The sequence below is a fragment of the Balaenoptera ricei genome, chromosome 1 (assembly GCF_028023285.1).
Source record: "Balaenoptera ricei isolate mBalRic1 chromosome 1, mBalRic1.hap2, whole genome shotgun sequence".
Classification (NCBI taxonomy): domain Eukaryota; kingdom Metazoa; phylum Chordata; class Mammalia; order Artiodactyla; family Balaenopteridae; genus Balaenoptera; species Balaenoptera ricei.
Genome location: NC_082639.1, coordinates 31140341 through 31428698, shown reverse-complemented (window position 1 = coordinate 31428698; position 288358 = coordinate 31140341).

Here is a 288358-nt window from a genome sequence, read left to right as displayed (position 1 = left end):
GGACTAAGATGAATCTTTTCATGTCATCCTAATGCCAACCCAGTAGGGAGGTGACACCATCACCACCACTGTACAGATGAGAAGACTGGAGGGGACTAGAGAGAACTAAGCAAGGCAAAATACATAGCTCATGAAATGGCAGAACTATATTTTCAACCCCAGGTTATTTGAGACCAAAGCTTTTAATTCTTAAATATAACGAGGGATATTATTCAGCCATAAAAGAAGGAAATCTTGCCATTTACAACAACGTGGGTGGACCTTGAGGGTATTATGCTAAGTGAAATAAGTCAGGCAGAGGAAGACAAATGCCATATGATCTCACTTGTATGTGGGATCTAAACAAACAAAACCGAGCTCATAGATACAGAGAAGAGATTGGTAGTTGCCAGGGGCGGGGGGTGGGGGGTGGGGGTGGGTGAAATGGGTGAAGGGAGTCAAAGGTACAAGCTTCCAGTTATAAAATAAGTCAGTCCTAGGGATGTAATGTACAGTATGCTGACTACAGTTAATAGTGCTGTAGTGCATATTTGAAAGTTTGCTAAGAGAGTAAATGTTAAAAGTTCTCATTATAGGAAAAAAAATCTGTGACTATAAATGGTGACAGATGTTAACTAGACTTATTGTGGTGATCATTTCACACTATAGACAAATATCAAATCATTATGTTGTACACCTGAAACTAATATAGTGATATATGTCAGTTACACCTCAATAAAAAAGCAACAACAAAGAAGCATCTTTTTATTAAACTAGTAAGTGAGAATAAAAAGATAACATCAATGTTGACGACGTTGCAGTGAATGAGATACTCTCCTATGCTTGTAGCATTAACACTGAGTCAAAAAATTGGTAGCTTTGACCCAGAGATTGCTTTTACGTTGAAAAGTTATCTTAAAGAAATAATCCCAAAGATTGGGGAAGAAAACCATAAATTCAAAGATGTTCATTGCATTGAAGAGTTTAGAATCACCACATTGTACACCTATAATTTATATAATATTATGTATCAACTATACTTCAATTAAAAAAAAGATGTTCATTGCAGCATTACTTATGGTAGTGACAAGCTCATAAATAGAAAAGCTTAGTAAATGATGGCACAACTCCATGGAGTACCAGGTAGTCACTAAAATGACAATTATGGAGATTGGGTGTAACACAAAAAAATGTTAACCATGTAATATTAAGCAGCTAAAAAACTGGATACACAATTGCCAGAGTACCACTGTTACAATGAGGTAAAACCCTGAGCTTAGGAGAGAGGAAACACACCAAGAATGTTAATAGTAGTTGTGTCAGGTCAAATGAATTATGGCTTATTTTTGTTTCTTTTTTTTTTTTTTCTTCTATTTTTCAATTCTCTAACGTAGTTATATTATTTTTTTATGATGAAAATGATGTATTTTTTTTTAAAGCTGATGAATAATTCCATAGCTGAACCTTATTAGCAGCCAAAGGTGATCTTGTCTAAAGAAGACGTTCTCTGGGCCTTGGATCAACGCAGGGAGGGCTGGACAGCATGTGGCATGTGCCCCAGGGGCATGGGGGTGGTGGACACCTGTGTGTGTGTCCTGCTACACTGGAAAACCGCCAGGGACTGACTCCAGGGCCCCATAGGCGCTGCACACCAGGAGGTGACCCGGCTGGGTAACAGGCACCCGGACCTCCCTCTTCCCTCTGCAGCATCCCCGCTTCTACACATTGCCGGGTCTCCCTTCTGGCTCCAGACAAAGCCGGGTAGCAAGTTCGGAAGCTCAGGGAGGAAAAAGTGGGATACAGCATTTCTTTCCACTGTTAATTAAAAGAAAGAATCAACGATAAAAATGAAAGCTGGGAGACTACATGGAGGATGTGATTGACGGTTAGGACCGTTTTTATTATCTGCCCAGCTAGTTGTTAATGGCTCTGTGGTTTCTGACCACCTTTAAGGCGCTCGGTGGTGGTTTCCAACTTTCAGCCATTCTCCGTGCTCCCTCAGCTAGTGGGACTCTGAAAAGTTAAGCATGAAGTGAAGGCAATGGGCTTCTAAAATTGCCTCAGGTTCCCATCTGGTTTGTGTTGTTAATGATTTCCTCAGAGGGTGGGGATGAGAGGAAAAGTAAACCCAGGAGGTAAGATAGTGGGTTTTGGAATTAGACACAGTTGGGTTTGAATCCAGTGTTAGCTACTTACTAATTGTGGCTACGTTATTCGGGAAAATGCCTTCATCTTGTCAAGCCTCAGTTTTCTTATCTGTAAAATGGGTGATATAGATGGTACCTGCCTCAGAGGTTTGTGGTGAAGTTAAATGGGTTGAGGTATATCAAGCAGAGTGCAGATCTGGCACATTCTTAGTGCTCGATAAGTGCCAGCCCTCATTATTATTGTTATTGCTATTATTATTATTGCTATTTAATGAACATCCCTTCCCTTGGTTCCCCTGCTTTTTCAAAAAGAACTTTACTATAGGAGAAAGAAAAGCCAACAGTAGCAGATGATACAGAATAAGCCAAATAACCTCCAATGCCCTTTAAGTTCCTGAGTCTCAGCCTCTGTCCCTGCAGGAATTCTCTTTCGCAAACATCACTAGGTCTTCCTAGGACTTTGGTCTGTCTTCCTGTTCACACCCTCCTGGACTGTCTCCATATTGAAGACAGCTTTATTTCCCACCAAGAATGGTTGATCTCCTGGGCGTTGCCTCCTTTCTGCCAAGGACTCAAGACCACAGCTTATTATACACAACGCACTGTGCTAAGTGCTATACATTTAATTTCCAATTTAATTCTCACAGCCTTTGACGTAGTACTATTATTACCGCCCATTTTAAAGTCAAGGAAATGGAGGCTCAGAGAGGATAGATAACTTTCCCAAAGTTATACTACTAGGAAGAGGCAGAGCAAGGATTCTAATCTAGATCCATCCTATCATGAGCCCCTGTTCTTAACCACTGCAGCTATGAGATGGTGACATGAATATCTATTGTTCAGGAAGTTGTTGGGGATTATTAACGAATGTGAAATGTGCATCCTAACCTCTAAGGTGCTAGGCAAGGACAATGGTGAAACAATGTATAACAGTACAGCAACATAGGAGAAGTACAGCACTGTGGTTATAAGCTTCTGTTCATTCCGCTCCATTGCTTTCAACCTTTTATCACTTCAGTGACATTGGGCAAATCATTGAATGTTTCCAAGCCTCAGTTTCTTTCTCTGTAAATCAGGAAAAACAGTACAGTGTTGTGGTGACAAATGTGGTAGGACACATATAGCCCATAAAACAATGTCTGGCACATAATTGACAATAATAAACAAGACTCTATAGACTGTGACCTCCATGATGGCAGACAGCACTGTCTGTTCTGTTCATTATTATGTACCTAGTGCCTAGACCAGCCCCTGGAACACACTATATGTTCAAAAAAAATCTGTGCCACATGAAGGAATGGTCCTAATTGTTGTGGCCACAGTGTCTTCAGTGTGGCCCAGCTATGTTGAATTCCTATGAAGAGCCCAGCACTGGCTCTGTCGCCGTGGCAAACAATTTGATGGATGGGTCAGGGCAGCCGATAGACACCATGGCCTGAGTGGCCTGATCCAGGGGCAGGATTTAGGGACAGTCATATTGACACCCTATGGGCTGCTTCTACCTGAGATTTCATCATTTCTTTATGAGTTAAGTCCATCGAGGACTCTGGCCTCATTGGAGTTGCTTGTCACAATTTATTGTCTAGAGTCAAAGGGAAGACCTTTATCAAATTAGGATTGCATAGGGCTGGAGAGACCGCTGGGGCTCCGGCCACCCTGTGGCCCTGCATGGGGCCTTCTACCCCACCCCTCCCTAATAGGAGGCCACGAGTAGTTAGAATTCAATTAAGCCCTGGTGAAGGGAGTCTTCCAGGCAGAGTCTGGGCAGGCCCGTGTCTGGGCTGAACAGAACAACCGATTTAAGCTAAATCAACGCCTACTTAAGTGAGCTGTAATAAGCATTCTGGGGGCAACGCCAGCCTGGGGGCGTCATTTATCACTGGGTAATAGAAAACCATAATGAATAATAACTTGGGCCCAGCAGCTGGAGCGTGCATACATTACCAGGTTCCAGCGGCCGCTGTCCACCCAGCTGGGAGGGTGGGGTCTGAGGCCTGGGTGCTGGGGTTTGCATATTGAATTCTGCTGCCTGCAGCAAAGCCTTTGTTGTACAGGAAAGCCACTAATCTCACACCTGCTTTGCCAGTCTTGCACTTGGACCAGGGAACACACAGTCTATTTGCCGGTATTGCACCAAGAGGGGACAAGAGGGCTCTGAGGAGAAGCCTGTTCTTGAGAGAGGCTGGTTTTGGCATCTGCCTTGGCCAGCGTGTGAGAACACAGATCTCCAATTAGCTCCCATCTGAGGCCTGATCCCAGGGTCCCACTGCCTCGCAAAGCCTGGTCAACAATGGTCTTTGAGCACCAGTGATGCACATGGTTCTGTGCTGGGCGATGGTGGGGTTTGGGAAGCCCTGAGGATGGTCATGTAAAATTCCTGCCCCAGCATTATCTTATTTGATATCTACTAACTCCTCTTGAGATAGATGTTATATATGTGCCCATTTTATAGACAAGAAAACTGAGAATCAGAGGCGTCAAACGGCTTGCACACACAGCAAGGAAGTGGGTGTCCTGGAATTTGAATCATTTATATTCAGATATAAAAGCTGAATCCTTTGCCTTTCACCACCTCCCCTCCCAGGAAAAACAGACTCTCACACGTTGGCATCTCTTCTTCTGATACCATTCTCTTCATGCTCTGCGTCCTTGAGAGCCCTTTCTCACCTCTCCCCCACTGTGTCCCAGCAGCCCACTCCCTCCTTTTGGAAGTTCTGTTTCTTGTACCTTCACCTCGCCTCCTCCTTGAGATAATTATTACTCCTCACTGCTGTTGTGAGAAAGATGCATCAATCTGTACTAAGCAAGATTCTTCTGGTCCCATCAGCCTGGGGATAAAAGACCCCTGGAATAATAAAAAACAATGTGTTCCTGTTTCAGACTCCATCAGAGGTTTATTCCCAGTCCTTTCCCCTGTGTTCTTTGAGGGTTGCTGGCCTACCTCATCTTGCTGACCTCTTTTGCTGCTTCCAGGGAACCTCTATGATTTTCTCCTGCCCATCCCATGGCCCAATTCAGTGTTCACCTCTTTCCTTTCCTCCAACACTGGCTTCTTGGCTTTGGGTCTTTGGAAGTTGTTTTTGGTCCCTCTTGATTGGGGGTGGCTTCTGTTTTGTTCTCCCAAAGTCCCCTCTGAAGTGGGCGGGAGGTTGCCCTCCTGCACGTTCACTAATTCATTCAACAAACATTTATGCACCTTCTAGGGGTTGGAAATTCAAGAGGATTTAGACCATGTCCTTCTACACCGGACAGATGCTTTCTTCAAGGGTTGTCCTTCCTTGCTCATCTTTGTATGTTATATTGACTCCATATTTCAGTTTCAATGCTCCATAGTCTTGTGGTTTTTTTCCCTGAAGAATCTGATGCTGTTGTTTTTTTCTCGACTGGCTCTTGATCCTAATAAATTCAGCTCCTCAGGACCCGTAATGAGTTTGTAGACACCTGGAGCAAAGTGTGAGGGCTGTGAGCTATGCTGGGCTCAGACTTCCCTTCCTTCTGACCTCAGCCACTATCTCAGACCAAGATGAGGCCTGGACCTGAATTTTCACTGGCATCTTGGATTGAACAATCAATTTCAGGAAAATATCTCAGCAGCATTTCTCCTAAACCATTAGAAATAAACCAAAAAAAGCCAGCTTGCTTTACTCAACTATCAATTGACAAAACCAAACAATGCCATAAGAAAAGAAAACAGAAGTGTTCTCTTACTTGAGTCGTAATAGCTTTACTTTGATCTACACTTTCCTAGTTTATTCTCAACTATTTCAGACTCATCATCCCTTTACCACCCATTTGAAAAATCCTCTGAGAACAAAGCTCCTTTATGATGAAGTCAGCCATGTGATGGTGGCCATTGGAGGTGGACCACTGAGCCTTCCCTTCAAAAGAGCTGCTGTGAGTACAGTTGGCTGCTGGCCTCTAGGGGCTGCACCTTTGAATCTGCTGTGATGTTCAGCTGAGGCCAAATATTTGATGGATTTTAGATAAAACATATGTTTCTCTTATTGATTTCTAGTTTAAATCCACTGTGGTCAGTGAACATACTTTGCATTATTTTAATAATTTTAAATTTATTTGAGACTTGTTTTATGCCCAAATACTATCTTAGTAAATGTTTCATGTGAACTTGAAAAAAATATGTGTTGATTTGAGTGGTGTGTTTTCTAAGTGTGTGATTTTTCTGATAATCTACTTGTTATGAATGTAGCTTTCTTTTTATTAGTGTTAGCCTGGCATATTTTATAAATATCCTTTAACTTTCAAACTATATGTGTCCTTATATTTAAAGTGAGTCTCTTGTAGATAGCATACAGATGGGTCCAATCTGGCACTTATTGCCTTTTTTTTTTTTTTTTAAATAAGACATAGATTTCTTAGCTTTCTGTTTTGTTTTTTTTTAAACTTTGGGTTTATTTATTTATTTTATTTATTTATTTATGGCTGCGTTGGGTCTTCGTTTCTGTGCGAGGGCTTTCTCTAGTTGTGGCAAGTGGGGGCCCCTCTTCATTGCGGTGCGCGGGCCTCTCATTATCGCGGCCTCTCTTGTTGCGGAGCACAGGCTCCAGACGCGCAGGCTCAGCAGTTGTGGCCCACGGGCCCAGCCGCTCCGTGGCATGTGGGATCCTCCCAGACCAGGGCCCGAACCCGTGTCCCCCACACTGGCAGGCAGACCCTCAACCACTGCACCACCAGGGAAGCCCTCCCTTATTGCCTTTTAATTGCATTGTTTAGACCACTTATATTTAATAAAATTGTAGATATGGTTGGGTTTAAATCTACTATTTTGCTGTTTCTTTTCTTTTTGCCCACATGTTCTTTGTTCTTTTTTCCCTCTTTCCTTGCTTTCTTTCATAACAAATGAATTTTAAAAATGATTCCATTTAATCCTCAGTATTGGCTTATTTGCTATGTCTCTTTGATATATTTTTATTTATTTATTTTATTTAGTTTATTTTTGGCTGTGTTGGGTCTTCATTGCCGCACGCGGGCTTTCTCTAGTTGCGGCAAGTGGGGGCTACTCTTTGCTGCAGTGCACAGGCTTCTCATTGCGGTGGCTTCTCTTGTTGCGGAGCATGGGTTCTAGGTGCGCGGGCTTCAGTAGTTGTGGCGCATGGGCTCATTAGTGTGGCTCGTGGGCTTAGCTGCTCCATGGTATGTGGGATCTTCCCGGACCAGGGATCAAACCCATGTCCCCTGCATTGGCAGGCGGATTCTTAACTACTGAGCCACCAGGGAAGTCCCTATATTTTTAAAATGCTTGGTATAGAATTTATATAGGCATCTTTAACTTCTCACAGTCAAACTTCAAACAATACTGTACCACTTAATATAGTATAAGAACCTTATAACAGTATTCCCCCTCCTGTTCTTTTTGCTATTGTTTTCATAAATTTTACTTGTATATATAAACTCCAAAATGCATTATTATTATTTTTAACTTAAATTGTCAATTATTTTCTAAAGGGATTCAAGATGAGAAAAAAGAGTCTTTTATGTTTACCCACGTATTTACCACTCTTGGTATGCTTCATTCTTTTGTGTTGAGCAAAATTTCCATCTGGTATCATTTTCCCTTTTCCTGAAGAACTTCCTTGATCATTTCTTGTAGTACAGGTCTTCTGCCAATAAACCCCCTGAGATCTGTTTGTCTAAATCGCCTTTATAGCCACACCCACTTTATTGTGCTTCACTTTATTGCTCTTTGCGGATATTGTGCTTTATAAAAATAGAAGGTTTGTGGCAACCCTGCATTGATCAAGTCTATTGGTGCCATTTTTCTAACAGCATTTGCTCTCTTTGTGTCTCTGTGCCACATTTTGGTAATTCTCGAAATATTTCAGACTTTTCCATTATTATTATATTTGTTATGGTGATCTGTGATTATTGATCTTTGATGTTACTATTGTAATTGTTTTGAGGTGCCATGAATTGCACCCATATAAGATGGCAAACTTAATTGATAAATATTGTATATGTTCTAACTGCTCCATTGACTGGCTGTTTCTCCTTTTCTCTCCCTCTGCTTGGGCCTCCCTATTGCCTGAGACACAACAACATTGAAATTAGGCCCATTAATTACCCTACAATGGCCTCTAAGTGTTCCAGTGAAAGGAAGAGTTGCATGTCTCTCACTTTAAGTCAAATGATTCAGCCTAGCGAGGAAGCCAAGCTTATGCAGAAAGCCAAGATAGGCTGAAAGCTAGGCCTCTTGTGCCAAACAGTTGGCCAAGTTGTGAATGCAAATGGAAAGTTCTTGGAGGAAATTAAAAATGCTATTCCAGTGAACACACAGATGTTAAGAAAGTGAAACAGCCTTATTGCTAATATGGAGAAAGTTTTAGTGGTCTGGATAGAAGATCAAAGCAGCTACAACATTCCCTTAAGCCAAAGCCTAGTCCGGAGCAAGGCCCTAACTCTCTTCAATTCTAAGAAGGCTGAGAGATGAGGAAGCTGTGGAAGAAAAGTTTGAAGTTAGCAGAGGTTGATTCATGAGGTTTAGAGAAAGAAGCTGTCTCCATAACATGAAAGTGCAAGGTGAAGCAACAAGTGCTGATGTAGAAGCTGCAGTAAGTTATCCAGAAGATCTAGCTAAGATAATTCATTATGGTGGCTACATTAAGCAACAGATTTTCCATGTAGATGAAATAGCCTTCTATTAGAAGAAGATACCATCTAGGACTTTCATAGCTAAAGAGGAGAAGTCAATGTCTGATTTTAAAGCTTCAAAGGACAGGCTGATTCTCTTGTTAAGGGCTAATGCAGCTGGTGACTTTATGTTGAAGCCAATGTTAATTTACCATTCTGAAAATCTTAGGGTTCTTAAGAATCATGCTAAATCTACTCTGCCTGTGCTCTGTAAATAGAACAACAAAACCTGGATGACAGCACATCTGTTTACAGCATGGTTGACTGAATATTTTAAGCCCACTGTTGACACATAGGGCTCAGAAAAAAAAATTCCTTTAAATATTACTGCTCATTGACAATGCACCTGGTCACCCAGGAGCTCTGATGGAGATGTACAACAAGATTAATATTGTTTTCATGCCTTGTAACACAACATCCATTCTGCAGCCCATGGATCAAGGAGTAATTTTGACTTTCAAATCTTATTATTTAAGAAATATATTTTGTAAGGCAATCGCTGCCCTGGATAGTGATTCCTCTGATGAATCTAGGCAAAGTAAATTGAACATCTTCTGGAAAGAATTTACCATGCTAGATGCAGTTAAGAACATTCATAATTCATGGGAAGAGGTCAAAACATCAACATTAACAGGCATTTGGAAGAAGTTGATTCCAACCCTCACAAGTGACTTCCAGGGATTCAAGACTTCAGCGGAGGAAGTGACTACAGATGTGGTGAAAATAGCAAGAGAACTAGAATTAGAAGTGGAGCCTGAAGATGTGACTGAATTGCTGCAATCTTGTGATAAAACTTTAATGGATGAGGGATTGCTTCTTAGGGATGGAGCAAAGAAAGTAGTTTCTTGAGATAGGAACTACTTCTGGTGAAGATGCTGTGCAGATTGTTGAAATGACAGCAAAAGATTTAGAATGTTACGTAAACTTAGATGATAAAGCAGTGGCAGGATTTGAGAGGAATGACTCCAATTTTGAAAGTTTTACTGTAAAATGTTATAAAAAACATTGCAAGCTACAGATAAATTGTTCATGAAAGGATGAGCCAATCGATTGTCTTATTTTACGATTTTGCTGCAGCAACCCCAACCTTCAGCACCCACCTTTGGCCACCTGGCCTGGAGTCGTGACCTGAGTCTGTACAGCTGAGCCGCTGCAGAAGGTGCTGAGCAGACTGAAGGATGAGGAGCTCATGGAGCTCAACACCCTCTCCCTGATCGGGGTGGATGAGTGTCACCGCGTGCACAAAGATACCGTCTACACCTGATCAGTCAGCAGTCAACACCGAGGTAAGACCCTTCACCAGAAGAAAGATTATGACTCATTGAAGGCTCAGATGATAGTTAGCATTTTTTAGCAATAAAGATTTTAAAGTTAAGGTATATACATTGCTTTTTTAGACATAACACAATTGCACACTTAATGGACTACAGTATAGTATAAACAATATAGTGTAAACATAACTTTTACATAAACTGGGAAACCAAAAAATTCACATGACTTTCTTTAGTTCAGTACTCACTTTATTGCAGTGGTCTGGAACTGAACCTGCAATATCTCTGTGGTAAGCCTGCATTTCATCTTCAGATTTGAAGGATATTTTTGCTGGGTTAAAGAATTCTTGGTTGACAGTTTTTTTCTCTTTAGTGTCTTGATGGTGTCCTTCTATTTTCTTCTGACTTGTATAGCTTCTGATATGAAGTTTGCTGTCATTTTTTAAAAAATAAATTTTATTTATTTATTTATTTTTTGGCTGTATTGGGTCTTGGTTGTTGCACACAGGCTTTCTCTAGTTGCGGTGAGTGGGGGCTACTCTTCGTTGTGGTGCGTGGGCTTCTCCTTGCGGTGGCTTCTCTTGTTGTGGAGCATGGGCTCTAGGCACACAGGTTTCAGTAGTTGTGGCTCCTGGCCTCAGTAGTTGTGGCATGCGGGCTCAGTGGTTGTGGCACATGGGCTTGGTTGCTCCACAGCATGTGGGATCTTCCCAGACCAGGTATTGAATCTGTGTCCCCTGCATTGACAGGTGGATTCTTAACCACTGTGCCACCAGAGAAGTCCCTTGCTGTCATTTTTGTCTTTGGTTTTCTGTATATAATGTGTCTGGCTGCCTTAAAATTTTTCTTTTTTTAATCATGGATTTGAGGATTTTTATTATGATATACCTTGAATTTTTTTTGAGATTTATTCAGCCTAGAGTTCATTGAAATTCTTGAATTTGTGGGGTTATAATTTTTACCATATTTGAAAAAAATACATGGTCTTTTTCTTCATATGTTGTATCTGCTAGTCCCCTCCCTCTTTTTATGGAACTTCAGTTTCACATATGTTAGACTGCTTGATTTTGTTCTCTATTGATGATCTGGATTTAATGATCCAATTTTTTTCCCAGTCTCTTTTCTCTCAATGCTTCATTTTGGACAGTTTCTACTGCTATCTTTTCAAGGTCACTGATCTTTTTCCTGCAGTGTCAAACATCCTGGTAATCCCATCTAGTGTATTTTTCATTTCATATATTGCATTTTTTTAATCTCTAGAATTTGCATTTGCTTCTTTTTTATTTTTTCTATATTTTTTCTTATTATGGTCATGTTTTTTTCTACCTTCTGAAAAATGGAGTATATTTACAACGGCTATTTTGCTGTCCTTGTCAGCTTGTTCCACCAGCTGTGGGTCTGTTTCTACTGACTGATTGTTCTTCTTATGGAGAAATTTTTTTTTCTATTGTTTTGCATGTCTGGTAATTTCTGATTAGATAGTAGATGTTATTAATTGTACATTGTGGGTTGCTGGATATTATTATTATTATTTTTCTGTTCATGCCTTCATTTATTCAATCCTGCATTCACTCATTTCAGTCAACAAATACTTTTTTTTAAAAAAATAAATTTATTTATTTGGCTGCATTGGATCTTTGTTGCTGTGTGCGGGCTTTCTCTAGTTGTGGCGAGTGGGGGCTACTCTTTGCTGCACGTGGGCTTCTCATTGTTGTGGCCTCTCTTGTTGCAGAGCACAGGCTCTAGGCGCGTGGGTTTTGGTAGTTGTGGCACATGGGCTCAGTAATTGTGGCTCGCGGGCTCTAGAACGTAGGCTCAGTAGTTTTGGCGCACGGGCTTAGTTGCTCTGTGGCATGTGGTCCCAGACCAGAGCTTGAATCCATGTCCCCTGCATTGGCAGGTGGATTCCCAACCACTTCACCACAAGGGAAGTCCAGTCAACAAATACTTTTAAGCCCACTCTATATCAAGCACTGTGCTAAACACTTAAGTTTCAACTGGGGGCAAAACTGATGTGATTCCTGCCCTCTAAGGGCTTTAAGTCTATCTGGGAGGCAAACATGAGTAAAATATGTGCATAAGATTATAATTGTGAACAGTGCTAAATGCTATGAACAAAAAGTAAGTAAGACTTGTATAACATTCATTTATTCAACAAGTGTTTATGGAGTGTTTAGGAACTGAGGATATGGTGGTTAACAGGACAGCAAATCCTGGCTCTCATGGAAATTATATTCTGGCTGAGGAGACAGACAATAAGCTAATTAACAAAAAAGAAAACTGACAATTTAATATCATTTAATGCTAAACACTATGAACAATAACCAAGAAAGGCCAGGGGATAGAGAGAGACTGGAGGTGGTATTTTATTTATTTTAATTTTTAAATTAATTAATTAATTAATTAATTATTTCCCAATTTTTTTTTGCATTTTTTGATAGAAAATTTTTATTTATTTATTTATTAGCATCTTTATTGGAGTATAATTGCTTTACAATGGTGTGTTAGTTTCTGCTTTATAACAAAGTGAATCAGCTATACATATACATATATCCCCATATCTCCTCCCTCTTGTGTCTCCCTCCCACCCTCCCTATCCCACCCATCTAGTTGGTGTCAAAGCACGGAGCTGGTCTCCCTGTGCTAGGCGGCTGCTTCCCACAGATATCTATTTTACATTTGGTAGTATGTATAAGTCCATGCCACTCTCTCACTTTGTCCCAGCTTACCCTTCGCCCTCCCCATGTCCTCAAGTCCATTCTTTACGTCTGCGTCTTTATTGCTATCCTGCCCCTAGGTTCTTCAGAACTTTCTTTTTTTTTAGATTCTATATATATGTGTTAGCATATGGGATTTGTTTTTCTTTTTCTGACTTACTTCACTCTGTATGACAGACTCTAGGTCCATCCACCTCACTACAAATAGTTCAGTTTCCTTTCTTTTTATGGCTGAGTAATATTCCATTGTATATATGTGCCACATCTTCTTTATCCATTCATCTGTCAGTGGACATTTAGGTTGCTTCCATGTCCTGGCTGTTGTAAATAGAGCTACAATGAACATTGTGGTACATGACACTTTTTGAAATATTGTTTTTCTCAGGGTATGTGCCCAGTAGTGGTATTGCTGGGTCGTATGGTAGTTCTATTTTTAGTTTTTTGAGGAACCTCCATACTGTTCTCCATAGTGGCTGTATCAATTTACATTCCCACCAACAGTGCAAGAGGGTTCCCTTTTCTCCACACCCTCTCCAGCATTTATGGTTTGTAGATTTTTTGATGATGACCATTCTGACCGGTGGGAAGTGATACCCCGTTGTAGTTTTGATTTGCATTTCTCTAATGATTAGTGATGTTGAGCATCCTTCCATGTGTTTGTTGGCAATCTGTATATCTTCTTTGGAGAAATGTCTATTTAGGTCTTCTGCCCATTTTGGGATTGGGTTGTTTGTTTTTTTGATATTGAGCTGTATGAGCTGCTTGTATATTTTGGAGATTAATCCTTTGTCAGTTGCTTCGTTTGCAAATATTTCTCCTATTCTGAGGGTTGTCTTTTTGTCTTGTTTATGGTTTCCTTTGCTGTGCCAAAGCTTTTAAGTTTCGTTAGGTCCCATTTGTTTATTTTTGTTTTTATTTCCATTTCTCTAGGAGGTGAGTCAAAAAGGATCTTGCTCTGATTTATATCATGGAGTGTTCTGCCTGTTGTCCTCTAAGAGTTTTATAGTGTCTGGCCTTACATTTAGTTCTTTAATCCATTTTGAGTTTATTTTTGTGTATGATGTTAGGGAGTGTTCTAATTTCATTCTTTTACATGTAGCTGTCCAGTTTTCCCAGCATCACTTATTGAAGAGGCAGTCTTTTCTCCAATGTATGTTCTTGCCTCCTTTATCAAAGATAAGGTGACCATATGTGTGTGGGTTTATCTCTGGGCTCTCTATCCTGTTCCATTGATCTATATTTCTGTTTTTGTGCCAGTACCATACTGTCTTGATTACTGTAGCTTTGTAGTATAGTCTGAAGCCAGGGAGCCTGATTCCTCCAGCTTTGTTTTTCTTTCTCAATATTGCTTTGGCTATTCAGGGTCTTTTGTGTTTGCATACAAATTGTGAAATTTTTGTTCTAGTTATGTGAAAAATGCCATTGGTAGTTTGATAGGGATTGCATTGAATCTGTAGATTGCTTTTGGTAGTACTGTCATTTTCACAATGTTGATTCTTCCAATCCAAGAACTTGGTATATCTCTCCATCTGTTTGTAGCATCTTTAATTTCTTTCATCAGTGTCTTATAGTTTTCTGCATGCAGGTCTTTTGTCTCCTTAGGTAGGTTTATTCCTAGATATTTTATTCTTTTTATTGCAATGGTAAATGGGAGTGTTTCCTTAATTTCTCTTTCAGATTTTTCATCATTAGTGTATAGGAATGGAAGAGATTTCTGTGCATTAATTTTGTATCCTGCTACTTTACTAAATTTGTTGATTAGCTCTAGTCATTTTCTGGTAGCATCTTTAGGATTCTCTATGTATATTATCATGTCATCTGCAAACAGTGACAGTTTTAATTCTTCTTTCTGATTTGGATTCCTTTTCTTTCTTTCTCTTCTCTGATTGCTGTGGCTAAAACTTCCAAAACTATGTTGAATAATAGTGGCGAGAGTGGACAACCTTGTCTTGTTCCCGATCTTAGTGGAAATGGTATCAGTTTTTCACCACTGAGAACGGTGTTGTCTGTGGGTTTGTCATATATGGCCTTTATTATGTTGAAGTAAGTTCCCTCTATGCCTACTTTCTGGAGGATTTTTATCATAAATGGGTGTTGAATTTTGTCGAAAGCTTTCTCTGCATCTGTTGAGATGATCATATGATTTTTATCTTTCAACTTGTTAATATGGTGTATCACATTGATTGATTTTCATATATTGAAGAATCCTTGCATTCCTGGGATAAACCCCACTTGATCATGATGTATGATCCTTTTAATGTGCTGTTGGATTCTGTTTGCTAGTATTTTGTTGAGGATTTTTGCATCTATGTTCATCAGAGATATTGGCCTGTAGTTTTCTTTCTTTGTGACATCTTTGTCTGGTTTTGGTATCAGGGTGATGGTGGCTTCATATAAAGAGTTTGGGAGTGTTTCTCTCTTGGCTATATTTTGGAAGAGTTTGAGAAGCATAGGTGTTAGCTCTTCTCTAAGTGTTTGATAGAATTCGCCTGTGAAGCCATCTGGTCCTGGGCTTTTGTTTGTTGGAAAAATTTTAAATCACAGTCTCAATTTCATTGCTTGTGATTCGCCTGTTCATATTTTCTATTTCTTCCTGGTTCAGTCTCAGAAGGTTGTGCTTTTCTAAGAATTTGTCCGTTTCTTCCAGTTTGTCCATTTTATTGGCATATAATTGCTTGTAGTAATCTCTCATGATCCTTTGTATTTCTGCAGTGTCAGTTGTTACTTCTCCTTTTTCATTTCTAATTCTATTGATTTGAGTCTTCTCCCTCTTTTTCTTGATGAGTCTGGCTGATTTTGTTTATCTTCTCAAAGAACCAGCTTTTAGATTTATTGATCTTTGCTATTATTTCCTTCATTTCTTTTTCATTTATTTCTGATCTGATTTTTATGATTTCTTTCCTTCGGCTAACTTTGGGGTTTTTTTTTTGTTCTTCTTTCTCTAATTGCTTTAGGTGTAAGGTTAGGTTGTTTATTTGAGATTTTTATTGTTTTTTGAGGTAGGATTGTATTGCTATAAACTTCCCTCTTAGAACTGCTTCTGCTGCATCTCATAGGTTTTGGGTCATCATGTTTTCATTGTCATTTGTTTCTAGGTATTTTTTTATTTCTTCAGTGATCTCTTGGTTATTTAGTAGTGTATTGTTTAGCCACCATGTGTTTGTATTTTTTGCAGTTTTTTTCCTGTAATTGATACCAAATCTCATAGCATTGTGGGCAGAAAAGTTATGTGATACTATTTCAATTTTTTAAAATTTACCAAGGCTTGATTTGTGACCCAAGATATGATCTATCCTGGAGAATGTTCCTTGAGCACTTGAGAAGAAAGTGTATTCTGTTGATTTTGGATGGAATGTCCTATAAATATCAATTAAGTCCATCTTGTTTAATGTATCATTTAAAGCTTGTGTTTCCTTATTTATTTTCATTTTGGATGATCTGTCCATTGGTGAAAGTGGGGTGTTGAAGTCCCCTACTATGATTGTGTTACTGTTGATTTCCCCTTTTATGGCTGTTAGCCTGTGCCTTATGTATTGAGGTGCTCCTATGTTGGGTGCTTAAATATTTAAAACTGTTATATCTTCTTCTTGGATTGATCCTTTGATCATTATGTAGTGCCCTTCTTTTTCTCTTGTAATAGTCTTTATTTTAAAATCTATTTTGTCTGATATGAGAATTGCTACTCCAGCTTTCTTTTGATTTCCATTTGCATGGAATATCTTTTTCCATCCCCTCAATTTCAGTATGTATGTGTCCCTAGGTCTGAAGTGGGTCTCTTGTAGACAGCATATATGTGGGTCTTATTTTTGTATCCATTCTTTTGGTTGGAGCATTTACTCCACTTACATTTAAGGTAGTTATCGATATGTATGTTCCTATTACCATTTTCTTAATTGTTTTGGTTTGTTATTGTAAGTCTTTTCCTTCTCTTGTGGTTCCTGCCTAGAGAAATTCCTTTAGCATTTGTTGTAAAGCTGGTTTGTTGGTGCTGAATTCTCTTAGCTTTTGCTTGTCTGTAAATGTTTTAATTTTTCCGTTGAATCTGAATGAGATCCTTGCTGGGTAGAGTAATCTTGGTTGTAGCTTTTTCCCTTTCATCAGTTTAAATATGTCCTGCCAGACTTTCTGCTGAAACTTGCAGAGTTTCTGCTGAAAGATCAGCTGTTAACCTTATGGGGATTACCTTGTATGTTAATTGTTGCTTTTCCCTTGCTGCCTTTTAATATTTTTTCTTTGTATTTAATTTTTGATAGTTTGATTAATATGTGTCTTGGCGTGTTTCTCTTTGTATTTATCTTGTATGGACCTCTCTGCGTTTCCTGGACTTGATTGACTATTTCCTTACCCATATTAGGGAAGTTTTCAACTATAATCTCTCCAAATATTTTTTCAGTCCCTTTTTTTTTTCTCTTCTTCTTCTGGGACTCCTATAATTCGAATGTTGGTGCATTTAATGTTGTGCCAGAGGCCTCTGAGATTTCCTCAATTCTTTTCATTCTTTTTTCTTTATTCTGCTCTGTGGTAGTTATTTCCACTATTTTATCTTCCAGGTCACTTATCTGTTCTTCTGCCTCAGTTATTCTGCTATTGATTCCTTCTAGAGAATTTTTAATTTCACTTATTGTGTTGTTCATCATTGTTTGTTTGTTCTTTAATTCTTCTAGGTCCTTGTTAAACGTTTCTTGTATTTTCTCCATTCTATTTCCAAGATTTTGGATCATGTTTACTATCATTACTCTGAGTTCTTTTTCAAGTAGACTGCCTATTTCCTCTTCATTTGTTTGGTCTGGTGGGTTTTTACCTTTCTCCTTCATCTGCTGCATATTTCTCTGTCTTCTCATTTTGCTTAACTTACTGTGTTTGGGGTCTCTGTTTTGCAGGCTGCAGGTTTGTAGTTCCCGTTGTTTTTGGTGTCTGTCCCCAGTGGCTAAGGTTGGTTCAGTGGGTTGTGTAGGCTTCCTAGTGGAGGGGACTGGTACCTGTGTTCTGGCGATGAGGCTGGATCTTGTCTTTCTGGTGGGCAGGACCATGTCCTGTGGTGTGTTTTGGTGTGTCTGTGAACTTATTATGATTTTAGGCAGCCTCTCTGCTAATGGGTGGGTTTGTGTTCCTGTCTTGCTAGTTGTTTGGCATAGGGTGTCCAGCACTGTAGTTTGCTGGTCATTGAGTGGAGCTGGGTCTTAGCGTTGAGATGGAGATCTCTGGGAGAGCTTTCACCGTTTCATATTACATGGGGCTGGGAGGTATCTGGTGGACCAATGTCCTGAACTCGGCTCTCCCACCTCAGAGGCTCAGGCCTGACACCCAGCCAGAGTACCAAGACCCTGTCAGCCACATGGCTCAGAAAAAAAGGGAGAAAAAGAAAGAAAGAAAGAAAGAAAGAAAAAATAAATATATAAAATAAAATAAAGTTGTTAAAATAGAAAAAAAATATTAAAAATAAAAAATTAATTGAAAAGAGAGAGAAGGAAAGAAGAGAGCAACCAAACCAAAAACAAATCCACCAATGATAACAAGCACTAAAAACTATACTAAAAAAACCCAAAAGAAACAAACAAACAAAAAACCCAAAATGGACAGTCAGAACCCTAGGAGAAATGGCAAAAGCAAAGCTCTACAGAGAAAATCACACAAAGAAGCATATACATACACACTCACAAAAAGAGAAAAAGGGGGAAAAAATATATATATAAAATAAAAAAGGAAGAGAGAAACCAAATCAATAAACAAATCTACCAATGATAATAAGTTCTAAATACTAAACTAATATAAACATAAAGCCAGAAACAAGTCAGATGCAGAAAGCAAACCCCAAGTCTACATTTGCTCCCAAAGTCCACCACCTCAGTTTTGGAATGATTCATTGTCTATTTAGGTATTCCACAGATACAGGGTACATCAAGTTGATTGTGGAGATTTAATCCGCTGCTCCTGAGGCTGCTGGGAGAAATTTCCCTTTCTCTTCTTTGTTCACACAAGTCCTGGGGTTCAGCTTTGGATTTTGCCCTGCCTCTGCATGTAGGTCACCTGAGGGCGTCTGTTCCCCGTCCAGACAGGACGGGGTTAAAGGAGCGGCTGATTAGGTTGCTCTGGCTCACTTAGGCCAGGGGGAGGGAGCGGTATGGAATGCGGGGTGAGCCTGTGGTGGCAGAGGCCAGCGTGACATTGCAACAGCCTGAGGCGTGGCGTGTGTTCTTCCAGGAAGTTGTCCCTGGATCATGGGACCCTGGCGGGCTACACAGGCTCCCAGGAGGGGGAGGTGTGGATAGTGACCTGTGCTTACACACAGGCTTCTTGGTATCTGCAGCAGCAGCCATAGCATCTCATGCCCGTCTCTGAGTCCACGCTGATAGCCGCAGCTCGCGCCCATCTCTGGAGATTGTTTAGGTGGTGCTCTGAATCCCCTCTCCTCGCGCACCCCGAAACAATGGTCTCTTGCCTCTTAGGCAGGTCCAGAGTTTTTCCTGGACTTGCTGGATATTATTGTATTTATTTAAGTAGTGTTGGATTTTTTCTTGTACATAGTTACTCAGAACTATGGGTCTTTTCACCCTTGTTAAGCTTTTTTTATGGTAGGTACAAAGCAACTTTTAGTGTAGGTATAATTTAGCACCAATACTAAGGCAATTCCTTTTTGAGGATTCTACCCAAAGCCCCATGTGTTATGAAGTTTGTTCTTGATCCTGTGTGAACTCTGGGAATTGTTCTGCTTATGTTTTTCCTGATGGTTCTTTTTCCATCTTTGGATAGTTTTTGCTTATGCACATGCAGCCACAGACTTGAGGGGACACCTGTGCAGATCTCTGAAATGCTCTCTTTGTGAAAGTCCCGCCCTTCTGGTACTCATCCTTGCAAATTCTAGCTGCCTTGGCTTCCCTGAACTTTCATCTCTGGCTTCTCTACTCAGTCAGGCTGCTGGGTTCTGTTATGGTCTCCACTCCCTTTGCTAAGGCCTGGAAAATGCCTCTAGGTGGTGAGCTGGTACAATCGACAAACAACCTTGCTTGTTTGTCTTCTTTCAGAGATCAAATTTCTGTGCTGCTTTTTTGCACAATGCTTAAAACTTGTTATTATGAAACAATGCTTTGGTTTCCTAGTAGTTTAAGATGTAAAGGTATCTGGTCCCTGTTACTCCATCTTGGCTGGAAGCAGAAGTGATCACTCCCTCCTTTTTGAAACACTTTATTTTCTTTTTTGTTTTCCTGCTTTAATGGTCACTTCTTAATCTCCTTTTCTTCTATTTCCTCTTTCTGATCTACTTCTGAATATTGGCATAGGTCCCCTTCTCTTTTCTATTTATTATCTCCATTGGTAGATTTATCTAGCCTCATGCTAGATATGCTGTTGACTATAAAATGGATATCTCCAGTGCAATCTCCCCTCTGAATTCGAGACTCACCTATCTGATTAGCTTATTTGACACCTCTGTGATGTCTACCAGGCCTCTTTTAAAAATTACTCATTTGTTTGTTTTTATTGAAGTAGAGTTTATTTACAATATCATGTTAGTTTCAGGTGTACAGTACAGTAATCCAGTTATTTTTATATATATATATATATATATATATATATATATATATATATATATATATATATGCCCCTTCAGTTTCTTTTCCCTTACAGGTGATTACAAAATATTGAGTATGTTTCCCTGTTCTACCAGGCCTCTTACACTTAACAAGCTCACAGTAAAATTCTCAACTTACTCCTCTCCCAAACGTGTTTCTTTCATAGTCTTTGTATCTTAGTGATGAGGTTCATTCACTAGTGCCTCATCCACCCAGAAACTTAAGGAAAACACTTTGAGCCATCTTCACTTCTTTCTTCTTCTCCTCTAACATCTAATCAATTAGAAAGTCCTGCAGACTCTGCTTCGGGCATATATTCCAGAGCACCCCAACTCTTACAACTTCACTGCTACCACTTTGGTCTCTGTCTTGATGTTTCTTGCCTAGACTATTACAATATTCTCCTACCTGCTTCCACTCTGGCCTGTTCTCAATTTAGCCTATTGTCCCCACAGCAGCCCAAATTTTAATCAGATCATTTCACTTTTCTGTTTCAAACCCTCCAATGGCTTCCTATCACATTTAAAATAAAATGCAAATATCTTACCATACCTATAAGGCCAAACATGATTGCCCCCTATTTCTTTAATTTGGTCTCTTAGCATTTCCCCCATCTATTTATTTATCCCAGGTAGACCCAGCTTCTTTCTGAATCCTGAGCACAATTAAGATTTTTATGTACTCAGGGCCTTTGCACATGCTGTGCTCCTCTGCCTAATCTGTGAAGCATAGCTGCTCTTTCTTATCACTCAGGTCTCACCTCAAATTTTTCTCTTCAGAGAGTTCTTCTCTGACCTAATATAAAGAAGCTTCTCACCCTGTCACTTTCTTATCCCATTACTTCCTTTTATTTTCTTTATTACCCATGTCATTGATTGCAACAATGGCCACAATTATCCATCCCTCCATCAACACCCCTTTGCAATATGACTTTGCAACACCTTCCATTGAGATGTGGAGTCTATCTCCCCAGTCCTCAAATCTGGACTGGACTTATGACTTGCCCTGGCCAATAGAATGTTTTGGAAGTAAAGGTGTGCCAGCTCTGAGCCTTGTCGTCTTCTGCTCTTACTCTTGGATGCCAACAACTGCCTGGAGAAAAAAAGACTAAGCTAGTTTGGTGGAGGATGAGAGAACTTGTGGAGGAAAACTGAGGCACCCCAGCCAATAGCCAGCCTTTCTCAGAAGCAGAACCACCGGGCTTCCCTGGAGCTAATTGCATATGCATGAAGGAACCCAGACCAGACTGGTAGAACTGCTGAGCTGACCTATAATCTCATGAGCAAAAATAAATAGTCATTTTTAAAAAATCATAAAATATTAGCATGGTTGGTCATGCAGCAAAAAACCGATCCAATCATAACACTATTTGAAATTATGTTACATATATGCTCACTTCTTTATTTTTTTAATGTTTTAAAAAAATTTTAATAGTATGTTTTATTTAAGAATATGTATTATTTAACCCAAAATATCAGAGTAGTATTATTTCAGTGTGTACTCTATACAAAATTATTTACATTCTTTTTTCTTGCATAAAGTCTTTTGAGGGTATATTTTACATTTGTAGCACACCTCAATTTAGAACAGTCCCATTTCAAATGCTCAGTAGGTCAGGTGGGAATCGTCTAACACTTCTTTATTGTGTCTCCCCCACTAAAGTAAAAATTCCTTGAGGGTAGGGAGTTTTGCTCATCATCATATTGTAGTAGTTACAGCTGTAGCATTGGATCAAAATGATAGTATAACAATATGGTATTTTAAGAAAGACCCAACTATTGGCATTTCATTAAAAAGGTGAGATATGGCCACCAAAGTCATCTATACTTTGTCCTAAGTTCTGCCTAAGGGAAAGCCAGGATAGAGGACTGAGGAAACTTTATTCTTTCAGGAGAATTATGATCAAAACAAACTGAAATAAATTATCCTACAGGAGGAGGAATGAGGCACCAACAAGGGATCTGGCCCTTTTCTGGGAGGGGAGCAGAGTGAATCTCTTCGCAGGGAAAGGAAGTTGGGAAGACCTGGGAACCTCATTCTTTCTTTGTCCCTCCCCCATCCCCCAATTCTGCTGCCATATCCTCTTCTTGTTTGCCTTAGTGTGTCCTCTCATCCCCATTCTAAGGAGACCCCTTCAAGGCTCTCTGAAGAACAGCAGAACCCAGACTGGCTTTAGGAGGAGTATAAATGACTAACATCACTCAAACCAACCAACTGAAGGAAAAAGCAAACAATGGCCAATCAGCCAGTGATCCTGGTCATGGGATTTTCACAATAGCAGGGGAGGAATATAGACAGATGGATTTTTAAAGGAGTGTTTCTTGGGCCAATTAGAAATTTTGATAGAGCATAAAATTTTCTGGGTATCTCTCCAGATGTAAATAATTCAGATTTCAAATTTTTAAAAATACTGAAATAATTGTATTACACCAACAAAAATATTAATATTTTGATACTTAAAGCTGGCATGTTATTCTGGAATGCCTGAACACCTTCAGCCTATATTGCAATCACCATCAAGTCCCCAGCACCTAGGACAGTGCCCGGCAGGTTCTCATCCATGAAATGAGCAGATGAATGAACAGATGCTTGCTAGGGTTTGGCTGTAGGAACGGGCTGGGTGGAGGTCCAACCCCAGGGTAGTCAGCTGCCCTCAAACACACATACACACTCCACATGCCACCTCCGCAAACAACTGCTGCCCTCCCAGGCAGACCCCAGCTCTGACAGGGGAGCAGGAGGGGCACTGCAGATGCTCCCAAGGGAATGCATCCCAGGGCTAAGGCAGCACATCTGGTGGAGGAGGTGCTGCAAACCCTCCGTGTCCTCCTGGCCTGGAAAGGCTCAGTCTTCCGTCAGAGGCTCCCGTGATGCTAGCAGGGGTGGGGCTGTGGAGGAAAATAACAGTAAGAACAACATAATGGCCACCTCCTCAGTGCTCACTGTGTACCAGGCATTGCGCTAAGTCCTTCCGTATATTCCTCTATTTTAATTTTTAGAGCACTCTATTTTGTGGATGAAGAAACTGAGGCTGACAGAAGTTAAGTCACTTGCCTGGGGCCACACAGTTAGGGAGTGGCAGAGGTCAGGATTCGAACCCAGGTCTTTCTGTGCCACACTTCCCGAAGGCTGTGGTAGGCCAGCACCTGCCTTGTCTGCCTGTTTGGAGCTGCCCCTCCCTTCATCTATCCCAGTGGGGGCCCCGAGCCCCACTCGGAGCCCCAAACTCCATCCAGCAGGTCTCTGGGGCCCAACCCTGACTCATAATATTTTTCTTCTTTGGATCAGCATATTCGTCACCTGGGGTCCCCTTTCCAAAGAGCTCACACTCTTCCTATTTCTCTGCACTGGGGCAGGCCTGACAGCCTTGTCTGACAAAGGGCTGAACTACCTCCTACCAGGCTACTATGTGTTCCCTCATTGATCTCATCCCTCCTCCCCTCAAACCCACACACCCACCCTCTCCTTACATGTACATGTCACCTCCCCAAACCGCAGACACCTCCTACATGCACAGGAGCTCAAGCACCGGATATACTGTAGATCTTCCTCAACTTAGGGTGGGGTTATGTCCTGATAGACCCATCATAAATGGAAAATATTTCGTCAAAAATACATCTGATACACCTAACCTACCGAATATCATCGCTTAGCCCAGCCTACCTTAATCATGCTCAGAATACTTCCATTAGCCTGCAACTGGGCAAAAACATCTAACACAATGCCCATTTTATAATAAAGTGTTGAATATCTCATGTAATTGAATACTGTACTGAAAGAGAAAAACAGAATGGTTGTCTGGGTACAGGACAGTTGTAAGGGTATCGGTTTTTCACCCTTGTGATCTCATAGCTGAATGCGAGCTACAGCTTCTGCCACTGCCCAGCATCACGAGAGAGTATGTACTGCATATCACTAGCTCGGGAAAAGATCCAAATTCATGTTGAAGTATGGTTTCTATTGAATGTGTATCGTTTTACACCATGGTAAAGTACAAAAATTATAAATGGGAGCATCGTAAATCTGGGACCATCTGTATATACCCGAGACCTGCGTCCTACGTACACAGGTGAGCCGTTGTTTTTCACACACATGCAGGATATGCTCCACACGTGTACATGGGCGCCCACACCCTCCCCCCACAGGAAGTCACACACCACACACATCATTCAGCATACCTGGCACACACACATACCTGTTAAACTTCACACCCACTCACAAGACTGACCTACACTGCCCGCCCCCTTCCACCCTCTCCCACTGCAGTTGGATGGTCATTTGGTGTGATGGGTACTCCAAGTAGGGAAACAATCTCCTTGCGCTAGCCCCACCTTCCAGGTGCCCCAACAAATTCACAGGTGTGTGTGAAAGAAAAGGAAGAGAAGATGGAGCAGAGTGAACTAAACAGGCCCTAGATCCGCCATGGGCAAACAAGAGCCCCAAATCCCACTAGAAATTGACGATGTTGTGTTTGTTGGAGAGAGATCTTGGTGATATGGCTGATACACTGAGGAAAAAAGGGGCTGGGGGGTCAAGGGACCCCTGGACGCCTCTGGGGAAGGAAGCAAGTGAGGATTATAATTGTGGTGAAATAGAGAAAATATGAATAGGACAAATTTTAGATATCTGAATAAAGCAAAGCATGAACAGGAGAAGAAAATTCCCAAAGATGAGAAACCACGTGTCTCTCCGCTAAGATGAGAATTCACAGAGCTGGGGGTGGGGTGTTACTGAGGGATAGTGGGGATCAGACTCCAAGTTTCTTCCAGCGATTTGTCCAAAGTGCTTCTCCCAGCCTCGATTCTGAAAAATGCTTATTGTGCTGCCAAGACGCGTAAAGGAAAATTCGGTTAATTGTGAGCCTGGGCAGGTCACATCTCTGCTTGTCCATCCATGCGCGTGAGTTGATTGGCCAGGGCGAGGCTCCCGCGTGCGGGTCTGGAGTCAGAGGCAGGGGATGGAGAGGGCAGCCTGGGGTCTGGCCCATGGGGCCCGGGGAGCCGGCATTAGAGCCTTCGGGGAGAGCGTTTTCAACCCGGGGCAGAAGGCACAGGTGGTACCGGGGACAAGTCCCTTCCTGCCTTTACTGGGAACGCGACGTGGCCTCATGTTAGGAGGGGCGGCAGGTGAGGGCCACCCCAGACGACCCTGAAGGCGCAGAGACAGAACCACGAGAGCGCTGCTTGTGAGCGCAGGTGAGTCTGCGTTATCCTTGGACATTTCTCTGCAGAAAAAGGGTGACATTTGAGGGGGCTGGAGTGTGCCGTGGGCAGGTGGAGGGATGTGGATGTGGGCTGGAGAAACTGGAGAATTCTGTTGCGTGACCTCAATGATGCCCACAGGCCTGCTGCTGCTGGGGCATCCAGGTGTTTTTGTCTTTATCTCCAAACAAATCGGTCCCTGATCAATAGCAGCAGGTGACCCAAACCCCACTTTCCAGTGGACCCTTTGCTCTGGTTCTCCCAAAGTTTTGCCCCTTTTGCTCTCCCTGCTTCATAGGGTGGGGGCAAGGTTTACACAGGAGCAGAGCTGAGGGAAGTCTCTGGGCCATCCCAGTTATTTGGGAGCTGCTCTGCTCTCAGAAACCCAGGAGTGGCTCATGGGAGGCTCCCTGGAAGAGGGAGTTTGACCATTGAGTTTGGTGAGCGGAGTTGGATTAGCAAAATGCTGGGGCTGGGGAGATGGCATTCCAGGCAGAAGAGACTGCACGAGCAAAGCCAGGGAGATGGGGAATCTGGGAAGCCTGGAGAAGCTGGCTGAGGTCTGTGTGGTGGTGAATTTTATGTGTCAACTTGACTGGGCCATGGGGTGCCCAGATATTTGGTTAAACATTATTCTGGGTGTGTCTGTGAGGGTGTTTCTGGGTGAGATTAACATTTGAACTGGTAGACTGAGTGAAGCAGAAAGGGGGCCTCATCCAATCCATTGAAGGCCAGAATAGACCAAAGAGCCTGAGGAGGTAGGAATTTCTGTTGCTTGACTACTGACCTGGGATACTGGTCTCCTGCCTTTGAACTTGGACTAGGCCTGGAACTTATACTTTGGCTCTCTTGGTTCCCAGGCCTTTGGACTAAGATTAAAATTACACCATTGGCTCTCCTGGGTCTCCAGCTTGCTGACTGCAGATCCTGGAGCTGTTCAGCCTCCATAATCTCAAGCAAATTCTTTATAATAAATCTCTTTCTATGTATCTATGTATCTATCATCTATCTATCTGTCTATTTATATCTATCATCTATCATCTACCTATGTGTCTATCTATGTATCTATCTATTATCCATCTATCTATCTATCTACCTGCCTACCTACTACCTCTCTCTCTCTATCTCTATCATCTCTATCTCTATCTGTACTTCTGTCTCTATCTCTATTTCTATCTCTATGTCCTATTGGTTCTGCTTCTCTAGAAAACGCTGACTAACACAACCAGAGTGGTGGTTCTCACTGGTGTCTGCACATCAGCGTCACCTGGGAGACTTAAGAAGGATGACTCCCTGGGCTCCATCCCCAAAGGCTCTGATTCTATTGATCTGGGGTCAGGCCTGGGCATCTCTATTTTTCAAAAGCTCCAGGGACTCCCTTGTGCAGCTAGGAGAAGTGGAGAAGTTCTGATCTGGGGCACGGGGCATGTGAAGGAGAGGAAGGAAACGGATGTGAACTCATTCCGGGCATCTGTGCTGCAGGCGTTTACTTGTTGAATAGCATACAGATACCCACCACAGCGGCGGTGGTGATGAACCCTGTTTTTCAGATAAGGAAACCAGTCCCTCAGTGAGTGAGTGGATGGCTCAAGGTTCTGAGGCTAGTAAGTAGCAGAGCTGGGACTCACACCCTAAAATCTGGAAGATGAGCCTGGAAAGGTTTGGCCCCAAAGTGGGATTTGCCTTCTACTCTGGGAGCATGGAGAACAGTGCAACATGGTAACCCTCACTCTGAGGTCAGATCCTCTCATCTATAATGCCCACTCCTGCCTGGGAGATCTTCAAGCTTGGGGAGTCTGCAGGATTATGAGTCCCATGACAATGTCTTGTACTTTTTAGTGACATATTAGTCGAGTATTAATGTTGGACGGGACCTCAGAAATCAGAGCATCTCCTACCCCCCTGCCTTCCTTCCAGGATTGGGATGGTGTTCCATTCATTTCTTTATTCCCTTAACAGCAGTGCTTGGCATTCAGTGGATCCTCAATTAATGTTTATGGAATTGAAATAAATGATTTAAAAGGTCACAAAACTGATGCAACAAATGCTCAGGTAAATTTAGCTCTCTTTCCCACACAGAGCGAGCTATAGCCGAGCTGCAGCTAGAATCAGTTCTTCTGATCCCAGACATGTGGCCTTTCTATGCTGTTGTTTCCATGCTGTTGTTGTTGGTTTCAGAATCATAGCCTTTTGGGGCTGGATGAGCCTTAGAAAAGGTTTATACAGCATTTAAAAACAGTCTTCATCTTCTGTGTCCTCTCCAATTCTGTAGCAGCGACTGTCCACAATGCTGTGTGGAGAAAAAGTCTGAGGCTCATGAGGAAAGAGTGTCATCATTGATTAGTGATGTCGGCCACGGATGTAGGAATAGTTAGTGGCAGCATGCATATCAGATATTTGCTGTTTCTGATTTCATCTAAATTCTTTACTTTATGGTTAAGAAAATCAAGGTCCCTTTGGCTGTCCATAAAATTATATAACAGTGGGAGACATATAAATAATGAGGGATCTTTCCACAAATCCCAGGTGCTCTTGGGTCTCCTTAAGGAAAGCCAGCATTGAGGTTATGGCAAAATTTCCGGACTTGAAGTTGGATGAAGAGACTGGTGTATACATTCTTTTTTGTTATTTAATTTTATTTATTTATTTTTATTTTTGGCTGTGTTGGGTCTTTGTTGTTGTGTGCGGGCTTTCTCTAGTTGCGGCAAGCAGGGGCTACTCTTTGTTGTGGTGCACTGGGCTTCTCATTAGAGTGGCTTCTCTTGTTGCAGAGCACAGGCTCTAGGCATGCGGGCTTCAGTAGTTGTGGCACATGGGCTCAGTAGTTGCAGTGTATGGGCTCAGTTGTTGTGGCTTGCGGGCTCTAGAGAGCAGGCTCAGTAGTTGTGGTGCACGGACTTAGTTGCTCCGTGGCATGTGGGATCTTCCCGGCCCAGGGCTCGAACCCGTGTCGCCTGCATTGGCAGGCGGATTCTTAACCACTGCGCCACCAGGGAAGTCCTGGTGTACCCATTCTTATGCTTAATGATGGTGTGATCTCAGGCATGTCTTCTCTTTCTGAGTTTCAGTTTCTTCATCTATAACGTGGAGATATAATCATTGTCTCTTAGGGTTGTTATAAAGAGTAGATTAAGGAAAGTGTGAAAAATGTCCCATCAACCATGAGGCATTGTGGGACTCATTCCTTTTGTGGACTGCATTATAGGCCCCAATTCTTTACCTTTCCCTGTATCTATGCCTTTGCCATATGACTCTGCCGTTCTTTCTATAAGGCAAAGTATATTTCTCTGGCCCTCTACTTTGAACTTGGGAATGTGACTTGATTTGGCCAATGGAAATGAGCAGAAACCATAGGGTGCCAGCTTGGGCTAGGCCTCAAGGGGCATGGCATGTTTCCATTTGCTCTCTTGTGCCTCTGTTGTTGTCATGAGAAGAACATGCCCCAGCTAGTCCACTGGACCGAGGACTATGAGAGAAATGGGGAAAGGGCTCAGACCCAACCTACAGCTTATTGCTGCCCAGCTGAGCCCAGCCTGTATCAGCTGACCCCCAACTGACCTGCAGATGCCTGAGCTAAATGAATGCTTATCGTGGTATGTGACTGGGATTGTTTGTTATGCAGCAACAACTGACGGAGGCACCATCGAAGGCCATTCCTGGTAAGAAGCAGCTTTCTCTCTCTGGGGTTGCAGTTTCATTGCGGAGTGAGTAAAGGACAATGTGCCACAGGGTAGGAAGGGCACCTTATCATAGACTGGGCTTCCTTCCCTCTTCCACTTTTGTGAGGAGCCTAGGGCCTCCTGGATGCTATTGACATTGAAATGTGCAACAGCTTGTGTGAGAGCCTCTCACCCCGAGACCTGGCTCCAAGGCCTCTTGCAGTCCAGCAGCTCAAAGCAGAACATCAGTTGCTTTGATTTTGTCTCATGAGCCTTGCAAACCGTTGCTTTTACCCAACCACCCTGCACCTGCAACACCCTTCCCCCCATTCTGGGGTTCTTACTGCCTATTCCCCATTCCGTACTCCTTCTCTGCATCCCACTTTGGGCTGGACCTTCACTCTCTGCAGGAGGAGGGAGGATGTATGGGAAGGGCAGCTGCCCCAGTTAGCTGTGGAGGCCTGCCTCGGCCTCAGTCAGGGAGCAGGGCTGGTCTGTGGTGGGTAACTCAAGGACAAAGAGTCCAGGAGAATATGCAAAACTCTGCATTGAAGAGACAAAGGCACAGCTCTCTGAGTTATTTACTCTCAAGTTCAAGCAGAAAATGTGAGAATTGATATGCTAAATGGATGCAAAGAAATTCTTCCAGCAGGTCCTGGGTCTGAGAATTTTCCCCTAGATGAAGTAAAAGGTGTTGGCGGCTCTGAAGCAATTTTAACTGATATTTCTTAGAGGAAGAGGCTGTTTGACCTTGAGATCTTTGGGTTGAAAGAAAGAAACTAGGGCCAGAGAAGGGTATGGACTTGTCTGATATGGCACAGACACTTGGGGGCACAGCAGTTCTGGGCCCAGCTGTGCTAGGTCCTGATTGAGCCCGTCCTTTGCTGAGCAGGTCTTTAGAACCAACTTGGTCCAAGGCCAGGGCAGGTTCACCACCCCCATGTAGTTCAATTGTCACTTATCTTCTTGCTGGAAAATACTGCTCTTCAAGGTATTCTCATGGCATAGTCCTGCTTTCCTGTGTCCAAAGTGTCCCTGATGGTAGCTCACACTGTTGATGATAAGGCTATGCACCTGTCCTCTCCGCCCTGCCCCCCTCCCCCCAGTTAACTACACTGAACCTGACTGCCTTCCCGCACTGCTGGTACCTGGGCTGCTTTGGCCCCTGATGCTGCTGATAAAATGTGGAGGTTGCCTGCACTGCTCTCTTGGGCCCACCCTTTATAGTCTTGGCAAGATTATCACAAGCTGGTCCAATATGGATATCTTTCTAAGGGTTGTGTTTTTCACTCAGTTTTATCCATGGTCACTTTATTATATCATGTAATAAATGAGAAACTGTGGCCCAGAGAGTGTAAGTGGCTTGCCTGAAGTCATAACGCTAGTTATCGTTGGGGTGGAGGTGTTATGGGCTGAATGTTTGTGTCCCCTGCCAAGAAGTCATAGGTGGAAGCCCTATCCCCCAATGTGATGGTATTAGGAGGTGGGGCCTTTGGGAGGCGATTAGGTTTAGATGAGGTCAGATGGGTGACGCCCTCATGATGGGATTAGAGCCCTTATAGGAAGAGGAAATGCCATGTGAGCACACAGGGAGAAGGTAGCCTTCTATAAGCCAGGAGGTGGGCTCTCCCAGACACCAAATCTACTGGTGTCTTGATCTTAGACTTCCCAGATTCCAGAATTGTGAGAATTAAATGTTTGTTGTTTAAGCCAGTGTATGGCAGTCTGAACTCACTATGATGGCAGATGAGAAGCCATTCCTTCTGACCCTTAGCCCAAAGCCCCTTCTCCACCACAGTGTCTTTTGGGGAAGGTAGACCGCATACCATCACTATGATCACCTAAGGTTTTGTTTATCTGACTCTTCACGGGCTGGTGAACTTCATTCTGTCTTTCTGTCTTTATTATTCTGTCATTCTGGGGATGACGGAGTGGGTTTAGTGAGATCTGTCAGCCATAGTGACACAAAGTTGGAAAAATGTGTTTCTCTAAGAACACTGTTGGCAGGAGAGCAGGAGCAGACATCTTGCTGTCCAACAAGCGAGGTAATTAATATTCCATTAACAAGGCCATTACAACTCCTGAATGGAAATCATGCTTCATCTTAAGGTGCGAAGCCCAATTCTAAGTGAGGTGTAACAGCTGAATAAGCATACCTGCTGATTTATGTCCATAAAACTTAATTTATTAGCTATGTCTTAATTGTGATGGTGCGTATAGTCCCGGAGCCATTAGCAAAATTCTCTAAAAGCCTTTGACGAGAATAATATGCCCAATAAATGAGATGAGTAGCACTTTTTCTGCTTCTGAGGCTATAGACTTGCTAATAAGGGTGGGCCGGTTTTTAATGGAGTGGCTGAGTGGGTGAGGGGAGCTCCTGGAGGATGTGATGGAGGGTGGCCTCATCTCACCCTGCCCTGGGACCAGCCCCACAGCTGCATCTGGAAGGATGGGTGATATTTGGACATGTGGAGATACTGAGAGAGGTGGAGGGGACAAGAGAGAGTTCTCCAAGGCATAGCAAGTGTGGCAAAGATGTGGAACAGGCAGTGTGCAATTCCAGTGAGCTGTTTGGCTGGAGACTAACTGTGTGACTTCATGTATCACCCCCTCGCTCGCTCCCCTTCCTTCATCTTTCCTCCCAGCACTGCCAAGAGCTTGGCCCCGTAGTGAGCACACAGTACCTTAGTATTTGGGTGTCTGTATGAATGCCAAGAGGCGGACCCTGATGCCCTTCTCACATGGGTTCAGACATGCTGCCAACAATGAAAGTCCAGTAGAGCCCACATCTCATGGGCATTGAAGGGCATATTATTTGGCCACTGTAAATCCATCTAGTTGAATTTCAGTTGCAAAACAGAATAATTTATCTCCTCTGGGAACTCTAATGGTCAAAGAAGAATCATGTTCCTTCTTTGCCCTGCTTTCTCTTCATATGGGAAGAGAGGTGTTAGAACCCTCATGATTAGGGGGAAGCAATTCCAGTGGCTTCTGCCAAGGTCTGACACCAGAAGTTCTTCTCCATGTCTCTCATGGACATCATTTTCTGAAAAGGACAAATGGAAAAAATGGTTTGAATAGAAACACTCCCAGCCTGCCCCGGTGGCAAGCTGTTACCCAGCTTCCTGTTTGCAGCTGTGCATCACGCCTCTCTACTCACCACTGCCCATAACAAGGGCGCTGGAGGGCCCAGGGGTTCAATACTCTTGGAACAGAGGGCACCAGAGGCCCGAAGAACAGTGTCACTGCCAGGTCTCCCCTAGGTCCTCATGCTAGTCACTCAACTTCTGTTCTTAAACTACTTTGAATTGGAGTTCTGTTACTTAAAACCAAAGGAATCTTGATTCATATAGTCTGTCATACATTGCCCATACTTTTCTTACTAAGCAATGTGGGAGAAAAAAAAGCCAGAAAGAATTTGCAATATAAGGAAACGATACAAGCCTCGAGAAGCTGTCAAAATCCTGTTCTAATGCTTTAAAAAAAAATCAACTCTATTGAGGTGTAACTTACATACAATAAAATTCATGTTTTAAGCATACAGCTTGATGACTTTTGATATAGGTGTATACCCGTGTAACTGCCACCCCAATTAAGATACAGAACATTTCCGTCTTCCCAAAAAGTTTCCTGGTGTCCCTATTGCCAAATTGCTGCCAGGTAACCACAGCTGTCATTTCTATCACTGTTGATTAGTTTTGCCTCTTCAGTCACATAAAGTGAGGCCCGTAAATCATACCATACATAGCCCTTTTTATTTGGCTTCTTTAACTCAGCATAATTATTTTGAGAATCACTATGTTGTTGAATGTATCAGTAGTTCATTTTTATTGCAGAGTAGTGGTCTATTTTCTACATATAGCACAATTTGTTTAACCATTCACCTGTGGATGAATATTTGGGTTGTTTCCAGAGTTTGGGGCTATTATGAATACAATTGTTATGAATATTTATGTACAAGTCTCTCTATTTTATATACATATGTATATATGTAATTTCTCTTGTATATGTAACTTACATGTACATTTATATACAAGTATATATGTATTATAAATATGTACATTATATATATAGTTTATATATTGATATATATTATATATACATATATATAATTTCTCTTAGGTAAATATATAGGAGTGGAATTTCTAGGCTATATATGTTTAACTTTGTAGGAAACTCACAAACTTTTTGCAAAGTGGTTGTACCATTATATATTCTCATCAGGAGGCTATGACAATTCCAGTTCCTCCGCAGACCCATCATGTGATCTTGGAATTGCCCGTCTTTTAAATTTTAGCCATTCCAGTGGGTGTGAAGTGGTAGCTCACTGTGGTTTTAATTTACATTTCTCTGTTGACTAATATTTAATATCTTTTCATGTGTTTATTGGCCTTTTTTATATCTCCTTTTGTGAAGTGTTTGTTCAAATTTTGCCCATTAAAAAAAATCGAGTAGTTTATCTTCTTGTTATCGAACCATAAGTGTTTTTTTATGTATTCTGGATACAAGTTCCTTGACAAATATATGTGATGCAAATATTTTCTCCCAGCCTGTGGTTTGCCTTTTCCTCATAGTGTCTTTTAGAGAGCAGAAGTGTTTTATTTTGATGAGGCCTAATTTATCCTTTTATTTCTTTTATGACTAATGCTTTGTCTTTCTGTCTCAGAAATCATTGCCTAACCTCAAATTGCAAAGATTTTCCTCCTATGACTTCTAAACATCTTATGGTTTTAGGTTTATGTCTATGATCCATTTCAAATTAATTTTTGTGTATGGGATGAGGTAGAGGTTGAGTTCCCTTTTCTTTCAGAGGGTTTGAGGATTTTTCTAATCCAGCTGTTCTAACACCATTTGTTTAAAACACTGTCTTTTCTCCACTGAGTTATGTTGGTGCCTATGTCGCTGAAAATCAACTGGTTGTATATACATTGGCCTATTTCTGGACTCTCTAGTCTGTTCTATTGATGTATATGTTTACCCTTATACCAATATCATTCTATCTTCATAACTGGAGCTTTATAATATAAATCTTGAAATCAGCTAGTGTAAATCCTCCAATTTTGCTCTTTTGCCCCCATTTTGTTTCAGCTATTCTAGTCCAGATCCTTTGTATTTCCACTTAGTTTTAGAATCACTTCGTCAATTTGTACCAAAAAAAAAATCTCTAGTATTTTGATTGGGATTCTACTGAATTTATAGATCATTTTGGGGAGAATGAACAACTTAACAATATTGACTCTTCTAATTTATGACTGTGGTAAATCTCCCCATTTATTTAGATTTGTTTGATTTTTCCCAGTACTATTTTATAGTTTTCAATGTAGAGATATTGCAATCTTTTTTCAGTTTATTCTAAACATTCTAAAACTTAACACTATTGCAAATCATATCATTTAAAAAATGTTCATTTTCTTATTGTTTATTGCTAGGGCCTACAAATACAATTGCTTTTTATGTATTGGTCTTTTTTTCTGTGATACTGCTAATTTTTCTTATGTATCCATTAGGTGTTTTTTGGTAGATTCCTTAGAATTTTCTACAATTATGTCATTGGCAAGAAAAGATTATTTAACTTCTACCCTTCAAATACTTATGCTTTCTATTTCTAATTCTCTCTCTTTTTTTCTTGTTGTACAGGCCAGGACTTGTAACACATGCTGTACAGAAATGGTAAGAGTGGACATCCTTACCTTTTTCCTGATATTAGAAGAAAAGCATTAGGTATGATGTTAGCTGTATTTTTGTTTGTTTGTTTGTTTTTGCATAGATGCCCTTTATCAGGTTGAGAAATTTCCTTCTATTCTTAGTTTGCTGAGAGTTTCTGTTTTGGTCATAAATTTTTGCAGTATAATCCCACATTCATTTTGATTTAAGTACTTTCCTGTATGTGAAAATTAATAAATATTACACTAAGAGAAATTTTGGAAAGAAAAATATTAAAATGTAAAAATTAAAGCTTAAGGATAACTGAAAGGAAGCATAAGCAAAGATCTATCTTTTCAAACTTACTGGTGTGAATGTCCTCTCTAAGCATGACCCCAAAAGAAGAAACCATGAAAAAAAAGTTACTAGATTAGACTATATAGAAACGGTTAATTGCTGTTCTAAGGATGTCATAAACAAATATTGAAGGCTAATTACCACCTGGTTAAAAATATATGCAACATACATGATAGATGAAGGGCTGTTATTTCTTATATATGAAGAGTTAATACACATAAAGAGGAAAATTTAGAACTATCTCATAAATGGGCAAAGGGCATGAACAAGCAGTTTACCAAAGAAATAGGAATATCCAAGAAAAGTATAAAAAGATGTTCCATCTCAGGAGTAATAAAGTAAATCCAAATCAAATAATAACAGATGTTATTTGGCAGATTGGCAAAGGTTAACAGATTGATAACATTTAGTGTCAAAGAGGATGTAAGGAAGTTTTCATATTGTTGATGGGAGAGCAAATTGTTGTAATATCATTGGAGGACATTTTCTAATATTTATCAGAAGTCTCAAAAATGTACATATCCCTGGATGCCACAATTCTACTTCCAGGAATTTATTCTAAAGCAATAATTAAACAAATGAGAAAAGATTTATGTATAAAGATGCTTATTGCAAATTATTGATAACATCAAATTTTGTTTTTTTTAAATTTTATTGAAGTATGGTTGATTTACAATGTTTTGTTTAATTTTGTTAAACAAAATTGTTTTGTTTAATTTTGTTAAACAAAATTATGTTTTATATCAAAAAAGATATATTCATGTGTGTCATATTTTAGATTCCACATATAAGTGATAATTTCATATTTTGGATACAACCTAAATGTCCATCAGCAGGAACCCAATTAAGTAAGCAATTTATGCTATAGCCATTCAATGGAATACAATGAAACTATTTAAATGGATTATGTGGATTTATATTAATTGAAATGGAAAGATGTGCCTAGTTAAATTAAAGATGGTTTGTGTATATTAAGATTCCATTTTTTAGTTAAGAAAGGAAATATATATATATATATATATATATATATATATATATATATATACCCAAAACAATGATAGGCGCTCAATAAATGTTGACTGGCTGAATGTCCAAATTAAAAAGAAAAGTCTAGATGTGTGTATAGTATATCAAATGTTAACAATGAATATCTACGGATGGAGGGTATTAGGTGATTTTTACGTTCTTTGCTATTTCTGTACAATTTGAAAAACTTTTAACAGACATGTATTACTTTTATAATCAGACATGGCAAAAGATCTATTTGTTTTCTAGAAAATAAAAGAATCAATAGGACTTGACTCATGGTAAGTGGGGCATGGGGATAATGAAGGTGCTGAGGATGATGGCCTGTATTTTGGTTTGGGTGACTGCCTTCAGGGTTCTGTCTGCATTTCAGACAGGGAAATCAGGAGAAGGAGGGTGTGTGTGTGTGTGTTTGTGTTGTTTGTTAAAATTTCCACCTATTGTGTTTGCAGTGCCAATGGGGTACCCAGTTAGATACATGGATCTGGAGCTCCAAGAAAGAGGTTGGATCACAAACCAGTTACTATTGATCATGTCATGAGTCAGCAGCCAATGTGTGTTAGTCACAGTTTCTGCTGTGAACGCTGCTGCCCAGCAGAGAGGGCAGAGTGAGGAGGGGGCAACGGGGCAATCCTGCAGAACACTGTTATTTTCAAGGAGGGCAGGAAGGGTTTCCAGGAGAGGAACCAGAGGAGGAATAGGGAGTCAGGAAGGAGGAGAACCAGCAGAGAGTGGTGTCCTGAAACGGGGAGACAGATGCCACTGAGAGGTCAAACTAGGTGCAGGATGAAAAGTGCCCAGCAGACCTGGTAATTAGCAGGTCATCCTTGACCTTGGTGGGAGTGGTCTCACTGGAATGGTGGGGCAGTAAGTGTATTCAATTCTAATGAGACACTTGGATGAGAGGGTAAGACAAGACCTAAGGTGATAGCTGGAGGGAGATGGAAGGTCAAGAAAGATATTTTTCACCAGGATGGGAGGGATTTGACCACATTCATGGGCTGAAGGGAAGGAACCAGCTGAAGGGGAGCCCTTAAAGACACTGGAGATGGGAGAATGGTACTACTGGGGGTGGGGGGTCAGAACAGGTGGGAAGGGGTGTGATTTACCTCCGAGAGGATTAGTCCTAACGGAGGGGGCACCCCTCTTCCACAATGATGGAGGAGAGAATGGATGTGGGTGCAGTGGCGGTGGTAGGGTGGGGGGCAATAATTAGAGGTGGTCCATTCCTGATTTTCTCCGGGAGCCAAAAGATGCTCTCTCTCGATGGCGTTTCATCGTCTCAGTACCCAGAAAGACCAGAGATTTAAGGTTCCCGCTTGATGAAGTTGGCTTGACGCAAAGCAATAATGAAAGTTGCCAATGGAGAATGTGGCAGGAATCGGCCCGGGTGTCAAATTCACTCAGTTCCTGTGTGCAGATAGATAATTACGAGGCCTCTGCACCAGCCGAACACAACGGATCAAGATTTTTCTCGTGGGTAAGCCGGCACATGTTGAAGATTTCCAGAATACAGATTTCCGAAATAATGATTCTAATAAACAGTGGTTATCTTAACTTTATTTGCAGGCCGTAAAACACATCCTTTGATAAATTATTTCGCCGTCTATCCCCAAGTGCACCTCTCCGTGCTAGTCTCCCCTCCCCCGGCCGGCAGCCGCCCGAACGGCAGTTCCATATATTATTCATTCCAATCAAATAAGACACAGTGGTGCCTCAGTAAACTTGCTTTTCATATCAGAATTGCTCTTATTGAGTAATACACACTGCAGACCCCAGCTTCCAGCACCAGGCCTGAAATGAGCAATTCTCTCATTGTAATAATGTGCCTCTGTCACCTCCTTATTATCAGCATGATAAAAGATGAAATATTCACAGACGCTGCCCTCCTAACCTGATCACAGCTTGATATTTGAGCTTTGGAAATGAGTTTTATAAGCTTTAATATACTCCTTGGCGGAGTGACCCCTGAAATTAAACATTATTACAGAGCGGATATTTAAAAAGCTGGGGCCGCAAATTACATCAAAATGAAAATATTAAGGAGTATTACGAATATACCAAGTGGGAGCTCACAGCTCTGGAAGCTGTGAATGCCGGAGAACTCCACACGCGGGTGTCAAAAACATCAGAAAAAATAATAACAGCAGAGACACCTTGACTTCGGTTATTTTATACTTAGGACTAAACGAAATTATTTGAATGGATTTTTTTTTTTTTCTCCTGTAAGCTAGCTTTCCAGGAGGGGAAAAAAAAAAAGCCCATTATTCTCAACTTTAAGTTCCTAATACATTTCACGCTTGGTTTAAAGAGGCACCTTCCTTTTTTTTTTTTTTTCCTGGTGCACGCATGGATAAATCAAAGAAATACCTAAATATAATGAAACCAAAGATCATGCTAAGAAAAAAGTGAGCAAACACGACTAGAAAGAGCCTCTGGATTCAATTTCCCCTGCGATTGGCACTCTGATGGACAGGATCTCAGCAACATCCGGGCTGCAGGAAACCAAGCGGCGGGGAGAAAGGGGGGTCACCTGCCTGCCATAGGGCTGTGGCAGCTTCCACAAGGGGACCTGGAGATGCTTGGGAGCATAGCACAGTCTGCATGAGCTTCAAACAGATTTCCTGTTTGCCTGATGGTGGGGTCTGGAGTTGAGTACCATGGATGCAAACCAGTGATTACTGGTTTAATGCCTGACTCTTCTGCTGGATTGAAAGCTTCATGAGGGCAGGAACTGTGCCTGGCTTCCCAGCTGTATTCCCAACATTAACTCCAGGACTCAGATGTGTGGCCCTTAATAGATACTGTACTTATTAAATGAATGAATGCATGCATGCATGCAAAAGAACACATGACTTCCCAGTTCTTTTCTTTTCCAGTCTCCATGAAGGACTCGACGGAGTGGTTGGTTCTTCGTCTCCATGGACCTGCAGGGAACACACAAGGGACCTTTCCCAGGTCTCATCTTTTTGTATTTACCTGGGGCTGTAAAACTAAGTTGCAAATTATGCTTGGAGGCTTTCGCAATTTTTTTCTAATGCAATATACACATATTGCTGTTCTGCTTGCCATGGAAATCTCCTTTTTTGGATCATTGCATTTTTATATTCATTTCTCTGAGCCTCAGTTTCCTCAGCTGCAGAACTAGGCCACTAACACTCAACTTTCTGGTTGCATTAGGATGGAATGAGCAAACATATGGGAAACAATGTGTTATCTCCCTTCCCCCTATAGTTCTTTTTCTGGCTCCAAGGTGGTACAGATGTATTGACCAATTCAAAATAAACTTTTTTTTTCTTTAAAAGAAACAAAGTAACAAAACTCCTTCTCTTCAATGGCAGATCAATGTTTTTATATGCCAAGATTTTCTTTTACAAACCTCAAATAGATTTGTGTGATGGGGAAGGGAAAAGAAATCCATAGCATAGGGGATAAAAATATGGATTTTGGAATGGCTAGACTAGGTTTTGAGTCCTGACTTTGCATATTTCTAGCTGTGACACCTTAGGCAAGTTATTTAACCTCTCTCAGACTCAGTTTCCTCATTTGTAAAAATAGGAATAATGGTAAAACTTATCCCATTTGCTAGGTTCATGCAAAGATATAGATGTAAAACATTAAATACAAAGTATAAGAATAAGAGGGAAGAAGCAAAAATAGTTATTATTTGCAGATCTGTGATTGACTACGTAGAAAACCCAAAAGAAAGTATAGATAAATAATTAGAATCAAAATGAGACTTTAGCAGCGTTGCTGGATACAAAATCAATATACAAAAGTCAGTTGAGGGACTTCCCTGGTGGCGTAGTGGTTAAGAATCCGCCTGCCAATGCAGGGGACACCGGTTCGATCCCTGGTCCGGGAAGATCCCACATGCCGTGGAGCAGCTAAGCCCGTGCACCACAACTACTGAGCCTGCACTCTAGAGCCTGTGAGCCACAACTACTGAGCCCGCATACCACAACTACTGAAGCCCATGCGCCTAGAGCCTGTGCTCCGCAACAAGAGAAGCCACTGCAATGAGAAGCCCGTGCACTGCAACAAAGAGCAGCCCCCGCTTGCCGCAACTAGAGAAAGCCCACACGCAGCAACGAAGACCTAACGCAGCCAAAAATAAATAAATAAAATAAATAAATCTATTTAAAAAAAAGTCAATTGAATTTTTATACACCAACAGCAATGAGTTGGAAAAATTAATTTAAAATAAACCATTCACATTAGCAACAAAAATAGAAAAATACCTAGGAGTAAATATAACAAAAACTATGATGTAACACCATGCTGTGTAGGATATTACTTTTTATATAAGAAATGGAGATAAGAAGAATAAATGTTAAAAAAAAAAGCTATGAATGTTTTTTATGGAGAAAATAATAAAATCTTATTGAAATATGTTAAATTAAGACCATGATATAAATAGATATATCATGTTCTTGGACAAAATACCCAATATGATAAAGATGTAAATTTCCCAAACTGCTCTTTTGATTCAATGCAATTCCAATTAGATTTACAACGGGGTAGGGACTTGACAAGGTAATTCTTACATTTATATAGTATAGTAAAGGGCCAAGATCTTTCTAAAGAAGAAGAATAGGTGGGGGGGGAGGCGGGATTTTTCTGTACTGGATAGCAAGATTTATCATAAAGCTATAGTAATCAAGGAAGTGATAGGTAAGTAGGACAATACAACAGAAGAAAGAGCCCAGAAAAAAAGTCATGCATACATGGAATCTTGACTCTTGATAGAGTGAACATTGCAGATCAGTGGGAAAAGAATGGAATATTCAGTTCACAGTGCTGGAAATACTGGTAATTCTTACTGAAAAAAAAAAAAAAAAAGGAAATTGGGTTTTGCCCCATAATCTACAAAGAGATAAATTCTATGTTGATTAAATCACTGAAAATAGAGGGAAAAACTAGAAAATGTTTAAAACACAGCATAGGAGAATATCTTCATAACCTTGAGGTCATGAAGCATGCACTTTATAAAGACAAAGATTAATAAATTTGACTATATTAGAATTGAGAATGTATTCATCACAAGACACAACAGAGTGAAAGGACAAGCCACACCCTGGGAAAAGAAATTTGTAACACACATAACCAACAAAGGATTAATATAAAGAACATACAAAGAATGATTGTAATGTGTAAGAACAATACATTTGTAATAGACTAGTAGGCAAAAGGCATATGCAGATACTTTCCACAAGAGGAAACATGAATGGGCAATAAACATATGAAACGTTGCTCAACTTCACTGACAATCAGGAAATTGCAAATTACAACCACAGTGGTATTATGTCCATCAGATTGCCAAAAAAAAAAAAAAGAAGAAAATAAAGACTGGCAGTACCAAGACTTGGTAAGGATGTGGAGTAACAGAAACTCTATCTACTACTGCTGGGAATGTAAATTTGGGCAACCACTTCGGGAAACTGGAATTATCTAGCAAAGCTGAACACACACATGCTATGACTCAACAAATCCATTTCCAGAGTATACCCTAAAGAAACTCTTGTATATGTGTACCAGAGATGTGTACGAAAGTGTTCATGATGCTATGAACATGCCTATCTTTAGTATAACAGATAATGAAACTGTTTCAAACTTAAACAATAGAATAGTATTCTAAAATAAAAATGAATATATTACTACCATATGCATTAAGTAGGATGAACTTACAAATAAATGTTGAGTGATAGAAGGAAGTCATAGGAGAACACCTATAGTATGATTCTATTTATAGACAACTCATAAACAGGTTAAGTAAACCTAAGGGATGACTAAAACAAATTGAGGATAGTTGTTATCTTAGGGTGGGGTGGGACCCATGGGAAAGGGTATAAGTCAGAGAAGGAGTATATAGGGGGCTTCTAAGATACTGACACGATTCTATTTCTTAACCAGGGCTGTGTGTACATGGATTTTCATTTCACTATGATTCTTCAAACGGTACATAGGTGTTTTAAACTCTCTTTTGTATGACATATTTTATAATGGAAAATAAAGAAAGAAACAAGCTCAGAGGTGAGAAGTGACTTGCTCAGAGTAAGAATTAGAGCAAGGATTTAAATCATGGTCTTCAGCCTGGTGTCTCTTTCAGAAGCATTTGAAGGTAACCCTCAGCCTTCTCTTGATTGTGGCTTTCCCTCTCCATTGCATCTCTGTGCTCCCTGGGCCCTATGACTCCTTCTTCCAATGTGTAGCGCTCCCCCATGGGACAAGAAGCTAAGTTATGAGGTGATATTTCTAATCAGGGCTGTGTATTTTCCTTCAGTCCATCAGTAGGAGACAACCTTGAAACCCAAATACCAGATATGTCAGTCATCAGCAAAAGGGCCAGTTTGTGGTCCAATTTCTTGAGGGTTTATAAATGCCAGAAATTCCTGACAAATGCTGGAAAGGAGTTGCCAGAAAAGCTGACATCAGATAGGACTTTGGGGGATAACATTGTCCAAGCTACTCATTTTATTTAGGAGGTCATTGTGGTGTAGAGCGGCCTAGACACTTACTCAAGGCCACAGAGCCAGGAAATGGTGGAGCTGGGACAACAATGGCTCAACTCCTCAGCTCACTGGGATGCTGCTTCCTGTGGCCCAGCAACAATGTCCTGCTGTTTTTAGATACCTGAGAACATTCAGAATCCTCAAGAGCAGAAGGGATTAACTAGTGCCTTTGTATGTTTACACACTGGTTCCCATGATTATGACCTCTGAGCTGCAAATAAGATAAAAGATCTTCTGAATCATCAGAGAAATACCCCAGAATGTTCTGAATCATTTTGCTGTTAACTATTGATACATTCTAGAATCTGCAATCGAGAGTATTCCAAAATCTTGGCTAATAAGGGTATTCATTGATTCAGCAATATTTCCTCTTGCCTACTCATTGCAAAGCACAGAATTAGTGTGTATGGGGTTGCGGGGAGCAGACAGAAGCAAAGAGGAAAGAGGCCTTGTATTTAAAGAATCAAGACCCTTATAGAGTTGGATGGAGAAAGGCGAATCAAGACATTCCTGTAAAGCTGGTGTATTACTTTTTTATTGCCGCGGTAACAAATTACCACAAATTTAGTGGCTTAAAACAATACACATTTATTATCTTACATTTCTGTAGGTTAGAAATCAGACATGGATCTCACTGAGCTAAAACCAAGATGTTGAGATCACTGCATGTCTATCTGGAGGCTCTAGGGGAAAATCCATTTTCTTGCTTTCTCTTTTAGAGGTCACCCATATTCCTTGGCTCATCATGGCCCCTTCCTCCACCTTCAAAGCCAGCAACATTGTACCTATTTGACCATCCTTCCATAATCATATTTCTTTCTGACTTTCCTGCCTCCTGCTTCATACCTTTCAAATTTTTACAAATCCTTCAGATTATATGGGGCCCACCAGGATAACCCAGGATTATCTCCTTACCTACTGATTAGCAACCTTAATTCCATCTGTTACCTTAATTCTTCTTTGTCCTTTTAACATAACATATTTACAGATTCTGGGGGTTAGAGCATGGACATCTTTGGGGGCCATTATTCTGCATACCACAAATGGCATACATGGCAATTTACCATAACCAAATTTCTTGACAAAGCAGCTTTTCCTAGAAGAACTGAGCTCAGTTCTAAGAAGTATCTCAGAACGTCTCTAAATGATCTATTTGTTTCCAACTCACAGATTTGCTTAGAACAGCCTTCCAGGGTTCCTCAATCGTAACACCTACATAGGAGAATTATCAGCACATGGGTGGCAGGACAATATATACACGAGGGGTACAGGTGCATAAAACATGACTTCTGTCCTTGAGGAGCCCACAACCAAGCAAGCCCATGTTGCAGTAGAAATTGCTGCACAACAATGACCTCAAATTGTAGTGGTGTAAAAGTACAACCATTTTATTTTGCTCATGACTTTGAGGGTCAGGAATTTGGAGCAGGCTTTACTGGGCAGTTTTCACTTGGGGTCACCTGAGTGTTTGCAATGGGGGCAACAGTCATCTGAAGGCTCAGATGAACCGGACACCAAGATGGTCTCCTTATGTGGCTTGCAAATGATGCTGGCTGTCTACTGGAACAGCAAGATGTGGCCTCTCTGAGCAGGTGGACTTCTTCCATGGTGGCTAGCATGGACGAACGTACTGAGAGAATCAAGTGGAGGCTGCTTGACCTTTTATGACCTAGTCTCAGAAGTTATATAGCAATGCTTTCATGATACTCTATTGGTTGAAATATTCACAAGCCCTCTTAGATTCAAGGGGAGGGAACATTGCCCCCACCTCTCAATGGGAAGAAGGCAAGGAATTTGTGGCTATTTGTTTTAAAACCACCACACCCACAAGACAGGAAATTCAGGCAGTGATGGTGCGTGTCTTGTACACCACTATATCCCCAGTGCCCCGCACAGTGACAGGTATGTAGGAAGTGGTGTGTGAATATTGATGTAAGGATAATAACAATAACTAGAATTTTACTGAGTGTTTTGGAGTTCATGAACTCACTTTGTCTCCACAGCCACACTGGGAAATTGTGCTACTATTATCTTCATCTTATAGATGAGGAAATTGATGCATGAGAGGTTAAGGAACTTGCTATAATCATGTAGCTGTGAAGTGATGGAGCCGGGATTTGAACCTGGGTGGTCTGTCCTCAAGCCCATGCCCTTAACCATGGTTTCATGGCAATAGATACATAAACAGTCCAGTAAGACTCATGGTGACTGTGCAAGAACCTGTGGGAGGATAGGGGGCCAAGTGGGAAGTGGGGGGAGAGGCAGGAAGTGTTTCAGAGGGGACTGCATCTTCAAGGGGAGTGTTTTTGAGGGTGGAGTTTCAGGGAAGGTACCTTAGGAAAAGCATCAGCATGAACAAAAGTCTGGAGGGTTGTAAAAGTGAGTCCCTGAGAAGTTCAGTGGGCTGTGTGCAGGTGCTGAGAGGAAGGGAAGGAGGTTGGGAAGGTAGGTGAGACCCAACTCCTCAGCTCTGGAATATGATGATTGAGAGAATTAACCTTGAACCTGGAGGGAGTAGGAAACTCATGGTGGTTTTGAGAGGTCACCCCAGCCTTGTGGTAGATGGGCAGGCTAGCAGGGAGAAGGAAGTCCTTCTGAAAGCAGCCTCCTTTCCCAGCGCTTGGCCAAGTACATCAGCATGTTGGTGAGCAGAGCCTGTGGTCAGCCAACATGATAGATGGCTCTGAGGATCTTTAGAAGGGACCTTTGAGGATGAGGCTCAAGGAAAGGAAATTGGTGGTGGCAACAAATGTTGGGAGCCGTCTGGTATAGCACTGGATTCCACTGTAATCTTGGGGAGAAGGGAATGTTGTCCTTATCTGATAGATTAGAAAACTGAGTCCCAGAGAGGAAAATTGACTTGTCTATGGTCATACAGAGGTAGGTAGCATAGGATCTAAAAACCAAATCTGTCTGACCCCAAGGCCCAGGAGTCTACTCAACTTAGACCTGCTGGATGAACACTATGAGCTTCCCTGCTCCATCTCCAGCTCCCCAGACCAGCCCCAAAGGCGGGAGGCTCAGAGAGAAAGATCATGCCTACAGAGTGCCAGAGCTGGCCACGTAATTGGCAGGGCTCAGAGCCCAAAGAAAACATTGGGCCCCTTGTAAGACTTTCAAGATAATGGTAGCAGAGCATTAAACCTAGCATGGGCCCTTCTAAGCATGGGGCCCTGGGTGATTGCACAGGTCACGTGCCCATGAAGTTGACCCTGGCAACACAGAAGTAATTTTCATGGCTGCTATGGATATGCTTTCATTCCCCACCAAAGCACAGGTCAGCTCAGAATCAGCTCAGCTGGGCCATCAGGGCACCCAGTTCAACTAAGTCTGTTCCACTCTTGGTTTTATGGATTGGATCTTTTGTAAGATGGTCTCCTGGTAAAAGCCTCTGTGACTGTAAAAATGTTTGGGAACCACTGTGGTCCTCACTGACAGGCATCAACATTTCACCTTGCTCTATTATTTTGGGTACCATAGATTCTTCCATTTTGGTGTTCTCACCTCATTGTTCAGCAACATGGATTACATTAAAGTGACAATTTGATGACATTGTTCTGATGATGCCAATTCATCCCCAGCCACTTAATTGGCCGTGAAATATCAATGAGAGGTAATTCCAAGGTCACCCAGCTCTGGAGAGAGCATGATCTGGCTAGCTGCAGGGCTGAGAAGCTGACCCTTCCCAGAAATATGAGCCTTCTGTCTGAGTGGCACTGATGGAGGCCAGTGCCCATCCCAACACCCCAGTACACACACATACACCAGTGACCCCAGCTAAACAGAGTCCACACCCCCTCACTTCACCCACCTACACATTCAGACTAACGGCAATCATACTAATATTAGCAAATATTTACTGAGCACCTACGGTGTGTTAGGCACTGCTGTTAGCACTTTATCTCATCCTCCTTACAGCCCCTAGGAATACTGTTATTATTCCACATTATTCCCCTGGATCTGGGGTTCAAACCCAGCTGGGCTGACTTCAGAGCCTTGACCACTCTGCATCCATTCGACTATTTATTATGTGTCTACTATATTCAGGTATGTGAAATAAGTAGTGGGCAAAAGAGATACAGTCTCTGCCATTATGGAGCTAACAGTCCAGTGGGGAAGGCAGGCACCTGTCACTCACCCAAATATTAAAATCACAAATGGTGGTAAGGCTGTAGAGGAAAGATGTAGGATGCTACGAGAACATATGTTGGGGACACTACCTAGGTTGGGAGAATCAGGGAAAGCTTCACAGGAGGTGACATTCGAGGTGAAAGCTGAGTGAGCATTAACTAGCTCGAGGATTTCATTTTTACACTGAGGAAGGTGGGTATAAAACAGAGGGAGACCAGGACAGTGCAGGGGGGAGGGTACAGGCCTCTAGGACAAGAAGGGTTAGAGAGAGAAGATGACAGCACTCTTTTCACAGGAGACTTCATGTTAGCAGATAGCCCCAGACTTAGCAAGAGTCTAAGGGCAGCTGGAGAAACACCCAAATGCGCTGATGGGATTTAGCACTACACATGCCCAAACTTGGGGCAGAAACCTATTTGGGGTGAGATGGGAAGACAGGACTGAGATCCTCTCTTTCCAATTTCCCTTCCTGAGCTCAGGGGAGCTCCTTTCAGATCTGGCTTCCTTCCCCTGAGATGGAGGTGGCTGCTTTTGGACCATGGCTAAATTACTTCTTGGCGCCTGGCATCAGGAGCTTGTTAATGCAGGAAGCCAAGAAATTCAGCCAGGTCTCAGTGTTATCCAGACAAGTAAGATGTGCGTTCCAGCTGTCTGGGGCTGTGACTGGGACTCTGTCATTGTCCTTCCCCCCTTTACTTTCATCAGAAGCAGGGTCTGCCTATCATTGGTCTCCCTCTCCCAAAGTTGCTTATTTGTAATTTTCTCCATACAAATTAAAACCAATGCTTTCGGGCTTCCCTGGTGGCGCAGTGGTTGAGAATCTGCCTGCCAATGCAGGGGACACGGGTTCGAGCCCTGGTCTGGGAAGATCCCACATGCCGCGGAGCGGCTGGGCCCGTGAGCCACAATTGCTGAGCCTGCGCGTCTGGAGCCTTTGCTCCGCAACAAGAGAGGCCACGATAGTGAGAGGCCCGCGCACCGCAATGAAGAGTGGCCCTCACTTGCCGCAACTAGAGAAAGCCCTCGCACAGAAACGAAGACCCAACACAGCCATAAATAAATAAATAAATAAATAATTTAAAAACAAACAAACAAAAAAACCAATGCTTTCAAATGTTATAAACTCAGTTGGAGTTGGCAAAAAATGGGAGGTAATTACAAGGATGTTGGAGTGTTTTATGAAATCCAAAGACAAAAATGAGGCTGAATCTCAGAAACAAACATGCAGGTGGGTCTGTTTCTGAAACCAATAGGGAGAATGGGGTCTCTGCTTCACTCCCTCAGTCATGTGTAGAACAGAGTGAGCTTAGGGAAGAGCTAGGCTTGCCCAGGAAGCGTAAAAATCCCGTGTGCAGGAGGAAGGGGATGTCTTATTTCTTGCCATCAACCACAGAAACTTTGTCCACTCATAAAATACGGTCCAATGAATGTCTAGACCTGACCAATCAGATTAGCCATCCCTCTCCCATCAAGAGAATTCAGTGCAGGGATGTCCAGAGGAGGTGGGGTGTTGTTAGATGTAGCCCCTTTTATGACCTGAGTTGGAAATGTGAGGCAAAGAGAGAATTCCCCCAGTCCTGGTAAATTAAGTGGGGTCTCAGAATGTCACCTAAACCAGCAGGACACATGCAGCAGCCCTGGCCTAGGTCCGGATCTTGTTGCCTTTCGTGTTCTCCTGCTCTGACGTGAAACAAGGGCCCTGGCTCCTCGTTGATCCATCTTCCCCTACATTAGCGGGGGAGACTTGCTTCCCATTGGCTCTCACACTCCCAACGTTGTCTAGCAGAAGTGAGGGTCCAGTTGCCCATTGGTCAGCCACTTCTATCTTTCTTAGTACATCAAAATATAGTCCTGCCAGAAACAAACACGTGTTTACCTCGGCATTTGCCCATGAACATAAAGTTCCTTTTGCTTTCTCATCTCAGCTCTTGGAGAACATGAACATGCCCACTATTTGATTTTTAATTTGTCCCAAGGTAAGATAATCAGGAACAGAATTTTAAGAAAATTGTTGTTACACATTTTTAGGCTTTAGGTCCAGATGTGACACAGAGCTGGAAAGAGGGCAGTTTCTTCTGCCTCTGCATGGAACTCACCCAGACCCTCTCCAACAAGTTCTGGATCTCAGCACAACGGGTGAGGGTTTGGGGCTCTTCCTTGGGGGCTGTATCTCAGCCCTTGGGTGGTCCTGGCTGCTCCTTACAGCGGCTACTCTGATATACTTTAGGCTTCTCTTTACTTACCCTTTGTTGTTCCTGTAAAAATAACTTGTTACTCCTGTTATAGTTACTGGTTTTTTTGTTTGTTTTGTATTCTAATTTTATTAAAATTTAAAAATTATTTTTATTGAGGTATAATTAACGTATAATATATTAGTTTCAGGTGTATAACAATGATTCGATATATGTATTGCTAAAAGATGACCATAATAAGTCTAGGTAATGTCTGTCCCCATGCATAGTTACAAAAATGTTTTTGTGTGTGTGATGAAGACTTTAAAAATCTACTCTCTTAGCAACTTTCAAATATGAAATACAGTATCACTAGCTCTAGTCACCATGCTGCTAACTATATTACATACCCAGGATTTACTTATTTTATTACTGGAGATTTGTACCTTTTGACCTCTTCACCCATTTTGCCCACCCTCCACCTCCCATCTCTGGCAACCACCACTCTGTTCCCTTTATGTGCTTGGGTTTGTTTGTTTGCTTTTTAGATTCCGCATCTAAGATCAGACAGTATTTGTCTTTCTCTGGCTGACTTACTTCACTTAGCATAATGCCCTCAAGGTCCACCCATGTTGTCACAAACTGCAAAATTTCATTCTTTTTTATAGCTGAATCGACAATATTTTCCATTGTATATGTATACCGCATCTTTTTCTACTCATCTGTTGATAGACACTTGTTTCTATCATTCATCTGTTGATAGACACTTGTTTCTATATCTTGGCTAATGTAAATAATGCTGCAGTGAACATGGGGGTGTGTATATCTTTTTGAATTCGTGTTTTTGTTTTCTTTGGATAAATACCCAGGAGTGGAATTGCTGGATCATATGGTGGTTCTATTTTTAATTTTTTGAGGAACATCCATACTGTTTTCCACAGTGGCTGCACCAATTTACATTCCCACCAACAATGTAGAAGGGTTCCCTTTTCTCCACATCCTCGCCAACTCTTGTTACCTCTTGTCTTTTTGATAACAGCCATTCTAACTAACAGGTGTGAGCTGATATGTCATTACGGTTTTTTTTATAAAGCTCTAGCCTAGGTCACTAGCATGTGTGATTCCAGGTGGTCAAGCATCACTGATCTATTAATTATATATATATTTTTATTTTTTTGGCTACGTTGGGTCTTGGTTGTTGCACGAGGGCTTTCTCTAGTTGCGGCGAGCAGGGGCTACTCTTCGTCGCGGTGTGCAGGCTTCTCATTGCGGTGGCCTCTCTTGTTGCGGAGCACGGGCCCTAGAGCGCCTGGGCTTCAGTAGTTGTGGCACACGGACTCAGTAGTTGTGGCTCACAGGCTCTAGAGTGCAGGCTCAGTAGTTGTGGCTCACGAGCTTTGTTGCTCCGTGGCATGTGTGATCTTCCCGGACCAGGGATTGAACCTGTGTCCCTTGCATTGGCAGGTGGATTCTTAACCACTGCACCACCAGGGAAGTCCCTGTCATTGTGGTTTTGATTTTCATTTCCCTGATGACTAGTGATGTTGAGCATCTTTCCATGTACCTGTTGGCCGTCTGTATGTCTTCTTTAGAAAAATGTCTATTCAGATCCTCTGTCCATTTTTTACTGAGATTTTTTAAAATATTGAGTTTTATGAATTCTTTATATATTCAGGATACTAACTCCGTATGACATATATGATTTGCAGATATTTTCTCCCATTCAGTAGGCTGCCTTTTCATTTTGTTGATGATTTCCTCTGCTTTGCAAAAGCTCTTTAGTTTGATGTACTCCCACTTGCTATAGTTACTATTTCTTATATTAAACTTTCCCTGTTTAAATTACTATGTGTTTTTTCTCTCCTGATTGGATCTAGATTAATATACCCAGGTTGAAGACATAGGGTTACAGCAAAGAATAGAAATGTAAAATTTCAAGTTAGGTTGTATTATTCCCATTTCACAGATGGGGAACTGAGACTAACAGGGATACATTTTCTGCAGCAGATGCTGTTAGTACCTTGCCCATTTCCCCTTGTCATTACCATTTCAGCCCACTTAAATTAACTCACATCTGCCAGAACCCGCATTTTTGTGCCTGAGGGTTTCCCTGGTTGTCAAAGCTCACTTTTCCCACCTCTGCACCTCACAAAACTGCCCAGGGAGTTAAGTGATCTTCCGGAGCAGTCCTTAACCAATGACTGACCGGAGTTGGTACATAAATACTCAGTCTCCTTGCTCCCTGAGGATGGGATAACGCTGGCTGCATGTCTACCCTGAACACAAGTGTTTCCTTAGTGGGATGAAGCTCCATTGCCCACTGCAGTAACTGGTGCAATAATGCACCCTTTATTGTTTGCCTTCCCTTCCCTGTGTCACTTTCCCACATCCCTGCCAGTGTTTCCCTCACCTTCCAAACAAACCACTTGCACTCGACCCATTTCGCTGGGTCTAATTCTGGGGGAACCCAACCAAGGCATTTACCCAAGGTCACACAATGAGGCAGTGGTGGGGAAGGGACTGGGACCCAGTTCTCCTACTCTCAGACCAGGTTCCATGCACTGCACTGCCCAGCCCCTCTGTTCTTAGCAAGCCCTGTTTCAAATAAGACTTCACTCTTGAACTTGTGGTTATTTCTCAGCAAATTCTCAAACTGCCAGCTTTCTACCTGGTTGGAACTGTCTGACATGTCAGTCATGCCTTTCCCAGACATATGCCCTTCCAAAAGTAGCCTCTTCTACTAAGGCTCCTGGTCACAGGGAGAGAGTCTCAGTGCCCTGTTTGTGATAACATGGCGGCCCTTTATTGGCATCTCCCCGTATGCTACACACTTTTTGCTAAGCCCTTACTGGCATTGGCTCATGCAATCTGCAGCATAATCTTGTGTAATAGGTCTTGGCTCGTAATTCCTTGATTCTAAGACACAACATCCATTTATTAATTTGGGGGGGTGGTCAGGGCCACTGTCACATTAAACATAAACATCATTTGTAAGGCACATCTCAATTTCAGGATGCTAAAATGTGAAAAAATACAGGATTATCTTCACTTCACTTCACTTAATAAGGCACTGGAGACTCAAAGAGATTAAGTTGTGCACCCAACTCACACAGTTTGTAAGTGGTGAGGCTGGGATTCCTAAAACTCGTGGTGATGAGAGGTAACCCTGTCCTTTCTCCGCCCTTTCTCCTGCCCTCCTCCCTGCCCCCCACACATAGCTGGTCCAGGTTTGTACACCTGATCTCCCGCTGTTCCAAGCATTGTCTTTCTCCCAGGAATGACGTGCTGGTGCTCAGGGAGACTGACTCTTCCTGGGGCTGCTTCACTAGGAAACCTGGGAAGGTCAGGGTCATGGCAGGCTGGACACCCGGCCAGGCTGGAGGATGGGGAACAGAGGTTGTCAATGGCGGGAGTCAGCCTGAGGAGGGAGTAGATCAGTTGAGAAGGCAAAATGGAGATGCCGACTGCTGGGATCCTCATTCACCCTCCTTTCTCCAGGAGGGTTCTGGAACATTCTCCTGAATAAAAATTAGAACGTTTATTGGTGAGCAGGCATTTATTTGTGTTGGCGAGTAAACCTTCTCATACATCATCTCACATCACCTTCCGTAAGCCTTGGCTGTGCTCGGTCTTTACATACATGATCTCAGATCACCTGCCTGACAATCTTATGCTCCATTCTATTCTCACCCCATTTGAGGGTGAGGACACAGGCTCAGAGAAGGAACTGCCTGCCTCCGTCTCACTGTCGGAAAGTGACAGAACTGGCTTTGGATACATGGGGTCTCTGTCCAGAGCTGTGCTTCTCACCTCTCTACAACCTTACTTTGGGACCATTAGAAACAACATCGACAAACAAATAATGAAAACCCCCCAAGCCACCTTTTGATTCACGCTGGTTTGTGTGTCTGATCCTCGGCACTAGGCAATCGCGACAAGAACAGAAGTTTTCACAAAGGATTTTGTTTTCCCCTCTGGGTTTGCTCTGTTTGACTACGGTATCAGTGAGAACATCTGCTTTGTATTTTTACAGAATCTTTTTCAAAGCATGTACTTGCAGCATGACTGAGTTTTGGGGGTGGGCGAATATGTTTCATTTCTCTGATGACGCACATCTCTTGGGCACGTGGTGACTGAACTGTCCGGATTATTTGATTCGTCTGAGCAGTCCGTGCCCCGAGCTCAGCCTCTTACCACCCTTTCTCCACCCCCTTGGGGGATGAATCCATTTGAATAGGGATTTTTACACTTTCTACATAACTTGTTTACTAATTCACATGCTCATTCAGCAGTCAGGCATGTACCAAGCATCTATTCTTCCCTAGACCTTGTTCCGGAAGTGAGAGAGATCGAGTGACAGTGTCCCTACTTCAAGGATCCCACAGGATGGGGTGTGGAGAGGAAGGTGGGAAGGAAGAAGGTTGCTGATGACCCCACAGCATCCCAAGTGATACCACAGAGGTAAGCACCGGGGTGATGAGACTCCAGAAGAGCAGTGAGTACATTAGACGGGGGTTCTAAAAAAGCTTTCAAATGAGTTGGTCGTCATGTTAAGGACAGGTGGGTGTTAGCTCCATAAAGAACGGGTGGGAGGTGGGCAGTATTTGAAGAAGAGACATAGCAAGTATCAGAGTCAGGAGGAAAGTCAGGAGAACTGCAAGTCACCTGGTATCACAAAAGCACGGGTGAATGGGCTATGGGCAGAATGACCAGAGATCATACTGGAGAGGGCCTCCAGGGACAGACTGAGAAGGAGCCTTACTAGCAAGTGAAGGAATTCCTTGGAAGGGTTTAAGCAGGGGAGTGTTGCAGCGGGGCTGATTTCTTATGGTGGCAGTGGGGTGGAGTGGCAATTTTCACTGTCAGAAAATCCAGTGGAGAAGCAGTTGTTCTATTCCAGGATGGATGAGAGAAGGATTTGAGGGTCGTTTGGGAGGTAAAACTGGCTGAACTTGAGGATCGAGTGGAGCTGTGGGTAAAGGAGTGGGAGGCACCCTTAGGTCAGTGGCTTGGGTGGTTGTATGGGGTGGCGCTGTTTACTGAGATGGTGATGGAGGTGGAGAAGCAGGCACGGGGGCTGGGCCAGGATGGAGAGATGAGTTCAGATTTGAACATGCTGAAATAGATATGCCTGTGGGATATTTAGGAGAATGTTGGGGATTTGGCAATAGAGCACCAGAGAGGGGTCAGAATTAGAGAGACCAGTGCTCAGACAGCATCCTACAGCTGCCCTGGGAGTGAGATGTGATGATGGTGTAAGAAAAACCCTTTCACTTATCTTAGGCATTCTGAATCTCTTTTTTTAACAAGTTTTTATAATTTGGAATATTCCCCGTCTGTTTTTGGGGTGTGTAGTCAAATCGCAAAGTTGGTGCACCCAACAGCGATAGTTTCCCTAGACAGATCTATCTTCCCATCCATCTGGATGCAGCATGTGGGAGCTGATGTGGAGGGGTCTGCTCCCTTGCAGTTCATTGATACATTCCTTGCATTTGGTATCCACCGTCCTCTGGCCATCACCAAGTCAATGGGATTCTAATATTCCTTTCCCTGATCCAACCAAAGCTCTTTGTAAATTGGACTCAGCAGGAGTAAGTCCAGTGACCTCATAAATAGTGGAAATGATTGCAAATCAGAATTCATATATGTTCCCAACTCAGTGGGTATCCTTTTCCCCCACAAAGGAAGCAATCATCGCTTTCAAATTTCTGTTTGCCCTTTCACTCAGCTATGTTGAAAAAAAATATATGGAGAGATTTTGCTGTATAAGCCTGAAAGGTCCACTTTCTTCAACCTGAAAAAATAAAAGTCCTGTGTCTGGCCTTGTGTGGTCAGGTGGTCCCACTGGCGAAATCACCCAGAGGTGTGAGGGTCTGGCTGGGGGCTCATAGAGAGGATCTTCCATGGGCACCAGGGAAAATATCTTATACTCAAAGAGACACAAAGATTTGTGGCAGAGACTGTTGGTGCTCCATCCACATCTGTGTTTTCCCCTTCCTCCATGACTTACATTTCCCTGGCATGGAGGTGGGATCATGTGACTCATTTTGGTTGGTGGAACATGGACTAAAGTGATTATACTGCTACCAGGCTCGGCCCCTCCTGAGACCCTCCACATTCTCCTTCTGTCTGGTTTTCTGGCTTTTGCAGTGATCCAGTGAAGAATGCTTAGCTCCTAAGAGGTGATGGAGCAACCAGATGGAAGGAGCTCGAGTCCCTGAATGACTGCATGGAGCAGAGCCCCACTCACTGACTGCACTGAACTACAACTTGAACAGGAAATAAACATTTCTTGTGCTTAAACACTGAGATTTGGGGGTTGTCTGATGGGGGAATTAGGTTATCCTTTCTGATACATATTTCTTCTCTGAGTACTGTTTCTGGAGCTCTGCTTGGATTTGTATGGAAAAGGCTTTTTCTTTCCTCATCCTTCCTTTCCTGGCCTTCCCTCTGCTTTTCCCAACAGAGAGATATGTGAATTAGTAAATTCTGGTTCAGGTGCATCAAAGGTACCTAAGTAGGGTGAGAGCAAGGGACCACTTGGGAGAGAGCATGGAGAGTCTTACATTCTCTTCCTGCCGGTGGCTTTTACTAGCTGATAAAACAATTTTGTCCAATCTTGGTTTCCTCTGTTGCGGAATGGGTGTATATGAATGAGAAGAACTGCTGTGAGCGTTTGATGAGTTAATGTATATGAAGGCACTTTATAAACTGCAAAGGGCAATATGCCTGTGGCTGATTATCAGGGGAGGAGGAGGATGTTCAAACTTTCCTGAGTGAGGTCTCCACTCCCACTGTTGTCCTGCAATTCTGGGCATCCACATTCTTCTAGTGGAAGCACCCATGTTGTGCCCCCAATTCTATCATGTTGCACTGATGGAAATATCCCTTGGATAGCGTTTATACAAAGTTAAGTGTAATTTTGCTCACTCTCAATGCTGTTTTTCTCTTCTAGTTTTAGTCGTTGCTAGATTTATGGAAGGAGAATTCATAGCAGAGTTAATAAGTCAATTAAGTTTCATTTAGTTTACAGAAAACCTTCATTTTCAAACCATCCAAGAAACAAAACTACCTCTCCTTATCAAATTGCAATGCTTTTCTCTGAATAAACAATTTCTTTTTGTGTTTTATTGTTTTTATGTCTTAAAAGGACAGAGAGATTCACCAGTCTTGGAGTTTCCATAATTTAAGAGCAATCATTTGCTTTTTCTAATTTGTCCTAATGAGCCCACATTTTTTCTTTATCAGACCCATTTTCTACGGCAAAAGGTCATCACGGGCAATCATCCATGTCTGCTGGGTATAAATTGTTTTCATAACAATTTTCATTTGCCTTGGAAAATGCGCCAGGCTGAAAACATGGTCACTTTGTATCTATGACAGCACGCATCATATTTCCCCCACTTACTTTGAGAATATCAACCTTCCAAAGAATAATAAGCCACAGTGTTAGGAATGTGAGCTGATACTGTGGACTGACAAGGCTCCTTCCCAGCCTGAGGCTTTTGTTTCCAGACCCTGCCTTCCAGATCTACAGAACTGTCTTGTCTCCTCTCTGAGGCTCACCTGTGAATCTAGATCCCACACCATTATCTCCCTCCCACCTCCTTGGTGAGGTTTCTGGCTGCCCTTGTCTAGGACTTGGGCATCAATTCCTCATTCCTTGGCTCTTGGCTAAAGAGCCTTGGCTCTTGGCTAAAGGCTGATCAGGCCTACTCTCACCTCCAGTCTCAGCTCTCACATATCATGGGCCAAGCCCGGGGATCCTGTGATAGTCAGAGGATGGGAGAGGAGTTAAAAAAGCACCACATTTAATATTTTATCTTAATTCTCCAAAAGCTCAAGCATGTAGTCTGCTGATTGATTGATTGATTGATATTGATTCAACAAATATTACTGAGCATCTACTCTATTCCAGGAACTGGGCACAAAGATCACATCCTTGCTCACACGGTGCTTATGGTCCAGGGGTGGAGATAGACAACTATACGAGAAATTATATTGCCACTGCGGGAAGTACAGAGACATCAGGGGAGCAGGGTGTCAGGATGAAAGTTTCTGCTCTGGCTCAAGGCAAACAGATACAACATTCTAAATGAGGGGTTAGACCAGCACTGTCCAATAGGAATATAAGCCACCAATGTAATTTAAAAAATTTTAAATTTTAAAACAGTAAAATTAAGTTTCTTTTTCTTATAGTGTTCAGTTCCAAGGATTTTAACACATAGAATAGAATGTATCCACCATTACAGATTAAAGAACAGTTCTGTCACCCCCAAATATTTTCCTGGACTATCCCTTTGTCATCACACCCTCCCCCCACCCATAATCTCTGGCAACACTCATCTGTTTTCCATCCCTACAGTTGGTCTTTTTAAGCACATCAAATAAATGGAATCATACAGTATGTAATCTTTTGTGACTGGCTTCTTTCACTCAGCATAATGTCTATAAGATTCATCTAAGTTGTGTTTATCAATAGTTTGTTCCTTTTTACTGTGAGTAGTTTTCTATGTATGGATGTACCACAGTTTGGTTATCCATTCAACCACTGAAGGGAATTTGAGTCATTTCCAGATTTTGGTTATCATAGATGAAGCTGCTGTTTAAAATGTCATAGACTGGGTGATTCATAAACAACAGAAATTTATTTCTCACAGTTCAGGAGGCTGGAAGTCCAAGATTGGGATGCCAGCATGGTTGGCTTCCAATGAGTGCCCTCTTCCAAGTTGCAAACTGTCAACATCTCATTGTATCCTCACGTGGCAGAAAAGAAGGCAAGAGAGCTTTCTGGGGTTCCTTCTATAAGGGCACTAATCCCATTCATGAGGGTTCCACCCTTATGACCTAATTTCCCCCCAAAGCCCCACCTCCAAATACCATCACATTGGGGGTTAGATTTCAACATAAAATATTTGGGGCAGGGGTCACAAACGTTCAGTCCATAACAGCTGTTATAAACATTTGCATACAAGTTTTTGTGTAAACACAAATTTTCATTTCTCTAGGATAAACATCCAAACCTAGGGGTAGGATTGCTGGGGTATATATGGCAAGTGTACGTGTCCTTTTATAAGAAACTGCCAAAACTTCTTCCAGAGTGGCTGTACCATTTTGTATTCCCAGCAACTATTTATGAGAGTTCCAGTTGCTTCTCATACTCACCAGCACTTGGTATTGTCAATATTTTTTTATTTTAGCCGTTCTGCTGGGTGTGAAGTGGTATCTATTGTGGTTTTAATTTGCATTTCCCTAATAACTAGTGATGTTGAACATCTTCTCATGTGCTTATTTGACCCTGTTATACCCTTTTTGGTGAAGTGTCTATTCAAGTTCCTTCGCCAGTTTCTTACATTTTGAGAATTCTTTGTATATTCTGGATTACAAATCCTATGTCAGATATGTGGTTTGAAAATATTTCTTACCACTCTGTAGCTTGCCTGTTAATTCTCTTGTGAGTGTTTTTGGCAGAGCACAATTTTAAATTTTTATGAAGTCCAATTTGTCAGATTTTTCTTTTATGGATCATGTTTTTGGTGTCATTTCTTAAGAGCACCATGTATTTAAAATTTTCTAGTAGCTATTTGAAAAAAGTAAAAGGAAACAGGCAAAATTAATTCTAATAATATATTTCCTTTAACCCACTATTTCCAAAATACTGTAATTTCAACACTTAATCATTTAAAAAATCATTAAGGAGATACTTTACCTTCTTTTTTTGTACTTAGTCTTCAAAATCCATTGTATAGTTTATACTTACAAGCCGTCTCAATTCCAACAGGGCACATTTCAAGTGCTCAGTAGCCACCTGTGGCCAGTGGCTACTGTATTGGGAAACTCAGAGCTGAACCATGTGAAAAGTTTTCAAGGGTGATGGCTGATAATTCTTGAACTCCTCACTTACACTGAGGGTATAAAATGGAAAGGAATCAGAGATTTGGAGAGGGTTTGTGGGAAGAATTACTTCAGAGGAAGCCATGCTGGGAGTTCTACCTTCCTTCCCCAGAGAAAGGGGGATCTGACTCTTAACTGTAAACCAGATGAGAAGGATCACAGGGAGAGGAAGTTTTGGGTGAAAGGAGCTTTAGGAAGGGATGGGGCTGTGCTGTGAGCCCCAAGAGAAAGGGAGGATTGTGGGATACCTGCCTCTTACCTCGAGTCTTGAGAAAGAGCTTATTGGGTCACTTGGAGACTCGTCCCTTCTAGTTTGAGAGATACAGTTAACTGGTGTTTGAGTTACACCTAAGAGACCTAAAGGTCAAGAGACTGACTGAGGCAGCCTGTGGCAGCCTAGTAGAAGTGACTGCATTTGGAAGCTCTGTGCTCCCTTCTACTGGGATAAAGAATCCAAGAGAAAGGATCATGAGAGATTACTACAAGCAACTATATGCCAATAAAATGGACAACCTGGAAGAAATGGACAAATTCTTAGAAATGCACAACCTTCCGAGACTGAACCAGGAAGAAATAGAAAATATGAACAGACCAATCAAAAGCACTGAAATTGAAACTGTGATTAAAAATCTTCCAACAAACAAAAGCCCAGGACCAGATGGCTTCACAGGCGAATTCTATCAAACATTTAGAGAAGAGCTAACACCTATCCTTCTCAAACTCTTCCAAAATATAGCCAAGGAAGGAACACTCCCAAACTCATTCTATGAGGCCACCATCACTCTGATACCAAAACCAGACAAAGATGTCACAAAGAAAGAAAACTACAGGCCAATAACACTGATGAACATAGATGCAAAAATCCTCAACAAAATACTAGCAAACAAAATCCAACAGCACATTAAAAGGATCATACACTATGATTAAGTGGGGCTTATCCCAGGAATGCAAGGATTCTTCAATACACACAAATCAATCAACGTGATACACCATATTAACAAATCGAAGGAGAAAAACCATATGATCATCTCAATAGATGCAGAGAAAGCTTTTGACAAAATTCAACACCCATTTATGATAAAAAAAACCCTCCAGAAAGTAGGCATAGAAGGAACTTTTCTCAACATAATAAAGGCCATATATGACAAACCCATAGCCAACATCGTCCTCAATGGTGAAAAACTGAAACCATTTCCTCTAAGATCAGGAACAAGACAAGGTTGCCCACTCTCACCACTATTATTCAACATGGTTTTGGAAGTTTTAGCCACAGCAATCAGAAAAGAAAATGAAACAAAAGGAATCCAAATTGGAAGAGAAGATGTAAAGCTGTCACTGTTTGCAGATGACATGATACTATACATAGAGAATCCTAAAGATGCTACCAGAAAACTACTAGAGTTGATCAATGAATTTGGTAAAGTAGCAGGATACAAAATTAAGGCACAGAAATCTCTTCCATTCCTATAAACTAATGATGAAAAATCTGAATGTGAAATTAAGAAAACACTCCCATTTACCATTGCAAGAAAAAGAATAAAATATCTAGGTATAAACCTACCTAAGGAGACAAAAGACCTGTATGTAGAAAACTATAAGACACTGATGAAAGAAATTAAAGATGATACAAATAGATGGAGAGATATACCATGTTCTTGGATTGGAAGAATCAACATTGTGAAAATGACTCTACTACCCAAAGCAATCTACGGATTCAATGCAATCCCTATCAAACTACCATTGGCATTTTTCAGAGAACTAGAACAAAAAATTTCACAATTTGCATGCAAACACAAAAGACCCTGAATAGCCAAAGCAATCTTGAGAAAGAAAAATGGAGCTGGAGGAATCAGGCTCCCAGACTTCAGACTATACTACAAAGCTACAGTAATCAAGACAGTATGGTACTGGCACAGAAACAGAAATATAGATCAATGGAACAGGATAGAAAGCCCAGAGATAAACCCACGCACATATGGTCACCTTATCTTTGATAAAGGAGGCACAAATATACAGTGGAGAAAAGACAGCCTCTTCAATAAGTGGTGCTGGGAAAATTGGACAGCTACATGTAAAAGAATAAAATTAGAACACTCCCTAACACCATACACAAAAATAAACTCAAAATGGATTAAAGACCTAAATGTAAGGTCAGACACCATCAAACTCTTAGAGGAAAACACAGGCAGAACACTCTGTGACATAAATCACAGCAAGATCCTTTTTGACCCACCTCCTAGAGAAATGGAAATAAAACCAAAAATAAACAAATAGGACCTAATGAAACTTAAAAGCTTTTGCACAGCAAAGGAAACCATAAACAAGATGAAAAGACAACCCTCAGAATGGGAGAAAATATTTGCAAATGAAGCAACTGACAAAGGATTAATCTCCAAAATTTACAAGCAGCTCATGCAGCTCCATATCAAAAAAACAAACAACCCAATCCAAAAATGGGCAGAAGACCTAAATAGACATTTCTCCAAAGAAGATATACAGATTGCCAACAAACACATGAAAGGGTACTCAACATCACTAATCATTAGAGAAATGCAAATCAAAACTACAATGAGGTATCACCTCACACCAGTCAGAATGGCCATCATCAAAAAATCCACAAACAATAAATGCTGGAGAGAGTGTGGAGAAAAGGGAACCCTCTTGCACTGTTGGTGAGAATGTAAATTGATACAGCCACTATGGAGAACAGTATGGAGGTTCCTTAAAAAACTAAAAATAGAACTACCATATGACACAGCAATCCCACTACTGGGCATATACCCTGTGAAAACCATAATTCTAAAAGAGTCATGTACCACAATGTTCATTGCAGCACTGTTTACAATAGCCAGGACATGGAAGCAACCTAAGTGTCCACCAACAGATGAATGGATAAAGAAGATGTGGCACATATATACAATGGAATATTACTCAGCCATAAAAAGGAACGAAACTGAGTTATTTGTAGTGACGTGGATGGACCTAGAGACTGTCATACAGAGTGAAGTGAGAAAGAGAAAAACAAATACCGTATGCTTACACATATATATGGAATCTAAAAAAAAAATTGGTCATGAAGAACCTAGGGGCAAGATGGGAATAAAGATGCAGACCTACTAGAGAATGGACTTGAGGGTACGGGGAGGGGGAAAGGTAAGCTGGGACAAAGTGCTCGGACAAAGTGAGAGAGTGTCATGGACATATACACACTACCGAATGTAAAATAGATAGCTAGTGGGAAGCAGCCGCATAGCACAGGGAGATCAGCTCGGTGCTTTGTGACCACCTAGAGGGGTGGGATAGGGAGGGTGGCAGGGAGGGAGATGCAAGAGGGAAGAGATATGGAGACATATGTATATGTATAACTGATTCACTTTGTTATAAAGCAGAAACTAACACACCATTATAAAGCAATTATACTCCAATAAAGATGTTAAAAAAAAAAAAAAAGAATCCAAGAGGGTTTCCTGAGAATGCCCAAGAGAGAAAGCCAGTGTGAGGTCCTGTCCAGGAGGGTCACCTGGGCACCAGACCTCAGCAGAGTGAAACTACAGGTGTCACCCAATGCCTTGGGACTGAAGAAGGGCAAGTGACTCCCTTAAGCAGAGATACGTTTGCCCTTGTCAAGAGGACAGCAGCTGAGAGAGAACGGGGGCCCCAGAGAACCCAAAAGCAAAAGGGAAGAAGTCAGCTTTAAACATCTGCTAAGTTCAGAGCACAGCAATGCTAGATCTCCATGTACTAGTCAAAAGAGAACTTTCTGGCTCCTTTTACCCCAATTTGCGTTTCATCCCTGGAGGATTCAGAAGGGTGGGTAGCAAATGGGAAGGGAGTAGAAGCACAGTTGAGGAAAAAGAAGAGGTCTACCATGTCCCTCTGCTCGGATGGCAGGCTTCCTACCTGTGATAGTTTGGAGTGGGCAGAGTGGAAAATCTTTCATTTTAAATCAGGTTTAGTGGTTTCATTATTGCATAGGACAGGACGTTTAAATTACTGATCTAAATTATTTTGTGACTTAGGTGAACGTAAGACGCTGTACTTCTCACCTGTTTGATGTCATGCTGTCTTGCTTCTAGATTTCCATTTGCTTCCAGATTTCCATTTGCTTCCTCTGTGATCCATCCTGCTCTCTGACTTTGGATGTAGCCTACTGAATCTCAACTCTGATCATGCCACACTCCTCAGAAGCCTTCCATGTACAAACCTCTAAAGGCCCTCCATGGCGTAGAAGATGCTTCCTCTACTAAGTCCAAAGGCAACCTTGTGGTGGTCGTGGCGGGGGGCTGATGATGGCAGTGGTAGGATAAGGAATGGCAGAGATCACACTGTCTCAGGTACTCCCGGAGTCCTCGCCCAGAAAGTACAGAGAGAGTTGAGCTTGCTTGCAATGGGGATCAATTGCAATCAAGCACATTGTTAAGTGAAATTGATCATCTGGAAATGTTGAAATATCATTAGATTGTCATTGAGTAAAAAGAAACCAATTAATCAATCATCAAATGGGTTTAGACTAGATTGGGGGATTGGTTAATTCAAGAACTATTTATTGAGCCAAGCACCATAGTAAAGAACTGGAGATACAGTATGTTAGTCATAGCTCCTACCCTGATGGAGTTTGCAGTTTATTAGGTGAGATGTTTGTAAGAAATTATAGTGAGGATTGTTATGGGGGAGGAATGGCTAGGTGCTTTGGATGCCCACAGTAAGGACTAAATTGTAAGGTTTAAAGTCTTACAATTTGGGGTTTCTATCATTCTGGGATCAAATCTACAATCATACATACACCTGGAAAGAAAACAAATATCAGAGGGCCCCAGCCCCCAAGAAAAATAGAAAAAGAAATAGCATTATTGGGTAGTAACACAATGAGGAAGGCAAAGGCTAGAAAAGAGCTGAACTGTCCAAGGATAAATGGGAAAACAGGGTGACACTCACCAATCATGGAAGAAAAAAAGGGACCAAAGCGTTCATCATTTGCATTTTAAATCATTTATTGATCCCCCTACAATGGGAATAAGACATTCATACCTTCCAGATAATGATTAAAAATGAATGTTAGTTTGAGGCAGCCTTTCTGTGGTGGCGGTGAGAGTTCACCTCTCAGGTTTCTGGAGGCTGGGAATGTAACTGATCAGCAGCCCCTTTGCTGGGCACTGAAATCCTTTGCACACTGGCCTGAGGCCATGCCTCCTATAGGCTGTCCCCAGCCAAAGACTGAACATGGCGGGGATACAAAGGCAGGCTTGTTCCTAGGAGACATGGGGTCCTTCTGATGGTTAACTTTGGCTTGAGAACTCCTTGACATCCTGCTGCATTTTCCCTGAAATCTCACTGTAGTCCCAGACGTTTTTCTCCAAAACTTCCTTCCTTCTCTCCTTTCATCAGGGTTAGACTTACATCCTAGCCTCTCCTGGCACCTTTCCCACTTTCTTTTGCAGATTATTTCCCCAGCAAATTTTTGCACATCTAATCTCAGAGGACCCGGACTAACACATCTTCTCGAAAGAGTGTTCCAGAGGAAATGAATAGGTGTTGTTTTGAGGCACCAATTTATTCAGGAACCAGTGCTGTCAGGGTGGGTGCAGCAGGGGACGGGTACCAAGCCAGGCCAGGTGGCATCACATGTACTTGACTCAAAACTTGGCTCTTCCACTTAAGGGTGTGTGATCTGGGGCAAGTTATTTATTCTCTGCTACCTTCAGTTTCCTCATCTGTAAAATGGGATACTCATTTTTCCCTCACAGGCTTTTTGTGGGGATTAATTGAGATCATGCAGGTAAAAGCTTACCACAGTATCTGGAAAATATTGGGGCTGGCTTCTGAGGGCTTCACACTCACCCTCTGCAGGAGAAGGGAGGAAACTCAAGTGCATTTGGTCTTCTTTCGTATAAGGTGCCTTGATGTACTATCCTTGTAATACTGCTTCAGCAGACCCTCCCCTTCCAAGAAGCCATCCCTGACTACGGCAGTCCTGATGTTGAGGTCTTTTGCTTCTTTCTCTGACCTCCCGTTAGAGTCTCTCTCTTGGTTCTGATGGTGCAGCACCCTGTGCGGTTTGCGGGCGATCTCTGCAGCTCCTCTTTTCCAGGAACTGCTCCTCCTCCATCCACTTGACCATCATGGGAGCCATGTTGGTGTGCTGTAATTCTATCCCTGGACACAGTTGATTGTTCCGGGGGTTGCACCTGTCTCAAAATAAGCCATCAATGCCTCTCCTAGGAATTTTGGATTCAGAACCAGGGGTGTCAGATTTGTCTCTCTCTGGGGGCAGCTGAGGTCATCACATCTCAATCTCTGAAGCTATTGGCAGCCCAGACATGTGTTCCATTGTGTGTGTGTGTGTGTCTGTGTGCGTGTGTGTATAGGGGAGAAAGCCAAGCCACAAGGAGATGAAAGATGTCACGCAAGAAAGGGAGACAAAGAGAGGTCCAGCTGCACTCAAGTCCTGGGGTCTGGTTATTCCTCAGGTTCTTTGGGACATCCCAACATTCTCCTAATCAACTGCCTCCTTGCTTAAGCTAGTTTGAATTGGGCATCTGTCACTTACAGCCCAAAGAGTTCTGAGTAATAACGACGTGTCTTTGTTCCACGTGTTGATCCTGCCTTCACACCTTGACTGTGCGCCTCTCAGGAGCAGAGACTACGCCCCTCCCTCCGCTTCTGTCCACAGTGCCCGGAATAGTGCTTGTCTCCTGCAGCTGCTCCAGACAGATGTGTGGTTGACAAGGAGGCTAAATCAAATATTCTGCTCATGGAAGGTTTCTATATATTCCACGCATGATGTCACAGGACCACTTTAATCTATGCTCTAAATGCTGGTTTAAATGTGCTAAAAATTTTTTGTGGCAAGAACCGTGGAACCTTTTGGAAAAGAGCTCCTGGCAGGAGGCATGGTGGAGTTTCAGGTTGGTGGGTGTTGCTAGGTGGATCATGGTACTTAAAATGAAGCCATGTTACCAGCCACTGCACCCCAGGCTCCCCCGCTCTCCCTTCCCTCTCCTGCTCCACCAAGCTGTCTATTTAAAACTGCAAATATTGAGGACAGTGAGACCACAACCTGGCTTCTCTGTGGTTGTAGATGTGCAGAGGGTTTGATTCTTTCTCAAGGTTCTTTGCACACATGATTCCATTAAGGGGTAAAATCCACGAGGACAGAAATTTGATTTTGTACGTCATACACAACATAGCCTGGGCTGGGCTTTTCAGTAAACATTTTGGACTCCTATATTTGTTACATGCCTCCATGAGCCTGGGCCTCAGGTCTTTCTCATGTGCTGTCTCATTCAGCCCAGGAACCCCATGATCCAGGACTTGTGATTCCCATTGTCCAGATAAGCAAGCAGACACAGAGAGGTTAAGCAACTTGTGCCAGGCCACACAGCTAGCTGGTCAGTGACTGAGCTAGGACTTGATTTCATATCTAATGCTATTTCCACAATGACATGTGGGATCATAAATGATGGAGGAGCCTCATGGGTGAGCTGCTCTTTCAAAAAGAGGAAAGTGGAAAATGAGTCCCACAAATTGGGGAAAAATTAGTGCCAACCAGGGTTCCTGTTCCTGATTCTGCAACATGAGCAGGATTGGGATCTAGGTGAGCTGAGTGGACACTCACCTTGATGTAAAATTTAAGGGATGCCCCAAACTCAGTCACATCAAGACAAATAATATTTTAAAAAGTCAAAATTAATTGAAAAATTCTATGATGAACAAAATATCAGCATGTTAGTTAAAGATGGGGTCTGTTGACAGGGCCAGGATTAGGGAGAGGTGAACAAGATGAACCGTCCAGGTGTGGGGTTGAACCTTGAAATGTATGGAAAACACTGCTATGAATTCACCAAAAGCCATTTGCCTTCCTCCTTGGCTTAGAGATGGCTCATGTCTCATTTTCTTTTGCAGTTTAGTGTGGCCCTGTGGCTAAGTTCTAGCCAATGGAACATCAGTGGAATTGATGTGAGCCACTCCATACCGGCCATAAGAATCTCCAGCATTCAATTCTCCACGCTCTTTCTTTCCCTCTCCCGGCTTGATACCAATGAGCAGGGTGACCTCAGAAGGCAAGGATTGAAAATGACAGAACAATCAGATAAAAAGAACCTGGGAAATGGAGTCATTAGTGGAGGAGAGCAGCCCACTGAGGGTCAGATCAAGACCCCTTCTTTGGACTTCAAGGAAATTTTAAAAACTATTAGTATTATATACTAATACTAATGTGGGTCATATATCTGTTGACCCACTAAGATTTTGAGGGTTTTATGCTCCAGCAGCTGGCATAACCTTAACTAATACAGAATTTGGTACTGGAAGTGGGATACAGCTGTTATAAAAATTTTAAATATGCGACATTGCCTTGGTAATCAGGTGGCATGTGCAAGGAAACTGATCTTGGAGGCTGCAAATACGGACCACGGTATACAGGAGCAAAACGTTTGGTAAAACTGTCACCTGTGATAACTTGGAAGGCAGGCCACGTGTTTACTGAGCCTGTTGCTCTAGGGGACACAGGTGGAGAGAGCCAAAGTGACAGTGTGCTGGATTTACTCCCTGCTTTTGTCAATGTATTACAAGCAAGAGATGAGCTCAAGAGAGATTTGGCTGATTAGCCTTAAATCAACTCCTGAGTCCCTGATCCTGCACAGGAAGAAAGCAGCTGCAAAAGCTGCATGGGCTTAAAGGAGGGAATAGGCTTCAATACCCACTTCACATCGGGCCACAGAAGATAATGGATGAGGAAGAATCTCTGAGAGCCCAGAGTCAGGAGCTACCAAAAGGAACAAATGCGGGAGATTCACCCAGAGAGCAGACTTAGCATCTAATGAAGGAAATTTCCCCACTGTGAGGGCAGACACACCTCTACTTACTCCTGTAAATCGTGGTGGCAGATTATTTACTGGGGCCTCTCTCATCTCACCCTCCCTGGGCCCTGTGTTCCTTGATGTCTGGAGTGGTGTGTAACCTGCGGGTGAGATTATGGTGAGATTAGCGTTTCCCATTCCACTAGCAAACCATACAAGCTTTTCTGGAACACAGCATACGCCAGGAGCCTTTAAAATGCTTATATTCTTTAGATCCATAATTCCATGTCTAGAAATCTAGTCCAAAGAAATAATCTGATGTATAAATAAAGATTTAAACACAAAGGTATCCAACACAGTGTTATTTAGAAGATAAAAAAATTGGAGACTACCCAAATGCCCAACAGTGAATTAAATAAATGATTTAGTAAATTTACCGTATATTTATGGGGTGGAATATTCTTCATCTGTTAAATTTTTTTGTATATGCAAAGTTTTTAATGACTCAGGGTAATTAATGCTCCTGATGTAAAATTGTATGTATGCTAACACTTCAACTATGTAAAAGATATATACACAGAAAAAAGCCTGAAGGGGAATGTTAAAATGTTACTGGTGATTTTATGGGGAATTACAGGATTTACTAGAAATAATATCTTGGAGTTTTTAGTAGTATACAGATTTTCCACAAAAGGCATATATTGCTTTTATAGTTAGGGGAAAACAACATCCCTTGAAAGAGAAACAATTGATGATGTACTGAAACCCTTGCTACTCTTCTTATTCTAACTACTGGTTTGGGTGGGCAGAAGACAACACTGGCCCAAGCATCAGGAGTCCTGAGTTCTAGAATGATTTGCTCTTGGGTCTATTCTCCCATTTGTACAAAGAAGGGGCTGCGTGGGACGAGACTGAACTGGCCTTTCCAGTTGAAAAAGTTTATATACAAATGTGCTGAATCACCCCCCCACCCCCAGTTTATCATTCCTTTTCATTCCTTGAGGTAAAACCAACCCCAAATCTTGGAGTCTGACAGACTCTGAAATTGGCCCTCATTTTAATTCTCAAGTTCTTAGCATGAGAGCAACATTCAATATGGTTCTGAAATATCTCATGCAAAAAAGTGCCAGAGTCATAGACTGAAATATTTATTTGAATATAAATGAACTCAGATTTGCCAAAATACGTTCCCCCTGTTGTCATGGACACAAATGCCTGACTTTCGGATTTGCATTTCTTTTCTAATGGGTACAATATGTTTCAGCTCCTCATTGGTGCCGGGGTTGGTTAGGAGAAACTCGCCATTCTGTGGGCTCCCCAAAATGTCAGCCAGTGGGGAGCTTTTGTGCCTTTGATTCCGCTTCCATGTAGCCAGAAGGGAGGACATTTGTGTCCCTCTGGGGTCAGGACAGCGGCTCATAAGACTCCTGGTCCCTCCCTGCCAGCTCCCCTGGAGTGGATTTCAGAGGTGCCAGGGTGCCTACTGCCTCTCTGCGTCTTTTCTCCAGCCCAGTTCCTCCCTCCTCTTGGAAAGCTTCACCTTTGCTTTCTTGCTCTATAATAGTGAGGGTGGTAGGGATTCTCGAGTAGACATTCCTGGTCTCTGTGGACATCTGCTCTTTCTCCTATGGGCTCCCTCTGGATCTTAAGTTGGCATCTGTCCCTCCTTCCAAGCTCAGATCCTCCGAATCACATCCTCCCTTTTCCTCTTCACCTCGAAAGAGACAATCATCAAATCCTCCTCATTCTACCTCCTCTGGACCATCCCCCATCCCCCGCTTTCACTGAGCATCCTTCCAATATGTTTTTTATGTAACAGGAAGAAAAGTCTTTCCAAAATGCTAATGGGATCTTGTCACAATCTTTCTTAAAACCCTTTAAGGGTTTGACCCTGACAGTGAGATAAAGTCCCAAATCCTTACCATGGCTCTCGAGGCCCTGTTCTGTCTCCCTTTTCCATCTCATCTCAAGCCACCCTCTCCTGTGTTTGCTGTATTCCAGGCACCTGGCCACTTCTGTGGTTTTCTGTTGTGCCATCCTCCTTCCTGCCTCGTGGTCTCTGCACATGCTATTCCTTCACTTGGAACACTTTCCTCCTGCTTCCTGAGCAGGTACTTCTCAGTTTTCAGGTCTTACCTTCAACGTTGCTAGTTCAGGGCAGGCTTCTTGTATCCCTAGTAGATTATATATTTCCTAGATATATGTAATCATCAGCCTCGGGGCTTTCCCGCTATTGGTCTGTCATGATTGGGATGAAATTGTATAACATCTATCTCTTCTCCCAGGCCGCAGGCTCCGTGATGGCCAGGATCGTATCTATTCCATTCACCATTCCATCTCCAGCCCTTTGAGGAGTGTCAGGGACAGGGTAGGTGCCAAATAATTACTTGAATGACAATGAATTCTTCAGAGCGACTGTCAGAATAAATTTCTGAATCACAAATCTGCTCACATAAGCCACCAACCCACAACGCTCCCCTCCCCTGACAAAACCAAGAAACTCAAAACTTATCCCTGGGCTCGCTGCTTACGGAGAAAAAGGCCAAGCTCGCCAGCAACGCATGAGGCCTGATACAGTCTGGCTCCAGCCCATCTTCCCAGCCACGTTTCTTCACGCTCCGGCTGGACTCTCCGCGCCCCAGGCACACCCGCCTCTTGAGAGACTCCTGACTGGCGCTTCCGTGCCCTTATTGCTAGATTCTTCTTTCCCCTTCTCTGGGTGGAGAACTTCAATACACCCTTCAAAACCCAGCTGGGATAGAGGAACGAAGGCCTGCCCCCTCCTCCGGGAAGCCCCTCCCAGCCCTTGACCAGCTCGTCCAGCGCTGCTGGGTTGTTATTCATGTATAAGTTGTAGTCAATTTCACCCTCGTGTGAGTCACTGTGGGGCCGGAACCTCGTCTTATTCTCCTCGTGTCACCTGTGCCCATTGCAGGGTCTAGGCCACAATGCCATGAGGATACGTTTCTCCCCCTCTCCCCGCATTTCCTCCCTGCTCCTAGATAAGACAGCACTGTGCTTCTCCCTTCACGCCTGGGGAAGGGCCCCCCTCTAGTCTCTGCCTAACCGCGCACCTCCTGTCCCTGTTGATAATCTGGTCAGAGTAAGGACATCCTCTAGAACAAATTGTACTAGTGGGTGGGGTGTCTGCATCTTCGAGGCAGGAACAGAGTCTCTGCACCTCCGCCGCCTGTTAATCCCGTTAGACACCCGCCCCGCTACCCTCCTCTCTTTTGCAGCTTCTGTGTCTGAGCCCGGGAGAAAGTCACGCGGGGCGGCTCGGAGGAGCTCCCAGCTCAGCATCAGGAGTGCTGGGGAGGGAAGCCTTGCTTGGGCCCCCTGGCAGAGCTTTACTCCCCGCCTCCGCATCCGCACACAGTCCTGCACGTGAGGGGGTGAGGAAGGGATGCTGGACCCGTGGCCAGCTGCTGGGAATAAAGGGCTGCTTCCTTTTTCATTTGACTGTGGCGCCCTGTTTGTGCTGCACCAGGCCCCCGAGGCCCACGCTGACTCCCTTGTGTGGACAATGAGAACAAGTATTCTCGATAAGCAGTGCCCAGGTTCAAATCCCAGCTCGACTACTTACTGACTGAGTGACTTTGCACAAGTAACTAGGCCTCCACTTCCTCATCTAAAAAATGGGGACAACAAATAGGACCTAATTAAACTTAAACATTTTTGCGCAGCAAAGGAAACCATCGACAAAATGAAAAGACGACCTACTGAATGGGAGAAAATGTTTGCAAGTGATGTGACCGATAAGGGATTCATACCCGATGTATATGAAGAGCTCATACAACTCAACATCAAAAAATCAAACAACCTTATTAAAAAGCGGGCAGAAGAACTGAATAGACATCTTTCCAAAGAGGAACTGCTGATGGCCAACAGGCACATGAAAAGATGCTCAACATCACTAATCATCAGGGAAACGCAAATCAAAATCACAGTGAGATATCACCTCACACCTGTCGGAATGGCTACCATCAAAAAGAACACAAATAACAAATGTTGGCAGGGATGTGGAGAAAAGGGAACCCCTGTACACTGTTGGTGGGGATGTAAATTGGAGCAGCCACTGTGGAAAGCAGTATGGAAGTTTCTCCAAAAACTAAGAATAGAACTGCCATATAACCTAGCAATTCCACTCCTGGGTATAGATCAAAAAACAAAACAAACCAGAGACACTAATTCGAAAAGATATATGCATCCCAACGTTCATAGGAGCATTATTTACAATTGACAACATATGGAAGCAACCTAAGTGTCCATCAACAGATGAATGGATAAAGAAGATGTGGTATATATACACAATGGAATACTACTCAGCTATAAGAAAGAATGAAATTTTGCCATTTGCAGCAACATGGATGGACTTGGAGGGCATTGTGCTAAGTGAAATAAGTCAGACAGAGAAAGACAAATACTGTATGATATCACTTATACGTGGAAAAAATACAACAAACTGGTGAATATAACAAAAGAAAAGAAGTGGACTTGCAGATATAGAGAACAAACTAGTGGTTACCAGTGTGTGGGGGGCAATTTAGGGTTGGGGGATTTGGAGGTATAAACTATCGGGTGTAAGATAGGCTACAAGGATGTATTATACAACATGGGGAAAACAGCCAATATTTTGTAATAACTGTAAGTGGCGTGTTAACCTTTAAAAATTGTATAAAAATAATAAAAAAAACTTTTAAAGAAAAAGAAAAGAAATGGGAACATCAATAGTATTGATCTCTTAGGGCTGTTGTGAGGATTAAATGAGAGATTCTGAGCACAGATGCCTGGCACTCAGGAAGCACTGAATAACAATTAGGGGTCCCTCTTAGGGGAGGAATGTGGTGTCTTTCTTGTTCAGGGCTGTATCTGTCATGCCTGGACTGAGCCTGACACACAGCAGGTGCTCCGTGAATGGTTATTGTATGAGGTATTATTGTTGCTATTGTTCATAATGTGTAGGAGGTACTCAATAAAGCTTTTAAAATGAGTGAATGGTTGGATGCATGAATGTCTAAGGCCAGTCTCCAGTACACAGACTCACTGGAAGATAGAGAAGAGGCTGTTTTAATAAAAGCAAGTATATGGACATGGACCAGGGAGACCTCTACTTTGCAGTTATCCGAAATTTCAGAATTTTCTAGGTTTGAATGGCACTGGCATTTCGTTTTCTGTTTTTTGGGTTGTTTTGGAGGGTTTACCTCTTTTTTAAAAAAAAATTTTATTTTATATTGGAGTATAGTTAATTTACAATGTTGTGTTAGTTTCAGGTGTCCAGCAAAGCGATTCAGTTATACATGGCCCCGGCGTTTTAGAATGATCATGTGATGGAAACAGTGTCATTCATTCATTCCAGAGGACTTGTTGGGTCCCTGTCCCATGTTCTCTTCTGGGTACCAGAGACACAGATGAACCAGGCCTTTCCCTGCCTCAAGGAGCTCCAGGCTCACAGGTGAGAGCCTGGGCAACACCTGTAGGATGGTCTCAAGTGCCCACCATGTGGGGTTCCAGCTCCAGCTCTGTCATGACCTTGGTGAATTCCCAGAAGATGCTCCTTCCTCTCTCTGGACCTTTTATGATGGATCTGGACTAGGTCAGAAGTTTTCACTCTTTCGAGCAGAGGAATCCTTTGATTCAGGGAAAATACTGTGTGGAAGGTGAGGGTATAAAGAAGATGAAAAGGAGGCCGGTGGGGATGGGAGGCAGGCTTTGCCTGCATACTCAGTCCCCGACCTCCCTCCCCCACTCCCCCTACCCCTCAAGAATTCTGAGACTGGTGAACAAAGGGCCCTCCAGCATTATTGATGATTCTGAGGTCATGCAACAGAAGCAGGTCTGTCCTGGACTATCTAAGGAGGCTTTCTTGCTCTTGGTTTTGTTTTTAAAATAAATTTTTGTTTTAAATAGTTTAGATTTAGAGAAAAAGTCTGAAGATAGTACAGAGAGTTCCCATATAACCCATACCCAGTTTCCCTATCATTAACATCTTACATTAGTATGGTACATTTATCGTAATTAATGAACCAATATTGATACTTTTTTATTAACTGAAGTCCACACTTCATTCAGACTTCCTTAGTTTTTCCCTAATGCCCTTTTCTGTTCCTGGACCCCACCTGGGATCCCACATTACACTTAGTCATCATGTCTCCTTAGGCTCCTCTGGGCTGTGATAGTTTCTTAGATTTCCTTTTTCTTGACAACCTTGACAGTTGTGGGGAGTACTGGTCAGGTATTTTGTAGAATGTCCTTCATTTGGTCTTTGTCTGATACCTTTCTCATGATTAGCCTGGGGTTCTGGGTTCTGGGGAGGAAGACCCCAGAGGTGAGGTGCCATTTTCATCCCATCATATCAAGGGTACATGCAATCCACATGACTTATCACGTTGCTGTGAACCTTGATCACCTGGCTGAAGTGGTGCTGGTCAGGTTTCTCTACTGAAAAGTTACTCTTTATTCCCCTTTTCTGTAGTGTCTTCTTTGGAAGGATGTCACCAGGCACCACCCACATGTAAGCGTGGGGAGTTATGCTCTACCTCCTTGAGGGCAGAGCATCTGCATAAATTATTTGGAATTCTTCTACATGGGAGACTGGTCTCTTCTCCCCATTTATTTATTCATGCACTCCTTTATTTATCTCTGTATGGACTCGATATTTGTTTTATACTTTGGGTTATAATCCAATGCTAGTTAAATTATTGTGTTGCTCAAATTGTATCCAAGGTCTTTTGATTTCAGAAAGACTTGGATATCAGATGATCTTGCCCCAGGAAAGAGCATCACAGCTCGGAGATGGAGTTTGGTGTAGGAGGAGGGACGGGAGGCCTCCACTCCGTCTGTGCTCTGAGCTGCAGTAGGGTCCCTGGCAGCTGCTGCTGATGACTTTTTGGGGAAGTGAGAGAAGTGGAGGCACCCTCCACCCCTACTCACCACCCTCGAAGTATTAGAAAAGAACTAGAGAGCTAAAGAAAAGCGGACCTGGACGGAGCCCGCTCTGCTCCCCTGAATGGTTTTGATTACAGGATTTAAAGGGGCAGCCATGTGTACTCACACCATATGCTGTTACGGGTGTCACATGTGGCAAAGCATGTTAGGTAAACTGGAGAGCAAAGGTAAAGGAAAACCTTGATGGTTTCATCTGCATGTGTGCCTCAAAAGCAAGACCTCCTTAGTGGGAGAAAACAGAGTTAGGGTGTGTGTGTGTGTGTAAAGACTGGTCCTGATGATTCACAGCATCTGTAGAGGGGATGGCAGGACCCCAGCATGAGAATTTGGCAGCTGGGAAGCGGCCGTTGGAGGAGGAGACGCAAGTTCCAGTGCTGCCCCATCATCTACTTGCCATGTGACACTGGGCAGGATGCCTATGTCACACATCTCTGAATCTTGGTTTCTTTACCTGTAACGTGTGGGAGTTAGGAGCAAAGAGTATCACCAGTGGAAACAAGGCCAGTGATAATATTGCCTTTCCTTAGGTTTTTACTGTGTAGCAGATGCTGTGTTAAGTGCTTTACATGCATCGTCTCATTTCATCCTCATAACAAACCTGAGAGGTCAGTGATATTGTCCCTATTTCACAGATGTGGAACCAGGTTCAGGTAAGGTGAGACAACAGATCAGGGAATAATTGCCATGGCAAAGGTAGTTTGTTACTCAGAGTTCCCAAGAGACGGGGGCACGCCACGCCATGCAGGGCCACATGGGGAAGCACCAGGGCTGGTCAGGCATGCTGTCTTGTGGAAGAGAACGCAGTTGATGGCAGAGCTGGAATTTGAATCTTCTCTCCAGGACCGGAAATTTCATGATTAAGAACTCAGGTGCTGGGGCAGCTTCCCTGAGCTTGAATGCTGTGCAACTCAGACAATTTGCATCAGCTTTCTGTGTCTCCACCTTCCCATATGTAAACAGGATCATAATAGAATTTGCTAAGAGGAAGGAGACTCTGTCATCTGCGAGATGGTCCTTGAAGGAAAGCCTGTGTAGGGGAAGCTGAGACAACTTCAGGATGCAAATGCATACAGTTCAAGCCCATTAATTCAGACTTCAGTAGTTTGCAGTCTAGGATGATTTGAAGCCAGTAAAAACCGGGCTTCCTTTTCACTATTAATAAGAGTGTAAACAAGATTAGGTGGAGAGTGCAGGGAAACTAAGGTAGGCCATTGTTATCATAATATTGCAAGGGAATGTTAATTCACACAAGCAAACAAACTATTTTCAACTAATCTGAGGCTGCTGTTTACATATAAAACTGTGTTAATTGCAGATGACTTCCCTTTCCCTCAGTGCAGCTTTGGGTCCACTCTGTTAGGTTTCAGTGGGAGAACCTTTTACATGTGAAGGCAGTTAACCTGCTTTGCTTTTAAAATACTCTGTAATTCAGACTTCTCACTTTACCTTGGCATTCACCCATCATTTGAGGCTCCCGAAGATTCAGGAATGATGCACACAGGAGAGTGCTGAGCTGGGGAGAACTGCAGAGAGCCTCAGGGCATGGAGGTGCCCAAGAGAAGGTGTCTCAGGAAAAGTGAGGGTTGACTTGGGTCTTGAAAGATGATGAGCTTGGCCTGACTTGGGACTTGTTCCTCAGCTCACACCCCTCTCACCTGTCCTCTGCACCCCACCTGTCTGTCCAGCCCCCTTTTCTTAACCTGCTCTACCCTTCACATGATACTCAGCTGCCAGATCAGAGCCGAAGGACCAGCCCCTGTGGGTAGACACCACTCCTCGGGGGATGTGGCTGGGCTGTGTGGATATGGGAAGCCCTAGGAATTGCCCCTCCTTTGAACTCCTAGGACAGGATGGGAGAGTAGTAGTTCTCAAATCTGGCTACACTGCAGAATCATGTGTGAAACACTAAAAACAATAGGATTCCCAGGTCCTACTGCAGATGAATTAAATCAGTAAGGTAGAGAATCGCAGCTGTAGGGTTTATTACTTACACTGCTCAAAATTATGCTTAATCCGACTATGCCTGTGTGGCTGTCGGACTCCTCTGTGTGTTTTCCTTGCTTCTCCCTCATTAATGAGCATAACTAATTCATTACTTAAATTAAGTCAGCCAGTCTTTACTGAGTGTCTGCTTTATAGGAGGCATGGAACCATAATTTGGGGATCCAAAGATGGATGACATAATTCCTGCCCTCAGGATGTCACAGTTCAGTGAGAACTGTGAAAAGACGATGGTACCCGAGTGTGGTTAATGCTGTAGTAGGTGAGGAAGCACTATTGTGTGGGAGCATGGAGGAGGCCATGGAGGAAGCTTGGAGAGGATGGGGAACACTTCCTAAAAGAAGCAGCATCAGGGGTGAACCTTGAAAGGTAAGTAGGAATTCTCTAGGCTAAGAAGAGGGAAGGGACTTTTGAACAGAGGGAACAGCACATAAGAAGGACAGGAAGTATGAAGCTGGGTTGTGCATTTATCACTCTGTGTCAGGCACTGAGTTAAGCGCTTTACATTCATAAACGCCTCATAATCTTACAAGGTAAGAGCTACTTTTACCTCCAATTTACAAATTAGGAAACTGAGGCCTAGGGAGGGTGAACAATGCGGCTAAGTTCACACAGTCAGTAAGTGGAGGAGTTGAGATGAAAAACACGCTGTACCCAATCCCAGAGCAAGAGCTAGTTACGGGGATGAGAGTAGGATGCGGGCGGGTGTGAAGCAGGGTGGAGAGGTGCATGGCAAGGGTTATGCTCGCAATGGAATCTCATGTTTGTTGACCGTTTATATGGTGCCCCATGATTGCTAAAACACATTTTCATTCCTTTGTACCCAACAATTCCTGGTTGGACTGACTTTCAGTGCACTGCTCCTCAGCCCTCTCTTAAGCCAGATGGATTCAGGAAGGGCAGCTGGGGCTCTGGTCCAGTGGCAGGGTCCGCAGAACTTCTGCACAGGGGCTACCAGCCTTGGAGCTCCCAGGCCAGGTTGTGCGGCTCTCTCACTCTGTTGGGGGAAGTGTTACACTGTGGTTCCAGGACACAGAGGCCCTCATTTGGTGACTTCAGGGGTTCTCGTGGGCAAGGATTTGGAGCAACAAGGACACTTGTTTTGGTGCCACCTTTGGATCCCTACTAAATGCCCACAGTCTCTCTGAGGTTGTCCATGGTAGTGATACTGCATGCATATATCATTTGTAAGAATGACATCCTTGTGGAAGAGCTAAGAGATGGCTTTTAAAAAGCAAGAGATCTTATACTCCAGTAAAGATGTTTAAAAAAAAAAAAAAAAGCAAGAGCTCTGAACTTTGCTTTGGGTGGACCCCGTCTCCCTATTAGCGCAATAAGTAAGTGAACTGCTCATAAGGCAGGAGGGGTTGGGTGGTCTCACTGTAGGTAGGGTCAGGCTGCTCCTTAAGTGCTCACCGGGGGGTCATTTGTAATTCTTAAGGCCAGTTTCAAGGGACAAGTACCACTTGGTATTATAACAGAGCTCAAGTGGAAAGCTATAATCACACACATTACACTGACAAAAAAAAGTTGACTTGTTCAGAAACACGCATCTCCGGGGAATCCTCTCTCAGAGAGAAAAATGAACTCATTTGAGAAACAGGCTCAGTCTATGTTAAGCACAAAGGGGATGAGAGAATTAATTAAAGGGAAGGGGCAGGATTGATCTCAGTGCTTGAAGCCTTGAGCCTTGGTTTGACACATCTGTGACAGCCTGATGTTTGTGCTGGGATGTCCTTCACATTGTGTTTTCTCCGCACAATGCAATGGAGAAATGAGATTAGTAGGCATCATTGGGGGCATTAATGGACTATGGTTCTTAGATAAGTCTTGTCTAAATGGCACCTTGGTGGGAACTAGAAAATGGAGCCCCTTCTGGAAGGAAGCAGCTCAAATGTGCCCCACGTGGCAACAGGGGGAGGCAGATTTCTCTTGTCCCTTTGCTCCCTGCCGGGTGTCTTTGTGAAAACAGCACGACCATGCTTAGCAGCCCTGTTTGCAAGGGTCCTGTGGTTGAGGTTGGGGCCTTTGACTGTGAGACCATTCCTTTAGGGGGTAACCTGGAGCTGACCTGGGAGCCAGATAAACCTGTGTTTGAATCCTGGCTCTGTCAGTTGCTGGCTTTGCTGCCTCCTGTGTGAATTGGGAGTGGTGAGTACCTGCCTCATTGGGCTGCTGAGGGCCAATGAGATAGTGCAGGGAAAAGGCCAAGTGCTGCACCTGTGACCCAGGGAGTGCTCACTGAAAGGTAAGGTTAGCAGAATGCGCTGGGGGAGTTCACAGAGGAGCTTTCATAAAATGTAGACTTCATTGTTATTCAGGTATAGTGAGCCCAGCAGATCAGCACACAATTGCCAATGAGAAGATAGTGTGTTACTCAGAGTTCCCAGGGACAAATGGGGAAGCATGGGTCACTCAGGAGGCTGGAGGGGAGAAGGGGAGGAGAGGGCAAGGCAGAGTAAACAGGCGTGGGCTTGGGAGTGCAGGGGCTGTCCTGAATTGTCTGGTACCTGGCCCTGGGGTGATTCTAGCCCTGAGTGTAGGAGCCCCAAGAGAGCCTGATAAAGAAGGTGGTTGGGAGTGGGTTTGCATTGGTTGGTTTGATCTGAAAGGCTCACTTGCAGGGGAGTCGTTTGCTGTCTCTAGGAATTGGCAAGTCCTGGGAGAGGCAGTTTCTCCCTGGTAAGCGAAGCCCTAGATGCCAGAGCATCAAGAATACAGAAAATAGGAAAGCATAGTTAATGCACAAGTGAAGAAGGTACGTAGGTAAATAGGTGATTCCCGAGCACGGTGGTGAGGACTGTATCCTGGTACTGGACTCAGGGAAATGGGGACATGGGAGGAGGCCCCTGAGAGGGGGCTGTGACCCGAGCTGGGGCTTGAAGGAGGGCCCAGGGAAGGGCTTTTCCAGCCGAGGAGCAGCAGATGGAAACAATCATCAGAGTGCTTTAGGGCAAGAGGAAGTGGGCTGTGGTGTCCGGAGGACAAGGCTGCAAAGGTCTGGTGGGGCCTCTTCATGAAAGGCCTTGGAGGCTCTGACAAGGAGTCTGGAACTGATCCTATCCAAAAGAGTGTGTGTGTGTGTGTGTGTGTGTGTGTGTGTTGCAGTGAAATATTCTGAGCAGGTATGTGTCCAGGCCCGAATTGGCTTTCAGCAGGTTCAAACGATGGTGGGTGTGGCTCTAGAGCTATGGTTCTCAGCCCTGCTTGTGTGGGTGACTCACCTGAGAAGCTCTGCAGAAATACTGGTGCCTGGGCTCCTCCCCAGACCACTGACAGCAGAATCTCTGGAAGAAGGACCTGGATGTTGGCATGTTTTTAAAAGTTCCTGGGCAACTGTAATACGTACCTGAGAACCACTGTCTAGAGGCAGAGAGACCAATAAGGGGGTGCTGACGCAATGCTTTAAAAGCAGTGGGTTGAGAAATCACTTACTGAGTCGGGATCAACATTTTTACAGCAAAACATGGTAAAGTAAAACATAATCAGAATGCATCGCACGTATTAAGTGCTACCTTGCAAAGACTTTAGTTCTACACACATACACACACACACACACACACATACTCGTGTGAACTGGGTGGTGGTATGAAATGTATTTGGGTGGATCTTCGTCAAGAACCTAGAAGGGAGAAGGTGGAGTCATTTCCACCCAGTGCCCCAGGCTACGGGACATGCTCAGATGCTCAGTGCTGTCAGGTGCCTCCCTTTCTGAAGGGCAGGGACCATGCCATGGTCCTCTCTTTAGCCCTCAGCCTCAGCCTGGAACAACCAGGTGGCTGGACAGGGGCAAGCAGAAGCCAAGAGGCGGTGGAGTTTGTGGTCAGCCAGAGACATCGCATCACATTCTACCCCCAGGCCTGCCTGCAAGAGGCCATGGCACTTAATAGGACCCCAAAGAGAACTTCTGGAGATGCTCCCCAGAGCCTGACACAGACAGCATCACCAGAGAATCACCTGTAAGCACCTCTCACGTGCCAGGGGATGTCATAGGGACCAGATACTCAGCCAGGCGCCGTGTTGATTTCCTATTGCTGCTGTAGTGAATGACCACGAATTTAGTGACTTAATAAAAATTTAGGGACAATAAAAATTTATTCTCTTCCTATTCTGGAGGCCAAGAGTCCAAAATGGGTTTTATTTCTCTAAAATCAAGGTGTTGGCAGGGTTGCATTCCTCTGGAGGCTCTTCAGGAGGATCCACTTCCCTGCCTTTTCCAGCTTCAAGGGGGGGCCAGTATTTCTCAGCTTATGGCCTCTTTCTTCATCCTCAAAGCCTGCAGTGTGGCATCTTCAAATCTTTCTCTTTGACTCTGACCTTCCTGCCTCCCTCTTCTAAGGACCCACATTGTGATTACAATAACCTGGATAATCTGGGATTATCTCCTCATCTCAAGGTCTTTAACTAAATCATATCTGCAAAGTGCTCTTTGCCACGTAAGGTAACATATTCACAGCTTCCCAGACACGGGACTAAGATGTGGACCTCTTTGTGGGACCATTGTCCTGTCTTCCACAATACCTACACATTGCAATTTTTTGTTTGCAATGTCTGTGTCTCCATTAGACTGTGAGCTTCTTGAGGATGGGATTTTTACGTTTGTATCCTTGGCATGTGTCACATTGCTTAACACAGCAGCTGTTGGCAAACAGTAGTTTTTTGAGCAAAGACACCCTGACCTCTTCACCTTATGGATAAGATCACTGACGCCTAGAGAGATGAGTGGCTTGTTCAAGGTTATGCAGATCTAGTGGCAGAGCTGTATTCAGAACTCAGGTCATCTGAGTCTTTCCACTTTCCCACCTAAATAGACAATGGCCCAAAATCTCAGTGCCCAAGATATTTTTAACCTATTCCCCTGGGATGACACTGCCATTTCTCCCAACGCTGCAAGCTGGGATTGTTTAGAAAGACATGACTTATCCATACAGAGTATAAGATGGAGTCCAAGCTACAGAACGTAGAAGACCTAGGTTTCAATCCTGCTTCCATCTTGTATCAGTTAGCTATTCCTGTGTAATGAACCACCCCATAATCTAGTGGGGTAAAACAACATAATTTATAATTTCTCATTAGTCTATATGTTGGTGGAGGGTTCTGTTGATCTAGGCCCAACTTGGCTGATCTTGGCTGTGTTTGCTCACGTGTCTGTGGTCACCTGGTGGGTCAGCTGGGGGCTGGCTGGTTGAGAATGGCCTGAGCTGGGCCACATCAGCTTGGCTCCATGTAGTCTCTTATCCACCCCTGGGTAAGCCTGGGCTTGTTGTCATGGTGATGGCAGGGTTCTGAGCGAGAGTAGAAGTGCACAAACTTTGAACTGTCACATCATCACTTTTGCTGCATCCTCTTGACCAAATCAGGTTGGAGACTGGATTCAAGAAATGTCCCGACTTCTTTATGGGAGAACCTACAAAGTCACATTGTTACGGGGAGGGGTGGAAAACTGGGGCCAATTGTATAAGTAATCTACCCTATGGCTTGACTTCATGACTGGTCAGTTTTCTTTTTTTTTTTTTTTTTTAAATTTTACTTGCTTATCATTTTTTAAAAAAAATTTGTTTATTTTTGGCTGTGTTGGGTCTTCGTTTCTGTGTGAGGGCTTTCTCTAGTTGTGGCGAGCGGGGGCCACTCTTCATCGCGGCGCGTGGGCCTCTCACTGTCGCGGTCTCTCTTGCGGCGGAGCACAGGCTCCAGACGCGCAGGCTCAGTAGTTATGGCTCATGGGCCCAGTTGCTCCCCGGCATGTGGGATCTTCTCAGACCAGGGCTTGAACCCGTGTCCCCTGCATTGACAGGCAGATTCTCAACCACTGTGCCACCAGGGAAGCCCTGGTCAGTTTTCTTAATTTCTCCGATCCCTAGTTTCCTCATCTGGAAAATGGGGAGTAGTAATAATACCACATTGTGGTGAGAATTAAATGAGATAAGACATGCAAAACACTGAGCAGTGCCTGACAGGGTGCTCCGAAAGGACAGCAGTTGCAGTGCTCAGTAAGATCGGCAGTTACTATTATTACTGTTGTTGTTATTATTTTTATTACATAATAATTGGTCCTATTATTATAGCTATGAAAAGGACTGGCAGAAAACCATGGTCCTGATGAGAGATGACAGATGCCGTCACGGGAAACCTCTTTGCTGGGAAAGGGAGGAGGCCAAAGCATTGCCATTTTTGAACACCCAGTAAACACAACTATTATCGAGCAAGCATCATCCTTGTCTTCTATTTCAGAAGGAGGTGACTATTGTTAAAGATTTATATGAAAACAGCCTTGTGGGAGGGTGTGGGACTTGAATTCAGAGGACCTGGATCCAAGTACTAGTTCTTCCTCTTATCAGCTGTGAAAATTTGGACAAATTCATTACCTCTCCGAATCTCAATTTCTTCATCTATAAAATGGAGATAATAGTACCTACTCCACAAGTCTGTTATGTGAATTAAATCAATAGATATAGGTAAAAAAGAGTTTTGTAAGCAAGAAAGCACTAGGCAATTATTAGGTCTTAGTCCTTTCCTTTTTGTCATTTGCATCTGTGACCTCAGCGTCTCAGGCTGTCTCGGGATGATGGAGCTTTAAGAAGATGATGAAAACTTCCTGGTGCTCTGGTTATCTGTGGTGCTGGAAACTTATTTTCACTTGTGTGATTGTCCAGCAGTTATCCACACTTAAAAGTTTTCATAAAAAGGGACAAATTCCAAATGTTCAACCTTCTAAAGTCAAAAGGAATGACTCACAGGTCATTAGCATCCCTGGAACATAGTGGCTTCTGTTTTATTGCTATTAAGTAGGATTTAGCTCTATTTTATTAAGGCGATTTTTACAATCATGTGAGAGGTTAATGCATTTCGCACATAATCCACTGCCTAGCTCACTAAATGCTGAACCCGTTAAAGCCAAGCCATGCAAGGGAAGATTTCAAGACAGGGTGACAAATTATGAGCAAATGTGGAATGAGTGACTGAAAGTATCTGAGGGAGTTTTTTCTCTTCTAAATTTAAAATTTGTTCTCAAGAAGGAAAAGAAAAGGGCTGTCCTGGCAAAAATACTTTTTAAAGAGCATATTACTGCAGTGGGTAACCTCCACTGGACAGCTATGGGCTGATGTCTAGGTGTTAAACCTGGGGGCACTTAGAGAGCATCCTTTCAGCACTTCCCAGCCTCCTTGCCAGTTAGGTCTCCTTTTTATTATTTTTCTACATCCCAGGACCTGAAAGACAGTGTCTGCCAAGAATACTGCATTTATTAAGCAATAATGGATTTCTCCTCCCACGGTACTCTCTTCATCAAAGACATAGCTGGTTAGAGTTTTGAGCAGTAACTTCTCACAGTGATCCCATGGATCTCTGAAGCCTGGAGAAGGAGGCAGGGGCTAGATCATGAAAGACTTTGTGAGTTTTTTTAGAAAGTCTGAGCTTTATCCTTTAGGACATAGGAAACAGGGCAAGTTTTTCTTCTGTTTAAATCAACTTTACTGAGTTATGTTACACACAGTAAAATGTACCCACGCACCCATTGTAAGTGTACAGTTTGATGAATTTTAACAAATGTATTCGCTCAAGCAAACACCACCATAATCAAGATACAGAATGTTTTCATCACTCCCCAAAGTTCCCGTGTGCCTTTTACACTCAATCTCCACTCCCACCCCCTGCCCAGGCAACCACTGATCTAATTTCTGTCACCTTGTAGGTTTGCTAAGCTTATTTTAGAATTTTGCCTTGTGTTTTTGATCCATGTTGTTGTATGTTTCAGTACTTGGCTCATTTTCATTGCTGAATAGGTAGTCCGGTGTATCAATTTCCACCATTTCTTTATCTATTTGTCTGTTGATGCACATTTGGATTGTGTTCTAGTTTCTAGTTTTACAAACAAAGCTGTTATGAACATTCACGTGTGAATCTTTGTGTGGACACGTGTTTTCATTTCTCTTGGGTAGATACCTAGAAGCAGAATTTTTGGGTCAGATGATAAGCGTATGTTTAATTTCTAGCAAACTGTCTTCCAAAGTAGTAACGTTTTGTTTTCCTACCAGGAGCTCTACATCTTTTAAATTTGAGCCATGCTGGTAGGTTTGTAGTGGTATCTCATGGTGTTTTAATTTGTGTCTCCCTAAGGACTAATGATATAGACATCTTTTGTGAGCTTATAGAGGGCAGGACTGTAAGCAGTGGAATCATAGGATCAAATTCGTGAACCAAGATGCCAACCATGTTCTCAGGTGTATTTCTTCTCATCATTCCGCTGAAGTGCTGCAACCAATGTAACAGGGACATTCTACAGGATTTCTGAAAACCACAAATTGATCTTAGCCACTTATCTGCAACATCCGACAGTTTTTGCAAAAAATTAAAAAAAATAAAAATGGAGGAGGAGAGTGCCAACAGAGGCAGGTGCTGACGGCTCACTCTGCTATTCAGTGGTTGGTGGAGTGAATGAAGCAAATCCACTCTGCTTCAGCCCTTTGATTCTTCCTAGTTCAGATGGAATTAAAGAAGGGAACAATTCTATGTCAGGATCTTTTGGCAAGAGAAGAAAGAGCAGGGCTCAATCCTCCTGCAGCCACCCCACGATTGCAAAAGAAAAAAAAAAGAATAATAAAGAAAGAAGGAAACTTCCATTTGTACCCTATTACCTATTCTCCCCTTCTTTTATAGCAATGGAGATTTTAGCTGGTCAAGTAGCCACCTAGAATAAAAATTACATTTCCTATCCTCCCTTGCAACTAGGTATGGCCATATGATTGAGTTCTAGCCACTGGAATGTGAGTAGAAGTGCTGAGGGTCATTTTCAGGAAATGTTCTTTATTTTTCCTCACCTTCCTACTGCTGACTGGATTATGGACTTGATGGCTGGAGTTGAAGCATCCATTTTTTTTTTAAACATCTTTATTGGAGTATAATTGCTTTACAATGTTGTGTTAGTTTCTGCTGTATAACAAAGTGAATCAGCTATTCGTATACATACATCCCCATATACCCTCCCTCTTGCATCTCTCTCCCACCCACCCTATCCCACCCCTCTAGGTGGTCACAAAGCACGGAGCTGATCTCCCTGTGCTATGTGGTTGCTTCCTACTAGCTATCTATTTTACATTTGGTAGTGTATATATGTCAGTGCCACTCTCTCACTTCGTCCCAGCTTACCCTTCCCCTTCCCCATGTCCTCAAGTCCATTCTCTACATCTCCGTCTTTATTCCTGTCCTGCCCCTAGGTTCTTCATAACCTTGTTTTTTTTTTTTTTTAGATTCCATATATATGTGTTAGCATACGGTATTTGTTTTTCTCTTTCTTACTTCACTCTGTATGACAGACTCTAGGTCCATCCATCTCACTACAAATAACTCAGTTTTGTTTCTTTTTATGGCTGAGTAATATTCCATTATATATATGTGCCACATCTTCTTTATCCATTCATCTGTCGATGGACACTTAGGTTGGTTCCATGTCCTGCCTATTGTAAATAGAGCTGCAACGAACATTGTGGTACATGACTCTTTCTGAATTATGGTTTTTTCAGGGTATATAGCCAGTAGTGAGATTGCTGGATCATATGGTAGTTCTATTTTTAGTTTTTTAAGGAGCCTCCATACTGTTCTCCATAGTGGCTGTATCAATTTACATGCCCACCAACAGTGCAAGAAAATATTTGCAAACGAAGCAACTGACAAAGGATTAATCTCCAAAATATGCAAGCAGCTCATGCAGCTCAATATCAAAAAAACAAACAACCCAATCCAAAAATGGACAGAAGACCTAAATAGACATTTCTCCAAAGAAGACATACAGATTGCCAACAAACACATGAAAGGATGCTCAACATCACTAATCATTAGAGAAATGCAAATCAAAACTACAATGAGGTGTCACCTCACACTGGTCAGAATGGCCATCATAAAAAAATGTACAAACAATAAATGCTGGAGAGGGTGTGGAGAAAAGGGAACCCTCTTGCACTGTTGGTGGGCATGTAAATTGATACAGCCATTATGGAGAACAGTATGGAGGTTCCTTAAAAAACTAAAAATAGAACTACCATATGACCCAGCAATCCCACTATTGGGCATATACCCTGAGAAGCATCCATTTTGATGTGGCCATTTTTAAAGTCTTTACTGAATTTGTTACAATATTGCTTCTGTTTTATGTTTTGGTTTTTTGGCCGTGAGGCATGTGGGATCTTAGCTCCCCAACCAGGGATCGAACCCATCCCCCCTGCACTGGAAGGTGAAATTTTAACCACTGGACAACCAGGGAAGTCCCAAAGCATCCATTTTGGACTATGAAATAGAGATCATATGCTGAGAAAGGAAGATCAGCGAGGTTGAATGAACCAGAGCCCCTGACACTGTAGAACACCATAGCACACCTAGACTGACAACTTCTGGATTTCCCTCACCTGAGAGAGAAATAAACTTGTATCTTATTTAAACCACTGTTATTTTCAATTTTCTGTCCCTTGTAGCTGAAGCTAATTCTGATTTATAAACTCTAGTGTTGATTGTGCTCATTCATTTTTGGAAGGAGGTATAGTGACTTACTGATCACCAATGGACTATCCAAAGCAAACCAGCCATAAACATCATCAGCAAGTGTGGGTAAATGGTGAAAAGCTGCTGGTTTTGTGCAAAGACTTAGTGATTCAAAGAGAGGGACTGAGGGACCAATCTGAACATTCAGCACAAATAACACCCAGCAAAAGAAATACTTTCAGGAAGAAGGGAGGAACTTTAAAAAGACCTTTTATTGATACTTGTATTTTCAGTGAGAGCTGAGATGCTGTTATGTTGATTTAAAAAGACCAATCTGAAAATAATACAGAGTTCTTAAAAAGGAAAGGCATGATTTCCATTTCTTTTTGCCCCATCAAGGCTGTGCATAGCTGAATGGAAACTTCAGAAACCAACCGAATTAATTAGAAAACCAGCTTGAGAAATTCTTCCAAAACTCAAATGAAGATTATGAGGAGGAGGAACAGAAATGTTAAAGGAAAAGGAAAGAACTTTAGAAAGAATGGGGAAATTTAACCAAAAATAGGCACAGAGAGCCAGATACAGGAAATTCACCATCTATTTACGGGAAATCCCAGCAGCAGAGAGCTTTATAGAAATAAAAGTATGATCGCAGAAACACTAGAAGAAAATGTCTTTGAGTTGAAAAGCATAAACACATCTTCAAATAAAAATATGCACCAAGGGTTGGGAAGAAACGCTGAAGGAAATTCAAAACTTAAGAGCTTATCCTACAGGTATCAGACAGAAAAAGCAACAAGAAAAGAGGATCAGATTGTTGTCTGATTTATCTTCAAATGATACTCAAATATAATAGAAAATATTTATAAAATTCTGAGGAAAAATAATTGTGACCCTATAGTTTTCCCATTAAAATAATAACAGTTTGGTTACTTACTATGTGTCTGGTACTGTTCAAAGTGCATTTGTTGAATTATTTCACTTAACACTCTCAGCAACTCCATAAAGGAGGTACCATCATCCTTTTTACAGATGAGGAAATTGAGGCACAGAGAGGTTAAGTAACTTGCCCAAGATCACACAGCATAGGTAGAAGGGACAGATTATGAACTCGGCTCATGCGCTTAACCACCACATGACACTTCTTCCTAAAATAAGATGAGAAATATCAATCTCCTAGTTGGGGAACCAGGCTTTAATCAAACACTCCTATATATACATGATAAGTGCAACTATGATAAGTATCATTAAAGGGTGCTATGGAATTTTTATGCTGCGGAATCCAGTCTGTCATTTCACAGATGAATGACATATAGTTACTGTTTACTGAATGCTTTCTTTTTACCAGGTATAGAGTGTCACCCAAAGGGAAAAGCTAAAGGGAAAGACCTGGGTGACAATTTTCCACCTGCATGGAGCACAGAGAAACTCAGACTTGGAAGGGACCACGCCTATCAGAGGAGAGGAGCATCTTCACCATATCTAGTGTTTGCTTATAAACCCCATCAAAGGGGAGTTCACTTCCTGCTGCAGGACGTGGTGTCTTCATTGGACCCCTTGGTCCCAAACAGTCCCGACCTCAAATGTGAGGTTGTCTTTGAAGGTCTGAGATAGAAATTGATCATGAAGTCTTGGCTGGTTTACATTAAAATGAAAGGAACAGTGCTCTTATCTCCCATTATAAGCTTAAATGGCTTTCTAAAGGGCGGATCGTGCTTGTAATAAAAAAGGAAGTGTTTATAAAGATTGTGATGCAGCTGCCCAGGGGCTGATCTTACAGGCATGCCTCCTGGATGTCTGGAGAATCCTCAAGGGCTCAATGAGTCTCCCCATTTCCTGATTCACTTATGCATTCATTCATGCTTTCATTCACTGATCCATTCATTCGATCCTCCATTTATTTGTTTCGTTCATTTGTTCATTCAGTAGGCATTTGCTAGGACCCTGATGGCTTACGTGCAGGACAGGGAAAAAAGATCCATCTCTGGGAGGTTCTGCCAGGTATATACTCAGACTCAAGTTACTGACTATGAAAAAGCCTGCAGATTTCCAAAGTGTGTGGAGTCTGTGAGAGTGGGGACTGCTCCCAGCATCCAGCTAGAGGACCAGAACTGTGAACGGAGGGGCGAGGTCTGAGCACGTGTTATAAATCCTTTAGCCCTGCTCTCCCATCCTAGAGAGGCAATTCATTGGAGAAATGTGGCCATAAAAACTAATGAATTGGGGCTTCCCTGGTGGCGCAGTGGTTGAGAATCTACCTGCCAATGCAGGGGACACGGGTTCGCGCCCTGGTCTGGGAAGATCCCACATGCCGCGGAGCAATTAGGCCCGTGAGCCACAACTACTGAGCCTGCGCATCTGGAGCCTGTGCTCCGCAACAAGAGAGGTCATGATAGTGAGAGGCCCGCGCACCGCGATGAAGAGTGGCCCCAGCTTGCCACAACTAGAGAAAGCCCTAGCACAGAACCGAAGACCCAACATAGCAATCAATCAATCAATCTTTTAAAAAAAACAAAAAACTAATGAATAAATAAAAAAGCACTCAAGATTTCCATCTAGTTCACATTTGATCATGAAGATCCAGGCTCAGGTCACATTTTCCTATGCTGCTATCTGAAAACAAGATATGAGTCTCACTTTAGTGCATGGGAGCAATTAATTAGGAATCAGTTTGAAATCATTTACACTGTCACCAAATTTACAATTTTAATATCTTAAGTCAGACATGACTGGGGAGAAAGAGAGGGAGCCAGCACTAAGAGAATATTCTTGGTTTTAATGTAGGCTAGAGGATGAAAGAAAGGCAGGATACCTCTTGCAGGACAGAGGAGTGCTTGGTCAAGGGTCAGTGTCAGGGCCAAATGTGGGCAGAGTGGAAGATGGAGAGAGAATAAAGCATGAAGGGTAAGTGGTGCTCAACCCAGGGATTTTGCTAGAATCTGGCATTTAGTTTACTTCAGGCTTGGCTTGACACCAACAGCACCTTATCCAGGTACATCCTTTCTGGAGCTCCTGCCTGTGCCTCCTACTGCCACCTGGGTGTCCCCCAAGGCAGGGTTCCCAGGTCTTCAGGAGCAGCACGTGGCACAAGGAAATTCCCACAGAAGGTGTAAAGAGCCAGGTCCACGAGTGACCACTTCTATCGCCATTTCTCCCTCTCTCTAGCTCTCTCTCCTTCTCTTTCTCTCCCTCCTTCTTTCTTCCTTCTCTCCTTCCTTCTCTCTTTCTCTGTCTTTTTTTCCACTTTCTCTGAGTCCCTTCTTTTCTCTTTCCATTGATCTGTCCTTTCCTTCTACCTGTATTCATTTTATATCATTGCAACGAATAAAAAGCATGCTTTCCAACTGCCAGAGGCCAGAGGAACAGAGACGGAAGGGTCAGTGTCCCCCACTGTGGAGCAGCTTGGAGGGGAGACAGACAAGTGCATTGCCAAGTTAGGAGGAAAGTTAAGGTGCAGTGAGAGCACGGAGGAGGGAGTGATCATTATCAGTGGGTATCGGGGGGGGGTGGGGGGTGGGAGTGGGGGGTCAGGGAGAGTTACAATGAGGAAGTGACACTTGAGATTGGCTTTGACCAAGGGCTGGGAGTTCACAGGTGGATGAGGGAGGAGGGCCTCCCAGGAGAAGGAACAGCATATTCCAGAAGCTTGGAGGCAGGAAGAGCCTGGTGGTCCAATGAGCCTGGATCTCAAGGGGTATGGACTTGGAAGGAAGTAACAGATAATGGATGCCGGCGATAAAGATCCCACTGCTTTATCACGTGGAGGGGGAAACACATTCCACACTCTGAACAAAAGCGTTCTGCACAGGTTCAAGACCCTGGCCAGAAGGAATTTGGGAAGGGCTCCCCCTTCACTTTCCAGTCGGAGGGAGCCTATGAGCTGTGAACAGACAGGAGACAGAGGCTGGGTGCTGGGCTACCCGAAGTTCACTGCTGGGCCCTGCCCTGCCTTGTCCTGTCCTGCTGTCCCGGAGTTACCGACCAGGGTTCTTGGCCTCCTTAATCAATAGAAATTGATCAGAGACCAGATAAGAAATCCAGGCAAGGCCTTTATTGGGGTCCCTGCTACAGCAGGGGGGGAGCGAGAACAAGTAACAGATTCCCGGGGATGCGAGCTGGTTCCTTATATGGGGTGAGGGTAGGGGTGTGTCCAGGGGTCAGGCCAGAGGGGTGGCTTAGGTGTGTTCTGCCCACGCCTTTGTGGTGTTGAGTGCAGGGGGCATGCGCAGTACCCTGCTTTTGCTCCTGGCTCTTCAGAAGTGGCCGTTGGTCTTTTTTTGGTCTTTTTGTATCTTTTGTCCAGAATTTGCACCAACTGCACATGCATGCAGTTATTTTTAGTCCCTTATAGTTTCTTTGTATTTTGTTGCTTGAGGAGAGATTTGTCCAGGTGCAGGCATTGCGACAAAGGGCCCCAGGTCCCAGCCTGTCTCACCGGACCGTCCATCAGCTGTGGGGAGGAAGCGAGGCAAGGGGAACTGCAGGAAAGACAGCTTTTAGTTTCTCACTCAGCAGCTGAGGTTCACTGGGCCTGTTTGCCCATTGGTTATTCAGGGTAAGGCAGGGGCAAATTTTCAGTGAGTGAGAGAGAGGAAGAAATCACTTTTCTAAAAAGGAAGGCTGTGACACCTTGGGCCAGAGCTTCCTGTGTAACGGGGCTTCTGGCGCCCCTGTGCAGGCAGCCTGAGTGATTCCCGTGAGGCCTCATCTGGCAGTGGTGCCTTCATGGCAAAATAATTGGCAGCAGCGTGCAGGCCAGAGCTGGACCAGGCTGCGTGGAGATCTGTGGCTCCCTGTGAAGCAAGGCCCAGGCAGAGACCCTTAATGAGCCACGGAAGGGCTGGCCCAGGGCCCAGGTACCTGGGACAGGGGTCGTGGCAACAGGCTTGGGATGCTGTGGTCCTGCTGCACGAGGGTGCCGGGCCCCTTTCCGCTGTGTGTCTACAGGGGGCTCTCCTCTCCTGGATGCCAGGCGGGAGAGTCTTCCCATGGTGTCTCCGTACTGCAGCCATCATGCCACGTGGCCAACTGTGCAAAACGTTGCTCAGCCTTGCAGCCCGGAGCTGAACCAGAGTCCTCTCCACTCATTGCTGTAGCTCTTCTGGAACTTGGCACTGTTACTAGTATTCCTCAAAGTCATAATTACCACCACTTAGCCTGGGTTAGTGATCTGGAGCAGGGAGCAGCCCAGCCCGCGCGGCCTCCTGCTGCCAGCAGACCGGCTACTGGTGATAGCTTCGTGGTTCATAATAATAATCATGATGCTAATAGCTGTCATTTATTGGACACTCGCTGTGGACCCGGCTCCGGGGCTATAGGTGTTTTACATGCAGAATAGGACCTACTCCTGCTCCTCCCCTCATTCTCTCCAGCCACCTCCCCCCACCCTAGGTCTGGAACATAACCATTGATTTACAGGGCAGCTTTTGTTTAGAGCAGGGGAGGGCTGTTCCGGGCACCAGGTGGGAGAAGATAACATGCATTATTTATCAATCATCCGGTCCCTTGTGTGGTCTGGGCTTGAACATTTTGGCCAGGAGGAGAAGGCCAGGGATAGACAGACTCTTGTCTCATGAGATACCTGAGAAGATTCTGGGCCAGAGATACTGGACAGAAATCCAGGGAGACTTATGCTCTGGGCAAGACAAAGCTGCTTTGGAGGGCGAACCTCTCCCCGTCTCTGCCTGGACCCCAGAGATCGGTGGCTTTGGGCACAGCCAGAAGCAGCCCTGTGGGCACAGACAATGGCCACCTTATGATGGACAGTGTGGTGATAAGGCTCTTGTGGAGGGTCGAAGCCTCCAGACGCAGATGCTGATAATGAGATGTTTTGAGGGCTCGGCATCTCTGGAGGAGAGGGAGTGAAAGCAGGATAGGGTGAGAAAGAAGCTCAGCTCTGGTGCAAGCCCAGCCCGGCCTTGGCCGCCCTGAGGAGGGGATTTGAGACGAGTTTTTTCAGCTGAGTGTCCATATCCGGTAGAAATGGTCGCCCTCCCACCGCCACGTCACTCGGTCACCAGGCGCAGGCTGCCGCAGGAAGGGTGACAAAGGTGAAACTTCTGAGGCAGCCTCCGAAGGAGCTGAGGCAGCTGCTGACCGCACTCCCTGTGGCTGGGATTCCCCAGGTAGCTTCACGGTGATGGGGGTGGGGAGGGGGGATGGTGGAACTGAGGTGGGAGAGGAGGAACAGGGCTGATACCAAATGGTGAGGGCAGCTGTCTGGTTTTGTGAGACTGCGTGAGAGTCCCTTCGGCGATTTCGAGAAAAAAAATGGGGGACACTTTGGGGAGACTAATTTCCATTTGTCGACCTGGTAAGGCCTGGAGCCACAATCGTTTGGTCATGAGAAGTCGATGTGACCTTGTTTTCTCGTCAAAGGCTGGTGAGATCACAAATATGGGATCTATTGATCCCACACATGAAACCCATTTTATAGACGAGAAGACCGAGTCCCCGAGGGTGAAGCAGCTCAGGTGCTTAGGTCACACTGGATGCAAGACTTGAACTTGGGTCTGGCAGATATCGAAGCTCACTCATTTCTGTGTGTTCTGCTGCCTGTCTCATTGGTGCAGGGAGCTGGTGGCCTCAGGCAAAGTTGCCCCTGGTGAAGCCTCACTGTGATTTGCTCCATTTCAGAAACTGAAGAGCAGGACTGTATTTTTTTCCTAGAGCTGCCCTAACAACATACAAAAACTGAGTGGCTTAAAAACAACAGAAACATTGTCTCACCGTTCTGGAAGCTAGAAGTCCAAAAGCAATGGGCAGCAAGGTTGGGTCCTTCTGAGAGCTCTGAAGGAGAATCTGTTCCATGCCTCTCCTGCTTCGTGTGGCCCCAGGTGTTCCTTGGCTTATTTGCATCACTTCAATCCTCTGCCATCATACAGTAGCCTCACTATTGGTCTTCACATGGCCATCTTCTTATAAGGACATCAGTCATATCGGATTAAGGATCTGCCCTCCTCCAATATGACCTCATCTTAATAATTATGTCTGCAACCACCTTATTTGCAAATAAGGTCCCATTCTGAGGTATTGGTATTCTAGGACTTTAACATATCTTTTGGGGGACACAATTCAAACCAGAACAAGGGCTTATAAAACCTTAGCTCCTAGGTACCTTCCCCAAATCCATCAGTTAATTCCTCTACTGCCCTTGGTTCAAGCTGCCAAGAAAGCAAGGCTACACTTTGGGGTTCAGCTACAGGGTAAATGGCATCATGCTGGACCCTTCCTTGCTGGAGGACATAATTTCCTTCCAAACCACGGGTACTCATGGCATCATAAAGCATCATAGCGGAGCCTCCCCAGAGAGGCAAACTAAACCCTGAGTCCCTGGATAGTGGGACCTGAGACTCAAGCTTCTCCTGTGTCCACCATGTTGCACATGGCAGAACTCGATAACCGGAAGGAACTCTCAAGAAATTGACCAGCCACATAAAGTACAACACAGTGGCACGAGAAGGAATGAAAAGGTGACTATCAGACTTAACAGGGTGGTGGCCACTGGCGATCTGGGGAGAGCAGTTTTGTGCAGGCAGAGTCAGAAGTCGTGGTGCTGTGGGTTCAAGAATCAGTGAGCACCAGGAAGAGAAGGAGGTAAGGGTCGACAATTCTTTGGGGGAGTTTCACTGTGACTAAGACAATTTAGACAATAGCTGGCGGTTGGGAAGTGGGGCTGTGGAATAAAGTGAGGTCTTTTTAAGAAGGGAACACATGGGCTGATGGCAAGTGCTGGGTGTGAGGGCGAGCTTGACGGTGCAGGCAAGAGAAAGGAGCAGGTTTGACCAAAGCTGGCAGATTTCTCTACCTTTGCATTTCTTGAATCCACACCAACTAGAGATTTAATCCCCGATTTAACAACAGCCTGTTATCCTTGGCAGGGACACGTGGGGAGGTAATAGGATCAACGCTTGCATTTTTGGTCCCAGGGTAGGGACCGGGGACCCTGCATTCCGTCAGATGACACCCTCTCCCTCCCCGGGCTGAGTCTGATACTCACGGTGGAATTTTTGTGGTTTAGTTGCCAACCCTCTTCTGTGATTCCGTCGATTTCTAGGCCCTTAATCAATGTTTGCGGAACGGTGAATGAATGGATGGAGCCCAAGGACAGGGTTACTGTGGAGCTCCCAAGCATTTATCTTGAATCTGGAAAATGTAAGAAAAATTGGCCCATCTGTTTCTGTATTATATCAGGATAGCAAAAAGCCACAGAACTTAACCGTAGCCAACTCAATCATGTGTGACAACCTAGCAGTAACGCAGGATGCGTTTGTGTACAACACTGTGTGTGTGCGTGTGTGTATGTGAGTGTATCTGCCAGAGTTGGATGTGACTGCATGTAAAATTGTGTGTGTGTAAGAGTGTGCATGTCTGAGTGTGTGTGTGAATGATTGTGCACGCCAGTGTTTGTGTGTTTGTCTATGTGTGTATTTCTAAGTGAGCAGATATATGCAGGAGCGTGTGTGTGTGTGTGTGTGTGTGTGTGTGTGAGTCCACATATACACGCATGTGCTCAGACGAGCAGGTGCACTGCACGCTGCCGTCTGGTTGTGACCATGCTTTATGTCCCCTCCCCAAATTCTCTTGCTGCAAAGCTCCTGGTGTCCAAATGTGTCTGAGAACTACTCTACCTCACTCATTCAGACTAATCTGAGCTGAGCCAGAGTGAATGGGTTAAAAACCCAGAATTATTGAATATTTAGAAAGATAGGCAACCATTACTCTACAGAATAGCTAATAATGAAAGCAAGCTTACCTCCTACCCCATGTGGGCATTGCTTCATCTCCCAGGGCTGCCCATAGACCCTTCCAAGATGGTGGAAACGTCCTGTGCCTGCCCTTGTTTTGCAGGACTCAATGCTGCCCACATGTTCAACACTTGAAATGTGGCCGCTATGACTGAAGAACAGAATTTTTAATTTTAATTACGTTTCATTAATTTGACTTTAAATTTAAATAGCCACAGGAACTGGACAGTGCAGATCTAGACTGTGAGTTCCGCACTGTTCTTTCCCCACTGCATCCCCAGAGCCCAGCCTAGGGCCTGACCCTGGGATGCTGCTGAGCAAACATCAGCTGACAGAAGGGCCTTCGGCCAGGGCAGGTCTTGGGGGATTTGCATTACTGAATAGAATGATGGAAACCGGATATAATAAATGGAAAAATAAATATTGTTTGTAAATAAATGAATGCTTCTGATGGGTTGGATAAATATCTTCCCTGGAGAATTACACAGTAGATCTATGATGGAGTTTATCCTAAAAATTTATGAAAACTGCCAATTTGTCTTCTCTCCACCCCTGCCGTCCTCCAGCCTAGCACAAGCAAATCTCAAACTCATGCTTGCACAAGGGATTAATTTCTCCCCAATGGAGGTTTAATTGGTGATATAATGGAGCTACTGTTACTACCCTCCCCCCACCTTTGTGTGCCCTTGTGAGCTTGCTATCTCAATGCCTGGGTTGTTCAAAAGACCCTCTATCTCCAAATGCACATCATGGAAAGGACAGAATCTCTGAATTGGAAGGGGACTCAGCAGCCACTCCATCTAATCCTTGCAGCGCACCTTTCTCAAGCTCATCTCACCAGTGGGTCACAGTTGGTAAGGGAGGTGTCCACATTCCTATTGATCTGGTGACTGAGATGGAGCAGGAAGTTTACCAGAACTCTTCCACCTCTTTCACGTTGGCTGCTGTTCCTCATAAGAACCACTAACCAATCTTAAGGCAGTTAGTGTTGCTCAACGTAAGTGCATGACCCCATGCGAATCACTTCCTGTGAACTCTCTGTGCCTCAGTGACTTCACCTATAAAATGGGGATGATATTAGGACCCATTGTACCTGCTTCACAGGGTTGTGGAGACAAATAAATGCCTGTGAAGTACTTAGACATGCAGTAAACTCTAAACAGATGTAAATGATCAATATTAGCATTGTTATTTTAAGTGATTATTTCATCCTTTTAGAATGATGATTGATCAGTCAGTTGAGCTGAGTTGTTTAACTGAAGATACTATTGATGACTAGTTTTTCTTTAAATAAAAAATTGTGAAGTTGATACCTATGGCACTTCATGAATGACTTTATATACCATACCTGTGCTTAAGTCTATAAACTAATAGTTTTAATGTTTTTAAAAATCATGAATTCAGCACCACCAAACCAGCTTTACAACAAATGCTAAAGGAACTTCTCTAGGCAGGAAACACAAGGAAAGGAAAAGACTTACAATAACAAACCCAAAACAATTAAGAAAATGGTAATAGGAGCATACATATCGATAATTACCTTAAATGTAAATGGATTAAGTGCTCCAATCAAAAAACATAGACTAGCTGAATGGATACAAAAACAAGACCCATCTATATGCTGTCTACAAGAGACCCACTTCAGACCTAGGGACACATACAGACTGAAAGTGTGGAGATGGAAAAAGATATTCCATGCAAATGGAAATCAAAAGAAAGCTGGAGTATCAATTCTCATATCAGACAAAAATAGACTTTAAAATAAAGACTATTACAAGAGCCAAAGAAGGACACTACATAATGATCAAGGGATCAATCCAAGAAGAAGATATAACAATTGTAAATATTTATGCACCCAAAATAGGAGCACCTCAATACATAAGGCAAATGCTAACAGTCATAAAAGGAGAAATCGACAGTAACACAATCATAGTAGGGGACTTCAAAACCCCACTTTCACCAATGGACAGATCATCCAAAATGAAAATAAATAAGGAAACACAAGCTTTAAATGCTACATTAAACAAGATGGACTTAATTGATATTTATAGGACATTTCATCCAAAAACAACAGAATACACTTTCTTCTCAAGTGCTCATGGAACATTCTCCAGGATAGATCATAACTTGGGTCACAAATCAAGCCTTGGTATTGAAATCATATCAAGTATCTTTTCTGACCACAATGCTATGAGACTAGATATCAATTACAGGAAAATGTCTGTAAAAAATACAAATACATGGAGGCTAAACAATACACTACTAAATAACCAAGAGATCACTGAAGAAATAGAAGAGGAAATCAAAAATACCGAGAAACAAATGACAATGAAAACACAACTACCCAAAACCTATGGGATGCAGCAAAAGCAGTTCTAAGAGGAAAGTTTGTAACAATACAATCCTACCTCAAGATACAATAAAAATCTCAGATAAACAACCTAACCTTACACCTAAAGCAATTAGAGAAAGAAGAACAAAAAACCCCCAAAGTTATCAGGAGGAAAGAAATCATAAAGATCAGATCAGAAATAAATGAGAAAGAAATGAAGGAAATGATAGCAAAGATCAATGAAACTAAAAGCCGATTCTTTGAGAAGATAAACAAAATTGATAAACCATTAGCCAGACTCATCAAGAAAAAGAGGGAGAAGACTCAAATCAATAGAATTAGAAATGAAAAAGGAGAAGTAACAACTGACACTGCAGAAATACAAAGGATCATGAGAGATTACTGCAAGCAACTATATGCCAATAAAATGGACAACCTGGAAGAAATGGACACATTCTTAGAAAAGCACAACCTTCCGAGACTGAACCAGGAAGAAATACAAAATATAAACAGACCAATCACAAGCACTGAAATTGAGACTGTGATTAAAAAATCTTCCAACAAACAAAAGCCCAGGACCAGATGGCTTCACAGGCGAATTCTATCAAACATTTAGAGAAGAGCTAACACCGATCCTTCTCAAACTCTTCCAAAATATAGCCGAGGAAGGAACACTCCCAAACTCATTCTACGAGTTCACCATCATCCTGATACCAAAACCAGACACAGATGTCACAAAGAAAGAAAACTACAGGCCAATATCACTGATGAACATAGATGCAAATATCCTCAACAAAATACTAACAAACAGAATCCAACAGCACATTAAAAGGATCATACACCATGATCAAGTGGGATTTATCCCAGGAATGCAAGGATTCTTCAATATATGCAAATCAATCAATGTGATACACCATATTAACAAATTGAAGGAGAAAAACCATATGATCATCTCAATAGATGCAGAAAAAGCTTTTGACAAAATTCAACACCCATTTATGATAAAAACCCTCCAAAAAGTAGGCATAGAGGGAACTTACCTCAACATAATAAAGACCGTATATGACAAACCCACAGCCAACATCATTCTCAATGATGAAAAACTGAAACCATTTCCACTAAGATCAGGAAAAAGACAAGGCTGCCCACTCTCATCACTATTATTCAACATAGTTTTGGAAGTTTTAGCCACAGCAATCACAGAAGAAAAAGAAATAAAAGGAATTCAAATTGGAAAAGAAGAAGTAAAGCTGTCACTGTTTGCAGATGACATGATACTATACATAGAGAATCCTAAAGATGTTACCAGAAAACTACTAGAGCTAATCAGTGAATCTGGTAAAGTAGCAGGATACAAAACTAATGCACAGAAATCTCTTCCATTCCTATACACTAATGATGAAAAATCTGAAACAGAAATTAAGGAAACACTCCTATTTACTATTGCAATGAAAAGAATAAAATACCTAGGAATAAACCTACCTAAGGAGACAAAAGACCTGTATGCAGAAAACTATAAGACACTGATGAAAGAAATTAAAGATGATACAAACAGATGGAGAGACATACCATGTTCTTGGATTGGAGGAATCAACATTGTGAAAATGACTATACTACCCAAAGCAATCTACAGATTCAATGCAATCCCTATCAAACTACCAATGGCATTTTTCACAGAACAAGAACAAAAATTTTCACAACTTGTATGGAAACTCAAAAGACCCCAAATAGCCAAAGCAATCTTGACGAAGAAAAATGGAGCTGGAGGAATCAGGCTCCCAGACTTCAGACTATACTACAAAGCTACAGTAATCAAGACAATATGGTACTGGCACAAAAACAGAAATATAGCTCAATGGAACAGTATAGAAAGCCCAGAGATAAACCCACGCACATATGGTCACCTTATTTTTGATAAAGGAGGCAAGAATATACAATGGAGAAAAGATAGCCTCTTCAATAAGTGGTGTTGGGAAAACTGGACAGCTACATGTAAAAGAATGAAGTTAGAACACTCCCTAACACCATATACAGCAATAAACTCAAAATGGATTAAAGAACTAAAAATAAGGCCAGACACTATAAAACTCTTAGAGGAAAACATAGAGAGAACACTCTATGACATAAATCACAGCAAGATCCTTTTTGACCCACCTCCTAGAGAAATGGAAATAAAAACAAAAATAAACAAATGGGACCTAATGAAACTTAAAAGCTTTTGCACAGCAAAGGAAACCATAAACAAGACGAAAAGACAACCCTCAGAATGGGAGAAAATATTTGCAAATGAAGCAACTGACAAAGGATTAATCTCCAAAATTTACAAGCAGCTCATGCAGTTCAATATCAAAAAAACAAACAACCCAATCCCAAAATGGGCAGAAGACCTAAATAGATATTTCTCCAAAGAAGATATACAGATAGCCAACAAACACATGAAAGAATGCTTAACATCACTAATCATTAGAGAAATGCAAATCAGAACTACAATGAGATATCACCTCACACCAGTCAGAATGGCCATCATCAAAAAAATCTACAAACAATAAATGCTGGAGAGGGTGGGGAGAAAAGGGAAACCTCTTTCACTGTTGGTGAGAATGTAAATTGATACAGCCACTATGGAGAACAGTATGGAGGTTCCTTAAAAAACTAAAAATAGAACTATCATATGATCCAGCAATCCCACTACTGGGCATATACCCAGAGAAAACCATAATTCAAAGAACCATGTACCACAATGTTCATTGCAGCTCAATTTACAATAACGAGGACATGGAAGCAACCTAAGTGTCCATCGAAAGATGAATGGATAAAGGAGATGTGGCACATATATACAATGGAATATTACTCAGCCATAAAAAGAAATGAAATTGTTATTTGTAGTGAGGTGGATGGACCTAGAGTCTGTCATACAGAGTGAAGTAAGTCAGAAAGAGAAAAACAAATATGGTATGCTAACACATATATATGGAATCTAAAAAAAAAAAAAAGGTTATGAAGAACCTAGGGACAGGACAGGAATAAAGACAGAGATGTAGAGAATGGACTTGAGGACATGGGGTGGGGGAAAGGGTAAGCTGGGACGAAGTGAGAGAGTGGCATGGACTAATCTATATTACCAAATGTAAAATAGATAGCTAGTGGGAAGCAGCCGCATAGCACAGGGAGATCAGCTAGGTGTTTTGTGACCACCTAGAGGGGTGCGATAGGGAGGGGGGAGGGAGATGCAAGAGGGAGGCGATATGGGGATATATGTATATGTATAGCTGATTCACTTTGTTATAAAGCAGAAACTAACACAACATTGTGAAGCAATTATACTCCAGTAAAGTTGTTTAAAAAAAAAGAATAAAAATCATGGACTTCTTTATTTAATGGAAGCTCAAAATGTACAACAGATATAAATGGAGTTTCTCTGGGTGAAGGGAAAGTGCAGTATAAAGACCTGCCCTGCCCAAGCTGTCCTTCCATGGGTTTTTTTGAAGCCCTGGGCTCTGGGAGCATCCTTTAAAACCAAGAAAATTATGCTTGAAGGAACGTCATTCACATCCTGAATTCTTCTTCACACTGTGATCAGGCAACATGTGTCATTTCATTACTTCGTTCCTTTAAATGTGCTGGTTGATGATGTCGGTTGCCTTCATTTTCATGCTTCTTCTCCCTCTCAATCTGGAGGCTTCATCCATTGCCTTTCGTTGATTTACACCCAACCCCCCTCTTAATCTCTTCAGAGAGATTGATGCATAATTTCTGATGGTCCAAAGTTTTTCCTGCAGGGAGATTTATGGACACTCAGTAGAGGTGCTGTTACCTCTAGGGCTCCAATGGTTCATATACGCCCCCACCCACTCCAGCATCTGGAGTTTCAAACACGAGGGACAGAGCTAAGGTCTTCCTTTCCTTTTTGCAGCCCGCTACAAGGTCAGGCACAAAGTACACACTCAATAAATATTTGCTGAATGAGAGATTTTCTTAGGGAAAAGAGAGAGTCAGAAGACCTGTATTTAAGTCTTGGCTCATCTGTGTGACTCTGGGCAACTCCACTTAACCTCTGAGCCTCAGTTTCCTCATCTGTAAAGTAGGAATATGTATTTCATATAAGGCTGATGTAAGGAGTAAATGAGGTAAGATAGAAAGTTCTCTGTAAAAAAAAAAAAAGAATTCTCTGTAAACTGTAAAGGATGTGCACGAGAGAACTGTTGTTATTACATCCATAGGGGCCAACTTTGGCCTGGTGAGCCTCCTGGGCTCACTTCTGGGGCTGAACAATGGGGATGGATTCATATGCAGAAAACATTTGCTAATTGTCTGGCTTGAATAATTATCCAGGGATCCTGGAAACAGCCCTTTCCACACATCAAACTGTCACATCTGCAACCGACCTTTAAGCAATCTGAGTGGGGGTAATTACAAAGGGCTGGTTTTCTCTAAATATAGCTGTTCCCCAGCTAAAGGTCAGCTCAAGGGAGCACAGTTTGATAATTGCATGTGGTTTGATAATGAATCGGGGCAAACATTCCCAGGGGTGCAGTCAGCGGTTTCCTCTTATAAGGACCAGGGTGTGGATGCCCTGATGGGAAGGACCTGGCTTTCTGACACCAGCTGGAGAAACTCAAGGCTCCCATTTTATCAAATTTCCAGCCATAAAGTGATACCATTTATGAGAATGTAATTGTATTGAAAACTTTTGTAAGGGGTGGGGTTAGCCCTTCTGCCCCTGGGGTCCCAGAGTCCTGTAGATTCTGGTGCTCTGATGTGGTCTACTGCTTGTTTTGTAGCTGCGTGTCTCATCTCTCCAGCTGGACTAAACTCAAACACCGGAAGGTCTAAGATTAGAGAAGACCTGGGTGTGAGGCCTGGCCCTGCCAGGATTCCTTGGGGGGATGGAGGGGCTTTGGACAAACTACTTCCTTCATTGAGCTCAACTTCCATCATCTATAAAATGGGGCTTGTGAATGACTGTCCTGCCTGCCAGGACAGATCATGGGGAGATCCAATAAAGAAATAACTGGGAAAGTGCTTTGCAAGCCTCAAAGTCCTCATTAGATGCTGGAGGAGGTCAAGACAAACTCATTCTATCTCCTTACCTTGGTCTTAAGCTCCTCTGGGGTGGCCTCATACTTCTCTTGCAACTCCTGTCCCCTCTCCTCACTTTCTCTTTCCCCATCTGGTGCTTAAATTCAATAAAAAATTGAGGGAAGGGAATTGAAATAAAAGAGGGAGAATAGGAGAATTAAACTGAAGGCAGGTGACTTCCCTGCAGAATGTGAGGCTTGGTGGCTACAGTCTGAGGGTCAAAAGCCCCACCTCATGTTCCCTTTTTCTTCACTAGACCCATGCTCCACTCCCACCTCTCTTCTACCTCCAGCCCCAGGCTCCTTTTTAAGTATGTATCATAGGTCCAGAAAAATTTCTCCTATGCACCTGTTGTTGGTTGAATGGTGACCCCCCAAAAGACATGTGACCCAGAACCTGTGAATGTGATCCTACTTGAATAAAGAGTCTTACAGCTGCTATTAAGCTAAGGCTCTCAAGATGAGATCATCCTGGATTATCCAGGTGAGCCCTAAATGCAATGACAAGTATTCTTTTAAGAAGAGGAGAAGACATAGACGGAACTGGAGAGCACACACAGTGGAAGGTCAGACAAAGACGGAAGCAGAGGTTGGAGTGATGCAGCCACAAGCCAAGGAATGCCTGGAGCCACCAGAAGCTGGAAGAGGCAAGGAAGGATTCTTCTCTAGAGCCTTCACAGAGTGTGGCCTGCTGATGCCTTGATTTCAAGTTTCTGGCCTCCACAACTATGAGAGAATAAATTTGTTGTTTTAAGCCAAAAAAAAAAAGAAAAATCCCAGTTCTATTGCTTACAGTACCTGGAAAATCACCTCCTCCTCCTTTTGTTTAAGCAGTGATAAGGTTTAATAGAGTTGGGCTGCAATATCCCAGTTACCAGCAGATGTCACCATTGAGCACACAATGTGCTCATTCATTCATCATGCTTATTGAGACTGCTGTGTACGAGGCCCCCTTCTAGGCATTACAGGTTCAATAGTGAACAAAACAGACAACATCCCTGCCCTCATGAATAAGGACAATGACTAAACACTTAGATATATAATGCAATGTCAGACAATGATGAATGCTAGTGAGAAAGGGCAGGCTAAAAGGATAGAGGCTGAATGGGGGGTGAGAGCTATTTTAGATAGGGTGGCAAAGGAAGGCCTCTGAGAAGGTGATATAAAAAAGCTTAAGGTCACAGATGGCATGTCTAGCCATTCACATGTGTAAGGCATATTGCCTTAAAAGTTGTTTTTTCTATTACTAAATTGAATTTTTTTTTTTTACGATTAGCTATTTTATTTTATTTTTTTGGCCACTGCTGTGTGGTATCTTAGTTCCCCGACCAGGGATCAAACCCGTGTCCCCTGCGGTGGAAGTGCGGAGTCTTAATCACTGGACCGCCAGGGAAGTTCCTAAACTGAATTTTTCCCTCCGAACCCTTATTTCATAGAGCTTGAGGGGGTAGAAATCAACCTCAGTCTTCCTTTGGGATTTCCTCTCCCAGGGAAGAGTTGCCTGGGCTCTTAGGCAGAGCCTAAGCATTGGGGTGGAGGGTGAAGGAATAGGCCTCTTGCTCCTGGTCATTTGTCCCTACAACACTCTTCTATGGCTTCCTATATGGTCCAGTGGCTTTCTGCAGTTTCTGGGTCATGCTTGAGGTGGGGAATGATTTATGGGCCGTTCACGGTTCTATCTGCCTGGGTGACCCTCCTGGAGGGGCTGATGAGAACAGGTGTTCCTTCTCCTTCTGTCTGTCTCTCTTTCCTGCCCTGGTAGGGGAGAAGGGGGTGAGGTGGTTTCTATCTGGTCCTCTGAGGATGGGCTAGAGAGTAAAGCTCAGCTCTCCTCCTGCTTCTGTCCAGGACGCTTGACCAGGCCCTGAGAAGTCCTCTTCCCCTGTGAAACACAAAGGCCAGAGACATTTGCAGGTTATCTGTTTTTGCCCGGCTGTATCTCTACCCTGAGGCAACAAGCACGGTGCTGATTACTTGCTTGGGGGTGGAAGTGAGCTGGGAAAATACAGGGGAGCAAAGTCACAGACTGGATAGATTCGTATCTCAAAATATCATCTCAGCCACACCTGTTAAACAAATTCCAGCCTTCCTTCATCACATCTCCAAGTTCAACATTTTGTGTGTCACATTGACTTGAAACGAAGGTCACGGGACAGCTGTGCCTGTGTGCCCACACTGTTGTTCAGATCCACGCCCGCTTCCCCTAACGTAAGTCTCGTTTCTTCTGGTTAAAGGGTGGAAAAAATGAAGTATTATTCATAGTTTTTCTTTCCGCCCTAAATGAACAGTGGTGCTGCCAGGCAAAAGGCAACAAAAACATTTCACTAGCTTTCGGGTGACTTGGAAACTCTTGTCTAAAAATACGGACAAGCAGGAGTGTGAAGGAGTGTGTAGGACGGCTGTCCCCGTGGTTCTCCACAGTCAGGACAACTGGGACCACTTGTGGGAAACACACCAACGTGTCCCTGCTCAGAGCCTCTTTTAAAATAAGCTCCCCTCCCACCCCAGGGTTTACGGGAAACTTCTCAGCAGATGTGGGCAATTTTCTCCAAGCCCTTGAAATGGAAGACAAAGGCAGCTGACTGACAGGGCATCAGAATGTGGAGAAAGGGATTGTCAGGGCAGGCCGGACCAATTAGCTGCCTTCTGGCCCTCGGCTCTCTGCAGTGGTCTCCGAGAGTTGGGTGGGGAGCCGGTGGGCCCTGGCGTGCTTGACACCCAATTAGTGCCCGTTCGCCAGCTGATCGGCCAGCCTGCTCCCTCCCAGCTGCTCAGCAGCCAGCCCAGCCGGCAGCTCCGGGAACAGAGGGTGCTAATTGGATGCTGAGACTCAGACGCTTCTCCATCAGCCCGCGTACAGGCCTGGGCTTTCTTGGCCGAACTCCTGTCCCTGGTTCCGTCACCAACTCATCCTCTCTGGGAAAATGCCATTCCTCTCAATAGAAACAGACGAACTGGCCCAGCAGCTTCTGCCAGGATTCTTGAAGAGTCCAAGTCAGGACAGAGTCAAGGTCAGTAGAGGGATGGCCTTGGGGCCATTGGGTTCCCTGGGGTGTCGGGAAAGCACTGAGGTGGGAGGCCGGGAGCCCTGCCACTGACCCTCTGTGGTGCTTTTTCTTTCTTGGGCCTCAGTTTCCCCATCTGCACCTAAGGGGTCCAGTGAGAGGCCCCGTAGCCACCCTTCCCAGCCTGGTGTGGAGTCTCTGGACCAGGACTCTGGGGTGTCTGGCAGATCCCGTCTGTGAGGTGGGCTGTGAGCGGCTTGGGGTGCTGAGGCATCTGAGACCTTTTGGAGCCCCGTGAGGCTCTGGATCTGGAGGGTGAGGGCCTGAGCCTGCCGCCTTGAAGACCGGGTTCTCCAGGACACGTCAGGATACCTGGGGCACAGATACTGGGCCTGCAAATCCAGATGCCCAAGTTGTTCTATTGTTTCAATGATTCCAGGGAGGTCACAGGGTCACAGTGGGGTCACATGTGCTCTCTGGAAGGAACCGCAGCCCCACCCCCCATTCCCACGGCAGCTCCAGATGTGCACAGAGTCACAGCCTCGGTGTTGGGCTCACTGCTCATCTCAGGTGCGCCAGGCTGTCTCGCTGCAAATGTAGGAATGGGTGTCCTGGCAGGAACTTGAATGCCGCTGTCTTTGTTGTTCCAATTCCTTAGTCCCTCCCCAGGTTAGAATGACACATCCTCGCCCTTTGTCATGGGACTTCGCTGTTTCTGCAACCACAGCGGGCAGTGTATATTTCTCCGCTCCATTGATGGTCAACGAACAGGGTCAGATGACTTGCTCTGGCCATTGGAATATGGAGAGCAGTGATCATATGCCAGCTTGCAGCTGAGACCTAGATCACATCCCTGTTTCTCCTCAGCCCTTCTTGTGCCCCTGTCATCTGCTATGGAAAGGGCATGCTCTGTGCAGCTGCTGACCCTTCAGCCTGGGCCCCAGAATGCAACATGCCCAGGAGACTTGAACCCAACCCCGAGCCTGGGTCCAGCCTGGTCTACGTGAACTCACTCTAGATCAGCCAAACCTAGGCTGACCTGTAGACCCACGAAGTTGCAAAGAAATGTGTGTTGTGGTAAACCACTGCGATTTTGAGGTTGCTTGTGACAAAGAACCGACTAATATACCAACAAAGGTGAGAAACCACCAGGAAAGGGCTGAGGATGATCGCCCTGCAGGTGCCCAGGGGCTGGGTGTGATAGAGAACCCATCACACCGTCAAGGCCAGGGGCAGCAGGATGCCCTGCCTCATGGCAGGCCAATCATGGGTACCCCAGGGGCTGCCTTCTTCCACCATCCAGGCCAACCCAAGCTTCAGAGGGACCTCACGACCCTAAATGTCCTGAACTGTTTTTTTCAGAACATCCCTAAGGTGAGGCCTGAAAGTAGTGGACACTACTGTATCCACATAATACGCTATGAACAAACGTGGTCAGAGGGGAAGGGGGCAGAAACAAAACCCCCAGGACTGCCAGGAGTATCTGGGATGATCCTGGAAGAGGTAAGGTACATGTTGATTTGGAAGGCTGGCCAGCAAATTTACTCACTGCTGAGATTCAGGAATGACGCTGAAACAGGGAAAATGATTCCTAGTCAGTTTAACGGGACGACAGATGACTCTTTCCTGGGAGTCTGTGGCACTGAGAGAATTGCTGTCATTGCAGGCACTTGGCAGAGAAATCAGGCGCCTGCTTCTGGTCCCTTAGGCTGCATGCCCTGGGGACCTCCAGTTCAGCGACTTGGTTCCCTGAGCTGAGCCGACCCCTCTGTGGATGTTGATCACAGCCTGTCTGCATGTAGCTTGAATTTGGGTGAGGGGCTTTCTAATTACAGCCTGATTTGTCATTTAAAATATGCACAGAAATTAGGATGCACATGGGATTTTAATTCTAGCATCAATTTGTGCTTGGAGAGGCAAGGCTTCTGCCTTCTCCCAGCGAAGGCTGCAGAATATGCTACACAAGGGAACCTTGGCTTTTCAGGAGTTTCAATTACTCGGGGAGAAGTGGCATCGGGGCCCAAATGTCAGCAGTCTTGGTTTCGGTCCTGGCTCTGCCACCAATGTCTGTGCCACTTTGGGCAAGACTGGTCATTGCGTTGCGTATCAGTTTCATTTTCTGAGACATGGGGATTATAAAAACCAGGCTTGAAGGGATGTTGTGGAGACCAAATGAGATAATGCAAGTAAATGCTTACCACCACGCCTGGTACCAAATGCCGTGATAGTATGGTATGTGGTACCTATACGGTAGCTTCTGTTTTCATTACTTTTAATAATAGCAAAGTGCTTAGCATATAGTAAGTATTCCATCAGTAGGTAGAACTATTATTGTTATTATGATTATTAAAACAGATCTGATCATGTGCATCTCATGTCTGAAACTCCTCATGAATCCTCCTGCCCTCAGAAGTGGTTTTCATACATACTGTTTGGTGCCCTAGGAGTTCTGAGGCTGAGTACTTATCTGTTTGATGTTTAGGAAAGCTGAGGCTCAGAGTGGTACCTAACCGTCCAAGGTCACTCAGATATGAAGTTACAAAGCCAGAAGTCCAACCTGGTTCCCTCTACACTTCCTCCCAAGGTACCTCCTAGTCCAGGCACACTGAACTTCCCTCTTCCTAGAGATCCCGGGCACCTTCATATTGATGTTGCTTTGCACAAATCATTCCCTTGTCTGGAAACCTCTTTCCACTTTGCTGCTTGTCCAAAATACATCCTGGTCTGGGAAGCCTCCCCAAGCCCCTTGGGCAGTCACTGCTTCATGCTGGGTGTCTCTGTGGGAGCCTGATCCTGGGTTGTGAAGGTCTGTCTTTGCATTGGGCTGTGACCCCCCCAGGTCCCCGGGCCTGGCCCATCTCCTCCCTGTTATCCCAACCTTATCATCGACCAAGTGCAGTACGAGCGATAAATGAATCAAACTGAGGCTGATTCTAGGCTGTTATAAACATGCCAGGAGGGCTTAGGTGAGACCACTTGATCCCTGCCTTACTCACACCCTGAGCTCACATGCTCGAGGGGAGAGCCAGCAGGACAGCCAGAGTCCTGCAGGAACCCGAGTCCTGCACATATGAGCTTTGTGTTAGGCACCACGGTAGGTCTGCCAGATAAAATATAGGATAAATCTCAGATACTTTCTCCCCTCCCCACTTTTTTTTTAGTATAAGAATGTTCCCATGAAATATTTGGGACTTATACTAAAAATTATTTGGTTTTGATCTGAAATCCAAATTTAACTGGGTGTCCTGTATTTTTATTTGCTGACTCTGCCAGCCCTACGACACAGGCACATCTATACACGCTGCCCTGGACAGGCATCCCAGGCACGTCTGCAGACATTGGTCTCTGAGGCAGCTTCCCCGGGTGTGTCTATGCGTGCTAGCTCTGGGCATGTATCCATACAGGCCAACTAATTTTCTAATATCATACATTTCATAGACGGCATCTAAGAGTCCCACTTTTTCCCCTTTTAGCGTCTCTGTAATCGGGACCCATCTTTGGGCATGGGTGGCGATGTAGCCATCATTCACTCAGCAAGTGCAGTCTTTGTGGTTATGTGGAAGCCCAAAGGGACACTAGCTGCCCCTCGGTGGGTCAGTCAACAAAATATTCTGCAACCATTTGAGGAAGGAAATACGTTTATTGTCTAAAAACCATCTGTTGACACCTTCTGGAAAGATGAAGAAAGAGTCAGCATCACAAATGCAAAATGGGTATCCAGCTGAGAAGAAAATCCAGAGATTCTAGTGGAGCGCTCTTTGAAGAAACCCAGCATCATCTACATTCTTGATGTCTCAGAGGGCAATACTGGGTGGGAAAACATGGACATTGATGACTCTGAGTGAAAACATGATCCAGAGAGTTGCACCCTGAATAGGAAGGTTAGAAATACCGGAACAATTCATTGCACTTAGAATATTCTTTGCACTTATCGTATTCCTTGATATATATTAACAATTAAAGAAGTATTAAATAATACTTTCAACAGTAGAAAGTAAACATCTAAGTGATGAGAAAGCATTGTGTCACAGCATTTTTCCTTTCTCATGAATATATGAAACAATGATTCCCTTTACGATCAGCGACATCTTAGATTGGATGAAATACAGGTAGTTGAATTCAGTTAAGCCAGCAGTCAGTAAACCTAGACTAATTGACTTAAATTTAAAGGAACCCAGGAGGTCATGAACCTTTCCCTGGTGAGATGGCCTCTGCGGTGATGGGTCTTTATAGACAGTCATTTTTCAGGAAAATCATGCTCTTTATATGAGGGCTGCCTGGGTTGGGGGGAGCTAGTGTCATTTTGGAAGGGGCCTTTCTTCATTATGTGGGAGAGTTCTGTGCATTACAGGATGTTGGCATCTTTGGCTTCTACCAAGTTCTCTAGTATCTCCAGTCATGACAGCAACAGACAAAATCTCCAAAGTCCCCATACATTCCAGACGCCCCTTGGGGCCAGTACCACTCCTGGCTGAGTCCACTGGGCTACAGGATGTGGAGGGTTGGATGCAGGCCTGCCGCCTGTTGGCACAGCTCCATCCTCCCTGCTCTGTAGCCTCATGTACTCAACTTCCAAGAAGTCACAGTACTGCCAGGATTATTCAGGTCTGAGGTGTGTGCCCAGCCTGGCTTGGAGGGGCTGGGGGCACAGCCCCGGGCATGTCTGCCTCCCCACCGTCAGGTCCCAGCCGGCCTTGGTCTGCCCTGTGTCCTGCCAGGAGCATTTTCTCTGCGTTTCTCAAGGCAGCCTCGGAGAGAGAGCACGTCATCTCCTTTTCATTTACATGGGGATCACTGGAGACCAGAAAAGCGCTTTAAAATGATATAATGTCTCTGCACCTCATCAAACCCTTCCCCGTCCACCAATTTCTGCCTGATTTACAGTTAATACTGCACACTCCCGTCACCCTGCCGGAGAAGCGGTGATCATTTCTCCATTGCCATAAAGAATGTAAAGGAGATGGGAAAAATCAGGTGAATTCAGAGAAAGTTTAGTGTAAAAAAAAAAAAGTGCTGGGGGAGGGGAGGGGCTGTCAGGGGAGGCAGTAGAATAATGGGAGCAAAAGTATTCCTGGAACCAGTTTCAGAGTCAAGCGATTCCTCCGGGCCTTGCAGGGGAGCCAGCAGGCGTGGGCCTGCTGGTGTGCTTGACAAATGCTCGGGGCCAAGGTTGAGGCAGGTCCTGGTGTGGAGGCTCGCCTGGATTCATCCCCCCAGGGGTCTGATCTGGATAAAGGACCCCATCAAAGAGTCAGCTCACCCTAAGGGAGGGTGAGAGGACTTCCCATCCTCTCCTCCTTCCCCTGGACAAGAGGGTCTGGGGAACATTTAGGCTTCTGAGTCTCTGAAAAGCAGAAGGTGGCTCTGAATTGAGAGCTCCTGGATGGGGATTAGTTTATTCTGCTTGATTTAGTTGGACACTAACAGCCCAAACGTGGAGTCTGGGCTCAGATCTTGGCCCTGATGAGGGCTGGCTGTAAAACCTCGGGCAGTCATTTCACATCCCTAAGCCTCAGTCTTCTCATCTATAAAATGGGATAAACCGGCATATGGTAAATGCTAATAAAAAACAGCTCTGATTGTCTGTATCAACCAATCAACCAATCAGCGCTCGGCAGCAGATGTCATTGCTATCCTCCAGCAGGTGAGTGCATGTGACAGTATTCTTTCAAGTTTGCTGTTGTTGGTGGACCTTTGCTGATTTTACTATCAGAGAGTATCATTTGTGATTCTTCAGAGGAAAGAGATACTCTTAAGTCTCCGCATCATCCATCAGTCAGAGAATGATGGAATCCACTGGATTGACTTAGTGGTACTGTATTAACCCAGTATTTATCTATTGCTGAATCACAAACTACCCTAAAATGTAATGACTTAACACACAACTGTTTTATTATTTTCTCCTGATTCTTGGTTCTCACTCTGGTCTGAGTGCCTCTGTTCTCCATGTGGCCTCTCCACATGGTCAGCTGGGGCGTCCTCACAGCAGCAAGCTGGCCTCAGTGCAGTCAGACCTTCACTCAGTGGCTGGCTTCCCCCAGAGCACCCAAAAACAGCAGCTGCCAGGACTTCTTAAGGCCTAGGTTCCGAACTGGCACTTCCACCACATCCTACTGGTTAAAAACAGGTCATGGGGCCAACCCAGAATCAAGAGGAGGTAGGTTCACAAGGGCGTTAAACTGAGTGGTTTACTACAGACCATTCAATTAACAGTTTTTACACCTAGGTCTTTGGTATCATTATTTTTCTTTTTTTCCATAATAGTTTGCCTTTGAAGTTTTACTTCTATGGTCACCATTTATTGCACATGGATCTTTACTGCAAGTGACCTCAAATCAAATCTCTTTCTTTCTTTTATTTTTTGAATTAGGCAAGAGAACAGTAAGGAAGTATGGGTGTTATGTGGTCGTGCCTCTCTGCTTGTCTTCCTGGCTTTCTGTGTCTTGGGCACCTTTTCCTGCTCCTGTAGCTGCTCACACAATCCACGAGCATCTCTCCCTGTCTCTAGAATCGTCTTTATCTGTACTGATCTCTGCACCTCTCATCTTTGTTCTCTCTGAGACTCTGTTTCTGTGACTCTCTCTATGCCTCTGTATTTCTCTCTCAGTCTCTCTGTTCTGTGCACATTTTTCTGTCTTTATTTCTGTTGGACTTTCTGTCAGCCTCTCTGTCTCTCTCTCTCCCTATGAATCTTCTGCTTTTTTGCTCCATCTCCCACCGTCATTTTAGCCAGACACTTGGTCCTGTCGTTGTTGTAAAACATGACCTTCACACTGGTATCGACACAGAACTTCACGTTCTGCCTTTGGCTGAGAGTCCAGGGATTTCCTGAGTTGGAGAGGCCCAGCCTGCCCCAGAAGCCTTGCCTTACCTGGAGAAGGTGTCTAGGGACTCCTTTCTTTTCTCTCTTCCCAGCATCTGGCCTCTGGAGCCTGAGGACTGCCTGGATTCCAAAGCCTTGCCAAACCCGTAGGGATGACTACCTCTGCCTACGGGGGTCTCTTGGGAAGCAAAGGGATGGAGAGGGGGCAATGGGAGGGTGAGGGGGGTGGTGAGCGTAGGGATGTGATGAGGGAATTGGAGACAAATTTCTTTGTCCCAGCCTTTGAGGAGCTGCAAAAGAAATGGAGGTATTTGGTTAGAGGAAGAAGGGTACGCGCACTTCTGCAGGGCTGTCCCAGGATAGAGGGAGCCGCGAGCCTGAACAGCTGCTGAGATGGTAGCAGGATGGTGAGAGGGATCAAATAGGGCTGGGCCTCTCCTCTGCTGTGCTGTGAGTCCAGGAGGATGCGGCTCTTGCCCCACATTCCTCTGTACCCCAGGACCTGGCCTTGTGCTGGGCACACAGTAGGTCAGAAAATACGGAATGCCCTCACTTCTTAACAGCTGTCCAATAGGAACGAGTGGCTTCAGAAGGTGGTGAGTTGCCCATCCCTGAATTTATGCAAGCCAAGGCAGAACAACCAGTGGAACATGGTCTAACCAGCCACCTCTTCAGGAGACAGTATCATCCTGGATTTCTTATTTGGAGATACTCAATTCAGGTGTGGAATTATAAACCAAAGGCCCATTGAAACAAAGCAGGAGGGTTCAGAGTCCCCACTCTGGCCCTGACCTCACAGCCCTGGCCAAGTGCTCTGTCCCCTCTCCCCAGGACCCTCACTCTGCTGATCCTGCCTCCCTTTTCCCTGGAACCTGCCAGCAGAGGTGGGTGCAGGCTGGGCAGGGCCAGGGTTGAGGCGGGGTGGGATCAGCCCATACTTCCCAGGCTGCTGGCAGTGGCATCTCTGAGAGGCTCACCTGGAATTGACATTCCCCTGACCTTGGGCACCGGATCACATGCAGGCTGCACTGGGTTGCACGCAGCATCTTTCCAAACTGCTGCAGGCAGCTTCCAAACCCACCAAAACAAAGGGAGAAATAATTCAGGGCTTAAGGAACGAACGTATCAATTTTTCCACTTTCGAAACTGCTTTTCTGCTGGGTTTCTGAGGAGGCTGGTGCAGAACTGGACTCTGCAGGGCAGCTCTGATAACTTCGGGGCTCCCTAGGTCTCCCACGTGGAACCCTGGCTGGAGGTGGGCTGAGCAGAACAGACCCCGGGGGGGATGTGCACGCCTGGGCACCAACACAGCTGCAGATACCAGTGTGTAAATAAGCCAGTGCGCCTGCTTTCAGAATCACTTCCAGCTGCAAGGGCAAATGCTCAAGCTCACACACACAGAATGAGAAAGTATACCTGCACCCCTGACACACGGGTGTGGGTGGGCACATCTACGCTAACCAGCCCATCCATATGCATGGACACATGTAAATACACCAGTGCCTGTGTGCACGCCTGCATTTATGAGAGGACACACACACAAAAAGACACAGCTAGAGGCTCACATGTGCTTATGTTCACAAAGAGCAGGTACACAGGCACTCAGTAAAAACCTCATGCAAAGGCAGACCCGCACACACACCCACCTGCATACATGCACTCTGGTGCACCTGCGTGTACACACCTACGTGCAGCTGTATCCACTAATATGCACGCAGTGTGCTGTGTTCATCCACCTCTTCCTCCCTCCTTCCCTCTCTCCTTTCTACAAATGAGTGTCAGATGCAGCACAGCAGAGTGGTGAAGACTATCTGGTCCAATTCTAGGGCCTGCCACTTTCTAGCTCTGTCTGACCTTGAGCAAGTTATTTACTGTCTCCAGGTATCAGTGTCTTCATCTGTAAAATGGGGATAATGATAGTACCTACCTCGTGGGATTCTTATGTTAATATGTATAAAGCTCTCAGGACAGTGCCTAGCACGGGGTAAGCTCCCTTGGGGTTGTCTCCACTACAGGAGCTGAGGAAGAGGTCAGAGAGCACAGGGTTTGGGGCCAGAAGTCTCGGGTTCGATTCCTGGCCTTGTCCTAAAGGACATCTGTGACTCTGCCCTCAAACTTCAATTCTCTGTGCCTCGGTTTCCTCCCTTGTGACTGGGGATGGGCAGCCTTGGCCTGGCTGCCTCCTGGGGCTCAGGTGAGAGGCAGCCCTTCGGGAGCTGTCAAGTGGTGGTGATGCTTGAGAGAATTTCATCTGGTGGAGAACCACAGGACCCAGGAGACTCCACTGGAGCCTGGTGATGGCTTAGGGGCAGTTGACACGTGAGCCGGAGCCCCAGTACCTGGTGTTGTTCTCACCATCCGGGTCACCCACGTGGATTTGGATTGTTGCGTGTGCTTAAGTGCTGCTTGGAAGGTAAAACACCATGGCTTCCATCGCACATGGAAGCTTGGAGATTCTAGCAGGAAAGCGCAGCTGCTGGCTCCCTTGGACCACTGGGGCTCACCCTCCTCTTTGGAGGTGCAATTGGGGGAGGGGCCATGGAAAATGCAGTCAGCCAGGTGAGCCAGCGCTATGGGGTGGTCCCTGGGGCCGGCAGAGAGAGAATATCAGATCGTGACATCCCCTGAGGAACATTTAGGGTCTCCCATTGGCCTTAGAGGAAACTCCCAACCCCTCCTCCAGGCCTCCAAGGCCCTCTTGCCACCTCCCCTCCCTCATTCATTTTGCTCTAGCTAGGCGGCCTTCTTTCTGTTCCAAACCTGCTTCTGTTTCAGGTTTTGTCCCTGCAGGCCTCTGCCTGGAATGCTCTTCTAGACGTGCACAGCTGACTCCTCGCCTTTCAAGACTCAGCTCTAATCATCCTCCTCAAACAGGTCTGCCCTGATGTGCCTGCTCTCACTCTGCCTGTGGTAATGCTTTATTTTCCTTGAATGTATTGCACTTATCTTTTAAAAATGTATTTATTTGTTGCCTGTCTCCCCCTCCTCCCACCCTAGAACATGAACCTTTGAAAGCAGGATCTTCCCAGTGCCTGGCACATAGTAGATGCTCAACTAATACATGCTGTCCAAATAGCTAGCAGACTTACCATTCTTACCCACTGCTGTGTAATTTAGCAGTTCTCAGTGGTAGGATGTACCATGAGGGATTTGTGGTGAAGAATATAGTACCATGGCTGTGGGTGATTTATTAAAAAAAAAAAAAAGATAAAGCAGAGCAGGTTCAAGGTCCTCACCATCCTGATAACACTCTCGCTTTTTCAAATTCCAACATGGTTTCTGAGTGAAAGAGACAAAGGAGGAGTCACAACCAGGGAACTGGGAATTGTGTCCCCAGTCCCATCCCTACCTCAGCTTTCCAGACCTAATAGCCACTTAAGTACTGTTAATAAGGATTCAAACTCATATAGTGCTTCAGTGTCTTGAAAACACTTGTGGTATCATCAAAATCTGGGTCTGCGTGCCAGACTGTTGCATACAGGTGAACTTATATATTTGGGAAGATAGAAAGATGAGGATCCCAGGCGTAGGAGGTGGAGCAGTGGCCCCAAAAACCAACCTGCAGACATGAGGGAGAAATACGTGCTTGCTGTTGTAAACCACTGAAATTTGGGGCTTATTATGCAGCATCATCATTACAGCACTAGCTGACTAATACACTGGGCATGTGAATCTAAGTGTTGTGTTAGGAAGAAAGTTCTTGACCAAATGTCTGTGATGTAAGGTCCAGGGGACAATTTTGGGTGGGGTGACTCTGATGGTATTGCTGGTGTTGGACTCTTCTAATTTGTCTGTCCTTTTAATTTTTAATTAAGCTCTCATCCTAGCATAGGTCCTGGCATACTGTTGGTGCTTAAAAAATGATTGCTGAAATAAGGACTGATGAAATGAATGAGTAGCGGGCCTGAACCGTGGTCCCTAAAGTCAGCTGAACAAGAAGTATTACATTTCTTTCTTTTTAAAAAAATTGAGGCATAATTAGCATATACATTCTATTAGTTTCAGCTATACAACATAATGATTCTATATTTGTATATACTGCAAAATGATCACACAATAAATCTAGTTAACATCCATCATACATAGTTACAGAAATATTTTTCTAGTGATGAGAACTTTTAAGATCTATTCTCTTAGCAACTTTCAAATATGCAATACAGTATTATTAAATATAGTGACCATGCTGCGTACATTTCTTATTTTTTAAAAAATCAGATTAATTTCTAATAGGAGCCCTTCTCCTGGAAGTATGCCTGGGAGGAACCTGGGAGTAAGCCAAGCTCTATCAGAGAAGTCTATCTTCCCTTCCATTTAATTTCCTGCCTCCAAGGACATAGTACGGCCCAGTGGGAAAAACACAAAACTTGGGTCAGGATGATCTGAGTTCAGGTCCTGGTTCTGCACTTCCCACTCATGTGACCTTGGATGATTCATCCATTTGTCTCAATGTCTTCACCTGTAAAATGGGACTAATGAGTCCTTCCTCCAAGCGTGAATGTAGGGATCAAGGGGATGATGCAAGGCTCCCAGGGCAGTGCCTGTCATAGGAAAGGGGCCAGGAAATGGCTGTCCTTTGGCCCTCTAAGGTGTCAACCAGGTCACATCATCTTACAAAAGTAGAAAGAACCTCCAATGACAATGGTCATCAGCTCATGGCCCCTCTCATTGTATCTATGACCTCCCCTGTGTCCCCCCATCCAGATTATCTTGAAGCAAATCTTAAAATCAATATACTTATTTTCTCTTCTCCTGTATATGTTCAAAATTTTACATAATAAAAAGTAACAAAGTGAGGGTGGCAAGAGATAGTTTATGCAATGTTCCTGGTACTCAGCAGGGTTTGAAGCCATCCTGGGATGGGGAAGGTATTCCAAAACAAAACAACATCTACAACAGTAAAGAGAGTTAAAGGTGTATATAGTTCAAGAAGCAGTGGGGAATTCTCTGGTGGTTCAGTGGTTAAGACTTGGCCCTTTCACTGCCGGGGCCTTGACTCAATCCCAGGTTGGGGAACTAAGATCCTGCAAGCCACGAGGCATGGCCTAAATAAATAAATAAAGGCAAACAAAGATTTTCAACAAGTATAACTTAAAAAGTTAATATCACTATTTTCTACCGAGGGCTCTTGACAATTCATTAACTCTACCACTTCAATTACAAAATGGGAAAATAGCATAGACAATTCACAGAAGATTAAAATACAAATAGTCAATAAACACATAAAAAGATGTTCCACTTTACCAGTAATCAAGGAAATATAAATTAAGCCAAAAATAGCATTTTATCCACCAAATCAGCAAAGATTTAAGAAATGGTAATGCTCACTGCCAACAAGGATGAAGCTACATAGCACTCTCATATTCTATTGTAGGTCATTTAAATTGGCATCACTTTTCTGAAAAACAAGTTGGGACTAGGTATTGAAACCTTAAAATACAAGTTGGGACTATGTATTAAAACCTCAAAAAAAAAAACAAAAAACAAACCATGTCCTTCAGGGCTAGGATTCTGCCTCAAGGAAATACTCAGAAATTCAGGCCAAAAGTTATACACAATGACATTCATTATTTATAATAGAATTTTTTTTTTTAAAAAAAGAGACAACCTAAATATTCCACAGTAAGAGAGTGGTTAAATAAACTGTGGTACATTTATATGGTACAACATTCCCTAACCATTAATAATTATATTTTCCAACAATTTTTAATAACATGGAAAAATACTTACTCTCTAATGTTAAATGAGAAAAAGCAGGATACTGAACTATATGTCATCATGCTGTATAATCCCGATCATGTAAATAAATAAATATACATAATATACATATAGAAGGGTGATCAGTGAGGCAGAACAAAACTACTGTAGAGAGATTCTGCAGGTTTTTAAAGTTCCTACCAGTCTCTGGTGTCAAAGACGGAAGTCACCTTGGAAAAATTGTTCTTGGTTTTGGAGGTTCTTTTCTTTTTCTGTTTTTTTTTTTTTAATTGAAGTATAGTTAATTTATAATGTTGTGTTAATTTCTGCTCTAGAGCAAAGAGATTCAGTTATACATATACATACATTCTTTTTTACATTCTTTTCCATTATGGTTTATCACAGGATGTTGAATGGATAAACAATAAAGTCCTACTTTATAGCACAGGGAACTATATTCAATATCCTGTGATAAACCATAATGGAGGTTCCTTAGTTACACAAATGTAGGACAAATATCCATTCAGTGGTCTTGGAGGGGTTGGGTGGGTGTAATACTGAGTATGGGGGAAATACCCAAAGGCAATTGATAAAACTCAGAAGTAAAATATTCTATTACTATTATTAATTTTCAGAGGAAAAGACTGTTTCGTGGTAGAGTGGGTACATCTCTGAGAGAGAACTTTTGGATACTAATAGATTTTTTTTCTTTCTTTTTTTTTTTTTTAGGGGAAGAACAGTGTGGAAAGCTTGATAGAAGGGTCTAATTCATTCATTCAGTAAGGAATGATTGTCTACTACACACCAAGCACTGTTCTAACCCTCCGAGAACTGTCAGTCATGATGGAGTCCCAGGTGTCATGGAGGGTTACTCTATTAGGAGAGACAGACAGTAAACCAACACGAGTATAATATATCAGGATGTGATACACGCTATGGAAAAGAAAGAGGGTAAAGGGCTAGGGAATTATGGGGTGGGTGTTATTTTGTGTGTGTGTGTGTGTGTGTGCGCGCTTGTGTGTGTGCGCGCTTGTGTGTGTGTGTGTGCGCGCGCACGCGCTCTCGTGTGTGGTGTGTGGGTGTGGTGCTGGTCCAGAGCCGGCCATGATGGTAGGTAACTTTTGAACAGAGATCTGAAGGAGGTGAGGCAGTGAGTCATGTGGACGTCTGCAGGGAGGGCGTTGTAGGCGGTGGGGACATCAAGGGCAAAGCCCTAAAGATGGGAATGTACTGGAATGATGTGAAGAATAGCAGGGAGGCTGGTATGACCAGAAGGAAGGGGTAAGGCGGAGAGGTGTGGGAGAGGTGGGAGAGAGAATCAGGGTCCGATCACACAGGCATGATGAGCACTTTGGATTTTTTTTAAAGAAACCTTACTGAGATTTAATTTACTTGCAATAAAATTCACCCATTTCCAGTGTTTGTTTGGTGGGTTTTGACAAATGTCTACACCCATGGAACCACCAGCACCATCAAGATACAGGACATTTCCATCACCCTCATTCCCCTTTGCCATCAATCCCCGCCCACCCGCCCCCAGTGGGCAGCCACTTATCTGCTTTCTGTCACCATCGTCTCACACTATGCGCACTTGTGTCTGACTTCTTTTGCTCAGCGTATTCATGCACACTGTGTGTATTCGTGTTTTGCTCCTTTTTATTGCGGAGCAGTTTTCCCTTGTTTATACCCAAGGTATTCATCCATCCACCTGTTGATGACATTTGGAGTTTTCTAGTTTGGGGCTCTAATGAAGAAAGCTGCTATGAACATTCTTGTCCACTTGTTGTGGACATATGTGTTCATTTCTCTTGGGTAAAAAACTGAGAGTGGAATTGTGGATCGTAGGGTAAGTGTATGTTTCAATTTATTAGAAACGGCCAGCCTTCCAAAGTGGTTGTGCCATTATACACTTTCACCAACAGTGTGTGAGAGTGCCAAAGCCCACCCCCCCCACCACTTGGTATGGTGAATCTTTTTAATCGTCCCATTCCGTGGGTGTGTAATGGTATCTCACGTTTTACTTTGCTAGCGGCGTGATCTCAGGCAACGTACTTAAGTTCTCTGAACTTTGGCTTCTGTGTCTGTAAAATGGGAATAATAATAGTTCCCACCTCATAGTGATGCTGTAGGGATTAAATGTGATGCTGTAGGTAAAGCATTAGCTGAGTACTGGGCAAGTGGCCAGTGCTCAGTGGAGAAGAGCTATAGCTACGTTATCTCTTGGCAGAAGGGATGTTCTCTCTGTTCCCAAACACAACCACCTTTCTTTTGTTATCAACTTTCTACCACGCTGCTGGGGCCCACAGATCCCCCTTGGTGAGGCTTCTTTCTCTTGTGTCCCCTTATACCTGTCTTCTGACCTCTAACCCCGGAAAAAGGAAGCCTCCAAATGACTAAACCTCCTACTAGTATCTGTGTTGGGTCTCACCTTCTATACCAAGTACCTGTTCCAGGCATCTTCCCAGTGAACATAGTTTTTGCCTGAGAAGAATTCTGGGGACAGCCATTAAGATAATACTAGTTTTCAGTTATTGCCCCAAGCCCTGCCAGGGCTAATTCCTATAGGAGTGAGGGCTCTCCCAGGGACAGCGGCGGTACCCAGCAGAGCTGAGGCCGGTACCGGGCAGGGGTTGAAGGAGAAGGACTTTTGTAGGACCGCTGGCTGCCTCCACCCAGCAACCGTGACGATCCCCGCCCCCCAATCCCCACCACCCCCTCCAGCTCTCTGCTCGCGCTTCCTCAAGGAGATCTTGAATATTTATCATGTATTAGGTGAAAAAAGAAGTGGAACAGGAGGAAATTGTGTTACTGCATATGAAATTTGCCTGAAAAGTTTCCACTTTCCTCTAGTTGGAAAATAGTTTTGATTTGAAACATGAAGCGTCTCTCCAACTTATTATCTCAGAAACGAGAATGGAAAGCAATGCTCCTTGGGCTGCAGGTGGAGCCGCCAGAGGTGGTGGGCGTTTGTGTGCACCATGGATTGTCTGTAGACGTTGCCCCTTGTGCATCAAAATCGCACATTTTCTTTTTGTTCTCTCGTACTGCTTCCCCCACCAAAATTTGCCTATCGCTCCCAGGCCGCACTGAGCAGAGAGGAGGATCTCATGGGAGGCAGCAGGGTCCCTGCATCAGACAGAACGCCCAGGATCATTTGGTGTTGGACACACATTTGAATGCAGCAGGCTTTGCTCCATCTCATTCAGTTCCAGGATGGAAGGGATCTCTTAGGCCGAGAGGCCAATTCCCTCTACTGCAGATGTTCTGTGCTTTTCTGTGTCACTGCTCCCTTTGAAACTCAGAAGACAGCTGTGGATCCATGCTCCAGAAAAGCACACCCCAACTTGTACACGCACCTTGAAGAGGGGTGGGAGTGTGGATTCCCTAAATTCAATCCATAGGACACCTTCAGGTCAAGAATACTTTAGCATGACATTTAAAACACCACAACAAAATCATGATAGGTGTCATTTGTTGAACACTTAGGTACCAGTAACTACACTCAGCATCTCTAAATGAGTTAACACAAGTGGAGGCGCTTAGCGGATTGCCTGGCACTTAGTAGGTGCTCCCAGAACTGTAATTCTCACTTCATCCTCACAACAACCCTCGCTGCTGTATTAGCGCTTATACTATGGGTGAGATTCCCGAGGTTCAGAAACTTTAAGTCATTTGCCAGATGTCACCAGCAGTAAGCAGCAGGAATAGGTCTTTCTGACTCCAGCCTTGTGTTCTTCCTATTCACGATGCAGGGAGTCCTTGCCTTTCCTTCCACATCTTCAGCAGCAGGGCCCCTGCAACCACTCAAGCCAGGCACCTTTCCAGGTCTGGATTGTTCTGACTTTCAGAAAGGCTTTTTCTTCCCTGAGGCCCAAACTTGCCCCCTCAATCTTAGCCGTGTCCTCTGTGGCCACACACAACATAGTGTTTTACAACAACTCTGCAAAGATTTGAATCCTGTCACACCTTCTTCCAGCTCAGTTCCTTCCACTGCATCTCAGAGACTAGTTCAAGGTCACATACCCCCGGAGGCAGGATTTACACTGGCTGTATTAGTTTCCTGTGACTGCTGTAACAAATGACTGTAAACTGGGGGGCTGGAAACAAAGGAATGTATTCTCTTACAGTTCTGGAAACCAGAACACTGAGATCGAGGTGTTGGCAGGTTGGTTCCTTCTAGAGATCCTAGGAAAGAATCTGTTTTTTACCTTTTCCAGCTTCCGGTGACTGACAACATTCCTCGACTTGCAGACGCATCATTTCAATCTCTGCCTCTGTCTTCACGTTGCCTTCTCTTCTGTGTGTCTTCTTTTCTCTTAAGAACACTTGTTACTGAGGTTAAGGCCCACCCAGATAATCCAGGATGATCTCAACTCTAGATCCTTAATTAATTAATAAGGTAGCAGGCAAATGCAAAACAACAAAATGTATGAGAAATACAAGGAGAAAGAGAAACACACTAGTAGTAGATTTTACTTTATTTTCCGTTTGGCAGAGTAAGTAGATAAAAGGTGAATATGGGGCTTCCCTGGTGGTGCAGTGGCTGAGAGTCGGCCTGCTAATGCAGGGGACACGGGTTCGAGCCCTGGTCTGGGAAGATCCCACATGCCGCGGAGCAGCTAGGCCCGTGAGCCACAATTACTGAGCCTGCACGTCTGGAGCCTGTGCTCCGCAACAAGAGAGGCCGCGATAGTGAGAGGCCCACGCACCGCGATGAAGAGTGGCCCCCGCTTGCCACAGCTGGAGAAAGCCCTCGCACAGAAACGAAGACCCAACACAGCCATAAATAAATAAATAAATAAATAAATTTAAAAAAAAGGTAAATATGAATAAATTAGACCTAAATAATATCATTAACAACGTTGACATACCTATGACAAAAGGAGACAGAGAGACAACTCCTCTGCTACGGTTTTCCTTTAGGTGCCCGTGAGACCTTTCCAAAAATTGACTATGTGTAATGCTATACATTAAACCTCAATAAATCTCCCCCTCAAAAGATAAAGCACAGACATCATTTTTAGTATATGTGCTGCTGAAATGAGCCCCAGACATGATTTTCAGATCATTAGTACAGTGAGGTAGGAAATAACAACAAAATTAGAAAACCAAACTCCCCTGCTGTATGGGGGTAGAGGGGCAGTGGGAGCAGCCTAGAAGTGCCAGAGGAAAAGTGTATAGCCTTAAATGCGCCACCTTAAATTCAATAAACAGGAATGAGAACACAGCACCTAACCCACAAAGTTAGAAAAGGATAACAAAATAAACTTAAGGAAAGCAGGAGGAAAAGGTAGCAAAGTAATTTGAAAGAATAATTTAATGATTTAGAAAATAGAATAACAGTAGATAATTAAGATCCAAAAAAGGTTTAAAAGACAACAGTAAGGCAGATACATTGATAGCTCCAATAAGGAACACATTTAGAAGGCAAATATATACAGAATAGGAAATAATAAAGAGAAACTGACACAGAGACAAGGTTAACCATTAAAACCATTTGCTTAACTCTATGAGGACAAATTTGAAAACCAGAATGGCTATAGAATTTTCTAATTCCAGAAGACAAAAAACATTCTAAATGTAATGATAATCCATGGAAAAATGGAGCAAGTCATCAAAGAATTATATCGCCAAACGCACTAGGCCAAATGGTTTCACAGAAGAATTTTATCTGCTTTAAATACAAATAATTCCAATATAAACTACTCTGTTCTAGAAATTGAAAAAAGGAAAAAAAACCCCAATTATTTAAAGGAATCAGGAAATCCATTGAGACTAAATCTCAGTGAAAATTGAACATAAAAAGAAAATGCCAAACTAATTTCACTTATGAATATCAATATTAAAATCCTAAATAAAATATTAGTAAACAGAATTAGCAGCACTTAAAAGTAAAGTATATACAAGTGGAATTTATTCTAGGAATGCAAGGATGGCTTAACATTAACAAATCAATTAAATGATTCATCATATTGAAATGATTCATCTATGAGAAGGAAAGATCAATTCTTGATTTTAAAAAAACTAAATAAAATAGAAATAGATGGATATTTTCTTTTATTATTATTATTTTATTATTTTTTAACATATTTATTGGAGTATAATTGCTTTACAATGTTGTGTCAGTTTCTGCTGTATAACAAAGTGAATCAGCTATTTGTATACATACATCTCCATATACCGTCCCTCTTGCATCTCCCTCCTACCCTCCCTATCCCACCCCTCTAGGTGGTCACAAAGTGCCAAGCTGGTCTCCCTGTACTATGTGGTTGCATCCCACTAGCTATCTATTTTACATTTGGTAGTGTATATATGTCAATGCCACTCTCTCACTTCGTCCCAGCTTATCCTCCCCCGTCTCTGTGCCCTCAAGTCCATTCTGTACATCTGCGTCTTTATTCCTGTCCTGCCCCTGGGTTTGTCAGAACGTTTTGTTGTTGTTGTTGTTTTAGATTCCATATATATGTGTTAGCATACGGTATTTGTTTTTCTCTTTCTGACTTCCTTCACTCTGTATGACGGACTCTAGGTCCATCCACCTCACTACAAATAGTTCAATTTCATTTCTTTTTATGGCTAAGTAATATTCCATTGTATATATGTGCCACATCTTCTTTATCCAATCATCTGTCGATGGACACTTAGGTTGCTTCCATGTCCTGGCTATTGTAAATAGTGCTACAATGAACATTGTGATACATGTCGCTTTTTGAATTATGGTCTTCTCAGGGCATATGCCCAATAGTGGGATTACTGGGTCGTCAGACCCAGTTCTATTTTTAGATTTTTAAGGAACCTCCATACTGTTCTCCATAGTGGCTGTATCAATTTACATTCCCACCAACAGTGCAAGAGGGTTGTGTTTGTTGGCAATCTGTATATCTTCTTTGGAGAAATGTCTATTTAGGTCTTGTGCCCATTTTTGGATTGGGTTGTTTGTTTTTTTGATCTTGAACTGCATAAGCTGCTTGTATATTTTGGAGATTAATCCTTTGTCAGTTGCTTCGTTTGTAAATATTTTCTCCCATTCTGAGGGTTGTCTTTTCGTCTTGTTTATGGTTTCCTTTGCTGTGCAAAAGCTTTGAAGTTTCACTAGGTCCCATTTATTTATTTATTTATTATTTTTTTTAAACATCTTTATTGAAGTATAATTGCCTTACAATGGTGTGTTAGCTTCTGCTTTATAACAAAGTGAATCAGTTATACATATACAATATGATCCCATTTCTCTTCCCTCTTGCATCTCCCTCCCTCCCACCCTCCCCATCCCGCCCCTCTAGGTGGTCACAAAGCACCGAGCTGATCTCCCTGTGCTATGCGGCTGCTTCCCACTAGTTATCTATTTTACATTTGGTAGTGTATATATGTCCATGACACTCTCTTACCCTGTCACATCTCACCCCACCCCCTCCCCATATCCTCAAGTCCATTCTCTAGTAGGTCTGTGTCTTTATTCCCGTCTTGCCACTAGGTTCTTCATGGCCTTTTTTTTTTTTTCCCTTAGATTCCGTATATATGTGTTAGCATACTGTATTTGTTTTTCTCTTTCTGACTTACTTCACTCTGTATGACAGACTCTAACTCCATCCACCTCATTACAAATACCTCCATTTCATTTCTTTTTATGGCTGAGTAATATTCCATTGTATATATGTGCCACATCTTCTTTATCCATTCATCTGTCGATGGACATTTAGGTTGCTTCCATGTCCTGGCTATTATAAATAGAGCTGCAATGAACATTTTGGTACATGACTCTTTTTGACCTATGGTTTTCTCAGGGTATATGCCCAGTAGTGGGATTGCTGGATCATATGGTAAATCTATTTTTAGTTTTTTAAGGAACCTCCATACTGTTCTCCATAGTGGCTGTATCAATTTACATTCCCACCAACAGTGCAAGAGGGTTCCCTTTTCTCCACACTCTCTCCAGCATTTGTTGTTTGTAGATTTTCTGATGATGCCCATTCTAACTAGTGTGAGGTGATACCTCATTGTAGTTTTGATTTGCAGTTCTCTAATAATTAGTGACGTTGAGCATCTTTTCATGTGCTTCTTGGCCATCTGTATGTCTTCTTTGGAGAAATGTCTATTTAGGTCTTCTGCCCATTTTTGGATTGGGTTGTTTGTTTCTTTAATATTGAGCTGAATGAGCTGTTTATATATTTTGGAGATTAATCCTTTGTCCATTGATTCGTTTGCAAATATTTTCTCCCATTCTGAGGGTTGTCTTTTCGTCTTGTTTATGGTTTCCTTTGCTGTGCAAAAGCTTTGAAGTTTCATTAGGTCCCATTTGTTTATTTTTGTTTTTATTTCCATTACTCTAGGAGGTGGATCAAAAAAGATCTTGCTGTGATTTATGTCAAAGACTGTTCTTCCTATGTTTTCCACTAAGAGTTTTATAGTGTCCAGTCTTACATTTAGGTCTCTAATCCATTTTGAGTTTATTTTTGTGTATGGTGTTAGGGAGTGTTCTAATTTCATTCTTTTACATGTAGCTGTCCAGTTTTCCCAGCACCACTTATTGAAGAGACTGTCTTTTCTCCATTGTATATCTTTGCCTCCTTTGTCATCGATTAGTTGACCATAGGTGCGTGGGTTTATCTCTGGGCTTTCTATCCTGTTCCACTGATCTATGTTTCTGCTTTTGTGCCAGTACCATATTGTCTTGATTACTGTAGCTTTGTAGTATAGTCTGAAGTCAGGGAGTCTGATTCCTCCAGCTCCGTTTTTTCCCCTCAAGACTGCTTTGGCTATTCGGGGTCTTTTGTGTCTCCATACAAATTTTAAGATGATTTGTTCTAGTTCCATAAAAAATGCCATTGGTAATTTGATAGGGATTGCATTGAATCTGTAGATTGCTTTGGGTAGTATAGTCATTTTCACAATATTGATTCTTCCAATCCAAGAACATGGTATATCTCTCCACCTGTTGGTATCATCTTTAACTTCTTTCATCAGTGTCTTATAATTTTCTGCATACAGGTCTTTTGTCTCCTTAGGTAGGTTTATTCCTAGATATTTTATTCTTTTTGTTGCAATGGTAAATGGGAGTGTTTCCATAATTTCTCTTTCAGATTTTTCATCATTGGTGTATAGGAATGCAAGAGATTTCTGTGCATTAATTTTGTATCCTGCAACTTTACCAAATTCATTGATTAGCTCTAGTAGTTTTCTGGTAACATCTTTAGGATTCTCTATGTATAGTATCATGTCATCCGCAAACAGTGACAGTTTTACTTCTTCTTTTCCAATTTGGATTCCTTTTATTTCTTTTTCTTCTCTGATTGCTGTGGCTAGGACTTCCAAAACTATGTTGAATAATAGTGGTGAGAGTGGACATCCTTGTCTCATTCCTGATCTTAGAGGAAATGCTTCCAGTTTTTCACCATTGAGAATGATGTTTGCTGTGGGTTTGTCATATATGGCCTTTATTATGTTGAGGAAAGTTCCCTCTATGCCCACTTTCTGGAGAGTTTTTATCATAAATGGGTGTTGAATTTTGTCAAAAGCTTTTTCTGCATCTATTGAGATGATCATATGGTTTTTATCCTTCAATTTGTTAATGTGGTGTATCACGTTGATTTGTGTATACTGAAGAATCCTTGCATTCCTGGAAAAAACCCCACTTGATCATGGTGTATGATCTTTTTAATGTGCTGTTGGATTACTATACTTTGCTAGTATTTTGTTGAGGAATTTTGCATCTATGTTCATCAGTGATATTGGCCTATAGTTTTCTTTTTTTGTGACATCTTTGTCTGGTTTCGGTATCAGGGTGATGGTGGCCTCATAGAAAGAGTTTGGGAGTGTTCCTCCCTCTGCTATACTTTGGAAGAGTTTGAGAAGGATAGGTGTTAGCTCTTCTCCAAATGTTCGATAGAATTCACCTGTGAAGCCATCTGGTCCTGGGCTTTTGTTTGTTGGAAGATTTTAAATCACAGTTTCAATTTCAGTGCTTGTGATTGGTCTGTTTATATTTTGTATTTCTTCCTGGTTCAGTCTCGGAAGGTTGTGCTTTTCTAAGAATTTGTCCATTTCTTCCAGGTTGTCCATTTTATTGGCATATAGTTGCTTGTAGTAATCTCTCATGATCTTTTGTATTTCTGCAGTGTCAGTTGTTACTTCTCCTTTTTCATTTCTAATTCTATTGATTTGAGCCTTTTCCCTTTCTTTCTTGGTGAGTCTGGCTAATTTTGTTTATCTTCCCAAAGAACCAGCTTTTAGGTTTATTGATCTTTGCTATTATTTCCTTCATTTCTTTTTCATTTATTTCTGATCTGATTTTTATGATTTCTTTCCTTTGGCTAACTTTGGGGTTTTTTTTTTTGTTCTTCTTTCTCTAATTGCTTTAGGTGTAAGGTTAGGTTGTTTATTTGAGATTTTTATTGTTTCTTGAGGTAGGATTGTATTGCTATAAACTTCCCTCTTAGAACTGCTTTTGCTGCGTCCCATAGGTTTTGGGTCATCGTGTTTTCATTGTCATTTGTTTCTAGGTATTTTTTTATTTCTTCAGTGATCTCTTGGTTATTTAGTAGTGTATTGTTTAGCCACCATGTGTTTGTATTTTTTGCAGTTTTTTTCCTGTAATTGATACCAAATCTCATAGTGTTGTGGTCAGAAAAGTTATGTGATACGATTTCAATTTTCTTAAATTTACCAAGGCTTGATTTGTGACCCAAGATATGATCTATCCTGGAGAATGTTCCATGAGCACTTGAGAAGAAAGTATTCTGTTGATTTTGGGTGGAATGTCCTATAAATATCAATTAAGTCCACCTTGTTTAATGTATCATTTAAAGCTTGTGTTTCCTTATTTATTTTCATTTTGGATGATCTGTCCATTGGTGAAAGTGGGGATGTTGAAGTTCCCCTATTATTATTGTGTTACTGTCAACTTCCCCTTTTATGGCTGTTAGCATTTGCCTTATGTATTGAGGTGCTCCTATTTTGGGTGAATAAATATTTACAATTGTTATATCTTCTTCTTGGATTGATCCCGTGATCATTATGTAGTGTCCTTCTTTGGCTCTTGTAATAGTCTTTATTTTAAAGTCTATTTTGTCTGTTATGAGAATTGCTACTCCAGCTTTCTTTTGATTTCCATTTGCATGGACTATCTTTTTCCATCCCCTCGCTTTCAGTCTGTATGTGTCCCTAGGTCTGAAGTGGGTCTCTTGTAGACAGCATGTATACAGGTATTGTTTTTGTATCCATTCAACCAGTCTATGTCTTTTGTTTGGAGCATTTAATCCATTTACATTTAAAGTAATTATTGATATGTATGCTCCTATTTCCATTTTCTTAATTGTTTTGGGTTTGTTTTTGTAGGTCTTTTCTTTCTCTTGTGTTTCCTGCCTAGGGAAGTTCCTTTAGCATTTGTTATAAAGCTGGTTTGGTGGTGCTGAATTCTCTTAGCTTTTGCTTGTCTGTAAAGGTTTTAACTTCTCCGTCGAATCTGAATGAGATCCTTGATGGATAGAGTAATCTTGGTTGTAGGTTTTGCCCTTTTATTACTTTAACTATGTCCTGCCACTCCCTTCTGGCTTGCAGAGTTTCTGCTAAAAGATCAGCTGTTAACCTTATGGGGATTCCCTTGTTTGTTATTTGTTGCTTTTCCCTTGCTGTTTTTAGTATTTTTTCTTTGTATTTAATTTTTGATAGTTTGATTAATATGTGTCTTGGCGTGTTTCTCCTTGGATTTATGCAGTATGGGACTCTCTGTGCTTCCTGGAATTGATTAACTATTTCCTTTCCCATATTAGGGAAGTTTTCAACAATAATCTCTTCAAATATTTTCTCAGTTCCTTTCTTTTTCTCTTCTTCTTCTGGGACCCCCATGATTCAAATGTTGGTGCATTTAATGTTGTCCTAGAGGTCTCTGAGACCGTCCTCAATTCTTTCATTCTTTTCTCTTTATTCTGCTCTGCAGTAGTTATTTCCACTATTTTATGTTCCAGGTCAATTATCCATTTTTCTGCCTCAGTTATTCTGCTATTGATTCCTTCTAGAGAATTTTTAATTTCATTTATTGTGTTGTTCATCATTGTTTGTTTGCTTATTTGTTCTTCTAGGTCCTTGTTAAGCATTTCTTGTATTTTCTCCATTCTATTTCCAAGATTTTGGATCAGCTTTACTATCATTACTCTGAATTCTTTTTCAGGTAGACTGCCTATTTCCTCTTCACTTGTTTGGTCTGGGGTGGGTTTTTACTTTGCTCCTTCATCTGCTGTGTATTTCGCCATCTTCTCATTCTGCTTAACTTACTGTGTTTGGGGTCTCCTTTTCACAGGCTGCAGGTTCGTAGTTCCCATTGTTTTTGGTGTTTGCCCCCAGTGGGTAAGGTTGGTTCAGTGGGTTGTGTAGGCTTCCTGGTGGAGGGGACTGGTGCCTGTGTTTTGGCGGATGAGGCTGGATCTTGTCTTTCTGGTGGGCAGGACCACGTCCAGTGGTGTGTTTTGGAGTGTCTGTGAACTTATTATGATTTTAGGCAGCCTCTCTGCTAATGGGTGGGGTTGCGTTCCTGTCTTGCTAGTTGTTTGGCATGGGGTGTCCAGCACTGTAGCTTGCTGGTCGTTGAGTGGAGCTGGGTCTTAGCGTTGAGATGGAGATATCTGGGAGAGCTCTCACCAATTGATATTACACGGGGCTGGGAGGTCTCTGGTGGTCCAATGTCCTGAACTTGGCTCTCCCACCTCAGAGGCTCAGGCCTGACACCAGGCCGGACCACCAAGACACTGTCAGCCACACAGCCAGGTACGTGGGGAGTTTCTTGCCTTTTGGGAAGTCTGAGGTCTTCTGCCAGTGTCCAGCACGTGTTCTGTAGGAGTTGTTCCACATGCAGATGTATTTTTGATGTATTTGGGGGGAGGAAGGTGATCTCCATGTCTTACTCCTCCACCATATTGAAGGTCCTCCGGATATTTTCTTAAGACGAAAAAAATCTATCTCTGCATCATAAATAATGGGAAATGCTGGAAGATTTCCTATTAAAGTCAGGAACAGGAGAAGAGGTCCCACTTTCAGCACTATTATTTAATATTGTGCTGGAGGCAGCAGTCAATGAAATTAGATAAGAGGAAGAAGTTAGAAGTATGAAAAAATTGTGAAAGGGTAAGTAAAATTACAATTCTCAGATGATATTATTATATATCTGGAAAACCTAGAAAGATACATTTTGGAACTACTCCCAAGAATAAGAAAATTCAATAATGTAGTGGTGTACAAGATAAATATACAGAAATCATTAACATATATATATATGTATATATATATACACATATATACACATACAGAACCACATGGATGGATGGACAGAGAGATACAACTAGTTGGAGGATATAACTTAAGACACAAGCTTATTTACAATAGCAACAAAAAGATACAATACCTAGTAATAAATTTAACAAGAAATGTTCAAGGCATACATGAAAGAAACAAGAAAAATTTTTTAACACCCCCAAAAGATACTGAAAGAATCTTGAACAAATTGGAAGTCTGTCTATATTTTTGGATGGGAAGACTTGACCTCATAAACATTTCATTTCTCCTAAGTTAATTTTTTTCTAAGTTAACATATAAGCTTAACATGATCCCAATAAAAATGCCAACAGTTCTTTTGGGGGGAAAATGGGGGGACTGGGAACTAGACAAGGTGTTTATAAAACTCATGTGGGAAAATAAACAAGCATAATCTTTCTGCAATTTGTTCCTTTTTACTCAAAATTATGTTTCTTAAAAAATGTATCCATGTTGATACATATAGTTATACATCATTCATTCTAAATGTTGCATAATACTTTTCTGTTGCAGGAAGACACTATAATTTATTAGTTTTCCTGTTGATGGGTATTCAGTTTGTTTCCTGGGTTGCGGAATGTCCTTAATGGCTCAGATCATCCTCTGTGTTTGTGTGTGACTGTGTGTGTGTGTGTGTGTGTGTGTGAGAGAGAGAGAGAGAGAGAGAGGCAGCTTGGGGCTTCGGGCTCCTGCACCACCTAGGGAATATAAATTCAGACCTATCCGTGACAGTCACCTGGGATTTTGAATTCTTGCAGACAACTTGAAATTTTTTTCCATCCATAGCCCTAGCAATTTGCCTGATGCTTCCTTGGGCTGATGGAAAAAGTTTTTCTTGACCCTTTGTGAGAGCTTTATGCTCTCTACCTGCACAGACTGGAGGCCACGGTATTGCCCTGTGAGTATTAAAATCCCAGCCCCCAAGTCATTAGGTTCAAGACCCCTGTGGGCCACCATAGTATCAGTTTCTGCTTCCAACTTCGGCTTTGAGGTCCCTTGTTTTATCTGACTTCTGGGAATTCCAATTCTTTCTTTTAAGCTTGACTAGCATTTGTAATCTTGATCTTGTGCTTTGGTTAGCATTTCTATGTGGCTTGGGAGGTAGGAGGCCCTTTTGTGTCAGCTCTGTTCACTGCATTGCTGGAAGTCCAGGGCCCACAGTGAGACCCCAGGACGTGGCACCTTGTCTGGTTGCTCCTGCCAGTGAGTTCTTTTCATGTTCTGCTTCTGGCTCCTGGGCTCTTGCTCTGTCAGCCCTGGATGCCTTTATCCAGGTCATAGAAGGATGGAATCTGTGAAAGTGCTGTGCACAGCACCCAGCACAGAGGCTGCCCCCAAAAAGTGTGTGCTGATTTAGGACATGAAAAACAGACATTAAGAGAAGTGTTTAAATTGTTCCGCAGGTTGGCACTAACCCTTTAATCAATATGAACGGTGGATTATTTTCAAACCTATGGGATTACATTACCAATCAGGCATCTGTGTAGCATCAGCCTTGGGCATCTAGAACCTCTGCGTTGGGGGATGGGGGGATGGAGTGTGTGGAAACAGGGGAGAAAACCTGAACAAGGCCTGTCCAAGGGTGGGGAAATTAACTCCCTTCTGAACATGCCCTACAGGAATCATAACACACAGGCCAGAGGGAAAGCAGGTTTGGTGTGACCAGCAGAGCCTTCTAAGAGCTCTGATTTGGGGTTTGGCCCATGGCCAGTTAGATTTCTGGGCCAGAGTCTTTCCTATCATAAAAGAGTTTGCAGAGCAAGGTTTAGGGTGATCTATGTAAGTGGAGAAGAACCTGTAGAGATTGGGAAGAGTCCAGCAGGCAGAAACTCAAGACGGGGCTCCATCCCAGGGACCTGGAGGGAGAGGGCAGCTCAGTGGGCCCCTGGGAGCCTGCCACAGGCCACGCTGAGAACCGCACAACTCCTTGCATCTTCTATCCACTGGTGGGAGGGGTGGGTGGGGCTCCTGGTACCCAGCCAGGCAGTTCCCCAGGGCCTACCAGTGGGAGGGATCAGGGCAAAATGTGTGAGTGATGCCGGTGGGAAGTGCCCATGTATTTGGACAATGTCACTCGCTCAGGACTCAGGGGAGCAGGAGATTCCATAAAGTGCTGGATCATCTTGAGGAGGTTGGGTTGAATTATCAGTTACAGAACAGTGTTCATTCTCTTCTATTCAGTAGAGGACTACTTTCTGACAAGGCTGGAGCAGAGATCCAGCAAAGGTGTCAGTCTTTGTCAGAAGAGTCAGTCTTGGAGGACGAAAGACATTTAGAGGATTCAGGGGATGCTTTAGGCAGTTTGTCAAAAGTCATCCTAATATTAACTGCCAAACTTCCCACAGATTTGATCCAAGGGTATCTGGCCTCCTGATCGAAAGGGGCAGCCAAGAGCAGCTCAGGACACAGAGGGCAGAAAGGGATCACTGGTCCATGAACCCAGGTGCAGAAAGATGGGGAAGCATGTAAGCAGACATCTGGACAGAGTGGAACTGAGGAGGCAACACACCAAGTGCCTTTGGGGACTCTAAGATTGCCTTCCTTCTACACAGTGATGCCACCTTGGAAGGCCTGGGAGTGATGCTGTGTCAGGAGGGTGCTAAGGAAAGAGACCCATGGTCTTTACTTGTAGTAGCCTATCCCATAACATAGAGGAGGAGACAAGGGCTCCCTGTGATTCCTGGAACCTCGAGAATCCCCCTTCCCACTCCAGGGGAAGCTATCCAATCCCCAAGTTGGGCAATTTCCACAAGGCCCCTCCTCTATCTTTTCTTTTCTTTTCCTTTTTTGGATAATGTGGAACAGTGGTTCTCAACCGGGGGCAGTTTTGTCCCCCCAGGGGACATTTGGCAATGTCTGGAGACATTTAGTTGTCACACTAGTGGGGGTGGGAGGGGTGGGTAGTGCATCTATGGGCCAGGGATCCTGCTAAACATCCTACAAGGCACAGGAGACCCCCCGCACAACAAAAAACTATCTATCCTAAAATGTCAACAGTGCTGAGGTTGAAAAACCGCGATCTAGAATCATCTTCTCACCGAGTTTTTTTTTTTTTCAAAGGCAAGTGCCAAGCTCCGGGCTACTTTTGCTTTCAGCCCAGCCAATGCCATGTCTCCAAGGCAAGACGTCCTAGGTATTTTCTTAGAATTGGTGAGGAAAAATTACAGGGAATAAAATACTCATAGTTCTCTGATTCTCCTACATCAGGAAAACAAAATGTAAATGAAATTTTCAGTCCATTATTCTGCCACAACTTCAACCTGCCAAGCTCTGAGATGCCTGAGGACTTCCAACTCCAAAATTTCACTTTTCTTCCTTTTTTCTTCCCACTTTCAGCTTCATGCATCCGAGGGGGATGCAGGTCCAAAGTGTGGAAGTGGATGGAGATCACTCACAGAGCATTCTCTCTGCCGAGAGGGGGAGTAGAATAGCAAGGACAGGACACCAAGGAATGCAAACAAAGAGTGAGGGGCAAAAGAGAGGCAGGAGAGGATGACATTCCATCGGGGAGAAGGGCAAGGAGCCGTGAGGGGGTCAGGAGGAGGATATCATTCAAACGTATCATATATTTTAAAGCACTGACTCTGTGCCAGGCACCGTGCTGGAATTCAGAGATGCCGGTGTGAGTTGAGGAAACGAGAGATCTGTTCATTCCCTCATTCATCCATTCCAGCTATTTATCAAGTGTCTATTATGTGTCAGATACTGTTCTGGATACTGGGGTCAGTAGTCATCAAACCAGTGCCCCAGCTTGCGTGAGGAAGACACAGGGAAAAAAGGTGATGAAATGTTGCCAAAGAGGTTAATCGGGATGAGAGTTGCAAAGAGGCTATTCAATCTGCCTTCCGTGTGGGACCACAGAGAGCCGTTCTGGGGAATGCATGCCTGCCAAACCTGGTGGCAGGTGGCCCAGCTCAGGGGCCCAGGGCAGAGATAGGGGGAAGCCTGGCACGTAGTAGTCCTCACCAAACGTTGGACCAACCAGCCAGTTTCTGGGTCACTGCCTAGAAATAGTCCCAATCTCCTGCCCCGGTGATTTACTGAAGCTGCTCTTACTGTCTCTGTGCTTTTTCTGAAAAGTTTTGTGGAAAGCAGGAAAGAAAAAGTGCCGGAGTCCTAGATTCAGAAAGGGGGAAGGAGGTATTTATTATTCCTTTAGTATAAGACAAGGCACAGCACCAGGAAAGGAATAATCAAAGTTGACAGCTCAGAGGAGATGACAGGAAATGGTTTGGAGGAGTCTCCTTTGGTCACGAATGCTAAGAGAATTTGTGCCAAACCAGGGAGTTAACTGTGAGAGATTTTGCCTCAAAAACATGTCTAATTTCATTTTTTAAACCCTGCTAGTAGAGGTGAAGCGGGCTTGTATTTGTGGATTATACCACCCCGGGAGGGCTTCATAATAGACATAAAAATAAATGAGTTATGACAGTCACTTCCTGAAGTCGGCAATGCTTGTTCTCACTGGAGATCCGGTGGCCATCAGAGTTGCAGTGAAAGAAGTTTCTGCAAGCCTTTACGTGGGTGTGTTTTAGGGCCTGGAATCAGAGACTGTGGTAGAAAGTCCACGGTGATGCTAAGACCTCCAAATACGCTGAGAGCAAGAGTTGTTCCTTAAGGGCTTGTTCGGAGGAAAAAAAAAAAAAAGTGGATCTGGATTCCAAACCCTGATGAGACTTGACAGTCACACCAAATCTGGAGCTAGGAGGCCTGTGTCTGTTCCCATGTGACCACACTTGACCTCTCAGAGCTTCTGCAAAACCAGGGGATTGCACCCATGATCTGTGAGGATCTGATCTTGTTTGTGCCTGTCCAGCACCCATTGTCCATTTGTCTGGTAACGGTGTGTCCGTTCCCTCGGGCCACCCCATCGCCCATCATGGACACTGTTCGTGAGCTTGGCAGTCAGTTCTCCTCACCTCCCCTGACCGAGGGGGCTCATCTCTGCTCCCCCTCTTCTCTGAAGCCTGGTTCTCCACCCTTTCCTTCAATCCTGTACACGATCCCATTCCTTTCATTGAATTTTCTTTTTGCTTCCATTAGCAAGCATTGTTTCTGTTGCTTGCAACTGATGCATCCTAATGTTACATGGCCCTTTGAACTTTGAAATTTGGGAGGAATAATCCCACCTCACAGCATTGTTATAGAGATGAAATGAAACAATGTGCATGAAGCCCCTGGCCCAGTGCCTGGCAGGGCAGGTACCCAGTCAAGGTGAATTCCCTCTCCTTGCATGTCTCCATGCCTTGTCCATTGGACATGCCATTGGTGGAGGATTTCCTCCACCATATCATTTCATGAGAAGCTTTTGTAGGAATTAAACTGAGCAAGAGTTATCGTGGAGAATAAATGAGATCATTCATTTCTTCATTTGGCAAATATTTAATGAGCACCTAATAAGTGCCAGGCCTTTCTAGGCACTGGAAATGCAGCAGTGAGACCAAGGTCCTGATCACAAGGAGTTTACATTGTAGTAGGAGAGGCAGGTAATAAACAAGTAGACAGATATTAGGTTTAAATGGGGTAGTCAGGGAATGTGACTCTCTGGGGATGACAGATGGGAAGAAATGATTGAAGCGAGGGAGGGAGACATGCACATATCTAGGGGAGGAGCTTCCCAGGCAAGAGGGACAAGTGCAAAACTTTCCAGGCAAGAGCAAGTGCAAAGGCCCTGAGGTCGGGTGTGGCTGGATCACAGGAAGCAGGGAGGAGAATAGTGAAAAAAGAGGCCAGAGAAGTAGCAAGACTCTACAGCATCCCTGCCAAGTGGTCATTCCTGTCTTCACTTGCACACCTCAAGGGATGGGGAGCTTACTTCCACCCATATTAGGACAGGCTTGACTTTCAGTGTTTCTTCTTTACTGTGAACTTCCAACCATCAGCCCTATTTTGCCTCTTGAAGTCCCACAGAACCCATCTGCCCTTGTCTCTCTTGGCCAACTCCTTGGAGCTCTGAAGATCTTAATCTTATTCCCTTGAGATGTTCCTCATAGGATATCATTTGGAGTCTCTTTGGAATTCATCAGGACACTTCCCCCCTTGTTCTAGGCACAATACCTCTCTTAATTCTGCCTGAGATGACTTTGGTGTTTATGGCAGCCTGTTGCACACCTGTCGGTGCCCATCACACCAGGCTTTTCTTTTATGGAAGATGCTGTTCTCCCTTTGGCTCCTGTCCTATGCTGAGGCCACTGGTTTGAAATACAGGTGCAGGACATGACATTTACTTCTGTTAAATGTCCTCTTGTTGGGTTAAGCCCACAGATCCAACAAGTAAGAACTTTTGAGATCCTGATTCCGTCATCCGACAGATTTACTCTTTTTTTTACTTGTGTCATTCACAAGTCTCACCCCAAGCCCTCTGTGCAGGGTTCTGGCGAGGTACTGCAGATGCAGAGATTCCCTTGGGGAACCTACAACTGAGTTTGGTGGAGGATGTGAAAACAGGTAATTACAGCTCAGTGTGTAGGTTCTGTGGGAACTGGTAGGGGTGGGAGTTGGGAAATGCCAGTGGAGGTTACATGGAGCGAGTACTTGTCAGGAGTCCAACTGGGAGGAAAGGCATTCCAGGAAGAAGGCACAGCAAATGCAAGGTCAAGGAGACAGGAAAATTAATGCTGTGTTCACAGAACCCTGTGGCATGGGGCGTCTAATGCACATAGCTGAGTACACAGAAGCTCCGTCTGGCTGGAACAAGTAGGTAAACAGAGCCTCGATGTCTTGAGTGTTTCCCAAGGGCCAGCGGAATCCAGGGGATGCTAAAGTTTTCAGTGTAAACACACCCCGTGGGATTTCTGCAGGGGCTCTTGTGGGCACACAGTACTCATTTAGCAGGGCCACCCTGTGAGACCACCACAGATCAGGTGTTCCTCTCCGGGGATGGTTCCCCTGTGAGTCCCAGCAAGGCCAGGACTGGCTTGACCTCTGGGCTGCTGGGAGCTGGTCAGGACCACTCAGTTCTCACCCAACACCCTCCATGGTCTTGATCCAGACTTTCCCCAGTCCTTGCACCCTCCCTGTGGTGCTAGGCCAGTCCCTGTAAGATCCTTGAAATTCTGGGGGCCCAGAATGACTTATGTTCTGAATTTAGCACCTTAGCCCAGCAGCATTCTGTCTTGCAAAACTACCACTCTGCCAGCTTCACATGAAGGGCCCATTTAATATGCAGCTGAGAAACAGCCCTACAAAGCAAGGAAGATAAGGTGGGAATGTTGAATATTCATTTTTGTGGTTAGAGGGTGTTTTTCCTGGATTCTGTTATTCAAATTAGCATGGATGGTAACTTCCATTTCAACAACAAATGCTTAAAGGAACACAACAGGATAATCCCTGGTGTGTTCTCCTGAGATCTCCTCCAGAGTGACCTGCACCCTCAGAAGACTCCACCTTGAAGGCAGGGACCCTGGCTGATCACTTCTTGCAGCCTCACGGGCCTAACACGGCGAGGGAGGAGGATGGATGACAGCTAAGCTGGTCTCTGGTCCTGGGGTCAGTGCTCAGAGTCCCAAGATCTGCCAGTTGATCTGTAGCCTTTGACAGGGCGATGGGCAGCCTGACCCCCAGCTCAGCTTAGGAAGCAACTGGGCAGGGAGGTCAGCTGAAGATATCTGGGAACCGCTGCCCCTCAATCCCAGCGAAACTGGTGAAGCCCATTCTACTAGACCCGGAAACTGAGTCTGAGACCAGATAGCACTGATCAGCGATGAAAAGGTGAGCAGCAGTTTGCATTTCTATTATGATAAAATAGTTTTGCATCCATCTGTGCCTTTCCATCTCCCCTGCCACCGCTTTGTTTAAGCCTGGTTAGACACTCACCTCCTAACAACTTCCTGCTTTCACCCTCGCTCCTCTCCAATCTCTACCTGGTATGGTAGCCAGAGTGATTTTTGAGAGTGTAAATTAGATCATGTCACCTCTGCTCTTCTGCTTAAAAGCCTTCTGTGACTTCCGATTGAGCTTAGGATAAAATCCATGGCTTACACGGCCCTGCGGCATCAGGCTCCTGCCTGCCTCTCTGAACCCCTCTTTTTCCACTGTCCTCCCCATTCCCTGTGCTTCTGCTACCAAGTCCTAGAATGTGCCAAATTCTTTTCTGCCTCAGGGCCTTTGCACTGGCTGTCTTCCCTCTTGGGACACGATTCCCAGCTCCTGTCCAGGTTAGCTCCATCTCATCTTTCAGTTTCAATATCACTTCCTCTGAGAGTCTTTCCCAGATCTCCTCTCAGAGTTGGTTTCCCTATATGAGTCTATTATAGCACTCTCTTCATTTTCTTTCTAACTTTCCTAGTCACAATCTATGAGTTGTTTACTTGTTATCTGTCTCCCTATGAAAAGGCAAATTCCTCTAGGGCAGGGATCCTCCTTGCCTTAGTCATCACTGCATCCTCAAGACCCAGCACAGTGTTTGGTAAATACTGACCAAATGAATTTACTGAATGCCAACTACGTGTCAGGCTCCTCATACACTTTTTTCATTTAATCTTTACAGTCATGTCGTGGAATTGGTCGACGTTCCCTATCACAGAGAACTAAAGCAACTCTCACAACATCACACGGTGGCAGAACAAGACATCGAACCCAAATCCACCTGACCCCACTGTTCACTTCTTTCCACAGTTGCCTCTGCACCCAAAGACCCAAGTACTGGTTTTGCTACTTACCACCTATGGGACATAGGGTAAGGCCCTAGCTCTTTGAATTTCCTTTCCCTCATTGGTAAAATGTGGGCATTAATAAAATATGCCTCTATAGTTTAGCTTGGACTCTGAAGCCAAATTATCAAGGTTCACCAACCAGCTACAATCTCTGTGACCCTGAATGAGTAACTCAACCGCTCTGTGCCTGATTTTTTTTTTTGTTTTCCCGCACCTTGGGGCCTGTGGGATCTTTTTCCAGGCCAGGGATCGAACCCGGGCCTTCGGCAGTGAGAGCCTGGAGTCCTAACCACTGCCCCACCGTGGAATTCCCCTGAATTTTATAGTCTGTAAAATGGGCATAAGTGGAGATGTTGAGAGGACCACACCAGCAAATGTAGGTAAAGTTTTTAGAACGATGCCAGGCACTCACACAGTTGTCAAAGGGTTAGCGACGATTATCATCAGCGTCATTAGTTAGCATTTATGAACCTTATTGCTTTCCAAACCACTTCCCATTTCGGCCTCACAAAAACCCTTTGCGGTAACCAGGAAAAGCTTTATTTTCCTATTTTATAGGCGAGAAAACAGAAGATCAGGAGGTCTTAGTCTCCCACCCGGCAGGCGGAAGCGCAGGACCCAGAGCCGAGCCCAGCATCCTTTCCCCCGCGCCTCTGCGACTTTTCCTCTGACTTCATCCCGGTGCCCGCGCTCCCCCCTTCTGCCCCACCTGCCTTGCTTCTGCTGATCTGTCTTTTGCTCCATTAGGCAGGGCCACGGCCCCGGCCCTCGCAGGCCTCGGTGCCCTTGGCTCACTCCGGCTGCCCCGCGCCTGCCCGCCCCCGCCCGGGAGGTGACTGCAAAGTGAATTAGCGCGCAGCCCAGGGCGCAGGGGCGCCGAGGTGCCCGGCAGCACCGCGGCGCAGCACTTCCCGGCCTGCTATTTGCACAAAGTGCTCTCAGGGCCTCTTTACATTTGCACTTGCTGGTGGAGTTAGCGTTTCCGCCGAGCGGACTTCTCCAAAGGGCGCTCGCATCCTGTTTTTGAGGAACTGAGGCTGTTACTAACTCTCCCTTTCTCCGTCTCCCCGGCTTCCGGTTTCTCTGGTCCAGGCTGCTCCTCACCGCCTCCCTCCTCCTCTCCGGCTCTCTCTCCATCCCGATCCTCCCTCCCTCCAGGTTCTTTGCATCTGTCTTCCTCCAATTCACTCCATCTCTTTAGTCCCTTTATCTCCGTCAGTTTCTGCCTCTCGCCACCCATCTCTCTCCCGAGTCCAGCTCTGCATCTCTTTCTCCCCATCTGTTTCTTCCCTCGAATCTTGCTCTCTTCCTCTCCACTAGGTCTTCTCCTACCCCTCCCCACCTCGGTTTTCCCTCCCTGTCTCTCCCACCTCCTCTCCTTCAGCAGAAACGATAAGGATGCTGGTCTCAGCCCATGCCTCACATTCCCATGACTGACGCCTCCATGGTGGTTTGAACGTGATTCTTGGCCCCAGTGTACTTTCAGGTCCCTCAGAGGGTCCTTAGGGCCCTAGGAGAGGGGAAGGGCTCTTGGATCCCACCTGGACCAAGCCCCCATCATCCCTGTGGCTTTTGGGACAACCGGGGCAGGCTGAGCATTCCAATGGCGTTAGCTCTGGGCACGAGCCCAGTTTGCCTTTTGCTCTCCTCGGCTCCGCTGGGCTTCCTTCTCCCAGTCTCAGTGCTCCACCGCTGATCCAAAGCTGGCTGAAAATTCCTCCTGGAAAATTCTAGATCTTCCAGTCTCTGTTAGCAGGTGGAAACTCTAAGCCAGAGCCGCTCACTTGATCTGCCAAGAAATACCATCCCCGCCCACCCTCAGAGTAGCCAGGTGGTCCTGGAACATCTGGAATTCGTGAGCTGGTGGTTTCTGTCAGGGAGCAGTCTGGGCTGGGGTTCCTTGGAGGGGTTTGAGGGATGGGACCCTGAGGTTCCTGCAAGTGGCAGGCAGGCTGGGATGGGCTGGGTGTGGTCAAGGAGGCGCTCTCCAGCTGGACATCTACTATATCCATCGATTTGGGAGTAGCCCCCTGTCCATGGTGGACAAGGGGCCCTGTGGGATAGCGGGAGTTCATGTTCCAGGTGCCCACGGTGTCTCCAGCCCAGGGTGCGGTCAAGGTGGGGTCAGAGGGGTGGTGAAGCCCCATTGGTGACCCTGGTTCTCTGTTTCAAATGTATCTGGATATTTCTGTCCTCCCTTGACTGCTTTGTCCTTCTAGAGGCATCCCCACTCTCTGCAACCTGACTGCTCTCACAGTGCATGGCTGGTCCGCAGAATAGAGCTGCATCATTTTGAAATGCTTGGTGTGAAAAAGTTCAACTAGATCCTGCACCCGTTTGCTTGAGCACAAGAAATTCCAACATTACTTTTGTCAATAAAGAAAAGACCTATTTGATTCTGTAAATATAATTTCAGTCGCTGTGTTGAATACTTGTTTAAAGTGGTTTTAAATATTTCATCACTCACATGTGAGAACAAACTTTCTTGTTGATGGTAACTGTCAAGAATTTGAAAAGATCCTCATTAAAAGTCTTGATTATTTGTGTGGAGTCATTTGATCAATTGTGTGTAATCATTTCCAGTTTTATACATGATATTGAAAAAATTTGTTTCTGGGAGCAAACTCAGATTTCTCATTAAGACATTTGAAAGGATTTAATTTGGAAATTATATACAAACTCAATATTTACTATCTTCCTTAGTACTTTGTATTTTATTTTTTCTTATCATAATTATATTTTATAAAGAAAATGTAGTTCATTTTAGATGCCTCCCAATTCTGCATGAGATTTGCGGAGGAGCAGAGAATTGGACTTCTGTTGGGATAGTGGCAGCAAATGGGGAATTTCTGAGGACCCTGTGGCATCGAGGTCAGAGGGTTTTTTCCGGGACAGGAAGTCGTTTCTGGTCGTGAGCAACCTCAGCTTGGGGGGCCATCTCTGTTCTTCTCCTTCCCAGAATACAGCCCAAGAGAATGGATTCCCTGATTCTGCTCCAAGAATCTGGATTCCCACCCCAGTTCCAGATGCTGCCTGCGTCTCCGGCAGAAATGCACCTGCCTTCTGCCAGTGCTGCTGCTGCAAGACAGTGGTTGACACGGGGCCGTGGCAGACACACCCCCTCACGCAGGGTTTTCTCCTGGGAGGACCTTCCTTGGAGCCCTCCTGAGCATTGCAAACTCCAGGCAGGAAATTCCTGTCCCCAAAACTGCTTTCCTGGGGATCGAACCGCTCTGAGGCACGAAGAAACGTGGGTGCCTTGTCACCCCAGACACCTGGTCTGATCCGTTAGCCAGGGAATTTTTATGCACGGGGATGGGGGGGGCGGGTGCTAGCTGCATGACCTTGACCTCGACCTCCTTTTTCTCTCTAGGCCCCAGTTTATTCATCTGTTACTAGGAGGTGTTAATACTTGCCTTGTAGGACTGTAAGGAGAAAATGAAGAAGTGTCTGCAAAATTGCTTTGTAAAGTGCTGTATACATGGAAAGGTTTTCATCATTGCTGTCAACAAAAGCAGTACCACTATGACTCCTACTGAAGCAGGATGGTCATAACAAACTCCTTAGGAGTAATTCTACAGTTAGAAGCTTCTCTGGGGTTCCAGTGGCAATGGTTGGGTGGTTATGGGGACTTGGCCAGCAGGGGATGACTTCTGCCCCAAGATTCAGCTCAAATTAGTCTCTGGTAACACGCTACAGCCCAGTTCTTTCATTCACTAAGCAAACACTGATTATTTATTTTTAAATAGCTTTTCTCTTTTTTCCCATTCTGAAAGTAATGCATGCTTATTCTAGAACATTTAGAAAGACAGATATGCTGAAAGAAGAAAATAAGTTACCACAAATCTGCCTGAATGAATGTCTTGGGCACACATACATCTCCCTACACTCTTTCAAATACATTTTTAGGAAAATGTTATATTATATAATCCTTGCTGTCTTGTGATTGGCTTGAAAAAAAATCTGATAATGGTTTGTGAACATTTACTAGGTCATAAACTATCTTTCTACAGCGTCATGAAGATCACTGTCTAGCTGTCCATAACATTAAATATTCAGTGGTGCCTACTGTGTGCAAAGCCCTGTGTGAGCTCCTTGCTGGGAGAGAGGGATGAGTAGAGCCATTCTTGTCTGCCCTCTGGGAACTCATCATCCTGCAGAGGAAACCAGATCACCCCAGGGAGACAGGACCTGCTGAAATACAAGACAGGAGGTATTTAACTCTTCAGGAGGGAAAGGACATTTCCAAAAGAGGGAGCAGGGAAAGTATCCTGCAGGAGAGGACTGGCCTAGAAGGGTGATCTGTATTTAGACATGTGAAAATGTGAAGGAATTCTGAGTGGCAAGAAGAACATGAGTTATGGGAGTGTGCGAACTCACACATCTTCAGAAAAATGATAAAATCACACGTTCTCTGTGCTTTTGTGGAAGCTCCTAAAGAAGGTGGGCTTTTGCATCAGGATTGGCAAGCCCAAACCTGTTATCCCACCAAAGGATGGGGAGCATTTACAGCGGGGTTATATCAGTGACCTTGAGCAAGTCATATAACCTCAAAAGGTTAAAGCAGGAAAGGCTCTATGACCTCCTTCCAACTTTGCATTTAATAGATAGAGAATTGAGGCCCAGAACAGAAGGTGACTTACCTGAAATGACACAGGAACTGTTGGAATTGATACTAGGAGCTGGTGGACTACTTCAAGTTCAAGGTCCAGGTTGTTCACAAAAGTTCACCCAGTGCTTGGCACAGACTTGCACAGGAACCCTTCAGGACAGGTTCATTAAACTACACTGAGCTACCATTGTTCTGATAAACAGCCCAGCCTTCTAGCACTGTTTTGGGGAAGACCATGAGAGGGAATGAATATGCCATGCTTCCTAAGATGCATAATCAAGAGGAAAGTATTAATCCCTGCCCATCCCCCAACCCAGGAGGAGGGTTTCTATCTGAGCTAGGCTCTTTTGGTTAGAAGAAACAGAGATTCACGTAAACTGTCTCAAATAGAAGGGAGTTTATTGTAAAGATACGTAGAATTCTCTTGGAAATCCAAGGATGGGAACCATATGATAGTCAAGACTCCTGGGAATTGGAGCTGAGACCTGAAAATCTACTAGAGGCCAAAGCAGCTCTATCTTCTCCCTGGACACCAACCCTTCAGGCTAAAGATCCACCCACCTAAGCATGCATCCAACCCATTCATCTACCCGGCCATCTATTCCACGATCCATCCAGCCATCCCTCATCTAATCAAATGTTGCATGAGCTTCTGCCCTCTGGCGAGCCTCTGCCGTGAGCTGTCACATACTGTGGTGGAGACAGAAATGAACAAGCACAGTCCTTGCTCTTAAGGAGCTCATAGTCGAACAGAAAATTGCTGTCATATGTATTCATTCCCTCACCCTTCAGTAAGCGTTTCAGTGAGCTAGGATGGGACTGGCACTGGGGAGGCAGAGATGAATGAGGCGCCCACGTCTCTCTCTAAGAACTCACAGACCAGGGAGGGGGGCCCATGGATACAATCATAATCCAATCTGATTGGCGCTAAAAGAGGAATTGATGGACTGATTCGTTGATATTCTGCCTTATTCTGTGAGAGAGTTAAGATTTAAGGATATGTAGATTCAAGACTCTGGGATGTATATCAATGTGGAACTACTTTGCGATTGTATTGTTGGGGTCATAGGGCCAGAGCATCTCCTTGTGGATGGGAGTGGGGTTTTCACAAAAGGAAATGAAAATGTCCATTGTCAGTCATCTAAGAAAGATGTCATTCGTGCTGCAGAAAATGAGGACTTTGGCAAGCGGGCATTAGGTGGGGATGAGGAAAAGACTTTCTGTCTGTGGTGCGAGCAGTGGCAATCCCTAGAACATTCACAGAGGTGGTGGGGTGGGTTTGAGGGTGGAAGGTGAGCTTCCCTGGACCTCATGGGAGCGGCCAAGAGAAAGGCCTCCAGACTGTCCCGAAAGGGAGTCTGGGGAAGGTCTGGGTCTCTGCTGACTTCCTGTCTATGGTACTTTCTTCCCTATGACAAGGGGACCACACAATTGATAGCCCACACTGGCACCATCGAGAGTCAAAGGGGAGCTATTAATAATTATGCTTAAGCTGCAAGAATAAATGGGAGCACGGAACCACCTGTTTATCATTAATCCTTCAGTAAAGTGTCTTTCAAAGTTATAGACTGGTCTGTCATGTGCGGAGTTATAGGGAAGGGCCTGTGCTCATGCTTGAGGCCTATGCAAATGTCTGAATCCTAAAAGAAATGACTGTCGTGGTCCGAGTGCCGGTTGGAAGAAGAATTTCCAGACATGAAGTATTTTAGAAAAGAGTGAGTATATAACAAAGAGCAGAGTTAGTGAGGGGCGCAGCAAATACAGCGGGCGACTTCCTGATAGACCAGGGAGAGCCGACCATGAGCATGGGTTTCCTGTCTGTTTTTATAGCCAGGGAACCTGCAAGTCATCTGCTGACTGGGCAGAATATGTATACTTTCAGTGTGCTGAGCAGGAGAAAAACGGGGCAAATGTCTTTCCTTATATGGGATGGGAAAGGGACAGGGCATGCCGCTTGGGAGGGCGCTGGGACGTTGCAATGGTCACATTGTGACAGAGTGATAGGAGTCCTGTAACTTTGTGTTCCGGCAACATTGGCCCTTTGAGTTTATCTTGTTCTTTGTCCTTGTAGCACATCACAATGCTTTTTGACCCCAAAATGCGAAAAGAGAACAGCAAGAGAAAAAATTGTCTATAAAAATTAAAAGTCTATAAAACATCAGGTCAACTTTGTTATTTGTTAACTGCTTTACATAAAAGCTGCTTTACATTTGAAACCCATTTACAGCTTCAATTCTCTCTTTTCTCCAGAATCCTCAAGAATGACTGCTGAAAAATCATAGCCAAATATAAATCAGCTGCTCATAGCCAAATAATTTCAAAAGTCAAATTATAAAAAATTTTTTCAAAATATTTTCACAGCAAGAAACTATATTCATCAAAGTCTATGGGTGTGTTTTTATGTGAGGTGGGGCCTTCAAAAGTCAGAGTATCCAAAATCAAAGTCTTTAAAAGATCCCCCAGCATAGGCAGGGCTGCTGTGGTGCACAGGAGCGTTATTTGTATGGTCTACGTAATGGCACCATAGAGTTGTGCAGTGCACAGCCTGCACGACTGTACGAGGTGACCATGGACACAAGGTTGGGCAGAGGCCAAAGAGGGGTTAACAGTGGATGTGGGAAGTCTCCAGAGAGGACTCCTGTGACTGGGAAGCAGAGCAGTGTTGAGGCAAGGAAGACAGAGCAAATACACTCAGCACATAAGAGCCAAGTCTTGGTTCTCTGTTTACTAACAGTCCAGCAGGGGAGACAGCCCTGCACACAAGGAACTGGGGTCAGTGGTGGTGCCTATGACAAAGGCTACAGCAGTGGCCAGAAAGAGTGCAATGGGGGACGTGGGAAAGAGGGAGCAGGTAATCCCAAATGAAGGAATTGTGGAGGCTGTATGAATACCAGTTGATTCGCCCTGAGCCTTAGAACAGAGCAAGGATTCATTCAGGCAGAGAACCAGGCGTGGCAAGCACAGGATACAGGGTGCACTGGGGGTCCCTGAGGGAACCTACCAGCCTGCTCCTCTGGCCCTATCTCTGCCAAAAGATGTCAGCCATCAGATGCTGTTAAATTCCAGCTGGACAAAATCCGCTGGTCAGGAGAGTGGGGTGTGACTTGGCTGCAAGCAAAGGTGCTCAGATGGGTTCACCCTTTTTCCTGACACCAGTCTTGGCAGAGCGTGTGACTGCAGGGGGTATCCTGGAACTGCCTCCTCCTTCTACTCCACTCCAGGGCCTCCTGGCCAAAGATGACTTTTTTTTTTTTTTTGTGCCGTAAAACAGCTTCCTTGTTTACTGTAAATCTGTAATACTGCTCCTGGTGGGGGAAGAAGTGTGCAGGTGATCTTTAGACGCTATCCAGGGAGGACTGGTGTTTGAATGCAGAATTGCCCACCCAGCTTCAGAACTGGACAGGGCTAACCCCTCGTCTCAGGGGTAAAGAAACTATTATAATTATCCCTTTTCTACCAACCGGAAACTAAGACAAAGAAGTTAACTGCCTTGTCCATGGTCACCTAGAGATTATTGGAACCAGCGTCCTGATCCCCATCTATCAGGCATAGCAGTTGAGGTAACAATTGAGCTAGATTTTAACATTGAGAGGATGTGAACATACAAGGATAGGAAGAGAAAGATTCTGGGCTAAGGGGTCAGCTGAACAAAGGTGGGAAGCAGATGACAGCGGCAGCCATCCTGCATTAAAAAGATCTGACACTTTTTTAGTCGGGTGGGGTTTTTAAGTGCTTTACTTGTATTAGTTCACCTACTCCTCACAACATTATCAAGTAGGTACGATGAATCCCTTTTTGTGGATGATGAACCTGAGGCACAGAGAGGTTAAGTGACCTATGTAAGGTCACGCAGCTATGAAGCGTCAGAGCTGGGACTTGAACCTAGGCAGCCTTCCTGCAGCCACAAAGCAGTAGGGCCACTCATGTGTTGAATGCCTGCTGTGGTGCTGTCACAGGCCTCGCTAAATTCTTTTTATGCATTGTCACATTCTATCTTCTTCCCATCACCAAAGGCGAGGATGATTATTATTCCCATTCCACAGATGCAGAAACTGAGGTTCAGACAGGGTAAGTATCTTGCCCGAGATCACTCTCTGCCTTGCATCCTGGTAGTTGTTTCTGACGAGCTCCTACTTCATTGAGAAAAGCCTAGCACTCCCCATAATTCCCCAGTCCCAGATCAATCGCTCCCGGCTTGCCACAGAGGCCCCTGTCGCCACTAGATCAGTTTTAAGGTTTTCAATAATTCTGTGAAGAGACAGAGCAGCAGAAGCAAAGCTAAAAATATCATTTTTCTGTAGCTGTCATAACAACATTTGGGCTAATTGATTCTCAATAGAATAATGACATCCAGTATGTAGTGAGAAATATTCATGAAGAGATCTGTGAAATCCTCGAGGTGCCGGGCCGCGCCGGCAGCCCAGGACAAGTCAGGGACGTGGCTGCGTGGCCGGTGTGTATGCCGGGCCTGCCACACGGGGTGGGGGACTGCCAGCCAGTGCCGCCCTGCCTCGGGCTGAGTTTGGACATCAAAGCGTTTTAGTAGAGGATTGTGGCTCCCAACCCCCAAGCTGCTTTAATCAGAGAAAGGTGATGAAAAGATTAGAGGGTATGATTTATGGAGAGAGATTAGCATCAGAGGAGTCGAGGGGGAGAAAAGAGAACTCTCTTAAAGTAGTTGAGATAACGATGAAGGCTGCTGGAGAGCGAGGGGGGAAGGTGGGGAGGCAGCTGCAAGACGGGAGCCTTGAATGAGTCCCGTAGGGATGGGCTGGAGGGGAGGGAGGCACCTCTGGGTCCGAGGCCACCCGGCCCAGCCCCCATCTGCAGAGCTGCTCCTGGGCCGTGTCTGGTGGCTCAGGCTCCATGGGCACTCCTGGCAAATCTGCCTCTGCCAGGCCTTCCAGAGGGTCCCCAAGAGAAGGGAGGCCAGACTCGGGGTCTTTGGGGTGGTGTGTGTAGTGGTTTCCCGGCCTGGTGGGATGGTCTTCCAGGCTGGATGCTGTGATGCCCAGGACGGTGTGTGCCGTGTGTGCTGTGTGACCGGTAGCAGACACAGGTTCCACGGAGGGACATGTTGTCCGTGCGGTGGCGGGGGCGGGGGAGTGAGCCCTGATATGTACCAGGGCCAGCGTTAAGGACCGGACCCGCCTCAGCTCATCTCATCCTCACAGCAACCTCGTGAGGTCAGGACTCTTATAATTCCTATTTTACAGAAAAGGAACGCTGAGGCTCCAAGAGTTTAAGGAACTCTGCTAAGTCACCCAGCTAGTTAAGTGGCAGAGCTGGGACTGGGGCCCAGGTCTGTCAGGACCCAGAGCTCACAGGGGGCTAGAGAGAGGGGAAAGGGAGCAGGGGTGGGATGTTGGCGAAGAGGATTCTCTGGGGTGTGAAGGGCCCATGGGGCGCGTGCCTGCTGGGCGCACCGTGGGAAGCTCAGTGTGCGTGGCTGTGTGTTTTAATCACGCACGTGCAGAAGGAATGGTGTGCGTGGGAGTATGTACCGAGTGAGTCTGGGTCTGTGGGCCGGCCCTGCCTGGGGCATAAACCATTCCTTCCTGAGCACATAGCCCCCCATTCTGCACCTTTGTCCCCCGACCACTGTTTTTCTGGCTCTTAGGTAATAATGTGGCCCCTCAAGCGTCATAGCCCTAAATTCACTCCCTCCTGTAGAATGTTTGCTCTTTCACAATCTCACCCGTTGTTTCTGGAAGCCCGCTGCGGCATCAGTTCCCTGATCTGTGCCTCCAAACTCCTCCAGGAATGTCTGCAGCCTGGACCTGGTCGGGGAGGGCACGCCCTCCTGTTTGTGCAGCTGGGCCACCCCAAGACCTCTAGGATTCGCCCCCGGGGAGGTGCCTCCGGGTTCGGGTGGAGGCCCAGAGGAAACGCCCAGACTGTGCGCTCCGTGAGGTCAGGGCTCACTCAATCCTCAGTGCCAAGCACAAGCCTGGGAACGTAGTAGCTGCTCAGTAAATAGATGTCTCAGATTCCCTGGAGATGCTGAGGCACTACACCATCCTGTGTTTCCCTTTGTGGCCCGGGTACCTGAGAACGGCTCCTGCACCTTCATTGCACCTGCTGCCTGCTCCTCAGCAGGGCTCGGGCACCAGGCAGCCCTGAAGAGCAACATCAGGACGTTATTTCCCTTCTTACACCTTTAGTCAAAACCTCATGTAGGGGCTTCCTTGGTGACGCAGTGGTTGAGAATCTGCCTGCCAGTGCAGGGGACACGGGTTCGAGCCCTGGTCTGGGAAGATCCCACATGCCGCGGAGCGACTAGACCCGTGAGCCACAACTACTGAGCCTGCGCGTCTGGAGCCTGTGCTCCGCAACAAGAGAGGCTGCGATAGTGAGAGGCCCGTGCACAGCGATGAAGAGTGGCCCCCGCTCGCCGCAACTGGAGAAAGCCCTCACACAGAAACGAAGACCCAACACAGTCATAAATAAATAAATAATTGAATAATTAAAACAAAAAACAAAAAACAAAAAAAAAACCCTCATGCAGATCAGCTCCTACCAGACTTGTCTGCCAGTTCACTGGCAAAATTAATACTGGCTAATAATTAATGGGCAACATTTATTGTGTTCTGGTTAAGTGCCAGACACTGTGCTAAGCTGTGAATGTAAGTTATCTCCTTTCATCGCAAAGCAGCCCCATGAGTGAGGTACTGTTTTTATCCCTATTTTACTGGTGAGGAATCTGAAGCTTAGAGACGGTTAGTAACTTTCCCATAGACACACAGTTGGTGAATAAGTGCAGGAGCTGGGAGTGGAACCCAGGTGATCTGACTTTGAAACTTGCTTTCAACCACTGTGTGGCAGGCCCTACAGACCGGTCTGAATTCCAGCTAAATGAGATCTGAGCTGAGACCTCAGCTACAAATGTCATTACTGGCATGTCAGCAAACCTTTGAAGTGAGTGTTATCCTGATTTTACAGATGAAGAAGCTGAGCTCAGAGCAGTTAAGCGACTTCACACTCAGCCAAGTACTAAAGAGGCTGAGCTAGATTTGAATCCAGATTTGCTCCAAAGCCTCATTCCTCATGCTGTGCCATCCCTTTGGGGGACCGGGAACAGTCCTCGGTCACAGGCAAATGGGTGGGAAGAAGGAGTAAGGAAGGGGACCCAGCCAGTGGTGTGCAGTGGAAGAAAACAGAGATTCCAGCACCCCAAGAGATCTGGGCAGAGGGTCAGGGAGGTGACCTGGCATCTATAAGGGGACATTTGGGGTTGCTGCCACTTACATCACAGGCCTTCAGCGGGGAGCCTCCAAGATTATTTTCCAACCATGCACTCCCACGGGACAAGAGCTATGGTGTCTCATTGGTCTAGGAGGAGCAGCGCTCCCCACCATAGCTGGATTCCTATTATGAACAGAATGGCATCTCTATCCAGGGGTAACATGTGATTAACTAGAAAGAGAAGAAAAAGCAGGTTTCAGCTCACACAAATCTAGGCCCTGCTGTTCAGTAGCCATGTGACTGCAGGCCAGGCACATGCCTCTTTGAGCCTCAGTTTCTTTATGCGTAAAATGGGGATATTAAAGTTTGTCCTTCCTACCTGGCAGGGCTCTGGGGTGAGGCTTCCGCTTCTACTGCCGGGGCAGGTGTGCACCACACGGTGCGTCAGAATGGAAGGAGTCTATTAGAGAAGGCAGCTTCGAGGCGTATGGGAGTGGAGATGGCCTGGAGACACATTCACCAACGGCATCTAATCTATGGGGTCAGGTCAAAATGGATATCCTCCCTCCAGCGTGTCTTAAGTCCAAGGAGTATAGCATTTCTGTATTAACAAAGGAGAGATATTTTTATTTCCCAAGATGAGCCAATTTTATAGTTCATTCATTCATATATTTAGTCTTTGAATCAAAGTTTACTGATGGAAGTATATGGGAGATTTGGGGACCACAGAGGTAAAACAGACAGGGACCCTGCCCTCAGGGACTTCATGGCATATTTGGGGAGATAAGACATACACATAGTTACTATGATATGAGGCGCAGGGCGGCTTTGGTGATCAGATAGGTACAGATAAGGTACTCCGGGAGTGCATAGTTGTGGGACACCACTTCCTGCCACGGCAATGAGGGAAAGCCGCCTGGAAGAAGTGGCATTTAGAATGTGGAAGTAGCGTCGAAGGATGTAAACATATTGTCATGCACAGAATGAGTCTTCCAGGGAGATCCCGCTTCGTGTATTTGAATTCAACCATGTATGTGCACGCAGCATAACAATAACAATAACAAAGAGTGTGTATGGAGAATAAAGCGGGGGTTCCCACCCCACCTCTCTCAAGGAGCTGCGCCCAGAGCAAGCACGAGATGGGAGGTGGGTCCTGCTGTTTCCCCAATAGCTTTCAGTTCTCTGCACCTCTTTTCCTGTGAGTATCACCCTGAGGGTGATTCTAGGGTTTCAAGACACGCATCTTTCCTGTAACGTGGCCCCTCAAATCAAGCCCACAACGTCATCTCGTGCTTAACCCAAAGAAAACTGATTTGTTCCAACACTGAAGGAAAGCCCACTGCGCTGGACTTACCGAGATGGCATATGGGTCTCCCTCCTAAGGGATTTGTAAGGGTAATTTTGACCATGCCTGGTTTTTCCCTTTATACGCTGGCTTTAAATACCGTCTCTACATCACACAGACTACTGTTGGCGGGAGCCGCGAGGCCCAGCCTGGCGGTGGGTACGGCTGAGCCGTGCAGGGAGCGTAATTAGGGGGCTCCGCGACTGCTAAGGGCCCATCAGACTCCAAGAGCTCGTGAGTCGGCTGTGATCTTTGGAATCCTCATTAGAAATTCTCTCCAGAGCCTGGGGCATATGCTTTTGCTCGTCTTTAATAATGGCAAATCTTCATGCTTTGAGGTTGGATTTGATTTCGGGAAACAACCACGAGAGGCATTTGGAGCCCAGCCTGGTGGAGGAACAAGCTGGAAAATGTGCTTCTGGTTAAATGGGAGGTGTGACTCTAATTGGCACGTGGGGATGCCAAGTTCAGGTAGGAGCCAGAGCAGGAAGCTCCAGGGAAAGCTCCAGAGTTGCCGCAGGGGATGCCAGCCTGGGGGCAGGCGAAGAGGGAACTCTGCTGGCCGTGGCTTATCCATACTGGGTACCCCGTCAACTTGACTGGACTCTGTCTCCCTCTCACAGAGCAGTTATAGACTCAGAGTTGTGAATGGTTTAGGGCTGTTTTCAGAGTGTCTGTGCCCAGTGGAAACCAGCAAGTGCACCATGAAGGCAGACTCTGCTCTGTGTCGCAGAGGCCACGGACGTGAGGGCCGAGGAGGACCTCCAGACCTCTCTCTGAGCTGACTCTGGCACTGCAAGGCCTCAGGGGCCATCCAATGAGGAGGTCTCTCAGATCCTATCAGCCCAATAGCTGGAGGTTGGCCAGAGGAAGAGTTGAGGGACTACTTCCTATGCCTTCAGGTGGTAGGCCAATCACCAGACCCCACCCAGGGCTCAGCCTCTCTGGCACAAAGGATCCCCAGCAGCCTGGCTGAGCTGCCTCCGTGTCCTGCGAACTTCCCCATGGCCCCTGGGCGCAGTGACAGGAGGTGCTGGGTCCCCCAGGGATTTGGCATGTGCTCCTCCCTCCCCCCACCTCTGCCCTGTGGGACTGTTGGCTTGATTCTACCGGGACCTTTCTGTACCTACAGCCCAAACCTACAAGACCTTCTTTTCTGGGTGACGTTATCACTGATCCCAAAGGCACTTCCCAGAGACCAACTCCAAACCCTTGGGGCACATCCTGAGCTTGCAGGGGGAGCTTTTCCAAATTAAAAAAAAAAAATTTTATACGATTTTGAAAAGCTACTTTCCATTTACAGTTATTACAAAACATTGGCTCTATTCCTCGTGTTGCACAACACATCCTTGAGCCTCTTACACCCAATACTTTGTACCTCCCACTTCCCACCCCTGTATTACCCCTCCCCCTCCTCCCTACTAGTAGCCACTAGTTTGTTTGCTATATCTGTGAGTCTGCTTTTTGTCTTGTTTTGTTTTAATTATAGTCACTAGTTGCTGTATTTTTTAGATTAGGGGGAGCTTTTTTGAGGGAGACCCGGCAGGTTTGTTTTAAAGCGTTTGTTTTAAAGGCCTCCCCAAGTGGTCTGCAAATGGTGAGTCATTGGGTCTTCCTGTCCAAAGAGGCTTAACTCATAGGCTCTGGGTTCTGAAGGCAAAGGGCAGAGTGACCCACCAGAGGGTATCACCAGATACCCAATCACTCTGGGAATCACCAGAGTGATTCCACCAGAGGAGGAATCAGAGGAGGCTCACGTCACACGTATACACATGCCACACAGCACACACCTCCACAGAGAGGTTCTCATGGCCCCCTTACTCTCCACGCGCTCAGACTCACCCCACCCACACGCATGCACACTCCACTGCAGAGACACATCCCCACGACTCCCAAACAGCCCACACATAGCTATTCACACCTCTCCCCAGCACAAATGCACACAACTCCATGCCATTTCCTGCATGCTCCCGGAGGACCCTGGGACTAGGGGAACATCTGAGAGCACCTTATAAAGGCCGCTTTCCCCATGAGCTTATTTTAAGCAACAGGATATAAAGGGAAAAGTACAATCTCAGAATCGGATGAGTTGGGCTCAAGTGCTGGAATTGCCACGTGTGAACCGTGCTATCCTGGGCAAATCACCGCTCAGTGCCTTACCCTCCATATCTGTAAAGTGGGCGTCATAATAACCCGTTCCCCACACAGTCATGAGGATAATATGGTTCGTGGAGGACTCACTTTACTTCGTACACTACAAAGTATGAAACATGTTCTTCACCAGGATCATCATCATTATTTCCAGTCGAGGAACAAGCCATACTCAGACTAAATGGACCTTCCTCAGCCAGCCTGTCCGACGTAGAGTGGGCCATGTGAGTCCGTCTCAGATGGGTGGAGCCATTTGTTCCTGCCACCCGCGAGGCCATCTGGGGCTGTGCCCCCGCCCCCGGCCCCTGGCTCAGGTGGCTTGATGCTCCTGACCCAGGAGATTCAGGATGTGTGTTGGAGGTGGCACGGGTCAGTGAGGACCCAGAAATGGCCAGGCGATTCCCAAAAGAACTTTACATAATCAATGCAGCATCTATTACAAAACATCTATATGCAAAGATGACTCTTGCCCCAGCAGATGAAAAAGTGACTATTGGCAAGTCCCTGACAAATGTTTCTGGGATGTGAAGGCTTTGGGAAAGGTAAAGAGGGGACCGGAACAGGGAGATCCACAGCCCCTTCAGCTGGCAAGGAAGGTGTGGGGATCGAGGCCTGGTGGTCTGGGGGGCCAGAGGAGTTGTGGGGGATCTGAGGAGAGCTGAGCACGACACCCACTTCAGAAAGCCTCCCGGGAAGGTGACTTGGGGTCACTGATGGCTGGAGGGACATGCACTCGAATGATGTGTAGATTATGCTTTGAAGGAGTGGACAGACCATGGGCTTCCTGTAACTGCTTGAGAAGCAAACAGTTCCAATAAAATGGTCAGGGTAAAGAGAAGGGGTGGGGTGGGGTGATGCACATATAGTGGTTGGAAACTCAAAGAGAAAAACAGATCTGCCTTCCAAAGATGCGAACTTTCCAGATGGGAGTGAGCAGATGAGATTGTGAAGGGGGACTTGGGTATCGTGCATTTGAGATAAAGAGTAGGAGAGGGATGGGCCGGTGGAGTTGGGACCCCCAGTATCCTGTTCTTATGGGGGAGACGGAGGCCCAGAAGGGTAAGGGCCGTGCCTATGTTTCACAGTGAGGGAGGTGGTGGTGTGGTCCTCAGGATAGATGGGGTTGAAGGTGGGTGCGTCTGCACATGCTGAAATTGTATGGCAATATGTGTATATTATGTGCATTTTTCCAAGGAAAAGGACCATAGCTTTCATCATATTTCCAAAGGGTTTTAAGATTTCAAACACGTGAAGAAGTATAATTAAAGGCCGGATTGCCGAGGTTCAAACCCCAGCCCTGCTCCTTTTTAACTCTGTGACTTTGGACAAGATACCAGCCCACTCACACCTCACTGTCCTCATCTGTAAAATGGGGATAATAAAAGTCCCACTTCATAGGGTTATTGAGAGGCTTAATTAACTAAAGTTACATCAAGTGTTTAGCAAAGTGCCTTGCATCCAGTAAGTCCAGAAGTAGTAGATATCATGATTTACGCTACTATAATAATTACGTTATTATCTTGAAGATAAGGGGGAAAAAAGCAAGCACCTCTTGCTTGCACTTGGGCACAGCGCATGCTGATGGTGAGCGGTGAGTCCAGCCAGGTCTGGCCCACGGAACCAGGGGTGCAGAGCCAGGGGCCACTGGCAGGAAGGCTGGGAGGCAGCCCCACACCTGCTGGGCAGTTTGTATGCAGCGGCTGTTGTGAGAGTGTGTCCCAGAGAGGGAGGGCTGCTCCACAAGACTGATTTGTTGCTGCTGAACCTCATTAATCAAATCTTACCGGAGAGAGCCTCCTGCAGCTGCTGGCAGGTCAGCGTCGGGGAGATAAGTGATGTAGCCAGACCCAGCAAGGGGGAGAGACGCAGCGGCCATAAGTCTTGACAGTGGCAGGCTCTGAAGCAGGAACCCCAAGCAGGCATGTCCTCGGCGCTGGGAGCAAATCTCCGTGTCAGGACAAAGTTCTTCCTCCCAAGGGATGCTCTGGAGAGATGGGGACCTGGGATGAGACGTGTCTGGGAGCGGCCCTCGAGAAGCAGGGCAGTTTGATGTGTTTGGGGAGACTCGAGTCAGCCATGACCATCACTGGGGTCACGGTTCTGCAGACCACGGGGTTCCCCACACAGACAGCCCAGCTTACCTACGCCCCATTCAAATCCAACATTGTTGACACTGGCCGCATTTCCTGCTGCAGGTTGGAGAGTCACCCCACTGCTCTTGAACTTCAGTTTCCTCTCTGGGAACACTAACCATAGAACGGGGAACCCTAGCTGCTTCACTTCATCCTCATGGACAAGCATGTGATGTAGGTGCCATGATCTTTCCATTTTACGGAACAGGAAACTGAGATCACGCAAAGCACTGAGCCGCCCTTTGTCACTCTGCTCAGAGCAGCCACCCATCTCGGGCACGGTGGCCTGCTTTGTACGGGTGGTCAGGGGATGAATGGGCTCTCGCTGCTGGCTCAGGGGGCTTGCTCTGTGGTACCAGGAATCCCGAATGGGTCTGAGGGGTCTCTGCCCCTAGTGCGCTGGTAGGGGGCTCACAGCTGACTCCATAGTCCACTTGGACTAAAGGGGCTAGTTCTGCTCTTTCCCTCCACTGGTACGATTCTTTCTTCTCTGCGACAGGATGTCCCAGAGACATCTGACACCTTGACACCAAGACATCTTGGTGCCAAGACCTGTGCTTTTCGAGGCCCTAAAGTGAGCAGGGCTCTGAAGCCTGATTCCCTGGGTTGGTGCCTTGTCACTCACTGTCTAGCTGTGTGACCTTGGGCCTTAACTTCTCTGGGCCTCCGTTTCCTATTCAAAATTAATAATACCACTTCCCTGAGCCGAGGCTCATGTGGAGGGGAAAAAAACCGCGAACTTGCATAGCATTTAGAACAGTGGCAGGGACATAGTAAGCATTTAATTGTTGTTGTCACTGGGGACCCAGACAGGAGTCTGTCTGCTTGTTCCCCTGGAGACTGCTTGTGCCACTCCTGCCTGCTTGTGCCACTCCTGGTAGAGTGATGTAAGTCCTCTACCTCCTGGAGTTCCCTTCCTTCTCTCCAGGCTCTGTTCTCTCCTCATCCACCCCAGGCCTCTCTTCAACCCCTTGAAAGAGATGGGCTGGTCACCCACCTCCACGTACAGCATGGTCTGTAATCTCAGAAGCTGAAAAATGAGGAAATTCATACCCCTTGCCCCCCGTCGGCGTGCAGATAATTACAATCTCTTTGCACACTTAGTATGTGGCAGGACTCACGCTCCAGGCTTTACAAGCATTAGCTCATGTAGACCTCACAACAGCCTGTTTCAAGAGTTTAAGGAACTCTAAGTCACACAGTTAGTTAAGTGGCAGAGCTGGGATTAGGGTCCTATTTCAGGCCTGTTTTACAGCAGAGGAAACTGAAGCTCAGAGAGGGTGAGTAACTTATCCAAGGTCACTCAGGTGGTGAGTGGCAGAGCTGGGTTTCAAAGCCCGGCCGGCTGACTGCAAAGACCACGCCCTTACCTTAACGCCGACCCGAAGGTTAAACCCAGCGCAAAAACTAGGCCTGTGTTAGGTACTCAGAAGATTCTGGTCCTTTCCCTCCTCACCCCACCCTATGTCAGAGAAGCCTCCACATTTAGAGGGTTGGCTGGGCCCAAGTTTGGAAGTTGTTAACTTCTTAGTAGTTATTTCTTTGCCTCGTTATGGGGTAAAACTGCATTTGGTTTTTAAAATTCCCTTTTTATTTAGTCGCTGTGAATGTTAAGAACTGCCAGTACTGGAAGCTGAGATCCCATCCATATGCCAGGTTTTAAATAGCAGACTAGAAACAAGTTTACACAGGAAGATCAAACTCATCCCAAACATGCAGCTCCTGCACTGTTCAGACAAGAAACCCGTGCCCCCCCGCCCCGCCCGCGCGCCCCTGCCTTCCCACTTCAAACGATTTCAGAGAGGAATCTTTCTTGTTTTAGAAAAACATTTCTGAAATCCGTCTGCTGCTCTTCGTGCATGAAGAAGCAAGTGGTGACCCAGTCATAGCAAGGTGTGTGCTTGGTTTAGTTTTTTTCTCAGCAGCCGGGAGAACCTCGGATAATCCATCCACGTTCACCCCCAGAAGCGGTGGCCACCTGCCTGGACTCCGAGGGTCTCCATCCCTGCCCTGAGCAGGGAGATGATGCTGCATGCAGGGGAAACCGCTAGACTTGACCTTCCCACTCTGCCAAAACTGTGGGGTGACCTTGGGCAATGACTTGGCCCCTCTGAGCCTCAGTTCCCTCTTCTGCAAAATGGACGGGGCCCACGGAGCACAATGGTCAACTGCCTGGACTCTGGCATCACACTGCCGGGTGTTCAAAAATCACAGCCCTGCGTCTGCCTGATGCAAGTCCTCTCTGACCCTCAATTTCCCTCCCTGGAAAGTGGAGGTCATAGTAGTGCCTGCCTCCTAGGGTACTTGGTTGTGACAGCTAAGAGGGTTAAGATGTTACAGAGCACTAAAGGCAGGGCCTGGCACAAGGGGAGCCGCATCAAATGCCAGTTAAGGTCACCAGAGCCCCGGACCACCTGCCTCATGAGGTCCCTATGGGATGGTGGAGATTCTGTGCATGAGGGCCTTGATCCCAGGAATTGTCACTTGCTCCAAAAATTCATCGCTGCATTCTAACCTGACGGGGACCTCCACGGTGGGGCATCAACAGAAGATGTGGTCCTCACCCACCCACCCATCTTTTTACCAGCTTGAACTCCCTTGGGCCAGTCCAGGCTGCAGGGAGGGGGCAGGGTTGATCTATGGGCTCTGTAACCTGCCTGGGGGAAGGGAGGGGGCCTCTGACCCAGGGGTAAATCATGGACTTCCCTGAGGGCCTGTCAGTTCCCCAGGAAAGAAGCCCTGGGCATTTGTTATCTCAATGTTTCCCCTGAGGGGCTGACCACATGATTCATTTCACTCACACTAATTGGATGTAAATTAGATGAGAAATCAGTAATTTGTCCAAAGATTTGTCATTCCAGTGGCTTTCCAGGCAGAGCAAAGCATTGGTCCGTTGGGCCAGTGAAGTCGGCCCCCCCGCTGTAAGGGAGGCGCGAATCTACGTTTTAGGAGAGGAGAAGCTTCTCCTCGGTGACTTCTGTGTTTGCAGTTTTTTAAAAGGATGGAGCTAAGGTGGAGAGAGCAGGAAGTGGAGAGAAAGAAAGAGAGCCGGAGACAGAGAGAGGGAGGAGGAGGGGAAATAAGACTGAACGCCCGCTCAGCACAGACCAGACATTTCCACGTGGAACACACCTAGAATCACGGAAAAGTTTATCATGGAAACTGAGAGACAGGGCTGCTTTCTCTTTTTCTTTCTCAAATTTGGAGATATGAAGTGAAGAGACAGAGATGGGGAGCCTCTTTAGGCTACCCCAGATTCCAGTTGCTGCCACTTACGTTGCTTTAAAATACACCCCCAAGTAATCAGCCGGCGCCCTCTGGGAGGGCACATCCGACAGCCCACCTGAGACCCGCACAGACACTTGCCCCCAAGAGCAGGGCACGCACCCTCTCCAGGCATTTTCAAACCCTCTCCTGCACGCCCTCCCGCACAGCCACATGCATACCAAACGAGGCCTGAGCGGCCAAGGTCAACGCTTCTCCTTGTGAGAATCAAAAGCAGTCACCCTTCTATCACTTGGAATTGATTATCTTAGCATTATTTTCTCCCAGCCTCCCCACACCCCCTCACCACTGGCCCCAGTTCCTCTGCTGCATGCTGTCAAAAGCCCGGGGCCCTTCTCTTGCGTGGCACTTGGCATAGCTCATCATCACACGTGCATGTGCACGGTTATTTGCTCAGCGTCTGCCTCCCCTCCTAGGCCTGCAGCTTCAGAATTTGGAGGACCAAGTCTGTTGGGCTTCTCCTGCACCTTGCACCATGCCTGGCGCACAGTAAGATTTCAGAAGTACGTATCGAATGTTGAAAGGAATGAGTGAGCACGTAATGATGAGCCTTTCCAAATGCAAGATCTCAACACCTCAGACCCCCTCCTTGACCTCGTCTGATACGCCAGCGCCTGTGTCCAGGGCCTTCACCCTCTGGCTCTGTCTGCTCTGTAGCTTCCCAGGAATCCAGAACAGCTGCCTCCTTCCTCAGCAGTGACCTTCAGGGCTTCTCTCCTGGCAGACCGGGCGGGGATCCCACCGTGGCCTTCCCAGCTCCAAGCTGGGATTTTTGTGTCTATTACAATTAGGATCCAACTACCCCCAAGGGGTCTCCAGGCTAATGACCCCTTTTCCTTTTTCTACCTGCCACCCTCAGCAGTGCCCTCCATCACTTTCCACCCTTGACTCAGGCCTCAGATTCCCTTGAAAAAAATATTTACATCTCCACCCTTTTTCAGGGGACTTGGTTGTCTCTCTAATAAACAGAACATGATCTGCTACTGGTGCTCAATTGAGAAGCACCGAGAAAGGTCAAGTGACTTGTCCAAGGTCATGCCGCCAGGGAAGGGGAGAGCAAACTCAGACTCACAGCTTCTGACCCCAGCATGCCTGCTTTAAACCACTTCCATTCTCTTTCCCTTTCTCCCTTCCTTCCTTTTCCCTCTCTTCCTCCTTTTCTCCCTCTTTCTCCCTTCCTGACTTTTTGTAAACATCCATGAGTTCACAATGGATTATAGGCTGGTTAGTCACATTCCATCCTTAACCTCTGCTTTACACCATGTGGTTTCACAACAAGGATCTCATTCATGCACAACTTTTGAGGACACCTGTATCGGGGTAACGTTGCCAAGTTCCTTGGCAAATGTTAAAGTGTTGAGGGAGAATCATCGACATCTTAAAGCCAGAAATGCACCCTCCTTTTACCACACTGATGAAACAAGGAGGTCATGTGAGGAGAGAAGGGTGGAGGCTGGTCTAGGATGAGGTGGCTCGCCAGCAGAAGAGTGAAGACCAGGAGCCAGAACAGCCCCTTCTGACTCCTACCGTGTTCCAGCCACGATTCTGGGAAACTGGTTCTGGCCCCGTTCTGGGAAATCAGGGCACCCAGGGAATGCAATAAAAAGGATTCCCCCAAACCCATGTAGAAACTGGACCACGGTGGGGCAAGGCACCCACCACCAACCATTCTTTTTTTAAAAAAATATTTATTTATTTATTTGTCTGCGTTGGGTCTTAGTTGCGGCACGCAGGATCTTCATTGGCATGCGGGATCTTTTGTTGCGGCGTGTGGATTCTTCCTTGTGGCGCACGTGTGGGCTTCTCTCTAGTTGTGGTGCATGGGCTCCAGAGCATGTGGGCTCAGTAGTTGTGGCGCGCAGGCTTAGTCGCCCCAGGGCATGTGGGATCTTAGTTCCCAGACCAGGGATCGAACCCACGTCCCCTGCACTGGAAGGCGGATTCTTTACCACTGGACCACCAGGGAAGTCCCACCACCCACCATTCTAAAAGTTTTGACAAATACCTCCCAGGCCTTAGGCTGCCAAAGGAAGTTTTCTCTCTTCAGACACATAAGCTGTTATCCTAACTGTCATGGAGGATGACATTTATACTCAAAAGGGCCATATTTCTACCCTATTGATTAAAGGACAGGGAAAGGGGAGCCCAAGAAAGAAGAACATGGCTGAGCAACAAAAAGCCCCCCCTTTTCTCTCTACTCTCCCTAGGGCCCATGCTGGTGGTGCGTGTGTGGCTGTAAGAGTATCGGCTGCCATTTCCACTGACACCCTTCAGGGACACTTGCTGATATGAGAGGCAGAGACTCCGGAGTCAGGCAGACTTGGGTTCCAAACCAGTTCCTGATACTTAAGAGTCTCAGTTTCCCCATCTGTAAAATGGGAACAATGGCCCTTCCGTATGTTTCCCAGGGTTGTTGGGAGAATCAACCAGAGTTGTGATAAGCACAAGGAAAGTGATATCATACCTGGCAAAGTGTGAGAACTTAATGAAATAAGTAAATAAAAGACCCATCACTGCTCCTGGCACATCTGAGGAGTGATCACTGTAAGTTCCTCCTACCTCTCCTTCCCCAGGGCTGGCTCCTAGACCTCTGTGATCAGGAAAAAACCTGGGGGTCAGGTTTTTTCTGCCTCTACTTTTGCGTGGAGCTCTGAGTTTCTTATAAGTAGCTGAAGTCATTTTTCTAAAACAAAGAAATAAACTCAAAAATACCCAACTACCAAATGTAAAATAGATAGCTAGTGGGAAGCAGCCGCATAGCACAGGGAGATCAGCTTGGTGCTTTGTGACCACCTAGAGGGGTGGGATAGGGAGGGTGGGAGGGAGATGCAAGAGGGAGGAGATATGGGGATATATGTATATGTATAGCTGAATCACTTTGTTGTAGAGTAGAAACTGACACACCATTGTAAAGCAATTATACTCCAATAAAGATGTTTAAAAAAAAACCACACACAGAGCCTGGAATGACTTTTTTAAAAGTTGAGGTGAAGTTCACGTAACCTAAAATTAACAATTTAAAACTGTACAACCAAGTGGCATTTAGTGCATTCGCAATGTTGTGCAACCACCATCTAGATTAAGTTCTAAAACATTTATCATTCCCAAAGAAACCCCGGACCCACTAAGGAGTCACTCCCATCCCTCCCTTCCCCCTAGATTCTGGCAACCACCAATCTGCTTTTTGCCTCTGTGGATTTAATTATTCTGGGTATTTCAAATAAATGGAATCAGATAGTATGTGACTGTTTACGTCTGGCTTCATTCACTGAGCATAATGTTTTCAAGGTCCAATCACCCTGTAGCATGTATCAGTGCTTCATTCTCTTTTAATGACTGAATAATATTCCATTGTATGTATGTGTCATAGTTTGTTTGTTCTTTGTGTGTTGAGGGACATTTGGGTTGTTTCCATCTTTCACTATTATGCTTAGTGCTGCTGTAAACATTTGTGCACAAGTATTTGAGTGCCTGTTTTCAATGCTTTTGGATATATATCTGGGAGTAGAATTGCTGGGCTTTATGGAAATTCTGTTGAATGTTTCACAGGGTTGTTGGGAGAGTCCACCAGAGTTGGGTTTTGGCTCCTTGCCTGGAAAACAGGAGATGCTCAAGAAATGGACATTCCCTTCTCTCCTTTCTTACTTTTCCTCTCATCCAAACTTCTCTTTCCCTCCCCTTGTTCCTTACCAGAGCCCAGGTGGATGTATGGAGGTCGGTGGGGCTGGCTGGGGAGAAGCCATGTCAAGGTGCAGCAGACTCAGATGTTATCTGAGGAGAGCTCACCTGGAGACTGGAAGGGTTGGTACGCAGAGTCTGACTATCGGTGTGAGGATTGGAACATCCTGGTGTTGCGGGTAGGAGAAGCAGGAAGTACTCCAGGCCTTTGTGCTGGTTCAGTTAACAGCCATGGGTTCACAAAAGAGGATAAAACTGATTGCACACTAAATGCTGCTCTTCAGAGTTCTAACTCAAAACTGATGATCTGCCCGGAGCACAACAGTAAATCCAAGTGCAGAGCTTCTAGACCAACTGCTAGATCGACTTGACTTGATCAGCAGATTAGACATTTGTTGGTCCAGGGTGGGTCTTAGGCTCTTGCAAGAAAATCGAATTCTAGACTTATAAAATTTGTGCTGAAGTTATTTTTCTTTTCCTTCTTTTGGTCTTATCTTTGATTCTCTGGTTCAAACTTAAATTGATAATAATATATATATATTTTTTGGCCGTGCCATGCAGCTTGTGGGATCTTAGTTTCCTGACCAGGGATTGAAACTGGGCCACGGCAGTGAGAGCCCAGAATCCGACTACTAGACCACCAGGGAAATCCCTAAAAAAGAAAAAAAAAAAAAATATATATATATGTATATATATATATATATATATATATATATATATAAAACAACAGCTAATATCTATTGAGTGCCTACCATATACCAGACCCATTATATATATGAACTCATTCAATCCTTATATCAACCTTATTGCTATGGACTGAATTGTGTTCTCCCAAAGTTCATATATTGAAGCCCTAACCGACTGTGTTGGAGATAGGGACTTTAAGAAGGTGATTAAGGTTAGATGAGGTCATAAGGGTGGAGCCCTTATGCTACAGAAATGATGCCCTTATAAGAAGAGGCACCATCGCTCTCTCTCCAACACGTGAGGACATAGCAAAAAAGTGTTCGTCTGCAAGCCACGAAGAGAGTCCTCACCAGAACATGGCCATGCTGGCACCCTAATCTTGGGCTTCCAGCATCCACAACTGAGAAAATAAACTTCTGTTGTTTAAGCCTCCCAGTCTACGGTATTTTGTTATGGTGCCCCAAGCTAAGACACCTCTGAAGTAGGTGTGTTTGCTATCCCCATTTCACATCCTTTACAGAGAGGTTAAGTCACTTGAGCAAGGCTGCACAGCTGGTAAGCGGCAAGGCCAGAATTTGGACCCTGGTTGTCTGGCAAGAGCCTGTGCTCTTAACCTTGAGGCCACAGCAAACAGTTGCCTCAAGAGCCACACTGCAGGGGAACTAGTCAGAGGATCAGAGTCAGTCTCTTCCTTACCTGCAACGTGGTGTTAGCTTTCACTTAAAATCTTTTAACCAGAAGAAGTGGAGGAGAAGAGAGAAAGGGTGACTTGCCAGTTATTCCCACACATACCATGAGTGCTGTGCAACAGTCAGCAGGAGTGCCAGCTTCTGAGGGCCGGTTATGTGCATCTTTTCTCAACTTGGTATTTAGGGACATCATGTGGGTAGGTCGAAATCCACCATGGTGGGAGTATTTACACCACAGAAATTGGCAAACACTACAAATCAGAGCTTTTTCACTGGAGAGCCAGTTGTTAAACATTTCCCAGCACACTGCTTCATTCCACATCAAAACACAGAGGAGGTATGGGTAGCAAGGCTCCTTGGGAGCATGGACCTTGCCTGCTGATCAGCCTGTTTGGTTTTCTTTTGATAGAATCATAGACCCTCAGGATGTTGAAGCTGGAAAGGCCCTTAGAGACAGTCAAGTCTAATTTCTTACGTTGCAGATGGACAACGAGGGCCCAGAGAGGGGAAGTGACTTGCCTAAGGTCACACAGCCCATGTTACAACAATTCATGTCAATTCCATCCCGTAGATCTAGTTGGGGGAGAATGCCAGAGGTTTTCTGGCATAGACTAGACATGGATGCTACTATTTGGGGAAATATTCTGTGAGGATGGGGTAGTGTTTTCCGGATTTCCTGGCTGTTCCCTCCTCCTGCACTTCCCTACCCCACGGGGTGTAGTAGAGAGATAAGCAAGATGCGCACACTGTCATCAATAATGCAGCCTCTTCTGTCTGAGTGGAGTCCGTAGCAGTCGATGCAAATAGCACAGCTTGTAAATGTGCAGATTGGATCGGAGCCCTGAAGTGCACCCTAGAAAACACGGCTGCGTGTTCTTCATCTACGGCTAATTATAACTTTATTCATTACAGTCTGGCTCATAAGATTATAGACCTAAATCAGGAATAGAATATGTGTTACATATATATTTTTGTAATACTTTCCCTCCGTCAGAAGTGAGTCTCTGCCTCTAGCGAGAGGCGTGAAGTCAGAGTCCCATTCCCAAGTCGGGCATCTGCAATGTGGCATTTTCTGTCGCCACCCCACACTTTTGCTCAAAGCAACGTGGAGGTGTTAATCAACTCAAAAAGCACCCACCCCGCCAGTCCCACCCGACAAATCAGAGCGACTGTCAAAGGAAGATGTAAAAGGAGTTATTAATCTTGGGGGCCAAATGTTTTTAATTATGTACACACAGTATTCAAATGAGGTTAAAATGGTCTTACGGGTTCGCTTTTTCCCCACTGTGGTTGGTCCTGCAGTGCAGAGGGGCACTCAAGAAGGGAGAAGGCCCATGGAGGATTTTTCTTGCTCTAGGAGGCTTGACTTCTAAATGTCAGATTACCCTAAGGTTCAGCCCTTGGACCTCTTGTTTTTTTTTTTCTTTAATTTATTTTACTGAAGTATAATTGATTTACATTGTTATGGTAATTTCTGCTGTACAGCAAAGTGATTCAGTTATACATATATACCTACATTCTTTTCATACTCTTTTCCGTTATGGTTTATCACAAGATATTGAGTATAGTTCCCTGTGCTATACAGTAGGACCTTGTTGTTTACCCTGGACCTCTATTTCTCTCATTGGGAGACAATCCATTCCTTGGTTTTAAATGCCATCTATATGCTAAAGACATCAGATTTTTTAATTTGTACCTCTTTCCTCTACACTCAACTCCAGGATCAGAGAATCCTGCTTGATATCTCTACTTGGATACTTCATGGACATCTCAAACTTTAAATGCTCAAAGTAAAACTCTTTTTTTTTTTTTCTCTATGAAAACATGACCTTCTCTGAGATGCCCCTAGTAATAGCACTCTGCACTGTCATTCATTAAAAAGCACTGTTCATCTGCTTGCTTAACCTAGACACCCAGGAGTCATTCTGGATTCTTCGTTCCCTCACCTCTCACATCAATGAGCAAGTTCAATGGCCGTTCCCTGTAAATTACATCCCCAGTCCGACTCTTTTCTCTCCCATGTCAAGGATATACCCCCTTGGTCCCAGTTGTCACCATCTCATCCCTGGGCCACAGCAAGAGCCCCCTCACTAGTTTCCCTATTTTCTGTCTTGCCTCTCTTTCCACAGTCCATTCTCCCCTGGGCAGCCAGAGGGATGCTTTAAAAAATAAGCCATCGCACGCCGCTCTCCTCCTGATAACCCACTAATGGCTTCAGAATAAACTCCTATCCCCTTGCGATGCCCTCAAGGCCTGGAATCTGGTTCCAGCCCACCCTTCTGTTCTCATTACTCTTATTCATACCGTACTCTGGGTTCCTTGAACCGGCCAAACTCATTCCTGCCTCAGGCTTTTGAGTTGCTGTTTCTGGAAGATTCTTCTTTCTGTTCTCAACCTGGTTGGAATCCTCCAAATGTCTTTCTAGAAGGCCTGAGCCTGGGCAGGGAGAGGGGTGACGAAGGTCCCCCTACTCAAACAAGTTTTCATACAAGAGAGAATTCTCTTAGGAAACCTAGGAGCTGAAAGGAAGGGGGTGCTGAAGGCTGACAGCCCCTGGATGTCAAGAGTGGCCTGCAGTGGCTCTAAGTTCAAAGGTAGGTAATGAATTTCTGTGCAGTCAGTGATTACAACCCACAGATTAGAACTTGCCTCGTGACTTTGGGTCCTGTTCCTTAGATGGAAAGCACTGTCATGTGCTGAATGTTATCATTCTTTTAAGACCTTTTCAAAATCACTTCTCTGGTTCCTAGTTAGATGCTCTCTCTCATGCCACAGAGTTTCTAAAGCACCTGGGCTCTGATCGTCCCGAGGACAGAGAGGGTGCCTTCTTGCTTTTCTTTCCTCCATGCTTAGCACTGCGCCTGGCACACAGCTGGCACTCTGTAAAGCAGCAGTGAAGGACTGTGGGTTGCATGCATGATTGTCCTGTGACAGTAAAGATTTGCCTGTCCTTCGGGGACTTGACTTTTCCCTATGCTAGTAGATGCCGAGTGCATTGAGATCAAGATGGGGTCTTGCTTTTCTAGACATCCTCATGGTACCTGAGACAGTGCTGAGCATTAACTGAGCTCTCAGTACATTTCTGTAGAACTGAATTCACTGCTGGAGGGAACAACCCCATAGTTATCTCAGTTTAATGAAAAGGACCAATGGTGATCAACGCCAGGTCTCTGTCTCCCAGCAACCTGGCATCCCAATGAGTAAAGAGGTAAGTGTGGTCGTCTGACATTTTGGGAGAAGCCACAGGGACAGTTGATATGGTGCTGAGGTCTCCTTTGGGGGTTTCCTTTGGAAAAAAGAAAGTTTTCCCCTTTTACTGAAGATGCCAAATGACGCCTGGCATGAAACGTGGATTCATATGTTTTTTTGTGTGCAAACAATATATCCATTATAGAACAGTTTTATATTTCCTCATCTGACTTGAAAGGGTGGCGCTTTGTATAAACCACATTGTTTGAGCTGAAAATTGTATTCTGCAGATTTCATTTTGATAAGAGAATTCTGGCTTTGTCGCCAACCAACATTTTAAGAAGTCACATAAAGAAGCAATGCCTTGAAAATGTATGTTCTTAGCACGCTAATTCTGGTAGGTATCATTATTCTCCACAGTTCCTTTATTTGTTGCATCATAAACAATCTTTGTTTAACCAGAATTGTGTGCTGGCCCAGGCAATAGTCTTGGAGTAAATACCATTTCCCCTCTTTTGTGGCAGCTCCCATGGTTGTGTCACCCAGGCTATGTCAATGATGTCAGATCATCATCATCACCATTACCATCATCATCAATATTCAGATTCATTGAGATTTTTCTATGCGCCAGGCATCTTGCTAAGCACTTCATATGCATTATCTTGTTTAATCCTCACAACAGTCATATGGCATAGATCCTATACAGATGGGGAAAAGGGAGGCTCAGAGAAGTTAAATACCTTGCCCAAGGTCATAGGGTTGGGAAAATGTGGAGCTGCCTGGGCAACGCAAAGAACTACGCTCCTGAATACTACCCAGTGCCATAAAGTAGTTGTGGACGCTATTCATTCCCTGGGGGCTTTTGATCTTCTGAATTAGCTTTGGGAGACACCCTGGCATGGCAGAAAGAGCATCGATATTCTAGTCAGGCAGACCTCAGTCCTAACCCCAGCACAATTACTTATCAATTAGGTGACATTAGGCAAGTTTTTAATTTGTCTGAGCTTCACTCTCCTTATCCTTAAAAGGAAAAAAAGAATAATATTTGTGAGAACCAAGCAAGTGTCTGCACTTACCATGTGCCAGATTAAGAACTTTATTTTCATGGATATCTCATTTAATCCTCAATGCAACTCTAGGAGATAGGTCTTTTTATTCTATCTCCACTTCATGGATGTGTAAACTGTGGCTTAGAGAGGTTAAATTACTCAACAGAGGCCAGTTTTGGAGTCAGAGGAACCTACCAGTGCAGTGAAACATAACTCTTCCAAATTTTTCTTTCTTTCTTTCTTTTTTTTTTTGGCCACGTTGTGCAGCATGCAGAATCTTAGTTCTCCGACCAGGGATCGAACCTATACCCCCTGCAGTGGAAGCACGGAGCCCTAACCACTGGACCGCCAGGGAAGTCCTCAAACTGTTTCCTGACCTTGGAAAAAATCCCTTAATGTCTCTGAAGTTCAGTGTCCACACCTGATACATGAAACACCAGCTCATTAGGGTATGGTAGAAGTGGAGGGACAAAATGTAGGTAACAGACAGTCAAAAATGTTCTTTCTTTCCCCTTTCCTTTTATGGAGCCCCTGTCACATCACCTTCCTCTAAATTTCCATACGACGTTGTCTCTCTCTTATGAGCTATATTAGCAAGTGCCTCAAATGTTGGGTTACAGCCTCCTAAGAAGCAGAGTGATATTGCCTTTTTCTTTGGGTCCCTCCTCACACCTTTTCCAGCAACTGGCTCATGGCAGGCATTAACTAATGATGCTTAAATAAATGGATGTGTAAACAAAGGAATAAGGTGGCTCCCCTGACAGGAGCCTCGGTGGCTGAGGCTTCAGGGGGGTGTCTTTGGAATTTTGTTGGATCTAGTAGCTTTGGCTCATCACACGGGCAGTGCAGGGGACAGAAACCTGTCTCTTCATCGCTGCAGCCGTCCCTTTACAGCGAGGGGAGATTCTAGCCACTCGCCCTTGGATATGAAGCAGAGAGAAAGCCTGGGAGTCCATGTGCCAGAGGAGAAATGATTCACAGTCATCACGCTGTGTAGGAAGGACGAACTGGGAGGCAAACTGCTAGCATGCTCCAGGGTTTGCCTCTCGGTAATGTGAGTTTTGCAGTCTGGCCAGGAGTGAGCTTTTCACCATAAACATTCAGGGCATGCTGCTTATGTTTTAAAAGTGACGTGTTTTAATTTCCAGCCAAAAATACTATATGTTTGGATTGCAGTTTCTCAAGTTGCTAAAAAATTATTCAGAGGAGATGAAAACCTGCCATGCGGTAGAGGAAGCAGCCTGATGTTTAATGCAAAGGCTAAATCAGTTCTCTGGGAAGCATGGTCTTCCTTTGAAGCCAGGCCATACAGTGGGCAACGCAGAACTAGGACATTTCCAAACTCCTATGAATTGGTGTCATCGATGGCCAACTTGGATCCTTTAGGGCGTAGAACAACATCAGGACAATTGGTTTGAAGTTTCTCATTTGTTAGGGCTGGATCAGATGAAACAGGCTAGGTTAAGCTGCAGGAACAACTCTCAGATTCTAATGACCTATGTCAATAGGTTACTTTCTGGCTCACCTACATGCTGCTCATGTGTCAGCCGGAGCCTCTGCTCCCTGTCTTCTCTTGAGAGACTGAGTCTGCATGATGGAGCGGCCACCATCCTGAACACTGCCCGTCACCACCGCAGGATAGAGCTCTGAAGGACTTGAATGGTAGCTAAATAGTTAAATGCTCTGGCCCAGAAGCAACACGTGCCAATGCTGCTGGCCACTCACTGATGAGGACTGGTCCCCTGGAGGCATCCAGCCACAAGGAGTCAGGAGAGGCAACCCTATTGTGTGCTTGGAAGGAGAACCAGATGTCAGCAAGCAGCACCATCAAGTTCCATATTGGGTATCTGATGCACTTGAAACCACTGGGAGAAACGAAGAGAAAAATCATAATCACATGTCAGGGGAAGAGAAATCTTGACTCAGATTTTTTTTAAAATCCACTGTGAGCAGGATACAAGATTTTTTTCTCCCTCCTTTAACTTCTAAGGAATTGCTTATAAATTCTCTCCGTACTTGAAAAACAACCAAGCCATTGGAGTTGAGATGGATTCTCTGGTGTGTGTAAGTGTTTGTGTGTGTGTGTGTGTGGCATAGTGTAGTGTAGTGCAGTGTAGGGAGTAGACCAGAAGAACAAGACCGATAGTGCTCTAGTCTAATGTCATCCAAAATCTTCCCTGAGCCACTCAAGGGCTTAGAGGTTGTTGGAATGCTGGAGAATCTGCAATGTCCAGTCCAGTGGTTTGGTCTTGAACAAGCTCATGAGAGACCTTGTAAAACAGAGAAGACTCAACAGACCTTGTAGGTGGAAGTTGTCTCCTTTCTTCAAGTAGTTCAAGATGTTGTCCAGGTAAGACTTCAAGGCAGGTAGACTCATGCACTGCACTCCCCTTGTCAGGACAAAGAGTGTCAAGGTCAGAGGACACCAGAAATTACAACAACAAATACAACCCCTCCCATCTGTCCATACCCAAGCTCAAACTTAGTCCTCCCAACAACCCTCCACAGAAGACTGAACATCATTATCCCTGTCTTTCAGAGGACAGACCTAAGGTCTGGAGAGATAAGATGATTTTCTCAAAGTGGCCTGGTTAATAAGTGGTAGAGTCAGGATTTAAAGTTAGGTATCTGGACACCAGATCCAATGCTCTTTCCTTTGTGGTTTCCATGGGAACCAGGAGCCTACCCATCCCTAGTTCACTGGTATGGGCTGAATGCTTTTGTCCTCCCCAAATTCATATTTTGATGTCCTGACCCCTAATATGGAGGTATTAAGGAGGTAAGCTCTCTGGGAAGTAATTAGATTTAGATGAAGTCATGAAGGTGGGGCCCCCATGATGGGATTAGTGCCCTTATAAGAAGAAGAAGGGAGACCAGAGCTCTCTCTGTCCACCATGTGAGCACACTGTGAGAAGATGGCTGTCTAAAAGCCAGGAAGAGCTTTCTTCAGGAACTGAATATGCCAGCACCTTGATCTTGGATTTCTGAACCTCCAAGAACTATGAGGTTCTTGAGAACTATGAGAAATAACATCCATTGTTTAAGCCACCCAGTCTGTGGTATTTTTTTATAGCATCCCAAGCAGACTATGACATTCATCTTCTTATTATTAACAACCTAGAACTTCAACACATACCAGGTGTCTGGAGAACCTCCATTCCCTTTGTCCCATGTCCTTAAGTTCAGGGGTGTCAACAGAAGCAACACTCTGGCCTTTATGCACCTTCACTAACTAGTCTGCAGAGGAGGAGTGATTTATCTGATGGGCAAGTTTCAGAAAAGGAGCTGAGCATGCTCAGCTCAGCCATCTCTCTATTTTCTTGGATCCACTTCCAGGGAGGACACATTTAAGACCTAGTACAGGGTGGTAAGTTTCCCAGGGCAAGCCCTGCCCTAGGCAGCAGGCACATGGTGGTCAGCCCATTTACTGGATGGGTAAACTGACCCCTGAAGTGAAGTGCTGGGAAGCCCACTTGTGGCCACAGGTCTGAAGTCATGTTCTTCAAACCACCTTCAAAGATAATATTTTGATTTCCATCTGTATCCTATGTCTTATACCTTTGTTGGTTCCAAACTTACTTATGGAAGGGCAGAAAAGAGTGGGATCAATAATCATTCCAAAAATCTGACTTCAGGAAATGATTGGTCACATATGAATGGATGAAAGTTAGTGTTGGATTTCTTGCTTTCTTACGATTAAAAAAAGCTGACTGATTTCCAGGGCTCTGTGAAAAGGACTGTATTTTATTTATGCCTGAATTCCTCATGCCTAATACAGTTCCTGGTCCATGATAGGTCCATAAAAAGTGTTTGTAGGATAAACACATGAAAGAATGCTCAACATCATTAATCATTAGAGAAATGCAAATCTAAACTACAATGAGATATCATCTCACACCAGTCAGAATGGCCATCATCAAAAAATCTACAAACAATAAATGCTGGAGAGGGTGTGGAGAAAAGAGAACCCTCTTGCACAGTTGGTGTGAATGTAAATTGATACAGCCACTATGGAGAACAGTATGGAGGTTTCTTAAAAAACTAAAAATAGAACTACCATACAACCCAGCAATCCCACTACTGGGCATGTACCCTGAGAAAACCATAATTCAAAAAGAGTCATGTACCACAATGTTCATTGCAGCTCTACTTACAATAGCCAGGACATGGAAGCAACCTAAGTGTCCATCAACAGATGAATGGATAAAGAAGATGTGGTACATATATCCAATGGAATATTACTCAGCCATAAAAAGAAATGAAATTGAGTTATTTGTAGTGAGGTGGATGGACCTAGAGTCTGTCATACAGAGTGAAGTAAGTCAGAAAGAGAAAAACAAATACCGTATGCTAACACATATATATGGAATCTAAGGGGGAAAAAATGGTCATGAAGAACCTAGGGGCAAGATGGGAATAAAGATGCAGACCTACTAGAGAATGGACTTAATGATATGGGGAGGGGAAAGGGTAAGCTGGGACAAAGTGAGAGAGTGTCATGGACATATATACACTACCAAATGTAAAATAGATAGCTAGTGGGAAGCAGCCGCATAGCACAGGGAGACCAGCTCGGTGCTTTGTGACAACCTAGAAGTGTGGGCTAGGGAGGGTGGGAGGGAGGGAGACGCAAGAGGGAAGAGATATGGGGATATATGTATATGTACAACTGATTCACTTTGTTATAAAGCAGAAACTAACACACCATTGTAAAGCAATTATACTCCAATAAAGATGTTAAAAAAAAAAAATGTTTGTAGGATAAATGAAGTCCGTTGTTGGCTCAGGAAGTCAGGTCAGGACAATGGACAGAGACCATGAGGCAGCCTGAGAAATTCTGACACCTGGGCTTCGGAGATTTGGCAAGAAACCAGGCAGCAGCTCTTACAATGGCTCTGTGTGCAAGGAGCCATGAAGACCCGACTCACCCACAGGCCTGATGACTGGTCTTCCTGCCCAGGCAGGTTTGCCCTAAGTTCAGGTCTGTTCCAGGGGAGCCTCCTTATCAAACAAAAGGGAAGCTCGGCTGGGAGCCCTGCTCTAGTCTTGTCTGCAGAGGTGCATTTGGGGTGAGAGAAACATTCTCCTTGCATGGGCTCTGTCTGACGGGTCACATGAATACCAAGACCCCAGAAAGCCTGAGACCCAGGACTCTATTTTGGTAAAAGACTCAAATCCTAAAGAACCCTAAAAACTCTGTATGTATCTGTATTTGTGTGAATGCATCTATACACATTCTGTGCACATATAAAAGACATGCATATACAGACTTTATATGTCAGCATGTTTTCTCATCCTTCTCTAATTATCCAGGCCTGTGCCCTTCACTTTTCTTAAAGGTGGTGTACAGTGTTGGGGGTTGTGCATAGGATTTGGCATTTGATTGTCTGGATTCAGTCCCCGGCTATACAAACACCACACACACACACACACACACACACACACACACACACACACACACACATTTCCCCAGCCTATAGCACTCTGCGGTTTTAAATGCAGTCCCATCAGGAGTAATGAACTGGTCCTTCACTGGCTCTGGCCTTTGCCCCATATTTTAGGATCCCCAGCCTCTCGGTCCTCCCCACCCCTCAAATTATTTCTGGATGCCTTACAGGTGCTCAAGAACAACTTTAGTCACCTGGATGTGGTGTCTCCCTATTTCTTTCTTCTCTGATGTCCACTGCTAAAGGGGCTGCTGACTGAAGCTTTTTGAGCACAGAGTGCCTGATGCATAATAGGTGTATTAGGGTTCTCCAGAACCAACAGGATGGAGATATATATCTATAAAGATTCCTTAGTATAAGGAATTGCCCACATTATTAAGGAGACTGAGAAGTCCCAAGATCTGAAGTCAGCAAGTTGGAGACCCAGGAAGGACAGTGATGTAAGTTACAGTCTGAGTTCAAAGGCCGGAGAACCAGGAAATCCAATGGTGTAAATTTCAGTCTGAGACAGAAGACCAATGTCCCAGCTCAACCAATCAGGCAGGTGAAGGTCCCTCTTACTCAGCCTTTTTGTTCTCATTATGTCTTCAAGTAATTGGATGAGGCCCTCCCACATTAGGGAGGGCCATCTGCTTTGTTCAGTCTATCAATTCAAATATTAATCTCATCCCCAAACACCCTCACAGACACACCCAGAATCATGTATGACCAAATGTCTGGGCAGCCGGTGGCCCAATCAAGTTGACACGTAAAATTAGCAATCACAATAGGTAGTCAGTAAATACATTTAATTAATTAACTAGTTAATTTATTAATGAGTGAAAATGTTATTACTGCCAGGTTGCTTATCACCATAGGTGCAGGCTCTTGTCGACGGTCCTAACATTGTCCTGGGCCAGTCTCACATCCTGAGGAAGCTGCCCTGATAAAGTGAAGAGAATATTTTCTCCCCACAGTCCCTTGGCACAGTGTAGCCAGCTGCACTGTTTGCGATGAGCCCTAAGAAGGCTGCCCTGGGCTCTCACCATCTCACTGAGATGAACTTTGCAAACATTTTAAGCTCTCTGCTGTGTGTCTCTCTTGGACCAAGACCTGCAGGGTGAGGGCTGGATGGGCACCATCTACAAGGGTGGTTCAGAGAAATCGTCCTCCCTAAGCCCCTCCCACTCAGGGAGCACATTTCCCCCATTCCCCAGTAGCCTCTCCTTATTAGTCACCCACCTCCAGGATTCTGTAATGAGCCCCTTCAACATTAAGTCTGTGCTCACCCCCAAGCTTTCCATAGATACGCACAGAACATATGAATACAACGGCAGCAAGGTCTTCAGCAGCCAGATCATTTGCCTGATGCTTCTGTCTGCATTTGCTTCAGGGCACTCCCAAGGTGTTTATGGGCTCACTGTTGCACCTTGTGTGGGCACAGCGATGGCGCTTACTGAGTGCTTTGTTCTCATCACCTCTGCAGGTCACTGCCAGGGAATGAGCCTTCTCTGCTTGTCTCTGCTGGACCAAGTCCAGGCTGTTCCTGGTGACTGGCTTGGCGACTCTCATTGGAAACAGTGTCATCAGGCACATGAGGCTGCTCCCTAGACTCCAGAAATGGGGGTGGGGGGTGCTAGAGACTGGATATTTGTGTCCCCCAAATTCATATGTTGAAACCTAATCCCCAGTGTGATGGTATTTGGAGGTGGGGCCTTTGGGAGGTGATTAGATCATGAGGGTGGAGCCTCCATGAATGGGATAAGTGCCCTTATGAAAGAGACTCCAGAGAGATCCCTCATCCCTTCCACTATATGAGGACACATTAAGAAGACAGCTGTCTATGAAATAGGAAGGGGACCTTCACCAGACATCGAATCTGCCAGTGCCTTGATTTTGGACTTCCAGCCTCCAGAACTGTGAGAGATACATTCCACTGTTTTTTAAGTTACCCAGGCTGTGGTATTTTCGTTATAGCAGTCTGAGTGGACTAAGGACGGATTCTTCTGAAGTGCACTCTGACTTGTGGCAGAAAGAGGCAGCATCTAGAGCCCTGGAGATGCTTTAGCTCTCCCTGCATCCCGAGGCTTGCATCTACTTTACAACATCTTCACCATGTGGTCAGTCTTTGAACCTGTGTTTATACATGTCCAGGGTTGGGGTGCTTGTTACTACCTAAGGCAGCATACTGCAGTGCTCAGTCGCCCTGGCAATAATAGTAAGAGTACCACTATGATAATAACAATTTCTACAGATAACATTTATAGAGCACTTCCATATGCCAAATGCTAAGCACTTTACATGGATTATCTCATATAATCCTCTAAAGAACTCTGCGAGGTAGATGATTTTGTTATTCTTATTTTACAGACAAGGAAGCTGACACACAGAGGGGTTAAGTAACAGCTAAGTGGTGATTCAAATTCAGGTTGTCTAACTCCATAGCTTGAGCGTTTAAATATCTTATTTGGGTTCTTCTCTCTCTCTCTCTCTCACCTCTTGGGTCCCGGTTTGCTCTTTTAGACCCCACAGGCCAAGTCTTCTCACTCTTTCTCATGATAGCCCTTCGAAACTTTGCAAACAGTGGTCATGTCCCCTGAAAGACGTACTGTTCCATTCTTAAGAGCCCCGGTTCAGATCCTTCCCTATTCTCTTATGACATGGCTCAACCCTCTTTCCATCAGACTTGGAGTCCTCCTCGAGGGGTCCAGTGGTTGTGCCCCCTTTGAAATGTAGAATGAGCCTAGGCTCAGGTGAGACAGATAAAAACAGGACCCTCAGGTCCCTTATTTGGGACACTGGGAAACTTGCATGAATACAGCCCCAGAGCATCTGGGAACTCACATCTAGAACACTGACTCATTCTCAGCTCCACTGCAGTGAAACTCCCCACTGAGAATCTCTCACTGGCTGTGGCTAAGTCTCCCCTTCCCTGTCTTGTACTTGAGCAGTTATCTTTTTGAACCTGAGAGCTGGACCTTACACTCGTGTCTATTAAGAATCTTAAGCAATGACAGTCCCACTAGGGATTAGACTTACAAATCAGAGCAAAGCTTTCCCAGACAGCCTGTCTGGAAGTGACTGGTAGTTTTGCACTGGCTTTAGTTGGCAAAGTCATCAGCTTTGTCAGTCTCAGAAAGCAGAGAAGCACAGGAAAAAGGTGAGCTGTGGAGTCAGAATACCTGGGTTCTACTCCCAGGCTTGAACCTCTTAAACTAGCTGGGTGACGTTCAGCCAGATGCTTCACCTCTCACTGGCACACAATATCATCAATTAATTTTAGCTTAAATTTAACAGTGTCTGGAGAGGCAAAGACCCTGAAGCCCAACTCCTTGGTTTGAATCCTGGCTCTGATACTAACAGGCTGTGTGACATCAGGCAGGTTACATGACCTCTCTTTGACTCAGTTTCCCCATCTATGGAGTGGGAATTTTAGGAGCCCCTACTCTAAGGGTTGTTTTGAGGATCCGCAGAGTTAATAGAAGATATGTGCCTGCTATGGAGGAAAAGAAGTACTAAATTATGGCTCACACATCATTTTACAATCATTATAATAATAATAAAATAATTGTGCAACCACTTATAATTTTACAATCATTACAATAATAATACAATAATTGTGCAAGATAAAAATACATTGAGAATAAACTCCGTTGTTTTCTATGTAGATTACTTATTTATTTATTTAAAATAAATAACTAGATATATGTATAATAGGACATGTGACACAGCATATAATCAGAACAAGAGAAGCAAATTCTTCAGGTTATACTTACAAAAACAAAAATGATTTAGAAACATATGTGACTGAGCAGAGTCAGTTTTGTTTTTGTTTTTCCAGCAAACGTACGCCTCCCTGACTAGATAAAATTTGCTGGACAAAAGCAGTAGGGGATGGGAGATAAAGGGGAGGTAGAACAGACAGAAAAGAGAAAAAGTGAGTGTTAAATGATCAAGGGGTGGAAGGAACCCTATGCCCTGCCCTCTGCCCCACCCGGACCCCCAGATGGCACGCTGCAGTGGCAGGGGTGACAGTCACTCCCGATGGGCTTGGGGGATGCAAGGACATAGATTTCTCTTGCCTTGGCTTTGAGCAGAGCCTGGGAGGAGGCAATTCTTGCAGAATTTTCCCGCAGGATGGGGAGCAGTTGACAAGAAGAGGCTGCTCAGAGAGACAGGTTGGGGGGCCTGAGAGAGCCTCCCAGGGTTCATCCTGTCCAGGCAAGGCGGGTGTAGAAGTGACCAGTGTGGACAGATGGTGGCAATGGTGGACCAGAGGCCTCTGGTGGCTTGGTACTTTGTAAGCCCCCAGTGACTTGATCTGAATAAGATTATGTTTCTGCCACAAGAGGAGTAAGAGCTAGAAATAAGAATTAAAGTCACTTATGAGAAAATCAAGAAAGTAACATTGCTTAAATACCTGGGTTTGTTGATTGAAATTTATACTACCAGTATTACCAGTATGCTCAGTGTAAAAAAATTAGAAAATGTCGGCAAGTCAAAAAAATTAAATCACTCAAAATCCAGAACAAATTAAATCACCCACAGACAACCACTGCTAATATTTTCACAACACACACTCACACACACACACAGATTAGATATCTAGAAGGTCCAGAATCTGATTTATTTTACATTAACAACATTTCTGGGATTTAGATTCTTAACTTCAAAGGAGCACAGTGATGGCAAAATACATTAGAATGGAAGATATGGTATGTAGTATTTGGTAAGAAATAATTAAATGTAAAAACTATTATTTAATATAATTATGCCCTGTGAATGTAGTGAAGTATGGATTACAAATGTCATCGAATTGTATCCATTGAAAATGTCTCCTTTTACCTGAAAATGGGGAAAAAAACTTACACAAAACCTATATATTTAGTGATGTAAAGGCAATACAGCATTTTCTTTATGAATTTTCACACTTTTCTTTAGGAAAACATTTTTAAAGAAGTGTTATACAATAATAAAAATGCATACTAAATTTTTATGTATAAGGAAATCCTACCTGATCTATAGATGGGGTTGTGGTGAAAATCACTTGTCATTAGGATTTTTTGTAACAGCTTTGGAGAAACTGCGGCTCTTTTGTAAAGCTCCACTGGCAGCAACTCCTTGCTCTTAACACATTTTTCCTTTCAGATTTCCTTTAACTCGGGGCATCTGGAGCACTCGGGGCACCACTTCAGCAGGGTGGTAAGTGACCTTCCTCTCAGAAGACAGGATTCTCACTACATATATGACCTCCATCATGGTCATCTGATCTACCTGTGATGACCTGCTCCACCCTGTTCAAGCAAGTCTGTTACAAAGATGCTGCACATCAACCTCTGGCCATCACAGTATAGATCTTCCTCCCCTTACAATGAGGTTGTGTCCTGATACACCAATTATAAGTTGAAAATATCATAAGTCTAAAATGCATTTAATCCACCTACCCTACTGGACATCATCGCTTAGCCTAGCCTACCTTGGAAGTGCTCAGAATGCTTCCATTAGCCCACAGTTGGGAAAAATCATCTAACACAAACCCTATTTTATTATAAAATGTTGACTGTCTCATGTGATTTATTGAATACTGTACCAAAAGTGAAAATGGTTGATTGGGTACAGAATGGTTGTAAGTGTATCAGTTGTTTACCCTCGTGATTGTGAGGCTGGCTGGAAGCTGGCTGACACTGCCCAGCGTCATTAGAGAGTATGGTACCGCATATCGCTAGCCTGGGAAAAGGTCAAAATTCAAACTGTGGTTTCTACTGAATGTGTGTCAGACCATCGTAAAGTTGAAAAATTTTAAGTTGAATCACTGTGTCAGGGACCGTCTGTAACTTGTCATAAATTATTAAAGGAATAGGATTTTTAAAAGAATTGTAAAAAACAACTTTTAGAATAAAACTTTCTATTCGAAAGATTTTAGATCTTCCATCTGTGTCCTATGTTCCAGTGTTTATATGCTTCTAGTTTTAGACTCACAGATAAAATATCTTTTCCCATTTCTATATATATGTATGTCATATATATATAATGCCTACATCTTTTTCTTTTGTAAACTGCTTTTATAACTAAGCAGTATGTCATTCAACTTTTTATATATCTATTCTGTCTTTATAAATAGTTGCATGGAACTCCATTATATGGATTGCCACATTTATTTAACCAACCACCTACTGTTGCGTACTTGATTGTTTCTAATTTCCATTATTACCAAAAGAAAAAAAATTTTTGCAATGAATATCCTTGAACATACAACTTTGCATTCTATTTCAATTATTTACTTAGACAAAATTTTAAGAAGAGAAGTAGGTGAATCAAATGCTATGCATATTTTAAAAACTGTGATACTTATTGCTAAATTATCCTCCGGAGAGGTGGTAGCAATCTACACTGAATCCAGCAGAGCATAAGAGTGTGAGTTTTCATACACCCTCTCCAACCCTAAGTACTATCATCCCTTCTATTCTTTGCCTATCTGACAAGTAAAATCAAGGTATCACACTGTTGGTATAATTTTATGTTCATTATTGTTTCTCTTTCTCCATGTCTTAAGTTCATTTCATTTCTGTAGAAGTGCTTCTTATTTTTCTTATTAATATATACAAATTTATGGATATATGCTTCTTAATTGTCAAATGGGTTGAAAACATGTTTTCCGGTTTGTTGCATATTCAATTGTATTTATATTGCGTTTGGGAGAATTTAAATTCTTTTAAAGAATTTTATTAGCCAAATGTATACATTTTTTTCATGTATGGATTTTTGGGTAGTTTTGTCATACTGACTTGGTGAATAGACAAGAAGTTTAGGATAATAACTGTGATAAACCTCAACCTCTCCCAAGCACCTTATTATTAGTTGGGATGTTCACCTTTGCAAGTTAAGTAGGCTAACTTTATACATTAATGAGGAGCCCTTGACTCACATAAATGAGAAACGGAGAGGTACGTAAGCTTCAGGCATTGTTTTCCAGGCTCTACCTCCTTCTTTGCTATACCCTCACCTCTGTCCTCTTCTACTGTTGATGCCACGCAGGCTTTCTTCCTCCTGGCAAGATGGCTGCCAAGAGTCACCACGCCTCATGCTGTCTCACATTTATAAAGGAAGAAAGATCCTTCCCGCAAGGATCAGAAGACCGTCCTGAGCTTCTCTCTAATTAGATCAGTCAAACCCATTCAAACGCGCATGCGTGCATGCCGTGTGCTGATTGGCTTGAGTCTGGTTCGTGAACCAATCATCACGGAAGAGTGTGAGGTCATTCAGAATGGTTTAGGCCAATTCCTCCTGGAGCCAAGGGTGGAGTCAAATCACAGGCTATTTCACAGTGGAGGGTGGGTGGGCTGGATGTTGGAGTGATAACCTTGATGTCCACTTAACTTGGTTTTACACCCGGGATGGGGGGTTGGGTATGATTTAGTGATTGAGGATATGGGCTTTGCAGTCCGGAAAACCTATGAATCTTGGTTTCACCCAACTTTGACTTCAGGGGTAATTGTATCGACCTTGAGAAGTGTTTTTAGGAGGAGACAATGATCTTATGTATGGAAACTCCTGAACACTGTGTCTGACAAATGGCAAGAGCTTAAACCTAGTAGCTATCAACCTTTTTGTTCCTAGCTTGTAACCTGCTTGAGGGCAGGGACTGAGTGCATCTTTGACTCCTCAGAACTCACCCAGATGCCTGGCATGGAGTAGGTCTTTAGAAAATGTGTGCTTGTGGGTATGAAATATAGTGTGGGGAATATAGTCAATAACTATGTAATATTTTTGTATAGTGACAGATTGTAACTAGACTTACTGTGATGATCAGTTTGAAATGTATAGAAATATTGAATCACTATGTTGTGTACCCGGAACTAACAGAGTGTTGTAGGTCAATTATATTTCAAAAACAAACAAACTCATAGAAAAAGAGGTCAGATGTGTGGTTACCAGAGGTGGGTGGAGGGAGGGGAAATTGGTTGAAGGCAGTCAAAAGGTCCAAACTTCCCAGTTAAAGGATAAATAAGTACTAGGGATGTAATGTACAACATGAGAAAGATAATGAACACGGCTGTGTGTTGCATATGAAAGCTGTTGAGAGAGTAAATCCTATGAGTTCTCATCACAAGGAAAAAGTTTTTAAAAGTTCTTTAATGTTGTATCTCTATGAGAGGACGGATGCTCACTAAACTTATTGTGATAATCACTTCATGATGTATGTAAATCAGATCACTATGCTGCACACCTTAAACTTATACAGTGCTGTATGTCAATTATATTTCAATAAAACTGGAAGAAAAAACCCAAGATGCATGTTTGATGACCAGGTCAACAGCTGCAGCCTCTCTTACTCAGGCTGCAGGCACCACTGACAAGCAAAACCCTTCTCCCTCAGGCAATGTGGTCCTCATGCTGTTTCACAGTGGAGGATCCTTCACCCTTCTCTGTCGTGAAAGTTCCAGAAGAGGTAGCTCTGGGCACAGGTATAGAACTGCATAGGAAGTGGGCATAATAACAATGTCTACACAGTAGGTTGTTGTGAAGATTAAATAAGTGGATACATATAAAGGGCTTAGTAATATATAGGGTGGATAAACAACAAGGTCCTACTGTATAGCACAGGGAACTGTATTCAGTATCCTGTGATAAACTGTAGTGGAAAAGAATATGAAAAAGACTGTATATGTACCGTATAACTGAATCACTTTGCTGTACAGCAGAAATTAACACAACATTGTAAGTCAACTATAAACCAATAGATAAATTTAAAAAAAATTAACGGCTTAGGACAGTGCCTGGCTCCTGGAGAACCCACAAGAAAGGTTAGCTATTCATGTCATAACCAGGGGGCAAAGGTAGTTAAGGACACAGACTTTGGAGCCAGTCTGCCTAGGTTCAAATCTCAGGTCTGCTAAGAGAATTTGGGCAAATCTCTTAACCCCCCTTGCGCTTTAGTTTTTTTAAAACTTGAAATGGAGTTAATGATAATAAAAGCTACTTCATAAGACTGTGAAAATTCAATGAGTGAAGTTGTGTGAAGCAATCAAAATGGTGCCTGGCATCTAGTAAATGTTATATATTAAAAAAAAATTTTTTTTACTACTGAAATTGTTTTATAAGTATAGCAACATTGAGGGTATCCTCCCCAGGAATGAAAATGCCTCTGATAACTGAGAGCTCTCCTAGGGTCAGGCTGGGGAGACCAAGAGGGTGCATGATCCCTTCTGGCTCAGGGTTTCCAGAAGGAGGGATGGGTTGTAGGGTGTGAGTCCCAGCCTGCTGCCATCAGTTGCTGTCGCCAGACAGTTTCTCTCTCCCCTTAGTATCTCACTGGCCCAGTCGTAAAAGAGTTAGTTAGAGCCAAGGTTTCTTTCAGCCCACCAGACTGTGAGGCTCTGGCCGAGTTTCCTCTAGGGAAATCGACTCTCTAACACCGGCTGGGAGTGAGCCAAGCCCTAATGCGGTGTCCTTTGAAGGCGCGTCCAGCTTCACCATTTCAAATGCAATATGCTTATTGCCGGTCTGATTTTTATTGGGAAAAAGCAGTGGTGTACTTTCCAGGTCCCTGGGGTCTGAATTAAAATAAAGGAAGTACTTTAAAAAATCAAATCCAAACAGCAGGACTTGGAAACGTGCTGTTAAGCCAGAGTATCACAGACCTCGGAAGCGGCTTCCACACTGAGTCCTGAGACAAAGCCCCATGGTAATTGCATTTGGAGGTCCCAGAGGCATTGGTAATGGGGGCAAGCTTCTCTGGAAGTCCCGACTGCTACGCAAAGCAGATCAATTACAAAAGCTACAGCTTATGGGGTACCTACTGAGTGCCAAGTCCTGTGCCGTAGAATATATACTGGTAAGATGGCCACAAAAATGTCTTCGTTTTACAGATGAGGAAACTGAAGGTCAGATTTTTTTTTAAAAGCAAACAAACAAAAGAACTTTCCTATAGGTGGCAGAGGTGAGATTTGAATCCAAGGTGTTCTTCTGTTTGTTTTTTTTTTGTTTTTTAACGTCAAAATCTGTGTGCTTTCCATTAGGCCAGTGTTTTTCGAATTGCCAAGTACTAAGACCCAGGAGTGAGTCATGAAATCATTTTAGTGGACTGCAGCCAGAATTTTCAAAGATGAAATAGAATAGAATGGAAAATACGACTGCATTGCTTGGGTAAGGATAACTTGTGTTTAATGAAATATACATATGTGTATCCATATATACACACACTCATATGTATATACACACACATACATGCATATATACAACTATAACATGTATGTTTGTATGTTCTGAGTGATGATGGAAAATATATTTCTTACCATGACTCATAGTCAAAAAATTTGAGAGGGCTACTTCTCTAGGGCATCCTGCTTTCCAGCTAGTTATAGCTAACATTGACTAAGATTTCATTAGGTATTTGGAATGTTTTATATATACGGGCTTAATTAATCATTACAACAACACTGTGAGGTTAGCTGCTATTAACGTCATCCTGTTTATAGATAAGAAGACTGAGGCTCAGAGAGATTAAATAATTTGCCCAAGGTCACAAAGGTAATACGCAGCACAACTTGAATTTGAACCTAGATTGTTCAGCTTTAGCATCTGTGTTCTTGATCTCTGCTACCGAGGGGCCTCTTGACCACAAGCACTGCACAGCCCAGTTGACGGGTCCTGAGAAATCTGACGCCCTTTGGAGTAACTGTATCTGTTACCATCTTAAATAGCTGCAGTCTCTCACCTCTCCATATTTTCACTGGCAAGACAGGCTTGCAGATCTCTCTGTTGAATCTGTAGCTTCAAATTTCTCTCATCCTCCTCTATTTTAGGTTAATTAACCTCCTAATTATTTAGACATTCATTCACCAACTTGTGTGCAATTCAAATCTATTACACTTCAGGGGATGTGTCTATATCGTGTGTATCCTGCTGCAAATCCCACGTGGTCAGGAGAGGAGTGGAGGGGGGAGATTCGTAGAATCAATTTTTAAAAATTCCGATGCATTTCTGAGGCATCTGAAGTGTTGATGAGATAGCTGGGGTTCTTGGGTGCTTGACTTTTAAATTCACATTTCTGAAAAGCAAGATACAAAATTGATTATACAGTATGATCTCAACTGTGTTAAAAATGTATATAGAAAGGATTGGAAGGAAGTGAACAGTGGTTGCCTCTGGGTGGTGGGGTGATGGGTGATTTTGATGTTCTCCTTGCCTTCCCCTCTCCCCACCCTCCAAATTTCCTGCCATTGATAAAGAGTGTGGCTTTAAAAATTCACTAAGTAATACTTAATTTCCAAGGTAGAATATGCCTTTGGATGTCACTGCCCACGTGGCTGCTACCCACTCTCTTCCTGCTGCCTCAATCTGATATGGGGAGCAGCCAGCCTGGAGCCCCAGTTCTGCATCTGACCAATAGTCCCTTGGGTAGGGTTAAGATCTGCTGCTCACAAGCAAGCCACTGCAGAGTCTGACTTCCCACTAGACTGTGCCATTGCCCCTGGGCTGACCTCTTGCCTTATTCATCTTTGTACTTCATAGGGCCATGCATGGGACCTGGCCCAGGAGGGCTGATGGATGTTTGAGGAATGAATGTGTGTGTTCATCACTTCCTATAGTAAGCATATATTTGAGGCTCGGCTTAATTTAGAAGGACGATTGTGGGCTTGGTTTCTGTATTTATTTTAAATAATGGGACTGAGTAACCCTGGCAATAAGAGAGTAGCTTGTTCCAGTGCTTCTTGTGAGCTGCCTTTCGGGGAGGTGCCAATCTCCCTCCAGACTGATGGGCAGGAGGCAGAGTGACGGGGTAGTTAAGCAAATGGACTTTGGAGTGAGAATGCCTTTAGTTTTCTAACAGAAAAAAAATAGTAGTGCTTACTCTCAAGGGTTGTTGTGAAGATGAAATGAGATAATACATGGAAGCCTTTTAGAACAGTGCCTGGCACCTGCTAAGGGCTCAGATAATGTGGATGGTGGTGATGATGATGATTCTTGAATTGTTTCTAGGGGGTGTGACACTGTGATGGGCAGAACCAGACTCATCTGTGAATCCCTGAAGTGGAGGTGGTAGCAATGTCTGGGCCATATGGGCTAAAAATGGAGGAGGAATTGTTTACTGAGGAAATCCAGTCTGGTCTCGCTAGAAGATGGATGAAACGATTGTGTGAGCGGCGTGGGACGATGGGCTGGTGAGGTGGATAAGCAAGTTCATTCTCGTGGAAAGAAGAGAACATGGGATTTAAAAGCAGCAGCAGACCAACCTTTCAGTCCCAATTCGTCCATGTACCGCCTGCATGAGTCACATAATTTTGAACCTCTCTCAATACCTTCCGGCCAGGCTTACCATTCACCAGTATCCCCATTTCCTAAAGACGTCACTCTAATTCCTTATCTGGGCGTACAAGGCTTTGCCCCATCTGAGCCCAGGCTTACCCGACCTCGAATGGAATCCGTAATCTAGCCACAAGAAGTTACTTTCAGTTCCCCTAACATTTCTTGTACTTCCACACCACTGTGCCTTTGTATACACTGATTCTTTTGACTAGAAGGTCTTTTATTCTTTGTACACCTAAAACCCCTGCTCTTCAAGATAATGATGGTTAATACTTATTGAGGACTTGCTATATGCCAGGCTCATTTTTAAGCACTTGACATGTGTTAAATTATTTAATAGTCACAGCAAATCTAGGAGGTAGGTACCATTATTATCCTTATTTTATGGATGAGGAAACTGATGTAAATACCATTTAAGTAATTTGCCCAAGATCACACAACTAGTCAGCAACAGAACTGAGACTCAAACCCAGGCAACATTGCTGTAGAATATCATTTTTAGCCACCACACTGCACTGCCCCTCTGGCTTTAAGACATTGTTGAAATTCAAGGCCAGTCACGGGAGACCCAGAAGGCCATTTGGCTCCCAGACCTTCAATCACAGAGAGCAACAAATTTAAATTTTTGACATTATCTCCAAGTGAAAACCTTCATCCAGTCACAGAGAAACATTGACAGGACTGAAAGAGGAAGATGTTTGTCATGCAGCCTTAGTCTGTGTCCTGTTACTGGACCATCCTACCTGAAATGAACAATGAATCAGTATATTTTCACAGTCTTGGAATTACCTTGTGACTAGCACAATTACCTTGCATTATAACACATATGCATTACAATCATCTGTTAAGTATAAGCATTTAAAATATACCAAAATTCTGTAACTTTGATTTTATGTGTTTATTTTAATATACCAAAGTCTTAAAAACAGAAGTGATGTGGGCCTTCGGGGCTCTGGGGGAGCCCTGTTTAGATTGCCTCCTGCTTTAGATTCTCCCATCTTCTGCCTTACCCGTTCCTCTTCACTACAATGGAAAGGTGGACATTTCTAAGTTGGTACTTAACATGTCACATTGGGCTTGCTTATCTATAGTGCCTAGGGGGGTAGACTTTACAGCCAGACTCCTTGGGGTCAAATCCTATTTCTGCCATTTGCTAGCCGGGAGAACCTGGGGGAATTTAGTTACCTTTCTGGGCTTGTTTTCTTATCTGTAAAATAAGGATAATCACTGTGCCTACCTCACAGAATTGTTGAGGATTAAATGAGTTATCACTCGTGAAGGGCTTGGACAGTGCCTGGCTTTAGAAGAGCTCAGTAATGTTAACTGTTATGAGGACGAGCATGATGATGCCCTCTTCTCCTCTCTTGGTGTCTGAGAGTAGGAGCTGCATTTTATTCATCTCTCTGCCCCCAGAAATTCCCCAGAGTGGGGTCCAGAATACGTGGTCCCAAAACGTCTCTGAAATAAGTGAATGAATACCTCTGTGAAAGCAAGCTGACTGCACCTACCCAACAGGGTTGTGGTGAAGATCAAAAGAAAGAAACCATGCTATGCTAAAATCCCCAGGAAGCTGTAAAGTATGAGATATATGTTCCTTCCCTCTTACCTCGCACTTCTTTCTAGACACATGCCTCCCTGACAAATGTACTTACTTAATTCAAAGCCCTGCTCCTGGACAGCACTGAGCAATCAGGCTAAGCAGGCAAGTTTTGACCAATCACCACCAAGCAGGTGGGTGCTGACCAATCACCACCAAGCAGGCGGGTGCTGACCAATCACCACCAAGCAGGCGGGTGCTGACCAATCACCACCAAGCAGGCGGGTGCTGACCAATCACCACCAAGCAGGTGGGTGCTGACCAATCCCCAGCCTGCATAGGTTATTCTGACTGGTCGGCAGCACAGGTGGTTGCTGACTAGCCTTTGAAATGAGGGCACCTGAAGCCATGAGGCCCAGACCCAGACCTGTCTGGGGCTCATTTGGTGCCTCCAGGGAAGCATAGACCCTGTGTCCAGGAACTGGGGGCACTTGAGGGTGGAGAGACCTGGTCCTCCCTCAGCCTGAGGCTTGGCCATCCTTGAGCTGAGGTTGCCCTCAGGGAGGAGGGGTTGCCAAGGCAACAGGCATTCTCTCACCCAGCATGGGTTGTGGGAGTTATCGCCCTGCTTCATCTTCTTTAATGGCCTACTGCTGTCAGAGTAGCATTGCTGACATTCCCCATTCCCCCCTTGTTTATGGCATCTTTGGCTGCCCCTGCCCTGTTGCATGAGAAAGAAGCTAGGAGAACTGTGAAATCACCAGAGGCTTTTGTCCTGTTTGGTACCGAACCGTGTTCTGTGTGGAGGTACAATTCCTGTTGGCCCCGGGGTGTATTGGAGCGGGGTGGGGGTGGGGGGGCAGGGCAGCACAGGTTGGCCTTGGTTAATGAATTCCAGAAGTGCCTGTTTATTGTACCCTCTTGAATTATGTTTCTAACAATGTTTATCTGTGTCCTCTCACCTGATCTTCCTTTCATTGTAGGTGCAATGTTCACAGCTTCATTTTCTTTGTCCTGGGGTTGAGGCCAGCAGGAACCCACAGCATGCCTGGAATAGAAACCTGCAAGATCCCACAAGCTCTGAAAACCTGGTTGGGTTGGAAGGGACTTGTGGCCCCCTGCAGCTTTGAAAAAGTCTGTTACAACTTGCGACTTTCCCTCTCATCTTGTTCTCAGAGATTCGTTAGTTCAAACCTCAGAGAACTGTTTGAATGTATTCCTTCAGCCACTGGTTCTGAGAACCCACCACAAACTTGGGGTGGGCGCTGCAGCTCACAAGGGTGAGTAAGACAGATTGCCCCTGCTGGCCTGGAGGCTGCCACCTAGAGGGAGAGGCGACTATAACACACTCATTCTAACCAAGAGCCAGATAAGGCTAGTACTAATAGCAGAAACAAATAGTTTGTTAAGAGCGTTTCAGAGGGAGTGAATATTATTGAAAAAAGAGCTAGAAGTCAGGGAGACCATGTAGAAAAGGACAACTATGAAATGGACTTTGTTTGTTTATTTTAGTTTTAAGAAATTTTATTGAAATATAGTTAATTTACAATTTTTTCATTGATTTTTTAGAATTGAAGTATAGTTGATTTACGTTGTATTAATTTCTGCTGTATAGTAAAGTAACTCAGTTATATACACATATACATTCTTTTTTCTATTCTTTTCCATTATGGTTTATCCCAGGAGATTGAATATAGTTCCCTGTGCTATCCAGTTGGACCTTGTTGTTTATCCATTCTAAATGTAATAGTTTGCATCTACTAACCCCAAACTCCCAGTCCTTCCCTCCCCCTGCACCCCTCCCTCTTGGTAACCACACTTCTGTTCTCTATGTCTGTGAGTCTGTTTCTGTTTTGTATATGGGTTCATTTGTGCCATATTTTAGATTCCACATGTAAGTGATATCATATGGCATTTGTCTTTCTCTTTCTGCCTTATATGAAACAGACTTTGAAGGATGAAGCGCATTTCAACAGGAAAAGAACGGAAAGAAAAACCTTACCAGAATACTTTTTTAAAAAACAGGAGGAAGAACAATTATAGGCTAGTCTCACTATCATTATTTGCAAAGTATGGTGCTTGGCGTGATGATGGACCAAGAAAATGAAGGCATGGCCCCTCTCTTTGAGGACAGGATAAGGGAGAAGGGTACAACCACACAACATACAGCCTGCTGTGCTGGGGCTATAATCATGGCACAAATGAAATATTTTGGAACTATTCAGAAGGGAGATGATCACGTTACAAAATAGTTGCCATTTGCTATATTTCTTGTTTTAGTTTCTGCCTAGTTCATGATTTCCTGGAAAATGTCATCTCTTTCCTTCCCTCCATCCCCTAATCTTCACCACCATCTTTCCTGTAAATGGATTAGAAGACAATGATTCCACCTCATGCTAATGATAGTAGCATAAGTACCACTTATGGACTGGCTATCAGTCCTCGATACCACGGTATTAGCTATCTATCGCTGCATAACAAATTACCCCCAAACTTCATGGTTTAAAACAATAACCACTTGCCCTCTCATAGTTTCTGTGAGTTGGGAATCTGCATGTGGCTCAGCAGGGCCCCCTGACTCAGGTCTCAGACAAGCTGCAGTCAAGGTGTTGGCCGGGCTGCCGTTAGATTCAGGCTTGACTTGAGAAAGGATCTGCTTCCGAGCTCCTTTATAGGGTTGTTGGCAGGATTCAGCTCCTTGGGGGCTGTTGGACTGAGGGCCTCAGTTCCATGCTGCCTATTGGCTGGAGGCTGTCCTCTGTTCTTGGCCACATGGACCACCCATAAGGCACTTCGCAGCAAGGGAGATGAAGCAGAGAGAGAGTGGGGCAAGGTGGAAGTCACAGCCTCTTGTAACCTAATCTCAGAAGAGACATCCCATCACTTTTGCCCTATTCTGTTTGTCACTAGGTACAGCATACACTCAAGGGGAGATTACATAAGGACGCGAACACCAAGAGGTGGAACTGCTGGGAACCATTTTAGAAGCTTGCACACTCCCACAACCACTCTATATAATAGGGTTCTCTCCTTTTTAAGAAAAGGAATTGGAAACTCAGGCTCACATACTAAGTAGCAGAACCAGAATTTGAACCAGTCTTTCTCCAAAGCCTGCCCCTTCCCACTATCTCATGCTGCCTCCTGTGGCTGGATAAAGTCCCTCAGGACAGACAAGATGACATCCCACCCACAGAGTCACCTGTTCAGGTGGCTTTGTTGACATCTGCCCAGCCTCACACTGAGGCTTAGACTGCCAAGCCTGCCTACCTTTTCTATTCTCCCTGATCCTGAGGGCATTTCTTTCCATTCCAGGTTTAGAAAACAGTGAGGTACAGGAAAAGCCAAATATTTGATGCCCTCTGAGCAGCTCTTTTCCTGAAAGCCTCTGCACTAACCGTCCAGGGTCTTGCCGAAAGCACTTGAGTGAGAACATGCACCTTGCAGTAATGTACTTTATCCAGAGATGATTAATCAGGAGCGTCCCTGGATGGTTTGGCACAGATGGAGGTAAGGGAGAGAGGCAGATCGTAAATCCAAATAAATTTATAGCCTCACCATCCATCCCATTATTACATCAGGAAGTCTGTGTTTCCCTTTAGTGCTAGAAGATATGGAAGAGGATTTGCATATCGAGGGCTCAGTACAGAGAGACTAAATCCATCAGGCAGGTTTTTGATGGAGACTAACCAATGGGACATTGTTTTGGACAAACTTAGGGATCTTGCCTTTGCTGATAGGAGCAGCATTATAGAAGTTTCACAAGACACTCTTAAGGCACTTAATACATGATTCCTTAAACTGTAGCTCTTTCTTGTTTCCTATTTTTCCCTCTGTCTTGAAACTTCTCAAAGATTACTAACTTTATATCTGCACATCTCCTAAAACATCTTGTCCACAGTAGGTACCTAATAACTTTCTTTTTGAAGACTGTGTAACCATCTCCTAAGTGAATTTCAGCAGTCATCTTTACATCAGTTTCAGCTCAGGTGGTTCTTTTTCCCGAAGCCTGGAGTGGTAGCACCAGCTCCCTGTGCTTGTAGCAATTCACGTCTACAGCGCTTTACACTGCCTATCTGGCCAGGAGGTGGGGTGCATGAATTTCCTATTTCACATTTAAGGCTTTTATAATTACTGAAGAAATATTCTGATGAGACTCTGGTAGCTCTGAATCTGTTCCTGGTTCTTGAAAATATTTGCCCTTGTTTCTGGGTCTGCCCTACACAGGACTCTTACCCTCTCTGCCATTGTTTCCCTCTTTGTCCAAGGTAGAGAACAGTAAGCCATCTCTATTTTAGGATGTGTGAAGACAGACAAATTTCTTAGTAAAAGGAACATTAGCCCAGGGACCAGATCTCTGTGTAAAAGTTACTTTGTTTCTGATATTGTCCCTTTTACGGGTTGTGGAAAAAAACACTTATTCTGCCACTTGCCACATGGTATTAGTCCGGTTAAATACATTCTGAACCTAACGTATCTCTATAATGACACTATTATTACTCTCCTGCTTGCCTAACAGGGTTTAGGTGGGAATCACAGGAAATAATGGATATAAACCACTCCATGTATGTTGTTAATGATGACAATATGATTGCAATAGTAATCATGCATCAGGCAGTTTCTCTGTGTCAGGAAATGTACTAAGTGCTTTACATGAATTATCCCCTTGAATCCTCATAACAACCCTGTGAAGTGAATAGTATAATCCCATTTTACAGATGAGTAAGCTGAGGCCTAGAAAAGTTAAATGACTTGCCCAAGTTTATACAGCTTATAATTTATAAATTATAAGTTATGGAGCCAGGATTCAAACCCAAACAGTACAACTACCAAACTCATGAATTTTCTAATTGACACAAAACTACCTCACAACATAACGCACTGTATAAATACAGGATTACATTACCCCCCCCCAGCCCCAGCCACTCTTTATGCAAATATACAGTGTTGCTATTTTATTTTCACATTTACCCACAGAGTACATTGAAATCTTTGTCTTTCACAATATAAAAAGCATGTAATCTTTGTCTTTCACAATATAAAAAGCATGTAAGACCTTCTACATGGGTGCCAAGACCATCCAGTGGGGAAAGGAAAGTCTTTTCAACAATGATTCTGGGAAAACTGAATATCTGTGCAAAGGAATGAAGTTATATGCTTATCTTATGCCATGTACAAAATTAATTCAAAATGGGTTAAAGACCTAAACATAAGACCTAAAACTATAGAACTTTCTGAAGAAAACACAGGGGAAAACTTTCATAACATTGGATTTGGCAATGACTTGGGTATAAAAGCATAGCAACAAAAGAAAAATTAGATAAACTGAACTTCATCAAAGTTTAAAACTTTTGTCTGTTAAAAGACAATATCAAAAGAGTGAAAAGACAACACACAGAATGAGAGAAAATATTTGCAAATCATGTATCTGATAAGGAATAAAAATCCAGAATCTGTAAAGAACTCCTACAACTCAACAACAATAAAAAATCCAATTCAAAAATGGGCAAAGGGGGCTTCCCTGGTGGCGCAGTGGTTAAAAATCTGCCTGCCAATGCAGGGGACATGGGTTCGAGCCCTGGTCCGGGAAGATCTTACATGCTGCGGAGCAACTAAGCTCATGCGCCACAACTACTGAGCCTGCGCTCTAGAGCCTGTGCTCCACAACAAAAGAAGCCCGCGCACCACAACAAAGAGTAGCCCCTGCTCGCCGCAACTAGAGAAAGCCCGGGCGCAGCAACGAAGACCCAAAGCAGCCAAAAATAAATAAATAAAAAATAAATAAGTTTAAAAAAAAATGGGCAAAGGACCTGAATAGACATTTCTTCAAACAAGTTATACAAATGGACCACAAGCACATGACAAGATGCTCAGCATCATTAATCATTAGGGGAAGGCAAATCAAACCCACAGTGAGATCCCACTTCACACAAATTAGGATAACTATAGTCAAAAAAAAGAAACATAACAAGTGTTGACAGGGATGTGGAGAAATTGGACACTGGGTGCATTGCTGGTAGAGATATAAAATGGTGCAGCTGCTATGGAAAACAGTGTGGAGGTTCATCAAAAAGTTAAATATAGAATTACTATATGATCTAGCAATTCCACTTCTAGGTATATACACCCCCAAAATTGAAAGCAAGGATTCGAATAGACACCTGCACACCAATGTTCATGGCAGCATTATTCATAATGGACAAAAGGTGGAAACAACCTAACTGTCCATCAACCGGTGGTATGTATATAAATCAACTATACTTCAATAAAAAAAGAAAACCACTGAGCTACCTCCCCCCAGATATTTTAAGGAAAAAAAATACCCCAACAGATGGTACATGTGGTATAGACATATAATGGAATATTATTCAGCTTTAAAAAAAGAATGACATTTTGATACATGCCACACCATGGATAAACCTTGAAAATGTTATGCTAAGTGAAATAAATCAGATACAGAAGGACAAATATTGTAGGATTCTACTATGAGGAACTTAGAATAGGCAAAATCATAGAGACATAAAGTAGAATAGAGGTTATAGGGGCAGGAGGAGGGGGGAATGGGGAGTTATTACCAAATGAATATAGAGTTTCTGTTTGAGATGATGAAAATTTTCTGGAAAAAGATGGTGGTGATGGCTGTACAACATTAAGTACAACATTGTACTTAATGCCACTGAATTGTACTTAACAATGGTTAAAATGGTAAGATTTATGTTATGTATATTTTAGTACACATCCAAAACTTAAAAAAAAAAAGCAGTAAGAAATCTTACCTTGGGATATTTAGATCTTGTTAATTTGATTTTTTGTCATAAAATAACTTTTATTTTTCCACTACTTAAAAATAAGTTCCTTGAAGAAAAAGTAGAAAATGCAGTTAAACCAAAAGAGGAAAATTAAAACATTCCTTATCCTAGAGATAGCCACATTAAAATCTTAGCATCCTTCCAGACTGTCCCTCACCCCCTCTCTCCATGTCTCCTTTTCCTTCTTTTTTTCCCTTTTGAGGCATTTCTGCACCCTTCCATTCTTCAGGAACTTTGAGGTCACTTTCCTTTGTGAGTTCTCATCTAGATCAAAGTTTGGTCTTACTCGTCCAATGGGTAGAAAAACACTTCCTAAAACCAAGCAAAGTGATAAAACACTGAAGAGAAGCCAAGAAATGTGTGATCAAAATGCTCCAATTCCTGCTGAGACCATTTGGAAGTTGCATCGGAAAGGACAACTTTCAAAACACTATGCCCAGAAGTCTCTGAAGACGTGTGCCCAAAGGAATAATCCGCAATGTCAACGTAGTCTCTACCGCAGAAGAAATAATAAGAAAAGAATTTCAGTTCCTACCTGTCCTCTATTCTGGGCTCTTTATTGGGTCGCAGGGCAGAGGCAAAAACTGCTGAGTAGTGTTCTTGGTCAACAGATTATCTATTGGCAGAAATGTAAGTTCCTCATCTTCCCAAGCAGGAACATGCCTTAACGCTACTCTTACCTTGCACATTATGCACAAGTTCTATCCAGCAAACTGCAGAGTGTGAATTTCTGTTATTTCCTAGTTACCATAATATAAGAGGGAAATTGATGGCTTCCTGTTTAAGGAGCAGATAAGCTTCTGCTCAGGAGGGGGTGCCCTTCCTGTTGAGCTTCAGAGGATCAGCCAAGATAGGCAGGCTCTGGACCTGGTTCCCTTCAGGAAGCTTTGCCCCCCATGGTCCTAGATTCTCTTGCTCCATTTGGTTGTTGGGAAGAAGGAAACATCACTGGAGTTTCAATTTTGCTTATAGGGTCAGGAGGAGTGAAAGTCAACCTGGTTTCTAGGGGCAAGCCTGCTGCTTTGGCATTATTCCCTCCAGGGCTGTCTGCTTTACTTCTCAAATATATGTTTCGGTAATGCAGTGAGAACCCAAATCCAGAATTTCTATTTTTATTACCTTAGGTTTTCTTAAGCACCTCCACTACTTTCCATTTCCTCTTGGCTCTTTGGCTCCATTCCACGGAGTTTTGTCCACCTGTGCTCCTGGGCCATGAGGCCCACTTGGGCTGGCTTTCCTTTGTTTCCATTGCTTGTCCTTAAATCTTGCCCTGTGTGGGACATGACCAGGCTGCTGGGTCTTCCAGAAGCCAACACACAGTTTGGTATGTGTCTTCCCCTGGGGAACATTCCAGATGGTCCTCAAGCTTACCCTGGTCCTCTCCCTAGTTCTGCTTAGCTCTTAAAGCTATTGTAATGCTTTCTCCAAATAGTTCTTAAAGATTCATTAATTAGTTCACTCATTCAACAAATGTTTGTAAAGCTCTTATGTTCCAGGGCCTCTGTTAAGCACAGGATATATTTATAAATGAGAAAATCCCCAGCCTCAGATTCAGCTGAAATGAAGAAACAGGTTTTCAGCTCTCTTCACCTAATTCCTTGTGATGGTTCTTACGCTGTGAGTATAATCTTGGTGTCTTGGGGACATAGAGAATGTGTAGACATGACCCCTGTTCTCTCTTTCTCCTCCTTTGCTTTTAAGACATGAACCTGGTTTCCTTCCTGCCTCTCTAGCCAACTATTAAATGTTGGTATTAATCATCATTCTATCCTAGGTCCTCTCCTTTTCTCTTGTCATATCTTTTTTGTTGTTGTTGTTGTTTTCTGGATTTTTTTTCCCCCGGACTTCAGTTACCCACGATCACTGATGAACTCTCGATCTATTTCTCCAGGTAGACGCTCCCCTGAGCTTCCTCTGCCCCCTATTCCCCTGCCTACCTAGGCTGTGTCCACATGCACTTGCAATTCAGCCTATGGAAGACTTCATTTTTCTCCAAAGTCTGTTTCTCCTGTCTTCATCATCTTCCTCCCAGGCCCTCAAACGAGAAATCTAGAACACTAGCAACTAGTCTAATAACTTTTTATTATTTGCACTCAACTGAGAAGCTGATTCCTAACTTTCTGCATATCTCATCTCCTCTCTAGACTCCCATTACTATCCTCTCCTGAACAGTCTAGGCCAGTGGCTTTCTAAGTGTTTTATTCGAGTCCTTTTAGGCGCTTCTGAGGTTGGAATGGAAGAGGGTATCAAGCAATACTTGGGGCTTCTCATCCCTGATTCAACCAGAGCAATTGCATGTTTGTCTGTTTTACATATTGTTTGAGGAGCATTCAATGGCCAAAAGTTTGAAAACCATTGGTCTTCAAGCCATATCATTTCTTTCCTGGATTTTTGCAGGGATGCAGAGGATCGTGCTCTCTGTTCTTTCATCCATCTAGTCCAGTGGTTCTTAATCTTGTCTTGACAGTGATGCACGCGAAGGGTGATGCTATCATGCTGGGCACACTTCCTGTTTTAGGTGTAAATACCTGATGTACAATAAAGCAGTTAGAATGCAGGTGAATGAACGAGGTGTTATTATAAGTGTAACCTTGAATCCACTGTAATTTATTAAAGTAAGTAAATCCTCTTTTGTCTTTACCTATTATCTGTGATAAATAACTTGTAACACATCTCACATATGGTCTCCACTCTGCTCTAACCCACTCTCCACACTGCTGCCGCCCTCCACACGTGGGAAATCTCAGTCACTCTCCTGCTTGACACCCCTCCGTGACTTCCAATTGGTTCTCAGGTGGGTTTTAAGCTCCTTCATGTGGCTGGCAAGTTTGGTTGTGATCTGGTCCTTGCTAACATTTCCAGCTGCCGCTATCGCTCCAATTCTCCAATGGTCAGCCATGCCCATGCATCACACATCCAGACTGGCTGGGCTTCTGAGTTTTTGCCCATCACTGCTTCTCCCCTTCTCTCCCTTCAGCCTGCATGTCCAACTCCAAATAATTTTTTTTTTTAGATGAAATAGTTTCATTTTTCCTAGTAACTGCCACCCAGGTGGTCTATCAACCTCTTTTTCCTTTCTTGCTAAGCAGCAAGGATATTTAGTCCATCTTAATCTAATAATTTTTCAGCCTATTTCTTAATGACTCATTCCTGTTCATACTCAATCCTGATCTTTTTTAGCTATTCATTTTGAAAAAAATTTAAGCGTATTGGAAAGCTGCAATAACCTTCCAATATCCTTCATCTGGCTTCACCAATTATTAGCATTTTGCCACATTTGCCTCCGTCTTCTTCTCTCTCTCTGTATTATGTGTATGCCTTTTTACGTACGCACACTCATCTTGTTATTATTATTTTCTTAACCATTTGAAAGTAAATTGTAGACACCAGTACCCTTTGTTTACTCCTAAAGACTTCAATAAAGGATAACCTGGATTTTTTTTTTTAACACATCCATGATATAACAGTCACATTCTGGACATTCAACATTGATAACAATTCATTATCTAATAAAGAGTTCGTATCCATATTTGCAATTGTCTGAATACTATTCTTTATAGCAAATAATTTTTTCTGATCTAGAACCACCAATGTCTTTGTAAAGACTATCCAGATGCTCTCTCTTCCTTGAAACCTTTCCTAATTGCCCTTTTCCAGACGGTGCTGACCTCTCCCTCCTTTGTTCCCCACTTGACCTCTTCAGTCTTCCATCATAATGTACATAACATTTTACTTTATGTGCTTGTTCAGGTGTTTTGGTCTTCCTCTCCAGATTGGAACCTCCTTGAGAACAGAGGCCTTATTTTATTAATACTAGTTTCTCCAGTGTCTATTATCTAAATGAATTCAGTACTGAGCACCTAAGGAATAGCCTGGACATTGGGAACTCTAGGTTTGTGGTGACACTTTTCTTATTTGATGGTGTCTCCTCCTGTGACAGTAAACTGGCTGAGATGGTGGAGCATACATTGCACTGAGCATGAGAAGACCCCGATCCTAATCCCAGTTCTGTTTCTAACCAGCAGGGTAGCCTGGGGCAAGTTATTTCATCTTTGTGAATTTTAGTTTCTTCTGTATTTTGAGATTAATATTTCTTGCTCTGCCTACCTCGCTGGGATGTTGGGTAGATCAAATGAGAAGATGAGTGCAAAAATGTTTTGAAATGGTGATGTTATCCCAGAGGCAATATGGTCTGCTTGCTGGGAATGTTCTTAGTTTCAGGTCTGTTGGGATTACTGGGTTGCTGTACCCCAGATATACCCCAGGGCTCTTGCTCCGCCTTCTGAGATGCTAAAATCGCTGGGTTTGGCGCATGAAGCACAGAGACCAGGAGCTGGTATCGGCTCCGCAAGCTGGGATAACTGTAGTGGATTGGAGGGTGTTGCTCCAAAATTCATGTCCACCTCGAGTCTCAGAAATGTGGCCTTATTTGGAAATAGGGTCTTTGCAGATTGAGTTTTAAGTTAAGGTGAGGTCATACTGGATTAGGGTAAATCTAAATCTAATGACTGCTGCCCTTATATGAAGGCCATGTGAACACACACAGGGATGAAGGTCATGTGAGGTCACAGGCAGAGCTTGGAGTGATGCAGAGATTGGAGTGACGCAGCTACAAGCCAAAGGACACTAAAGATTGACAGCCACCGCCAAAAACTAGGAACAGGCAAGGAAGGATCTTCCCTGGAGACTTCAGAGGGAACATGGCCCTGCTGACACCTTTCCTTTGGACTTCTAGCCTCTAGAAATGTGAGAGAATACTTTTCTGTGGTTTTAAGCCACCCAGTTTGTTAGGGCAGCCCTAGGACACAAATGAAGTGACTTTCTCCTCTCCACCTCCATGACACTTCTGTGAAAAGAACCTTCCTGCTGGAGTTGAAGCACCAGATGAGTGGAGGTGAGAAGGGGAGGAACCAGGTCGCTGAGGGCACTCGGTGCCCTCCTGTGCCTTCTAACCCCCTGTGTGGGTTATAGTTCTGTTGGAGACAGGGGAGGAAGGGCTCTGGTTGGCCCATCTTTCCTCCATAGTCTCAGGGGAAGTGCTCTGAGTAAGGGTGTACAGAGCCAGAGCTCCCCACCTTGGACCCCCGTATATCAGGAGAGGCTCCCTGGATAGCTCCGTTGGCAGCTTTAGTTTGTGAGCTCACTGAGTATTGGGAGGGTTTGTCATGGCCTCAAGGGCTTGGCTTGTTTACTAGGCGGTGTCTGGAGTTTGGGGCCTGTGCCTGCTGGTGCCATTTGATGCTGAAGGAGATACTGCATCTGTGATCTGAATGCCTCCTCTTCAATGCCAAGGCATGTCTTCACTAGGGCTGCTCTTCCCTGATGCAGGGAAGGTGCTGCACACCCCAAGGTGCCCTTTTGGGCCACTGGCCCCTTGCCTGTCTTCTCTGGGGAAATGGCATCTGGGTGGGTGTCACTGCCTTAGCCCTGGCTTGTGGGAGTTAGAGAGGAGAAGTGGGGGAGGGAAGGAGAAGGGGAGGACATGTAGCTAAGAGTCTTTCCCTCAAACTGGAACAAGCTCCAGGGCCCACCCACTCCTATGCTTATGATGTCACAGAAAAGAGCAGTGCATTCGGGGTGTAAGAGATTCATGAAGTCATCTGGCCCATTGCCCTCTTCATCTTCCCTGCCACCAGGATGGCAGAGATTGGCACATGTTCCTGGCAGTTGAGCTTGTGAATACCCAAGGCCACACAGTGGCAAAGTCGGGGAACCAGCCCAGTGGGCTGATGCCCAGCTGCTCATCTGGGAAGTTCTACTGGGTTCTCACTTGTAATCAGCAAACCCAGACTCCTCACCTTTAGGACTATCAGACCAAGCTTCTCTTGGGATCACTGAAGATGCCTGATAATGAATACAAAATGATGATATATCATATTTAAGCAAGGCTCTGGGTGTAAGTGTGAATGGAAATCACTCAAAATCAGGTAGATTGGGGGTGCTGCTGATTATATCAAAGCCTCTCCGTGTGGGAGAGGGTAGGGTGGCAGGGGAGACAAAGTGTAATTGCACATTTTAATACTAAAAGGAATTTTTTTTTAAATTTATTTATTTATTTTTGGCTGTGTTGGGTCTTCGTTTCTGTGCGAGGGCTTTCTCTAGTTGCGGCAAACAGGGGCCACTCTTCATCGCGGTGCACAGGCCTCTCACCATCGCGGCCTCTCTTGTCGCGGAGCACAGGCTCCAGATGCGCAGGCTCAGTAGTTGTGGCTCACGGGCCCATTTGCTCTGCGGCATGTGGGATCTTCCCAGACCAGGGCTCGAACCCGTGTGCCCTGCACTGGCAGGCAGACTCTCAACCACTGCGCCACCAGGGAAACCCTAAAAGGAATTTTTAATACTAAGGAACTTTCTAGAGAATGATGATTTGTGGTCATGGTTGATTTTGCCTTCAGATCCTCTGGAAAACACTTCGTTGTTTTCAAAGTTCTTTAGGGAGAGAAAGTAAGAGAGACTTACCTCAGCTTTATGTAATGATCAAATACAGCATAATAAAGCTGTCAAAGCCAACATGAACCAGTTAGGCCCAGAACTCCTCTCAAAAGAGGAAGGAGGGACAGCAATATGGCCTGGTTCCTGCTGCTTCCCCCTGCTTGGTAAGAGGTTAGTGCAGTGTCAAATGCCTTTTTGCTCCTAGTTCAAAAACTCCAGAGTATGACCATGTGATTGATCTGTTAGAAGATTTTTCAGGACCACCAGTGCTCTTTTGTACTGAGAGCCACTCCAGCCGATGACAGCTGGATTCTTTTTGTTTCAAGACCATGATGCCTCTTGTGGCAAAAGCTGAGGGGGCCAACCAGAGTCAAACAGTTTAGTTTGTAACCTTGTTCCTTTCTCCTTTGGGGGAAAGCGTGAGTCAGATGTGGAAGTGGGCCAAATCGTTCCATGTTTCTTTTCTATCAAAAATGAAGATAATGTTGTGACTTCATGTTGATGGTGATGGGCTCTCCCAAGCAAGAGTGAACTTTTCCCAATTTTTCAGGAAAAAACATATTGTGGTAGATTAGAACTCAGTCTGAGGGGACAAGGTATTGATGCCATCCAGGCCAAATCATAGCCCTGTATTTCTAGCTGACACCTCAGAAAGTCTCACATATCAAGGCTTTTAGAGACTTTTAAAAGCAGGATGAGAACAATCTGATGGACAAGTTTTAGGGTTACGTGAGGAAGGTAAAAGGTAAAACCTGCTTAAAGCACATGCCTCCAGAAGCTACAGGCCAAAGGGAGGTATGGGAAGCTTGTTTCCATGGAGACGAGCTGGGAGAGGCAGCTTTGGGACAAAGAACACAAACATTGGGCTTGAAATCAAAAGTCCTGGGTTCAAGCCCCAGCTCTCTTATGTACTACTAGCTGTGTGACCTTGGGAAAGGCACTTCACCAAAATTTCCTCTCAGGTAAAAAGTAACAACTCCATTAAAAATTGTTACAAGATCAAGCGATGCATTTGAAAGTACTTTGAGTGTTATATCGTGCCATGCAGGGATGGGGTGTTGTGATTACCACTGTGGCCCTGAATACGGGATGCAAAAGGGCAGTTGTTGAGTTCACTTCACAGTCAAGAAACCTGGGTGGCCATGAGCATTGGGTTTAATGGAAAGATCTGCTCTTTTCTGAGAGCAAAGGTTGAGGAGTATTTTTTACTTGTAGGTGACTGGGGATACTTTTTCTTAGGTCCTTCTAGCTAAAAAGTCTTCTTCTGTCTTACGTTGCCATCTACTGAAATTCCTGGAGTGACTCTGCCCACTCATCTGAGTCTTTGTTTCTTCATCCCTGAAATGAAGGGGTCAAATAGATTTCCTCAATGGTCCAATTTCTGCTCTAAAGGTGTATGATTCTACCAACCTAGAGGAAAGCTTTTGATTGAGTCAAAATATCAATAGCTTTATGGAACACAAGTTACATCCAAGGAAGTGTGCTGAGCATGTTGGGAGGAAAAAAGTCTTTGGTTGTCTAGAACTGGAGCTCACAATCTAGTGAGGGTACCCATGCCCAGGTGACTGGCGCTGCTCAGAGAGGGTGCACCCACCACTTCAGAGTGCCCACAGAATTTCATGGGAGTTCAGAGAAGGGAGGCATCACCCAGCGTGGAAGGGAAAGGGAAGGGAGAAGCAGGGAAGGAAGTGGCATTGAGCTGGCCCTTACCTGATAAGAAGGTCTTGCACGTGCAGTATAACTTACATAGTGAACAGCTTGTGCAGCAGCTTAGAGGCAGGAAATGGGAGGTGGCATATTCTGTTATTCACCTAAAGTCTTAACAAAATCACATAATTACTGAAGCTGGGGCGCTGCTATTATGTTCTGGGTCCAATGCCTGACCCAGAGGTAATTGGTGCACATTTCTGAATGAGTTGGCCTGACTTGATCCCTTCTGCTCTCATTGTTGGCAAGTGGACTCGTGTGCCAAGCTTCATCCCGTACGATCAGATGCATGGCTCTCTGGGTGGAGGCAACTTTCCTATCTGGGCACCGCCACTTTCCATCCACTCACACACTGGTGTTTTGACATATTAGTGCCTGGCCTGTTACCACGGGATAACAAGAGAGCGCATCCATAGGCAGCGCCCGGCTCCTGAGCTGGCACTGGGCCAGGGCAGCCTGGGTTAGCTCCTTTCTCTGGGGTGGCAGGAAGGCAGCTACTTCGTAGTTCTAGCTCCTCTGAATGCTCCCAAAACAAACTGTCTCCAAGTGTCAGGGAGGAGAGTTGTCAACTTCGTCATTTTATGATGTGCCTTTAAGGCCAATTATTTCCAAAGCTAATAATCCTAATATCTCATTGAATTAGGCATCGGTAAGAGAAGGTATATATTTTAAAATCCATGAAATTACAAGCAGATTGAGTGACTCAGTATTCTGAGTGTGTGCTTTATAGTCTGTGGTTATTATGATTATTAATATTAATAAGCATTTATTCATACACACGCACACACACACGCCCATGGGGCACTGGCCAGAGCTCACGAGGGACACATTCTCTGTCCTCAGGGATCCGTAGAAGGCTGTCTCGGAGACACTGTAGTAAATCACATTGTAACTGTCAAGGTTTTAAATACCTAAAAATCAGCACTATCATTAGCAATCAGTAATCACTGTTATAGAAGAATAAATCTTGTAATCTCCAAATTACCTGTTTGCACCAATTAGAGTTCAACTGATGAAACATACCAATCAAAGGGGAATTTACTTGAGGCACCCAAGCTTATCTAGGTTTAAAAAAAAAAGAAAAGGAAACCCGCTGAGCTCCCAAACTGTTGTTTCTCAGCTCAATCTCTGTTAGGGAGGATTTTCTGGAAGCAGAGCTGACAAAGCCCTGTGCAAGTACCCCCAGGCAAGAGGGAGTCCGTTATTCATTTATTTGTTTATTTATTCATTCATTCCCTGCCTGCCTACAGAAAGGATTTGAGGTAGGTCACAATAAACACACATATATCCTAAGTCAGGTTTTTAAAAAAATCGAAAGGAAGGTTGGAAATCTTAGGATGGAGGTGGGAGCGCTGTGCTTTTGAACATTTAACTCCCACAAATCTTCCCTGAGTCCCTTCACTAAACACTGTGCTAGACCCTGTAGGAGTGAAAGGAAAAATCCACCCTTCTTCACCTGTAAGGAACTTATAACCTGCGGTGAAACACAAACACTGGATTTAGTTCAGAGCTTCGTAGAAGGCAATGCACAGAGAAATCACATGGCTTATCTGGTTCTCAGCGTACACGGGGAGGTAGATTTTTTTTTCCTTTTTGTAAATACTGAAGAAATATTGAAGGGACCAGGTAGGAAAAAAATCTCAAGTGTTTTTATGAATTTCCCAGAGATGTGGTCATTTCTTAGCTGGAGATGAAAATGTGGATCCACTGAGCCTTCCCTGGTTTGCCCTGGAGCTTCTGAGAACCTGGATCTGGTGTTTGAGGCCAAGGCAAAGCCGGGGTGGGTGGGGTAGGGTTGGGGCTGGGAGGAGGTGGGGGATGGGAGCTGGCAGTGACCTAGAACTAAAACCAGTCCCCTAGGAGGTTTTGCTGGGGAATTAGGAAGTGAAATAAATGTCTAAAGCTGGGAGACAACTCTTAGCAGCCCCACTCAGCCTTGTGCTGGGTGCCAGACTCCCCCCCTGAGATCGCTTCTACATATTCTGCTACTGGAACAGTCCCAGCATCCTTGTCCTTGACCATCCCTGGATCTCAGTCACATCATCATTTTCCCAGCCCCTGCTTGGCTTTATTGTTGTCCATATGGTTCGGCTTTATACTTTATCTCCTGGGAATTATGTCATGGTCATAGTAGGGCTCATTTTGTCTTTTGCTTTTTGTTTTCAGGTTACCATGTGTTTACTTTGCTTTCCGCCCTTGAACATGATACGGTTGTTATAATGGCAGAACTGCGTAAGGGGCATCTGACAGTATCTCGACTCCATGCCCTCTGTTGGCAGGCAGCCTCCATGATGCCCCCAGTGGCCCCTACCCCCTGTTACTCATGTTCTCTTGTGGTCCCCTCCCACACTGACTCAGGGTTGGTCTGTGTGACCAGTCGGATACCACCGTGCTAGACACTGTGCCAGGTGCTACAGACAGGACAGCAGAGTCTTTGACCTTGAGCTTAGGGACCTTGCAGTACGTAATGAGGAGAATATGGACTTTGGAGCTAGATAGAACTGGCTGGATCTCGGCTTCTCCACTAGGCTTTGTGACTTCGAGCAAGTTAGTTAATCTCTCTGAGCCTTGGTTTCCTCATCTTTAAATCAAGCAAAGTCATATCCACTTTGGAGAGTTGGGTGAGGATTAAATGCAACAGTGTGTGTGAAGTGTTTAGCTCAGTGTCTGGGTTTTGGTGGCTGCTCCATAAACAGTATCCGCCCCCCCGCCCAGCAGTGCTAGGCGCTGAGAGTAGAGTGATGAATGAGAGGTCATCTCTGCCCTCAGGGGGCTCAACATCGAGTGGACGGGACAGGTGTATCCTCTTGAAAGTTCAAGGCAGACTTGACAAATGCTATAACAGAGGCAGAGAGGGCAATGGGAACCCAAAGGAAGGCATAGAAAAAGCTTCACAGAGACTAGCTGACATTTTCATGAGCCTTAGAGGGTAAGTAGAATTTTCATCAATGGAGTCTAGGGCACAAGCATCACAGGTAGGCAGAGAAAACCCTGAGAGTTGCATACAAAACCTCCTGGTATAAAAGATGGTGAAAGTGCCCTAGCTGAGTGCTCTTGGTCAGACCCCTTCTCCATTGTAGGCTGCCTTCTCTGGATCTGTAACCTGCGGCTGTTGAACTAGATAGTGAATGTTCCTTCCAGCTCACATATTCCAGGAGAGCAGGGAGTATTGCTTTATTCATTACCAATTTCCAGCTCCTAACACACGGTAGGCACTCAATAAATATTTATTAAATGAGTATGTATAATGATATGTGTAAGCAGCTTGTCCCAAATGAGAAAATCAAGGAAGTATCTTTTCCATTTATTTGATGTAAGTCATTTCCTCAGGGTACGTGTGTGGTGGCAATGAACCCGACCACATCATGTCACTATGTTTTGTCAAAGTCCTTCTTCCATTCTGTGCCTCTGATTGCCTGGCTGTGCCTTCTGTTGCCTCCCTAGATTCCCGAGTCTTGTTGTGGGATTCTGTTCAAACTTGAAAGCGATTGACATTTCCCTGGAGATTTCTTTAGCACTCAGCGCCATGTCATCAGGCCTGGAGGGGCAGACCCAGCCAACTTTGAAGAAGTTTTGCATGTTTTCCATCATTTAACTTCCATTTTGCTTTTGGTGTCTCTGTGAATGGAGGAACTTTGAAACCAGAGCTGTTACAAGACTGGGCTGGCTAGTGGTTAAACTGTGCAGTGAGGGTCCCTTGTCACAGCCCGTTTGGACTCTGCTCCCCTCCCCAGGCCAGTGCTTAAGGCCCTCATGTTGCTTTTTTGTCCACTGTGACTCCCACTGTACATCGTCCCCCGGGGCTTACTCTGCCCTGAGTCTTTCCAAATCACCCTTGTTCTTTCAAAGCTCATCCTGGGTTCCATTTCCTCCTCTGACATCTGTTGTCTCCTCTGTTCTTGGTACAATTCAATACACATTCGACGCCTCTCCCTGTGCCTTGATCCGTACTGAGCTCACAGGATGCAAAGATGAATGAAATACAATTCTCAGCCCCCGATCCAGCTTTCCAGGATGACAGTCACCAAGATGACAAACTAAACTATGCAGAATTAGTGATGGACAGTCCCTTTCAGGTAATAGATTTGCATTTTACCAAGAGCTTTTTGAAGACAGTCACTTACCTTCAAAGCATATTTTTTGTTAAAAAAGAAAAAACTTCAAAAAAATTTTTTTACCTTGAAAGCAGTATAGCAGTACTTATTAATTGTAGAAGACTTGGAAAGTAAAGAAAAATATAAAGTAGGGGACAAACTTTTCGATGATCTCACTACCCAGAGGCCAGCCAGCCCTGACATATTTTCCCTTTGTTTTCTTCTATGCAATTGACATGCTCTGTTGACATAATTTTGCACACCATTTTTGTTACTGAGCACTATATCCTAACCTTTTTGCAATGTTATCAAGCACACTGAAGCGTGATTCTAATGGTAGGAGTTTGTCAGCAAGTGGGAGTGGGGGATTTATTGGCACAGAGACTTGGGGTAGTCTCTCTAATAATACTCCATTTTCTGATCTGCTCAGCCCTTGTTGGAAGAAAACAGCATCCTGTGCTATAGGGTGTGAGCGTTTCCAGTCTTCAGATTCTCCACCTCCTCCCTTCCCCCACCTCGATTTCCCTGTCTCCGGCGAGCGATAATATCTTTCATCTGAGCCTCTCTCCCTGCCTCCAATGACTGCCTCCTCTGATGAATTCTCTCTGGGTGACTTTGGCATTTGCATATTTCCTCGCTTGGATATTCTGAGATGTTGGAACCAGAGAGCAGGTTGACGCGATCAGGTACTTAGCTGAATGAGGCTTTCTCGGGAACTGCACAAATATTTGGAGTCGGGTGTGCGCCAATAGGCAATTAATTGAAATGTGGACACAGCAAGCTTCTGGAGTAAGGAAACTGAAGTTGAGAAATTAGCTGTGGGAAGCGATCCTCCGCAAGATACAAAACAGTAATTTGGGAATTTCCTTTACCTCAAACTGAACTTGATTTGGTACAGAAAGAGGGAAAAAAACAAACCAAAACAAAGAACAAGCATAAGATCAAAGTTGACTCCTGCATCATTAGAGCTGGAAGGCATTCTCAGGGAACTGGTCTGACCCTCTCGGAGATGGAAAAGAGCCCAAGGTCAATGGCAAGTCAGGGCAAATTCAGGACCAGAAGCAAGATGTCCTGACTCCGGCCCAGGGCACTTTCCATTTTATAAGCTGACTGTCTACCTGGAGACCTGGATTATCATATTAGGAGTGAAAGGGCGAGGACTGCGACTTAAGCATTTTCCTGTCACCAATGACTCTGTGAATACCTTTAGTAAAATCCATAACAAAACCAAGGTACTCGCTGACTGTAGCCTTAACTCAAGAATAGAAGCACATCTGGGGCTCCTGCCCCTTGTCTGGCTGCCTGCAAAACTCTGGGGATGGAGGTGATTACAAATAGGGTCCCTGTTCTACACTGTGCAATGTTGGCCTGATTCCAGGCGAGGTCTCAGCCTCCTGACTATTCTTTTCTAAAATATGAAGCCTCTGTGCCCATCTACATTTCCCCATCTTCCAGGAGAATGGACCCATCTCCTGAAGGTTTTTATAAAATGTATGAGAAAAGAAGAGCTCTGGCCGTGACGTTGCTTTAGGATTCCGATTGTTTTAAGGTGATAAAAAAAAAAAATTACCTTTTTGTTGCTTAGGTATATGGGGACCAGAATGATCATTTTTAGCCATCCCCAGAATATGGTTTTCTTTTTTTTTTTAATTGAATCATAGTTGATTTACAATATGTTAGTTTCAGGTGTACAGCAAATTGATTCAGTTAGATATATATATATATATATATATCTTTTTTTTCAAATTCTTTTCCCTTACAGGTTATTACCAAATACTGAGTATAGTTCCCTGTGCTATACAGTAGGTCTTTGTTTAGAATATGGTTTTCAAAGTGTGGTTCTTGAACAAGAGGCATCAGCACCACCTGGGAACTTGTTAGAAATGCATATTCTCAGGTTCCACCCCAGTCCTGCTGAATCGGAACCTCTGGTGGGGCCCAGCAATCTGTGTTTTAACAAGCCCCCCAGGGGATTCTGAGGCACAGTAAAGTTTGAAAACCACTGCCCTAGAAAATTACGATTTGGAAATCCAGACTGTCTGAATACCAGCACCAGGGAAGTAATCCATTTTTGATTATTGGCTCCTTAAAAATAAACTCTTCAGTTCAGAATACCCAGGTGAACTGTTTCTATACACCGCCAAGTGTTAAATAGGAAAAGATTTCCAAGTGAGTCTTCAAAATGTAACTGACCGGCCCAGTCACAATTCTGGTAGCCCATCGTATTTCCAGTAAGTACAACATTTTCATACTTTAAAGTTTCATGGAATGACTGAATAAGGTTAATCTGTTATTTTTAGAATATCACTTCCTTACCTCATGTGAAAGTTTATTCAAAATTCAAGTGGGAACATTTTATTACCCCCAAATGTTTTCCTATATACTTTAACAAGTTACTAAGGAAACCAGTTGCAACATTGCAGGGATATTGTTGTGCTAACAAATGAACGATTCAGCAATGTATATGCCATGCTATAAGGTTTTTTCCCTCTCTCTAGAAAATTTCACACTTATTGAATTTCTACATTCAACACAGGACATCGGAAGCAACAGGAGTAAAGCTGTAAAGAAAAATTGGATTCCAGAATGACCAAGATTTCCCTGGGATGTGTTTGGTGCTGTTTCAGCACAGGCAGAACTAGGTGATGGTTCATCCTGCATTAGGATCCCCCCTGTGCGGGGAAGCTGAGTTACAGAGAGCAGCCATCTCACAAGGACACTTCGGTGTCACGGCTTGTGGGGCTCTAACTTTTGAGCAGGTCTGGGAAGGACTAAAACTGGGTGTGTGGTGTAAAGTGTGTGCTAATCACACATTTAAGGAATCAAGCGACATCAAAGCATGAGATCACACGAGCAACGGAGATAGCACCAGGGAGACGGGGGATACAACCAGGGAGATGGGGGGGGGGGGATACAGCACAGCGGGAGGTCTCCTGCTTTTTCTTTCCTGGTGGGGGGAGGAGAGGTTATTAATGATGGGATGGATTAGAACAGATGGGTACTTTTGACACATTTCCCCATGTTGTTATTTTCCAGTTTCCCATCTTCCCACCCCTAGTCATGTGCCTTTCTCTTGGTTAGGAGTAAAAGCATGTAACTTTTTGAAGGGAAGCCTCAGGAAGGGAGGGTAGATGTGGAGACGTTGCCATATCGCTCAGAGGGCATGCTGGGCCACTCGGGAACGTCTTCCCGGAGCCTTTGCTGGGAGGGGCTCGCGTGCTTTTGGACGCTGTGTTCAAAGGCAAGCCACGTGACTTTCCACAGGCTCCATCTCAGCCCCACTCCAGCCCGGCAGCCATCACTCCCTGATTACCGGTACCTTTCTGCAGCCTGGAGATTTGCATTGTAAATGGTGTTTGTTAAGCCCCTGAAATAATATTAATCATTGTAAAACATTTATGTTGCATAATTTGTACATGAAAAAGAAAGAATGAACCTTTTGCCTGAATTAATATTTCCTTGTATGTATCTTTCTCATCCCCACAATAATGAAACCCTTGTCTGCCCATCTAGGTGAGAACGGCTCTGGAAAAGTCAAGCTACCTATCTTCGTATGGCTTCTTGAAATGATGTATGTTTGTCCAGAGCCAGGTAGCGTATGCAGCTCTGGGTGGAACAGCTAGGGACCCGGGGGAAATGGACATCTCAGCATCCCATCGCTAACCCCTTCATGCAAGAGGAGGGAGAAAAGGATGGGCACCATGGGGGTGGACAAGGGGAAACTCTGAGAAGCAGAACAACGAAGCAGCAAGGCTTTCTGCCGGTGTCTCTGCCTGTACACACTTGTATCCATTTGGTGACAAACAGCCAGTAGTGAACAGAAGCCTCAGGGAGCTGGGACCCACCTTCCACACCCACTGTAGTGGGTTAGATGGTGGCCCCGCAAAGATATGTCCATGTCCTGAACCTTGGAACCTGTGAATATGACTTTATTTGGAAAAGGGGTCTTTGCAGATGTGATTAGGTTAAAGATTTTGAGATGAGATCATCTTGTATTATCTGGTGAGCCCGAAATCCAATAACAAGTATCTTTATGTGAGACAGAGGGAGGAGAGACACACAGGAAGATGAGAGAGAAAGGTCCTGTGAAGATGGAGGCAGACATGGCAATTATGCAGCCACAAGCCAAGGCATGCCTGGAGCCACAGAAGCTGGAAGTGGCAAGGACGGATTCTCTTCCAGACCCTTCCAAGGGAGCGTGGCCCTGCTGCACCTTGATCAGACCTCTGGAATCCCGAACTGTACGAGAATAAATTTTTGTTGTTTTAAGCCACAAAATTTGCGGTAATTTGTTACAAGAGCCCTAGGAAAGAAACACACATCGTGCTCTACCCCTTCCCACAACCTCCCAGGGAGGTTCACTGCCTCACATTTTAAGTTGATGATACTATTCTCTGGTTTTGCATCTGGAACCATTGCTGGAGGCCCCCTAGAGCCCACCCCAGTCAGATTGCTGTGCTGCGTCCAGGTCCCAGGTGATTTTTCCCAGGAAGGTTCTCCTTCCCCAGAACTCAGAGACCAAGCATTGACCAAGGAGAATTTCAATGTCAGGTCACCGTGGCGTACAATTTAGGACTAGAAATAAGGGTCCCGCTATGAGGCAGGATTGATGAGTCTTCTGTAGCTGCCATTTTGGACTCTGCCTTTTTATCAAAACTCATCAGCCCATGACCAGCTTTAGCACCCTACGGTTCAGGGCAAAATACATTAAAAAAATAATAGTACCATAAATTGCACAATACGTGCCAGGGACTGCGTTAAGAATTTTATGTTTATTTCATTTATCTTTGTAGCAGTCCTGGAGGCATGTAGGTGTGGTTATCCTGATTTTCCAGTTGAGGAGACTGAGTTCCAGGAACATTAAGAAATACTTCCAAAGTCAGGAAGCCCACGTAGTACAGAACCAGCACTTGAACCCCAGTGTCTTTGACGCCACAGCCCACACCCTCATGCACTTTACTACCCCTTTGTTCTTAGAAGTGAAGCCCAGAGCTGGGACACATCTACGCCTGCTTTGGGAGCTGACCATCCAAAGAATATGAGTATTTTGCATTTGAGGCAATTCAGCTTGGGCAGTTCATGCACAGTGTACGTTTTCTTTTGTCAAGGCTTCAGGGGGCATCCGGAGACATATTCCAGCCTGAGTTGGACCCATCAAAAGGTGCTCTCTGGTTTGTTAAGGCTCTGCCTTCATGCTCAAGTTCACATATCTGAACGTTGTACAGAAGGCTTTTCATGGTCCTACCAGCCTCTCCAACCTCATCTCCCTTAAAGCCCTTCTTTCTACCTCTTGCAGTTGACTTAGCAGCTATTCTGAGCTACTTTCAGTCCCTTACGTGTCTCATCCTCTCACTAAACTCCATTCCTTTGCACAAGCTGTTTGCTCCACTTGGAATTCAACCTCCCCACTGCCCTCTCCACTGTCACTCCATTTCTATCCTTTGGCTAAAGTCAACCACTCGAAGAAGCCTTTCCAGATCATCTGAGCTTGGTCAGGTGCCCCTCTTGGGCTCTCATAGCATCCTTTATCCTCATGGCAAAACCTATCACTTTGTATTAGAATTGTATTGTCTGCATCTCTGACTTTGCTGTGCGTTGAGGTCAGGAACTGTGTCTGTATTGGTCACCATTGTATCCCCAGCACCCAGGACCTAGAATGGGCATTCAGTAAGTATTTGTGATATAGATGAGTTAAGAATGCCAGAGATTCCTTCTTGGATCATTAGGCTTCAGAATTATGTCATTGATTAGGACATTGAAGAATATTATGTTAAAGGGAATAGCTATCTGACAGTTGTCAACTCAAAGAATATTCTAGATCGTTTCGTAAGTTACTACCCACAACGTCATCTAAATCATTTGGACAAATTTTAGCATTAAAGGAGATGGTATTATTTGATGCCTTCAGTTCCTTTCTTCTCTGTGACTATATTTTTAGTAGACAACTTAGAGTAATGAATTGCAAAACTTGACCACTCGCTGCATAAGGTAACAACTTCTATGTCATTTCAAAACTGACTCTTCCAAGTTCAAAGGGAACCCCTAATTCAAATACCTAAGGTTGGCTGACGGTGGCCTTTTACTAAGTCCCCTTATGACTGTGCATTTGGATGCTGCCTCTTCCGAACCTTCTGACTATGCTGACTAGGGGACATCTATCTGTCAACACAAAGTCATTGTCACCATCCTTTAGATTCTTTCTGGCCTTCTTGAAGGGCAATGACTTTGTTCGGGATGGCAGAGCCTGGTTGGAGGTGCTGGGCTGTGAGAATGGTTTTACTTGGCGACTTAAAGGCCAATGCTCTGTGGCCATTGCAGGAGAAAGAGTCCTGGATTAGGAGTCAGAAGACCTGGGTTCTCACCTGGCTCTTCCTTGTGGACTCTCCAGGCTCCAGGCTCTAAATGAGTTAAGTTAGGATAATCATACGTGCCTCATAAGTTGTCGTGAGAATCAGAAGATGTAAGAGATCTGAGAGTGCTTTAAAAACTGACGATGGACAGGTGTGAGGGTGGCCAGTACATCATAAGTACCTAGTTAGTGTCTGCTGAAGGGATGTGTCCTGTGCCTATGGATGGTTTTGTATCCATGTCTGTGCAGCCAAAGGGAGCCTCCCCCTTGACTTTTTGAGGGCAGGGAGAGCAGGACACCCTCCGTCCCTTGCCTTGTCTTCTAATTGTCTTTCCTCTCCCACCCTAAAACAGGACAAAGGGAAACCTCAATAGCATTGTCAGAATGCCATTCCAATTGGCCCATTCTGATTTTTTTTGGCTTCTTATCTGGAGTCCTGCCTTCAACTGACACCAAAATATTGTTGCAAACAGAAATAAATGGGGAGTCCACAGTTGCAGATAATGGTGATGGAAGATGAGGATGATTGAGTCAGAGGAAGGAAGGAAGGGAGAGAAGGTGGGGGGAAGAGATTGAGAGAGAGAGAGAGAGAGAGGAAGAGATAGAAAGATAGGGTTAGAGAGAGAGAGAGAGAGAATATGCACGGACTTGATCACTGGATTTAATTCCATGACTGTAAACACAAGTTGGGTATTCCCAGGCAGAGGAGCGACAGTCTCCTTATGGGGTACATGCAGATTGAAACAACGGAACACTTAATAACCTCTTCCCTCTTTCTTGTTTCCTCTGGATCATTGCAGCGGCCATATCTGTGGTGTGCATGTGAGCACGGGGTCCCCTCCTACAGGCTGGTGAGGTTGGTATAGACCACCCCCTGGAGCCCTGTGGGAACGGTGCCCAAAAAGCCTCCCATGGCAGCCTCTGCAGAGCCTTCCACACCCAGGTCCATCGTATCCTGCTTGCGACAGAGCTGGCTTGCTTTTCAGAAGGTAAAACAGTGAGAGGCGGGGCCAGCCTGAAAGGTGTCAGAGGTGCTAAGGGAGGAGGCAGGTCTTACTGAATCGGGAAGGCTGGCTCTCAGGCACTGTCTGGGCTCTCGGCTGATTATCAGGAGGCTGGAGCACAGCTCAGACTTTCCCTTTAAACAGAACCTACAGGGAGGGGCCTGACTGGGCTGGTTCTCAGGCACTGGGGGTCGCTCTTAGCCCACCGAAGGGCCGTAGCAGGGCCCTTCTGGGGCTCTAGAGGAGACTTTAAGGGGAGGCCTTGGGCTAGCAGCAGAAAGAGAGCTTCCCTGGGGCCTTGGCTGGGACTGTACCAGACCCCAGCTCTTCCCCAGCTGAGCCTCAGGCTAAGGGCTGAAGGTCTTGTGCTTTCTGCCCAGAATCAGGACGGACTAGCTGAGGCTATGCCTGCTCCTTGGGGCCTTAGAAAGAGTTGTTCTGGGTGTAGGAAGCCAAATTATGAAGTCAGTGTTTCTAGGTTTGGGGCAAGTCTGTCCTCCTTCTCCCTTCCCTGACACTACCTCGGTGGTACTTCTAGCCTTATCATTTCTTGCCAGTGCTATTTTGAGAGTCACCTAGATCGGTCTTGCTGGTTTGGGTTTCTTCTCCTCCCATCCTTCCTCAGCACTGTGGGCAGGGGCATCTGTTGAATGCCAACCCCACGTCAGACACTGAGTTGGTTATTGGTTGATATAGAAATGACCCAGACCCTGATCTCTAGAAGCCCATGGTCTGGTAGGGGAGCTAGACTGTGAAGATGGTGACAACAAGGTGTCTTTTGTACCGGAACAGCAGTGAGCTGACACTGCTTTGGAAGCATAAACAAGTCACAACAGACCAAACTAGTGACATTGGAGCTGAGCTATAAAAGGCAGGTAGGCATTTGCCTGACAATAAGGTAAGAAGGAGATTTCAGGTAAGCAAGTTCCCAAGAGCACTGACCTGGTATGTCTGGTGCCCCCAGGACGGTAGGGAGAGAGGACTTCGTGCTGGACTAGCAACTGGGCAGTGACCACCTTAGGCAGGGCCTTGGATGCCCTACTGCATTGGCTGGAAGTTTTGCTAAAACCAAAACCTAATCACAGGGCAGAGCACACATCCTATACTGCACGGTTTGCTTATGCTGTGATCTTTTCCTTGACCACCTTTGCTTTCCCCGTACCCACCTGTTGAACTCTGATCCATCCGTTAGCAATGATCTCAAACCCAACCACCTCTGTGAAGTTTTCCCAGGTTTCTCCAGCTGAACAGGATCTTGCCTTCTTTGAACCCTCACGTCATCGAGTGCCCCTTGAGGGTGTTTCCTTTCTGTACTTTGTATTCACATCTGACTCATTTTTTCCCCCGAAGAGATCGGCACACAGCCGGGCACATGGTAGTAGTCAAAGGTTTGCTGAACTAAGACTCTGCTTTTTAATGCCTCTTCTGGGATGATCATTCTCGCCCCCCACCCCTCCCCCACCAAAGATATGTTCAGATCCTAACCCCCGGTACTGCTATTGTGAATGCGACCTTATTTGGAAAAAGGGATTTTGCAGGTGTAATCAAGTTAATATGAGGTCATAGTGGAGTAGGGTGGGCCCCACTCCAATAGGACTGGTGTCCTTATAAGAAGAGGAGAAGAAACAGAGATAATAGAGGAAAGATGACTTGAAGACACAGAGGAAAGCTGGCCGTGTGAAGACGGGGGCAGAGATTGGAGTGATGCTGCCATAAGCCAAGGAAGGCCTTGTCTACCAGAAGCTGGAATCGGCAAGGAAGGATCCTCCTCTAAAGGCTTTGTAAGGAGCATGGTCCTGCCACCACCTTGATTTCAGGCTTCTGGCCTCCAGAGCTGTGAGACAATAAATTTCTGTTGTTTTAAGCCCCCACCTTTTTGGTACTTTGTTATGGCAGCCCTGGGAAACTCAGACGATGCCCTTATTCTTCTCTTCTTCCGGTGTTGTGCCCCGGTGCTCCTCCCTGGCTTTCTGGGTCCTGACAGCCACACCTGGGCCTGCTCCCTCCAGCTGGGGTCCTCCCGGACTCACCTATCTTCACCGCCACCACCATACCCATCTCTTGGCCTTTTGTCAAGGCCCCTTTGCATGATAGTTGGCCAATCTGTTAGGCCATCACTTGCTCTTGTGTACTCTTGCTTGAGTAATAGATTTGAATTTTAACCTGGGCCTTCTGGAGACTTAGAGCTTTCACTCCCAGGAGTGACTCTAAATGTGGGGCTAACTTCTGGATACACATCCAAAGGAATGAAATCACCATCTTGAAGAGACATCTGCACCCCCATGTTCATTGCAGCATTATTTCCAACAGCCAAGACATGGAAACCACCTAAATGTCCATCAACAGATGAAAGGCTAAAGAAAATGTGGTCTGTATGTATACAATGGAATATTATTCAGCCATAAAAAAGAAGGAAATCTTTGACATTGAGGGTCTCATGCTAAGTGAAATAAGTCAGATAGAGAAAGACAAATACTGTATGACCTCACTTTTATGCACAATCTAAAAACTGAACTCATAGAAGCAGAGAGCAAATTGGTGGTTGCTGGGGAACAGGCGAAGGGGGCCAAAGGCATAAACTTCTAGTTATAAGATAAATAAGCCTGGGGCTGTAAAGTACAGAGTGGTGGTTATAGTTAACAATATTGCATATATATATGAAAGTTACAAATAGAGTAGATTTTGAAAGTTCTCACCATACACACAAATATTTTAACTATATGATGTAATGAATGGGTTAACTAACCTTATTGTGGTAATCGTTTTTCAATATACATATACACAAAGTCACTATGTTGTACATCTTATGTACATATACAGTGTTCTATGTCAATTATATCTCAATAAAGCTGGAAAAAAATAAAGGTGGGGCTAGCACAGCATCACAGAATGGCAGGGCTGGAAGGGCCCTTGCTGCAGAGATGGAATGACTGAGACCCAGCAGATATTTACGGAGTGCCTCCTCTGGGCCAAGTGTGGGATGGACAATGGTGATTAAAAAAAAAAGACAGACAAAACCTTCCCTCGTGGATCCTATAACCCAGTGAAGGAGGTGCTATTGGCTATTAATCAAAGAATCACCTAACTAGATGCAATATTACAACTATGATAAATATTTAGGAGGCAGGTGCCAGGTGCCATGAAATCAGTATGAAAACAGACCCTGGACAGTGTTGTGGGTGAGAGATTTTGGATTGGGATGGCACCTTTTGACATCTCTGTGGTTGCACCTCTGCTTTCATGGCTGGGAACTGTACCCTGCCCATGTGTAGGGCTTTCTGTGTGCAAAGGCAAGAAATGATCTCAGGGACTTCTCTGGTGGCGCAGTGGTTAAGAATCCACCTGCCAATTCAGGGGACATGGATTTGAGCCCTGGTCCAGGAAGATCCCATATGCCGTGGGACAACTAAGCCCGTGCACCACAACTACTGAGCCTGCGCTCTAGAGCCCGTGAGCCACAACTACTGAGCCCACATGCCACAACTACTGGAGCCCGTGCGCCTAAGGCCCGTGCTCCGCAACAAGAGAAGCCACTGCAGTGAGAAGCCCGCGCACCGCAACGAGGAGTAGCCCCCGCTCGCCACAACTAGAGAAAGCCTGCACACAGCAACGAAGACCCAACCCAGCCAAAAAAAAAAAAAATGATCTCAGAAGTGTACTCATTAAAGTATAAAAATCCCTAAGAAAAGGACCACACACTTCTTAAAAATTTACTTATTCCTTTATCCATTCATTTAACAAAAACATTTATGAAGTCCTTTCTATGTACCTGGTGATGGGTAAGTGCCACAGACACACATTCATGTCCCATCTTTTAAAGAAACACACAGTCTGGCCAAGAGGATAGACTGATGAACAAATAACTATAATCTGGTGTGATAATGATATGAAACAGAGGTAGGTTCTATGTGTCTGCCTCTGTAGGAATGTAATCCTATAGGAAAAGGGAAGTTCAGGTTCAGCCTTGAAGGATGAGAGCAGTTGCTATGTAAAGAAGTGAAATGAGATGCAGCACAGGCGGGGAATCCAGCCAGAGGGAACAGCAGAACACAGACATGGGGATGTGAAGGTTCGTGGCACGTCTGGGAAGTGGCAAGTGAATTCCGTGTGACCAGGATGTAGAGCCCAAGAACAAGAGTGCCGGAGGCCAGGCTGAAGAGACCCAGTTTCTGTTTTTCCCGCTAATCCCTTTCCCTGGGGTTACTTGGATGAGATTTGCTGCCGTTTCCCACTGTCAAACTCTAGCCAGTTTTCAAGGGTGTAAAACTATTTTTGGCTAAATGCTGTTCTTTTCCTTAAACAATCCAAACTTCAGGCATCACAGGGTGGGACCCATACCTCTGTCTCTCCTTTTGTCCCACATCCAAGGATAACATGGGGAAAAAACATGGACTGTTAAGTAAAACAGACCTGGATGTGGAGACTGCCTCTGCCGTTGACTAGCTCTTTAGTTATGGCAAGTTATTCACCCTCTCTAAGCCTCAGTTTCCTCATCTGTATAATGGCAATAAAAATCTTTACTTTGTAAGATCCAGAAAAGTGCCAGACACACAGTAGGCACTCAGAACAATTTTCCTCTTCGAGATCCTGTCACTGGATGCCATCAGGAATGCACCAGCTGCTTCTCCACAAGCAGGAGTCATGGTTGCTGCCAGGTGCAGGCTGAAGAATACCAACTGCCTTTTCTTTTAGTTTAAGTGTCTTTAGAATGAGCCAATTCAATGTCTTTCCAGTGAGATCCCTTTACATTGAACTTGGCTGAGTCTTTGATTAGCACCCAAACCTCATTTTTTCACTTTCCACTGGTTCCCCCCACCCCCTTTTAACAGTGGCGCTCTCAAGATGTTCTTTGTTTCTGTTGCAAATTGTGTGTGTGTGTGTGTGTGTGTGTGTGTGTGTGTGTGTGTGTGTGTTGGAGGGCGGGGGTACAAAGAGGCAGAGGGGAGGTGTATTTTTAGAGCTAGAGAGGAGCTGGCAGAAATGGAAAATAAGGTTTTCAAGTTCATATGTTTATGCTTTTGAAGGGATGTAAAGGAACAGCTCGGTGGCGGTCTGTGTGTCCTGTTCAATATCTAAGAAGCTTTCTGCGACATGCCTTCCAGCATTCTGATTACAAAGCCTCCCTGCCCGTTCGTGGCCACCTCCCTTCCTCTTCGCCTCCCCCAGCGGGGGCCTGGCAGGGCCCAGTGGGTAGTAGCGCATCAGGACCAGAAGCCTTTTGTGCAAGCCTCATGCCTGAATCAGAAATCCACTTTCCCAGGTTCGCAGGACCCAACAACCAGGGCAGATTAATCCCAAGAGGTGGTCGGTGCACAATTAACATTTCTGCCTCTTACTTTTAATTAAGAAGGGCCAGGGAACAGGGTGTTAGCGCGTCTAATGGGACCCTGTGGCATGTGCCGACTGCTGGAGGAGTTTCGGTTATTAGCACTTGTTGAAGACTTTCTAGATAATTAAATAGCACATTAATCATTGCTCCGAATGGACACAGAATTTTCTTTCTCATCTGGACTTCCCACCTGCAGAATGGAAAGTGGCTCCAGAGCTGGTGGTACCCCAGCACCCCGGCAGGAGCTCAGCCCGTGCATGCCCACTTCCAGTGATTTTGCGGAAAAGAAAGGATTCTTGCAGACATTCGCCTTCGTGGTTCTGACAGCTGAAGCTCTCTTCACAGGCACATTAACATGACCTCATTAGTTTGTGCATCTACTCTCCTAACCACATAAAACGGAGTGCGGTAGGAGCCAATCATGCTAATTACATCAGATCGGTTTGCATATTCATAAACCATTTTCTGTTTTATGGACAGCAAAAATAAACACAGTATCTCTTTAATAATTTTAAGTGGGTCACTTTCAGGACTGTATCTGTTTTAAATAAATTATCATATTGTTAAAGGCCACAGTCAAAAGCTATTTTTTGAGCAGCCTGAGAGGTGAGTGTGGGGGGCAGGGCACGTGGCGGCGACTTGGAGAGTCAACAGGATTCATCAGGTTGTGAGTGGTCAATTTCCAAGGTCTCTTCTGCCAAAGAAAATCCAAACTTGAAAAGCCTCCTGGGTTTAGTGAACAGGTGCAGGGCAGCCTCTTACTAATGACAAAATATATTCTTGTCAGAAATTTGAGATGATCTAAATCACAGTCTTAAGCAGTGGGAGTGAAACCCAGGAACATACAAATTCCTGTGTTTTCTTGGAAGTGTTGTATTTTAGGGGCTAAGTTTGACATTCTGGCTTTTCTCAGGCGGGACGAAAAATTGGCTTGAGAACAGTCAGAAGTAGGATCAAACCTGCAGTGGAAAGAAACCTTTCCACTGTCCCATCTGTGCCCACCCAAGGCCCCCTGTGCTGTGGGCATCCTTCCAATCCAGGACCTGAAACCACCGACAATGAAGCCAGGTTACAGATTTCCTTTGCTTTAGGGTAAAAAAAAAAAAAACCTTTACAAAACAAAGATACACAAGATTTTCAGAGAGAGAGTGCTTAACCTAGTTAAGAGACTCAACTATTTTCAAGACTACCCAAAGACGTATTTACACGAGACAATTGATTTGATAATTACAGACCATTCCTATTCATTCATTAAAGTAGGTCCTGGAGGACTAATATCGGGCTAATCTGACTGAGTGCGCTGTGTATTTTAAGGTAATAAGACAGCATTTCCTTATTTAAAAATCATCCCGTAATCTAGGCGTTCCAGGGATACAAACTGATCTTTTTTTACCCCGTTTAATAGAGAGATGGTTCAGCGTTTACATGCAGTCCCATCACCACATTTATTTCTAGCTCTGGATCTTGCTTCCTTTTCTCTTTGTTGTAAACACTCCTGGGAGAATTAAAGTGGCACTCCTTATTGGTAGTTCAGGCTATCCCCATTTTGTTGTTGTTTTTGAAATGCTGCTTCCGATTGAGTGGGTGTAGAAGCTGGGAAAGGCTCTCATTTTCCTTAGTGCATAGGTCCCTGACTCAGAGCTTCTTGAAGACCTTCTGCTCAACCTCCAAAAATGTTTGCATTTATTCACCTTCGCCTTGATTCCTGACTAGGTTAGTAGACTCTGAGCACAGATGGCTGCCTCGTGTTATTATCTGAACCGGGGCTGAAGCTTTTGTGTGTCAGCTGCACTGATTTCAAAATACCCTATTATTTGTGCAATATACCTTGGAATTATGGTTTATAATTTCATAAAAGCCTAACATATCTGAATGTTTACAAGTTCTATTCCTTGGGGAAATATATAGTGTTCATTTCTTTTGTTTAGTCTATTTAAAGTAGGACTAGATACAAAGCGGGAGTGATTGACAAATTAATGCTCTCAGCTCCTACTCCAAAGTACTTGAATTATTAGTACAAAAAGCATGTTACAAACTGTAATAATTTTAACTCCATTTCATTGCTAAAAGCTAATAATAATGAAAACAAATGAAAATAGTAATGCAATCTAACACTAGCCAGAATGGAAGCAGTCACAGAGTTGGGACTCTGCAGTCAGATAATTAGTTCCATTAAAACTCAGGAATGGTTGAGTCTGCTCATTTCTTTTGGATTCAGTCCTGTGGGGGAAGAAAAAGAGGAAAAAGAATGGCCCGTGTGCGACATAAGTCAGCTATAACCTTCCCCGTCTCCATCTCCTCCCCTCCGCAGCCCGGGACTGCATTTCCAGGGTGACGGCTACCCTCCCGCAGTGGAGAAGACAGAGTTGAGGAGCTAACGGTGGCACCAAGTGAGTGGAAAGTCACTGCTGATTGCAATTAGAACAAAGGAGTCTGGAAGGCTCTAGTCCCACCTGCAGACTGTCTCAGCCACCTTGGGGGAAGGCAGAGAACAGTACGTGCTAAGGAGAGCCTAGGAGCAGAGGACACCGGTGATCAGGAGACTAGGTGTATCAGTCAGGGTTCTCCAGAGATACAGAACCAACGAGATACATACTATTTATAGACCTATTCCATTTATATATATATATAGTTATTATTATAGAACTATAACATATAGTAAATACAATAATATTTATTTATTTCTATCTATTGAGAGATTTATAATTAGGAATTGGATCACATGATTATGGAAGCTGAGAAGTCCCAAGATGTGCAGTCAGCAAACTGGAGACCCAGGAGGGCTGGTGGTGTAAGTTCCAACCCGAGCCTGAGGGACTGAGAACCAGGAAAGCCGAAGGTGTCAGTTCCGGTCTGAGGGCAGGAGGAGACCAGTGTCCCAACCCAACAGTCGGGCGGTCAAAGTTCCATCTTCCTCAGCCTTTTTGTCCTAGCTGGGCCTTCTTTTGATTGGATCAGGCGCACCCACGTTAGGGAGGGCCATCTGCTTTCCTCAGTCTACCGATTCGAATGTTATCTCATCCAGAAACACCCTCACAGACACACCCAGAATAACGTTCGACCAGATGTCTGGGCAGCCGGTGGCCTGGTTGAGTTGACGTGTGAAATTAACCATCACACTTGGGATCACTAATCTGAGTTCCGCCGAGCTCACTCCTGCAGCTGTGGTCAGCGTGTGGCTGGGCCATGGCTCAATGATCTAGGTTGGCCTCATCCATGTATCTGGGGGTCGGCAGACTGTCACCTGGGAGAGTGGGCTGAGGGCCTCTCATCGTGCTTGCAGGCCTGCCAGGGTGTCCTTCCATGGCGGCTGTGGCAGGGCTCCAAGTGCAAGTGCTTTCAAGTCTCTGCTGGCATCGTGTTCGTTACTGCCCCTTTGGCCAATGCAAGTCATCTGGACAAACCTTGAGTCGGTGCAGGTAGGGACTACTCAAGGGTGTGGATACAGGGAGGTATAAACAAATTGGAGGTGACTCTGTCTGCCACAGTCACTTAGCAGTTCCCCTAGATGCTCTCTCTGACCAGGCACGGGGGTGGGGGGCAGGTGTGGGCAGACACACATGTTCTGCCCAGTTTTCCTTCCCGGTCTCTTGTGGACTCCTTGCCACCAGCCCACCCCTCTAAATGTTGGTATTCTCTAAGCCTCTGTCTTTGGCTCCTTGTAATGAGGGTCATGTTGGGACACTAACCTGTACACCCAACCAGGAAACTCTGGAACCTCAGAGCAGATTACTGGGGTATAAGGTACACCTGCGTCTCAATGTCCTTCGAGTGGAGACCCTGACAATACGATGTGGTCCACCCCTTGAGAAACATCTTCTAAATTCCCTGGCAGAATGAAAGGATCAGAGATGTCTTAGGAGTTGTAGAAGGAGCTGTATTTATCTGACAACTAAATTATTGTCAATAATTTAAAGACTTACAATATTGTCAGGTCAGGTCATCCAAGCCCAGAAACTCTACCCTGTTTCCACCCATAGCTGGATCTTGCCCTGGTGAAAATACTGCAGGAAGGGCAGCCTCAGTGACATGAAGAGAAAATCCCTGTGGCTGTTTAGTGAGGAGTTGGAGCCATTTTAGGGGAAAGGATGGGGTGGAAGGAGCTGGGAGTCTGGTATCCTGGTAAATAGGCCAGGAGGTGGCTTCGGGTCAGAAACTCTGATTATCACCCATGCTCGGGAGTGTGGCACCTATGGCCAAGGGAACCGCACTGGCTCTGTTTTTGGAAGTGGCAATGAATTGTGTCTTCCCAAGTTGTGGAACATTTGGGCCAAGACATTCCAGGAATCTTGCCTTAGCCTTGTGGTCCCAGAAACCCTGACCCAGCCTGGTGGCCTGGTTTGGCCAGGTGGGTCACAGTTCGTTATAGTTATGGGGTTGGAATCCGTGTGCAGCCAGCAGCAGCCAAGACAAGCCACCCACAGTTCTTTCTTAGTATGTTGGGCTGCTTCTGCCTTCAGAATTAAAATATTGTGCAGAAATGCAGGTTTATTGTTATCAATCCCATCTCTTGAAACTTGACAAATGCATTCTTAGGCAGATGATTTAGAGATAATGTCAACGGAACAAAGCTTTGTCACTGAAATAATGGTTTCCTGCTGTGAAGTTTACACCTCAGCAAAGTCAAGGTGTTTGTTCCCAAAGTATAACTCCCTATCCCTTTGACAACTGTCTGTGACATCCTCCTTCATCCCCTTACCCCTCCTCCCCAAGTCATTGTAACAGTAGAGCCAGAGTCTGGGGGTAATGAGTAGAGATGAGAATTCTCTTCACTCAAGAGGACTGGGCTGGGAAGAACTCTGTGCTTCCAACGTAGGCTTTTCTGCTTCTGCCTTGTGGGATTCAACTCAGGCAAAATTCCTGCCTTTATTTCCCCTGTTCTAACATGAAAAGAATAACTCCCTACCCTGATTCCCAAATTGAACGGGAAGCATCTGACGGCACCCAGCTATCTTAGACTATTAGCAGGATATACACATAATGTAGTCACTGGGTCTTGTTTCTGCACCATGCATGTTGTATTTCTGAAGGCAAATATACAAATGAGCTCTTAGACTAAGTTAAAATTGATTTTAAGAGCATCAGAATTGGACATCCATGAAAACAGCTAAAGAAGCTTGCGTCACGTATGCTCTATCATGCTTTTCCTTTGTGTGGTCAAATAAGGGGTTACGTAAGCATATTCTCTCCAGTGCAAGGATCAGAAATAGCCCTGGTCTTACTCAGGAGCTGTTATAATGGGGCTGAAGGGCCTCCTCTTCATTGAGCAAGTGTGAACATTTCACTAGAGAAGAGTAAACTGTGCTGCCCTAGAGCAGACGTCAATAGAGTGATGCGTGGAGAGGGATGGGCTGGCGGACCTGCTGGAAGGGTGTACCACGGAGGCAGGAGGTCTTAGCATCAGGGTGCCCCATGCATCAGCAGGCCGTCTCCAGAGGGGAGAGTGATGGGCTTCTTGGGTTGGAGGGATGTCACCAAGATTCCAAGCCCATCTGCTCCAAATACTTCATAGGTTTTTACTTCTAGGTGTTCTTTTATTATACTGATTAGAATTTCATTCATATAGGCCATGAGGGAAGGCGAAAACCCCAGTTTCTGCTCTGATGTTCTGGGGTGTTTTAAAGTAGAACCTGACAAGAGGCATGAAAAGAAGAAGGCACAGGGCCGTGTTGAGACCTGGGTGCTAGTCCCTGTCCTGCCCCTCACTCTCTGGCTGACCTTGGGAGAGACTTTTGAACCAGGTCTTAACAAGGAGGGGGCATCTGACGGTTTCTAAAGTATCACCTAGTTCCACATTTTATTATCCTGATACCTAGGATTAGAGATGTTCATCTAGTAGAACTGTGTTATTGATTGCATGCTTGAAATATGTTTTTAGAATTGTATCAAAATGTACTTTTTTTTTTCAATGTACACTTCTCCCCACACTTGGTCATGTGTATGTGATTAATCATTGGAAAAGGAGCCATAATTCCTGAAAGCTGCTTACTAGAAAGGATCCCTTTCTTTAAGGAGAAAGAGTCATTAGAGATTTCTCTTAATTTCTTAGCTTTCCCTCATTTTTCTCTTAATTTAAGGGGAAGAGGAGGAATGGAAATCAATGATTCAGGTTAAGACTAACTTATGCCTATATTACAAAGCTAATGTAGTAACATTAATTTTGGAGAGCAGGGGTTGTGGTGTGTTTTTGAACGCAAAGCTTAGCTGGGATTAGTACTTAGAATAGTTATATTTAGAAAAAGACATTTTGGGGAATGTCAAATGTAGGCATAATTGAGAATTATTTTTTAGGTTTTTATTTTGTGGCAGGAAGGATGGGGGTAATGAAGTTTGGGGTTTTCAGGACTTAGAAGAAGTATGTACTCTTAAGTTAGCTTCTTCTGTATTATAGAAAAGGGGTGCATCTTCTGAAGAGAGACAAAATATGCAAAGAAATAGTTCAACTGAAATTGGAGGGTAGAGGTTGAAAAGAACCCTGATTTCTACATAATAAAATGGGAGAAAGGGAGTAGAGGATGCTCCTGGGAGATAAAGGACAGTGAAGAGGGGGGAGGGGGCAGAAGAAGGGGAAGGAGGGGAAAGGGACAAAGAAATTAAGTGGCAGCTTATTAAGAAAAAGATTTCTGATAACGAATTATAATTTGCTAGCTTTGCTGGAATATAAACCCATTTCCAGACCTTTAATAAGGGCTTCAGTACCCATGCAGATCTTTAGTAAGTGGGGCAGTTTGTTTGTTTTTGTTTTGCTGCTGTTACTATTTGTTGGGGGAACCTATCTTCCCAGTGTTAGTTTCCGTGGGGAAGGATACCAAGTCGTACTCTTGCCCTGACTGGATGGTACTCACTTTGCCTCCAGGGTGGAGGAGGGTGAACTGATTGGTGAGTTTGGAGAGGAACCAGGCTTGCAGCTCCTTCTCCCCTTTGTTTTGTGACCCATCTCAGCAGAGGACCTTTGCACGGGCAGCCCTAGCAGTAAAGGCAAGGGTGACAGTTTTCCAGCCACCCTTGTGACTGAGTGGGTCATCTACCCAATCCTGGGATTCAGCATTAGGAAACCCATCATCACCCTGCGACCAAGCCACACCCTCCAGAACCGGTCTTATCAGTAATAAAGCCAATTTTTCAAGTCTCACCTGCCAGACTCCACGTCTCTTTCAAGAGGTCCAGAACTCAGGTAGGAAGAGGAGAACTGGTTGTTTCCTTAACTCCCAGCACAGCGGTCTGCACATTAGATGACAGTAAATGTTGTGGAATTAAAGACCGAACCAATTAGTCATTGAATCCCGGGGATCAGTCCGGGATACAGTGGCACAGACAAATGAACTCACATGAAGAGCTTAATGTTTGGCTGAATCATATATTGCTGGTTTTGTTGGTCAAAACCAGTCGAATATTGGCAATTTCATATGGTTCGATCAAATAATCTTCCAGTCCCAGGGGAACAGTGAAGAGCTTTTCTGAGCTCCGAGTGGCCTCATAAACAAATTCCAGCTGTTGACTGACTGGAGGGTACAGGCCGGTGCCTGGACTTCTATCCAAGTTCTAGATTTCTGCATGGAAAGCATCGTCTTTATTTCCTACCATCTAGAACCAATCGTATCCCACCACCATGCTGCCCCACCCAGAACCAAAAGAGGCTCTCCCTTTGCGCTGTCCTCCCCCTGCTTGGGACTTGGAGAGCAATAGTAATGAATACCCTTGAGGCCCATGGACTACCCTAATATTTCCAGATCAAATGACCAGTTTAATCCACCCCCTCAGCACATAGTATTTTTCTCACACTTTTTATTTTTATTTTTAATTTTTTAAAAAACATTTTATTGGAGTATAGTTGATTTACAATGTTGTGTAAGTTTTTGCTCTACAGCAAAGTGAATCAGTTATACATATACATAGATCCACTCTTTTTTAGATTATTTTCCCATATAGGTCATTACAGAATATTGAGAAGAGTTCCCTGTGCTATACAGTAGGTCCTTGTTGATTATCTATTTTATATATAGTAGTGTGTATACAGCACATAGTATTAATATCATATGCGACTTATACAAAGGCTACAAAGCACATCTTCAATTGTCATAAAGATCCCATGAGAGAGCTGCTATTAGCTCCATTTTACAGATAAGGACACTGAGGTCGTAACAGTTGATGACTCTGGAGCACTATTTGAAAGGCACTGTGCTATGTGCCTTAAATTGAATATTTCAATTCTCATCGCCCTCATGATAGAGTGAGTACTAGATTTATCCCCCTTCTACAAATGAGGAAACTGAGGCTAATTGTGGGCACGGACTTTGTCCAAGTTCATGCAGCTAGTAAGTGGTGAAGCTGGGATTCTAACTAGGGCCCTCTAGGCTGTTCCCTCATTTACATGAAGAGAATCACTCAAGGTCATACAAATTGAATAGTAGAATTGAAACCTGAGGCCAAAATATGACATCATTATTTGGTCCCCACAGGTATTTTATCAATCAGCATTGCCTTTCAATAAAAATTTATTTCTAATGAACAGTTCCTTAATCCTTAGTGTTGGAAGGACAATAAAGTCTTAGAACAGGGACTTCCTTGGTGGCGCAGTGGTTAAGAATCAGCCTGCAAATGAAGGGGACGTGGGTTCAAGCCCTGGTCCGGGAAGATCCCACATGCTGCGGAGCAACTAAGCCCCTGTACCACAACTACTGAAGCCCGCGCACCTAGAGCCCGTGCTCTGCAACAAGAGAAGCCACTGTAATGAGAAGCCCGTGCACCACAACGAAGAGTAGCCCCTGCTTGCTACAACTAGAGAAAGCCCACGCACAGCAACGAAGACCCAACGCAGCCAAAAATATAAATAAATAAATAATTAAAATACACAAATACCTCCAATATTAAAAAAAAAAGATATTGATAAAAAAAAAAGATGACAGAATCAATAAACAGAAAACATTACCTAGACTTAGTATTAATTCAGGGAGCAGAATGACATGCTATATGGAATTCCTATGTAACTTGACATGCTGCAAAGTTACTAATAAATGTAGGGATGGGTTGAGATTATAATTATTATAATGGCAACTCAAGGGAAAGGCCCTGACCTCAGAACGAGGGTTTTGATCTCAGCTTTGCTGCTATGACAAAGACTCTCTCTTTGAGCAAACTTTAGGCAGGCTCCTCTGAGACCTCTTTTTGACTAGGTCTTGACCCTGGCTTTCTGTGTCTGTCAATGAACAGCTAAATTTTAGCAGGAATCCTGCTAAGTCACTTTAGAGAGAATCCCCCATCCCTGATATCTGATCAAGTTCTTTATCCCCCCACTTTGTTGTCGAAGTTCTTGGCTTGTCTTTAGCGAGAATTCCCCTGCCCTTGACTCTCCTCTTAGTACTTTCTTATCCACTGGACCCCTCATGCTATTCCTTGGTCAGCTTTCTTTGCTATGTTTGGAGTTGAGCCCAATCTCTCTCTCCTATTGCAATAGTCTTGAATAAAGTCTTTTTTTACTGTTTTTAACAAGTGCCAGAATAACTTTTCCTTTAACACTTAGTACCATATTGACGTTTAACACTTACTACCATCTGACTGGGCATCACTCATTCTTCTTGGTGCCCGTCTCCCCTTCCGGGAGTTCACCTTCTGGGAGTTCACCTTCCAGGACGGGACTTTCTTAACAGATTCCAGATAAATGTCTCTTTTGACAGAGAAAACTCTGTATATTTAGTAAATCATTTGACATCTTTGCCTTTCATTTTCCTCCCCTGTAAAATAGGGTCAATAATTCCTGTTGGGATCCCTCTCAGTGCCTCTGGAAGAAGCAAATGGGATAAGAAATATAAGTAATGTGTGCAAACTGTCAAAAACTGAACAAACCTATGTACTATCTTTAAGAAAACTAACAAGAACCACAGATTTATGCTCTGTTGAGGGCCTTCCCCAGGCTGTGTGGGGACTTCCAGAAAGGATCTGGCAAAATAGGAACTAGGTGAACTGTGCCAGAACACCAAACTCCACACGGGATGCTTGGAAACCTCCTGCACCCTCTGAACGTGCAAACTGTTGCAGTTCCCAAACCAAGAAAGATTTCACTGCCTCCGAAAGCGAGGTGTGATTGCACATTTCCCACACGGCTTCTGACTGCAGGCACCAGGCAGGCTGCTGAGGGAATGGGCCTGTGTGTGCGTCTGTGTGTGTGTGTGAGTGTGTGTTTGTACTTGGAGAGAGTGTCTGTGAAATCTGAAGGGCCATATCGCACTCTCTGTGGCTCCGAACAGCCAGTGCCGTCTGAGGAGCCCAATCCTGTACTGACACACTGGAGGTGGTAACAGATAGCATTCTAGAATTAATGTGTGAATTTGTTTGGGGTGAGTTAGTGGGAAGTTTGCTGGCTTTCCAAGATTTCAGGAACTGTAGCCACGCATAAGCTTGCCGGAATCACCATTCACTTTAGCTCGGCCAGAGCACAGTCATCTAGCCAGGGGTCATTTTTTGGGAAGTTGCTTTAAGAATAGTAACATTTTAAGGCCATTATTGGTTTTTTGTTTTGTTTTATTTTTAAATTTTTATTGGAGTATAGTTGATTTATAATGTTATGAAATGTTGTGTTACTTTCTGCTGTACAGCAAAGTGAATCAGTTATACATATACATACATCCACTCTTTAAAAATTCTTTTCCCATATAGGTCATTACAGAGTATTGAGTAGAGTTCCCTGTGCTATACAGTAGGTCCTTATTAGTTATCTATTTTATATATAGTAGTGTGTATATGTCCATCCCAATCTCTCAATTTATCCTTCCCCCGTCCTTTACCCCCTAGTAACCATAAGATTGTTTTCTACATCTGTAACTCTATTTGTTTTGTAAATAAGTTCATTTGTACCATTTTTTAAGATTCCACATATAAGCGATATCATACGATATTTGTCCTTCTCTGTCTGACTTATTTCACTCAGTATGACAATCTCTAGGTCCATCCATATTGCTCAGATAGCCCATTATTGTTAGTATAATTGTAGTAGTAGTATTGTAAGAGGGTTTAGGCAACTGTTTTATCTTACTCTATAAAGGTTTTACAACTAAGACTGATTTAAGAACCCAAGATAAAGAGACAAGGTGATTTGTTCCTCCTTCTTTCCCTTCCATGTATCCACCTGTTCTCTCTCTTTTCTCCTGAAAAAATACTTGATTTCAGATCCTTTCTTTAGGTTAAATGGCCCAAACCATATGTGAGTTCTAAACTGGGACAAGGCTGTGGACCATCAGCTAATTCAACTATTCCTAAGTATGTTCAAAAACTAGAAGACTGGGCCATAAAGGGTCTGTGAGCCAAGACTTTGGATGGAATGGGAAAGTGACACACTGGTGCTGGGCCACAAGCCTGCAGATGCCAGGAATAAGGCCCACAATTAGTCCCACAGGCATCGTGGGGGAGTGGCAAACAGTCCCCCCAGTTTTGTAACCTCTTTTGTGAGATCTTTTATCCAAGCTGAGGACCCTGGGAAACACTAGTTACACATCTCCAGGCAGAGACTCCTGAGGTGGGCTTTAGAGATGCTAATTGTGTAAGGGATTGACAGGCAGCAGGACAATAAACCACGGAACTGTGAATGAACCAGGCTTGCACTGAGGCTGGAGGACCTCAGAGATGGAGAAACTGTAGGTTTCTATCTACTTGTACATTCCTGGCTACAATTCAGATATCTGCAGTGAGAACTCAGCAAATAAGAACTAAATAATTTAGACTTCTAAAAACTAGGAGATCCATGGATGAGCTTTTAGAGGTGCCTGAAATGAAATCAACATTTCATTTGTGGGTGAATTTTTCTGGAGAGAGGACGCATAGATTCGGCTAGATTGTCAAAGTCCTTTGTGACTCCAAAATGTTTTAAAACTCCAAAATGTTTAAGAAACACCGGGCTCCGTGTCTCCAGGGAGTAAGCTATCTTGGGGAGGAACAGGTCTGCGTTGCCAAACCCAGATGGATGTGAAGTCCCCCAACACTCCATTCAGTCTGCTCCCCTCACCCCATACCCTCAGTCTCTTAATTGCCAGATTCACTGCCACCTTTTTAGTGCTTATGGCATTTGACACCCTGGACTACTCCTCCCTGGAAACCCTCTCTCCCCTATTTCAGTGACACCACTGCTTCTAGATTTCTTTTTGCTTTTCTGATTTTCTTGGTTCAGCCTTTAAAGGTCAGCCTTCTCCAGAGCTCCTTCTTCTGTTCTCTTCTGTTGATCCTATTCACATGCTCTGAGAGGCCTTTTCCCCAATCCCATCCCCTTGAAATTCCATATCATGGCATCCACAACCTTCCCTTGCCCTTTGCCTATCTGTCCTGTCCAATCCAGCCACGTTTTAATATTAATAAAATTAAAAATTCAGTTCCTCAGTCACGCTACATCCTCACAGACTACATTTGAAGTGTTCCATAGCCACGTGTGGCTAGTGGCTACCATAGTAGTAGAATATAGAGCATTTCCGTTATTGCAGAAAATTCTACAAGTCTAGCTAGCGCCTATGTGACCTCTGAAGTTCAGCCCTTGCCATGTCTTCCAGGGGAGTCTTTCCAGTCTAGGTTAGACATCCCACCTCACTGCATCCTCCTGTACTAGGGTCCTCGCTGACATCTTTTTGTTTTGTTTTGACTTTTCTTTTTATTTTTTTTTTGTTGTTGTTGCTTTTATTGACTAATTATATTACACGTGTAAATTTATATTTCATTAAAATTTTTTTAATTTCTAATTTAATTTATATTTTATATTGGAGTATAGTTGATTTACAATGTTGTGTTAGCTTCAGGTGTACAACAGTGATTCAGTTATACATATACATACATTCATTCTTTTTCAGATTCTTTTCCCATAAAGGTTATTACAGAATATTGAGTAGAGTTCCCTGTGCTATACAGTAGGTCCTTGTTGCTTATCTATTTTATATATAGTAGTGTGTGTATGTTAATCCCAACGCACTGACCTCTGTGAATGCTCCGCCATCCTGTGGGTTCCCTGAGGACAGGCACCATACTTACTTACTTGACTCAGTATCACCCGCACTCAGCATAGCGTCTGGCAGAAAGTAGGTGCTCAGTAAACATTTGCTGAATGAAGGAAGCTGTGACAAGCAGAGCTCGGCAGCATAACCCTGGCCCTCTGTTATCTCCACCTGCAGCAAGTTCATTGGTGGAGCGTGTTGGTTGCAGCTGACTTCCTGTAGGAGAGAGATGAGGCTGTGATCTCAAGATTGGAGGGGGAAGGGAAGAGGGCTCCACAGTCCCTTGGCTGGTGCAATGGAGGTGACCAAAGGCAACTGCTGAGCACTTTTGGTTTTCTGTGTATAAGATCTTGGTCTGAGATTCAGGCCCACATGGCTTCCTTTGCTCTTACTAGGCAATTCATACACTTAGAGAGTCACGGAAACTTAAAATTGAAGAGACCTTAAAAGTAATGGAACTCAGACCTTTACCCGACGAATTAATCTCCTCTGTAGCAGGGGCCTCCACTTGCTCACATCCAATGACAGGGAACCCCCTTCCTCCTGAGTCAGACTATTTCATTTCCAGGCAGCTCTTTGGGTGCGAAGTATTTTTTAATATTGAACTGCAATCTGCCTCTTTATATCTGCAGCCCTGGCCCTGGCTCTGCCTCTTGCACAGAGAATGCATCTGTCTCTCTCCTATGGTTAAAAGCAACCCGTGGGTGCAGACATTTGTCTCTTCCTCCAGGGAGCACTGAAATTTCTAGGTGGGACACCTTATGGGTGGTTAATTTTTATTAAAACAATGATTTCACAGCTTCCTATTTCCTCACCAAGTCACAGAGAGATGTAAGTCAGCAAACTTTTCTTGTCACAGAAAGGCACTGTAGTATTTTACCCCTAAAATGCTTTTTATGTATAAGAACTGAAGCCAGTTTTTGGCTGAGATGCGTGTTGGGGGAGGGAACTGAAATGACAAGCGAGTCATTCACCCTTGACAGGGATCCTGGGATGGAGAGTAGATGTGGAATGGATAATCAACATTGCCCAAGTGGAGGCAGGTGTGTCAACACCTCATGGTTGATATTTCATTATTTATAGAATATAATACTGATACATGACATTCATAATAATAGCAACAACAATAATAGCTAACTTCCCCTAAGAGCTTTCCATGAACCAGGAAGGGTTCTGAGCACTTCATATATTTTATATTTCAAGACAATCCTATGCAAAGGTCCTATTATTATCCCCACTTTACAGATGAGAAAATTGAGGCACAGAGAGTGAGTGTTCTTGCTCTTGATTGGTTAGTTTCCTTCTTCTCCCATTACTCATGCAACTTCCCAGGTTTGTTGTGTGCGCATGTACCATGCTCTGACAGGTCACATTGACCTGCAGCTGACCGTGTTGGAATCATTCTCTGTGAAATCGTCACAACATCTCTGTGAGGCTGGATTTGTTAGTTCCATTTAATGGTTGAGAAAATCAAGGCTCAGAGGAGCCTTGTCTATCAGAGAGCTTCTAAATGATAAGAACTGGAACTCCAGTAAGAATCTCCAAACTCCCAGCCTAGTGCTTTTCCCCTTTACCGCCACACCTCTCCAAATGAAGGCAGGGCCCCAGATGTGCATGGTCATTTCCAACACACTGCACATCTGTATTTCCTCCCCTTTCTGAAGTAGTTGGACAGGTATACAATAGGTATACTTGGACAATACCTATTGTCTCAAAGGTAAGGAGGTGGTGAGGCTGGGCCTAGGACACAGGTGTTCTAGCTTCGTGCCCAGGAACTTCTGAAGACTCTTTGACCTATGCAAGGACCAACAAGGCAAAGCATGGCCCCAGGTATATCCAGAGCAGTCTCTGGTGGGGCTCCGGGACAGGAGTAGGTGCTGAGAGACTCTGAGTTCCTCCCTTTGAATGTTCCATCATCCCAGTTCTCCAGACCTGCTCCCCCTGAAGCCCTGGTGCCCTAGGCCAACCTGACCTTCCATTAAACCATCCAGGAGTTCTCCACACAGAGGATTTCACGTAGAGCAGAGAGATGGCTCTGGAGTCATGGAGAGGGCCTTAAACCCTCCCCGACCCAAGTTCCTCTTTCACCCCCAACTCTCTGTGAACATGGATGAGGAATTTATCGTCCTTCTGTTTAAATTTCTCAGAGCTGAGACAAAGCTCATAACTGCGTTTCTCATAAGGCTTTCAGGAGGTTCAAATGGGATAAAATATTCATTCGTTTATTCATCTGCTCACTCATTCATTCAACAGCTATGTACTGTCACCGAGGTGCCAGGTGATGAGGATACAAAACAGAGTCCAATTTTTATGGAGCCTCTATTCCAGCTTCCATTCTGGAGGGGACTACAGGTGAAAGGCATATAAAGAAGGAAAAATAAAGCATGACATGGGGATACCATGTGACAGGGGTGTTATTTTATACAGGGTGGTCTGAGAAGACTTCTGTGAGGTTACATTTAAGGAAGGAACTAAGTGAAGTGAGGGAGCCAGCCATGTGACTAAGATGAGAACCATTCCAGTCAGAGAAGAGCATGTGCAAAGGACCTGAAGTAGGACCATGCTTGGGTTTCAGGACCCCCAGGAGGCCAGCATGGTCTGAGTTGAATGAAGGAAGGTGGGAATGGTAGGGGATGAAGTCAGAGAGACACCCTGGGGTCTAATCCTATAGACTCATATAGCTCAGGAGATAATGTAGGAATAACCTGAAGCCCAGGCCACCCTTTGAACACTGGGTACCAGCCACTCAGGCCAGCCCAGTTTAGAGCTCAGAAGATTATGGCCAAAGATAGATGGGGCCCTTTGGGCTATTTGAAATGTAGGTTGGATCCTGGATGCAGCCACAGCAGCTATTCACACAGAGAACTGGGGTCCAGTACCAAGCTGGAGGATTCAGGGGCATGGCTCAGGAATCCAGTGGGCATGGGTGACCCACAGCCTGGAAGCAGAGTGAAACCACGTCTAGCTCCTGTGTCCCCAAGCCAGTCACTGTAGCAGGTCTGCCCTGGGAAACACAGACCCTTTCTCTAGCAGGGCTGTGCTTAGGGTCTGGGGATCCCAATCCCACCTTGGTTGCTATTGCAAAACCACAGAATGAGTGGAAGGATCTCTTCTTGGAATTTCAAGGCACAGTCTAGCCCAATCTGATGAAAGAAATCAATGGTGTGTGTATGTGGTGGGCGCAGGGTGGGGGGGCCCTGCTCAGGGTTACCCTGCTCCTGGAATTCTGGCTGAGCTCTCTGATTCTGACTGATACCGTTGGCCTCCCTGTATATGCTGGCTTTCCAGGCAGGCTTACTTGTACGTTCCCCATTCTCCCATCCTAGAGGGCTCAGCAGACCTAGAAATCATGTGCCCCATTCCCTTCTGGAAGACCAGGGACACACAGAAGCCCCAGTTAAGCTCCTGAGGCCTAGGGCTGGCTACAGTGCCAGCCTCATCCTGGTTAACTGCTGGCATGGAGGCTGAGAGGGGACTCAGGAATTAGGTTGATGAGCATTCTGGATTCCATGTAATACCTAGGATCTCCTGCTCCTGCTGCAGAAATTGTATTGTGTGTGGTGTTTTACAATTTGTAGAACTTCTCACATGCATAAAAAAAAAAAAAACTACAACAATAACTGAAGTATAATTCATATATCATAAAATTCATCCTTTTAAAGTGTACAGTGGTTTTAGTATAGTCACAAGGCTGTGCAACCATCACTTCTAATTCTAGAATATTCTCGTCACCCCAAAAAGAGACCCTGTACTCTTTAGCAGTCGCTCCTCATTCCCCCTTTCCCCCAGCCCCTGGCAATCACTAATCTACTTTAGGTCTTTATGGATTTGCCTATTCTGGGCATTTCCTATTAATAGAAGCATACAATATGTAGCCTTTTGTGTCTTGCTCATAGCATGTAACAGCACTTCATTTCTTCTTATGACTAAATAATGTTCCATTGTTTGGACATACCACATTTCGTTTATCCATTCATCAGTTGATGGACATTTGGGTTGTTTACATTTTTTGGCTATTATGAATAATGTGCCGTGAATGTTCATATACAAGTTTTTGCGTGGACCTATGTTTTCAATCCTCTTGGGTGCAATTGCTTGGTCATGTAGTAACTCTGTGTTTAACTTTTTGGGGATCTGCCAAACTGTTTTCCATAATGGCAGCATCATTTTACACTTTCACCAGCAACCTATGAGAGTTCCAATTTCTCCACATCCTTGCCAATACTTTTCATTGTTTGTCTTTTTGATTATAGCCATCCTGGTGGGTGTAAAGTGGCATCTCACTGTGGTTTTGACTTGAATTTCATTAATGACTAATGATGTTGAGCATCTTTTCATTTGCTTATTGGTCATTTGCATATTTTCTTTGAAGAAATGTCTATTTAAATCCTTGGCTCATTTTTAAATTGGGTTATTTGTCTTTTTACTGTTGAGTTCTTTATGTATGCTGGGTACTAGACCTTTATTAGATATATGATTTATAAATATTTTCACTCATTCTGTGGGTTGCATTTTTACTTTCTTGATAACGTCCTTTGAAGCACAGAAGTTTTTAATTTTCATCAAGTCCAATTAATCTATTTTTTCTTTTGGTCCTTGTGCTTTTTGGTGTCATATCTAAGAAACCATTGCCTAATCCAAGGTCATAAAGATTTACACCTATGCTTTCTCCCAAGAGTCTTATAGTGTTTGCTCTTACATTTATGTCTAGTCTATTTTGAGGTAATTTTTGTATATGGTGTGAGGTAGAGGTCCAAATTCATTCTTTTGCATGTGGATATCCAGTTGTTCCAGCATCATTTGTTGAAAAGACTATTGTTTGCCCATTGAATTGTCTTAACACCCTTGTCAAACTGCAACTGACTCACGTGCATTTTTGAAGATGTTGGTTCCGCACTTAATTGTGAATTAACTTTTGGAGTCAAAATTATCCTACGACTTTGTATGCCCAGCGAAAAGCACAGGCCCTGGCACAGAGGAGGTGCAAAGTAAGTGTTGACTTCAGTCAAATGGAGTTAAGCCTGGTAGATAGGCACATTCAGACACTGAGCCCTTCTGTATCCAGGGAGTACATGGGATGGAGAGAGGTGACTTTTCTCTCTGGTTCCTGCTCTGTAACTGACCCTGTTGAGCATCACCATTTCTTCCAACCACATTTCTGATTTATCTTGTAGTTGTGATTCTGTGTCTGCCTCCTGGGGACTCAGCAAGCAGGCAAGTCTTAGCTCCTTCCTTAGACCTGAGGAATTTACTCTGAAGCTCTGATCCGCATCCTTGGTAAGGATGCACAGTGCCTGCAGGCTGGTGTGTACATCTCTCTGCGGGTTACTGGGGTGGCCTTTTATGTTCAACCTTGTATGTACATGGGTACTTTCCAGCATTCCCAGACCCTGCCTTGGCAACACAATGCGATGACATTAAAGATAGGCTTGCAAAGTGAAACATGCTGGCACTTCCACTCCCCAGAACAAGTGATTTCATTCTGCCATGGCCCTTTCCACTCCTTTGCCGCATGCAGACATGTTTTATTTGTTTGTTTGTTTGTTTGTTTTTGTCTTTGCAGGTAAAGTGCAAATATGATTTTGTGGCCTGATTTTTTTACTTTGTTTTCATAATATTTCCCATGTCTCCACTTAGCCCTCATAACACACATTTGTAAGACTTTATTGTGTCGATAAGCCAATCCTCTTTGTTGAATATTTAGTCTTTTCCTGCTGGCTCTTAAGAAACGGATTTTAAAATACAAAAATAAGAATAAGTCATGCCCCACCCTCTGGGACCACAGTTCCTACTGAGATAAACCCTGCAAGGCTTAGTGGTCAGATGCCGAATGGACCCCAAATGACTGGAGACTATGTTGATTCAAGGAAGACCACGTATTGGGTGGACCTAGAGATTATCATACTAAGTGAGAGAAGTCAGACAGAGAAAGACAAATACCATGTGATATCACCTATGTGTGGAATCTAAAAAAATGATACAAATGAACTTATTTACAAAACAGAAACAGACTCACAGATATAAAAAACAAACTTATGGTTACCAAAGGGGAAAGGGTGGAGGAGGGATAAATTAGGAGTTTGGGATTAGCAGATATAAACTACTATACGTAAAATAGATAAACAACATGGTCCTACTGTATAGCACAGGGAACTATATTCAAGATCTTATAATAATCTATAATGGAAAATAATCTGAAAAAGAATATGTATATATGTGTGTGTGTGTATATATGTATATATACATATATATACACATATATATATACATATATATACACATATATATACATATATATACACATATATATACACATATATATATATACACACATACACACACATATATATGTATACATATATAACTGAATCACTTTGCTGTACACCAGAAACTAGTACAACTGTCGTCTGAAACTTCAGTGCTTCCATGAAATATGAAATTAAGCAGTTTGCTCATGTGGCTTAAACACTTCCAGCGCCTAGTAACGTGCTCATGGAAACATTGAGGTTTTAGATGACTTTTCATACACGGCTTTCTTTTTTTTTTTAATTTTTTTGCTGAAGGATAGTTGATTTACAATGTTGTGCTAGTTTCTGGCGTACAGCAAAGTGGTTAGGTTAGTGAATGGTGAGAATCTGGGCTGCGTGGAAAAAGAGGAAGACAGGAAACTGGAGGAGGACAAGAAGACAGGCAAGCAAAGAGCCATTCCCATGGTGAGGGGAACATTGCCAACAACTCTGCTTGGTATCTCCGGATGATCATTTGGTGCTTTGAAGAAAACCTTAAATGACATGGAAGTGAACCTGGGAATATCTTATATCCAGGCTCATCAACTGACCCTGTGTGCAGAGCATTGGACCAGGTCCTGGAGAAATCCTCCCAGAAGAAAGAAAACACCTACCCTGTTCCCAGGAGATTCTTCTGGAAGCCGAGGGAGTGAGAACACACACAGAAAGACGCAGTTGGCTTGGCAGAGAAACTCGTTTGTATATGGCTGTGTTCCCTTGACTTTCTTTATTTGAAGACCCCATGTCCAGCTAAACTCTCTCTGAGCTGGGTCTGCAGGGTGCATTGTGCGAGGGCAATTAAACAAGAATGCTCCGATCTGACAGTTCCACTGTGAAAGTTTTCAAATAGTGTTTGGAATGTTTACACAATTGTTCAAAAGAGGCTTTTTCAATGTACCTGTTTACACTCTTTACTTTTGGAAATTCTTTCAGCAATCAGGCCTTGGAGGGCTCTCAGCCTGTACTTGCCACCCTTGATTGCCAAGGGAGGAATGAAAGGCCTGTCAGTGAATCGCTGGGAAAACATTCGCAAACAAATGCCCTCTAATGAGGGGGTGCTGAGAACAGAGGGGGAGGGCTGGGGGCTGGGGGGCGGGTAAGGTCGAGGTTTTGTTGTGAGGTTTTGTTGCGAGCGGTTTGGCAAGGGAGCACCAGACACCGTGCCTTTGTGTGCAAATTTCCCACCGGGGCCAAGCGACTTTCCACAATTTAATTAAGTGCCTTTAGAGTCCCCGGAGTTGGCCTAACAAGCTACTCTTCATGAATGAAAGATTTGTCCGCAGCGCTGGGGGCCCGACTGGAAACAAAGTCGGCAGCAGTTATGGCTGGAGCGGCTGGGGAAGGCGGCACCGGGGCTGGCGCGGTCCTTCTGGGACGCACCTCACCTAGCTCACAGCACATATGCCATCCATATGCCCAGGATCACAACCCAATCAGCTCCATCAGGCCTGGCAAAGAGGCATCTAAATTGCTAATATTGTGCTGGGGAGCGACGACAGCCCTGCCGAGGATCAGCTCTGTAGGATCCATCAAGACAAACCTGGGGGTTTCAGAAGGAGCCCAAGTGAGGAACACTAGAAGATGGCTGTTAGAAGGCAGGAGAAGTGGGGATCCTTCGGAGAGAGCCATCGGGAGAAACCAAGGCAGGAGCGCACCCAGGATGCGGCATTGGGGCTGGTGGGCTGACTCCGGCCCCTTTCTCATCCATCATTTCTGATAAGGGGCCAGCTGGAGTTTCCATAATGGCTGCTCTGTAGGGGGACACATCTCCCTCACCTTAGAACAAGCCAGGTTTTCTAGAATGCCAAAAAATAATAATAAATCAATTGGAGTGCAGGCTGGTTGGAAGAAGGGAGGGCCAGCTATAACTGTGAGATATTCCCTCCGCTGTGGATGTGGAGTACCCTTGCCCTTGGCTGCGGTCTAGGGAGTCAGTTTGGGATCTGGGGTCTTTGGCAGCCACTTTCCAGTGGAGGGTTCACTGAGTGTTTTTCTCTGACTGTATTTTTAGAAAAAATTATGATGACAGTTGTTAGGTCTCAGGCAGGCAGGCAGCACATTCCATTACAAAGTTAGCATGAAATCAATATGTAAATAACCCTTTCTAACTGGCAGCTATTTTTGAAGGCAGAACGCACCTGATGTTGCAGGTTTGTTCCAGTTCACTCTAAATACCTCTCTGTCCTCTGGGTCTGTGAATGTGCTCACATTCAGAAGATCCTTTCTTCCTTTTCACTGGATCTTTGCATCAGCCCGGAGAGTGCTAATGCCACCCTGAGCCTCGTCCTCAAACCTTCTCCGTCATTTAAAAATCAGATTGACGAGACCTGCTGCAGGCTGGGAGTGTTAGTTCCCTGTCGGCAGGGTCATTTTTCAGAAGCACAGGCTGCTCCAGGAAGGGAAGGGGCGGCAGAAACCTTGGTCATCCATGGAAGGAATTAAAGGAGGGAGAAAGCCCAAGAGGCTGAGATCAGGGTTGAATCAGAAATTCAGACAGTCACTGCCAAAACACATAAAAGTCATTGCCAGGACATAAAAGGTCAGAGGCTCCCAGCCCTGGGAGGAGCCAGGTTAGAATCAGCTGCAGCTCAGTGGGAAGAAACAGGTCTTAAGGTACTCTGGAGTGAGCAGGGTCTTCAGTCTTTGAATAGCATCTGTTTGTACAGTTGTTCGATTTTTAACTAGGTTTGCTATGTGCATCTGTATTAAAAACAGAAATGCTTCTAGAATGTTCTGTGCCAGGCTTGGATAGTGCCAGAAAGCCCAGTGTGGTATATGATGTGTGTGTGTGTGTGTGTGTGTGTTTATTTTCTGAATTCAAAGGGGTGATGAAGTTCAAGCTGGGGCCTGATAATAACAATGATTGATAACACTTTACTGAGCATCTACTATATGTCACTTACTGTTCTGTGAGTTTTTATGTACTTGGATAGTTCTAGAGTCTTTTCTTATAAATGAGCTGAATCTGCCTTCCCACAGACTTCTACCCCAAGGCTTCCTCTTCCATAGAACAGTCTTCAGGACAGGTAGTATCTCCCTCTGAGACGTCTCTGCTCCAGGCTAAATACTTCCTGTTTTTTGATTATCGGAGTCCCCTCTCGGAGTCCCCTCTCCAAGTAGACTCCATCAGACCCATTTCTTGCCTCCATATTCTTGCCATTTGGTGAATCTCTAGAAGGAATCAAGGTCAGCTATTCCTTTTGAGACTTTTTAGTGTGTGTCTAAATAAAAAAGGAGTATTTCTTGGCTAGAAAAGATGCATTTGGGGTAAGGCTTTAACTTTCCTAGTGCACAGAGCTCTGCCTTTTGTTGTATAAAGGTGGTCAGGTGAGCTAGAAATTTGACCTATTCTCTCTGGGCCCAGAAGGCAGAGGTGGGACCACTGAGGATGGAGAGATATTATCAGAAAATCATATTTCAGCTTGGCTTAAAGAAGAATTTTCTACTGAAAAAGATGCATACAACAATGGAGTGAGGTACTTTGAAAGGTAGGGAGTGTCCTACAACCTGGAAGTGTCTCAGCAAAAGTGGGAATTGTAGAAGACACTTGTCCACTTACTACAGGGTTCCACAAATTGCTTCTAAGGCACTTTCCAATTCCAGGATTTTGTTTACTCATTCACTCACACATTTATAGAGGACATGCTGGAAGCAAGGTGCCATTCTAGGCTCTGAGGGGATTCACACTTGTTTTGAATAGTGGAAAAAGCAACCATTTTTTTCAATTGTGGCAAAATACACATAACATAAAATGTACCATTTAAACCATTTTAAGTATACAGTGCAATGGCATTAAGTACATTCACATTGTTGTGCAACCATCACCACCATCCATCGACAGAGCTCATTTCATCCTGCAAAACTGAAACTCCTATGTCCATTAAACATCAACTCCTCCTTTCCCCTTCCCCCAAGTCCCTGGCAACCACCATTCTACTTTCTGTCTTTATAAACTTGACTACCTTATGGACCTCATAGAAGCAGAACTATACAGTATTTGTCCTTTTGTGATTGGAGCATTTCACTTAGCATAATGGTCAACCATGTTGTAGCATGTGTCAGATTGTTCTTTCCTCTTTAAGACTGATAATATTCCATTGTATGTATATACCACATTTTGTTTATCCATTCATCCATCAATGGACACTTGGGTTGTCCTACCTTTTGGCTCATATGAATAATGCTGCTGTGAACATTGGTGAACAAATATATGTTTGAGTCCCTGCTTTCAATTCTTTTGTGTATATACCTAGAAGTGGAATTGCTGGATCATATGCTAATTCTATGTTTCATTTTTTGAGGAACTGCTGCACTGTTTTTCATAGCAGCTACACCATTTTACATTCTCACCAGCAGTGCACAATGATTCCAATTTCTCTACATCTTTTCCCATGCTTGTTATTTTCTGTTTTTATTGCTATTATTGTCTTTTTTAGAGTAGTATCTTAATAGGTGTATGGTGGTATCTCATTGTGGTTTTGATTTGCATTTCCCTAAAGATTAGTGATGTTGAACATCCTTTCATGTGTTTATAGGCCATTTGTATACCTTCTTTCGAGAAATGTGTATTCAAGTACTTTGCCCATTTAAAAATCAGATTGTTTATTTTGTGGTTGTTGTTGAGTTATAGGAGTTCTTTATATATTATAGATATTAACCCCTTATCAAAGATATGATTTGCAAATATTTTCTCCTATTCCATGGGTTGCCTTTTTCCTCTGTTGTTTGTATCCTTTGTGCACAGAAGTTTTAAATTTTGATGAAGTCCAATTTATTTATTTTTGTTGTTGCCTGTGCTTTTGGTGTCATATCCAAGAAATCATTGCCAAATCCAATACCATGCAGCTTTTCCCCTATTTTTTCTTCTAAGAGTTTTATAGTTTTAGTTCTTATGTTTAAGTCTTTGATCCATTTAAAGTTAATTTCTGTGTAAAATGCTCCAGGGTAAACGTCCAACTTTATTCTTTTGCATGTAAATATCCAATTTTCCCAACACTATTTGTTGAAAGAAACTGTCCTTTCCCCACTGGTACCCTCTTGGTATTCCAGTTGTAAATCATTTGACCATATAGATGAAGATTTATTTCTGGGTTTTCTATTCTATTCCATTGGTCCATATGTCTGTCTTCATGCCAGTACCACACTGTTTTAATTACTATAGCTTGGTAGTCAATTTTGAAATCAGGAAATGTGAGACTTCCAATTTTGTTCTTCTTTTTCAAGATTATTGTGGCTATTGGGGATCCTTTGAGATTCCAAATGAATTTTAGGATAAAGGAACTAATGTTTATTGAGTATGTATTATCTCCTAAGCATGTTGGTAATGCAAATATGAGGTAGAGAAAAAGCAACACTTCCCTCTAAGAGAGCAGAGTTTTATAAGAAAAGGTAAGCTATAACAAATAAACATGAAACAGAACTGGCTAGGTGCCTTAAGCATGTATGTAATATGAAAGAGTAGAGAAGGGAGGAAAAACTGAAGGCAAATTCTCCAGACTACTTTTAGAAAGAAAAGTTATGGTGAAGTCTTTGATTTATTGGTTGTTAAAGTCATCACAATGTTTTTGCTGAGTGTGAAGAAGTGGACCATGCTAAGATAGCCAAGCCTTGTCTCTTGGTTCCTCCTCTCCTCTTTCATTAACCTAATGGCTCATGGCTGTCCCTTATGACATTTAATTCATTCAGCAAATATTACTGACCACGTACTATGTGCTAGACATTGGAATACAGTGGTCAAAAACAGACCCAGCCCCATGGAGCTTACATCTAGAAGGGGAGACAGACATCAAATACTTACATGAGTATACATTGTTACAACCTGATCAATGCAATGAAGGGAAAGTCCAGGAAATGATGAGAATATGTACTGGGGTGGTGGGGGACTGAGCTGGTTGAGGGAGGAAGTGTCAGAGAAGGCTTTCCCAAAGGAATGATGTTTTGCCCTGAGATGTGACAGATGAATAGGAGTCAGTCCTGTGAAGGAGGCTTTCCAGGCAGAGTGGAACACCATGTGCTAAAACCTCATAACAGATTAATAAAATCTATTCTTAATACCAAAAAGAAAAAATAGCCAAGCAAGCGTAGTCCTACAAATGGATCCTCTGGTTCCAAAAGTTACCCAGAACCCAGGAAATTTGAGGAATTCACTAATTGAAGCACTCAAATGTTGTTATATGTGTGATTTAAATAGGAGCATGCTGTTATTGCTGCCATTTGGATGAATGCCACCGAAAAGTGTAGTCAAAACCATCCGTGGCTCCACAGCCTACTTGGCACTATGTGGGTCCATGAACTTGCTGCCAGGAAGATACGACTGAAGCAAGGCGTGGTGTTCAGTGTACAGGTTCAGTCTTCCCCAATGAACAACCGGGCTGGTTGCCCCCTTGGCCCTTCCAGCTCTATGTGTATGATAGTTTGTCTCAAACAGCAATCATCTAAAACACTGAGTACATCACATGGGACTTAAATATCCAAGCCTGCTTTATCTGTATTAGCAGAATAAAAACACCTGCTCAAAAATAGAGCAATGGCTAAGCTCATTATGGTTATTGACTCAGTGAAATATCAGACATCAATTAAAAATGATAATTTCAATGAAATACAAAATTTGGAAAAATGTCTGCAGCATAACAGCAAATGAAAAAAAATACACAAAATGGTATGTACACCAGGACTACAATGGTGTGAAAATATGCCTGCATTTGGATGAGGACTGGAAAGGTAAATATGTAAATTGGGAATAATTGGTATGTAGGGAGAAAGATGATGGGTGAGGTTTTCTTTTCATATATTTAATGTTATTACATTTAATTTTTATTTTTAAAAGATTGTGGGCTTTTTCAAATCAAGAATTTTCTTGGAGACAAAAGAATAAACACAATGTCTTTAGGCTTAACCAACAGGATTTGGGGACTCCTAATGGGAAAAAATCTCTGTCAATTATGTGATCAAATCATTAGGTTGAGAAAAGTTGTCATAACTAGAATACTGGTAGGAATCAAATATGCAAATATTTCTTCTGGAGGTTAAAAAGTGTAAATAGTTTTATGATAATTAAGATAATTTCATTGGATAGTAGTACTGATCCTATGAAATCTTGGTTACAGTTTGTTTTCCTTATATTTTAAGTTATTCCTTATATATAGTTATTTATTTATTTATTTATTTTTAACTGTGGTAAAAAAACACATAACATAAACATAAATTTTACTATCTTTACACATTTTTAAGTTCACTAATGTTAAGTACATTTACACTGTTGTGTGATGGATGTCCAGAACTTTTTCATCTTGCAAAACTGAAACTCTGCACTTACTAAACAACTGCTCCCAATTTCCCCATCCCCTCAGCCCCTGGCAACTACCACTCTACTCTCTATTTCTATGAATTTGACAACTTTAGATATCTCATATAAGTGGAATTATACACGATATTTGTGACTGGCTTATTTCACTTAGCATAAAGTCCTCCAAGTTCATCCATGTTGTCACATGTGTCAGAATTTCCTTTCTTTTTAAAGCTGAATACTCTTCCATTGTATATATAACACATTTTGTTTATCCATTCATCCACTTATGGACATTTGGGTGCTTCCACCTCTTGGCTATTGTGCATAATGTTGCTATGGACATAGACGTGCAACAATCTCTTCAACATAAAGTTATATTATAATGCTCCACTGATTTGGATCCTCTTTGGGAAATCACGTTCCTCCATTTGCCTGCCCCTCACTCCTCTGTGTCTGGAAGTCTGCAAACTCTAAGATTTTCTTTAGTTAATCCCTGGCCTTCAAGAGGTGGGAAGCTTGTTCCAGTTGGTGAGAGCTGATCTTTAACTTCAGAGTCAGAAAGTTATCTCTTATCTGGTGATTACCTATTTACAACGTTATTCTTTAAGAAGTCTTTCTCAATGCTACCACCAATATCTGAAGAAGATGCTAGTTTCCCAGAATAAAATTATGGCCTCAAAACTGCTTTATGTTTCCCAAGTGTCATTCAGACTTGTGGCTAATATATCCTACCCTTGTCATATATTCAGAGATAATTCCACCACTTAATAACTGGGTTTTCAGTGATTTGGGATGTGTGATAATTCAGCTGGTGCAAGACTGATATTTATTTTTATACTGTTTAGGAATTAAAAGACTGTCAAACAAAATAGTTCTATAAACAAAATTACACAGTGGGGAGAGGATATTTCAATTCCTTAAGGGGACAAAACATATTCAAGGATATCAACAGTGTAATTTACATATAATTGATGTTCTAATTATAGATAAGTTTGTCTACTAATTAAAGTAACATTGTTAGAACTTCTCCTTAGAAATATTGGTTAACAAAGTATAGACTTGAAATTAGCAAAATTATATTTCTTTTCCTTTGCAATTTAAATATGAAAATTTTCCATTTTTTGCTACAAGCTCCTAGAAGCATTATGGAATGAGTTATTGTAAAGTAGATTATATTTACCAACAAGAACTACGTAAATTAGTTGTCCAACAAACATTTTATTGAGCCCCTACCATGTACCAGGCATTGGGCAAGGCACCGAATGGAATATAACAATGAACGTGGCAGATAAGATCCCTGCTCTCCTAGAGCTTATCTCTTAGTGGATGAGAGAATTATAGACAAATAACAGCTTAATAAATAAGATAATTTCAGACAGTACGAAGTGTTTTGGAGGCAATAAAACAGGGTCATGTGACAGTGTGAGTGGGGGGCTTGCTCCTTTAGGTCAAGGGAGGTCTATTTGAGAAGGTGACATCTGAGCTGATGCTGGAAATATGAGGAAACAATGGTGTGAAAAACCAGGGACAGAATATTCTAAGGCAAATGCTCTAGGATCACATAGGAAGAGCAAGGCACACTACAAATAACAACAAGTTCAAAGACCAACAGGGCTGGTGTGGCTCGAGCAGGATAAAAAAAGAAGGAGAATGGTGTGTGATGAAGTTAACATGGGCAGGGGCCAGCTAAGCGGTAAGGCTGTGGTAAGGAGATTTCATTCTAAACGCAATGGAAACCATTGGGTGGGTTTAAGCAGGGCAATGACATATTCCAATTTGTGTCTTTAAAAGATATTCTTAGAGCTTTGTAGAGAATGAGTGGTTGACTGGCAAGAGAAGAAGCAGATCTCGTACCTGATGAAGGACAGCTGCACGAAATAGAGTTGGGAGCATGTAGAGGTTAAGAGTAATTCCGATCTTTTTATGTGTCTTCTTTTTTCTGTTTCCCGCTTCTCTCTCTCTGAGCCCAACATGCCCTAGGGCAGAGGTTCTTAAGCTGGAGGTTACATCAGGATCACCTGGGGTGCTGTCTGTAAGAATGGTTCCCAGTCTCACCAGGGGAGATACTCAGTGCTCTGGGGTGAAGTTTGATCATATTTGCTTGTTTGTTTAATCTACACAGGTGATTGTGTTGTGCACTGAAAGAAGTTCCAGGTAGCAAAATGTGGTGATGGGTGGGATGTTGTATAAAAAGTGGGGAAGGGAGGAGCAAACACACTCTTTTGCCCTAAGGGACTTTCAGTACAATAGTGGAGACTAGACATTGTACATGATTGTTGTACACAATTAATTGTGATACTAAATATGAAGAAATCAGGGCAAATGCTAATGGGAGGAGTGCTTCTGACAAAGGGCTCCTGGTCTTCAGGGGAGGGGGAGATCCTTGATAGTGAGGAGGAGTCAAGGCCTGATTATGGGGATTTTAGCCCCAGAGCTTTGTTAGGGACAATTAACAGAACCACTTCACCCCATCAACTGGTTGCCCATGGCCTCACAAGCCATGGATATGGAGAATAGGTAGGAGAAAGCCTCCAGAGACCAGCAAGGATATCCCAGAGGCTGAAAGAGGCAGGGGAAGCTTTGAGGCGGGACTTCACTAATTCAGATCCACTTTTTCTGGCTCCCACCCACACCATGTCTGAATTAGTGAAACTGTGTTCCAGCTAAGTCATCAGTACAATAAATAGGAGCAGTGCCCTGGATTTGTGGACAAGCTAAAAAACAAAAACAAAACCAAACTCATTTCCAAGATATTAATTTGCTATATAAACCCTCAGTAATACAACCCCCAGAGTAGGGATCTGGGGAGTGCACAGAGAATCCGGATTCTTCTCATAGAACTTTCATCATGTGTTGAAGACCAAATAGAATTTGGGGTGGAAAGGAAAGGGTGTAGAAGTGAGAAAATCCTGGGTTTTATTTAACTGCACTGCTTCACTCCATTTTTTAAAAAACACACTGAATTTATAAAGAGATCAACCAAGGGGTATTGCCTTAACGAAAGAGTTCCCTAAGGAGTTTCTTCAAGTTGCAAGGTCTCCCTAGTGCCTTCATTATTGTGAATCATTAAGTGGAAAAGACACAGTTCATAGTAGGACTTTGGGAGCCACTGGTAGCTGAGCTCTGATCCCAGGTTAAGCTCAGTGCTCTGCTTTCACAGTTCATGTGGAATATGGGTCATCCAGTTGAGTTCCTACTTTGTCTGAGCTATTTCCAAGCTCCCGCTACTACTGTTGGCCTCCTCATTTGGCCTCTGCATTTTGTAGAAGACGCCAAAGCACTTGACATTTAAAATTTATCAGCAAAGTTAAAAAAAAAAATCTAACGTGAATTAAACAGGATTTTTAATCCCCTCTACTGTTGCCATCAGTATAATCACTAACAGAATGAAATCAGAATCAGTGGAGGAAAATATTAATCATGCATTTGCATCTATTAAATATAATGCAAGAGAGAGTAAGTTGGATGCTCAGGGTTGGTTTTCTAACATTTGTGAGGCAGGCAGCTGTGGGTCACTGGAAGAGTAGGATGATGCTTCGGGGTGTCTGCCCCCTTCTCACCAGCTTTTGTGCCCCCAGAGCCCACAGAGGCCCAACCTGCTTAAGGGTGACTTGGTCTGGATCATACAGGAACCTGTAGGGAGACTTCGGGACTTGAGTCAGATAGCAACTGCAGGCCAGGATGCGGGTGACAGTAGGTCTTTGGGGATACTGCCTTCAGCAAAAGACTAGCCCTAGTGGTTAAGAGCATGAATTTTGCAATGAAACAGACCTACGTCTTATTCACTCTGTGACTGGGAAAGTTATTTAAACTCGGCTTCAGTTTCCTCATCATCACCTCACCTCACCTCACCTGTGATTTCAATCTCTAATAGCCTGAAAACCTTTGTCTCCACATCTCTCATCTGCATTCCAGACCCAAATGTGTTCTAAAGAGGATCCACAAGCACCCCAAACTCAAGTCTACAACTGAATGATGAATTTACCCCCAATCCAATTCTCCTCTAGCCCCTAATGGATAAAGGGCACCACTCTTCCCACAGTCACTCAAGCCTTGGAGAACATCTTCATCTCCTTCAACCTCGCCTCCACTGTCCAAATCAGATTAGGTTGTAACCTTTCGATCCTACCCAATAAGTAGCTCTCAAGTCCATTTCTTCCTCTTTGCAATTATTTGCAAGCCTAGATCTCCAGACTTACGTTCTCAAATTCAACCCACACCAGGGTCCACAGGGAGAACTACCAAAATCATCTGTCTGACCATTTCTGTTCTGCCTACAACCTTTTGATGGCTTTCAGAGTGGAATCTAGTCTTCTTGGCTTGGGTACAAGACCCTTCCTGGCTTGTTCCTTGCTACCCCTCCAGCTTCATCTCTTGCTGACTCCCCTTCCTCACTCTGGGTTCCTTTGGGGGAAATAAAGGCATGAGTCAAGCTCTGGGTGTTCTGTAAAATAGAATTTAAAAGGTTGGACTTTTCCAACTAGACTTTTTTTTTAATTACAAAAGTTCAATAGCCAATTCATTTATTTAGTCACCATTTCAGTGAGTATTTGAGTCCCTACTATGTGCTAGGTGCTATTCTAACACTGTAAATACAGTAATGGTATAAAAGAACATCCCTTTCCTCTTGGGGTTGTACTGCTCTTGCAGCATCACATAAACAGATCAATGGAACTGAATAGAAAATCCAACTATGGGCTTAAGTATATGAAAAATATGTGGATATTACAAATGTGACATTTACAACAGTGGAGAAACACAGATGATTCAGCACGTGATATTAGGATAACTTGCTTGCTCTTTGGGAAAAACATTAAGTTGGATCCCTGTCTCACACTGTATACCAACACATTTCTAAATGAATTAAAGGTCTAAATGTTGGAAAAAGGCTTTTGTCTTTAGCCCCATAAATTATAGTCAACCCCCAATTTCTGTCCTTGTCCTCTTTCCACACCAGTGGTCACAAACTCAGATGCTGACAAGGACCAGGCAAGTCATTCAAATAAATGAAATGGTCCTGCAGGAACTGGGTAAACTGGAAAGCATTTGCTCCAAGGTAAGTACCTAATAATCACAATTGCAATCATATTCATAGTAGCAGGAGCTAACATTTGTAGATTCAGGCTCTTTTCTAATCAGTTTACATGAATTTATTAATTGAATCCTCACAACAAATCTACATGACATGTACTATTATTACAGATAGGTAAATTGAGACACAGAGGAGTTAAGCAACATGCTCAAGGTCACATGATTGGTAAATGTTGTGCAGGATCTGGAATCTGGGTAGTCTGATTCCAGAACCTAAGCTCTTAACCCCCATATTCTAGCCAGTTATTAGACCAAACAAAACATATGCATGTGCTAGACCCCATCCATGGGTTGCCAGTTCTTAACTCATGCCCTGGATTCTTTTAGAAGTTTCACCCACTCTTGTCATTTAATTGTCTCCTCTCTGCTGACAACTACACATTTCTATCTCAAACTCAACCCAGACTTGTTTCCTGAACTCCATATTTTTTATACTTTTTCTGGATCCCACTTGGATTTCCCCCAGGACCCTCAAACTTAATAGGTTTAAGGGGCTCCTCCCTTGTAGCTTACTCCCATGTCTTCTGTGCTTTCCTTCCTTCCTTGGATCTTTCCCAAATGTCATCTTCCCATGCACACTCATTCACACATTCCTGCCCACATGCCTATTCCCTTTCCTTTTCTGTCTTATTTTTCTTCACACCACTTACGACCACCTAACATAACCATGTATTTTTCTCCTTTTGTTTGTTGTCTATCTCCCATTGCTAGAAGTTAGGCTCCATGAAGGCAAAGATTTTTATTTGTTTCATTTACTGTTGTATCTTCAGAGCCTGGCACAGAGGAATTTCATTGAAAGATGGAATGAATGAATGAACAAATGAATGAATAATGGTTTCATCTTATACAACAATGAAATTTCCTTGAGGTCTTATGTTTTATCTTTGAAAGGAATCCAGATTTTGCATTCTACTCTCTATATAATATATCTAATTTTATTTTAATATTAAAAGATGTTTTATATTGTTGCCCCTACTCCCCATCCAAATCTTCCAGTAAAATCAATACTCCAGATCAATGCTCCCTGTTATCTCATGGCTTCCTGTACCCTGGGCATACCATCACACCTCTCACCCTGCTCTTTGTCTTGCCCTTGCTTTGGTTTTCCCAACAACAAATGGAGAGACCAGCTGTTTCAGTGAAAGGCCTCCAGGAGTGAGTTGCCTGTAAGTTCAGGAGCAGCTGACAATATGAGAGACCGTGGAGGGCATTGAAGCCAAGAGCGTTTCAGGCTCCATGAATAGGCACTGAGGTTGGAGGCAGGGAAGGGACCATTCCTTTATTTTTCATGAATCAAACCATACTTTTTTCCTTTCCTTCTTATTCTTTATCCCCCTACCTGACTTTAAAAATGACTTCTTTATTTTTCCATTCTTTCATTTTCTCTTCTATTTTAAAATTATCTTACTCATTAATTTGTTTAATAAATATGCATGAAGTGCCTTTGAGTTGCCAGGCAGTGCTCTGGGCTCCGGGGATAAAGCAGTGGGCGTGGTCTTGTCAGGTACATATGAGAATACAGGCTGTGTGATCTTGGGGGATGGTTGCTGGGATAGGGAACTGCGGGATGCTGGGAGGACACCTACAAGAGCACCTAACCCAGATTTGCGAGTTCAAGGAAGTCTCCCCAAAGGAAGTGATATTTAGGCTGATATTCAAGGATGAGTACAAGCTACTCAGGCCACTGGGAGGGGGTCCTGTCCTGGTGCCTGCATCCTATCAGGAACACAGTACAAACAAAGTGGTAGGGGAGCGGCGGGAGCAGCCAGGATGTGTGTGTGTGTGTGTGTGTGTGTGTGTGTGTGTGTGTGTGTGTGGGTATAAACCACTCTATGCAGGTTGCATTTGGAAGCTGGCAATTTTTTTCCCCTGAAGAATAATGGACTCAGGCTCCTTCAGGTATTTGAAAAACTGACACATAAAAATGGATTGGGCTTTAGTCTCAGTGGCTCTAGAAGGCAGGGTGATAGCCCCGGACAGGTGTTAGAGGCAGGTGGGGCTTTCAAACACAGCTGTCCCAAAACATAGTGGCTACCAAGGGAGGTTGTAAGTGCCTTAGCACTGGAGAGGCCAGGAAGGAGCTGGAAGGCATGTGCAGTGATACTCGCCAGGGAATTGGGCTAGAAGATCTTTGGTGGCAACTCCTACCAGAGGTTCTGTGACTCTGGCCATTGCCCTTCAGGAGGGGCTTCGTTGAGGAGATCCTGGAGCATATTTGGACACTGCCTTGCCCTTGGCTAATAGAGAAGTATCACAACTGAGCCTTGCCCAAGGGAGCTCGCACACCCATCAGTGGGAGAAGCACATGCAAGGCTGCAGGTAACTCACAGGTGAATTTGTGGAATAGATCATAGGACTAAAAGAAGTTGAATAAAGGAGCGATGGACCAGCCCAGAGCAATACAGTGGGACACAATGGAGTGCAGTGAAGAACACAGCCTGGAGTTAGTGGCCTTGGGTTCAAGTCCAAGTTCTGCCCCAGACAGTATGGGGTGTCTTCAGGACCGCCATTTCCTTTTCTGAGCCTTTGTTTGCTCCTCTGTGAAATTAGAGACCCCATTTGAACTTTAACATTGTAGGGTTCCATGACCAGCGTCCTGTAATGACTATTTAAATAGCTGATAGCTGCGGCGGGGGGAAGGAGCATTCACTCATTCATTCATTCCATAAATACTTGTCAAGGTCTCCCATGGGCTTGATGCCTGGAGAAGGAGCCAGAGGCAAACAGGAAGATGACTGAGGTGGTCCAGAAGAAGACACATGCACAGATGTTCACTGCAGCCTTGTTTGCAATGAAAGCAATTAAAAATCCATCAATAGGAAAATGGCCAAGTAATGGGGCTTATTCACATCAAAGAATAATATTCCTCACTTAAAGGAATAAATTAGGTCTCTCTATACCAAATGGACAGACCTCAAAAGCAAAACATTGAGTGAGAAAAGCAAGATGCAGAACAATATACATTTGGCTAATAAACGGTAGATACCACTTGTAGAGTCCTTTTCTGCCTCCCCAGCATTGATTCCCTTCTCTTGATATAGTTTTCTGAGGGTTTCCACAGTAACCTGTGCAGCATGTGTGCTTTAGAAGGGGCCGACTCTAGCCTCCTCTTACAATGGGGCATGTGAAGCAGTCCAAAGCTGACCGATAGAATCCCACCCCCTGGCCACGGTGTCTGATTCAGGGATGGTTGCATGGACCATTTTAGCCATGAGAAGTGAAGAGAAACTTGTTGGGGCTTCTGGGGAAGAAGCTTCCTCTCTCTTCTTAGAGCATTTCCTGACTGATTCTCTCTTTCCCTGGATGCGAACAAGGAGGCATGCAGTCCTGGGGTGGCTGGCAGTCATATTACAGCCCCAAGGAGGAGCTGGCCCTGGGCTGAAACTGATGCCAAGGAAGGAGGAACCAGGAGGCAAAGGAAGTGGGGTACTTAAGGACGTTGTTGAGCTGATAAATCAACCTAGCAATCCTCTTTGCCACTAAACTTTTCAGCTGTGGGAGCTAGTAAATCCTGCTTAACGTTTAAGTCAGAGTTGGGCTTTCTGTGTTTGCAACTCAGAGGACCACTATTTAACTTAAATAGCACAAACAAAAGAACACTAGATATTTTTTCATCTATATATACATATGGAAGTAAAAGTACGAAGCAGGGACTGAAAGCATATATCTTCGATCCGTGATGTGGTTGGCTCTTGGATGGTAGGAAAGGAGCATAGAGAAATAGGTCCAGGGGTGGAAGACAATTTAGCATTTATAGAGCACTAAGTGCCAGGCAGGCTGTTCTAAGATCCTTACATGTATTAACTTATTGACATTTTTACGACAATGTTCCACAGCCATTTTACAGATGTGGAAACTGAGGCACAGAGGGTGAAGCAACTTGCCCATGGTCACCTGGATTACAAGTGGCAGAACTGGCATTTGAACCCAGAGACTCAAGCTCCAGAGCCGCTTATGAGCTTTATATTCTCTCACAACTATGCTAGGGTGACATCAACTTTATCTATCAACATTTTCAGTCTTAAAAAACAAAAGTGAAGCAAATGTAATAAAAATGGAACAATCATTTGCCCTGGTGAAGGGGTATCCAGGGGATGGTCTTATTATCCCCTGTCCTTTTGTGTGATTTTTCACATTTCTTAAAGGAAAAATAAAGCTGGGGACAGCTCCTGTTCTCAAGTTCTCAGTTCACGCGACGCATGGCTGCAACCCAGGCTAAGTGCTGGGAGGCAGGCTGAGACAGCACTGGGGCAATGAATAGAGGAAGAGGTCACATCGTGCTTTGGGTGAACTTGGAGGCTTTCAGGCAGACGTGGCATTAGAAGCTGGTCCTGGAAATGAGGTCCAAATAAAGTTTGGATGTGCACCGTTGAGGGCAAGCAAGCTACCAGACAGAGAGGAGGAAAGTGCAGGACCAGAGGAGCCCATTTGGCTGGAGCTGAGGACACATGATGTGCACAGTGAGACTGTTGCTAGAATGAGCTGAAGTCAGGTGGTGGCAGGCTTGTCCTCCATTCCCCCCAGCTCCCCACCCCCAAAGGATGCCCTTTTGTTCAGTGGGGGCCTGCTGGTGCCTCTGACGCTTGCCTCCTCTCCATCCTTGCCGTTCTCACGAGGTGCCCATCTGGCTGTTTATGCTGCATCTCCAGATGTTCTCTGAGGCTCCTGCCGTGAATTATCTGCTGACCCAGCAGTAGCCCTTTCCCGAGCACCCGGGGTGTTTTCAATGTAAAACATACAGCCACATTTAAACTAGCGAGACCTTGTCTGCCTGGGAAGCTGTCTTCAGACCGATCTGCATGGACTCTATTCTGGGCTCTGAGCCTGCTCAGGGTCACCTGCACAGAAGCGTCCTGGGGCCATCCACGACGGCTCGTGACAGCCGCTGGAGGGACGCAGATGCAGGCTAGCATGTAATTAGTGCCAGGAACGCAGCTCTCTGATCACTTTCCCCCAAGAACGTGCCTCTCTGGCTGAGAGGCAGATAATGGACAATCACGGAAGATCCTTGATTATGGCTTGATTGAGCTTATGGGAGCTCCAGACAGCTAATGCAATTGTGGCTTCCAAACCGTTCAGTGGAGGGCATTTCCATATGGACAGGGAATTAAATAAAGCTGTTCTGAACACTTCCCTGGGCTTGTGCCTCCAGTGTCTGGCCGGATACAGTCTTCCGCTTCAAGTGACCTCGAGAGAGACTATGGGGAGTGGTCATGACCCAGGACAAGAAGGCCGGCTTTCTCCTTAATTACTGTCACATTTCCCCTTAAGGGCTCTTGACCCGCCTGGCATTAGCTTTTTGCTCCCTCTCCTGAAGCCAGAGATCCACTCCCTGCCTTCTGTCCTGAGTCAGCACCACAGCTCCAGGCCCTGGGCTCTTCCAGACATCTTGACTTTCAGTAACCAGGGGATCGTCCTGGGCATGCTTTCCACAGAACGATGATTCACTGGTCTGGTGGCAACGAGCCAGGGAAAAGCATGGGGTGGAGAACAGATCTCTCAGGGCAGGGCCTCTGGGGTTGGTCCCAGATCTGCCCTGACTCACGCTTTGCCAAGTCCTTCCCCTTTCTGGACCTCAGGCTCTCATCCGCAACATAAGGTTAGATGATTTCTAAAGTCTGGGAATTAAACACATTATCCTCATCTACAAAAGCAATAATGTAAGTAAAATACAATGTTGAATTTGCTTTCAAGACAACATCTGCTGTCTTGAAATGTTGGCAAAAGTACCAAAGATGGAGACTGTAGCTGCCAGATGCCCTCTCTGGAGGCTTCCAGAAAGAGAGCAGAACTGGTCCCCAGTCTTTTCCCCATCATCCACCTTCAGCCCATGTAGACAGAAGAACTAGAGCTCACTGAAGGAGGGAATTTGGAAGAGTAGTGAGCTGTTGGCTTAGTGAGGAGAGCTGTGCCAGTCTCCTCTCTGCTCTGTGGTGAAGATGAGGGGATATCCTCCTACCCAGAACCAAGTGACAGCAATTCCAAGAGAATTCCTCAGGGCCTGAGGTGCCAGCAATAGTGCACATGGACATTTCCCACACCAGCCGGATAACTGCTGAGCAGCAGAAATTTCCAAGACTACCCAGTGATGCCCTGGAGTGGAGCACAGTGGGAGAGCTTAGGAGAGCTTGGAATGCATCCCCTGGAATGTATGGAAACTGGTGCCTAGAGAATTCTGAAGGCAAGTGGTGGGTGGGATCATCTGTGAGGCCAAAGGTAGGACAATGGACGGCCAGCCTGCACAGCACTGTTTAAGGTGGCAAGAACACACAGGTATCTCATGGGGGAAGTGGGTGCTGTGGAGGATTGCTGGGCTTAGGTAACATTGGTGGTAAAGACGGTCTGCCTTCTAGGCAAGGCAACTCCATCAGTAGAGGTCCTGGGGTGGGAGGAGGAGTACAAGAGGTCAAGCCAGAGGGCACACTGCTCGTGTCAAGAGACTTTTCAGGATGGAGATTCCAGAAGGAACCTCCCAATGAGAGATCCAGTATTTGAAGACCTGTCACATCAAGGGCATCAATGCCAACAGCATTGCCTGAGAGGAGAGTATAGGACCAGTTAGGTTAAAGACTTCTCTTTCCTTCTAATCTCTGTCCCGATTCTAGAGTAGCCAAAAGAAGCAGAGAGATGAGAATGAGAAGGGGAAGAGCATGAAAGAAGCAAAGGGAAGAAGACACCACACCCCTTCTCCACGGCCGGTGGACCATACCCCTTCTCCATGGTCAGTGGACCACACCCCTTCTCCATGGTCAGTGGACCACACCCCTTCTTCACAGTCATTAGACCACACCCCTTCTCTATGGTCAGTAGACCACACCTTTTCTCCATGGCCAGGAGACCACAACCTTCTCCATGGCCAGTGGACCACACCCTTTCTCCATGGTCAGTGGACCACACCCTTTCTCTATCGTCAGGGACCCACACCCCTTCTCCATGGCCAGTGGACCACACCCCTTCTCCATGGTCAGTAGACCACACCCCCTTCTCAGACCCAGGGATGAGTCCTGAGCTCGACAAAAGGAAGTTGATTTGAGGCATATGCAAGATTGAAGTTTCAGTTTGGCTGGTTTTGATTTGGATAGCTTTGGACTTTTTAATACCTGAAAATAAGTCTTAATTACCAAACAGAGAATATTCTCGTGACTATAAGGGAGAAGACAGCTCTGAGTTCTGCCTGAGACGGTGTCAAGGGACAGGGAGGGGAAATCAGAAAGAGTAAGTTTAAAGGCAATGGTTAGAGAAAAATAAAGCCATTTCTTATTTATATGCCATCAATTTTAGACTGTTTAATATGCAACTTTCACAACTAGTTCCCTGGTTCAATCTGTTACCATATTTAGTTTGGTTTAGTATTGGAAATGAAAAGGTGAAATGCACTGGATTCACACCTCTAGCTGGGCAAATACTATCTCAAGGGGGCAAACCACATTTCCTTGGCTCCCAGTCAAGTTTTCCTGGCACCCTAGAGAGCTAGAGGCCTCTGTTCTCACTCCCACAGTCCGTCATGTACTGTCCACCATCCTGGTGCTTCCTCGACTGGATTTCATTTTTGCACTTGGTCTGTCTTCCTCTAGATGTTGTGCTCCTTGAGAGCAGAGGCTGTATCTCTAATGCTTAGTCCAGAGTAGCTCTCAACAAATGTCATTGATGAATATGTTTCTGCCTCTGATCTTACCTTGCTGCCCTGTCCAGAGTTGGGGGTCTCAGTTTTCTCATCTGTAAAATGGCACATTGAACTGGAGGCTTTTATGGGTTCTTCTAAGTTCAGAAACCTTAGACTGACAGCATGGGGTTTTCTGTTTATTCCCACCCTAGGAAATGTTCTGACAACCAGCTGTTGAGTGTTCAGTGCTGGATTGTTTTGAGGGCAAAAAGGTCCAAAATGGGCAACAGGGATAACTCACCTCCGTGCTGGTCACATACGATGCAATGTTTTGCCTTGGGGTGCGACAGAGTGTCCTCTGGGTCCCTGCAGCAGGACTGGCCGTCCTCCCTGCCCCTCCTGACCCTCTCTGTAAGTACAAGGGAGGTTTGTTGTCACGTGGCCTCCGATCTGAGTTTCGCTAGGACCACAGTCCCTGGGAGAGAGAAGAAAAACAAGCTGGACCCCAGTCCAAGAGGTTTTAACATGGTCGACAAGACTATGTAGGTAACTCAGGCCCAAGAAGCAAAGCATGAGCTCAGCTGAAAACCAGGAAAGAGGGTTGAGGTCTGACTCACCAATGATGCTGGTGCTGAGTGCCAGGCACTGGCTAGAGTTTAAGTTCCTGCTGCCTGGGTTCAGGATTCGGCCTCTTAAAGGGAGGCAGGGAGGCTGAGGGTACAAGTGAGGATTAGCGGGACCATTAAATTACAAGGGAGGCCCAGGGCTTAACAGCTTTCCAGCTGGCTCCTCAGATTTCCCTATTGCTCCATATTCGTGATTTGTACATCAGCGTTGCATGTCGTAAAGGAGTAAAGCGCTGTGATTTGTGCATGTTTGTCCACAAAAGCACCGAGCTGGTACGAGGGGCAATGAGCTGGGTTTCCCTCAAATGTTGGATCGGGAATATTTCCAGGAGGTTGGGGGTCCTCTGGGGGGCTCAGCTGGGCTGGGACAGCCTCATGAAATTGGGGATGGACCAGGTAGAGGGGTTTTGGGAGCCTCGAAGCTGTGGAATTCTTCCCACCTCGATCTTCTCAATAGACACACTTATACATAAGTGCCTTTCTCTAATTAGCACAGCCATGGCAGCTGATCATTTCGGAGCACAAGGGCCTCCTGTGTCTCCATCTCCTCGCCTATGGTCAGGATGTGTGCAACTGGCACCATCCCCAGGGCCTCTGCCCCTCGGGAGAACTCTTAGCAGGGAGGGCTGTGCGAATCGCCGTGAGAGCTCTCTGCCTGGGAGTATGGCTGGGGAGGAGAGGTGAGGGAGAGAGAGCAGAACTGCCATCCTGACCCCGGCCGTCTCCTAGGGGCTGCTGGACTTACATGATGTGTGACTTTGCAGAGAAATTCAAACCCCGGCCAGTGGGACAGCTGGCTGCAGTCCCTTCCCACACAGCGATGACTCAGGCAGGCCAGCCCCACTGGAGGCAGGCAGCTTTTTCATGGCTTGCTCCAAGAATGCTGTGTTTCCTGGTCTGATTTCTTTAGGGTCTAACCTAAGCCTTCTTAGGAATGCACCAGTGATTCTAAGCCAGGCTTCCTCGGGGTGTCTTGGGCATCCTCGGTTTATCCTGGTGACAGGAGGGGGCTGTTTCAGCAAAAAAACTTATCACAAGGACGAGGCTGGGCCAGCACAAAGGAGCAATGTACTGCTTCCCAACAAAAGGAATCTCCAAAGCATCTTAATCCTTTTAGGGTTTTAATTATAAAATGAAGCAAATTTATGGGAGAAAAATAAATGTTAAACTCAGTTTTATTTATGACTCATTTCAGTGGCAAGGAATAACTCTCATCAAGCCATCACAAACACAGAGGGCAGTGTTGGGAGGAAACCTGCAGTGGGATGTATGGACTCAAAAGTAGGATTTTTTTTTTTTTTTTTTTTTTTTTTGCCATTCAGACATACTTTCATTATTTTATTTTTTATTTTTTTAACATCTTTATTGGAGTATAATTGCTTTACAATGGTGTGTTAGTTTCTGCTTTATAACAAAGTGAATCAGTTATACATATACATATGTTCCCATATCTCTTCCCTCTGGCGTCTCCCTCCCTCCCACCCTCCCTATCCCACCTCTCTAGGCGGTCACAAAGCACGGAGCTGATCTCCCTGTGCTATGCGGCTGCTTCCCACTAGCTATCTATTTTACGTTTGGTAGTGTATATATGCCCATGCCACTTTCTCACTTTGTCACAGCTTACCCTTGCCCCTCCCCATATCCTCAAGTCCATTCTCTAGTAGGTCTGTGTCTTTATTCCCGTCTTGCCCCTAGGTTCTTCGTGACCTTTTTTTTTTTTTTTTTCTTAGATTCCATATATATGTGTTAGCATACGGTATTTGTTTTTCTCTTTCTGACTTACTTCACTCTGTATGACAGACTCTAGGTCCATCCACCTCACTACAAATAACTCAATTTCATTTCTTTTTATGGCTGAGTAATATTCTTGCACTGTTGGTGGGAATGTAAATTGATACAGCCACTATGGAGAACAGTATGGAGGTTCCTTAGAAAACTAAAAATAGAACTACCATATGACCCAGCAATCCCACTACTGGGCATATACCCTGAGCAAACCATAATTCAAAAAGAATCATGTACCAAAATGTTCATTGCAGCTCTATTTACAATAGCCAGGTCATGGAAGCAACCTAAGTGTCCATCAACAGATGAATGGATAAAGAAGATGTGGCACAAAAGTAGGATTCTTGCAGGGACCCACTGCTGATGGCTCAGCCTCCCTGCAGCTGGATGGGGAGGGAGTTGTAAGTTGAGGGTGCCTCTGAGGGCCATGGAGAAAGGTGTCCATGGACCTTCTCTGTCATATCATTATGGCCCAGTGTTATGGGTTGGATTGTGTCCCCCCAAAATGTATGTTGATATCTTAACACCCGGTATCGATGAATATGCCCTAATTTGGAAATAGAGTCTTTGCTGCTGTAATCAAGGGAAAATGAGGTCATGCTGAATTTGGTTGGGCCCTAAATTTAATCCCTGGTGTCCTTATAAGAAGAGTCACAGTGAGACACAGAACACATGGAGGCCATGTGAAGATGGAGACAGAGATCAGAGTGACGCAGTCAGAAGTCAAGGAATGCTAGATCACCAGCAGCCGCAGGCAGCGAGGAAGCGTGGAAGAATTCTTCCCTCAAGCCATCCACGGGAGCCTGGCCCTGCTGACACCTTGATTTTGGACTTCTAGCCTTCAGAACTGTGAGAGAATATGTTTCGGGTGTTTTAAGACACCCAGTTTGTGGTACTTTGTTACAGCTTCCCTAGGAAACAAATACACCCAGCTACCCACCGTGACCCTGCTAGCAACCGGCATCCTCTTCCTTAGTTTCCTGTTCAAGTTCCTGATACAAAAGGAGTCTGGCTCCAGACATCTTTTGTGGCTGTCCTGAGGACCAGCAGCCCTTGATGGCTTAGGGGCTGCCCTGGGCCAGTCAATTGCCACCTGATGTGTTGGGGGTCACATGGAACACAGCAGGACTCCTTAAGCCCAAAAGGCCAGAGAGGTCCAGTCTCTGAAGTGTGTCCATCAAACCCAGGTGCCTGGCTTCAGAACCCTTCTGAATGTGGGCAGGGCCTGAAGGGAGTTGTCTATGGAAAACTGTGATCCGCCCCTGGAGGTCTTCTTTTGCATTCTCCCCTTTCTTTCTCCATACATCAATCTAATTCCTACTTTTCACTGCTAATGGCTAGAGAGAAAAGCAGATAACTTTTATAAATAGAGTTTCTGTGGAAAATACAGACACTTGGGTCCTGTATTCAGATTCCCAAATCCTGAGTTTAAAGCTAGATTCTGGTACTTACTGGGCAAACGTTTCCACTTCCCTGAGCTTCCATATCTCTCCTGTGAAATGGAGTCAGTGCCACGGACCTGCTTAGAATGAGATCAAATAAGAACGTGGGTGTGAACATTCTTTGATCTTGTGGAAACTCCCACCCAACATGGAATCCTGCAGGAGAGGAGCAGTCCCTCAGTTCAGGGTGGGCTCCGTGCGGAAGCCAGGATGTGCAGACCGAGGGGCAGGCTCGGGGATGGGGTGTCCGCTGGCCGCCTGCTTTTCCTTTGTCTTTTTCGATAATGCTAATCTGGTTACTCTTAGTAACAGCTATTCCCCATTACTATTACTCATTGCAGGCCCTGAATCATTCTGATGGATACAACTTGACATCAACCAATTTGCCTAATTCATCACCTTTGCATTTCTTTAACACTAAAGACAAAGTAGGAAGGTTTTCCAACTGGCTTTGCAATTTTCTTTTCTCCTCTCCTCCAACATCGGTGGGGGAATGCAGAAAAGGCTTCCTCTGAAGGGCTGTTGGGTGGCGAAAGCCACTGGTCAGTCCCTGTGTGGCCTCGATCAAGCTCAGCATGACCATGGCTTTGCCGCGTCCTTGACTCTCAGCCCCCAGGGCTGGTTGTTGGGCAGCCACTCATGTTTCTGTCTGTGATTAAGCCCAGCCCAGCTGGGGCTGACTGTAGTCCTGGCTGCTTGGAACTTGTGCAAGCTTAGCCGTGGCCTAAAGTTTGGAGATAGGGAAGATGTAGCAGAATGACATATGTGAAAGTGTGCCAGGTAAGATCACGAGGAAGCATTTGGGAAAGTCTCTCGTTTCTCCGGAGGTGAGTTTGAGGGAGCTTGGCTTCTACTCTCTCGGTTTCTGGACTGACTGTGTGTAGGGTCTTTGGATGTGGAATGCAGGTGTTTGTGTTTTAGAGTCCAAAAGACGAGCTGAATGCTAATCTCTCGGTGTCCTTGTTTGCTCCTCTGGAAACTTCGCGGATGGACAGCTAATCAATGGGTGGAAATGATGACTCCTGCATTGTGCACATGCCGACTGGCAGCCCGTGGCTGAGCCCCGGGCCTCGGGAACATGCTCTTCCTCTTGAAGGAAGGCTGGGCAGGGAACGGTGGTGGAATTCCCAATCCTGGGTCTGGTTGGCTGGGAGCGAAGTCTGATGCACTGAGGGCATCAAAAACAAGGTGGCAAAGGAAAGAGGGAGAGATGAGGCACAGTGCGGGAATTAGGGTCTGTAAAATCAAGAAGAACTAAAAGGGGAAAGAGAAAGGAAAGTGGGAGGAGGTCTTGAGGAATTTTGGAGCCCGAGAGCAGATGCCCAGAGAGGCATTTTACACTCTTGGTCTTGGGATGGGCAAATGATTTTTCTAATCAGCCCTTTCCATGTCATCCCAGCTCTGACTTCACCCTCCACGCTGACCACATTTCCTGACCCAGACTGCAATTTCTGCTCTGTCCCAACCCAGGCCCTGTCCTCTGGTCTCTATTCTCCCCGTGCCTGGACTGTCAACCCCTCCTTCAACCTCTCTGCTCTGACTAGAATCCCATCCACCATCCTTGGCTCCATCCATCATGCTGACTTTGGTAGGGAAAGAGAAAGGGAGAGGGCCAAGGAGAGGATCTGGTTGCTTTGGAACCCGGGGAATCAGATTCCCCAGCCTACTTCCACTTTATTCTGCTCCAAAGACCAGAAGGATAGTCTTTTCCTTAATATTCTGGGTGCTAGAATCAGCCTATACACAAATACGCATGTTCTGTTTTGGGTCATAAGTGGTGGTTCATGAGCACCTTTTACAGTGTCTGGCATTCACAGCTTGGATTCAGGCCCTAAGCCAGGTTCTGCGTCCTCCCAGCATGAGTGGTCCTGAGGCCACTGTCCTTCTCATCTTTCTGGAATTCTTGGGCTAGGGTTGCCCTCAGCTCAGTAAGAAGCTTCTGTGAGGGTGGAGGAGAGGAATAGGTAAAGTCAAGGATGTCAGGATAGCTTGTAAGGTGATTCAGACCCTAGTTCTGGGAAAGAAGAACCCAGGGAAATTACTTTATCAGTATTTCTCATTCAGCAGTAGTAGCAGGCGGGGTGGAGGGGACACAGACCACCTGTCTCCCTATGTAGGGACCAGCCCCTGGGAGAGTCAGGGCTGCCTCCAGCCTGGCTGGGTGGGGCGGGGATTGCGGGGGCCAGTGTGGCAGCTGTGGGCTGCACGGAGGCCTGTCAGGGAGGAATGATTAATGAACAGCCGCACCAGCTGAGGCTAACCTTTGGAGAGCCGGGCAGGACATCTGTAGAACTGTCAGCGCTCTGACAAGGACAGAGCTGAACAACCAATTATGCCGCCATCACTAAGGTGGGCTGTCACTTTAATCCCAGCCATTCACTTAGGCAAGGACAGGGAAATTTCTCCTCTGCAGAGATGTGTGTCTTGGCCACCTTAACCGTTTCAGGACAGGGCAGGGGCCTTTGAGGGGAGCGGCTCCAGCAGCTCCTTTTGACAAGTTTTCCCCCTTCTGGGCTTTTCCCCTGGTTTCCAGTCTCTCTCTCTCCTACTGGCCATGGGAGCAGAAATTCCAAAACCACATAGATGCCTCCCATTCCATTCTGCTGCCTTCCAGGGCTTGCAGGATGAAGTCTGAATTCCTTAACCTAGCATCAAAGCTCTTCATCCCATTGGTTCTCTCCATCTTTTTTCTGATGAGCAATTACCTATTGAGAATTTGGCATGTAGTAGGCAGTCTGCTCTCTCACGAGCAGAGTAATTAAATACAAGAGAGTTTTTACCCTTTAGAAGCTTGTGATCTCTGAGTAGAGGCAGATAAGTAAGTCCCTGAGTAGAGTATAAGATCTCTCAAAGAGGTAGTAATAGAAAGCTGTGGGGAGTCAGAGGAGACACTGCAGCCAGACTGGTGGGGCAGGGGGCAGGGATAATCTTGGGCTTTGTCGAAAGTGCTGAGCACATATTTGTCAGACAGAGAGGTGGGGAAAGGGAAAAGCAGGTACAAAGACACAAAGGTGAAAAATTCATGAATTCCACCAATGGCAAGTAATTCCACATGTCTAGAATGCCGGGTACATGAGAAGTGGCCCATAAGTCTGGAAGAGTCGGGACCAAGTGGTGAAGGGCTTTGAATGCCAGATAAAGTGATTGAGATTTTATCCTGCTTCTTGGAAGGGAATATATTTGGGACATGCCCTCCTACCTATGTTTTTGACATCCTCTATAACTATATCTTACCATATATCCTGGATTCCAAACACAATGGAATGGACTTCTTGTTATTCACTGACTTTGCTATATTTTCATACCTCCATGTTTTTACTCTTGCTATTTTCTCAATCTGAAATGTCCTCCCTGTGTTTAGCTGCTGATAACAGAGGCCCCAAAGGGAAGTAGCTTAAGCAAAATGGAGGTTTATTTTTCTTTCATGGAACATGAAGCTTGCTGATAAGTAATTCAGCAGTAGGACCACAGTATCTTCAGGTACCCAGGCTCCTTCCATTTTTCTGTTCCATCATCTTTAGTGTGGCTTCCATCCTCAAAGTCATCTCATGGTCACAAGACGGATGCTAGAGCTGCAGCCATCATGTCCTCATTCCAGGAAAGAAGAAAGAGGAAAGGGAGAAAGACAAAAAGAATGTACTTTTCAACTAAGTCAGCCACTTTGAGCTTTTCTAGAAGTTTTACCTGATGTAAAAAGAGAATAATATAATACAATAATCCATTTCTAAAACCCTAATTTAAAGAAAATGATAAAGCATGAAGTTGGAAGAAGAGAACATTAAAGTATATTTAACTATTTATCTTAAATAAAAATATCTCAAAGATTCCAATATGACAATAAGAAGAATGTAAATTAAGAGTTATTTTCAGAAAATAGTAAATCAGGAATAGTGGAATTAGAGCCAATATTTATCTTCTAATGCATTAGAAAAAATAAATGCAAAGAAACTAGAATTCATCCACCAATAGACAGGTAAAAAAGAAAGATAGGTAATACAAGATGACAAGAAAAACAAAACAACTAGTATAAAAATGTGTATAAATGTATTAAATTCCCCTATTAAAATATAAAGACTCTCAGATTTTAGAATATTCAACTACATTCTACTTATAGGACAATCAGCTAAAACAAAGTTAGGAAAAAAAATTCTTTAAAGGGATGAGCAAATGCACAGGCAAACAAAAAAGAAATCAGGGATCACAATATTAATCAGGCAAAGCATAAGTCAGAACAATAAGGAATTAAACAAGAAAAAGAGTCTTGTTTTATGTAGAGGGAATCCCAGTTTTAGCCTGAGTAAGACTCAGAAATCTCTGAGTGTATCTTTTTGGGTACCAGAAATCTATGTGAACAGAGGTTGAAGTGTCTCTTGGGAGAGAACTCAAGTTGTGTCCACTGCAGGGGTTGAGATATGGCTCAGTATGTCTTATGATATGATGGGTCTTCCTGTGCCTAAAGTCTCTTTGCCTGAGATTTTAGAAGACTCATCCTTAGGAATAAAGAAACCAAGTGCAATGTGTGTAACCTGGGAAAGAAATCTTAGTCACCAGAGGTGAAGCAATTCTTAGGACAGTGTGGCAACTATTACTGGGATTTGCCTTTGGGCCCATTCTGTGTTATTCTTCTAATATAAATCTTGTGGAAAGCATTGAAATTGTAATTAAATATTTAAATGATTACTTTCCCAAAAAAAGTGGTGAAAGTAAGAAAGAAGGAAAGAAAGAAAGCAAGCAGCTGTATGTCCTTGAGATCCCTATAACAGAGTGTAACACAAAAGATGAAGAGAGTTTTCATTCACCTCTACTTTGCATTTGGTACCATGCAATTGGGTTGGTGTTTGGGAAATATTACTCTGGTAGCAGTATGGAGTGGGTAAGTCTGTAGTTAGAGAGAATAGGCATTTAAAACTCTGTTACAGTAATCTAAGATAGAAGTGAAATTTGGCATCGAAAGGGCTCCATCATAATGTCATTAGTGCACAGCAAAAACAGTGGTGCTTAACAAATAAATGCATGGTTGTATCCCATGGATGCCAGGAAGAGTAACAGTGGAACTTCCACTGGTCCATGGTCATGATGGAGGAACTGGGATCAGACTTCCCTTCCACTGTAACAAACAAGGTAAGCTTGACAGTTACTCCATATTTCTTCCTGGAGCTGTTTTCTGGATCATGGTTCCATGAAAGGGAACACAAATCTTGCTGAGTTGAATAGACAGACATCAGAGAGAGAGAGATGCTGAAGTAATTATAATTTTCAGGGAAGAATACTAGAGAAGAGGATGTTACACATTAAAAACACTCCAGGAATTTGTATGGAATTCCCTTTAAATCTGTTGCTGAATCCTCAGCTACCCAAAGCTGGGCAAAGAATGACCAAAGGGTCTTAAACTGAACAATTCCCAGAACTCATGCAGGGCTAGGATAAGTTAGAGTTCTGACCTTTCAAGATCAAGAGGCCTTATAAATATTTCAGGTATTCAATAGACACCAGAAAGGCTTGCTTTAGTAATAGGGTTAAATTAGCCCTAGAGTAAAGTCTATTATAGACCTGTCCTAACAAAGCTTCAACCTTGAAAGAATCAAGCTGGTTTGCAAAAAACTTATCTGCCTGTCACAACAAAGTTTACATTCCTTGAGGGAAGACACAAAAATTCAGAATCCAACAACATAACACTCACAATTTTCAGCATGCAATAAAAAATTATTAGATAATCTAAGAAGCAGGATAATGTGACCCATAACCAGGAGAAAATCAACCATATAAAACAAAACTGGAAGTGACAGACATAATGGAATTAGTAGACAAGAATTTTTAAATAGCTATAAATTTCTGCATGTGCTAAAAGATTTAAAGAAAAATATGAATAGAATGAGGAGGTAAATAAAAGATTTTTTAAATAAAAAGAACCAAATGGAACTTCTAGAAATTAAAAATACAATATCTAAAATGAAATATTCACTGAATGGGATTAGCAACAAATTGGACACTACAGAAGAAAACATCAGTGAACTTGAAGACATAGCAATAGAAACTATCCAAATAGAAGCATGAAAAGAAAAAAGACTGAAAAAAAATTGAACAGAGGCTTAATGACCTGTGGGACAAGATGAAATTAACATTCATGTAATGAGAGTCTCAGAAAAGGTGGGGGAAGGAATATTTGAAGGAAAATATTTGAAAAAATAATTGTCAAAATTTTCCAAACTTGATGAACCTACAGATCCAAGAAACTCAATGAGCCTTAAGTAGGATGAACATGCCAAGGCACATCATAATCAAATTGCTGAAGAGCAGTAATAAAGAGAAAAATTTTTAAAGCACTCAGAGTATAAAAACACATTACATACAAGTGAACTCATATAAGAATATCCACAAACTTCTTTTCAGAAACTAACCAGAAGACGATGGAATGACATCCTTAAGTAATCAACCAACCAATCAAATCTATCAACCTAGAATTCCATATCTGGTGAAAATAACTTTCAAAAATAAAGGTGAAATAAAGGATTTTTTAGATAAAAGCTGACAGAATTTGTTGCCAGCATATTTTTTTTTTAAATTTTTTTATTTATGGCTGTGTTGGGTCTTCGTTTCTGTGCAAGGACTTTCTCTAGTTGTGGCAAGTGGGGGCCACTCTTCATCGCGGTGCGCGGGCCTCTCACTATTGCAGCCTCTCTTGTTGCGGAGCACAGGCTCCAGACGCACAGGCTCAGCAACTGTGGCTCACGGGCCTAGTTGCTCCGTGGCATGCGGGATCCTCCCAGACCAGGGCTCGAACCCGTGTCCCCTGCATTGGCAGGCAGATTCTCAACCACTGCACCACCAGGGAAGCCCTGCCAGCATATTTTTAAAAGTCCTTTAAGCTAAAGGAAAATGAGACCAGATGAAAACATGAATATACACAAAAGAATAAAGAGTGCTAGAAAGAGTAAATACATCAGTAAGTATAAAATACTTTTTCTATCACTTTTAAATTTCTTTAAAAGATAATTGTCTGTTTAAGGGAAAAATAATACAATGTATTATGGGACTTATTGCATACACAGAAACGTAATGAAGTGAAAATATGCTGTCATAAAGTTTCTATAGTACATATAAAATGATATAGTATTATTGAAAGGTAAATTATTGTGTACTGTAAACCTTAGAGCAACCATTATAAAGTTAAACAAATAGGTATAACTAACAAGCGATGGTATTATTGGAATATTAAAAAATACTAAATCCAAAAGAAGACAGGGGAAGAGGATAAAAGGAACAAAGAGTGGATGGGGCAAATACAAAACAAACAGCAAGGTTGTAGACTTAAATCTAATCATATCAATAATTATATAAAAGTGTAAATAGTTTAAACATTACAATTAAAAGGCAGGGATTATCATACTGGGTAAAAAATGTAAGACCCAACTATATGATGCCTATAGCAAATCCAATTTAAATATAAATCAAATACATTAAAACTGAAAGGATGCAAACAGATTTACCATGCAAACATTAATCAAAAAGACAGAATAGATATATTAGTATCAGACAAAGTATATTTTGGAAGAAATGATATTAGGAATATTCAAAGATAAAAAGATCAATTCATCAAGAAGACACAACAATCCTAAAGGCACCTAATAACAGAGCTTCAAAATATAAAACAAAAACTGACAAAACTTAAAGGAGAACTAGATAAAACCACAAATGTAGTTGGAGATTTCAACCCTCCTCTCCCACAAATTGATATAACGAATAGTGAGAACATAAACGAGCATATGGTAGACCTGAACAGCACTATCAGACAAATTGACTTTTTTGGCATTTATAGAAAATGCTACCAAGAACAGGAGAAATGCATGTGCAACAAGATACATTATATATTGGGCTATAAAAAGAAGTCTCAATACATTTAAAAAGTTTGAATCATACAGAGTATATTTTCTAAACAAAGCACAATTCAATTAGAAACCAAGAAAAAAAAGTACCTGGAAACTCTTCAAATATATGGAAATTAAACAATGCACTACTAAGTAATGCATGAATCAAAGAAGAAATTACAAAGAAAATTAGAAAATATTTTGAACTGAATGAAAATGAAAACATGACATGTTAAAATGGGTGGGATGCAGCTAAAGATGTGCCTAGAGAGATACTTATAACTTTAAATGCTCTTATTAGAAAGGAAGAAAGATCTCACCCCAATTACCTAATTTCAACCTAAGAAGCTAGAAGAAGAAACAGAAATTAAACCTAAGACAAGCAGAAGTAGGGAAACTAAAGAGTGGAAATGAATAAAATAGAAAATAAACAATAGAGAAAATTAATGAAACCAAAAGCTGGTTATTTAAAAAGTTGAACAAAATTGATAAACCTCTAGCTAGACTAATAAAGAATAAAAGAGCAAAGGCACACGTTATCAATATCATGAAAGAAAGAGGACATCCTGCAGACCCTACAGATGTTAAGGGAGAAGAAGTGATTTCAATGATGTCATAATAATAAATTCAACAACTTAGAAGAATTGGGCATATTTCTCAAAAGACTCATTTTAATTTTAATTTTTTTCATAATATTTCCCCTTTTCTTTTTTTAAGATAGTTTTTTAAATCAACAGATAGTTGATTACAATATTATATAAGTTATAGATGTACAATATAGTGATTCACAAATTTTAAAGGTCATGCTCCATTTATAGTTAGTATGAAATATTGGCTATATTCCCTGTGTTGTACAATATACCTTTATAGCTTATTTTATACACAATAGTTTGTACTTCTTAATCCCCTACCCCTATAGTGCCTCTCCCCACCCTTCCCTCTCCCCACTGGTAACCACTAGTTTGTTCTCTTTATCTGTGAGTCTGTTTCTTTTTTGTAATATTCATTAGTTTGTTGCCTTTTTTAGATTCCACACATAAGTGATACTATACAGTATTTGTCTTTCTCTGACTTATTTCACTTAGTATAAGTCCCCCCAGGTCCTTTCACGTTGTTGCAAATGGCAAATTTTCGTTCTTTTTTATGGCTGAGTAGTATTCCACTGTATATATACGCCACATCTTCTTTATCCATTCATCTGTTGATGGACACTTAGATTGCTTCCATATCTTGGCTACTGTAAACAATGCTGCTATGAACATTGGGGTGATTTTATTGAAAGACACAATTTAAAAGTGACTGAAGAATAAATAGAAAATCTGAATTGTCATATATATATTTATATAAGAAATAGAATTCATAATTTCAAAATCTTCTCACAAAGAAAACTCCAGTCCTGGATGGCCTCAATGATGGATTCTATCAAACAAAATTCTACACAAACTGAAAACAATCAAGGCAGGAGGAACACCTCCCAACTCATTCTATGAAGTCAACATTATCCAAATACCAAAAACAGACACAGACATCATAAGAAAAGTAGACCATAGAGCAATATCATTCATGAACCTAGAAGAAGGGCAGTAACACCAGGTAGACATGTCAGTCCTCATAGAATTCTCATGAAAAATTATGGTACTGGAAGATATGGAGCTCACAAGTGGATGACTGGTGGGGCGGAGGGGGCAGTCCAGGGGAGGGAACTTGTTAATGAGCAGATATGAACCCCTGTCCTGAGTACTCCTAAATATAACAGAGAGGGACCGTGAGGAAGTCTACAGAGCCTACATGAGTGGGTGGGACCAAGAGCTAGTGAAATTGTGGTGTCGTCTGTTAACACATGCTAAGAAGTTCTGCAAAACTTGGGTTTTATTGACAGAATGCACAGTTTAAAATGAAAGTATAATTTCAAGCATGCTTAGGCACAAAACAATTTTGCATCCAAGATATAGAGCAAAAGCTCTCAGAAATATAAGAATAAATAATCAGAAATACAACTATGGTGAGAGATTTCAATATTCCTAAATAAATTTCTAAATATTCAATAAGTTTTGTTTATTTTTATCATACCTTGGTGAACCTTTTTGATTTATATATTCACCTTTAATTTCGCCTCAGAAAGCTTTGCTTTTTATTTTTCTTTTCTTTTTTCAAAATTATGTCTTTGATTATCTCTTCTGGTATAGACATTCTATATGCATCTTTGGAAACATCTCTAGTTTTTCAATTGAATTTTCTTTTTTCTTTTTGTCTTCCATGTTTCTTTTTTCCCATTGCTTAATCCTTGCTTCTTCCCTTTATTTAGTACTTTTTAAAACTCCACTCTCAAGTCTCCCACATTAGTTACTCTTTTTAAATACTATTGTTACTGTTATTGTTACCATTATATTATTAGCTCTTTGTAATCTACCCTTCACTTAAGCCAGAAACACGGGTGCAACCTTTGATTTTATCCTTATCTCTTTCCCCTCTCGTTTTCAATGCATCATCAAATCCTGTAGCTTTAATCTTCAAAAGATGTCTTAGAACCAACCTTATCTCTATTTTCACAGCTACTCCCTTTGTTTGGTTCCATCATTTCTCTTCAGCATTATTACAGAAGCTTTCTAACTGATCTGGACTCCAGCGTGTTAGGACAATAGCCTGATTCCTTAGTTAACCTAAGAAACTCCTGATAATTTTGCCCTTGTCTTCCTCTCCAGATGCATCTCTTACTCTTCCTTCTCTTTGAAGCTGAAGTAATTAGCATTCCTGAACGGGCCCGGCTTCCTCACGTCTTTGCGATTTTGCATGTGCTGCCTTGACATTACCGCCTATACCCCCTTGGCAAGCGCTAATTCATCCCTCAAGATTCAGCTCACACATCACATACGCTGGGAGCCTTCTCTCATACCGGTCATCCCTCCTTAGTCTGTGTCAGGTGGGGTCCCCCCGACCCCACATTTTCCTCTCTCACAGCCCACATCACACGATACTGTAATCCTCTCTTTATGTATCCGTCTCCCCTACCCCCAGATTGTGAGGTCCTTGGGAACAGGGATTATCATATTCATCTTTACTTCCCTAGCACCCAGCACAAGGCCTAGTATAAAGTGTTTTTGTTGAATAAAAACCTAGAGTGATGACCCTAATAATTCCAAGTCCTAGATGGACTGCACTCTCACTCACTCTCTGCTTAATGCTGCTTGAATCTAGCTCCTAGACTCTGCAATACAAGTCACAGAAAAGTCAGCTACCAAATAAGCTGGGCCTCCAGCTCTGGGCACACAGTAGGTACTCAACAGACATTTCTTGAGCTGAACTTGACCGCAATGTATTATTCTGTCCTAAATTGGACCTGTGCATTGAAAAAGGGGCTGGAAGTCAGTGATGGCAGTGATGGAGGGCTATTTAACATCATCCAAACCAGTCTCCACAGGGATTGCATGGATTTTGTTTTACATGGGGAAGTGAGAGGACTACTGAACAGAATAAACCCAGTGATGCTCATTGGAAAGGTGGTGATGACAAAAGACCTGGTGACTTAGCAAGAAGGCATGTGTTGTGAGGTATTTCTGAAGCTGGCCAAATTCAATGTGATGAACAGCAACGCAGCAACCTCCTGCCCATTCGTGGGGGGTGCATCTAGCAGATGGAAATCAGATTTAGAGTAGAATCATGTTTGCAGGACGAATAAATACCAGGGTACTAAGCTCCCTCCACCCTGCTGCCTTAACACCTAGATGCGGTGAGAGCTCTGAAAGGCTGGATATTGCCAGCCAATGGTGTCTACAGTTAAGAGGGTAATTTGGGGCAATCCCAGAGAGGGACACTCAAAAGCAGATGCAATAGCATGGCAACGCTGCCCTACGCAACAGCAGCTGCATCCAGCTGGACCAGGGCTTCTGCTGGGTGACGCCCAAGGGCCATTTTAAGAAATAATGATGAGAACTAGTCAATTATTGTGCAGGAGAGAGAGAGAGAAGGGGTAACCAATACATCTTTTCCTAAGCCCTCCTTGCTAAAATCTCGAATTACAGAAGAAAGCATTTACTTTCCCTTGTTTTTCTGTTCAATTTTAATTTGATTGGTTTTTTTTACTGAGCACCTCCTGGCTGCTGGCAACTGTTGTAGGGGTCAGGGATCCAAATCAGGATGAGACACAGTCTCTGCCATCAGGGAGTTCTCAGTGTGCCCCAATGGTTGGGGCACAGACGGAGAGGAGCTGGGCTGGCCCAGGGTCTGACACAAACAGAACTCTTCAAGAGTCCGAGGCCAGAGCCTGGGCTGAGCAGAGAACTCTCCTTTAGGGCGCACAGGGGCAGGGCAAATCCCAAGGAGGCTGGACCCACAGGGGAAGGGTTGTCTAAGCCAGTGGATGTGAGTGGGACATATGGCAGCTCTGAAAACAAGAGCCAGGCACCCAGAAATGGGGTAAGTAAGGCTGCTGTGTCGGGAGTGGTGGGGAGAAAGCAAAGACCTAAAATTAAGCCCAAACTGGTCAGACCTGAAAGTACTCAGAGCACCCAAGGAACCAGAAGAAGAGGGTCACTACTGCTGCCTTTGGTCTCCTGTAACCTCATGCAATGATTCCACTCCATGTATTAAATGCCTCCCACATGGCTCCTGTCCCAGCGTAGTGAGGAGAGAGACACGAACCACCCAGGGTTAAAGCATTATTAGGTGAGCAAGGAGCTCCTGGTGCTGGGGTGCAGAGGAGGAGGGGGTCAGGACAGGCTTCTGGAAGCGATGACATTTGACTAAAGCCTCCTGGAAGGGTCAGGGTAACCTTGGCCTTGGCACAGTCCTCGGAGAAACCGCCCTCCCAGCGCTGGATGTCTGAGTGACTGGCAGTTCTGCTTCGCTCCTTTCCTGAAATTCCTCTCCGCCAACTGTTCCAGGGCTGGAGCACTGAGGTTCTGCGAAGTAGTGGGCCTATTGGAATGCACAGGAAGCAGCATCCTGCCTGCCGTCTCCTCTTCTTTCCTTGGGCTGTGTTCCAAGGGAAGGCGCGAACCTTCTTCTCCGTGTCTCCTGGGTGGAACATTTGAATTCCCCTGGGAAACCCCGCTAACTCAAAACCCAGTGGTTCAGAATTGGTGATCCTATGAATAGAGACTTGGATTAACCTGCTCCTTGAACTTGAGGTGAAGGACGGATTTTTCTAATTACATAAATAGGGCAAGACTTCATGGGTGATGATGGACTTTAAAGCTATTTTTCAAAGGCTTTAGGAGAAATCAGAGTCACTGAACAGATCTTGGGTCATTCAACTCAATCACAGGTAGGTTTGGTATCCAGCTTCTGCTTGCATGGTTACATACCTCCTGTGACGGGGAACTCAGCCCTTCCTGAGACAGTGGATTCCATCTAGCGGCAGGTTGATTAGAAGGGTCTTTCTAATAATGAAATATCTCTCTGTGGCCCCTAATCATTGGTCATATTTCTGGCCTCCAGAGCTGCACAGAAAAGATTGGTGCCACAAAGCTGCCCATCAGAGGCATGAAGATGAGCTCTCCAGGTCTTCTCTTGTCTGGTTCTACACACAGGCCTGGAGGTCTCAGGCCTCAGGGAGAGATCGCAGACTTGCTGTGTGAGAAACCCTCCCAGGGATGGAAGTGGAGAGCAGCTGCAAAGCCCTGGCATGGAAACCTCAGGCCAAGGAAGGACTGGGTCAGGGAGGGGATTCCGGGCCAGCTGTGCCCTGAAACCAGGCTCATAGGGGAGGTTGAACAGCTGAAGCTGGAGGGCACAGGGCTCTGGAACAGAGGGCTCTTGCAGAAGGTTCACTGCAGGGAATGGGAACCGGCGGCTAGGTTAGCTGAGCGCTCTTTTCCTCTCCTCACACTCTTCTTTTCTCTCCAATCACAATTTTCAGCTAACATCTCCATCCCTGACTCTATCATCTCTGTCTTTCAGCCTCTCATCCTCCTTGTTTCTTATTCCTTCTATGTCGCTCTCTTTCATTCTGTGTTGGTACTTCTCTCTCTTTTCCTGCACTTCTGTCTCCATCACTGTTTCTGTGAGCCTCTCTCCCTGCCAAAGATATATTCAAAGAGAATATATTACATACACAAACCATGCTCGACTAAAGCTGCTTGTGAACTGGGCTTCATCTGCCTGCTGTCTTGAGTGCTTTCTGTGGGGCTAGTGACCCCCCCTCAAAATAAAATTCTGTTCCCTGCTTCTGAGTGATGGTCTCTGCATCCACTTTGGGATAGTGGAGAACAGGTAATTTCTGCAGCAGGCAAACAGGATAAATAGATGAAAATCCAGGGTCACAAACACAAAATGATTTGCTTCAGGAATTATTTAAATAGCCAGTACATTTACAATGTTATTCAATTTATAAACATTAGCTTCACACGCAACCTCTATGTAACTTCCCTCTTACGTATGGTGAGTTCATATATCGGTCTTTAATAAAATGTAAAAAACAATCAGCAAAATGTTTGGCAGCCTGAGTTCTTATTCCTTGGGGCAACTGGAGGAAGCAAGGTCTTTTCTGAAGGTAGCTTGACATGGTAGAAAAAGCACAGATTTTAAATCCTGCCTCCTCAATCCTTTGGGTCTAGGAAGGTTTAGACTCTCTGAGTCTCTATTTTCTCACCTGTAAAGTGGGGACAATAAAACAACTTGGCAGGTCTATTGCAAGGAAGAAATGAGTTGATATTTTTAATTCATGACCTTTGAAACTGGTAAGATTATTTGAGAATTGAGAAGCTAGTGCATCTGGGGTCTTTCTTGGCATTTTCTAATCATAGTTAGCAAAACCATAAAGATTTGGAGACTGTATTTAGGAAGGCCATGGTTCTTTGCAGTAAATTCTACCAGAGGAACTATCATCAATTCCTGGGATTGAAAGGAAAGCTTGTTTGACAAGCTGGGATGTGAAGACATCACTGTAGTACTCTGTTATTGTTAGTTTGGTTTAACAGGTATATTTGAAATGGTATGTTTGGAAGATTATATTCCTCAGAGGCAATAGTTAGATATGAACTTAAAATTTGGAAATTCTAGACTCTGTACCAAAAAGAAGTCGTATCCAATGATACAGAAGGAGATGCAAATTTCAACAATGAATAGGAAAGGTGAAATCTTGAATTAATTCATGCCAATAAAGAGAGCTGAAGAAGTAACTAACCAGAGAGGAGGTTGAGGGATTGGAGGGAATCCACTGTGGAGAATGGGGCTTTGGTCCAGATGCTGTGGGGACTACAAGGTATTTTGTCAGTTTCCTTGTGAACTAAGAGAGGGGAGCGGCCAGAAACCAGGTGGCAAGATACAGCCAGAGGGCTTCAGAGGACTCTCCCAGAGGCAGTGTCCAGCCAGCGCTGGAGAAGACCATAAGAGCTTTTAACGCGAAGTTGACTTTGAATTCAGAGTCCCTGGAGTGAGTAAAGGACTCGGGATCAATGAAAAGTATTTTATTCAGTTCTGGGACTAAACCCAGGCCAGATTGGTTTAAATAGTCATAGATACTAGTTAATGATTAGAACAGAATGAAATGAATGGAATGAAAGCACACTAATGATTTCCTTCAGTCCTACCCTAAACATGCTAAAAAAATTCTTTTGAAACATATTTCAAGTTGCTTTCTTTACTCCTTCAGTTTACGTTCTCTTCCCGGATGCTGCCAATTGAATCTCTGCCCCATTTCTCCAAGACTGATTGTGGCCGCAGGTCACTGGTGGCCGCCATGTTGCTAAAGCCAGTGACCACTTCTCCAGGCTTGTCTTATTTGACCTGTCAGCAGTATTTGGCACAGTTGACCACTGTAAAATAAATAAATTTTAAACATTTATTTTGAAATTTTTCAAACCCATAGAAATTTGCAATGTTAGTCGAACAAACACTCACCTATTGTTTAGCATTTTACCACAGCTGTGATAGCTCTCTCTCTATAAAATTCAACATATTATTATTGTTGTTATTTTTGCTGAACCATTTAAGAGCAAGTTGCAGACATTACAGCCCTTCACTCCTAAATACTTATGCATGTATTTCCTAAGACCAAGGAAATATATATCGTTGATACATCTAAAAGATGGTCCATATTCTAATTTCTCCTGTTGTCTCAATAACTGATCTTTATAACAACAATAACAATCAAATTTCCAATCCAGGAGCCAAAACATGAGTATGCATTGCATTTAGTTGTCATGTTAATTTTGTTTCCTTTAGTCGGGAACCATCCTTCAGCCTTTCTTAGTCTCACAACACTGACATTTTGGAAGAGCACAGAGCAATTGTTTTATAGAACATCTGACGCCTCCTCATGGTTAGATTCAGAGGATCTGTTCTTGGCAGAACTATAAGTCCAGTTGTGTTCTTCTCTGGCCTCACATCACAAGACCTTGTTGTTACTTTTTCCCATCTTTTACTTTGTTTACTTTGGGTCATTCTGATGTTTACTTTGATCACTCAGTTCAGGTGGAATCCACCAGTTTCCCTCACTGTAAAGGATTTTTCTCCCTTTATATTTAGTAGGTGATCTGTGGGGAGGTACTCTGATCTTGATCCCCAATGAAAGATTTTTAGATCCATTAATGATTTTTACCTGAGCCAATTATTGCAAAGTGTAGAATTTCTTACTCTATCATTCCCTCTATACTTTTTAGTTGGCATTCTACTGTAAGGAAGACTTTTCCCTTCTCTCCCACTTTATTTATTTGGTTGGTTGCTTGCTTGTTTTGTATCAGTATGAATTTATTACCCAGGTCTTGGTTTCTAAATACCAATCTCCAACAAAAGAACTAGGGCTCCTTGGAGAAATGGTAAATTCTAGGGCTGGGGCAGGAAAATACAAGATGAGCCTGGGGTATCTTGTAGTAACAGAAAGTGGAGAAGAGCTGAGAGAGAGAGATGGAGGGAGAGAAGGTAAGAAAAATAATGGGGACATGTCAAAAGGACACCAGAACAAATCTGAATGAGCTCCCAATGGGCAAAGCTGGGACAATTTAAGCAACAGAGTACTTTATACTAATATTGGATTATAACCCCCAAATAAAATAAATTTTTATTAGGCTGTACTGATATAAATAAATACTGAACAAATAAATAAGTAGGAGAAAAGAGACAAATTCTTCACGTAGAAGTCCAAATAATATATGCAAATATTTCTTCCTCAAGGAGGTGGAGCAAAACTCCCCCCCCCCTTAAGTATGGACTATGCATATGACCCTCCAAAGAATACAGTCGGAAAAGGGGGAGGGGAGAGTAACTCTAAGTACAGAAACTGACAGTCACAACCTCAGCCAGGTGATCAAGGTCAACACCAGTAGTGATAAGTCACGTGGATGGTATATACCCTTGATATGATGTGATAAAAATGGCACTTCACCTCTGTGGCCTTCATCCCCAAAACCCATAAGCACCGTCTAATTATGAGAAAAACCTCAGAAAAATCCCAAGGAGGGACATTCTACAAAATACCTAGCCAGTACTCCTCAAAACTGTCAAAAACATCAAAAACAAGGAAAGTCTGAGCACCTTTCATAGTCAAGAGGAGCCTAAGGAGACATGATAACTAAATGTAATATGGTATCCTGGAAAAGAAAAAGGATATAAGGTAAAAGTCAAGAAATCTGCATAAAGTATGGACTTTAGTTAATAATATGTCAATAGGGCTTCCCTGGTGGTGCAGTGGTTAAGAATCCACCTGCTGATGCAGGGGACACGGGTTCGAGCCCTGGTCTGGGAAGATCTCACATGCCGTGGAGCAGCTAAGCCCGTGCGCCACAACTACTGAGCCTGCGCTCTAGAGCCCATGAGCCACAACTACTGAGCCCGCGTGCTGCAACTACTGGAGTCCACGCGCCTAGAGCCTGTGCTCTGCAACAAGAGAAGGAACTGCAATGAGAAGCCCGTGCACTGCAAGGAAGAGTAACACCCGCTTGCCACAACTAGAGAAAGCCCGCACACAGCAACGAAGATCCAACGTAGCCAAAAGTAAATAAATTAAATAAATAAAAAAAAAGTCAGTATTGGTTCATTGATTGCAACAAATGTACCTGCTAATTTAAGATGTTAATAATAGGAGAAACTGGGTACAGAGGGTATGGGAACTCTCTGTACTATTTTGCAATTTTCCTGTAAATTTAAAACTGTTCTAAAATAAAAAGAGTTTTTTTTTTATATAAAAAGCTCATGTAGTATTTTTAAATGTGTAAATTTCATTGGATAAAAATAATACCTTAATTTTACTTTTAATATCTTCACTGGAGTATAATTGCCCCACAATGTTGTGCCAGTCTCTGCTGCACAACAAAGTGAATCAGCCACATGTACACATGTATCCCCATATCCCTTCCCTCTTGAGCCTCCCTCCCAACCTCCCTAACCCACTTCTCTAGGTGGTCACAAAGCACGGAGCTGATCTCCCTGTGCTATGCAGCTGCTTCCCACTAGCTATCTATTTTACATTTGGTAGTGTATATATGTCAGTGCTACTCTCTCACTTCAACCCAGCTTACCCTTCCCCCTCCCCATGTCCTCAAGTCCATTCTCTACATCTGTGTCTTTATTCCTGTCCTGCCCCTAGGTTTGTCAGAACCTTTTTTTTTTTAGATTCCATATATATGTGTTAGCATACGGTATTTGTTTTTCTCTTTTTGACTTACTTCACTCTGTATGACAGACTCTAGATCCATCTACCTCACTACAAATAACTCAATTTCATTTCTTTTTATGGCTGAGTGATATTCCATTGTATATATGTGCCACATCTTCTTCATCCACTCATCTGTTGATGGACACTTAGGTTGTTTCCATGTCCTGACTATTGTAAATAGTGCTGCAATGAACATTGTGATACATGTCTCTTTTTGAATTATGGTTTTCTCAGGGTATATGCCCAGTAGTGGGATTGCTGGGTCGTATGGTAGTTCTATTTTTAATTTTTTAAGGAACCTCCATACTGTTCTCCATAGTGGCTGTATCAATTTACATTCCCACCAACAGTGCAAGAGGGTTCTCTTTTCTCCACACCCTCTCCAGCATTTATTGTTTGTGGATTTTTTGATGATGGCCATTCTGACTGGTGTGAGGTGATACCTCATTGTAGTTTTGATTTGCATTTCTCTAATGATGAGTGATGTTGAGCATCCTTTCATGTGTTTGTTGGCAATCTGTATATCTTCTTTGGAGAAATGTCTATTTAGGTCTTATGCCCATTTTTGGATTGGGTTTTTGATTTTTTGATATTGAGCTGCATGAGCTGCTTGTATATTATGGAGATTAATCCTTTGTCAGTTGCTTTGTTTGCAAATATTTTCTCCCATTCTGAGGGTTGTCTTTTCATCTTGTTTATGGTTTCCTTTGCTATGCAAAAGGTTTAAGTTTCATTAGGCCCCATTTATTTATTTATGTTTTTATTTCCATTTCCCTAGGAGGTGGGTCAAAAAGGATCTTGCTGTTATTTATGTCATAGAGTGTTCTGCCTATGTTTTCCTCTAAGAGTGTTATAGTGTCTGGCCTTACATTTCGGTCTTTAATCCATTTTGAGTTTATTGCTGTATACGGTGTTAGGGAGTGTTCTCATTTCATTCTTTTACAAGTAGCTCTCCAGTTTTCCCAGCACCACTTATTGAAGAGGCTGTCTTCTCCAGTGTATATTGTTGCCTCCTTTATCAAAGATAAGGTGACCATATGTGCGTGGGTTTATCTCTGGGCTTTCTATCCTGTTCTAGTGATCTATATTTTGTGTCAGTACCATACTGTCTTGATTACTGTAGCTTTGTAGTATAGTCTGAAGTCAGGGAGCCTGATTCCTCCAGCTCCGTTTTTCTTTCTCAAGATTGCTTTTGCTATTCGGGGTCTTTTGTGTTTCCATACAAATTGTGAAATATTTTGTTCTAGTTCCGTGAAAAATGCCATTGGTAGCTTGACAGGGATTGCATTGAATCTGTAGATTGCTTTGGGTAGTATAATCATTTTCACAATGTTGATTCTTCCAATCCAAGAACATGGTATGTCTCTCCATCTGTTTGTATCATCTTTAATTTCTTTCATCAGTGTCTTACAGTTTTCTGCATACAGGTCTTTTGTCTCCTTAGGTAGGTTTATTCTTAGGTATTTTATTCTTTTTGTTGCAGTGGTAAATGGGAAAGTTTCCTTAATTTCTCTTTCAAATTTTTCATCATTAGTGTATCAGAATGCAAGAGATTTCTGTGCATTAATTTTGTATCCTGCTACTTTACCAAATTCATTGATTAGCTCTAGTAGTTTTCTGGTAGCATCTTTAGGATTCTCTATGTATAGTATCATGTCATCTGCAAACAGTGACAGCTTTACTTCTTCTTTTCCGATTTGGATTCCTTTTATTTCTTTTTCTTTTCTGATTGCTGTGGCTAAAACTTCCAAAACCATGTTGAATAATAGTGGTGAGAGTGGGCAACCGTGTTTTGTTCCTGATCTTAGAGGAAATGGTTTCAGTTTTTCACCATTGAGAACAATGTTGGCTGTGGGTTTGTCATATATGGCCTTTATTATGTTGAGTTAGGTTCCCTCTATGCCTACTTTCTGGAGAGTTTTTATCATAAATTGGTGTTGAATTTTGTCAAAAGATTTTTCTGCATCTATTGAGATAATCATATGGTTTTTCTCCTTCAATTTGTTAATATGGTGTATCACATTGACTGATTTTCATATATTGAAGAATCCTTGCATTCCTGGGATACCCCACTTGATCATGGTGTATGATCCTTTTAATGTGCTGTTGGATTCTGTTTGCTAGTATTTTGTTGAGGATTTTTGCATCTATGTACATCAGTGATATTGGCCTGTAGTTTTCTTTCTTTGTGACATCTTTGTCTAGTTTCGGTATCAGGGTGATGATGGCATCGTAGAATGAGTTTGGGAGTGTTCCTCCCTCTGCTATATTTTGGAAGATTTTGAGGAGGATAGGTGTTAGCTCGTCTCTAAATGTTTGATAGATTTCACATGTGAAGCCATCTGGTCCTGGGCTTTTGTTGTTGGAAGATTTTTAATCAGAGTTTCAATTTCAGTGCTTGTGATTTGTCTGTTTATATTTTCTATTTCTTCCTGATTCAGTCTTGGAAGATTGTGCTTTTCTATGAATTTGTCCATTTCTTCCAGGTTGTCCATTTTATTGGCATATAGTTGCTTGTAGTAATCTCTCATGATCCTTTGTATTTCTGCAGTGTCAGTTGTTGCTTCTCCTTTTTCATTTCTAATTCTATTGATTTAAGTCTTCTCCCTTTTTTTCTTCTTGAGTCTGGCTAATGGTTTATCAATTTTGCTTATCTTCTCAAAGAACCAGCTTTTAGATTTATTGATCTTTGCTATTGTTTCCTTCATTTCTTTTTCATTTATTTCTGATCTGATCTTTATGAGTTCTTTCCTTCTGCTAACTTTGTGGGTTTTTTGTTCTTCTTTCTCTAATTGCTTTAGGTGTAAGGTTAGGTTGTTTGTTTGAGATGTTTCTTGTTTCTTGAGGTAGGATTGTATTGCTATAAACTTTCCTCTTAGAACTGTTTTTGCTGCTTCCCATAGGTTTTGGGTAGTCGTGTTTTCATTGTCATTTGTTTCTAGGTATTTTTTGGATTTCCTCTTTGATTCCTTCAGTGATCTCTTGGTTATTTAGTAACGTACTCTTTAGCCTCCATGTGTTTGTGTTTTTTATAGTTTTTTTCCTGTAATTGATATCTAGTTTCATAGCGCTGTGATCAGAAATGATACTTGATATGATTTCAATTTTCTTAAATTTACCAAGGCTTGATTTGTGACCCAAGATATGGTCTGTCCTGGAGAATGTTCCATGAGCACTTGAGAAGAAAGTGTATTCTGTTGTTTTCAGAAGGAGTGTCCTATAAATATCAATTAAGTCCATCTTGTTTAATGTGTCATTTAAAACTTGTGTTTCCTTATTTATTTTCATTTTGGATGATCTGTCCATTGGTGAAAGTGGGGTGTTAAAGTCCCCTACTATTATTGTGTTACTGTCAATTTCCCCTTTTATGGCTGTTAGCATTTGCCTTATCTATTGAGGTGCTCCTATGTTGGGTGCATAAATATTTACAATTGTTATATCTTCTTCTTGGATTGATCCCTTGACCATTATGTAGTGCCCTTCTTGGTCTCTTGTAATAGTCTTTATTTTAAAGTCTATTTTTTCTGTTATGAGAATTGCTACTCCAGCTTTCTTTTGATTTCCATTTGCATGGAACATCTTTTTCCATCCCCTCACTTTCAGTCTGTATGTGTCCCTAGGTCTGAAGTGGGTCTTTTGTAGACCACATATGTACAGGTCTTGTTTTTGTATCCATTCAGCCAGTCTGTGTCTTTTGGTTGGAGCATTTAATCCATTTACATTTAAGGTAATTATCAATATGTATGTTCCTATTTCCATTTTCTTAATTGTTTTGGGTTTGTTTTTGTAGGTCTTTTCCTTCTCTTGTGTTTCCGGCCTAGAGAAGTCCCTTTAGTATTTGTTGTAAAGGTGGTTTGGTGGTGTTGAATTCTCTTAACTATTGCTTGTCCATAAAGGTTTTAATTTCTCCATCAAATCTGAATGAGATCCTTGCTAGGTAGAATAATCTTGGTTGTAGGTTTTGCCTTTTCATCACTTTAAATATGCCCTGCCACTGCCTTCTGGCTTTCAGGGTTTCTGCTGAAAGATCAACTGTTGACCTTATGGGGATTCCCTTGTATGTTATTTGTTCCTTTTCCCTTAATTCTTTTAATATTTTTTCTTTTTATTTAATTTTTGATAGTTTGATTAATATGTGTCTTGGTGTGTTTCTCTTTGGATTTATCCTGTATGGGACTCTCTGCACTTCCTGAACTTGATTGACTATTTCCTTTCCCATGTTAGGAAAGTTTCCAATTATAATCTCTTCAAATATTTTCTCAGACCCTTTCTTTTTCTCTTCTTCTTATGTGACCCCTATAATTTGAATGTTGGTGCATTTAATGTTGTCCCAGAGGTCTCTGAGACTGCCCTCAATTCTTTTCATTCTTTTTTCTTTATTCTGCTCTGCGGTAGTTATTTCCACTATTTTATCTTCCAGGTCACTTATCCGTTCTTCTGCCACAGTTATTCTGCTATTGATTCCGTCTAGAGAATTTTTAATTTCATTTATTGTGCTGTTCATCATTGTTTGTTTGCTCCTTCTAGGACCTTGTTAAACATTTCTTGTATTTTATCCATTCTATTTCCAAGATTTTTGATCATCTTTATTATCATTACTCTGAATTCTTTTTCAGGTAGACTGCCTGAAATAGACTGTCTATTCCCCCTTCATTTGTTTGGTCTGGTAAGTTTTTACTTTGCTCCTTCATCTGCTGCATATTTCTCTGTCTTCTCATTTTGTTTAACTTACTGTGTTTGGGGTCTCCTTTTCGCAGGCTGCAGGTTTGTAGTTCCTGTTGTTTTTGGTGTCTGACCCCAGTGGGTGAGGTTTGTTCAGTGGGTTGTGTAGGCTTCCTGGTGGAAGGGCCTGGTGCCTGTGTTCCACTGGGTGGGGCTGGATCTTGTCTTTCTGGTGGGCAGGACCATGTCCGGTGGTGTGTTTTGGGGTGTCTGTGAACTTAATATGATTTTAGGCAGCCTCTCTGCTAATGAGTGGGGTTGTGTTCCTGTCTTGCTAGTTGATTGGCATGGAGTGTCCAGCACTGGAGCTTGCTGGCCGTTGGGTGGA